The sequence below is a fragment of the Heloderma suspectum genome, chromosome 3, assembly GCF_057233095.1.
Source record: "Heloderma suspectum isolate Gila_16-S chromosome 3, 16-S_ref, whole genome shotgun sequence".
Taxonomy (NCBI): domain Eukaryota; kingdom Metazoa; phylum Chordata; class Lepidosauria; order Squamata; family Helodermatidae; genus Heloderma; species Heloderma suspectum.
Genome location: NC_139460.1, coordinates 327646919 through 327934077, shown reverse-complemented (window position 1 = coordinate 327934077; position 287159 = coordinate 327646919). Strand labels below are relative to the sequence as shown.

At 48.2% G+C, this 287159-nt stretch overlaps 4 protein-coding genes and 1 long non-coding RNA gene across 13 annotated transcripts; 3 read left to right on the top strand and 2 right to left on the bottom strand.

The window, feature by feature from the left end:
• Positions 1 to 55336: 55336 nt before the first annotated feature.
• On the bottom strand, positions 55337 to 145043 carry IL1RAP (interleukin 1 receptor accessory protein). Of its 4 annotated transcripts, none has more exons than XM_084847809.1 (12): positions 144696 to 145043; positions 143967 to 144117; positions 117310 to 117377; positions 104197 to 104482; positions 100673 to 100865; positions 98728 to 98893; positions 94366 to 94437; positions 88887 to 89016; positions 87295 to 87443; positions 77142 to 77291; positions 74281 to 74424; positions 55337 to 57106 (listed from the first exon to the last, which is right to left on the bottom strand). In XM_084847809.1, exons 3-12 carry the CDS (start codon positions 117374 to 117376, stop codon positions 56367 to 56369), a joined length of 2097 nt encoding a protein of 698 aa, XP_084703935.1. In that variant the 5' UTR covers position 117377; positions 143967 to 144117; positions 144696 to 145043; the 3' UTR covers positions 55337 to 56366. The 4 variants fall into 4 exon arrangements, with proteins under 4 accessions (XP_084703935.1, XP_084703936.1, XP_084703937.1 ...); XM_084847811.1 differs by lacking the exon at positions 55337 to 57106 and adding an exon at positions 62743 to 65668; XM_084847810.1 differs by lacking the exon at positions 143967 to 144117.
• A 10140-nt stretch (positions 145044 to 155183) lies between these two features.
• TMEM207 (transmembrane protein 207) lies at positions 155184 to 184674 on the top strand. Its single transcript, XM_084845723.1, has 7 exons — positions 155184 to 155257; positions 161667 to 161835; positions 176209 to 176325; positions 178829 to 178866; positions 179167 to 179211; positions 182539 to 182684; positions 184401 to 184674. Exons 1-7 carry the CDS (start codon positions 155184 to 155186, stop codon positions 184592 to 184594), a joined length of 783 nt encoding a protein of 260 aa, XP_084701849.1. The 3' UTR covers positions 184595 to 184674.
• Positions 184675 to 188731: 4057 nt separating this feature from the next.
• Positions 188732 to 205266, top strand: LOC146351790 (uncharacterized). The gene is made up of 3 exons (XR_014789677.1): positions 188732 to 188802; positions 189958 to 190064; positions 203618 to 205266. It is a non-coding gene; the product is annotated as an uncharacterized LOC146351790 (long non-coding RNA).
• Positions 199706 to 210613, bottom strand: CLDN16 (claudin 16). The gene is made up of 5 exons (XM_084847823.1): positions 210438 to 210613; positions 205387 to 205489; positions 201364 to 201528; positions 200467 to 200658; positions 199706 to 199839 (listed from the first exon to the last, which is right to left on the bottom strand). The coding sequence occupies exons 1-5, from the start codon at positions 210549 to 210551 to the stop codon at positions 199706 to 199708; spliced, it is 708 nt and encodes a 235-aa protein (XP_084703949.1). The 5' UTR covers positions 210552 to 210613.
• Positions 210614 to 243490: 32877 nt separating this feature from the next.
• CLDN1 (claudin 1) lies at positions 243491 to 285889 on the top strand. 6 transcript variants are annotated; one of them, XR_014789674.1, is made up of 5 exons: positions 243491 to 243977; positions 278619 to 278783; positions 280053 to 280137; positions 283803 to 285106; positions 285279 to 285889. XR_014789674.1 is itself a non-coding variant. In XM_084847807.1 (5 exons), the coding sequence occupies exons 1-4, from the start codon at positions 243755 to 243757 to the stop codon at positions 283963 to 283965; spliced, it is 636 nt and encodes a 211-aa protein (XP_084703933.1). In that variant the 5' UTR covers positions 243491 to 243754; the 3' UTR covers positions 283966 to 283994; positions 285279 to 285888. The 6 variants fall into 6 exon arrangements, 3 of the variants coding, with proteins under 3 accessions (XP_084703933.1, XP_084703931.1, XP_084703934.1); XR_014789675.1 differs by having other exon boundaries at positions 283803 to 284274; positions 285279 to 285887; XR_014789676.1 differs by having other exon boundaries at positions 285292 to 285887.
• Positions 285890 to 287159: the final 1270 nt, after the last annotated feature.

Below are 287159 nucleotides of genomic sequence, written 5' to 3'. Positions count from 1 at the left end.
TAGAGGGGTAGCTTTATTAGACTTGCACAAGAGACAACAACAAGTTTTGTGGCAGGCACTGTAAAGACTAACAAAGTTATTATCAGTCCACTTCCCTAGATGCATCAATAAGACAATACGACAGTGTTGAATACTAAGGCAGGATCACAAATAGATACATAATGAACGAGTGAGTGATATGGCAGTCGGGCTGTACTGAAGCTGTCCTACAAGCTGATCTCCATAAGTTCAGGCCTATATCTTGTCAAAGGGAGAGCAGCCATTGTTTCTTTGTCACAGCACGCCTTGCTGCAAAAGAGACCTTTTTGCATCAGGTATGGTCTAACTCAGCCTTTCCCACCCGGGGGCCTTCCAGATGTGTTGGACTACAACTCCCACCATTCCTAATCACTGGCCATGCTGGCTGTGCCTGATGGTCCAAAACACCAAAACACTTCCCAAAACACCAGGCTGGGGAAGGCTGGTCTAACCTAATTAACAGTGCGATCCTATAAATATCTACTCAAAAGTATTTCCCATGGAGTTTAATGGGGCTTACTCTAGGGTTAGTGGGGACAGGGATGCAGCCTTAGACTAGAGAGCACCTCCCTGATTCTGTTCTAAGACTATTGAAAAGTGCAGAAGGGGGCTCAGTTTTCATCATGGCCAGCACCACCCTTTCTCTGAAGAAGAGTCCTGGTGATCTCTGGCGGTATCGTGGAGCCAGGGCTCTCGGGGTTGAAGCACCAGGAAGTTTCGATTAGCAGGGTTTATGACATCCTCTGCCGCCCCTCCAGGCTTCCCTTTCCCCTCTAAACTTAGCTGCAGTAGCTGGGAGGAAATGGATTCTCCTGGCAGCAAGGCATCGCTCTGAGCGATAGCTGTTGCAATACAAAATATGCTGAGGTGGCTTGGTGCTGAATGGGCAGTTAAGACCCATTCCCTTACAGAAGATGCTCCTGGTAGAGACTGGAACCAGTTGATGATATGCACTGCACAGCTGCCTGCATGTTTGGGCTCCCCCAGGGGGCGGGTGATGGGGCCGCAGTGTGTGCCTGCATTTCCAACGTCTCCACTACACCACTGGTGACCTCAAAAGCTTGCGCACTACTTTATGTCTTTGTAAGCTTGTCGTAATAAAGGACTTATTATGCCGCTATTTTGTTGTTATTGTCATTTCTTTTTTTTCCCTAATAGATCAACATTTCTTGTAAAGCCACACAAACACCTTTGGATAAGAGCTGAACTGGACTGAACGGGGGGCCTGGAAAAGTTTTTAAGACAGCGGGGGTGGGGGGAGGCTCAAGGTGGTCCAATGTGGAATTAAAAAATTAATTCGAGAGGGATCACAACTGCACTGAAAAGACACCATTCATGAATGTTATGGAACCACAGAAGTTCAGGGCTAGGCCCCTTCCATTTAACCTCTGCTCGCTCTCTCGCGCTCGCTCTCCACACATTACTCTCCACACACGCTCTTCCCTCCACAAAGCAAAGCTCTCCTCCAAAGGCACAGCAAGCAAGATGGCACAGTTAGGTTCCTCGGGCCAAGACAAATGGCTGGACCTCTCCCGCTTCTTTATCCATCAGCCTTGACTGCAAGAGCAGTCTTTCATGCCCAGTCCTCTCTAGGCTAGTTCAGCCCAGTGCCCAATCTTATGGGGGCTCTACCCCCACTTTTCCAGGGCCCCTGGGACTGAACCAGGGCAGTTAACAGCACAATCCTATGCATGCTTTCTCAATCTCCAGTGCCACTTGCTCCTTTGTACATGTCAGCTTTAGGAAATTTTTCTACATTTTTCCCAATGTTCCAAAATATTGCCTTTCAACTTTCAAATACAAAGTGTTGAATTTGCTATTTGGATTTTTACATGTGAAGGTTTACCTTGAAATGTATCCGCTGGGGGTGGCAGCGGGGTGGGTGGCAGTTCAGGCTTCTTGACATGGCTTGATTGACAGCTGCAAAGTCAAAAGAAATCATAACCTGTCAGCTCTCAAATACTGAGTGCTATTGCATGTCATGATCTATGAAATACAACAACATGAAATCCATGTGCATGCCTACTCTCCAGTTGTCTCCAAAGCTGCTTTCTCTTGCGGAGGGATACAGAGAGAGAAGGATGCAGATTTCCTTTGTACTTTGGCTGCTGCAGTACTTTTTGTGCTGAGCTTAGTGCTCAGACTCCATGGTATTCTTCTGCAGGAGATGTTGCAACACTGTAGTTTAATTGACTGGTGGATGCCAGTTTTGGAGTTTGGTTCTCTCTACTGTTAATGCTGCCTGGGTTGTGCTTAAACTGAGTGAGGCTATAAAAAGTTTATTGGTAGGGAGCTGGCTGGGTTTTGTTTTTATATCGGTCTTTTCCTGGCCTTCAGAAATGGCTTCTGCAGATTGGTAGCCCATATATATTTCCCAAGACAAGCTAAAGTGTGATCCGAATGATGAGACAAAGGAGCTGGCCACGGGGTCACAATACCCTTTTGGAGAAGCAGATGGGCCCGTTGCACAGGGCAGAGAGTAGAATGGCACTGGAGACCCTTGTTTCCTTCACTCGGATCCTGCACAGAAAGTTCCCTGTGGACAATGTCAGACACGCGCCAACTTGGAGTGGGGCCAGTCCACAGGCATTTTACTGAGGCAGGAAAAACAGGGGAGGAAATCAGGCCCAGTCAGGTTATCATAGCCTTTCCAGCAAAAGCCAAAGTAGCTATTCATCATCCTGACACTAATGCCCCATTCTTTGCTCAAGGCTCCTGCAAGAGGAACAAGCCCCTGACAGCAAAATGAAGGAAGAGCAACCTGCATTTGCTAGACTTGCCAGGCTCACCAAGCCAGATGTATGGCAGGGGAAGCATCTGATGTTCCTCCAGTCCCCGGACCCACCAGCCCCATGCGAGTCCCATGTGCACCAATATGTGGGCAGCGGGACTCCGGCCCTCACCTCTCTAAGCAGCAAGCAGCTCTGCTAAGGGTGAACTTTGCCCTGGGATTGCTCCCCCCATGGTGAAGGAGAAGGTGCTTCTGCTGCAGCCCACTTCTCCATCAAAACTGGCTTGCCTTCATTGCCGCCAGGAGGGCTTTTGTGGTGTGGATGGGGCATTGATGCAAATAAACAGTTCTGGGGGATTGCAGGGTTTGCGCACTGTGTGGTGGATTTCCCCTGTAAATACAACATTTCTCACTTAAGCTCGTCAGTACCATATATCATCAGCCCTGCTTCAGTTCCCCCAGGTCAAACAGTGCGCTCGTAAGGGTAGCAAGCAGTGAGCCTATTAGTCATGGTGGCTAGTAGTACTTCCAGGATGGCTCTGTGCTACCTCCCATATCAGAGGCAGTATGCCTCTGTATACCAGTTGCTGGGAAACTACAGCAGGAGCGGGCTATTGCACTTGTGTCCGGCTTGTGGGCTTCCTAAGAGGCATCTGGCTGGCCACTTGGGAAACAAAGTGCTCGATCAGATGGGCTTTTGGCCTGATCCAGCGGAATTCTCCTTCTGTTTTTATATTCTTATCAACTTAGAGCTTTTCTACACAAGGCTGTTAATCAGTTTTTAATCTGCTGTATCTACTTTCAGTTTTGTCACAGAATAGAGATCTGGGCACTACACAAAAAGCATTCCCTTTCCTGCTTTCCCACTACATAACCTCCAGGTGGTACTGCGGTATAGCAGAATAACACAATACACAAGAGGAAATCATGCCTTTTTCACTTTTACAATTAAATACCACATTTTACCTGCTGTAAAAAGACTCACTGAAAGTGCTCTTTAGACACAAAAATGAAACTGGTGGGTCATGATGTCGTCTAAAGCACCCATAAACAACCATGAATATGGAATGACAAACACATGATAAATGCCTCATGTAGAAAAGCCCTTAGAGCATTTGATTAGTTGGCTCCATTGTTTAAGCTCCCAGGGTTAGGCATTTTGCCCCATTTCAGAATCCCTTAAGTCATAATGAACTCAGAGTAGATCCCAATGAGCTGTTCCACCCTACCTAGCCACCCAGATTTGCTGAAGGCATCAAACTATATTGATTCAAAATGATTTTGTGAGGTTAGAAGACTGGGCAGAAAATAACATACTGCAATTCAAAAGGGAAACTTGCAAAGTTCTTCATTTAGGAAAGAGAAATCAAATGCACAATGCACAACAGATCTGACTGCCTAAGGAGGTAGTGGACTCTCTGTCCCTGGAGGTATTCAGGCAGAGAGTGGACAGCCATCTGTCAGAGATGCTTTAAACTGCATTCCTGCACTGAGCAGGGGGCTTGACTACATGGCCTCAATGGCCCCTTACCAACCCTATGATTCTGTGATACCATCTCCATGCACATCCAACTGCAGCAGCCTCTCAAAGGGGAAGAAGACCTTGGCACAGGAAGAAGACCTGAGTATCTTCCAGACTAGACTACTGCAAAGTATTATATGCCCCTGAAAAGTGAATGGAAGCTACAGCTGGCCCAGAACATGGGAGTCAGCTTGTTAACTCCTAGAACTGAGCATACGGCACTTGCGTTCAAAGATCTGCACTGGATTCCACTTGGTTTCCAGGCACAAATGAAAGTCCTGGTGCTCACTTCCCAAGGCCCAAACTAGCCTTTACCAACCTGGTGCCCTCCAGATGTGGTGGACGATCAGATCATACAACCATCTCCATCCAACATCATCCCTGCAACTCAGAAATAACACACCTGCTTTGCATACAGAACATCCCACCTTCAGTCCCCAGCAGCATCTCAAGTTAAAAGGACCTCAGGTCCTTTTAACTTGAAAGGTGATGCCTGAAAGCTCCTGGAGAGCCACTGATGGTCACAGTAAGACAATACTGGACTAAATTGGCAAACATTCCAACATCCTTCAAGCCAGCTTCCTATGTCTGGGTTTTTAACAAAAACATATTTTGCATTTTTTTAAAAAAGTTCCAAGGCATTGGATCAAAGAGCAAGAATCAGGATATACATTTCAGAAATGCATTAATGAGATTCCAGCTCTCCAAGAGCTTCTGCCATAATGACGACTCCTTCCTCAGCTCACTGACCACTGAGAAGGCAATGCCTGGACATTGCACGTAAACCGCCGGAGTTAATGTGCAACGGAGAGATGCCAAGCAGTGAGGGGGCATGAGGGGCACCCGTGGCCCCGCAACTTAATTGAGCCCTCTCCAATGTGATCATTTACAGTAACAGGCGTTGATGAGCTGCTTCTGTGTTGACATTAGCCTCGGCTGGATGCTTTGAGTGCCACCAGAGGCCTCACAGCTGCCCTCATCCTCCCTGGCAGAGCCTGAGTGCAACAAGAGGCATCGCTCTCTCCCGTATCTTTAAGCATTGCCCCATTTCTGTGGTGGTGTGGAATTCTAGAAGCGGGGGAGCCAAGAGAAGGGGGTTTCCCAGAGAAGGGGGTATACAGGAGAATTGCTTTAAGAACATAAGAAGAACTGGATGAGACCAAAGGCCTTTCTAGCCCAGCATTCTGTCCACACTGTGGCCAGCCAGGTGGCCCAATGGGAAGCTCACAGGCACAAGATCACCCCCCCGCTCGGGTTCCCCATCAGTTCCTAGAACCTGATTCAGAATCACTCAATTCCTCTGTGGATGTAGCTTCAAGTGCTTACTAGATACCGTTGCAATTTCTTTACAGCTAACCAATATGATCACCACCCAAAACAGAGCCAGTCGGGATTTCTGTGGGTAAGCTCAAGGTACCACGAGGGACCAAGACACTGATCACCTTGTTCTCCTTCAGATAGTTTCATCCCCCTTTAAAGCCTTCAAAAATGGTTGCCATTGCTACATTTTGTGGTACAGTTTCCAGAATCTAACTGTACTGTGTGAAGAAGTCCTGTTTTTCTGTCCTGAATCTTCCACCATCCAGTCTCACTGGATGACCCCAGTGAGGCACTGGGCTCCTTCACATAGAGCTGTTATCCTGCTATTGAGATTGCTCACTCATGGAAGTTTGCAGGTCCTTTTTATGACATCGTCAACCTCCAGGGCACATCCAGAAGTATTTCCTGGTTATTTCGCTCCAAAAAGGTCTGGAACTAATGAACCATATTTAAAAATCGGAATGCAATGCAATTGAAACAGCCACTAGATGGTGCTGTTTCATTGTGTTCTATGGAACCTTGAAACATTGTGTTCTATGAACCTTGTGTTCTATGGAACCTTCTCAAGCAAGGGATGGACATTTGAGAATGTCCTACTAAAGCTTCACTGGACACCATCACCACCCTGAATTGTTCTTGGATGAGAAGCCCACATGTATGTTGGAGCATTCACTTTGATTCATGGAATAATAGTTTTTTTTCAGGGGAGCAAAAGGTCGCCCCAGTTCACTCCATGCAGCAAGGGAAGAAGGCTCTTTTGCCAAACAATTTACACTGCCTAGATCTTAACACGGCCCTTAAGATGGCTGCCTCAAAGTTCTGTTGGTAGTAGCATCTGGAAGGGCCGAGCTGGTGTCCATAGATGTCCTAGGAGTCACCAAACCTACATCTGTAGTACAGTTAGGACCTGGATAATTCAGCCATGGCTAGCAAGACAGGCCCAGAAATAAAGACGTCCAAGAGATGCCATTGCTCTCTCTCCTCTGAAGAAAGCAGATCTTCCGGAGGCTGAGCTGAGCTCCCCACCCGCGGTGCTGTGGTACAGCTAGGACATTTAAAACCCCGGACTTAATGGCCTTTATGGGAGCCCCTTTCAGGTAGCTATGTGTATCACTTCAGTTGTGACACACGCAACTAATGTTTCTCTTCACCCTCAACCACCATTCCATGCTTTGCAACAGCTTCTACATTCCTGATAAGGTAGAACAACAACATTGTTTGCCAACCCTACTACTACTGTGTAGTAGGAGTAGTAATAACTCTGAGCACTTCCAGTTTTGCATTTTAAGCTCATTGAAGTTGTAGCTCCATCTTGACTGCAGGAATAAGATGTGCTTTGCTTCTGCTGCCCTCATCATCTGCGGCTCTCTGCGTGGTCACCTAGACTCCCGAGCCCTGGACTTTGCCTGAGCTCCACCCCTGGGTTCTCTTGCTTTGGGAAGGGGTATAAAAGAGCATCCATCCCTTGTCTCCCATTCAAAATGCACACTCCACGGGGCCAGGTGTTCTGGTTTCTGTGTGTGTTTATTTAGTACTTGGCAGTGCCGCATCCTGGTTCACGACTGGGGCTTTGGGCTACGATCCAAGCCAGACGCAAATACCTTTAAGCAGCCCATTGAAAGCAAAGACTTTAAGCATATTTGATTCTTCACTGGAGTGTAGCATTGGGAGACTGATGTGGAGGAGGAATGTTTGGTCACACTGTGGTCTTCAAGCTTGTACCCACAGAGCTGCAGGTTCAAATTCTACCGAGCCCTGTCCATGTAGGCTAGAAAGGGCTTGGATCTTTGCACACAAAGCCAGATGGAGCAGTGCAATCAAAATGATCAAGGGGGTTGAAGCGCCTTTCCTTGGAGGAAAGACTTATGATCTGGAGGGAAGAAGTAATCATAGCTTGGTGGTGAGAACAGATGCTTTGCTTGAGAAAAGGTCCAGGCTTCAAAAGGTAAAAGGGTCTCTGGGATAGATCTCACTCCACTCTGAGATGCTGGACAGCCATGGCCAGTCTGAGCAGACAGTACTGGGATAACTGGACTGATGCTCTGACTCAGTGCGCGGCAGCTTCCTATGCATGATGATGCAGAAAATGTGCAGAGAACATTTCATGTTCCCATACGCTGTTGTTGCCTTCCACAACCTGATGCCCTCCAGATGTGTTGACTACAACTCCCAGCAGCCCCCAGGTCAGCCATGCCAGCTGGGGGATGCAACTGGTGTATGCAAGGAGAGACGTGCAGCCCAAGACTTCGCAGCTGTTTCTTTGGAATCAATGGGCAAAGTTTGCACTGCCTCCCTGTCCGCCGCCCCCCCCCCCGCTTCTCTGCCCCTTCCCACACACAGCCCTTCTTGTCCCTGGGCCCTGAGCGACATTTTTGCTGAGGCAAAGCCGAACTTCCTCACCCATGGGAGCTCCCCTGTCAACGTTCTGTGACTTACCTTTCCCCCTCTGGAGCCAATTTATTGACTCGTGGATACTGCAGATGAAAGATCGTAGGCAGTTACTTTGCCCAATCTGATTTTGCTCCTAATAATTAATAAGCACAAAGTCCAGCGTCTGGAATGATTCCCAATCTGATTTCATACAAAGATGCCCTCTATCTCCTGCCCAGGGGTGTTGTTAGGTTCTTAAAAGATCCTGGGCACAGGCCCGTAAAACAAATTTACATTCCAATTCCAAAGAAGGGCAACGCCAAAGAGTGTTCAAACTACCTCACAATTGTGCTCATTTCACATGCCAGCAAGGTGATGCTCAAAATCCTACAAGCTAGGCTTCATCAGTATGCAAACCGAGAACTACCAGAAGTACAAGCTGGGTTTCGAAGAGGCAGAGGAACTAGAGATCAAATTGCCAACATTCACTGCATCATGGAGAAAGCAAGAGAATTCCAGAAAAACGTCTATTTCTGCTTCATTGACTATGCTAAATTGTGTGGATCACAACAAACTGTGGGAAATTCTGAAAGAGATGGGAATACCAGACCACCTTACCTGTCTCCTGAAAAACCTGTACGAGGGTCAAGAAGCAACAGTAAGAACCAGACATGGAACAACTGAGTGGTTCAAAATTGGGAAAGGAGTACGACAAGGCTGCATATTGTCACCCTGCTTATTTAACTTATATGCAGAGTACATCATGAGAAATGCCGGGTTGGATGAATCAGAGGTCGGAATTAAGATTGCCGGGAGAATTATCAACAACCTCCGATATGCAGACGATACCACCCTAATGGCAGAAAGCAAAGAGGATCTAAAGAGCCTCTTGTTGAGGGTGAAAGAGGAGAGTGCAAAAGCTGGTTTGAAACTCAACATTAAAAAAACTAAGATCATGGCATCTGGCCCCATCACTTCCTGGCATATAGAAGGGGAAGAAATGGAAGCAGTGACAGATTTTACTTTCTTGGGCTCCAAGATCACCGCAGACGGTGACTGTAGCCATGAAATTAAAAGACGCTTGCTCCTTGGGAGGAAAGCTATGGCAAACCTAGACAGCATAGTAAGAAGCAGAGACATCACCTTGCCGACAAAGGTCTGTCTAATCAAAGCTATGGTTTTCCCAGTAGTAATGTATGGCTGTGAGAGCTGGACTATAAGGAAGGCTGAGCGCTGAAGAATTGATGCTTTCGAACCGTGGTGCTGGAGAAGACTCTTACGAGTCCCCTGGACTGCAAGGAGTTCAAATCAGTCCATCCTAAAGGAAATCAACCCTGAGAGCTCATTGGAAGGACAGATCCTGAAGCTGAAGCTCCAATATTTTGGCCACCTAATGCGAAGAGAAAACTCCCTGGAAAAGACCCTGATGCTGGGAAAGACTGAAGGCAAAAGGAGAAGGGGACGGCAGAGGATGAGATGGCTAGATAGCATCACCGATGCAATGAATATGAACTTGAGCACACTCCGGGAGAGAGCGCAGGACAGGAAGGCCTGGCGTGCTATGGTCCATGGGGTCACGAAGAGTCGGACACGACTGAACGACTGAACAACAATGTATGTATGTGTGCGTGTGTGTGTGTGTGTGTGTGTGTATATATATATATATATACACACACACATACACACACACACTATATCCGAGTCTAAGCACACTTCTAATATATATGTGTGTGTGTGTGTGTGTGTGGTGTGCTTGGGTGTGTGTACAGATTACATACAAGTACAAAAAAGGGCCACAGTTGTAGAAACTGATAACTATAATTTGTATAATAATAATAATAATAATAATAATTTGTATACACCTGTGATGTGGATGCTTCTGTTATCTACCAGTATACGTACAATTGTATTCATATGTATAATTATAATATTCTAACAACAACCCTATTCTAAATAGATTACCAACACTCACTACGTTATTGTGTGTGTTTCCATATTGTTACAATATCATATTAGTATAACCTGACCCACTTACAGTTGTGTGTTTGCTCGCTAATTTCCTATAGATTACATATACACATACATAAGAAGTGTGCACTGACCCCCCCCCCACTTCAACTCACACCCCGATTCAGCGTTTTGGAAAACATCCTGCTTCTGCTCCGGCCAATTTATAGTCGGACCACTTCAGCTCAGCACCTCCTGAGGGGAACTGCCAATAACATACTTGGAAGAATTGGATAAAAATTTCAGGATTCATTGCCCATCAGAGGAGATCATGTCTGCCAAATTTAAGAATGATAGCCACAGGGGTTTTTGTGCAAGGGTGGCCTTGACATTTGGGGTCTCCAAAAGAGGACATGCTTATCTCCCTATTTTCCTTGTGGACCATTGTTTCTGTTCATAGGAAGCTGCCTTATGCGGAGTCAGGCCCTGGGTCCATCTAGCCCAGTACTGTTGACACTGACTGGCAGCAGCGGCTCTCCAAAGTTTCAGGCAGGATTCTTTCCTTGACCTACCTGGAGATGCTGGGGATTGAACCTGCGACCTTCTGCATGCCAAGCATGTGCTCCACCACTGAGCTACAGCCTTTCCTATTGCTGGATAATAGCAACTGATAGACAAAACAGCCCCAGATTTGTTTCTCTGCAACCCTCTTGTCTGTTTGTATAAAGTCAAATACAGTTCAGAACTTCTCTTGCCCACTGAAGAGAATTCTCTTTAAGAATTTCCCAAGATATGCTCTGGGTGGAATAAAGACAAGAAGGAAAGAACAGGATAGGGGGAGGAAGAAGAAAAGAAGAATGGCGATTCGAAATGCATTAGGGTGGGGGCTAGAGAAAAGAGAGCCAAGTGGCTCCTTTCAGAGAGGTAGTACTTCAGAGGAATTTAGGAGGCTGTGGAGGGTTTGTAAGGATTACATGTACTTAAATTAACTTTATGAGGTGAGGTGGCTGAGGGCTTTTTCTAGCTTTTTTAAAACCGCTGAACATATTTAAAAGCCTCAGCAGTTCTTCAATCATGACACCACATAATCCTAAACCTCTTTTTGGAGTTTATTTGAGTCCTACAGTTATTTAGGAGAAATTAAAGTGGAGGGGGAGAAAGAAGTTTGTGGAGGCTGATTGGATCCTTTGCTGTACTGAAGCAACTAAACTTCTGCAGAAGGCAAAGTTTCCAGTTTGAGGCAGTAAAATCAGATGTGGTATAAAATACCAGTATTTCACATGGAGGGCTTTCTTGCCTTTCTTCTCCCTCCCCAAAATTTCATTGCAAGCGAGCTCCCAACAGTGGGCATGGAAGAGCAGAAAAGTAGGGGGAGAGAGGGTTTTTTGCCTCTCAAAAAGACCTGCACCAGAGATTAGGGATAGTGACCTCCTAATGGTCATGTTAAACACCTTCTGATTAGGATCTCTAATCCCCTGTATGGCTTGACAGTTTTTTACTTTTTGTTTTAGTCTTTGAGAAAAGGGAAATTTATGCATGGCTAGCACAAAAAACGGGCTCACATTACAGGAAGCCAGATTCCAGCTGAACATCAGGAGAAACATCCTGACTGTTAGAGCAATACAACAATGGAACCCATTCCCTAGGGAGGCGGTGGGCTCTCCCACACTGGAGGCAGTCAAGATGAAGCTGGACATTATCCACATGTCAGGGATGGTTTGAACTGAATTCCTGCATTGAGCAGGGAGTTGGACTCGATGGCCTTATAAGCCCCTTCCAAACCTACGATTCTATGATTCTATGAAAAGCCACTAGACCTAACTGCCTGAAATTTGGCAGATTCAGTCAGCTCCATAGGGGTTGCCAGGTCCCCAAATTCCATAAACTTATGTGGAAGCACAACAAAAATTACAGCTCGTTACTTTGACAGATTTTCTTGAAAAAAGCAGATTTTACCTGTGGCTAGCACAAAAGCCACTGGACTGGACCTAACTGTCTGAACATTGTCAGGCTCAGTCACCTCCATAGGGGCTGCCAGGTCACCCAATTCCATTCACGTATGTGGAAGCATAAAAAATTATAGCTCTTTGCTTTGACAGATTTTCTTGAAAATAGCAAATTTTACCTGTGACTAGCACAAAAGTCACTGAACCTAACTGCCTGAAATTGGGCATATTACATCAGCCCCATGGGGGCTACTAGGCCTCCAAATTTAATATATTTATCATACAAACTAAAAAAGTTATGGCCGTTTCTGTTTTCCAAGGCAAGTCAATGGGAAAATGTAAAAAAATGGCAATTAGAACAGCTCAAAAATCCGGGGCACAGCTCAAAAAAGATCCTGGGCCCGTGCCCAGGTGGGCCTCTTCTAATGATGCCCCTGCTCCTGCCCCACCCTCCTGTGCCTTTTGACATGGCTCCATAACTTCCCCCAACCCCAGGTGATGCTGGCTGGCCTCCCTTTTGTTTCCCCAGCCCTTTTGTTCAGCTCCTAACAATTACTGCCTTAAAAATAATTAAGTTCCAGCTTGTTTAACTAAAAGATAAGGGAACTGGGGATTGGCCAAACATCGCCCAAAGTAGTAAGAAGGAGCGGAGGTGTGAAATGTGTAAACAAACACCAAAGTAGTTCCCCTTTGCCAGCAAATAGATGCCCAGGAGGCAGAGTGGGTATATTTTGGAAAGGCCTTGGCAAATATTGCACCAACCGCATCCCAGCATAAGAAAGTAAGAAGAGTTCTGCTTGATTAGGCCAAGAGGCCATTTAGTCCAGGGGTGCTGAACCCGTTTCAGGCCTAAAGCGAAGTCCATTTTGGAGAAGCTCTCGGGGGCTGCATCCCAAACAAAAAACAGAGTATTTTCTCTTAAGTCTCTTAGGGTGCAATACTATGCAGGTTTAGACAGAAAAATGTCCTACAACTCCTAGCATTCCCCAGCCAGCTTTGCTGGCTGGGGAATGCTGGGAGTTGTAGGAATTTTTTCTGTCTAAACCTGTATAGGATTGCGCCCTTACTGCGCATAACTAAGCCTTAGGAGAGGCATTTCGACCATTTAGAACGGAGAGAAAACTGCACCAAAGCCGGGAAACCACGAAATGATTGGCAGTCGAGGAAAGGGGCAGGGCCTTCTGGGGAAGCCCACAGGGGGCTAGGGTGGGACCCCTGGCATACCGCCACCCCCGCTTTAGTCCAGAATCCTGTATCCCCAACAGTGGCTGGCCAGTGGCTTCCAGGAAGCCCACAAGCACACCGTGAAAGCAGCGGCCCTCCCCCGGTGCAATCACGGTGACTCATGTGCACACCCACTGCTTGATAAGCAGCCCCTGGTTGTGGAAATTTCCCTGCGAATTAAAAACAACAAAGGAACATTAGCACAACACTTGCCACATGGGTCGACACTGCATTTGCACGGTTTGTTTCAGCTATGAGTAGGTAGCCTTGACGGGCAACCACCATGTTTTGCCAGGTTATCTGCCCGTGAACTCGGCCTACTGCCTCTGACCTAGTAGGTTCCATTAAGGAATTGGGGCTAAGCACAAGAGAGCTGTCCTCCGTGGAGTTGTCCAACCCTTTCAAAAGCCTTTGTGCGTGGCATCGCTGGCAGGCGCGTTTAACATTCTCCCCCCTCCCGCCCCATCCAAGCCATCTCCTGTGTGGTCAGGCTGGCCCTGAACACTTGATCCTGCCCTCCTGCCCCCTGCATGCCAATGTGACGTCCGTCACTCACACGCGCTCCCACAGCACGGAGGAGGTAAAAACAGGACAACTCCAAGCCACCGCCGTGCCGCAATGCTGTTATTCATCTCTGCCAAGCCAGGTACAAAAGAACCAGAACAATCGTCATAATGAATAGGGTGGGGTGGAAACAAATGAATAGATCTGGATATTGTAAAGCAGAAGGCTGTGTCCTTGCAGTGTGTTAAATAATGCTTCAGGACATTTAGGGAAAAAAGGAGAGTGACAGACTCCCATTGCACTGGTTTTTTAGATCTCTTTCTCGCTTGTTCCGCCTCCCCTGACCTACTCTGGTCCATGGGCGCAAGGACCGGGGCTCCCTTTCCTGGTGGGGTTGTTATTCCTGCAGTTCCCTCTTTTGGCCAGAACTGCATGAGGGCGCTCTGGCTGACCCCCACCTGCCCTCCCTTAGGCCCTCCATTCAAGGCCTTCCGAGGGCTTGATTCTGGATGCTTTCTCAGTTTAGATCAAAGTTCGCCACCCCCTGGGAAACCTTTACAAAGTGGGTGAGAGCATGATGTGACGAGCTGTGCTTTTATACAAGCTGGGCCATTGCAAAGACGGCAACTCAAGGTTTGCAGGTGAAGTCCATTTCTCATCACACCTCTGTACGAATCAAGCCCTCTTTCACCTCACCAACATTTGAGCATGGATTTTGAGAAGAGTTTTTGTTACATGCTGAACGTAAGAAGAGCCATACTGGACCAGACCAAGAGACCATCTCATCCAGCATTCTGTTCACAGTGGCCAGCCAGCTGCCCAAGGGAAACCCACAAGCAGGACATGAGTGCAACAGCACCATCCCACCCATGTTCCCCAGCAACTGGTGTACATGGGCATACTGCCTCTGATCCAGGAGGTGGTAGATAGCCTTCAGGGCTAGTAGCCATTTATAGTCTGATCCTCCATGAATTTGTCTAACCCCCTTTTGAAGCCTAAATTGGTGGCCATCACTCCATCTTATGGAAGTGAATTCCATAGTTTAACTATGTGCTGTGTGGAGATTTGTCTGATCTGGAGCAAATGAAGGGCATGAAGTATTCACACATGTCTATAAGTAAGGGTACATCCAGATGCGCCCTTACATGAGTTGTGCAGTGACCCTGCTGTGATACGTTTTGGTCAGAAGCACCACGCTCTGGCACTTAGCCCATCTTCCTCTTTGTTTGCAGCCGAAGGGGCTGTTCTCTGGGTCGATTGGCTGTTGCTCGTGACAATCAGAAAGCCACCTCTCCCCATTTCAGAGCAGTTTTCCACGTTTAAAGAAATGGATTGATTTTAACACTGACGTCATCATCATGTGGTAAACAATCATTTTGGGCGCAATCCGATGCAGATAGGCGGCCGCCTCCAAACTCAGAGGCTATCCAATGCAGGGCAGGAGAAGCACGGAGGGGATCATTGCCTCCGCGCTTCTCCTGCCCTGCATTTTTGGCTAGTCAGCTGATTGATGCTGTCTAGCCGTGGGAGGGCTGAGTGGGGCAGGAGGCTGCTGTATGACACGTAGGGTGTGTCGTATCGGCATTTCTGCCTTCCCCCCATCCCGGAACGTCCCCCGGAATGCCCCGTTTTGGCCACTCCGCACTCCTCTTCTGAGCACAGAGCATGGGGCTGTTCTGTGCTGCCTGCAAAGCAGCATGGAAGTGTGGGAAGGCCGATTCTCCGGGAACTGACCTCAGAGCGCAGGGTCCAAGGTCGGTTCCCAGAAAACCGGATATCCTATGGCCATCTAGCCGCTGACTAGCAGCCATAGGATTGCTCCCTTAGTTGGATAACCTTGCAAAGCACTTGCATTATATTGCATCTTTTAGAACAGAAGGACAGAAGGCGAGACGAGATGGATCAGATGGAAACAGGGAGGGTCCGTCTAGCCCAGAATTCTGTTTCCAACAGTGGCTAGTCAGATGCCTCTGGAAAGATCACAGTGATGAAGGTAATAGTCTCCTCACCACTGTTGCATCCCAGCACCCTGCCTCTGAAGATGGAGGTTCTACTTAGCCATCATGACTAGGAACCACTGACAGACCTTCCCTCCTCTCCCACAACTCTGTCTGGTCCTTTTAAAAAGTCATCTAAACTAGTGGCCAACAGCACAGCTGATGGCCGGGAGTCCCACAAACTAGATATGTGTTAAATGTTAAGAGGCAGCACGTCCTTCTGAAATGCGGAGTGGGGGAGTGGGGACAAAGAGGAAGTCCAGGCTGGCTGCAGAAAGAAGAACAGACATCTTCCGAGGAGCAAAGCAGTGGGGGGACCAGGCCTCACCAAGGTGCAGGAAGAGCAGCACCCACTCCCTGTTAGTAGCCAAACCTGAACACATCCTAAGTCAGGGCTGGGGAGCCTCTGGCCAGGGGTCAAATCCAGCCTGCCTGGGGTCCCAATTCAGCCCTCTGGGTTTCCCCACACCCCTTCCCCTTGGTCCCACCCCATTCCTCCCACCTGCTGACCATTTGGTGGTTTTCTGGCTTTTGTGTGCCCCCCCCCCACTCTCAAAGGCCTGCAATGCTTCTTCTCCTGAGGCTGAGTTGCTGTCAGGAAGAGCTTGACGCTACAAGATGCTGGTCTCTTTGGTGTTTTGGCCATGTCCCTTTTGCCCTTGGCCCCACCCACCCTTGGATTGCAGCACCCGAGAGTCCCACGGACCACATCAGGCCTACCTGGGGTCCCAATACAGCCCTCTGGGGTTCACAGATGGCCCCGCCCCACCCCTTTGCTCTCCACCAATCGTTTGATGGTTTCCCGGCATTCGTACATATGTCCCCTGCCCCTTCTCAAAGGTCAAGAAGCCCCTCCAAAGCCTCAGCTACTGGCAGTAAGGGCTTTGAGCTGAAATACGTAAGGCTGCATGGAACTCACCTCTGGGTCCACTGGGGGGTCTGCGGGGGAGAGGCGATCCATTCCTCCCCCCGGAATCCTCCCCAGCTGGCTCCACTCTGCAGAGAGTCCGCGGAGCTGCTGGACTGCCAATCTTCAGATGCAAATGGCATCCGGTGTAGCAGGCGCCATTTGCGTCCCTGCCTTTTGCCGTGATAGGCTATGTAAATCTTTACGTAGTCTATCATAGCAAAAGGCAGGGACACAAATGGCATCCACTATGCCGGACGCCATTTGCATTCGAAGACAGGCAGCAGCGGACAGGACAGGCGGCAGCGGACAGCAGCGGACAGATGGCAGCAGGTAGGATCCGGCCCACGCGGATTTCCCTGGGTGGCGGAGGTGAGTCTTTCATTCTGCCGCAGACTCCGGGGGGCCGGATTCTTAGAATCCGGCCTCATTGGAGTACGTGGCGGAATTCTCCACCATCCCTAGAAATATGCTGGCATTGGGGGAATGTTGGCTGGGCCCCCTTTGCTTTGCTCCCACTTCCTTTTGCCTTCCACCCCACCCACTACTGGGATGCAGGGCCAGAGAGTGTCTCCCAAAAGGTTTTGTTTTTATGTATTTATTTATTACATTTTTAGTCTGCTCAATAACCAATGTTCTCTTGAATTTGGTGCTTGGGCTGAAAGATGTTATTGAAAGCTGCTGAGGTGTCCAGGAGAATTAGTCAGGTTGCATTCCCCCTTCCTCTTGACACGGGTCATCCATCAGGGTGAGCAGAACAGTTTTAGTACCTGACCAGGGCCAGAAGCTAGATATGAGACAGGGCTGTGCCAAGCCTCCATCTCCCCACTCGCCCTCTGGGAAAGTGCAGGGTATTTCTCTATCCCTGCTCCAATTTTCAGGGGCAATTTCTTCCCTCTACCCCACCCATGAATAGCTAAAAAAAATCAGTCAAAAAATTCAGGTGGGCCCTAATTAAAATGGATCCTGTAAGTGGGACTAAGTCAGGAGATACTCTGAGTAATATAAGGTTAAATGGGCCAAATCCAAAACTGGGATATAGGTCTTCCCCAACATATCAGTTTTATTCAATGGAGAATTTGGGGGGGCTGCGTAATCGTTCCTTGGGTTGGTGGAAGCCAACCTGGCAAAGCCCCACCATCTTTGACAAATCATAAAAACACTTATACAATCGGACCGAAACACAAACAGGAATGGGCCCATCGCTGTTTACATTAGGCTTAATTCTCCCTTTTAGATGCTGCCCTGGAGCTAGCTCAGCTTACAGAAATAACCATTGGCTGCTAATGTGCCCGTCTGTGGCATGTTGCTTCATCACTTCTGCGATGCTGGGCTTGGCAGGCCTTGGGAGTTTGGGCTGAACAAAGGGAGAAGGAGAAAAGGAGCGATCGTGGAGCCCTTCCCTGACCCTTTCTTTGAGCTCATCAATCTCAGCAGTGCACCAGATACTTCCTTAACAAACAGCGGGCACAAAACTTGGGGAAAGTTGGGCCTTTGCCCCACATTTACTGGGTGGGGGGTGGTTAACTGACTTTGCATGCTTCACAGGCTAAACTGAATCTGTTCAGAATCAGACCATGCCTCTGAATCTGTTGTTGGGGGGAGGGGGTGCATGCTCTTTTGTTTCCCTGCCACTGTGGGGTTTGCGCCTGACCATGAGTAGCTAGCTGGGGCATTGCTGATGGAAGATCCAACTACTTAGCCTTACCTGCTTGGACATTAAGGCAGGTGGCTACAAGAGAGAGGGCCTTTTCAGTGGTGGTGCCCCATTTGTGGAATGCCTCCTCCCTCGAGAGGCTTGCCTGGTGCCTACATTATAGTCTTTTTGGAACCAGCGGGAGAACTTTTAATTCCCCTAGGCATTTCAAGAACTGCCTTTTAGTGCTTTTAGTACTTTATTCTGCTGCTCTTTTTATCTGTGCCATTTTTAGTCTTTGTTTTCATATTTGTATGTTATGTTTTTAATGTATTGTATACCACCCTGAGAACTTGGGTTACTGGGCAGTTTAAAAGTGCAGTAAGTAAGCCAATATGTACCATCGTTTGCTGCTGTTTCCCCAGGGGCATCTCCATGAAAGAGGCAGCATAAAAGGATTCTGGAGGAGGCTGTCACCACCTCTGGTCCCTGGCCAGAATTTGTTGACTAGAATGGCCTTTTCAAAATCTGGATCACACATGCTCCCTTAACTGCTGGAAGGGAATACTGGATATGTACGGCCATATTATTTCCCCCCAACATTGTGGACAACATGGAGAGGGACCACCAGGGCCAGGGCCAGGTTTTGAGGGCCCTCGGGCAAAGCAACCTAGGTGGGCCCCTCCCTCAGTGAGCCTCCCTTCTCACCATCATGGTCACCAGTGTTCTTGCTCCTCATCCTCTTCCTCATAATGCCTGCCGCTTGCTTGCTTGACAGAGAGAGAGCCAGTGAGCAAGTCAGCCATGGCATCCCCTCCTCCTCAGCACCTCTGTTGTCTGGGCCACAGTGAGGCAGGTGAACAGGGCAGGTTGCAACGGTGAAGAGAAGCAGCAACCCCAGGGGACTCTTGTCAGTGAGGCCCTGTTGGATTGCGAGCCCTCAACAGGTGCCCAACGACGCCTACCCTTGACATTGACCCTGAGAACCACAGTTGGTTACTCCTGATAGAAGCAGCTTTGCAAGCAGCATAGACATGAAAATTTGACTGCTGAAATCACATGGTGGGGATGCCTTGATTAGCATCTAATTTTATTCCCAAGCTACTTTTAAAAGAGTGGGTTTGGGGGGGGGGGTTGGCCAAACCACACACCCCTCCATCCCAATATGGCTTTTGAACAAGTTTTACTGTCACACACACTGTTCATAAGAACAAAAGAACATAGGAACATAAGAAGAGAAGAGCCCTGCTGGATCAGACCAAGAGTCCATCTAGTCCAGCATTCTGTTCACACAGTGGCCAACCAGCTGTCGACTGGGAACCCAGAAGCAGGGCATGAGTGCAACAGCACCATCCCGCCCATGTCCCCCAGCAACTGGTTCAACACCCATCCACATCTCTGGCTGGATCTACACTTACCGCCTTTTTTCGCTTCCAATTAGGGATGTCAGAGAATTCCATGATGGATCTCAGTGAGGCCGAATGCCAGTGCATTCGGCCCCCCGAAATCTGTCGCAGAATGAAGTCCCCGCCGCCCTGCCCCACGAAAGGTGCACGAAACGGAGCACTTACCTGCTCTCATCTGTGCTGCTTTGAGAATGGCGGCCGTCCTGAGGCCGCCATTCGCTTCCTCCTCTTCAAGCCGTGATAGGCTACGTAAATACTACGACAGCCGCCATTTGCGTCCCTGCAGGGCTGCCCAATGGCCGGATGTCTGGCTGCGGGCGGCTGGAGCCAGCCGGCGGCTCCGCAGCTTGGCCGCGGAGTGGAGCCAGCCAGGCAGGATTCCGGGGGGAGGGAAGAAGTGCCTCCCCCCCATCGAGGATTCCGGGGGGAGGGACAGAGTGCCTCCCCCCCACCACGGATGCCCCTCAGCAGAGCAAGGTAATGGATTCGTACATCCCTACTTCCAATGAGGTTTCACCGTCCGCCTTTCACACTACACAGTAGCCGCCTCGAATTGGAACTGGAATTTCCCACTTCCATGCTCCCGCTTTCAATACCCTAATACCCGGTATTTCCCCTTAATGTGCTCTGATTTTCCGCCTTTGCTACCATATCCAGTCATAATCCCCTCCCCCGCCTGTCCATATGCGGCGGTGTTTGTATTTCTCTCCTGTCCAACCACAGCTCTCGACGGCCCCATGTCTTCTTCCGGCTACTGATCGCATAGCTTCCTCAGCAGCCCCCATTTCCTCAGCAACAAGCAAAGGGCTGGATGTGCGCGCACTTGTCTGATCTCGGATGCTAAGCAGGGTCGGCCCCGGTCAGTAGTTGGATGGGCGACCACCTGGGAATCCTGCACTGAGCAGGGGGTTGTTCTATCCCTTCAAATGAGACTAAGTTTTACCCCCTCCTATCTCCCACTCCGGATGTGTTTTTTTTAATTAAAGCGTTATCCTCGCAGAATCAGGGCTTCTCCGCAATGTTTTTTTTTTCTAATTCAGGCATGATCTTCGAAGCTTCCAAGTTGTGAAGCTTCACAACTTCGAACCTTTGAAGATCATGCCTGAATTAGAAGAAAAAAAACATCGTGGAGAAGCCCTGATTCTGCGAGGATAACGCCTTAATTTTTTAAAAAACATCCAAAGCGGGAGATTTGTTGTTGTTGTTGTTCAGTTGTTCAGTCGTGTCCGACTCTTTGTGACCCCATGGACCATAGCACGCCAGGCCTTCCTGTCCTGCGCTCTCTCCCGAAGCGTGCTCAAGTCCATATTCATTGCATCAGTGATGCTATCTAGCCATCTCATCCTCTGCCGTCCCCTTCTCCTTTTGCCTTCAGTCTGTCCCAGCATCAGGGTCTTTTCCAGAGAGTTTTCTCTTCGCATTAGGTGGCCAAAATATTTCAGCTTCAGCTTCAGTCTCTGTCCTTCCAATGAGCACTCAGGGTTGATTTCCTTTAGGATGGACTGATTTGACCTCCTTGCAGTCCAGGGGACTCGTAAGAGTCTTCTCCAGCACCACAGTTCGAAAGCATCAATTCTTCGGCGCTCAGCCTTCCTTATAGTCCAGCTCTCACAGCCATACATTACTACTGGGAAAACCATAGCTTTGATTAGACAGACCTTTGTCGGCAAAGTGATGTCTCTGCTTCTGACTATGCTGTCTAGGTTTGCCATAGCTTTCCTCCCAAGGAGCAAGCGTCTTTTAATTTCATGGCTACAGTCACCATCTGCGGTGATCTTGGAGCCCAAGAAAATAAAATCTGTCACAGCTTCCATTTCTTCCCCTTCTCTATGCCAGGAAGTGATGGGGCCAGATGCCATGATATTAGTCTTTTTGATGTTGAGTTTCAAACCAGCTTTTGCACTCTCCTCTTTCACCCTCAGCAAGAGGCTCTTTAGATCCTCTTCGCTTTCTGCCATTAGGGTGGTATCGTCTGCGTATCTGAGATTGTTGAGAATTCTCCCGGCAATCTTAATTCCGACCTGTGATTCATCCAACTCGGCGTTTCTCATGATGTACTCTGCATATAAGTTAAATAAGCAGGGTGACAATATGCAGCCTTGTCGTACTCCTTTCCCAATTTTGAACCACTCAGTTGTTCCATGTCCGGTTCTTACTGTTGCTTCTTGGCCCTCGTACAGGTTTCTCAGGAGACAGGTAAGGTGGTCTGGTACCCCCATCTCTTTAAGAATTTGCCACAGTTTGTTGTAATCCACACAATCAAAGGCTTTAGCATAGTCAATGAAGCAGAGATAGATATTTTTCTGGAATTCTCTTGCTTTCTCCAGGATCCAGTGAATATTGGCGATTTGATCTCTAGTTCCTCTGCCTCTTCGAAACCCAGCTTGTACTTCCGGTAGTTCTCGGTTCGCATACTGCTGAAGCCTAGCTTGTAGGATTTTGAGCATCACCTTGCTGGCATGTGAAATGAGCGCAATTGTATGGTAGTTTGAACACTCTTTGGCATTGCCCTTCTTTGGCATTGGAATGTAAACTGACCTTTTCCAGTCTTGTGGCCACTGTTGAGTGTTCCAAATTTGTTGGCATATTGAGTGCAGCACTTTAAGTAGCATCATCTTTTAGGATTTTAAATAGCTCAGCTGGAATACTGTCATCTCCGCTAGCTTTGTTGTTAGTAATGCTTCCTAAGGCCCACTTGACTTCACTGTCAAGGATGTCCGGCTCAAGTTCCGTGACGGCACTATCATGGCTATCAGGGACATTCAGATCTTTCCTGTATAGTTCTTCTATGTATTCTTGCCACCTCTTCTTAATCTCATCTGCTTCTGTTAGGTCCTTGCCTTCTTCGTCCTTTATCATGTCCGTCTTTGCACAAAACGTTCCCTTGATATCTCTGATTTTCTTGAAGAGATCTTTCCCATTCTGTTGTTTTCCTTGATTTCTTTGCATTGTTCATTTAAGAAGGCCTTCTTGTCTCTCTTTGCTATTCCCTGGAACTCTGCATTCAGTTGGATATATCTTCCCCTTTCTCTCTTGCTTTTTGCTTCCCTTCTTTCCTCAGCTACTTGTAAAGCCTCATCAGACAGCCACTTGGCTTTCTTGCATTTCTGTTTCTTTGGGATGGATTGAGTTGCTGCCTCCTGAACAATGTTATGGACCTCCGTCCATAGTTCCTCAGGCACTCTGTCTATCAGGTCTAATCCCTGAAATCTATTCCTCACCTCCACTGTATATTCATAAGGGATATGATTGAGGTCATACCTGAATGGTTTAGTGGTTTTCCCTACGTTCTTCAATTTCAGCCGAAATTATGCAAGAAGCAGCTCATGATCTGAGCCACAGTCAGCTCCAGGTCTTGTTTTTGCTGACTGTATAGAGCTTCTCCATCTTTGGCTGCAAAGGACATAATCAATCTGATTTCGATATTGACCATCTGGTGATGTCCATGTGTAGAGTCGTCTCTTGTGCTGTTGGAAAAGAGTGTTTGCTATGATCAGTGTGTTCTCCTGGCAAAACTCTATTAGCCTTTGTCCTGCTTCATTTTGTACACCAAGGCCATGCTTGCCTGTTATCCCGGTGATTTCTTGACTTCCTACTTTAGCATTCCAATCCCCTATGATGAAGAGGACATCTTTTTTTGGTGTTAGTTCTAGAAGGTGTTGTAGGTCTTCATAGAACCGATCAACTTCAGCTTCTTCGGCATCAGTGGTTGGGGCATAGACTTGAATTACTGTGATGTTGAATGGTTTGCCTTGGATTCGTACTGAGATCATTCTGTCATTTTTGAGATTGTACCCCAGTACTGCTTTTCCCACCCTTTTGTTGACTATGAGTACTACTCCATTTCTTCTAAGGGATTCTTGCCCACAGTAGTAGATATGATGGTCACCTGAATTAAATTCACCCATGCCTGTCCATTTTAGTTCGCTGATTCCCAAGATGTTGATGTTCAATCTCGCCATCTCATGTTTGACCACCTCTAGCTTACGTTGATTCATTGATCTGACATTCCAGGTTCCTAAACAATATTGTTCTTTACAGCATCAGATTTTCTTTTCACCACCAGACACATCCACAGCTGAGTGTCCTTTCGGCTTTGGCCCAGCCGCTTCACTCTTTCTGGCGCTACTTGGAAATACCCTCTGCTCTTCCCCAGTAGCATATTGGACACCTTCCGACCTGAGGGGCTCATCTTCCGGCGTCATATCTTTTAGCCTTGTGATACGTTCCATGGGGTTTTCTTGGCAAGAATACTGGAGTGGGTTGCCATTTCCTTCTCCAGTGGACCACATTTTGTCAGAACTCTCTGCCATGACCTGTCCGTCTTGGGTGGCCCTGCACGGCATAGCTTATGGCTTCACTGAGTTACGCAAGCCCCTTCGCCACAACAAGGCAGTGATCCATGAAGGAGAGAGCGGGAGATAGGAGGGGGTAAAACTTAATCTCATTTGAAGGGATAGAACAACCCCCTGCTTAGTGCAAGAAGCCTGATTCCCAGGCGGTTGCCCATCCAACTACTGACCGGGGCTGACCCCGCTTAGCATCCGAGATCAGACAAGCGCGCGCAGGAAAACAGCAGGAAAACAGCACAGCGCTTGCGTGTGAACCGAGCTTGTGCATTCGATGAAGCCCTGCAACGGGGAAAATTGGTGAGTGTGAATAATCACGTTTTAATGCGAGAGTGTTTAACCCGACAGGACACCGAATTCATTGCGATGGCAGGCACAATGTAGATTGGCCCTCTGTCATTCAAGCTACATTGCTTCTTGTCCTATCTTCTGGTTGGAGTGGACAAATACCCCCCATTCTTTCTGACATCCGCTTTCAATGGACACACACACACCTCTCTAGGAAGATGGCAGGGGGTTTAGAAGGCAAATGCTTTGACAAAAATATTATGGTGGAAGAGATATGTTTATCCTTCTCAAAGATATAGAAGGAAAAGAATAAACCTTGTTCGACCCAGCCACAGAAGAGAGATCAAGAAGCAAAAAAACATGGTGGTAGAAATGTATGAGGAGCCCTCCTCAATCAGACTTCTGGCCTGCCTAGTCCAGCATTCTGTTCCCACACTGGCCCAACAGATGTCCCAGTGGGAAGCCCACAAGCAGGGCAGGGGCACAACAGCACCATTGTCGTGTTCCCCAGCAACAGGTAATTTAGAGACCTCCTGCTCATGGAACTGGACATGACATAAGGCCATCATGACTCATAGCCATTGACAGCCTTATCCTCTAAAAGGCAGACTGAAGTTAGACAGAAGGGGCTGCTTCCAAACTCTAAAGGCCATTCAGCAATGGAACAAGGTGCCTGGGGGAGGAGACTTTTCAAAGCCTTCTTCTCTGGAGGGTTTCTTTCAAGCAACGACTGGGACGTCATCTCATGGGGAAGCTCTGCATGTCCAATGCCTTTTCTTAAGCCATGAGTAGATGGCCTTCTGGGGTCCCTCCTCATTCTATAATCTGCTAGGATCAGAATCAGGGATGGCTGCAGAAGGTTTTTTGGGAACAGCATGGTGTATTCTGCTTGTGCCGGCATGCACCACACAGCATGGACTTGGTCACAGGTTGACACAAGGCACCAGGAGGAGCCCCTCTTGTGCAGATGATATGCAGTGACGTTGCTGCGTTCTAAGGCAGGGATGGGGGCAACTCTTTCAGCCTGAGGGCCAAATTCAATTTTGAAGGAGCTCTTGAGGTGGGGGGAGGGGATTCCAGTGCTGGGCGGGCCAAAGGCAAAAGGGGAGGGGCCAAACATGTAAAAAATACCAGCTTATTTTTGCCTAAAGGTGCAATCCTATACATGCTAATGTAACCCATGCTTCAGTTGTTCCTCCCAGCATTGTTAAGAGAATGGTGAATCTAGCATGCCTGTGTTTGCTGGCACTGGGTGGGGTTATTACCCTCCGGCCTCTCTTTCCAGAACCAGCTGTTGGAGCAAGCTCAGTAAGTGCTCTTCTGGGCAGGCGGGCTTCTTTGAGAAGATTCCAGCAGTCCAGCCTTGCTTAGGAAGAGAAAGCTGCTCCAGAGGGAAGGCCCGCAGACTCTGTGTTATTCACAGGCCTGCTTTGCTGGTTTTTAGGATACAAGCAGCTAAGGACGAAGATTTAGTTTCCTGCACAAGAAAACTGCAACAACTATAAAAGGACTGTGAGCTCACTGGGTTTTTTCCTTCTTCTTCTGTGCACCCTGTTAATAACTGAAGGAAACTTGTGACTCCTTTGCTGCTATGGAGCAAAGCAACCAGACCATCAATGTTATCAAGAGCATTACTATTACATTACTTGACTGACTATTACTGTCCTGTGTATCAATGAGAATTATTTCTTTTATTTCAATATACATTTACATTTGATCTCTGATGTCGTTTCTTTTCTTTGTTATTGCAAACATGAATCACACTGTCAGAAAAGACTGAACCTGCCCACTTCCCTTCTGCTCAGCACTGGTTAGGCCTCATCTGGAGTACTGTGTCCAGTTCCGGGGACCGCTCTTGAAGAAGGCTGCAGACAAGCTGGAGAGGGTTCAGAGGAGGACAACGAAGATGATCAGGGGACTGGAAGCAAAGCCCTGTGAGGAGAGACTGAAAGAACTGGGCATGTTTAGCCTTGAGAAGAGAAGACTGAGGGGAGATCTGATAGCGCTCTTCAAGTCCTTGAAAGGTTGTCACAGAGAGGAAGGCCAGGATCTCTTCTCGATCATTCCAGAGTGCTGGACACGGAAGAATGGGCTCCAGGTACAGGAAGGTTTTAAGTATATAAAAGAATCTGGAGCAAACTGTGTTTCTTTTAAAGGTGCCAAATAAATGTATGAAGTTTAAGTGGCTGAGGAAATGAACCTTTAAAACAGCCAGAGGTCTGCCCAAATCTTTGCAGGTGGGTGGGGTTAAAGCAGGCATGTGCACTGGGGTTAAAGCAGGCTTGTGTAGGCAGAGAGAGCAGTGTGCACCCCATGGCAGGAAAACCCACAGTCACCCTCAGTGAAAGGTGTGTCTGTACTCAGCTTAGGTATGACTTGTGAAAATGGGCTCTGTCTTTGGACACAATAATGTCTCATATGCATGCAATGCAGGTATGTAAACTGGGGTAGGGGGTAAGCATATTTTGGGTTTATAGAATTTCAGCACCATCTCCTGCATTCATTTCTATACTTTGCCCAAACCGTGTTGTGCTCCATCTGCCAGGATAGGAGCCAGTATTCTTGCCTGAACGCCTAGCATGTGCATTCTGGCTGGCAAGCACACGTAGCAAAAGTATTTTTTTTCTGCAGTCATGTGGGCTAGGAACTTGGCAAGCGTGGTGGACTTCACTCTCTCGAGCAGCACAGTTGCATGGGGGAAAGCAGATAACCATCATCTCCTGGTGACAGCTGGGATCAGGCAGACAAAGGCACTTAAACACCCTCCTTAATGGGTTGTTTCTTGAGAGACTTTATAATTAAATCACCCATCACTCCTCTGTGTACTTTTCAAAGGCCCTGAAAAGCATCTCGATGATGCCTCCGTTGCGTTCTTTTGACTCGGCGAGAAAAGATCTCGTTCAGCACAGGACCTCGGCTGCAGATCTTCTTGTGGGAACTGAGGGATGTAACTCTATCTCCGTGGAAGAGCCGCCTCCAGGTCATTGGGCGCGAGCAGCATTTTTTCTTGCCATGCTGCATTCTGAGCAAATGGCTGTTGCACCTGCTCTTAAGACGGCTGTCCTGAGGCACTCGCCATCCCATAACAACCGTGCAAGAGAGTTCGAGCAAATTAATCTACCTGAAGTGTGCCCAACTCTGCAGGTATTCACAGCTCAGTGGGTAGAACGCATGCTCTGCTCACAGAAGATCCCACGTCCAATGCACGGCACCTCCAGTTGGAAGGATCTGGTTGGGGGGGGAGTACTCTCCGCCTGAAGTCTGGAAAGCGTCTGCTCCTGACTCGGAGCAGTTCCGGTGGAAGACTGTCTTCGGATAGAGTTCTGCATCTCAGACCGGGGCCCAGATCCCCCCTCCCGGTGTTCCAGTCTGGCCCTCCGGGGTTTCCCAGACAGCTCCCTTCTGCAGACACCAACTGGTTCCCACTCCCTCCGCCCCCAGCTGCCTATCGTTGGGTGCTTTTCCAGCATTTGCACAATTTCCCCCATTCTGTTTTCATTCTCATTATTATCCCAACTCCAAAAAATATTTCTACGCTGCCCTCCAGGGCAGGAGACCTCCAAGGCGGCTTACACAGTAAAGAAGTACTTTCTATCCTTAAAGGGTGAAAGGCTTCTCCTACGCCTAGCTCCCAGTGGCGAGAGGTTTAGGGTACAATCCTATGCATGTTTATACAGAGAAAAGGCCTACAACATGGCTGGCTGGGGGATGCTGGGAACTGTAGGGCTTTTCTCTGTCTAAGTGTAACCCACAATATCTCTGCATTGGATAGGGGAATCATAGAATAGTAGGGTTGGAAGTGGCCTACAAGGCCATCGAGTCCAACCCCCTGCTCAGTGCAGGAATCCAAGTCGGAGCATCCCTGACAGATGGCTGTCCAGCCTCGTCTTGAACGCCTCCAGTGTGGGAGAGCCCACCACTTCCCCAGGTCATGGGTTCCATTGTCGTATTGCTCTGACAGTCAGGAAGCTTTTCCTGATGTTCAGCCAGAATCTGGCTTCCTGGAACTTGAGCCCATTATTCCGTGTCCTGCATTCTTGGATGATGGAGAAGAGATCCCGGCCTTCCTCTCTGTGACAACCTTTCAAGTACTTGAAGAGCGCTATCATATCTCCCCTCAGTCTTCTCTTCTCAAGGCTAAACATGCCCAGCTCTTTCAGTCTGGGCTTTGTTTCCAGTCTCCTGATCATCTTCGTTGCCCTCCTCTGAACCCTCTCCAGCTTGTCTGCAGCCTTCTTCAAGTGCGGTGCCCAGAACTGGACACAGGACTCCAGATGAGGCCTTGTTAGAAAAAGTTCTTGCCTCTGGTCAAATGAGGCTGCTGGTTAGGCTGTTTTTATCTAACAGCCTAACCAGTGCTGAGTAGAGGGAAACTAGTACTTCCCAGGATTTGGAAGCTATGTTTCTATTAATGCTGCCCAAATTAGCATTTGCCTTTTTTTTTTGCAGCCACAGCACATTGTTGGCTCATATTCAGCTTGTGGTCGACAACAATTCCAAGATCCTTCTCGCTTGTAGTGTTGTTGAGCCAAGTATCCCCCATCTTGTAACTGTGCTTTGGTTCCTTTGTCCTAGGTGCAGAACTTGGCATTGATCCCTATTAAATGCCATTCTGCTGTTTTCTGCCCAGCGCTCCAGTCTATCCAGATCACTTTGAATTTTGTTTCTGTCTTGCAAAGTATTAGCTATCCCTCCCAATTTTGTGTCATCTGCAAATTTGATCAGCATTCCCTGCACCTCCTCCTCCAAGTCATTAATAAAAATGTTGAAGAGCACTGGGCCCAGGACTGAGCCCTGCGGTACCCCACTCCTTACCTCTCCCCAGCTTGAGAAGGTCCCATTGATAAGCACTCTTTGAGTCCGATTCTGTAGCCAACTGTGGATCCACCGGATCGTTGTTTCATCTAGCCCACTTTGAGCTAGTTTGCTCATCAGGATATCATGGGTCGGTCCTGGTCAGTCCTGTGGCTCTGGAACCACTGGAGTATTCTAAGGCCTCCTGTGAGGATTTGGCAAGGCACTTTGCAGACAAAATTGATCAGATAAGGAGTGTTACTCCGAATGCTGTGGATACAGTTAGTGAGCAAGAGGCGGCCTGTGGCAAACCGGTTTTGTGGGATCGGTTCCAGCTTCTTCCTCCTGATGAAGTGGACAAGGTGCTTTCATCTGTAAGGCCGACCACCTGCTTACTTGATCCTTGCCCATCTTGGCTCATTATGGGCTGCAGAGAGAGACTGGGTGAGGGGATCAGGGTGGTGGTGAACGCCTCCTTTGAGGAGGGAGTGATGCCATCAGCCCTCAAGGAGGCAGTTATAAGACCGCTCTTAAAGAAGCCCTCCTTGGATCCTCAAGTTCTGAACAACTTTCACCCAGTCTCAAATCTGCCATTTTTGGGCAAGGTGATTGAGCGGGTGGTGGCGATGCAGTTGAAGGCACACTTGGAAGAAACCGATTATCTAGACCCATTTCAGTCGGGCTTCAGGCCTGGGCATGGGACAGAAACGGCCTTGGTCACCTTGGTGGATGATATGAGGAGGGCTCTGGACAGGGGTGAACGCTCCTCCCTTGTTCTCCTCGACCTCTCAGCAGCTTTTGATACCATTGACCACGGTATCCTCCTGGACCGCCTGGAGGGGTTGGGCATTGGAGACACCGTATTGCGGTGGTTCCGGTCCTTCCTCTCCGGCAGGTACCAGAGGGTAGCACTGGGAGAGGAGGTTTCGGACCTGTGGCCACGCACTTGTGGAGTGCCACAGGGTTCCATCCTCTCCCCGATGCTATTTAACATCTATGTGAAGCCGCTGGGGGCTATCATCAGGAGGTTTGGGGTGCAGTGTCATCAATATGCAGATGACACGCAGCTCTACCTCTCGTTCAAATCTTCACCAAGGTTGGCCATAGAATGTCTGGAGACGGTGAGTGGCTGGAAGGGGAGGAATAAGCTGAAGCTGAACCCTGACAAGACCGAGGTACTTTTGGTGGGAGACAAGAGGAGGCTGGGGGATGTTGACCTGGTGTTGAATGGGGTACGGCTACCCTTGAAAGACCAGGTCCACAGCCTGGGGGTCATTTTGGACTCCCAGCTGTCCATGGAGGCTCAGGTGTCAGCTGTGAGCCGGACAGCGCTGTATCAACTTCATCTGATACTGCGGCTGCGCCCCTTCCTTCCCGACCATCTGCTCCCATCGGTAGTACATGCCCTGGTCTCCTCTCATTTAGACTACTGTAATGTGCTCCTTGTGGGGTTACCCTTGAAGACGGTTTGGAAGCTGCAGCTGGTACAGAACACGGTGGCTCGACTGATTAAAGGCAGCCGCCGGCGAGATCACAGCACTCCAGTGCTGAAGGAGTTGCACTGGTTACCAGTTGTTTTCCGGGCCAAATTCAAGGCGTTGGTTTTGACCTTTAAAACCCTATATGGTTCCGGCCCAGCCTATCTTAAGGAGCGCCTCCAGCAACACCAGACAGGCCACTTAACAAGATCAGCCTCACATGGCCTTCTCTCTGTCCCATCAGCCAGGACAGCTAGACTGGTGGGGACGAGGGAGAGGGTCTTTTCTGTGGTGGCCCCCACTCTGTGGAACTCCCTCCCTAAGGAACTCCGCCATGCCCCCTCTTTAATGAGCTTCCGCCGTGCATTAAAAATGTGGTTGTTCAGGCAGGCATTTGGGGTGGGTTAGGGTATTTTAGAAAATGTTTTTATTGTAGAATTTTATTGTTTTAAACTGTTTTATTATATGTTGTACATCGCCCAGAGTGGCTGGGTGACCAGCCAGATGGGCGATTAATAAATTTAATAAATAAATAAATGGGGCACTTTGTCTAAAGCTTTACTGAAGTCGAGGTATATTATTTCTACAGCATTCCCACAGTCCACAAGGGAGGTTACTTAATCAAAAAATGAGATCAGATTCATCTGGCAGGATTTGTTCTTGACAAATCCATGTTGGCTTCGAGTATTCACTGCATTGTTTTCAAGGTGCTTCCAGATGGATTGCTTTAGAATCTGCTCCAGACTTTTCCCTGGGATTGATGCCAGACTGACTGGTCTGTAGTTCCCAGGTTCCTCCTTTTTACCCTTTTTGAAGATAGGGACAACATTAGCCCTCCAGTCACCTGGCACTTCACCCCATCCTCCATGATTGCTCAAAGGGAATAGACAGCGGTTCTGAGAGTTCTTCTGCCAGTCCCTTTTTTACTCTAGGATGCAGTTCATCTGGCCCTGGAGATCTGAACTCATTCAAAGTAATTAGGTGTTCCTTGACCATATGCCTATCAATCTCAAGCTGCAATCTTGCCCCTTCAGCCTGTACTTCGCCTTTGCCAGGGGGGTCATAGACCCTCTTTTGGGAGAAGTCTGAGCCAAAGTAGGAATTGAGCACCTCTGCCTTTTCTTTGTCATCTGATATCATTTAGCCATCCTTATTTAACAGCTGAACCATCATTTATTTCCTCTGCCTTTTACTATGCACGTAAATGAAGAAAGCCTTTTTGTTGCTTTTAGCCTCCCTCGCTAACCTCACCTTGTTCTCAGCCTTAGCCTTCCTGATGCCATCCCTGCAATTCTGTGCTACCTGCCTGTACTCTTGCTTTGTTACTTGGCCTTCCTTCCACTTTCCATATGTGTACTTTTTTGTTTTCAGGTCATGTCTAAGCTTTTTGTGAAACCACATTGGCTTCTTCTTTGTCTTCCACCTTTTTTCTTGTTGGAATTGTTTGTGATTGTGCCTTGAGAATTCCCTTTTTTAAAAACTCCCACCCATCTTGGACTCCTTTTCTCATTAGAGTTGCTCGCCATGGGACCTTACTTATCACTGTTCTGAGTTTATTAAAATCAGCTTTCCTAAAATCCAAGGTAAGCATTTGACAACACTCGGCTTTTGCTTCCCTTAGAACCAAGAACTCAAGTACAACATGGTCGCTTTCCCCCAGAGTTCCTGTAACTGCTACTTTACCCACTAAGTCATCTCTGTTGGTTAGGATCAAGTCAAGGATAGCCGATCCTCTAGTTCCTTCCTCTACTTTCTGTAGGAGGAAGTTATCCGCCACACAAGTCAGGAATTTACTGGAGGGGCCATTTTGCAGAATTTGTCTCCCAACAAGTATTGGGGAAATTGGAGTCCCCCATTACTACTACACCCTGCTTCCTTGAAACATTGGCTATTTGCTTTTCAAAAGTTTCATCCTCGTCTTCTCCTTGATTGGGTGGCCGGTAGTCGACTCCAACCACCAGATTCCTTTTATTCTTTGCTGCATTTATTTTAACCTAGATGCAGGGGGTAAATGCGGGGGTTGTGACACACAGCAACTATACTGGGGAGAACCCTACTTAAGGAAAAGAATTGGACTTTAAACAGTCTCAGGAAATCCGGGTTTTCCCTGATAAGCTCCAGGGTGGCTGCTGGATGGCCACAACATCATACGTCCCTAATGACTTCCAAATGCAGCCAGCTTGGAGTAAATCGCTCTTGGAGACAACCCCCGGAAAGAGATCTTGGAGGTGTGGTGGACAGCCCAGTGAAGATGTCAACCCAGTGTGCATTCACTGTGAAAAAAAAGGCAAACTCCATCTTAGGCATAATTAGAAAATGAATTGAGAATAAAACTGCCAGTATCATACTGCCCCTATACAAATTTATGGTGCGGCCACACTTGGAATACTGTGTACAGTTCTGGTCTCCACACCTAAAAAAAAGATATTCTAGAGTTGGAAAAAATAAAGGAAAGGGCCACTGAAATGATCAAGGGGCTGGAGCATCTCCCCTATGAGAGAAGGTTGCAACAGCTGGGATTGTTTAGCTTGGAAAAAAGGAGGGTAAGGGGAGACATGATAGAGGTCTACAAAATTATGCATGGTGTGGAGAATGTGGAGAGAGAGACATTTTTCTCCCTCTGTAAAAATACTAGAACCCAATGGGGTCATTCCATGAAGCTGATTGGGGGGAGATTCAGGACAGATAAAAGGAAGTACTTCACACAACGCATAGTCAAACTAGGGAACTTGCTGCCACAGGATGCAGCGCTGGCCACCAATCTGGATGGCTTTAAAAGGGGGGTTGACAAATTCCTGGAGAAGGCTATCAATGGCCACTGGTCTTGATGGCTATGCTCAACCTCCAGTACCAGAGGCAGAGAGCTCCTGTCAGAGGTCTGACCTGATCACATGCAGAGGGCTTTTAGAAGAAGGCTGAGGGACACAGGACATTGAGTAGAGGTGTGTGTGTGGGGGGGTGCATCCTTAGGATTGCAGGTTGTCTGGTCAAGACACAAGGAAAACAAGCATGTCCATGAGAAAAGTTTCAGCCTTCCCTGCCATCTACCTGACAGGCTGGTTTATATGCATCTCAGATGTAACACACCAAGCGGTTGGTCATCTGTTTTATTCTCAGTGGTACAGCCTGTGTTCTGCATGTATAACTCAAACTCTTCTCATTACAAACCCAAATCGCTAGTCCTTATTAGCGACGGGTGAACGCACCCCAGCTGAGTTCATTATTTGCTCAGAAAACAACAAACTCACCCATGTAGGCTCAGGGGAGGGTTCTCGCTTAAAGTGAACTCTCATTCCATGCAAACAAGCTTTTGCGCATGCACGATATGGAAGTCTGTCTTTGGGGCTGTCCGGAATCGCGTCATGCTGCCTTGGAGCTGGAGCTGTGGTGGCGGTGGTGAGAGAAGCTGCTAAGGAGACTGTAGGGTGACTAAAAATTGGGGGCGGGGCTGCCGCGTCCTCCTCCTCTCCTGGAGCTAGATTGGCAGTGGCAGTGACAGCGGAGGTGGCGAGGAGGAAAGTGGTGTCAGATTAGGCACGGAAAGGTTTAATCCAACCAGTGCAGCGTATGCGCAGCAACGGATACAGACTGAGCATGCCCAGAAGCTCACAATCAGTTCTGAACTTAATAGCGAATCTGTCGGCCCAGGCTCGTTAAAAAGATGAGCTTTACGAACAGGCTACGTTTGATCAGCGAGTGGACTAAAAAAGGAGGAACCTGGGAACTACAGACCAGTCAGTCTGACATCAATCCCTGGGAAAATTCTGGAGCAGATGATAAAGGAATCCATCTGGAAGCACCTTGACAACAATGCAGTGATGACTCGAAGCCAACATGGATTGTCAAGAACAAATCCTGCCAGACGAACCTGGTCTCATTTTTGGATCAAGTAACCTCCCTTGTGGACCGTGAGAATCCTGTAGACATCATATACCTAGACTTCAGCAAAGCTTTCGACAAAGTGCCCCATGATATCCTGATGAGCAAACTAGCTCAAAGTGGGCTAGATGAAACAACGATCCAGTGGATCCACAGTTGGCTACAGAATAGGACTCAAAGAGTGCTTCTCAATGGGACCTTCTCAAACTGGGGAGAGGTAAGGAGTGGGGTACCGCAAGGCTCAGTCCTGGGCCCAGTGCTCTTCAACATTTGTATTAATGACTTGGAGAGGAGGTGCAGGGAATGCTGATCAAATTTGCAGATGACACAAAATTGGGCAGGATAGCTAATACTTTGGAAGACAGAAACAAAATTCAAAGTGATCTGGATAGACTGGAGCGGTGGGCAGAAAACAACAGAATGACATTGAATAGGGATAAATGCCAAGTTCTGCACCTAGGACAAAGAAACCAAATGCACAGTTACAAGATGGGGGGATACATGGCTCAACCACACTACAAGCGAGAAGGATCTTGGAATTGTTGTCGATCACAAGCTGAATATGAGCCAACAATGTGCTGTGGCTGCAAAAAAGGCCAATGCTCTTTTGGGCTGCATTCATAGAAGCATAGCTTCCAAATCCCAGGAAGTACCAGTTCCCCTCTACTCAGCACTGGTTAGGCCGCATCTGGAGTACTGTGTCCAGTTCTGGGCACCACACTTTAAGAAGGATACAGACAAACTGGAGAGGGTTCAGAGGAGGGCAACAAAGATGATCAGGGGACTGGAAACAAAGCCCTATGAAGAGAGACTGAAAGAACTGGGCATGTTCAGCCTTGAGAAGAGAAGACTGAGGGGAGACAGGATAGCACTCTTCAAGTACTTGAAAGGTTGTCACAGAGAAGAAGGCCAGGATCTCTTCTCGATCATCCCAGAGTGCAGGACACGGAATAATGGGCTCAAGTTACAGGAAGCCAGATTCCAGCTGAACATCAGGAAAAACTTCCTGACTGTAAGAGCAATACGACAATGGAACCAATTACCTGGGGAGGTGGTGGGCTCTCCCACACTGGAGGCCTTCAAGAGGAGGCTGGACAGCCATCTGTCAGGGATGCTCTGACTTGGATTCCTGCATTGAGCAGGGGGTTGGACTCGATGGCCTTGTAGGCCCCTTCCAACCCTAATATTCTATGATTCTATTCTATGACTAATTACGAATTTGGCTGCATTACTGGCTGAATCACTAGTCCTTATGGTTGCAAAGATTGGCTTGAGAGTGTGAGGAGACTGTCTGATGAGTAGAAGGCCAAGGGGTTAGATGGTAGTATGCAACCCTAAAGGCAGCTCCTTCCTGTTTGCAAACACCCGTTTGTGGAATATGTTGTTGTTGTTGTTGATTCGCTCAGTCGCTTCCGACTGTTCGCGACTTTATGGGCCAGCCCACGCCAGAGCTTCCTGTCGGCCGTCGCCACCCCCAGCTCCCCCAAGGTCGAGTCCGTCACCTCCAGAATATCGTCCCTCCATCTTGCCCTTGGTCAGCCCCTCTTCCTTTTGCCTTCCACTTTCCCCAGCATCAGCAACTTCTCCAGGGTATCCTGTCTTCTCATTATGTGGCCAAAGTACTTCAGTTTTGCCTTTAATATCATTCCCTCAAGTGAGCAGTCTGGCTTAATTTCCTGGAGTATGGACTGGTTTGATCTTATCATATACTAGCAAATGGATCTGGCTTTGTGTGGCTTGGAAAAGCCCTTAGTTGGATCCAACAACACCTTCAAGGAAACTTACGCAGCTGAGTTGGACATGTTGTGCCCACCCTGCTGACTGAAGCCATCCTTTGAGGCACGGTCCCTGCCATGGTGAACCCTGATAGCCCCCAGACAGTGAGGTCTGTCCATTCCATTCCCCTGAGGAGGGTTGCCCCACAGCAGGAGGGAGGTGGCAAGTGTATAACTCTGTCCTGTGGCCTATTAATACCCCCCCGCCGCCGCCGCCCCAGCTTCAAACTGCTGTATGGGCTGCAAGGCTCTGTGCTGGTTAGGGAAGTCTGTCCCTAGTGGGTGGGGATGTTATTGCAGGCTTCAACCACATGGACACGTTAAAATTAATTAACATTAATTAATGCACTTCAAAAACAAAATAACCCTGAAGTGCACACCCCTAGTAAGCATGCCAGGCTTAAGATATCTAGGTTTCACAGTCTTGGAGGAACGACGCTGAGAGATGGACCGACAGACATCCGCTCTTATTATTCTAGATTTACTTAGATGTTAACAATTTTTTAAAAATGTACCCAAAGGAAACAGGATCCAGGGAGAAAAGGGAAATATTGTCACTGGGACAAAGAGGTGGGGGAGGTGAAGCACTGGGAGAGAGGATTCAAGTCAGGAGGAATTTCTGTTGAGATTGGTTTTAAATCTTGTTTAAAGAACATTGGTTATTGGGCTGATTAGAAATGTAATGAATAAAATAAATACTTTATTTTGGTTTGGATTTTTGTTTTATACTGTAGTTTACACTTTTATCTTGTATTTTATCATGTTGTGTTTTATGGTTTCAATTGTTGTGAACTACCAGAGAGCCTCAGCTATTGGGCGATATAGATATGCAATACATACGTAAAAAATCCCTATTTACTTTTAACACGATTATAAGATGCTTTGGGATCTTTGGCCAGCTAAGCAAGGCATACGCCCCATACATTTTAAAAAAATTAATAACATTGGGTTGGTTTTGCGGCTTTTGCCCTCCCTTTTTTCTAACTAGTCTGGATTCCAGCCTGTGATTCATCCAACATGGGACATACTGCTACCGTGCTGCATGTGAGATGAACCGGTCAAGGTGGAGAAATGACTCCTCTGCTGGCCCAACCAACCCCCTTCCAGGGATGGTTTCTGAAAGATTTGCTGTGTCATGTTTTGCCTCGCCAGTAACCTTTCCTTTTCCTTCCCAGCCCAAGAAAAGTTGCAGGCTCTTGGCTCTCCCCTCCCCACTGCCTTGTTTGATTTGCCATCCTTTGCAAAGCAAATAATGTATGTTTCGGCTGAGCTTTGAGGTCACTGCACACAGAATTGGCGTCTCTACTCTCCAGGTGTCATTGGCAAAGAACACTTAATCCTCCTCTTGATGCTTGGCATGACACCTCCCAGGTCTCCAAAATGCTGCCATTTCAGCTGCTTTTAAAGCAGACCTGCCAGCTATAGGAAATGGTTTTGGTACAACAACCTGGTCCATGGGAGGTGGGGGGATGAAAGCATAAAGGATGTTCAGAGAACTGGGGGCCAGGGGAGCCTGTCTGCTACTTTGCCACTCAATGCTTGACACGACAAAGGTTCATTTAGCCAGTATTGCCTACACTGGGGGTGCAGAACCTCAATCCCAGGGGCCAAATCCAGCCCTCCAGGGTTCTCTAAATGGCCACACCCTTTCCCCTCAGCCACCAATTGTTTGGGGCTTTCCTGGCTTTTGTGCAGTTTTTTTCCCCAGTCTAAAGGGTTGACAGGCCTCGCCTCAGGTATAGTAACTGGCAGGAAGAGCTTTAAGCTAAAAGATGCTGGTAATTTTGGTGTTTTTGACTCCGCCCTTTTGCCTTTGGCCCCACCCACCACTGGAATGTGGCCCCCAAGAATGTTTCCAAAATGGAATTTGGCCCTCAGGCTGAAAAGGCTGAACATCCCTGGTCTCTATTGACCAGCAGTCCAGGGTCTGAGGCAGAGGTCTCCCTAATCACCAGCTGCCTGTTTCTTTTAGATGGAAATATTGGGAATTAAGGCTGGAACATCTGCAAAGATATTTGTTTGGTTATTTGACCGCCCAACTGGCAAATGCCCTTGCAGCAGTTTACAACCATGGTTAGCAATAGTTTGGCACCATAAGAACTAAGAACTAAGGTAGTGTTCCCTGTGACTGAGTGACCTGGTTCACACAGCACAAGCGAGAGTACAGATTGAGTGTGGGTTGTCGTTACACCATGGGTTGTTGTTGAATCATGGGTTGCTGTGGTGTGTGAACCCAGCTGCACTAACAAACCATGGTTTGTTAACCATGAACAACTCACAAAGAGAACCCATGGTTGAACCCACGATTCAACAACAACCCACAGTTCAATGACAACCCACACTCAACCCATACTCTGGCTTGTTTTGTGTGAACCCAGCGAGTGAGAATAGGGATGGAGGAGAATTTTGTTGGGTTTGCAGTTTGGAACAAACCAGCCTAATTCACACTTCCCGGGCTAATCTGTGGGCTGGAACACATTCTCCTGATTATGAAGAAGTCTCCGAATTTTGTGACACAGTTCTCATCCAAAAGATTATATGCAAAAATGTTTACATAAGGAGAATTTGCACATGAAAATAAATGTGAATTTTCATGCTTTTTTTTTTTTTAATTGCAGACTGATTCAGAAATTGGACTGGACAGATGGATGATTGAATGCATACAAAATTGACATGGAACAGAAATAGACGCATTTGCCCACCTGAGGCATGTGAGAGACATACAAATCAATCCCTTTCCACTTCTACTTCCCAACATGATTTCTCAAACTGACTGAGGATTGCTCCACCTGTCTTCAAAACTGGGCAGGGGGCCTTTCTTACTTTCTCATGTTTTCTCCACAGCTACAGAGCTCCCTCTGCCTGGGAACTTTCCAAGGCTGAGAGCCCATCTACACATACAGGATAAGCACAAGGTGCAATAATCCCAGAGCAGGGATGCAACAGATATCCATGATTTATTTTCCAGAAATGAGAATTGCATATTTATGGCAGATTATAAGAATCCAGCATTTTATTTTATTGTTGTTTTATTGCTGTTTTTATTGTGTTCTTACTGTTTTTATTGTAGTTTTTTCGCTCTTAATACAGGTTTTATGTGTTTTATTGCAGTATGCCACCTTGGGAGGGCTTCTGCCCTGAAAGACAGCCAATAAATATTATTAATACATACATACATACATACATATGTATGTACATAAGTAAGTAAGTAAGTAAAGCAACATGTCTCCAAACAGTTATTGCAGACTTACGAGTGGGGACAGCATCGGGGAGAGAAATGGCTTGTTGTGCAGGCGATTGTGCCGGAAATTGCCTACCACTGAAGCCAAAGTGCAAGACAGGGTGTTGACAAAAGAGACCATGGCTAGCAATAGTTTGGCACCCTATAAAATAGGGAGACAGTAAGGAAAGGGCTGTTCTGGGGAAGGTGTGCATATGAACCTTAGTGTTTCTTTTAAAGAGCAATGAAACCAAGCTCTGTGCCTTCAAATGGAGGACAGTCTGCAGCAATGCAGGGATCTGAACAAACATACGAAATAAGCAGTCATATAGCTGAGGCCAAGGTTCACCACCACCAAATAACCACCCAGAGAGTGGTAGCTGAGCATATTGAAGCTCACTGGAGGGTGGCACTGCTTGCCACAGCCTTCTTTCTTTTCCTTTAAAAATACATATATAGTCATGGGGTGGCTGGATGGGCATTACATGGTTATAGATGCTTATCCTATTATTTTTACTTTTAGAATATATTATCCTTTTCTACGACTACATGGTGCTTATTGCCCACTAAGGGCGCAATCCTATGCATGTTTAGACAGAAAAAAGTCCTGCAACTCCCAGTATCCCCCAGCCAGGCACTGGGAAACCTCAAATAAACCCCAAATGTGTTTAGGATCAGGGCAGCAGAAGCAAACTCGATTTTGTTCCCATAGTCATGACGCTGCTGTGATTTAAGTGAGCTTAAAATGAGAAACTGCACGTGTTCAGGGTATTTCTTTTATTTAAAAAAAAAGAAGCCAGGGTCAGCAAACAGACTGTTTGTTTCCTCTAACGTATCAGGAAACAGTTGTAAAGCATGGAATGGTGCAGGAGGGGAGAAGAGAAATGTTAGTTGTTTGCTTCACAATGGAAATAATACACATAGCTGTCTAAGGGGGGTGGGGGGGGCGGCATGTAAGACCATTGAGTCCGAAGTCTAAAATTACCTGGCTGCACCTCTGAAAATAACCATATGGTAAATCCTACCCTCACAAAACGTACCTACCTGCTTTTGTGGATAAATATCTCAAACGTGAAATTTCTGGACATTTCTGGGGAGATTTCATAGAGCCCTATCCTGGACTTGATCACTCCAGAATTTCAGTGGGGTGATGAAGGGGGTGGGGAAGAGAGATTGCATAAATGACCAGAACCTATCTGGACACTACAGTCAACATCAGAGACCTTCCTCTGAGTGCTTCCTTCAAAGGAATCAGCAACAAGGGAGAGGGCCTTCTCCGTGGTAGCCCCCTGATTATGGAATGATCTCCGCAGTGAGACTTGCCTGGTGCCAACACTGTCATATTTTTGGTGCCAGATTAAGACTGTCCAGTCCCAGGCATTTGATGGCATGTGACAGCATATGATGGGACTATAATTTCAGTTGTTTTTATCAGGTCTGGTGTCTTACCGTAACTGTTTAAGCTGTTTAAATTGTATTAAATTTTGTATGTTAGAGAGTTTATATTATGTTTTTATGAACTTGTATTGTGGTGTGTATTTTTATGAACCACCCAGAGTTTCAGGGATTAGGTGGTAAAGAAATAAAATAAAATAATAATCTTATATAAGAATATGGTAGTGTAAGGCTTATTACTTGAGATCTACCAGACCGATTTTGCTATTTATTTTTTTTACTTAAGCTTGAGCAGTGTAGATGTGCAGAAAATTTTGAAACTTTGAAAAAAAAACAAGGTTTGAGCTTGGGCAGCTTGAGAAGAGAGAAAGGAGAGGGATGAGGCAAAGGGGAGGTTAATGCATATGTCCTGCACTGTGTATGCAATGTAACAAGTGACACAGCATGTGTCTGCACATGTAATAATGCTTCCTCCTGTGAGCTCTTAGAGTGCTGGGCCAATGAAAGGACAGGCACAGAACACTGGGAAAGGGGCTGAAGAAAAGTTGGTGATAGTAAGAGGAGGAGGAAGAGAAGCTGAGGAGAAAGAGTTGGAAGGACACCGGAGGGAGAAATGAGAGAAAAATCTTACAGCACGTGTTTTCAACCTCAAACTTCAAGAAATGGCAAATGATCTTTTTAAAAAGAACTTCTTTTTTGTTTTGTTTTCACCTTTGCTGGTTTATTTGTAGTACATTTGTTTTAAAAGTGCAAAGTTATTCCAATCACAAGGGAAACTGGCAAACAGATTTTTATCCAATCATTCTTAAGACTACTAGCCCCCATGGCGACACAGGATTTACACTAATCATCATCAGCATTATCATCATCATCACAGCCCACCTCACATGAAACACTCTCTGCATGTCCAGTGCAAGCATGCCTTAAGATTAGGCTGGAAGTCTTGCACTGTGCAGATCATCTGTCAAAGCAGATGATAGGGCACAGTTCTCCGACAGCACAGGCCTGGGAGTGCCTTTCATGGCTTTCACTCCAGCATCCAAGTGCCAAGAATTGTGTGTGTGGGGGGGGGGGGAGGCTCAGGCATGACACCCTCTGCATGGGGGTCCCTCCCTCTATGGCTCCTGGTTGCTTTGCTTACCAGGGAGAGAGCTGGCGGGGGGGGGGGTGAAGAAGTGAGCAGCAGCAGCTGCTCCTTCAAATCCACACTTCTGTTGCAACTCATTTGCTCATCCCCTCTGGGCCAGAGGGTGGCCGGCCAAACAGATTGCAACAGTGAAGAGGAAGGGGGCAAGGGTCTCTCAGCAGCAGGCCCCCTGCCAGCATGTGAGTCTTGGTGGGAGCTGGGGTGGCCATGTGTCCTATTTTACAAAGGACACTCCTCTATTTGAAGGGCTGTCTGAGGACAGTCCTCTGGTTGAAGGTGTCCTCTGATTGCAAGGCTGGCCAGTCCTAGCTGAGTTCATAAGGAGGGAGGGCAGAGCAGGGGGTCTTGAAGCTGCCCATCAATGAGTAGCCCCTGGGCAGCAGACACACAGCTCACCTGGTCACAGTCTTTCCTACAATGGTGAGATATATTGTGTTACTATTAAAATTATAGCGATACTTTCTGAATGTGCATCTCTATGAATTAGCACATGTGCATTTTGGGGAGATGGGTGTCCTCTTCTGCGGCGATGCAGTTCCTCTCTTTGGGCTATGTGTCAGTGGGTACCTCTGATGCTTGCCCTGGCCACTGCAGGGGATCCTAGGTGCATCTCCTGGGCTGCGTGGTGTTCACTGGCATCCCTCAGACATGCGCTGCTGGTGTGTTCAGGCCAGCCCAGCAGGCGCATCTCTGGAGATGGGGCTCCAGAAGGCAACCCCACGGCTGAGGAGGGTGAGGGGATTCCTATCTGGTCCAGAGGTCCAGAGAATGACCACTGCTCCATTCCCTCGCTGGACTGGAGAGCAGCCTGATTATGTTTATAGGTGGGTGATAAGATCAGGGCTCCAGTTCACTCCGCTTCAGTGTCCGCGATAAAGCATAGAATGGAGATGCGTATCGCTGTCCCCGAGCAAGCCAAGCCATCCGGCGACTGTAGTAGGAAACGTTCAGCCCGTGTCCATTGAGAACAATATCCCGGGAGAGGCTGCGAGGCGATCAATCATGCAAGCTGGTTTTTCCACATTTCTCTCTTTTCATTCAACTGTCGGGGAGAAATCTCCCACAGCGAGAGTTACGCCATGCGGGGGATTCGGGAAAGTGATGGACGATTTGCCCGAGTCACCCACCACCTCCCTTCTGGAGGGTGTCCAAGCTTGTGGCTCCAGCCCCAAACAATGCCTTGTATTTTCTCTTACTCAAACTTATAATTGCAGCTGTTTAAACATTTATCTTTTAATGTATCTAAAAAGGGGAGCTCCTTGTAGCACAAAGATGTTACATGAGACTCCAGATCAGCTGACTGTTTACTCCTCACATCAGAGGGGAGGGAAGGTGGACAGTTTAGGGAGGTGCAGAAGGACACCCTTAACAACTGAGTAGAAGTCAGATGCAGGAGGACTCGGCTCGCAGCTGCTTCCTGATCGCCAGGCCGCGCCTTCCATTGCGGCTGTGCAAGTCTTTGACACAGGCACGCCTGAGGACCCAGTTCCATGTGTTGCTTGCAGCGATGTTGGCAACGATGCGCACAGGGGCCCAATGTTTGGCAGGAATGAAGCACGCAGGAAGGGGAGGATCAAGCCTTCCCTCTCCTGCCATGACCCTGGCGCGCGCACACGCACACACACACACACTATGCTGCAGCCAGCAGGAGCATTCCCCCTCTATTTCCATTTTTGTGTGTGTCAGGATCACAGCAAGGAGCAAAGGATTAAAACTCCGCTTCTCCCATGGTCCCAGTGAAAATCGGACTCCCTGCACTTAGTTGTTTTGGAGGGCTGGTTTCGTCACAGTAAGCGAAACATTTAAAGTCATGTGTCGCCCCGAGATCCAGGGTGGTACAATGGTTAGTGTGTGGACTAGGACCAGTGAGAACCAGATCCAAGTTCCTGCCAGCCTTGGAGTTCACTGGATGATCCAGAGGCACTTCCTCTCTCTCTGCCTCACTGGGTTGTTGTGAGACTATCATAGGGGAAAGAGCCTTGTATACCACCCTGAGCTCCACAGAGGAAGGGCAGGATGAAAATGAAATAAATACTTCTACATCTTCTGTCTGTCTGTCTATCTATCTATCTATCTATCTATCGTCTTTCCACCTCTAGTTTATACTCTACCCTTCAGAAAATACTCTCCATTAAATAACTAAAGTAATAAAACAGTATATCCTAACAACATAATAAAAAGCAACAGGAGTAAAATAGGTGGTGGTGGGGGGAGAGGGTGAGAATGAAAGTGCAAGTGAGAAGAAAATGGAGTGTCGCAATGCAGAATGAAACCCATGCTCAGCTGAAGCTTTAAAACACTTGGAAAAATAAACTGACCTTTGCCTGGTGCTGGAAGGACATCTGAGTGGGTATCTGGTGGGTTTCCCTGGTGAGAATATTCCAAAGACGAGATGCCACAGCCAAGAAGACCCTCTCACCATCCACCAGACTTCAGAAGGTAGCGGGAACTGGAGAAGGCCTCCCATGGAGAACTCTCGATATGGGCAGGTTCATGCAGGTGCCCCAGTCATAAACCATGGAGGGCTTCCAGTCCTTTGAATTGTGCTTGGAAACTTTTGCTGCTGGTGAGAACCAGGCCATAGTTGGGTACTTTGGCGGGTGCATTTTTCTTTCTTTCAGGATGTTATGCAGGTGTTATGTTTTCTCTGTCCATTACATCTTCTCCTTCTCCATCAGGGTTGAGCGTGGGTTGAATTGTTGCATGCCTGTATCATCCTCTTCCTCTTTAGTCAATTGTTCCTTGACTCTTTCTATGAGTCATGAGAGGAATTTCTGGTGATTGCATGGTCCCTTCCCTGTGTCATGATCATAGATTTCTTTACTGTCATTACATTTGCCCTAAAGGGAATAGACAACTTTCCTTCTTTCTGGTGCTTCTGTAAGATTAGGTCATCTCCTTGCCTCAACATATGTACCTTGGCGTTGTGTTTTCTTCCTGCATAGAGTTCCATCCTTTTTATCTTCATTGTGTTGTCTGTCTGTTCATTTGAGGTCATAACCATCTTCTACTGAAAGAGAGTCATCTGGTCACTGGATGCATGTGTGACGGCTGAAAGCGACAGCTGCTGGAGCAAGAAGAAGCGTACCTGCTGTGTGGCAGAAATCCGCCCAGTTCTGATTTCTGGTGTGTGAAAATCCCGGCTATTTCAGGGGGTTGAAACTAAGCAGACACATTCGTGATGCTGGCAGTCAGCTGCTGACCGTCATTAAGTCCCCTCGCAGCGATGCTCCTTCAGCACGCAGCACCATTCTAGGGAATTTCCAGGCAAGATATTGCTGGCCACAAGGGGCTTGGGAAAGGGCTTCCATGGCCCAGAGGTTTGCTGCTACTGTCACCATGAAATGGAGGGAAGTGGTGGGGAAAAGAAGGCGAACTGAGAAGGCTTCCAGGTGTCTTTCTCCACACACACACACACACACACCCACCAGCTGCCCCAATTCAAGCCGAAAATTCCACACAGAGAATGTTCTGCTCAGTTTTCCCCTTATTGTTCTGCAGATCACCCTTGTGAATCTTCTGCGTCCCCATTTGCTATGACAGAGACTCTGCACAGCCCTCTGGAGTTCTCGCTTTTCCTTTCAAGGTCATCTAGTCTGACCCAAAGCTCTTCCACGGATTTCAGTTTATGCCTGGATTTTTCATCAGTTGCCTTTCCTTGAAGATTTGCTTCAAAAGCCTCTTAGTGAGGTTGGTGAACATTTTGATGTTTTCCTTTTGTTTCAGAACCTTTCGTTGCTGTAACTTCATATGCCATTAGGGCAGCCACTTGTGAATTGCCCAAAAGAGGACATGCATCACCAAAAACTAGGACAAAGGATACTGGTTTGCATATAATCTGCATGTGCCAACTGATGTGTATATATGCAAATTTAGAGATGTTTTATTAATTTAAATAGAAATAAAGTAGACCTCGCCATAACATGGAAGACAATGACCAAACGACCTGTGTGCTGCCTGTTTGGCCTGCTGTCCAGGTGTTAACTGGTGATGAGCAACCATTCTGATGGTTCTTGATCTTTAAACTGGATCTGGGCTGGACAGCCCTTCAAACAGAGGATGCCTTCAAATGGAAGACCTTCCCCTGGGACACATGCTACCCTGGGCATGCTTTCCTGAAAGGAAGCCCCATGTTCCTGTGCCCCAGGGTTTTGTAGTCTTACACTGGCAAAATCAATTGCAGCATCGCTCATCCTTGTCAAATCATCTGTGAATTCAACTCTGGATTCAAAATTCTACACTGCGTTTTGCAAATCATCCAGCTCCCCTTACACTATTTCTGTTTGTTTGTTTGTTTGTTTGTTTGTTTTACTGATATGAGTGGCACACACTTTCATTTTTGTGGCTGTGTAACTGGTTCAATGGTCATCAGTCTGGACTTTCACTTGCACATTGTTGATTTCCCAGCACCTGGAAGTCAGCCTGTATCTCTGTACAGATCGACACCAGCACTGGCGGGGGTTGGCAAGGTTTGTGTGTGCGCTTTGGATGGCTTGGACTTGGAGAAGGTGAGGTTGGGCACCATGAGCCCCCTGCCCACATTCTCGAGATTCCTGCTGACAGGCAATTAAATTCCTGCCCCCCCCCCTTGTGCGGCATAAAGAATCCCTTTGATCCCTTTCCCAGGCTGTGCACCTTCCAGGCGGGAACACTGCAGCACTCCCTTGTGTCAAAAGTTCACGGATGGGGCAAGCAGAGCAGAGTGGGCGATGCCAGGGTGATGCCAGAGCCCAAGAAGGATCTTTCCTTACTTAGCAGAAAAAGGAAGCCGGAGCTCAACTCTGGATTTACATTGCCACCTGGCGGCAGGCCTCGAAAGCACAGCTCCATGCAGTGCGTCTGAATACCAGGAGGGGAAGGGCCTCTTTCACACTGGGGGTCACCCCAGCAGCGGCACTGCTCTGGTGGGGCATCACCACATTTCAGAACATATCTGGTTATTCCTCAGAAGCACTTTTGTTTCTGGCCAACAGCCTGGTTCTGCATCCAGAGCAACAATGGCTATAAATCGAGCCAAAACATCTGGAGGGCCACAAGGTGCTGGTCCTGCTATAAATAATCCCAGTCAACACTCTTCACCATTGGGTGAAGTGCTGTGATGCTGTGGGACTGGCTGTCCCAGCCTGGTGCCCTCCAGATATGTGGGACTGAAACTCCCAGCGTGGCTGGCTGGGGTTGATGGGAGCTGTAGTCCAGCACATCTGGAGGGCACCAGGTTGGGGCAGGCTGCTGTCGGGAAGTGCCCCCAAACCAATACTATGAGCCAGAGAGTTACCAAAGGATTGCAAAAACTGCACAGTGCAACATAAATAATGTGCTCCGTTCCAGCCCAATATGAGGCGCTGTGCATTTTATTTATTTATTTATTTATTTCATTTCTATACCGCCCAATAGCCAAAGCTCTCTGGGCGGTTCACAAAAATTAAATCCAAGCAACACACAATAAAACAATTTAAAATATACAGAACATTAAAACCACAATATAACAATACAACCACAATAAAACCTAGCAGCAGTGCAGGAGTTTAAAATACAGATTTAAAACAGCAAAGATAAAAATTTAGAAAGCTAAAATGCTAAAATGCCTGGGAAAATAAAAAGGTCTTCACCTGGCGCCAAAAGGAATACAATGTAGGAGCCAGGCGAACCTCACTAGGGAGATCATTCCAGAGCCGGGGTGCCACAGCAGAAAAAGCCCTCCTCCTAGTAGCCACCCGCCTCACTTCCTTTGGCAGGGGCTCACGGAGAAGGGCCGCTGACGATGATCTTAAGGTCCGGGCAGGCACATATGGGAGGAGGCAATCCTTCAGGTAACCTGGCCCCAAGCCATTAAGGGCTTTGAATGTTAACACCAGCACTTTGAATCGGGCCCGGAAATGGACTGGCAGCCAGTGCAGCTGGAAAAGTACTGGCGTAATGTGAGCTCGCAGGCCAGTCCCTGTTAACAATCTTGCTGCCCTATTTTGGACCAGCTGAAGTTTCCGGACCGTTTTCAAAGGCAGCCCCACGTATAACGCATTGCAGTAATCCAGACGAGACGTTATCAGAGCATGGATAACTGTAGCAAGGCTATCTCTGTCCAGATAAGGGCGTAGTTGGTATACCAGCCTAAGCTGATAAAAAGTGCTCCGTGCCACTGAGTTCACCTGTGCCTCAAGTGACAGGTCTGGATCCAAGAGCACCCCCAAACTACGAACCTGATCCTTTAGGGGGAGTGCAACCCCCTCCAGAACAGGTTGAATATCACCTAGCCGGGCAGACGAACCACCCACTAACAGTACCTCCGTCTTGTCTGGATTGAGTTTCAGTTTATTAGCCCTCATCCAGTCCATTACCGTGCCCAGGCACTGATTCAGAACAGTCACTGCCTCACCTGGTTTTGATGTAAAAGAGAGGTAGAGCTGGGTGTCATATGCATATTGATGGCACCTCAGCCCACACCTCCGGATTACCTCCCCCAGCGGTTTCATGTAGATGTTCAACAGCATGGGGGATAAAATAGAGCCCTGTGGAACCCCATGGCACAATTGCCATGGCACAGAGCAGTAATCCCCCAGCACCACCTTCTGGAATCGGCCATCCAAGTAGGAGCGGAACCACTGTAGTGCAGTGCCTCCTACTCCCAACCCAGACAACCTATCCAGAAGGATACCATGGTCGATGGTATCGAAAGCCGCTGAGAGGTCCAGGAGAATCAACAGGGTCACACTCCCTCTGTCCCTCTCCCGGCAGAGGTCATCCCACAGGGCGACCAAGGCAGTTTCCGTTCCAAAACCAGGCCTGAAGCCCGATTGAAATGGATCTAGATAATCCGTTTCATTCAAGAGTGCCTGGAGCTGTCCTACAACCACCTGCTCAAGCACCTTGCCCAGGAAGGGGATATTGGCCACTGGCCTATAATTGTTAACATCCTCTAGGTCCAGTTTAGGCTTTTTCAGGAGTGGTCTAATTACTGCCTCTTTTAAAACGGCAGGCACCACTCCCTCCCTCAAAGAGGAATTTACAACCTCCTGGACCCAGCCGGACAACCCCTCCTTGTTTGATTTAATAAGCCATGAAGGGCAAGGGTCAAGCACACAAGTGGTCGATCGGACTTGGCCAAGCACCTTGTCCACATCCTCAGGCCTCAGTAACTGAAACTCATCCAATAAAACTGGACCAGACGGTGCTCTGAACGCCTCTACCAATGGAACTGCATTAATCGTGGTGTCCAATTCATGACGAATCTGAGCGACTTTATCCTCAAAGTGCTGCGCAAACCCGTCACAGCGTGCTACCGAGGGTTCCACCGTCTCTCTCCCTGGCCCAGAATGTAACAGGCCGCGAACCACTCGGAAAAGCTCCGCCGGGCGACACTGAGAAGATGCAATGCTGGTGGAAAAGAACTGCCTCTTTGCCACCCTCACCGCCACAGAGTAGGCTCGATAGTGGGCTCTTACCTGTGTTCGGTCAGACTCAGCACGAGTTTTCCTCCACCTGCGTTCTAGCCGTCTCCCCTCTTGCTTCATTGCCCTCAGCTCAGGTGTATACCAAGGAGCTGGCCGGGCTCTGCTCAGAGGGAGAGGGCGCTTGGGCGCCATCGTGTCAACCGCCCGAGTCATCTCTGCATTCCACAGAGCGACCTGGGCTTCGACAGGAGCACCAGCCATACCAGCAGGAAAATCCCCCAGAGCCCTCTGGAGTCCATCGGAATCCATTAATCTCCGGGGGCAGACCATTTTAATAGGTCCCCCACCCTTGCAGAGGGGAAAGGCCGCCAGGAGTCTAAACCTCAGCAGGAAGTGACCTGACCATGACAAAGGGACAGATGTTAATTCCTCCACTTTCAGATCACCATCCTCCTGCCCAGTTGAGGAAACCAGATCAAGTGTGTGTCCTTTTATATGCGTTGGGCCGATGACATGTTGGGACAGCCCCATGATTGTCATGGCGGCCATGAAGTCTTGAGCCGCCCCGGATACAGCGGCCTCGGCATGGAAGTTGAGATCCCCCAGGACCATCATCCTGGTGGTCCTCAACACCAAGTCTGAGACCACCTCTGTCAGCTCAGGCAGGGAGTCTGATGGGCAGCGGGGTGGGCGGTACACCAACAGAATCCCCAATCTGTCCCGGGTACCCAACACAAGGTACAAACACTCAAGATCTGCGCTTGAATGAGCAGGAAGCCTGGAGAGGGAGATTGAATTCCTATAGACCACGGCAACCCCCCCTCCCCGACCCTCAAGTTGGTGTTGGTGCTGCACCGAGTACCCAGGAGGGCACAGCTGGGAGAGAGTGACCCCTCCCAGTTCCCCCACCCAGGTCTCAGTAATACATGCCAGGTCAGCCCCTTCATCCACAATCAAATCATGGATGAGGGAGGTCTTATTTTGGGCCGACCTGGCATTCAGCAGCAGCACCACCAGACCCGAGGGCAGACTGGTAAGGCTGCCAGGAACCATCAGGTTGGGGGAAGAACCAGAAGAGGGGACAGCTGTAAGGTGTCTAGCCCCTCTTCTCCTCAGCGGGCCTGTTAATCCCCCAACGCCATACCTCCCCCTGCCCGTGACCACAGTTATGGTGGCACCTCCCCCACCCCCTGAGTTGCCCAATAGTCCTCCCAGGCACATATTAAAATATTAAGATATAAAATATACAACAGTTTAAAAGAATATAAAAGAGATAAAAGAGAACAGCAGCTAAGAAGGAGCAGATAGTCCACGTTTGCCCCTTCCCCTTGTCTTTAAAGCTGCTGCCCTCTGCTGCCGCTATTTGCTGCTGGTATTGTGGCTGCTGGTGTCTCTGGAGAGGGAGGTGGGTAGGCCTTCAGGTCCTATGCGACTCCAAGTGCGAGGCTAAGTGCCTCTGGCAGCCCCGCCTTAAGCACCTGTGGCGGGGGCAGAAGCAGGCTCAGGCTCAGGATCACCCGGTGCATCCAAACGACATGAGTGTTATGTGGTCATTGTCCTGGATTACAAAGCCTGACCAGAAATCAGAGCTCCACGTGCATAGCCAAAGTCAAATTATTCTGCATAGCAGTGACTGGGAGTCCCAGCTGGCATGCTCAGGTGGCACATGGCGCAGTGTGCATGTAATAATTTGGAACCCAGGTTCCAAGCCCTGTGCTCCACAATCTAGTCTTTGGTTCTCTATCGCCTCCTGTCTCCTTTGCCTCTTTCCCCACCCCACATTGAAAGAGTGAGGAGAAGAGTTTGCCTGGGATTTCTGAAGCAAGTACACTTTGTTTCTTTCAGAACAGGCAATCAGTCCTTCAGGCAAATGAGAAGCCGCTCTCTGACTTATTTCAACATGAATTCTCCTCTCCCCCACCCACAAAAGACAAAAGTTTTTGCGTGATTCACAGTGCAATCCTATGCATGTCTACTCAGAAATAAGCCCAACTGAGTTTAGTGGGACTTCTTTCCAAGTGCGTATAGGATTGCAGCCTCCATTTGGGGAGATGCCCAGGACCCGAACGGCTTCAGACCCAAGCCAACTCACTAGTGAGCTGTTTCAGGATACAGAAGAATCCTGTTTTATGACATCCTTCCCCAGCCTGGTGCCCTCCACATGAGTTGAACTACAGTTCCCAGCATCCCCAATGCTGGGAGCCAATGTCCAACACATCTGTAGGGCACCAGGTTGGGAAAGCCTGTTTTATGGGGCTGCCAGCGCTCTCCGGTGGCCATTAAGGGGGATCCATAAGCCAGACTTTATTCAATTTTCATTTCTAGAAGAGCTGCTCACAACAGTGCCACAGGGGATAGCTGTTGGAAAAGTTGTTGTTTCTTTATTTGGTAAAGAAATCCCAAAAGGGCCAACTCCAGCCCAATTCTACCAGCCACTGTGCCAAGGCAACAGGCCAAGAGACTGAGCACTGCTGCGGCAGAAAAGCCACGTCTCCGTAGTGGCTCTGGCTCTCATGCGTGCATGCACGCCATGCTCTGCACCCCACCAATGCTGACCCTCCTTCCATGTGTGTGGGGCTAATAATTGTTGACTCATCAGAGGACACGCTACGCCTTCAGGGGCATTCTGTAAGGTGGCCAAGGCAGAGGGCGTCACTCCAGCATCTCTTTTGGAGGTCTTCATCCAAAAGAGACGGTTCAGCCACCAGTCGCCAGAGCTGTTCAGCAGTGGAACAGAATTGCCTTGGGAGCTGCTGGGCTCTCCTTTGCTGGAGATGCACAGGAAGCTGCCTTGTACAGAGTCAGACCCTTGATCCATTTAGCCCAGTCTTGTCAACACTGACTGGCAGCCCTGCCTCTCCGCCGCAGACTCAAATGAGGCCGGATTCCACAGAATCCAACCTCTGGACCCCACGGTGGAGTGGCTGCACTCACCTCTGGGTCTGGAGGAGGTGCTGCGGGCGGCTCTCTGGCTCCCTCTCAGCCGTAATATGCTAATGGCGGCTGCCATTAGCTTATCGCAGGAAAGTTACAGCCATAAGTGTGCCATTTGCTGCCGTAAAGCACTGACTTCTACCTAAATACAGCCGTAAACAGCTGCAATTTAGGTCAAAGTCAGTGCTTTATGGCCACAAATGGAATATGCTATTTAGGGCTGTATTTTTCCTGTGATAGGCTAATGGCAGCCGCCATTAGCGTATTGCGTCTTATAGGGAGCCAGAGAGCCGCTCCATCAACTCCAAGACATGCAGCTGGGCTCCAGAGGATCCTGCGGGGCCCTGAGCAGCCCAAATTGCCCCTCCACGCACCCCCCCGACCAGTGGGGGATTCATGCATTCTTAGCTGTAGCCTGCATCGTGCAGGAGGTTGGGCTAGATTATCTCCAAGGTCCCTTCCAACTCTATGACTCTATGAAACCCACACAAAGAGTTCAAATTGGTCTCTTAAGCCTCTGGTTGGAGATATGTCTATTGCTCGGAGGCCATTCCTGGGCCAGGGGCCAGGAATCTTGGCAGGAAGAGGCTGCTGTTATTCATGACTGACCTTTGGGGGGCCACATTCCATATGCCTCATGCCCTGAGGATGCTGACCTTGTGTGGATGCAGTCCTGGAATGGGCTAGGGTCTGGGGGGACCAGCTGCTTCTCTGAAAAGGTTCCCCCCCTTTTTTTTTTTTTTGGTGAGATGCACTTAATGGACCCAGTGTATAAAACTATTTCCCCAGGGGCAGGAGCAAGAGCTATTTCGAGCTTACACATGTGTCAGGACTGTGAAAATACTGTTTAGAGGGGAACGTAATGGATGAGGAATGGGGATAAATATAGCACTACCACATTCTTGCCTGAAAATACATCTCTAGGGGAACTTCTGGGATCCATTGTCAATTCACGGGGAGGCTGTCTCCATCCGCAGTCATGTAGGAAATCCTTCATCTTCCTTTGAGGAAAAAGAGGTGGACTGTGCTGCATCTGTCCAAGAAAGCATGGATGGAGAGCAGAGTAACAGATGTGAAGGACACTCTGAAAGGCATCCAAGCCTGCAGGGAAATGCCACTGTTTTACACACAACTGTTTCATACCCCCCCACACACACACACAATGTCCCATCTATGAATAATTTAGATCTTATCGATATTTCTCTCCCCCAGCCTTTCAATTTTAAGTTGCTTTTGGTCCTCGCAAATTACTTTAGTTTTATGCTTCAGTGATACTCAATTCCTAAGACTTTTTAAAATTAATTATTTTTTTGTTGAGTCCAGGATTATTAAAACCAAAATCTTTCAGGTCATAAGTCACATGTGGAGCGTGTTCCTAGAACAATAATTAAAATAAAAACCCCTTCTGGATTTCTGGTTTCCATAAATTTCAATTTATTTTTCAATAATAATGCCCCACCCCCATCATTTAAAAGGCTAATAGATCAATACATCCAGGACGGTCAGTCCTGAGTGATTGTAGTATAGGTTGATCTGAGGTTTAGAATGTGTTGTGATCTGGAAAAGAAAAGGCCTCTCCTCCCTGGCCCCCGTTGGACAAACAGCAGCTTTGGGGGTGCGATTCAGATTAGGAAAATGGCACAGAGGGAGAGGCTAAACAACTGCATCCCAGAGCCACTTTTTCAATCAAACTGAGAGCCCCCCCCCCCCCGCAGCTGTATGTACAAATATCACAGATCTCCCATGTTAACAGTAGTTTGTCCCCAAGTCTGGGGGCTTTGTGGGGCCAGCTGGGAAGTTGCCTCTACGGCTGTTACTGTCACAAAAGGAGCCTTCCTGCTTAATAGCTGGTTTGTGAATGTCTGAAACAGGCTTGCAACACCCAGTGCTTTCTCTGCCTGTCCTCACCCAGTGCGTTCCAGTGCATGAGATGGAAAGTCAAAAGGGCTAAAGAGCGCAGGGCAGGATCCACTCAGAACAAAGTTCTCCTGTGCAAGTAGTGCTCTTGTGCCGCTCCCAGTCATTTCAATGGCAGCAAGAACTTAAGCAGAGCCCTGCTAGCTCAGTCCAACGGCCTCTCTCCTCCAGCATTCTGTCTGCACAGTGGCCAACCAGAGGCCCCAGTGGGAAGCCCACACACAGGGCCTGAGTGCAACGGCACCCTGCCACTCGCGCTCCCCAGGAACTGGGACGGAGCGGCACGCTGCCTCTGGGGCCTCGTGCAGGAGAGCTTCGTGGCCGAGAGTGCCCTATGGCGCTTTGGCGCCCACGCCTCCCTCCTCAAGAGCCTCATCCGGCATCTCCCAGTGCCTCGTGCCTTGGCTGCTTTTCTGCTGGAATAGACTGAATCTAGATGAATTGCCTGCTGCGTGCCAAGAGCAGAGGGTTGGGTTAGATTCGGGCCAGTTCACCCCATTTGACAAAGGTGTCATGTTTTCCCCCCAGAGGATTCAGAGAAGAAGTCAAAAATATATTCAAAGGTAGGCCAACGGCCAGGGATCCTGCAAGACTTTGGGGCTCCATGTGAAAAGCAACCAGGTGACAAACAGGGGAGTCATCTCAACCAGCAACTTAAGCTGTCCAGCTGCATCTGCAGTGACTGTCCCGCCTCAGAGGGACCCTAAGAGGTCTCTGGCTTCTTTTCCTCTACAGAGAGAGGCGCAGTCATCAGTCCTCTCTTCTCATTGGCTCTCTTTATGTTGGGAATAGCTGTACCCATTGAATTTGGCCAGTGCAGAGGGGGTGAATTTCAGTTGGGTCAGTGTTCGAGAAGAACTTACCAAAATCTGCAAATTTCTTCCTAAAAAGGGTGGAAAGAACTTGAGATGGGTAAAAAATTGAATGTAGGAGTAAGTGAAACTGACAGATGCAGCCATTCCTACACCTTGTTTACTCCTAAGGGAATGCAGAGGGGTGCGATGTGGCTTAGGCTTGGAATAAACTGAGTTTGTGGGGAGGTAGCTTGTCTTTTTCTCTTCTGAGTCTAACCAGGAGAGTTAGCTCATAGCCAACGCCACTCCCCTGCACACAAGCCTCTTGATGTGGCTTGCCCGCTGCTCCCCGCTCCCTGGCGAGGGGAGTATGGGGTGGGGGAGGACTTTCTGGAATGAAAGTGGGTCCTGCTGTTGCCAATGCCCCCAATGATGAACCGACACATGTCCAGGGGAGAACCAAGTTTAAGACACCATGCAATAAAGGCAGTCCTTGAGCAGAGATGCTTTTAAACCATTCACAGAAATGAAACTTTAATTTCAAACAACTTTGATGCAAATGTCTTGCCATTTTTTCTTCAAAAGTCCATCCACTTAAAAGGAAAAAAATGTGTTACTTTAATTATTTACCAAAATGTCTTTAGTATGGGAACAGTGCCAAAGCAAAAGTCTGAAATGTTTTCCCGAATGAACATCACCAACCCCCAGAATATTTTTATTTATTTATTTAAAATAAAAAACAGCATTTTTGGATTTCTTTGTCACTAAAATAATGGGTTGTGGGTTGCTGTTGTTTTCTTTTCTGATAGAGACCTTGCTTAATGCGAGACAACTTAATTTAAAGTAGAAATGCAAAAGAGGGTGCCATGGTCAGATGCTATCGGATAGGACGTATGCTGACAGTTCTCTGTGGTCCTTTAGCTGCAACTCAGACTTTCAGTGGTCTCTCATTCCTCTATAGCAGACTTCCTGAATCTGGTGCCCTCCAGATGGGTTGGACTGAAACTCCCATCATTGCCAGCCGGCATGGCCAAGTCCGACACATCTGGAGGGCACCAGCTTGTGGAAGGCTGCTCTGTGCAAGCTTCCTGATCTCCCGTGATATTATCCTGCTTTTGTGGAACTAGGCACCCTGCAAATGCCTCCTTAAGCTAATGCACCCCATCTACTGCAAGCGAGCTTACCTTCGCCAGTGACTGTTATGAAATGTACCTAATTTCAGGACAAGTGAAATATCTGCTTGCTTGGGTGGGGGGATCTGTTGCTCCAGGAAGTCCTATGGCGCCGGCAGTCCTACAACCTAGGGGAGTCTCCCATACGATCCCACCATCATGCTCAAGCAAACATGCCTCCCTATAAAGCACTGCATCATTCCATTGGCTCCCTTATTTCAAGAGCTTCTGGCTCTCCACTGGAGGGGAGACCATCTTGCCCTCCATCTAAAATCCAGGGGTTGTGAGAGGGATGTGCCAGCAGTCGGCTAGAGAACATAAAAGTCATTGTTGTTTGACAAGTCTGCATAATGGTGGAGGCTAAGGGTTGGCATGTGTGACGCCGGAGCCTGGGGCTTCTCCTCATTTGGGCGCCTGAGCACAGCTGTGGACTCTCCTGCGAGCGGCCTGAGGAGCTGTGTCTCCCGCTTGGTTTTGGCCACTGCGTGGCTGTGGCTGCCGGGTTTGTGGCTTTCATTGCAGTATGCCACGCAGCACCGGCAGGCCAGGAAAGGCTTGGCAGTGTGTTCTTTGGCCTTTAACCTGGGCAGCGGGGCAAGCCCTCTTTGAATGGGGATGCCTCCCAGCCTGGAGCTCTGCCCTTCAGCTGGCCCTTTCAAGCGGCCCCTCTTCTTCTGGACGTGGTCCAAGCTCACGTCGGAGTGCGAAGAGCAGCTTTCATTCCAAGCGGAACTCCCCGTGGCGCTCAAGCTCCGCAGCGGCAAGGCGAGGCGCAAAGCCTTCCAGAACTTGGAGCCTAGGCGCTTGGACGTTTCCCCCCTCCATGCCACAAAGGCAACGGATTCCTTCAGCTGCTGGATGTTGGGGTGGGCCCGCTGGAGCGGCCGGTATTCCACCACCACGAGTTTGGTGGCAATGTTTTTCTGACACAGGAGCCCCAGCTTGAATTCCAGCATGCTGACGCTTTTCTCCAGCAAATAGTCAGGACTCAGGACAACGATCATCTTCCGGCTCCTCTGGATGAAGTCAAAGATGGCTTCCATCATATCTACGGGGGAATACAGAGAAGGGCAATCAGAGACGGCTGAACAATCCCTCCCCCTCCCACCCCCCACGTCAAGGCCAGATAACACTCTTCATGCATCTCATGAGGTGGATTCTAGTCCACAAAGGCTTGTGCCCTGATTGATTTCTCCATCTTTAATGTGCCACCAGACGCCGTCTTTGTTGTGTCTACCGAATCCGTCAATGTGGAGGACGTCATGTTGTGCAGGGCAAGAAAGTGCAACCCCCAAAAGAGGACCCTATCTTGCATCACATTTGCATATACAAATTTATATGTACAGATGCAAATGTAGAAATAATAACTATAATTTAAACAGGAATAGAATGCCTCTCGCCATTGTGGGAAGCCTGTGACCAGGTGAGTTGTGTGTCTGTCTGCTCAGTCTGCTGTCCAGGTGCTGTGGATGGGCAGCTTCAAGGTCCAGCTCTTTTCTGGTGGCTCTTTACCTTTAAACTGGACTTGGCCTGGACAGTCCTTCCAACATAGGACACTTTCAAAATAGAGGACAGCCCTCTGTAAAGGAGGACACCTGTGGCACCCTAATGTTGTGGCTCTCAGTGCCCTGCAAAGGGGGCTGCAGAGTCTCTGGTGATGGTGGCCAAATCAGGAAACGGTTGTGGTCCACGCCTTTCTTTGTGGCACAAGGGACTGCCCAGGATTCGTGCTGCTGCTTCCTCTCCCTTAGTGGTGGTTGCGAAGCCATTCTGAAAACATGGAGCAGCCTTGTGCTCTGACAGATCCTCAGTCCGCCTCATCCAGTATTGTCTATGCTGACTGGAGTGGTTCTCTAGGGTCTCGCAAAGATGTTTTCCCCAGTCTGCTCCCTGAAGGTCTCTTTTTACTGGAGATTCTGGAACTTGGTGCATGCAAAGCCTGTGCTCTACCACTGAGCAGTGAGCCCCTCAGGCAAGGTCACACAAGGGCATGGCATTTCAGTGGGCCGCCTTGTCACACAGCTGCGGCTCTGTCTCCTTCCAGCTGTGGCGCCTCCTTGCCCCTGCCCTGCCCTGCCCCCAGCAGGGTCTGTTCAGACACACAGCACTCTTGTCTCCCGCTGGTTGTGGCACTAGGCCTTGCAGGGGAGGAGATGAATCTGTTCCAACTGTGCTCCACCCGACCGGATGTTCCTTCATCCATACCAAAGCAATGGAAAGCAAACCTATCCCTGCACACACAAAAACAGATGTCAAAGAGAAGGGTTCTAGCCTAGCTCTCCTTGACATGCTCATTCTCTGTGGGCAGGGGATTGACTGACTGACCGACTGATCGGTTGATTGATGGAGGAGCATGCCATCATATAAGTCTCTCCCTCCAGTCTGAAGTAGAGATGTATGAAAATTTCATCTCAGTTCACAAATCCCTCGAAAATGCCCTGTTCACAACCCTAAGCATGAATGGGAACACAGGTTCTCCAAATATATTCACAGGTTTCCGACCATGCAATCGTATTCGAAAAATGCCTTTAAGAATAAAAAGTGCACTTTCAAATGAATTAAAAAAAAAAAAAACCCACATGCATTTTCACACTTTAGTCAATATGGAAGAAGTGCACACTTTTGAAAAATACACACAGAAATGAACTTTTCCTATTCGAATGAGCCAAAAGCAGGTCAAAAACGAAAACAGAAGTGAGCCAAAAGGGCTCCAAAGTGATTCTCGGAGAACTGAGTCAAACTCAAAAATGGCTGCTTCTCCCATCCATAGTCCGAAGTGGCACAAGTCAGACATAGGTTGACTACACAGGATGGCCATGTGTCCTATCTTACAGAGGACAGCCCTCCATTTGAAGGGCTGTCAGGACGATTCTCTGTTTGAAGGTCTCTCTATATTGGAAGGGCCGCTCTGTCCAAGACAAAGAACCGTAAGAAGGGAGCGGAGCAGGGGCCTCGAGGGGCCCCATCAGTAGTGGGCACTGGGCAGCCCCATGGCTCACCGGGTCATGTTCTTCCCCACTAGGGGAGCTGCGATGAATTTCTATTTGAAATATAGCACTTTCTAAATTTGCTGCCATACATATTAATTAGGAACATTTGTTAGTAAACCTGTGTCCCCTTTTGTCCTCTTCTTTGGTGATGCATTGGTGGCTGCCTGTAACAGCTCATCTGCTGCTTGCGCAAACTCGGCCAGGAAAGAGTTGATGGCGCTGGGGCAGGGCTGGCCCCTGGCATTTTGCTGCTCGAGGGAATTTGGCTCCCTCACTCTTTCTTCCATGCACAGAAGCCAACCAGATGGGCAGTTCAACAGGGGGAACAGGATAGCCACCTCCACCACACCCAAGGGCAGCAGGCTAGCTTAGGGGGCTCCTGCCAGGCCATGAGGCACATGCACAGCCCAGCTCCCTGCCACTCCTTGTTCCAAAGGATCTGGCACCTGAGATGGTCACCTCACTCTGCCTCAGGGTAAGGCTGGCCCTGAGGTGCTTCTCTTCTCGCATGTTGCTCCTGGCGCCTGCCACAGCCTCACCTGCTTAGCCGCTCAAGCTGCCTTCCAGGATATCCAGAAGATCGACTGCAATCACTGCTTGGCTTGATCAGCTCTCACATGAGCCACTGACCATCTCTGCTCTCCTTCTCGCTCCCTTCACTTCTCTCTCACTCCCCCTCCTGTCCAGAGCCTATATTCCGAAAAGGCATGCAGTACGGCTAGGCTGGGGGCAGCTTCTGTTTCTAAGCCTTCTGCTGGCCACGTACCACTCAGTGGAAAAGCTTGTGGCAGTGACTCTCCCTGAGCTAAGACGGGGGAGATGCCATCCCATCCAGGGTTTCCCACCGAGACTGTAGATGTCAGGGAATTCAGAATCCGATGACAGTATTTCAAAATCTGTATTTTCATATTACTTGTTTAAAAAGAAGGAAAGTTTGGGCTTTGAGCAACGGTTGGAGATGGGCTGGTGGTTGCCCTTCTGCTATGAGGAAAGCTTACAAAGTCTGGGATTCATGTTTCCAAAAAAGGCAAGTGGGGCAGGGGAGACACATGATGGAGACATATGAAATTATGCTTGGTGTGGAGCAACTGGGTATCTCATGTTTCTCATAAAATTAGGACCGAAAGGGGTCATCCCATGAAGCTGATTGGTGGGAGAGTAAGGACAGATAGAAATGAAGGACACAGCACATGGTTAAACTACGGAAGTCAGTACTTGGATAGTTTTAAAAGGGGATTAGACAAATTCATGGGGGATATGTCTATTGATGGTTACTAGCCATGATGGCTATAGATTACCTCTGGTATCAGAGGCAGTGAGCCTATGTACACCAGTTGCTGGGGAACATGGGCAGGAGGGTGGTGTTGCACTCATGTCCTGCTTGTGTGCCTCCCAGAGGCAGCTGTTTCGCCACTGTAGGAAACCAAATACTGGGCTACCAGATGGGCCATTGGTCTGAGCCAGAGGGGACTTCTGATGTTCTTCTAAATCCAGAGTTCCATTTTAGATCACGCATAGAAGCATACAGGAGCTGAATACATTTCCATGGGTGTGTGGATGGACGGCAGCAGGCAGGGCTGGAAGGATGGGAGAAAGCAGTTGCTATTGCATCGGCCTGTAGTCACTCATCCCCCCCTTCCAGCTCTTATAGCTGCCTTAGAGAAGACTCTCCATCCGTACATTGGCTTCTACATCTGTTTGCTTGGCAGGGTTTTGACACAGCTCCTGAGGCATTAGTCCATCTGTGGCAGGGCTGTACCACTACAGACTGCAGCTCACGATGGAGTGACTCTGCCACCACATACATTTCCTGCACATAGACAACTAGCATATCAGGGAGAAGACTGTGCTAGAACCTTTCCCCCTAACACCCTAGCTCTTGATGTGCAGATTTATTTATGTAAAAAAATGGTTTTGCATGGAGGAGTGTTCAGTTGCTTGAGCCTCCATTGCTGTCTGAAGCAGCCTGGCCAGACACAGGGGGAGCAGCTTGGTGACAACTAGGCCTTAGTGCATCAGTCTTGCCACACTTGGGACCAGACAAGATTTTTTAGCAACATCAGACTGACCAGTGATTATTCTGGGTTTTGCTTTTCCCTGCCAAAATTGTGGCTTTCCTCGCTTGTCTACAATATGAAGCCTTTGATGTATCAGCACATCTTCCAGCATGAGTGCTCTCCGTGGGGCACACAAAGCCTTGGAGATCCTCCTTAGCTGATGTGTGGCAGGAAGCTGGGAAGAGCCCTCTACCTTTGGGCAGCAGGCTGGACTCCATGGTGCTTTGCTGTGCTTGGCCCCTAGGAATCTCTGCGGGTGCCTCGTGCGGCTCAGATGGAGAAACACAGCTCTGTCCTCGAGATGCGTGTGGCTGCCCAGGTATGCTAGCCCAACGGCCAATGCCAACACCAACAGCTATGGCGCTCCTTGAACCACTGCAAAGGGAAGGCAGAAGAGCCCTGATGCAGTTCCACCTTCTGAGGTAAATTGTGGGAGGTTTTGTTCTTTTCTGAGGCAAGTTTGCCAAGAGGCAACAAGATATTTCTGTGGCGTTTTGACTGGCCCTAAACAATTTGATATGGGTCGATGGGAAGCCAAGAGGTGGTTACTGAAGTGTTACTGTGTCTGGGTGCATGCTGTTGTTAAAACGATCCAATCTCTGGCTGCAATCCCATACCCACTTATCTGGCGCGAGCCCTCAGTCACACGGGCAACGTATCACAGAAGGCAGGGCTGCCTACGGAGAGATCCCATTTGCGCAAAATGAGGAGGGGCCCAGATCCACTGGGTCTTCCTGCCTGCAAGAAGCACCTGCTTTCCTTGGCTCCTTATGCAAGGTGGAGGGGAGGGTTGCAGGCCTACCATGATGGGCACTATTGGCCCAGTAAGTGGGCAAGCTGGACCAAGGACGCCTGAGGTAGTTACAGCCCCTGACTGCCATTTAAAACAGGGGTGGGCAATAACATCTGGGGAGGCGGGTGACCCTCCACCCAGCCCTCCATGGGCCGAATGACATCAAGAGTGCCGCCGTGCGCCGACGTCATTTGTTCCTCAGCCGATGCCCACTGGGAAAGGCCCATGCATAGCAAAGCTGCCCCTACAGATGGATCATCCACCTGCCATCTTGGCTGCGGGGGGGGGGGCTCTGTGAGCCCCCCTTTGTCTTATTGGGCAGAGAACATGGGGGAAATGAGGCTGACCTGGCCAGAGAAGGCAAAGGCAAGCAAAGCCGGCCGTGCACTTGTCTGGCCCGTGCTGGGCCTCTTGGCCGCGCTGGGGGAGTGGGCGTCGCTCATCCTGCAAATGCTGGATGAGAGTGCAGCCACTGCTTTACTGGGGGAACTCCTTGTTACCTGCAATCTTCTCCCAAAGCCCCAGGTAACCCCCAGGGCAGTGGGTGGGGTGTGGGGAGGGGGAAGGGCCCGCAGAGGAGCCCAGGCCTCTGCAGGCTGGATGGGCAGCCACCGTGGGCCGGATTAGGCCCAGGGGCCCACCCTTCATTTAAAACTAATGATTTAAGACCAACACATGCCCACAGAGGTGTGCTCTGACCCAGCTCCCATTCCTTTCCACGGGGTTCGTACAGGAAAGGTCCCAGGGCATGGTTTATGGCGGCCACTATTTTGGAGAAGGAATGAACAGTGGGATAAAACACACACATGCTGCATGAGAAATGGAGAAGGAACTGAAACACAGTAAGAGAAAATATCAAAACAAGCGTTTTATTGAAATTCAAAACAAAAAATTAAAATGTCTCGTCAGATAGTACAAGAAAATACATGAAGGGGGAGTGGAGTGGAGAGAAAACTGGTCCCATGTTGACCAAACAAACAAAAAGAGCATGAATCCATGACCTTGAGACAATGGTCAGTCTCAACTTCTGTACTGGCCCCCTTCGGAAGCACTGCTCCCCCATGTGCCATCAATGTGCGGGTGGGGCTGAGCCAGCTAGCCCCACCCCCCAAGTCACGCTTGCTGATTAGCTCCACCTGGGCATCTGCAGGCACAACTCAAACATCTGGAGGGAGAGAGCCTTCGCGCATGCAGGGCTTCCACATGACCCAACTGCATGCTCGGGATACAGTGCAGAAGCAACGCTTCTAAAGGGGGCGACTGTGTCTCGGTTAAGGAGAACAGAGACCTCAGCATTTGATGTGGGATGGTAAATGGCAGCAGGTGGGGCAGCAAGTTGAATGGCACTGGCAGAAACCAAGGACACCCAAGATGCTCAGATGCCTGCACCAGAGGGGCCAAGGCACCTCGTGGTGCTGCTGTCCTGCAGGCACACAAGTCCTTAAGAAAGTGGATGTACTCATCATAACATCAGAAGGTGTGTGGACTGGCGGGTAGCAGGCAGTGGACTGTGGATTAGGGTTAGACTTCATGGCCCAGGTTTAAATCTCTGGTCCATCCAAGGACACCGCACACATTATCCAGACATTACAGCTCAACCCACAAATTCCACTTGTGTATTTCCGCCCTACCCTTTGCGGCCTATGTCCTGGCATGCACACACTACTATTTTTCTATAGGGTGCTATTCAGACACTTATCTGGGGAGGGCGCAGTGTCCTTCCACTCTCAAGCTGGTTCATTTGCTGATCTGCCCATTGTACGGGCAACAGGTCAGAGCGATGTCATGGCCTGTTATCCCAGGTCAGTACAAACAGCCTAGGAGCTGCCTGTAGGCCTGTGAGCCTCGGTTTTATTCTCTAGACAGTGTAAATGGACTTGGCATAAGAAATAATATTGAACAGTAGAATAAAAATGAGATACCTCCAACATTTTGTACACTGCTTACCATGCTCTAGAATAGAAGGCAAGTGAAAGCTTTGGGGCTTTGGAGCGGTACACAGCACCTCCCTCCCCAGCCTGGGGGCAGGGGAGGGCAAGGAGGAGCGATGTTCAATGTGCAACAATACTGCTAGGAACCTTGTATCAAGCCCCACCACCATGACTCCTGCTCATCCACACCACGTGGAGGTGGGCAACTGGGGTGGGGGCCAATGGCATCACTCAGGAAGCTGGATTTGGTCCAGGACCCTCTACGAGCACCCAAGCACACAAGGGGATTGAAAGGTGCTTTCTGAGTTGCATCCTTCACCTCCCCAAGGACTGCCCACACCTGTCCACTACCCCAGAAACATCTTACGAGTGCATTTGCACCATAGTTAATGGGTACCAATGCAAAGGGCCTGGCTCAACAAAAGGAGTGGAGGAAAGCTCTTCAAAAAGGTTCTTTCCAGCTGTCTTAAATCTGATGAGCAACTGGTAGCTTTGCCGGCATCTCAGCCTCATCGCTTTGCAGTAATAAACTACCATTCCTTGCCAAGTGAAGTCCCTGAGTGTCTTCTCTGCGTAAGGGTTGGGTGTGAATGGAATGGCAGGATCTCATGGGGTGACCCCTTGGGAATGAAGAACAGTATGAAGAGCTGGATTGATGACTGAGGACAGGGTGGAACAAAATGCGGGGAGTGGAATTCTAGAGATTTCGTAATGGGTCAACTCCCCTGAGCTTGATTCAGAAATGGACCTGAAATTACCAACACTTTTGGAGAACACATGAAAAGGACAAAAAAAAATCCCACTTTTTTTCTTCATCTTGAGTATTCTAGATTGGCTTGTAATACTGCATGCACTGCATCCATTTGCTTCAGCTACATCTACTGTTTGTCAATCTTCTGGACACTTAAGTGCTGCTCAGATGCTCTATTCTTTGAACATTGCTCACAACACAGATGTCCCCCCCATGGTTCCAACCCCCATCAGAACAACTTTTTGCCTACTTTCATTTTGGGATTATGGTGAGCACAAATAACCCCTACTTTGCAGCATGGGGTTGGAAGTGGAGTGGCTGGCTCCCAGTTCTGTTTTGGGTTCAGAGGAAGCCCTAACCTGACCCAAGAGAGTGAAAAAATATCACAGTGGATCTCATAGAGGAGGCCTGCTTGCCAGGTAGGGCTCTGGATCTCCTACACCCAAGTGGGCGTGCAAGACCTCATGCCCCCAGCAGCTCCCTCCTTCCTGGAAGGTCACCTGCTCCTCGCTGAGTAGACATGTTGGCTTTGTGGGTGGATTACCAATGTGGGGCACAACACAGGGAAATGCACACATTGTGCCTGAGAAACAAGGCCAGGCAAGCCGTGCTCAGATCTAGGGGAGGGGAGGCAGGTGTGTCTTCCAGTGCTCAAGCTGGAATCCCTTCATTCCAGCCGTTTCTCTTCCTAGCCCTGGCCTGGCCTCCAAGACTCCCCCTTCCTCAGATATTTCTCAGAGAAGGCAACGAGACATCATGTTCATCCATAGAGCCCCTGGATCTGTTCTTCACAGGCAACTCCACCAGCAGCTGCTTCCAGAACCTTCCCCTAGGGTAAGCCGACTTCTCGCCCTTCCATTTAATGACAGTGAGGGCAGCCTTGGCCTGCCGGAGTTCTTTGACCTTGCTCTTCTTGATGGCTTTGTACTGGACAAGGATCACCTTGATAGTGCCCCTGGAAGCCATGTTCTCAAGGCCAGCCTTGAGCTCCAGCAGAGCCTGCGTGCCCTGAAGGACATAGTTTGGGCTCAGCACAACCAAGAGGCGGCGGCTTCTCTGGATGAAGCTCAGCGTCTCATCCGTGACAACTGGGAGAGAAAATACACCAAGCAGATTAGGGACGATCCGGCGACAAGCCTCAAATAACTGAGCAAGGGCCAACCTTTGGAAAGAGGTCCATGAATCTGGCAGAGCATTCCATTATCAGGAATTCTCATCTTTTACCTTTTCCATTTTCTAGCCCTTAAGACTGCAAAAAATACGCTTGGTGAAATCAGAAGCCAGGAGCTGGACTGGGCAAGGTTAGTTAGGGTGCTGGGCTGTGGTCTCCTAAATAACTCTTTTCACCCCAGCAGTACTGTTCCCTGTCCCCACTGCCAAATGCACAGATTACCTATCCCATTTTCCCTCCCAGTTTGTAGAAGAACCTTCCCAAATATATCCAACAGGCATCAACACTACACAACTATCCAATGGAAGCTAAGACTTTTCTATTCACTGGGGCACCTTAATATTTTATTCTGCTGCTTTTAAATGCATTCATTTAAATGTGTTAATTTTTATGCTGCTGTTTGGTGCTTTGCAATGGTTTAAAAAATGTCACTGTTCCTTAATCTTCTAAGTTTATTCTTATTTTAAATTGTTAACAGTTTTGCCCCCCTCCCCTGCCCCCATCCAGCTGAGGCTGCAGGCAAGTAAGCATCATGTATCAATTGGTGGCGTCAGATCCAAATCTTCGTTTGCATCAGAAGACGCATCTGGCCACTATGCAGCCCCTATATCAGCAATGCAGATGGATTCTGCTTCCAGATCACCTTTGCTGGATTAGATGCATTTATGCTACATTTCTGTACGCGGCCTTTGGGGAATTTGGAAAGATGACTAATAAATGCTATAAGTGAGTGAGCGAATGAAAGAACAGATAACTAAATACTCACAATGTTCATAACCCTGCCTTCATTCTCCTTTTCCTCACTTGTTGGTAGAGAAATTCAAGTAAATAAAAATGTGGATTTTAGAAGGAGAAGGCTCTCAATGGCTACTAGTCCTGATGGTTCTATGCTACCTCCAGTACCAGAGGCAGCATGTTTATGTACACCAGTTGCTGGGGAACATGGGTGGGAGGGTGCTGTTGCACTCATGCCCTGCTTGTGGGTTCCTGGTCGACAGCTGGGTGGCCGCTGTGTGAACAGAATGCTGGACTGGATGGACCCTTGGTCTGATCCAGCATGACCCTTCTTAGGTTCTTAAAGTAAATTCTGCAATATAAAAAATGGCAATTGGTTTTATTTGTATAATTTATCCTGAATGTATAACTTGAGCTGCCTGTTAGAGATTTGGGTGTGGGTAGTTTTGGGCTGCTGTTTTTTCTTTGTACTCCTAAGAGTACACAGGAGTCTGGCTAATGCTTTACCGCCCACTGCCTTATCACTTCCCAGTCTCTAACCTCCAAGGAGTGTATCTGCAGTCCCCGGCCATCATGGGAGAAGATACAAAAACATTGGGCCCCACTTACAACTCACAGGGAGACAGACGTGTCAGTGCGACGAACCTGCGTCTCCCTGGTTATATGAAGTCAAGAACATACAAAGCAGCAGAACAGCCCTGCTGGATCAGACCGAAGGGCCATCACAGCCTTGCAACTCCCATAATTCCCATATGGCCATACTGGCTGGGAATTATGGGAACCACAGGGCGACACATCTGGACGGCGCCATGTTGGGGATGTCCGGTCTGTTTAGTCCAGCCTCCGGTTCCCACAGTGGCCAAGCAGATGTCCTGTGGGACACCCACAGCAGCCCATGAGTGCAACGGCACCCTCCCCCTCACGCCCCCCAGAACTGGCACTGCGATGCCTCCGACACCGGAAGTAATGGACAGCCATCATGACTAGTGACCACTGAAGGCTTCATCTCCCATGAATTAGTCTAATCTCCTTTTAGATCCCTCAAAACTACTGGCCACCTCTGTATTTTATGGCATTCAATTCCACAGTTTAACTATGCACTGTGTGAAGAAATGCATTGTTTTGTCTGACCTGAATCTCAGCCAATCAGTTTCATTGGATGGTTCTGAGTTCTAGCATTATGAGAGAGAGAGAGAGGGAGAGAGAGAGAGAGAGAGAGGGAGAGAGAGAGAGAGAGAGAGATGGATAAAAGGTGACATGACACCACCCTGTTAACATTTCCCACATTCCACTCCATTTCTCTGGCTGCCACTTACAAGAAACCGTAACACAATGACAAAATCACTTTTTCCACATTACTGGAGAGAATGGGTTGGGGGGAGATGGAACAAGAGAGCCCATATATCTCCCCGTGATGTGTCGCCTGGGGCTCAGAATGGCCAAACTTGGCCCCATCTGTCTGAGGTCCCTCTCGCATCCACGTTTCCTTCCTTTCCATTGTCATGATTTTGATGACAGAAAAGGGGGGGTTGGCAGCTCCCACGTGATGTGTCCCTTCACAGTTTGATAAACTATTCCATGAGGTCTCCCCAAACCCACCAACCAGAACTTTGGGACAAATGTTTGGCATTCATCGGATGGAGATCTTGCATGGACATCTTACTCCCTCGGGCTGCCATACTGAAGTGAGTGGAGGAAGCGGCCTTGCCCAGGCAAAGGGATGCACTGGTGGGTTTGCTCTGTCTATCAAAACCAAAGGGGGAAGGCCATGTGGCCTGCCTACACCAGAGTGCCCAAGCCTGACAAGCGTGGAGCCAGGGTGACTGTCCTGGCAAGTGTGTTGTGCTGTGTGAGTTGGCTGGACCAGAACCAAGGCCTTTTTCTAGCAGCAAGTGGAGGTTCTGCGGCTGCCTTTAGCTAAGAAATGCCAAGTCAGCCTGACAGCATCTGTGCTAGTGCTTTGCTCTCTCCAAGAGGGTGTGAGTGCACATCTGGAAACGTTCCAGCTGGTTGGAAGGGGACAAAACATGGGGCCCTGAGGGGCTCCTCTGAGTCTGGTCCTGTCAAAGAAATCTGTGGGGCAGGGAAGCACCTGAATCAGGGGAAATCTCTAAATGTCAATGGAATTGCGGGATAATCCCTCTCCCGCTGCAGGGGCATCTAGGATGGCTTAATCCTCTGCCTACAATAGAGATGGATGCTCTCCAGCAAGCCAGAGATGAGCTGACAGCTATTTCATGCCTTGCCATGTTTCCCTAAGCAGATTAGCCCCCCACTTAAGCATGCAAGTGGCAGTGCAGAAAAAAGAAATGGGAAGAAACATTACACCAAGCTGGTAGGAGGCTAGTGTGTGGCTGAGCAGGGGATGGCCAAGAACCACAAGGCACACCTATGCGTGGGATTCAGAAGGTGCCCGCAATGCATCCCCTGAAGCATGTGCTCATAGGCAGAGCCTGGGAAATCCCCAATAACTGAGCGTTTGCATCCCAGTCCCATGCATGTGTATTCAGAGTACGCCTCGCTCATTTCAACTGAAACTTGCTTCCAAGGAAGTATCGATAGGATCATAGCCTTTCTGTGCAATCCTGTCCACTTCTATTCAGAAATACGTCCCAATAAGTCCAGTGGGACTTTCTCCCAGGTAAGTGTGTATAGGCTTAGAGACATGTTTCCCCACCCATGCATAGGACAGCATAATGCCAGCTCCCAGGAAGGCAGGCCACCTTCCCAGCCCCACCTTGATGGCCTATTCCCTACTGCCTTGTTAGAGGAGCCTTTGGTGAAGGCTCAGTTTCTTCTGCTTGCTTTTCACTTGTGTGGATTCCCTTTTTCTGCTGATGTCTATTTTATTATTATGGCTGCTGCTGTTTTTCTTCTGCTGCTGACACATAATTGCATTGTACTATTTTTACTATAAGACACTTCATGTTTCTACAAAGAAAAGCAGGTGATAGATAGATAGATAGATAGATAGATAGATAGATAGATAAAAATTTGTTTGGTCACAGTGGTGTTTCAGCAAGAAAATCTGTAGGATTCTTGGGTTGCCCGGTGCTGGCAGTCTTGTAGGGCTGCACTGCATGTAGCCATGAAGAAAGACATCCAGAATGGCTGTGAGAAAAGCCAGAAAAGTGGGGTGCGGGGGGGGGGGAGCCCTCTCTTCACGTAGCTCAAGCCAAAAGGAAATGGAGGGCTTGGCCACCATGTCAGGCAGAATAATGAATCAAGCTCTAGTGGACGACGTTCAAGGGCTGTTGGAGGGGAAGGAGTGCAAGGCCTGCAGGGGTTGGGGGTGGGATGGCTTAAACTGCATACAATTGTACTTTATTTGGGCACACAAATGGCTGTCAAAGGGCACTCACCACCTTGCTGTGTACAACTAAAATCTTTCCTCTCTAAGACTGAGGTCAAGCAATACCAGTTCTGCTGCAGAAGCCGGCTGGAGACAGCTCTGATTGGCAGGTAACTGCGACTTCACAAACCCACCTTCTCCCCATACCCAGAGCAGTTTTCCAAGTTTTTTTGAACCAACTTTCCTTTTAAGATGTAATCAGTGAATGAATTAAGGCAAAAACAAAGGTTGAATGAATCAACATAATGCAGTGCTTAAAAAAAATGTAGAGGAGGAGGCTGGCCCATCCAAAGCTGAATTAGCAGATAGCTGGTAAGTATGTCTGTCAAATGCAGTGTGAAGGTGGGGGAAACTCGGGCTCAACACTGTGCAGCAAGCCTTGTGTGTAAGGGAAGATGGTATAAAAAGACAGGGAAAATGGCCAGAGGGAAGAGAGTTTAGGAGGCTCTTGAATCAGTGATGAAAGGAACCATTCAAAAGGCAGCCAGCCTGCCTGCCTGTCGCAGAGATAGGGAACGTGTGGTTGGACTACAGTTTCCCGTCATACCTCATCGCTGGCTAAGCGGGCTCAACAACATCTGGAGGGCCACGTGTTCATCCCCCATGCCTGATCTATAGAAATACATAAAATCCGAGCCCAGAATCTTACAGCTAGCAAGTAGACCCTGGGTGTGACTTTTGCTGGAGGTCACGCTGCGCAGCAGGAGAGGAAAGGGCAACTCCAAGTCACAATCTGAGAGCGGCTTTGAAGGGAGAAAGTGCTGCAGCCAGGGAGCCGCGTGAGCCATGCAAAGAGAGCAAAGCACGGCGGTCTTCTCAGCTCATCTAAAATAGCAGCAGAACAGAAGGAGCCGAGCAAAAGCCTTGGTAGCGGATTCTGCCTGTGAATAGACATCTGTGACTAAAACCAGGAGAGAAAGGGACGCTCGCTGACAGCAGATGACGGCTCTGCTGCCTGAATTTCATGCCCAGCTTGGCTCAGCCTCCCTCGTCCTTGTTCTACAGAGGGCACGAGTCCATGGCAGACGCAACATGTCCGAGTCCTGGGCTCAGTCCGTCAAGCGAATTCACATGGCAGCTTTCTGCAAAATTCCATTGGGGGTGGGGAGGGAAGGGCAGTTTTCTCCCCAGGATCAGGGAGCTGGAAAACTCACCTCATGGAGTTTCATACATCCATACTCCATTGGGGGGGGCACCAACTTCCCCCATGAGATTCTGCAGAAAGCACAAGCAGGGATCTCAAGGCTGGGTCCTTCCTCCATTGAGAACCAGTGTAGTGTGACAGCCAGTGTGGCGTAGTGGTGAGAGTGTTGGACTGGGACTTGGGAGACCCGGGTTCTAGTCCCCACTCGGCCACGAAGCCCACTGGGTGACTGTGGGCCAGTTACTGACTCCGTGGAGTAAAAAAGATGGTCTATAAGTGTAACACAGTAACAGGAGGCATCTGAATTGCTGCGGTGCATCACGCTCATGTGACCATATGCACCGGTGTGCGCGGTTCCCCACTCCAAAGCACAGCCAGCAACAGCTGTGACTTGTGCAGGCCTGAGTCACTGCTGTGCAACACGTGTGCAGTTAGCTTCCTTGCACAAGCACTTCGTGCGTTTCTAAGAGCTGATCTGTTCGGAAGCCATCCGAAGAGCCTGCAGCGTGGCCTGCATGGCTACCCGCTCTACCCTCGCCTCCCGTCACACCCTCCAATTCATACACCCCTCCTGACTCTTGTGTAGATGTTGCACCCTTTCCCCACCTCCAGTACTGATTCGCATTATGTACTGAGTGGAATTTAGATCTGGGGGATGGGAGGGGGGAACAACATGAGCAGTTGAACTGGAATATTGTTCAGCCATTCCAGAGAAAATATCCCCAATGAGGCCAAGTAGGTAAAATTATGCCTATTATTAGACAGACTTATGACCATCTCAGAGGAGGCATTTTTTCACAGAACTCAGAAACTGCCTGAGTTCTGCGGAGCTGAAATACACTGGCATCTGCTTAGGTTAGTGCAATGAAAAGATGTCCTGTTAGGTACCAGGTGAGAAACTCTGATGCAGAAGAAGGAACAGAAGCCCTCTGCACAACCGTGCTGGGTCCCTGCAAAAGGGCGAGAGCAGCAGAGGGGAGTGGCGCTCACGCCAACCATTCTGGCTCTCAATGCACAAGTCAGGAAGACCTGTCGGGCAAACAGACGCCATTTCACCATAGTTGCTTCTGGGCACGTTACAGACAACATATAGCTGCTCTCAGACTGTCTGAGGGTGTATCAGAACTAGAGCAAAACATGGAACATTAAAGTAGATGGAAACTCAAATCCAACTCTGGAACATGAACCTTGCAGTCTTCCTTTATGTGAGGCGTGGCCTTGAATCTAACATCATGCTTAAAAAGCAGAGGCCTGCTCCACTTGCAGATGCGCAGGGCAAGGTGCAAATGCTTCCATGCATGCAAACCGCCCTGGCAACCCGTTGGGGGCCAGACATGCCAGGCTGGCTGTAGCTACGCCCTATGGCCCGCACATGGCGATGTTCCATTCCTTGCTCCCCAAGGCCTGTCCCCAGCCATGCTATGGTAAGAAGGGGTCTTCCATCCCCTCAGGAGTTTGGTTGCACGGAGGGCTTGGGCAGAACACACATGCAGCAGGATGAGGCCTGCTTGATGGGCAGGGAGCATGCCCACTGGGTCCCTCTGGGTGGGGCCAGTGGAAAAGGGTCTGGCCCCCAGGTGGGCCAGAATGGCCCCCAGGCCTGAGGCTCAACACTCCTGCTCTAGACTGACTGGCCCAGCTGGCCGGAACGTTCCTGTCTGATCAGCTCCTTCCTCCTCACTCCCACCTCCTCAGCCTTGGCCTTCGGAGCACGAGGCTCCCCCTACCCTTGGGGTGCCCCATCCTCCGGGACGGTCCAACGCTGGGATGGCACGAAGCTGCACTATGAGCCCCTGCATATAAAGAGGACTGCATTGGGAGACCTAGTGTGGCGTAGTGATGAGAGCGCTGGGCTGGGACTTGGGAGACCCGGGTTCTAGTCCCCCCACGGCCATGAAGCTCACTGGGTGAGTTTGGGCCAGTCACTGACTCTCAGCCTAACCTACCTCACAGGGCTGTTGTGAGGATAAAGTAGAGAGAAGAGGGATCCTTGCAAGAGGGCGGGGGGGGGGGAAGGTGGCATATAAATGTAATAATAAACAAAATCAAAGCCATGCCCCAAGCCTTTAACCACATGTGAAGATGTGGAGGCAAAAATCCCCCAAGTGTAAAGCCAAGCAGAGCTTCTTGTGTGGTGGAGTGGCTAAGAGCTGCCCATCAGGAGGCCTCTGTTTGAACATGGCCTCATCCAGGAACTCACCAGGCAGCCTTAGGCAGGCTAATTTCTAGCAGCACCATCTGCAATACGACCCACTCTACAGGGCCGTTGTAAGGATTATAAGATCAAGTATGTGAAGCTAAGTATTGCAACATTGCCCCTGGCTCCGCAGCCAGGGCCCTCTAGCCATCCCCCCCTCTCCAGTTGCCCGTAATACCTCTCCCACCCCCAGACTCTTTTCCTTGCCATCACATTACTTGCTAAAATAATACCAAGATCTGCATAATGAGTACAGAATAAAGCTGCCAATTTTACGAGCAACAGGAAACATTTGTTTATACTAATCCCCATCGTTTACTTTGGAGAACTGGAGTTCTGGCACTTAATTTGGATTTTCTTTAATAACACTGAGTAAGAGCAATGCTGACAAGAGTTCGGCAATTTCCTCGGTGGCCTGATCCTATACTAGTAACCTCCTTCGGCGACAAGGAAGGGCCAGAGCTTCATGAAATGTTAGCTTACCTGGCAAATATAGACAGGTATACATGGGTGCAAAGAACAAAACTTGAAACAAGGGAGGCATTTCATGGCCTTTGGCCACTGTTGCATCCCTCCACCCCACTGCCAAGCAGGGATAACATTTCATAAAGCCAACAAAGCTGGCTTAAGCCTACTAAACCCTCCACTGTAATAAATCAGTTATTCTTTAAGGAACTTCCTGCGAGCGACCTCAGACACTTTGCCATGGGAACAAGCACAAAAACAAAGCAAAAGCCCATTCTGGGGGTGGGGGGAGAGTGGAAGACCAACAGTCGGGGGTTTTAAAGCCATGGCAAACGGCTTTCAAATAAAATGTAATTGCAAAGCCCTGTTGCTCTGTCTTTGCTATGAACTGCCCCACTGCTCTTCTCTTGTAGCTTCTAGCACAGCTTTCCCCAGCCTGGTGTTGGACTACAACTCCCAGTGTAGCTGGCTGGGGGATACTGGGAGTTGTAGTCCAACACATCTGGTGGGCATCCGGTTGGAGAAGGCTGCAGACGGGCGTGTGTGTGTGTGTGTGTGTGTGGGAGAGGGAGGGAGGAAGGGAGGGAGGGAATGACTGTGGAGTGCTTGCCGCGGTTGCACATTTGAAATACTCACTTCCCCCCGGGAGACTGTCCCTGTCAAAAATGCACAGCTTGTAGCCAAACTCGTTCTCCAGAACCCCTCGCAGCGTCAACAGCACAAACTCTTCTTCCTCGGCATTCCTTGCGTAGGACACATAAATGTCATACTCCTTCCCGTCTGACGGCCCCGGTTGGAGAGAACCAAAGAAGGGAGAGGGAGAGAGAAAACACTTGCGTCAAGCGGGTACATGTGGTTCTCCCTCACCTGCCCCCGCTCCAGGAGGGAAGCAGAACCACCAGGTCATGAGGCAGAGCGCTGCAGGGAACGAAGCGTTCTCCACTTCGCCAGCGCCACCCCCCCAGGGGCTGTAAAAAGCACACTGCGCTGACTGAAAGGCTCAGCAAGAAAACCTGCATCCTCCGAACCCCCGAAGAGGCACAGAGGCTTTCCAGTCCAGACAGGGGAGGCCAGCTAAAGCTCTCCGGTTGCTAAGGGCACCCCTGCAGCCTTAAATTGAAAACTTTCAGCCTAGAGGGAGGACTTTGGCCCTTGTGGGATAGGAAGCTAATGTGGGAAGTCGGAAGATGGACTGACAAGCAGGCTTTCCGTGGTCTAAAATTATCCTTTGCCAGCAGCTGCCACGTGAAAAAAAGATTAGGATGTTCAGCTGCAACCCCTATGTCAACATTAACATTGATTTATTTTAACACTGACACATATTTCTAACTTGGCTTTTAACATCATTGCTATGTTTTTTAAGGTTATTTTTAATGTTTTACTATGTTTCTATTTGATTAAGGTTTCTATTTTCCGAAGTTATTGTAAATAGCTTTGCATAGCTTCAGAAAGGCAGTACAGAAATGCAATAAATACATTAAATAAACTATATATTTTTAATACACATGTATGCATTTAGTGTGCATATAGCTTTACTGTGTGTTGTATTGTAGATTGTGGATTTTAACACTGTATATCAATCAGCTCAGGTGCATTTGGGGTAAAGTTATTAATAATAATAATAACAACAACAACAACAATAAAACATGCTATGAAATAGCATAATACCACAAAGCAATAAAAGCAATCAGCACAGCAGTTTAAAATACAATAATCACAAAGGACAAATCACTGCAGCAACATTTAACCATGCAAAGCCTTAGTAAATCACACTGGGGAAATATACACAGTTTTAGAATATTCAAAGCATCCCATATATATGGCCTTGTAATCCATACAACAAAATCCATGCCATAAAGGCAAAACTGAAGTACTTTGGCCACATAATGAGAAGACAGGATACCCTGGAGAAGATGCTGAGGCCAGGGAAAGTGGAAGGCAAAAGGAAGAGGGGCCGACCAAGGGCAAGATGGATGGATGATATTCTGGAGGTGACAGACTTGACCTTGGGGGAGCTGGGGGTGGCGACGGCCGATAGGAAGCTCTGGCGTGGGCTGGTCCATGAAGTCATGAAGAGTTGGAAGCGACTGACCGAATAAACAACAACAATCCATACAACGACCCTGCAAGGTTATCCCCCATATTACAGATGTGGGATGGGTTCGAGAATGAGTGGCCCCCTTAGTGAGGAGACAGACCAAAGCCCAGTATCCTGTTCCCAACAGTGGCCAGCCAAATGCCTCTGAGAAGCCCACAAGCAGGGCAGGAAAGCCAGGCACTAGTGAGCCACTTCACCACCCTTCTCCCCTGTCCCCAGAAAAGTCTTTATTACTAAATATTTTAAGTGGAATAATACGCACATATGCACTTCCCTAAAAACAAACAAACAAAATTATTTAAAAGGCCTCCATGCCTTCAAACAAATGGAAAAAAATGCACTCTCAGATCCAGGCTGAAATGTGAAATAAGAAGCCAGGCCCTTACCTTGACTAAAGGAAATGTTGATGGGATCGTGCACACCACAATGGCCTAGTGTTGTAATGGGCACAACTGATTGTGCACATGGCTTACAACAACAATGTGAATAATAACAACAACAACAAGCTTCAACAGGTAGGCACGGTACAGTAATCATATTAAAAAGAATAAACACTGCCCACACATTTACGATATAAAAGACAAGAGCATCTGGAAAGGAAAAACAAGGAAAGAAGGGGGAGAAAGGAAAAGAGAAGCAGAGGTTAGAGGTCACAGAAGGGAGAGGGGCTCCATTCTCACATTCTGTTCAAGCAACTGCAAGAGGAGAGTGTGAATGGTGAGCGGCATTCCAGACAAAAGGGGCTGGAAGAGAGGAGGAGGGAGGTGCAAAACAGAAAAAGCGACCTGAGGCGCTTAGCCAAGAGGAAAGTTGAGGGGGCAAAGACAGAGAAAGAGAAAGCAGATGTAAAGGGGGTGGGAGGGAGAGACTGAAAATGGGAACGTTAAACCCTACCCTGTAAGGAAATAGACGCCAGTGAAGGGAACGTAGCAAAGGAGAAACATGGGCAAGGCAAGAGACAGGGAAAAGAGCAAGAAGCAGCAGAGTGAAGGAAGACGGGGACAGGACAATGCTGAGAAAGTGGTAAGCCAGAAAGAAGAGGAGCGCATCAGTCAAGCCAAGAAAGGAACGGAAATCTGAGGCAACAGCTAACGGCGCATGAGCAGTCCCCACATTAATCACAGCCATTCTGCGTGTAAATCTGGAAGACAGGTGGAGAGAAATGTCGGGCAGAGCTAAGCCATGGAAGGAATATGCAACAGAACAAGGCAAATCCATTCCCTCGAGAAGAAACTGGGGAAACGTTTCCTGGCATGGGGAGGAAGTGAAGGGTAAAGCTTGAACGTACACCATCCCTATCTGTTGAAAGGCAGCAAGCCCATGGCGGCAGAGAGATGCCAAGGCCCAGAGTGGCCAGTGGCGCAAGGCAAGGGGAACCCGGCAGTCCCAACCCCCTTACCGAGGATGGTTTCATCCGTCCCAAAATGGGCTCGGTAGAAGAGAACCAATTCAAGCCAGTAGACGTGGTAGACGATACTTAGGAGGACCACAAGGAGGACAGTCGCTCCCAAGCCACAGACAAGCTCCACGGTGTATCTTGGTACTGGAGCTGTGGGGATTAAACGGAGAAGGGGGGGTTTATTTTCTTTACACAACCTATATTGATCTACATCAATAAAATATCCAAGTGGTGGACAATAAAAGGGGAATAGCAGCAGCAGTACTACTACTACTACAGACTTTAAAACTTTAAAATCAAATTGTGCCATTAAAACCACGACTGCTTAGTCAGGGAGGCTTGTTCAAATAAAAAGTCTTCAGTGGGTGCTGAAAACAAAACAATGCTGGCGCGGCCTGACATCAAGAGGCAGAGAGTTCCATAGAAATGGGGTGTGCGGGGGGTCGCCATTCTTCACGGCAGCAAAGCTCAAATTTAATCTGGGTAAAATACACCTGGGGGGCACAACGAAAGGGAAATCCTGCAACGACAAGAACAGTGATCTGCTACCTAAACAGGGAGAAGCAAAGCCGGGGGGAAATCTGGGATCATTGTTTCCATGGTTATTTCCATTTGTTTTAATGTGATGCAAGATAGATATCATAGCCAAAGATGACCCCTACTGTGGCTGGCAACGTACACATGTTCAGATGCACTCTGGCTGCACTATGGCTTCTTTGATGCTGCTTCAGAAGGGACAGCTGCTTGGCACATGCCCAGAAGGCCCGCTTTTTAAAGCAGAAGCTAGAAGCTACTTCCATTCACAAAGGGTATGGACTCTGCAAAAAGCACTTTGAGCTTAGGTCTCACCCCCACTTCCCCTGCAAAAAACTTTGTTCTGCACATGGTCAGAGGCACACAGCTTTGTGAGCTGCCAGAATGTCTGAAAATGAATCTGGACACCCTTAAGCGGGGCTCCTGTGGTTGAAGAGCAGCTCCAAGGAAGCCTTGAGGAAGACATGGGGGGAGCCGGGCGGTCTGTGCCAGACACAATGCACAGAATGGTGAGAGGTATGGAGCCAGGACTGGGCAGAGGAGGCAGAGGAGCAGCAGCAGATGAACCCAGCAACATGCCACAGGCCTCTGTTGTTGCTTTTAAAAAATGATTGACCACAGTTGTGTCCTTCCGTATTGAGGTGTTCCCTGGGTGGCTTAGGGATGTGAAGGAAAAATATAACACACTACAAGAAAAGACACGCACACCACCAAGACGCACAACCCCTCCACAAAAACACAGGAGGCAGCGTGGTGCAGTGGTGAGATTGTTGGGCTGGGTCTCGGGAGATCAGGTTCGGGTCCCTGCTCAGCCGTGAAGCTCACTGGGTGTCTTTGGGCCAGTCACAGAATCACAGCCTGACCTCCGTCACAGGGTTGTTGTGAGGATAAAATGAAGAAAAGGAGGACCAGGTAAGCCTTGCCTTGAGTTCATCACAGGAGAGAAAAAGGTGGGATGTAAATGTAGCACTTAATAAAAATAAATAAAAAGCAGCAAAATCCAGCATATGAAAACTCAAAAGAGCATACTGGAACAGCAGCTCTACTCTTCGTCTGCTTAAAAAGTGAGAAAAATGAAAAGGTCAGGGAGGAAAAAATGGTCTTTGCTTGGCAATGAAATGATATCGAAGTCGGAACTAGGCATTTCTCCGTCAGGCAGGGGCCTGCTGCTGAGAAAGGAAGCCCCTCTGCCCATTTGGGACCTCCTTGTGCACTCATGAAACCCTGAAGCCAAGGGTGCAATGCCGGAGCAGGGAGTGCCTGAAGTCACGCTTGCCCCTATTTTCCGTCTGGAGGTCCGCTTGCGAAAGCCAGTCACAACCAGTCAGAAATCTCTGTTTCTGCAACTAGTTTCCCAGCATGTCCGGTCAAGCTGGTTTGGAAGCGAGAAAGCTGCCTCCTGCCTAAGGCAGCTTCCAAGGACAGATACCCACAACAAGCTACAGGCTGTGAAGACCAAGGAAGGCAGGAAGGCTTCGGATGGCCAATACTGCCCAACAAGCAGGGATTATGGGAGTATAGTCCCACACAGCTTGGGGAAGGCCAAATACTGGGCTATTTTTATTTATTTATTTATTATTGCATTTATATCCCGCCTTTTTTCCTCTTGCAAGGAACTCAAGGCGGCTTACATTATCCTCCTCCTCCTCTCCATTTTATCCTCACAACAACAACCCTGTGAGGTAGGTTGGGCTGAGAGTGTGTGACTGGCCCAAAGTCACCCAGTGAGCTTCCATGGCCGAGTGGGAACTAGAACCCGGATCTCCCAGCTCCCAGTCCAACACTCTTGCCACTACACCACACTGGCTAGACGGACTAACTGTCTGACGGGATGCAAGGCAGCTCCTGATGTTCCTATCCGTTTGCATTATCCTCTTCCAGTACCTAACAGATTGTCCTGGAGAGGTGAACATATGTATGAGTGTGTGCGTACGTCCATGTGAAATAGGGAGATCATATTTAAAGTGCTGGTTTTGACCTTTAAAACCTTAATTGGTCCGAGACCAAATTACCTTCACGAGGGGAGTTGCTAGGTTCTTGAAAGATCTGGGGCACAGGCCCATAACACAAATTTACATATATATATCCGAGTCTAAGCACACCTCTAATTGTGTGTGTGTGTGCGTGCGCACGTGTGGTGTGCTTGCGTGTGTGTATAGATTACATACACACATACATATATACATAAGGAGCGCCGGGCAGAAAACAACAGAATGACATTTAATAGGGATAAATGCCAAGTTCTGCACCTAGAAAAAAGAAACCAAATGCACAGTTACAAGTTGGGGGATACGTGGCTCAACAACATTACAAGCAAGAAGGATCTTGGAATTGTTGTCGACCACAAGCTGAATATGAGCCAACAATGTGATGTGGCTGCAAAAAAGGCAAATGCTATTTGGGGTTGCATTAATAGAAATATAGCTTCCAAAGTATAGCTTCCAAATCCTGTGAAGCACTAGTTCCCCTCTACTCAGCACTAGTTAGGCCTCATCTGGAGTCCTGTGTCCAGTTCTGGGCACCATACTTTAAGAAGGATGCAGACAAACTGGAGAGGGTTCAGAGGAGGGCAACAAAGATGATCAGGGGACTGGAAACAAAGCCTTATAAGGGTAGACTGAAAGAACTGGGCATGTTTAGCCTTGAGAAAAGAAGACTGAGGGGAGACAGGATAGCACTCTTCAAGTACTTGAAAGGTTGTCACAGAGAGGAAGGCCAGGATCTGTTCTCCATCATCCCAGAGTGCAGGACACAGAAGAATGGGCTCAAGTTCCAGGAAGCCAGATTCCGGCTGAACATCAGGAAAAACCTCCTGACTGTTAGAACAACATGAGAATGGAACCAATTCCCGAGGGAGGCGGTGGGCTCTCCCACACTGGAGGCCTTCAAGATGAGGCTGGACAGCCATCTGTCAGGGATGCTCTGACTTGGATTCCTGCTTTGAGCAGGGGGTTGGACTCGATGGTCTTATAGGCCGCTTCCAACCCTACTATTCTATGATTCTAAGTGTGCACTGACGCCCCATCCCACTTCAACTCAAACTTCGATTCAGCATTTTGGAAAACATCCTGCCTCTGCTCGGGCCAATTTGTAGTCGGACTACTTCAGCTCAGCACCAAACCTGAGTCAAGGTTTGGAAAAATGAGTCTTTATGCTTCCTGCTATGTACCTTGGGAAATTAGAAAAAAAAGTGTAAGTTTTTTCTCTTGATCAGAACGGGGTGATAATTTCAGGCATAGTAGCCCTCTAGAAGGGGATTACACCTGCCCAATATCAGAAAAATAGGTGCAGGTTTATATTTTGATGTTCTTTTAAAGGGAACAGCCAATAACATTTTTATCACTTTGAAGAATTGGATAAACCTTTCAGGATTCATTGCCCCATCAAAGGAGATCATGTCTGCCAAATTTAGGAATGATAGCCACAGGGGTTTTTGTGCAAAGATGGCCTTGATAGTTGGGATCTCCAAAAGAGGACATGCTTATCTCCCTATTTTCCTTGTGGACCATTGTTCTGAAAATTACAGACAGCCTAGAGTGGTCCCTACGTAAGAAACCAGCAAAGTTTCAGAAGGAGAGGTGCAGCAGTTCATGTCGAAGAGGAGTTCTCCAATTCGGGGGAGGGAGTGATTTGCTTTCCCTTCCCTTCACCCCTTCCCCAATAGTTTTTGGGTAAGTTTGTAAGAAAATGCACAGGTCATTAGAAGTGTCCCCCAGGCAAGAAACCTGCTAAGTTTCTGAAGGATATACATGCATGCAAATTTAGAATTACTAGAATTTATTTACATTTCACCAATGTTAGCAGCAGGGGAACATGGGTGGTAAGGAGCCACTGCGCTCATGCCCTGCTTGTGGATTCCTGGTCAACAGCTGGTTGACCACTGTGTGAACAGAATGCTGGACTAGATGGACCTTGGTCTGATGCAGCCCAGCTCTTTTTATGTTCTTAAATAGAGAGTGCCTCTGAGCATATGCAGAATGCTTTTCTTTCACCACTGAGCACTTACATTCTCCCCCTACCAATTCTATTCCCCTCCATGCAACCCTCCCTCCTCTTCCTACCATCCTCCAGCAACTCTTCATCAAAACAGACGTCTTGCTTTGTGCAACTACCTCCTCCTTGTTATGCACAAGCTCTCATTGTATCATCCTCCCCATAACTTCATTTATGCCAAGACTTCACCAGGATTCAGCCAAGGAGTCTGCTTTCAAAACTAGGGTTAAGTTATGGAGAAGCTCTGAGCATGTACTAAGTGCCTTTCCCTCATCACTGAAGCTAGAGTTCATGCTAATGGACACAGACACACACATGACAAAACACGCATAGGACTGAGCTGAAAGGGTAGTCAATTCATCAGACGGAATTGGGTAGGCACTGTATTAAGCCTGGAGTACCATGCTCACAACTCAGGACTTATTTCTGAGTAAACATGCAGGACGTCAGGGTGCAAACCTCCCTGCAAAAGTAATCTGTGGTGGAATTCTATGCACACTCTCCTGAGGGTGAGCCTCATTCAACATAATGGGGCTTCTGAGTAGGCATACAGAGGATTGCATAAATGAGCAGTATTTATCTCCCCTCCACTTAAAAAACAAACCAAAGACTCCTATTTTTTATTATAGCTTTCTGTTCATAGGAACATAGGAAGCTGTCTTATACTGAGTCAGGCCCTGGGTCCATCTAGCCCAGTACTGTCGACACTGACTGGCAGCAGCGGCTTTCCAGGGTTTCAGGCAGGAATCTCTCCAGCTCCATCTGGAGATGCTGGGGATTGAAGCCGGGACCTTCTGCATGCCAAGCATGTGCTCCACCACTGAGTGACAGCCCTTCCTATTGCAGGATAATGGCAACTGACAAACAAAACAGCCCCAGATTTGTTTCTCTGCAACCATGTGAACCCGCTTTTCTCAAAGGCTTGAGTGAGGAGAAGGAGAAAAACCAACCCTCTTGTCTGTTTGTATAAAGTCAAATACAGTTCAGAACTTCTCTTGCCCACTGAAGAGAATTCTCTTTAAGAATTCCCCAAGATATGCCCTGTGTGGAATAAAGAACACAAAGAAAGAACGGGGGGGGGGGGGGAGGTTCTTGGAAATGTATGGGAGGGGGAGAGAATTCCCTAAGCCAAGTGGCTCCTTTCAGAGAGGAATTTAGGAGGCTGTGGAGGGCTTGTAAGGATTGCACGTACTTAAATTAACTTTATGAGTTGAGGTGTCTGAGGGCTTTTACTAGCTTTTTTTAAACCGCAGAACCTGTTTAAAAGCCTCAGCAGTTCCTTGATTATGACGCCACATAATCCTAACCCTCCTTTTGGAATAATTTCAGTCCTACAGCTATTTAGGAGAAATTAAAGTGGAGGGGGAGAAAGAAATTTGTGGAGGCTGATTGGATCCTTTGCTGTACTGAAGCTATTAAACTTCTTCAAAAGGCAAAGGTTCCAGTTTGAGGCAGTAAAATCACATGCTATGTGAAATACCAGTATTTCACATGGAGCTCTTTCTCCCCTTCCTTCTCCCTCTTCAAAGTTTCATTGCAAGCAAGCTCCCAACAGTGGGCATGTAAGAAATGCAAGAAAGCCAAGTGGCTGTCTGAGGAGGCTTTACAAGTAGCTCACGAAAGAAGGGAAGCGAAAAGCAAGGGAGAAAGGGGAAGATATACCCAACTGAATGCAGAGTTCCAGAGTATAGCAAGGAGAGACAAGAAGGCCTTCTTAAATGAACAATGCAAAGAAATCGAGGAAAACAACAGAATGGGAAAGACTAGAGATCTCTTCAAGAAAATTGGAGATCTCAAGGGAACGTTTTGTGCAAAGACGGGCATGATAAAGGACAAAGAAGGCAGGGACCTAACAGAAGCAGATGAGATTAAGAAGAGGTGGCAAGAATACACAGAAGAACTATACAGGAAAGATTTGAATGTCCCTGATAGCCATGATAGTGCGGTCACTGAACTTGAGCCGGACATCCTAGAGAGTGAAGTCAAGTGGGCCTTAGGAAGCATTAGTAACAACAAAGCTAGCGGAGATGACAGTATTCCAGCCGAGCTATTTAAAATCCTAAAAGATGATGCTGTTAAAGTGCTGCATTCAATATGCCAACAAATCTGGAACACTCAACAGTGGCCACAAGACTGGAAAAGGTCAGTTTACATTCCAATTCCAAAGAAGGGCAACGCCAAAGAGTGTTCAAACTACCGCACAATTGCGCTCATTTCACATGCCAGCAAGGTGATGCTCAAAATCCTACAAGCTAGGCTTCAGCAGTATGCGAACCGAGAACTACCGGAAGTACAAGCTGGGTTTAGAAGAGGCAGAGGAACTAGAGATCAAATCGCCAACATTCGCTGCATCATGGAGAAAGCAAGAGAATTCCAGAAAAACGTCTATTTCTGCTTCATTGACTACGCTAAAGCCTTTGATTGTGTGGATCACAACAAACTGTGGCAAATTCTTAAAGTGATGGGAGTACCAGACCACCTTACCTGTCTCCTGAGAAACCTGTACGAGGGTCAAGAAGCAACAGTAAGAACCAGACATGGAACAACCGAGTGGTTCAAAATTGGGAAAGGAGTACGACAAGGCTGCATATTGTCACCCTGCTTATTTAACTTATATGCAGAGTACATCATGAGAAATGCCGGGTTGGATGAATCAGAGGTCGGAATTAAGATTGCCGGGAGAATTATCAACAACCTCCGATATGCAGACGATACCACCCTAATGGCAGAAAGCGAAGAGGATCTCAAGAGCCTCTTGTTGAGGGTGAAAGAGGAGAGTGCAAAAGCTGGTTTGAAACTCAACATTAAAAAAACTAAGATCATGGCATCTGGCCCTATCACTTCCTGGCATATAGAAGGGGAAGAAATGGAAGCAGTGACAGATTTTACTTTCTTGGGCTCCAAGATCACCGCAGACGGTGACTGTAGCCATGAAATTAAAAGACGCTTGCTCCTTGGGAGGAAAGCTATGGCAAACCTAGACAGCATAGTAAGAAGCAGAGACATCACCTTGCCGACAAAGGTCCGTCTAATCAAAGCTATGGTTTTCCCAGTAGTAATGTATGGCTGTGAGAGCTGGACTATAAGGAAGGCTGAGCGCCGAAGAATTGATGCTTTCGAACTGTGGTGCTGGAGAAGACTCTTACGAGTCCCCTGGACTGCAAGGAGGTCAAATCAGTCCATCCTAAAGGAAATCAACCCTGACTGCTCTTTGGAAGGACAGATAATGAAGCTGAAGCTCCAATATTTTGGCCACCTAATGCGAAGAGAAAACTCCCTGGAAAAGACCCTGATGCTGGGAAAGACTGAAGGCAAAAGGAGAAGGGGACGGCAGAGGATGAGATGGCTAGATAGCATCACGGATGCAATGAATATGAACTTGAGCACGCTCCGGGAGAGAGCGCAGGACAGGAAGGCCTGGCGTGCTATGGTCCATGGGGTCACGAAGAGTCGGACACGACTGAACGACTGAACAACAACAACAACAACAACAAAGAGCAGAAAAGAAGGGAGAGAGATTTTTTGCACCTAAAAAAAACCCTACACCAGAGATTAGGGATAGTGACCTCCTAATGGTCACTTTACACACCTTCTGATTAGGATCTCTAATCCCCTGTATGGCTCGACAGTTTTTTTTACTTTTTGTTTTAGTCTTTGAGAAGGGGGCTGGACTCGATGGCCTTGTAGGCCCCTTCCAACCCTACTATTCTACAAGGAAAGGATACTTTATGCATCACTAGCACAAAAGCCACTGGACCTAACTGTCTGAAATTTGGCAGGTTCAGTCAGCTCCATAGGGGCTGCCAGGCCTCCAAATTTCATGAACTTATGTGCAAGCACAAAAAAATATAGCTCTTTGCTTTGGCAGATTTTCTTGAAAATAGCAAATTTTAACTGTGACTAGCACAAAAGCCACTGGACCTAACTGCCTGAAATTGGGCAGGTTCAATCAGCCCCATGGGGGCTATTAGGTCTCCAAATGTCATGTATTTATCATACAAATGAAAAAAGGTATGGCCGTTTCTGTTTTCCAATGCAAGTCAATGGGAAAATGTAAAAAAATGGCCATTAGGACAGCTCAAAAGATCTGGCGCCCGTGCCCAGGTGGGCCTCTCCTAATGACGCCCCTGGCCGTCACGCATATCGGCCTGCCTGCAGTTTTCGAGCAGCAACAGAGGCCCTCCTCACTTGCCCACCTTTGAGGGCAGTCACGTGGGCGAGTAGCTGAGAGAGGGCTTTTTCCACAGAGGCCCCACACCTCTGGAATGGGCTGCCATCGGGGGTCTGCCAGGCCCCATCACTGTAGGCATTCAGGAAGCCTTGAAGACTTACTTGTTTACTCTGGCCCTCTCCTGATTATGTTTTATGGTACTGGGTTGCAGCTGCAATTGTGTTTAGGCTCTGTCTCATGCTGGGGTGCGTGGTGTTTTGGAAGGTTTGCCATTTTTACTACCACGTCGGTTTTTATTCCATGAATTGTATTGTTCCATGCTGTCATGGGAGGGGCTCCTGCCCTGAAAGCCAGCTAGAAACACTCTAAACACACAAGCAGACACACACAGTTAAGATGTCAGCCAGTGACCCTCCCTTCCCTTGTCATGGGATCGTAGCTCAGCGGGAGAGGTGGTGCTCTGCATGCCAAACATTCCTGGCTCAATCTCCGGCAGCAGGTGGCAGAAACGACCTTCCTCTGCTTGAGACCCTGCAGAGCCGCTGCTGGTCATGGAAGACTGGACCAGATGGAGAAGCAGCATGAGGAGCTGGAACACCAGAGGACTGTGCGGAGGAGGGCTTGTAGGACCTCTGCACCCCCCCACCCCCCGGTGCCTCCTGCATCTGCCACCAGATCCAGAAGTTCCAAGAAATCCTGGCCTGGGACAGACTAGCATCTCTCTGTTTCAGCAGCCATTTCCAAAGCACGAGACTCAGCTGCAGAATTGAATTGTTGGAACATCTAAGGGGGAAACTGATACACTCTGTTGCCCTGCTTCTATTTTATTGTATTTTAAATATACTGTAAGCTACCTCGAGAACTTTGGCTGGTAGGTGGTGTATAAATACTCCAAAATGGAAGGAAGGAAGGACAGACAGACCACGTCAAAAGACTAGGTGCCCATACCTAAAAATCAGGTGGAGTTTGGCAGCATGCAAGGACAGGGACTGTCTCATTTCTATACATGCTGTACCTAGTATGCTACTGAAGCCTTTCTCCAAATCCCAGACTCACTTTGTTGTTATATTTACATGTTCCAGAGCCAAGCCCTGGCAGCGAAAAGAGGTTCTGATGCTGAAACAATAGCTTCTGGAGACAAGCCCAGGCTCAAATTAAGCCTGGATCTTGCTATTCCCCTTTCCTTCCTCCCCCAGGATCTCTTTTAGAGGAGCTCTGACTTCATCCAAATACCGACTCCTGGGAAAGCAACAGAGGACATCAGGCCAGCACCTGCTGGTTTCTTCCCGTGTGTGACATTTGTGATTCACATGGAGGCCAACCTCTGAGCAGGTGAAGTGCTGGGAATGGAGAGAGCAGAATCCCCACTCCAGTGCAACCAAATGCCACATGGTCTCCTGAACCCCATATTTCGCAAGTGTTGTCATTGCCGGCGCTGTCTGGACGCTTCCTTACCTTTCATCTTCACAACTGCCTGTCTGTAAACAGTCCCATTATTGTTATGGGCGTAGCAGGTATAGTTGCGCTTCAAGTCTCGCTCTGTGACCTTTGGGATGATCAGAGTCTTCTCAATAATCACATCTCCAATGCCTAAGAGGGTCTTCCTGGAAACATAAATTTATATACCGCTTTCCAGTGGGCTATCAAAGCAGTTGACAAAAATGATGAAAAACATCAAATGCAACCATGAAACACGGTGAAATAATCACTGGTTAAGCTAGAACCACACGCCTCAGTGTGCCTGCCTGCCGAATCTCAAGGGGGAGGCGTTCCAGAGGGTGGCTGCTGTGCTCTACGTGCTCTGTTGCAGGTACTCCTGAAGGGATCCTCTGGAGCATGTGGCACTGCCAGCATTGCGGAGGCTGGGCAGGGACCTAAGTGATGAGATGATCCCAAAGGTAACCTGGTCCCAAGTGGTTTAGAGCTTTATATATTAACACCTGGCCTGGTCGCTCACTGGCAGCCATGCAGCTCTTTTAACAGCCCATCCGTAGCCTCGCTGCTGCAGCTTCCGGACCAAAGCCAAGGGCAGCCCTTCATGGACCGCATTACAACAATCCCGTCTTGAGGTTACCAGTCACTGAACCATCGTGGCAAAGCTACTGTGGTCCACAAATGGCTGTACCTGAGAAACCAGCCGTAGCTGGTAAAAGACGCTGCTAGCTGCCAAGTCCACTGGAGCCTCTAGTGTCAAAGACAGGTCAGGGTGCACCTGTTCCTTCAGGGGATGTGCAGCCCCATCCAGGACAGGCAATGGACCGAATTCCCAGACCCGGGACCCACCCACCCGCTTCTGTCCTGCCAGGATCCAAACTCAGTTTGGGAGATATTTAGGAGAAGCCCTTCTTTCTGTCCAGGAAGTCAAGACAGGGCCTTCTCAGTGGCTGTTCCTAAACTCTGGAACTCCTTGCCAAGGGAGGCCCACTTAGCTCCAGCTCAGATGACCTTCTGTCCACAGGCAAATACATTTTTTATTAGGCAGGCCTTTGGTCCCATAAGCCACTGGTACGACCATTGTAAATGTTGTGATTTAGTTAATGGGCTCTCGTTTTTAATCAGCTTTCACTGAAGTTTTACCTATCTGTTTTTTGGTTTTATTATTCTATACTTCACTTTGAATTTTACTTTGGCTAACTGCTCTGAGCACCATTTGGTGGGAAGGCAGGGCACACTTTTAGCAAGCAAGCAAGCAAAAGAACACATAAGCTTTGTATGTTCATATTTTTCTTTGCTCTGGCTAGCATAGATCTATCCATACGAACCATGCATGTAACAGGGAAAGGGAAGCAGCTTATAGCCTGATTTCCCCTTTCTTTCTTTTTTGGCTTGCAACGAGCAACAGAGGGCAACTGTTGAGGGAAAGCGAGGGTCTTACTACACAACCCCTCAACTGTAGCAAATCCCGGATTTTCTGCCCAAGCCCCCACCCACACTTGCTGCCCTACAGAGCCTCAACTGTGCTTTCGCCTGGCATTACTGATGACCTTCACCTTGGACTAAGCAACCACATTCCCATTTTAGACCACAAGGAGGCATTTGGCTCTTACGTGTCGGAGGTGTTGAACTTGAGGTCCATGATGTCATCTGTATTTCTTCCATCGATCATCCACCAGACCTCTTGTGGAGAGTCCTTCAGGAATGTGAAACGAACCTCACAATGGAGAGAGAGCTTTGTTCCTAGCATGAATATAATCAGTATAATGTTAACAACAATATTTAATATCAGCCATGTACTTACACCATAAGAACATAAGAAGAGCCCTGCTGGATCAGACTAAAGGCCTCTCTCATCCAGAATCCTGTTTCCCACAGCGGCCACGCAGATGCCCCAATGGGAAGCCCACAAGCAGGACAAGAGGGCAACAGCACTCTCCCCTCCTTGTTCCCCAAGAACTGGTATTGATAGCCACACTGCCTTGGATACTGGAGGTAGCGTATAGCCATCAGGACTAGTAGACATTGATAGCCTTCTCCTCCATGTATTTGTCTAATCCCCTTTTGAAGCCATCCAAATTGGTGGCCTTCACTCCATCTTGTGATAGCGAATGCCACAGTTTAACTCTGCAGTGTGTGAAGAAGTCCTGCTTTTTGTCTCTCCTTCACCTCCCACCATTCAGCTTCATGGGATGACCCCACTGGGTCCTAGTGTTATGGGAGAGGCTTATGGATCCACTCCCTCCACAGCATGCATAGTTTTATACACTCTATTGTGCCCCCCATGACTCGCCGACCTCGACTTGGAGAATCTTCCCAGTAAGCTAGGTTTGCTAGCTGCTGCCCACTTTCTGGCTGCTGTCATTCATGCTTTGGTGACTTCCACTCTATGTGGAAGATGTTCCAGATACTTCAGCTGGTGCAGAATGTGATGGGCTTGCAATCTTCTGCTGAGGCCCTGCTCTGGCTTCCACCTCATGTGAAAGTGAGATGAGCCTCCACCAGGCCTTAGCTGTAGCTGCTCCGAAGTTACAGAACTCCCTTCTGAGAGAAGATGTGTAAGGCCCTAGGTCTGTAAGCCAGCTAACAGTGGTTGAGAGAGCCTTAGAGATCCATAATGCTCTCTGCTTTGGTTCATTATTATTGCAATGTTCTTGCAGGTAGGCCTCTTGGTTTGTAAGATGAGTCAAAGATGACACAAAATTGGGTGGGATAGTTAATACTTTGGGAGACAGAAACAAAATTCAAAGTGATCTTGATAGACTGGAGCGCTGGGCAGAAAACAACAGAATGACATTTAATAGGGATAAATGCCAAGTTCTGCACCTAGGAAAAAGGAACCAAATGCACAGTTACAAGATGGGGGATAAATGGCTCAACAACGCTACAAGCGAGAAGGATCTTGGAATTGTTGTCAATCACAAGCGGAATACGAGCCAACAATGTGATGTGGCTGCAAAAAAGGGAAATGCTATTTTGGGCTGCATTCATAGAAGCATAGCTTCCAAATCCCGGGAAGTACTAGTTCCCCTGTACTCAGCACTGGTTAGGCCTCATCTGGAGTACTGTGTCCAGTTCTGGGCACCGCACTTTAAGAAGGATGCAAACAAGCTGGAAACAAGCTGCTCTGAAGTTACAGAACTCCCTTCTGAGAGAAGATGTGTAAGGCCCCAGGCCTGTAGAGGGTTCAGAGGAGGGCAACAAAGATGATCAGGGGACTGGAAACAAAGCCCTATGAAGAGAGACTGAAAGAGCTGGGCATGTTTAGCCTTGAGAAGACTGAGGGGAGATAGGATAGCGCTCTTCAAGGACTTGAAAGGTTGTCCCAGAGAGGAAGGCCAGGATCTCGTCTTGATCCTCCCAGAGTGCAGGACACGGAATAATGGGCTCAAGTGAGAGGAAGCCAGATTCCGGCTGAATCTGACTGCTAGAGCAATACGACAATGGAACCAACTACCCAGGGAGGTGGTGGGCTCTCCCACACTGGAGGCCTTCAAGATGAGGCTGGACAGCCATGTGTCAGGGATGCCCTGACTTGGATTCCTGCATTGAGCAGGGGGTTGGACTCGATGGTCTTGTAGGCCCCTTCCAAGCCCACTATTCTATGATTCTATGATTCAAAGGTTGATATGACTGCCTCAGCACATTCCATGCTAATGAGCTCTGGTACCGTTTATCTTATCAGAGTCTCCGATGTGCCCGAGACGTGAAGCTATGTTTGTCTTAAAGCTACAGGTGTCTGTGCTGGGAAAACCCTGATAATCTTGCTTCTGCCAAATAGGTTACCATGCACTGTTAGGCTATGCTGGGAATGTTGTAGATGAACCCTAATTAACTCTTGCTCCTGTCATAGTGCCTCACTGCTACGCCTGGATAACATGTATGATATAAAACCCTTCGTGCACTACAGCTCTTTGTTCAGAGAAGCTGTCTGATCCAACCACTGGGTACGCCTATGCGCTGTAAGTACTCAATAAAAGTCTGCTTGTAAGTAAACCTCGATCTGGCTTATCACTTTCTCAGCACCTCTAAATCTTGGCAGCCCACAGCTGGGGCATACAAGGTGAAACAGCCTCCTCCTCGCCGGCTTTCTGCATGCAATTCATAGAATCATACAATAGTAGGGCTGGAAGGGGCCTACAAGGCCATCAAGTCCAACCCCCTGCTCAATGCAGGAATCCAAGTCAGAGCATCCCTGACAGGTGGCTGTCCAGCCTCATCTTGAATGCCTCCAGTGTGGGAGAGCCCACCACCTCCCTAGGTCATGGGTTCCATTGTCGTATTGCTCTAACGGTCAGGAAGTTTTTCCTGATGTTCAGTCGGAATCTGGCTTCCTGGAACTTGAGCCCATGATTCCGTGTCCTGCACTCTGGGATGATTGAGAAGAGATCCTGGCCTTCCTCTCTGGGACAACCTTTCAAGTACTTGAAGAGCGCTATCATAACTCCCCTCAGTCTTGAAGACCATTCTTCTTCAGCTGGACTTTGGGAACTGATCACTGCTTCACCATGTTTCCTTTTAAGTTCACTGCTGTGCTGCTGTTTTCAGTTTGTATTTTATTGTTACTGTTCATCTCCCCTGGGTCCTCTCCTTCTCCTTGGGGGATGAGGCCGTGAAGTTGGAGAGAAAGTCAGAGGGAGAGCGGTAATTGCCCTTGGGGCCAGACTCAGAAGTTCTGGGCTGGAGGGCCCCATCCTGCAGGGACCTCTTCAGCCAGCAGTGGTTGCATTGCCACCCTCCAGTGGGAACCCACGCCATCAGAGTTGACAGCTGCTGACGTGGGCAAGACCCCCTCTACCAGGAGAGACGTCTCCCACCTAACTGCCCCGACTGAGTGGCAGCTCTGTTTAAAGGTCAGTGGAGTTTCCTGGTACAGAAGCAACATTCGAAACATGCTCCAGCTCCACAGGAAGCCAAGCCAAGTCCTGCAGCCCTGCTCTGCTTGCCAAAACCTGAACACTTGCTATGAACACCCCCGCCCCCCACACTTGGTCAGAACCTTTGCTTTACTGGAGCAGGACACTACTTTAATTTGTAGTACACTCAACAGCTATATAGAAGAACACCACCACCAACAACAACATATTAATACAAGGAAAGACTACTTGTTTGGGGCTCTAGAGGTAAGAAAAAGGTTGAAAGAGAAGGAATATAATAGAGTTTGTAGAAGTATGCATGGGGGAGTGGACTTCATTCGGTTTGGTGGGTCTCAAGGCACTGAAAGCGTCACTCTAGGCCTAAACCACACTCTTTGAGCGAGCATTGTTTCAGTTCAGGATAATCTAGGTCAACAATCCTAAAAGCAGGTACGGGAGCTGAGTGCCAGAGCATGGGCTTGACATGAAAAGCTCCCAGGTTCAATCCCTCGCATCTCTAGGTAGTGCTGTGCCAAAAATTCTCCCACATTTTTTCAACCATTCTCATTCAATTTGATTGAAAAGAAATAGCTTTTGAAAAGAAATTTAATTAATGGTGAAGATAATTTCAGACAAATTCTCATGGTTTGGGTTTCTTGTGCTTATCTTACTTATGAGGTAGCCAAGGAGTGTGTGTAAGTGTCCCGTCTGTACAATCATCTCTCTGGCAGCCTGTAGCCTCCTCAGCTTCCCGCACTTCAATTAAAGCCCAGGGGAAGATATCATGAGGCAACTCCAGTTGGTACGCCAATTACGCCTGTTCCTGGATAGGGATGGCCTAGCCACAGTGACCCATGCTCCGGTAACCTCACGATTAGACTACTGCAACGCGCTCTGTGAGGGGCTGCCCTCGTGCGTGGGTCAGAAGCTGCAGCGAGTGCAGAATGCAGCAGCCGGGGGGCTCCCTGGGACACCCAGCTATGCTCACGTAACACCGGTGTTAAAAGCGCTGCACTGGCTGCCTGTTAGCTGCCGAGAGGCGTTCGAGGTTAAGCTACTGCCCTACGAAGCCCTAAACGGCGTGGGACCGGGAGGCCTAGCAGACCGCCTCCCCTCACCCAGGGACCTTGAAGACCAGCAGAGGGGCCTTGCTGGCCATTCCAAAACGGACGGAACGTCGCCGTGAAGGACCCCGACGGCGGGCCTCCTCTGCCGCCGCACCCGCCCTCTGGACACCGCCCCCCCTGTGCAGTTCGGGAGGAAGAGAACGCGGCACCTTTCAGACGCCTCCTGATGACACACCTTTTCACCCAGGCTTTCCCTGGGCTGTAAGTAAATTAATCACGCCGCTCCATTTTGCTGCTCCTTGAATTATTTTTACTGTAGTTGTTTCAATTTTGTGCTTTTAATGTTGTGTTGTTAATGCTGTGTTTTTAATAATGTATTTAAAAGCATTTTAATATTTATTGTAACCCCTGAGGGATTTTATTATGTTCAGTGGTATACAAATGCTGCAAATAAATATAGAAATACTTCCAAATCAGGAATTGCAGGCAGCCTGGGAGGCTGCAGAGCAATGGAGAGATGTGTAACAAAGAAAACACACACACACACACAGCACAACAACATGAATTATAAAACACCCTGAGACAGAACACTGGAAGCATCTTTCAGGGGGGAAGAAAACTTCCAGGATGCTGGAGGACAGATTTTGGCTCAGCACTGGCCCCACCTCTTCCCTGGACCTGGACACAGCACTGCCCCCCTCATACCTGCACTGCGGTGGGCACAGAATGGGGTCCAGCAGGGTTGATGCTGCTGCCACTTGCAATGGCAGCACCAAACTACCAAAAAGGAGGTACCACAAGCCCTGCCAATGGTGAGCCCTACCCTGTGAGAAACTGCTGAGAATTTATCCTCCCCCTGGAGAGCTTCGGTGAAATGGTCCCCGCAGTTTCTCAAACAGGGTGGAGAGTTCTGAGAGGCCCTTTGCGCACGGCTTTGTCTCTTGTCTTCCACCGTAGACAAGACTAGGCGCGACGGGCGAGTGATCTGGCTCAGGGCGAGGCAGCTTCCGATGCGCTGGATGGCAGGTGGCCAAGCCAGGGGTGCTGAGAAATCTCTCCCTGCAGCCGATCGCTGGCCTGGACATCCACGCTGGCTTGAAAATGAAGATGCTGATTTTGATCAATAGGTCTTGAATCAGGAAAATGGACAGCTGCTGCTGGAAAGTTACCTGCTTTGACTTCATAGATGACCCGCTCGTTTGGAGAGATTATCTGTGGGGCCTTTGAATTGTTCGGAGCCCCTGCCAAAAGACATGACATCAAAGAAAACGGAGGGGAATTTTTAGCACAGTTGCATTGGTTGAGTTTCTGCAGGTCTTGAGAAAACCAACCCCAGCCAAGGCCTTCCTCTAGATCAGGCCTGGGCAACATGTGGCCCTCCAGATGTTTGGCCTACAACTCCCACCATCCCTCACCACTGGCTGGGCCTGATGGGAGTTTTAGGCCAAAACAGTGGAGGGAAAAATCACCAGGGTTCTAGATCCCAAGGGAAAAAGCACCAGCCCCTTTCTCCACTCCCTGCTTCCACAAAGTGTACGTCTCAGCCATCAGCCCAACTCCATAGAGCTGGCAGGCTGCACCTCAGAGAACACACATATGAGAACTGCTTAAGTAGGATGAGCTCAAGGGGGGTTCCATCTAGTCTGGCACCCTGTTTCCAACAACGGCCAGCCAGATGCATCTGGGAAGACCACAAGCAAGGCACAAGGGCCACACCCCATTGCTCTTTCCCTGCCAGGTACACTGTCTCTGAACATGGAGGTTCTATTTAGATATGACAGTGAATAGCCACTGATAGACCTTCTTTTGTGAATTAGCCTTTAACTCTCCAATGATGTGGGAGAACAAGGACACTATGGCTTCTTCCACCCATTCCTCCTCTTCTCCCCCACCTCTAGTCCTTCTCCTGCCTGGGGTACCAAGAAAGATTATACATTTCACCTAGTGTAAGCAGGGGAGGTAGGCAGACAAACAGGCAGGCAGAGATGGGAGGTGGGAGAGAAGCTGCTGTCTAAAGGAAATGCACATTCTCTAGCTTGAAACTCTCCTATGGGAGGTGTCCAAGAGCTACTGTGCAGTAGCATTCAGTACTGGACAGCTGACATGCAATGGCATCAGTACTTTTTGAACTCATTCAGCCAATGGTTCAGGAAACATTCCCTTGAAGAGATGGCAATACCTCAAACCTCTGAGTTTCCCCAAAATTTCACTGGCTGGCTGGGAATTGCAGGAATTTTTTCTGTCTAAACATGCATAGGATTGCACCCTTAGAAATAAGTCAAATACCCCTGGCTGCACACACCCCTGCTACTCTCTAACTTAACTTTGGGTAGAGATTTCCATAGCTGTGGAGGATCCGCTGAAAAGGTTTCTGCGTGCATAACCATATCCCTGATTCAGTGTCATTTACACATTCACAATCAACAATGCATTTGTAGATCAAAAGCTCCATCTAATTATTCATTCAATTAATGTATTAACAAATCTAATGTGATTTCTAAGAAAAAGTCATGTGCCAGGTTCTGGTGACCTTTGGCTGAAACTCCCTACGCATTTTCAAAGACAACTTTGCAATCCCAAGGACTACTAATTTGCTGTTTAAAAATAAAGGGAGATTCTCAAAAATCTATACCTTCTATCAGGTTTTAGGTCAGACAACAGGTTTCATAATGTAATTCCATGCATTTGAAATTATAGGAGAAAAATACTACCATCCCTGTTTCTTGGCATACCACTTTTTAGCCTTCCTGGGTTGCGGGGGGCAGTCTTTTAAGAAATAATTTCTTCTCTATCCTCAAGTCTCCCTGAGCTCACCCCCAATGCAACTATTACTGCAAAATGTAGGGTGTGTGTGTGTGTGTGTGTGTGTGATCATCACTGACAGCTGGACGAAACAGGCTTTCTCAGTGACACAGTTCTGACAAATCTGGTCTTCTCATGACAGGCAGCTGGACATAGCAAAGTGCACGGGTGAGCCTGTCAAACCGAGTGGGAGACTGAGGATGGAGTAAGGGATTGGCAGGAAAACAGCTCTCAGAGAGAGCTCTGACGTTGGAGCTTCCAAATTATCCAAAGCCCAGCCAAGCTCATGGAGGAAGGGGTGATGTTTCCTGCTCCTTTTCCCCCTCCCCAGTGGTCTTCTTCAAATGTATTTAACTGATTCCCTCCCACTGAAACCAGTCAGAAGGAACTAATCAGTCTGGGGGCTTTGAAACTGACTTGGATTCCTGCATCTGACTTGGATTCCTGCATTGAGCAGGGGGTTGGTCTCGATGCCCTTGCAGGCCCCTTCCAACCCTACTATTCTATGATTCTATGATTCTATTGGGGGCATAGCTAGGGGGCACTTCTGGACCACTCCCGGCATGCCTCTCCACCACTCCTCTCTCTGATGTCAAAGTTCTAATGTTGGAGAGGAAGTTTCCACAGGGACTGAGTTCACAGGAACATGGGAAGCTGCTTTACACTGAGTTAGCCCATCTAGCCCAGTACTGTCAACACTGACTGGCAGCAGCTCTCCAAGTATCAGGCAGGATTCCTTCCTAGCCCTACTTGGAGATGCCGGGGATCGAACCTGGGACCTTCTGCATGCAAAAGCACTGAGCCATGGCCGCTTCGATCTCCCCTTCTCTCTCCCCATCCTTGGGGAGATGCTCTCCCCAAGCATCCCTTGGATGCTCTCCAAGTATCAGGCAGGATTCCTTCCTAGCCCTACTTGGAGATGCCGGGGATCGAACCTGGGACCTTCTGCATGCAAAAGCACTGAGCCATGGCCGCTTCGATCTCCCCTTCTCTCTCCCCATCCTTGGCGGGAGAGATCCTATCTATGCTAAGGACCCTGGGACAGACTCCCAGGGACCACAGGATTGCAGAATTAAAGCTTTTGGGAGTTCTTGAGAGAACTACCAGTCTTCTTACAAGGAATTAATCTGGCCTAGACACATCAACGTATCAAGTGTATCAGACAATGGTAGCACTCTAGTTGCCTTATTGCAGGACGGCAGAAGTCATGAAATAAATCTTTTAAATGATAAAATGTGGTACACTGAAACATATAATCATAAATGTGCCATGAAAATAGTTGCCCGCCATAATGCAAGCCTAAGAAAAAACAGCCAGTCTCCATGCTGATCCACCCCAGGTTTTGGTTGAGAAAGGCTCCCCGCTGCGATCTTGGACTATGGAGAAGTTCATATGGGTCGAAGAGCACTCTAGCACAGGTCTGGACTGCCCTCCTTCCACGACTACTCATGCTTCAATCGATGCGTTTTAAAGTTACAAACCAAGAGTGCATACATTCAGGATGCCTTAACACAGCACCTAGTGTCCTCCAGATGGGTTGGATTGCAACTCCCATCATTCCCAGCCAGCATGCTGGGAATGATGGGAGTTGCAGTCCAACCCATCTGGAAGGTGTCCTGGTTGGAAGAAGATATCTTTACACTTAAGGCATAATTCATCTGTGTTTTGTGATCCTGGGCAAAACCACAGAACCTGCTGGGCTGGATCCAAGCAAGCCCTGCTACCTCCAACATTCCTTGCAAGAATCCCAGCAGGCACTTGGTGGCCCAGTGCAGCTTGTCCAGTGGCCTACCAGTAGACCCAGATCTCTTTTCTCCTCTACACTCCACAGCCGTTTAGGGATTTAAAGGTTAAGATCTTAACAAAAAGGTTAAGAATTGCATAGCAGAACCCAGAAGTGTCTTCCCAAGTGTCCTAGGTGTGTTTGCTTTTATGGCAAGCCACCTTCTCAGCCCAAAAGTTAGAGCTCCCTCACCCTCACCACCAGTGGTGCAGTGGAGCCACGAATCACAGGGACAAAGCACCCCAATTTTTTTACTAGCAGGGATGCTGACGTCACCCTCTGCCACCCCTCTCGGAATTCCCTACTCCCTCTGGGTTTCCTACAATCCCCACAGTAGCCGGAGGGGAATTAATTTTCCCAGTGGCAATATATCCTTTGCTGTTGTCATGCGAAGTATTTCAGTGAGGCTTGGTCTCGAATGGGCCATTAGGACCCATTTGGTGGAGAAGAAAACTGCTAGAAGTGGTCTGTTGATATGGATCGACGCAGCTGCCTGCATTCTGGGACTCTCCTTAGGGCCAGGTACTGTCAGGATGAGCACCTGCGCTTCAAAATCTGCCTCTCCCCATTGCTCGCTGCACTAAACAACAGGATGCCATCCCTGACGACAGAATCCCACAGCCCACTAAAACCTATGTGCCGCGTAAAAGAGATGAATTTAGGGAGGGACCAGAGCTCGATGGGCAAGCAGCTGCTTTGCAGGCAGAAGGTCCCAGGTTCAATCCCTGGCATCTCCAGTTCAAAAGGATTTGGCAGTAGGCAACGTGGAAGACCCCTCTCTGCCCGAGACCCTGGAAAACCTCTGCCATTTGGATGACTGGGTGGACATCTATCCGAACCTGGTATAAGGCAGCTTCTTAGGTGATCAAACCAACAGCATATCGAGATGACCTCCCCCAATACCCCTGGCCCTCATCTCTCCCATTTCTCCCTTCACTCTCCTTACCTACCACCTTTACCCTCAAAGTTCTGGTGAGAGTGAACTCCCGGCCGTTCTCTTTGTAGGTCACGACGCACGTGTAGTCACCCTTGTATACCTCACGGACAATGATGAAGGTGAGGTTGATGCCCTCGGGCTCTCGCTCAGGAAAGTTCCGCACAAGGCTGCAGTTCTGCAATGAGCAGGGAAAGGCACACACCCTTGACATGTAGGAAAGGTACCCTGGCAAAGAAGCCAAGGCTGGATTTCCTGGGGCGAGGACAGCTTCCACCCAAGATTCAGAAGGACTGCTCACTGAACACGAGGGGTCCCACATGAGGCACCCAACTTTTCAGAAGGTGTCCCCCACCCCCACTGTTACATTTACCTTCAAAACGAAACAAGACAGCCTTCCCCAACCTGGTGCCCCCCAGCTGTGCTGGACTCAAACTCCCATCAGTCCCATGATGGGAGCTATAGTCCAACACACCTGGAGGGCAACAAGTTGGGGAAATGCTGCTGTAAAAGTAGAGTCTTTCTCTTATTCTCGCCTTCAAAGAAAAAAAAGCTGACATTCTCAAGTTGTTCAATCTGCACTTGCAGCAGCTCTTGCAGAAAGGTGGAACAGGGAAGTGGATGTAGCTTGGTGGTAGAGCCCTTGTTTCGCATGCAGAAGGTCTCAGGTTCAACCTCCAGCATCCCCTGTTAGGGCTGGGGAAAGCACCTGCCTGAAGCGCTGGAGAGCTGCTGCCAATCGAGGCAGACAATACTGGGCTTGATGTACCGATGCCCTGACTTGGGCCAAGGCCGCTTTCTACATTCCTAATGCCTGGACGCGTCCAGCAAAAATCCAACACTTCTGTCTTTGACAAGCGAGCCAAGTAGCTTCCCTCTTGTGCTGTCTCTGCTGACGGTTTCTCAAGGAAGGGCTCAGGGGGAGGGAGGGAGATGCACGGGTGACGTCTTCTCTGTCGCAGATGTTGGGGGCATGCAGAATTTTGCAGTGGTCACCGCTGAGCAGCCCCTTCCAAAGCCACATCCCTCCCTGTGCAGCAATGGAAGATGGAGGCCACGTACTATTTCTGATGGGAGGACAAATGAGCTGCCATCTGCAAAAATTATTTCTGGGGAGGTGGTTCAGTTTCATTTTGCTAATTGATTGTCGAGATCTGAATGTTAATGGACCAGTGCCGATCAGAGCAGCCAGTACTGGGTTAAAAAGACCAGCGCTCCTGGTGACACATGTAGAGAACGTGTGCCACAGCTGAAGGGCTCACTAGTGTGTGCAATGTATGTGCCAGGGCTGTGCATGCAGTGGCCCATTGGCAAGCTCACCTTGGTTAAGATGAAGAATCACAGAATCACAGAATAGTGGGGCTGGAAGGGGCCTGCAAGGCCATCGAGTCCCACCCCCCGCTCAGTGCAGGAATCCAGGGCAGAGCATCCCTGGCAGATGGCTGTCCAGCCTTGTCTTGAACACCTCCAGCATGGGAGAGCCCACCGCCTCCCTAGGTAACGGGTTCCATTGTCATGTTGCTCTAAGAGTCAGGGCGTTTCTCCTGATATTCAGCTGGAATCTGGCTTCCTGGAACTTGAGCCCATGATTCCGTGTCCTCCACTCTGGGATGATCGAGAAGAGATCCTGGCCGTCCTCTCTGGGACAACCTTTCAAGTACTTGAACAGCGCTATCATATCTCCCCTCAGTCTTCTCTTCTCAAGGCTAAACATGCTCAGTTCTTTCAGTCTCTCTTCACAGGGCTTTGTTTCCAGTCCCCTGATCATCTTTGTTGCCCTCCTCTGAACCCTCTCTAGTTTGTCTGCATCCTTCTTAAAGTGTGGTGCCCAGAACTGTACACAGTACTCCAGATGAGGCCTAACCAGTGCAGAGTAGAGGGGAACTAGTACTTCCCGGAATTTGGAAGCAACACGAACTGCCCTCTAAAAGGAAGGCCCCAATCCCCTAGATCTTACCTTATACCACAGGACTTTTGGCTTGGTGCTGGCAGGATAAAATCCTTCCACGTGTGGGCAGGTGAGGTTCACGAGGGTGAAGTGCAGATACATAAGCACCTCTTCTGGCTTAATGGCTTGGCTGAAGCAAAACTTGGGATCTTTGTTGACGACCTCGAGGGGGAAAGCGACTTTACTGCAGTAGGTGGAGTTTCTGTGGGGAAGAATTTTGAAAGGGTTGATCACACCAGAGGAGGGAAGATTCACACTGGAAATGTGCAACCCAAATGGCCACCCACATACATCAACACACAGCAAGTCTGAGACAAAAAAAAGGAAGAGCCTTCTTCACGCGAAACATAACAAGCCTACGGAACTCCACGCCAGAGGCTCTGGTGAGGGAAACTCTCATAAGCAGATTCGTAAATGATCTCTAAAAGATTAAATTAATAGCAGATATTCATTTGGCAGATATAGATCCCTCAGTGGCACAGCAACCATGTTCAGAAGCAATATGCCATGGACTAGCAGATGCTGGGAACTGAGAGCAAGGAGTGGGAAAAGCCACCAAAACTTTCCTTCTGTGGTTCTGAGACATTTACCTGGACCCTGCCAGCAGAGATTGCTGAGCTACAGGGGCTACTCCTGCGACCTCCTCGTTCTCAGAACCACGCAAAGCATGTAAGGTGGGAAGGGTGGAGGAGGAATGGGTGGTGGTAACTGATTTAGCTACTCTGAGGGAAAAAGAACCTCTAAAAATGTCTTAAAGTCTATATTGTAATGCCGTCAGGGGGTTAGTGACAGTGATGAAGTGATTGGCTGACATGCTTCAGTGTCACAGAAGGGTCTCTAGCTGCTAATGGCTGAGCTGCTCTGATCTTAGGGACATGCAGGGCAGGCGAATGGGGCAAAGAAAGGAAGAGGGAGAAGAAGCAGAGCCCAGGGAGCTGGAGTTGGGAAGAAGACAGGTGAGGAAGGCATGGCGAAGAGCTAGGAAATGGGGGCTGAGACAGGGAGGAATGGAGGACCAGAGGGTAAAGGGACAAGGAAAAGTGTGTGTGAGAGAGAAAGAAGGAGAACAGGCACAGAGGAGAGCTGCAGATGGCCAGAAGCTGCAGAGGTGACAACTCACAATACCTATTTCAAATGCCAATCTTTGCCTGCAGGCCTTAAGTTGCCTTTAAAAACAAAACAACAACAAAACACCAAACCCATAATTCTGAGTTTTAACATAGTCAATGAAACATGTATGGAGAATCCCCCAAAGGGGAGCAGATCCTGTTTGCAGTGAGCTCTAGGTGCACAGAGGAACCCCAGACACCTTTTTTTTTATTTATTTATTGCATTTATACCCCGCCTTTTCTCCTCTTGCAAGGAACCCAAGGCGGCTTACATTATCCTCCTCCTCTCCATTTTATCCTCACAACAACAACCCTGTGAGGTGGGTTGGGCTGAGAGTCTGTGACTGGCCCAAAGTCACCCAGTGAGCTTCCATGGCTGACTGGGGACTAGAACCTGGATCTCCCAGCTCCTAGTCCAACACTCTTGCCACGGCCCCAGTCCTGTTTGTTCTTCCCCTGATGGAAGGTGCCAGAGAGGAAGGAACAGCCACTCACTGCTGGCCGTGTCTTTACCAGCTTCCCTTTGTCAGGTCTACCCACATGGAGAGGATCTCCACCCATCCGCTCCAGCCACAGGGGCAGGCAAAGAGGGCCACTCCATTCTGCCACTTCCCTGGATTTCCAGACCATTGCAGGAAAGGGGTAATATTGGTCTCTGTCCTCGCCCAGAGCCTAAAGCTTGCTGGCTCTCCAGGAGGCAGAGGCAGGACTTAAAAGCAGCGAGGGTTGTGTGGCCAGTGGTTTTCCCTTTCCACCTGGGGAATTCAGAGGCCAACGATCTGAACCACTGTGGGGAACTTCCCGTAGGTCTGTGCCTGCTACAGCTTTGCCCTTTGGGGCCAGCTCAGGTTTTCCTGTCTTTCCTGTTTCCCATTTCATGGCTGAACTGACGACCACCAGGAACATTGGAGGCTGCCTTCTACCAAGTCAGAACTTTGGCCCATCCAGCCCAGCACTGTCAACACTGGCTGGCAGCCAGAGCTCTCCCTCCAGGGTTGCAGGCAGGAGATTTTCCAACCCTGCCTGGAGACGCTGCTGGGGATCGAACCTGAGACCTTCTGCATGCAACACAGGCGCTCCGCCACTGAGCCACTGAGCCGCAGCCCCTCCCAATAAAGGGGGGGAAAGACCAACGTAGGAACGCAGGAAGCTGCCTTATGCTGAGTCAGACCCTTGGTGCACGTAGCCCGGTACTGTCGACACTGGCTGGCAGCGGCTTTCCGGGGTTTCAAGCAGGATTTTTTCCAGCCCTCCCTGGGGATGCCGGGGATCGAACCTGGGACCTGCTCTACCACTGAGCTTCGGACCTTCCCTAAGACCAAGCCTGTTTCTGAAGCCCTCAGCCAAGGATCTGGCTGGTTAGTCTGAGCCAAGATGGTGACGTTCCATCCTCTTCTTCCCCTCTCCGCACCTTCCCAGCACCACTGCACAGCCCCTCCAGTTCCTAGCCCCATGTGATCTTTTAACCCTTCTCCCTGCTGTCTTCTTGGCCTCCTGCTCCCTTGGTACAGCGGCCCGCTGTGCCGCAGTGAACATCCTGCAGTACAGGGGTCCCCCTGCCCCTGTATGAGCTTTTTTCCCTCAGCCAAAACCAACCTTCCATTTCGCACACAGGAGATGCACTGATTTTCACCAGTTCATGACCGATCTTTCTTCTCTCCACAAATAGGCTCAGCCAGAGTGAAACCACTGTCATTTCTAGCTTGTTATGAATAAATGCATTAAATTTTCTGAGCATCCATCTTTTCAAACGGAGCAGCCAATGGCTACTGGGGATGTGCATTTGTTCAATTCCAAAGAAAAAAATAAATACAAAAGAGCCCCTTCCATATTTAATCCAGATTTCATTTATTATATTTTTAACCTGCCCAGTAACCAATGTATTTGATTTCTATCCCCCACAAAGAGCTCAGAGCAGCTAACCTATATAAAACACAATATTTAATAACTGTGTTATTAAATATTAAAAGATTTAATACATATGAATTAAAGTTGACCTGAATTAATTCAGAGTTAAATGTTTTCATTCCCTTAAGATTTCTGTTTTGTATCCACACACACACACACACACCTTTCAATCTATTGATTTGAATTCCATTCCATCATCGCTGCCTCCACTCGCTTGCATGACAGGGGAAAAGAAAGGGTGCACCCCTACAAATATTACTGTTGGGTGGGTGGAAGTCCCTACCCTGAGCCAGGACCCTGTTGCCTCAGGGGTCCTGGTTGAGGAATGGGCTTCCCCCCACCACATGCTACCAGCTGTTTTTATAACTGAAATCCAAAAGATGAATGAACTCAGTCTGAATTAACAACATACAAAGGAGATTTACAGAAGAAAGAAATTACAAAAATAATTTAAATTTTAAAAATGAATGAAATAAACCATGCCCACCAACCCCCATGCACATCCCTAACCATTACCTGAGCATGCAGGTATAGTTCCCCGTGTCGTTGAGAAAAGCAGGCCGGAACCAGAGAGTATCCTTCTCCTTGCTGATGTGGTTGTCAGGGAGACGGAAGTTGATGGGTTCCTCCAGGTCCTGGCCTCGCCCGATCCAGTACCAGATGAGGGTCAGGCCAGCTGAGTGGGCAGTGCTGTAGTTGTACTTCAAGAAGGCCTCAAAGAGCGGGCATTTGATTTTGGCTGGCTCCCCATTATAGACCGGCTTGTGTTTCCTGGTCTCCACTCCCCAGTCATCACAGCGCTCTAGGGGCAAAATCATCATCATTATCCTCCATCACTGTCTCTTGCCTCAGCCTACAAAGAAGAGCGCCTTTTCTGTGGTGGCACCTCAACTCAGGAATGCTGTCCCAAGGGATATTTGCCTGTGTGGTATATGCTCTGGTTTAGAGATTCTCTTTAAACTATATTGTTAGTATGTTGGCAACTACTGGTTACTTGTCTACAGTGTATACATTCAGATTTCCTTTACAACTAGAGGTAGCTCAATATTTCACCCTGACAAGGGGTAATACAGAATTCTAGTTCTTAAGAAACACTCTCTCAGACAAAATTTGTCTTTTTGTCTTTTTACTACAAAGTATTAGCACAACGTTAAGTCGTGTCACGAAGAGTTAGACACGACTTAACGACTGAACAACAAATTAGCACAACAGTACCAAACACAAGAGCTTATGCATGCATAAATTCAAACACATGAAACAGCTAGCATCGTTTTAAACAAGGCTTCTAAGCAGAGTCAAGTACATTTGCCAATTCTCAGTGGTAATCAATGTCAAGCTCACCAGGTTGATTCTACAGGCAACATGTTGGGGAAACCTGATCCTAAAGGACAGCTTCCACTGTTGCATGTTCTGAGTCTCCTTTATATACTTTTTGGATGCTATAAAATATGTCCAAACTATTTTCAGTTTATATTATTTATATAAGAATTCTAAAGATAACTTTTCAACCTTAAATCTTCATTAAATCTTCATAATAAGATTATCGAATATTTTAGTTTTTCTCGAGATTAATGTGCATACTAACATACGTATCTAAATATTTTTGCTTTTTTTGACATGTTTCAGGTATGTTTTTGACACAAACATATTTCCTTGACATCATCTTGTCTTGTGAGCTTGTTTTTCTTATATATTTATAGTCTGGAGAGAGGCTTCTTGGTCACTTATCTGATGGTTCATTTGGCTTAATAGCTTTACGATAGTCAACTAAGTGAAAATCATAAACCTAAATTTAATATTGACACCTCCGTATCTGGATTCCTTTCTAAACAGTAAAAGGGTACTAATGATCTATTTCTAATGGCCTGGTACAATTGTCTCTCATCTGGCAAACCTCAGAGCTAAGACATTTTAATTACTCTTGGGTGAGAAGACCATACTGGGTGGTTTATGCATTGGAATCTCATTTTTAATTCCAGAATTCTCTTGGAGGCATTTGATTACAGAATGTCTTAATCGGGCAGTAGGGGTAAGATCATGCAAACATGAAAGATTTACTTTGACCTTCCACTCCAGGTGCCAATATTATATTCTTTAATTTGTGTTTAAATGTTTAATTACATTCATTATATTTGGCATATGTTTAGCTGCTTGACGAACTCTTTTTATCCCTCTCACTTCTGAACTGGTGTTGTATTTTATTTTATTGCCATGCTATTTTATCTTTGTACACCATTTTGGAAGCTACTTCAGTGGGTGAAGGGCAGTATAAGGAGTGTACGAACGAGGGGTGGAGAACCTCAGACCTGGGGGCCAAGGGGCTCCCCAGATTTATGCAGTTTTTCTTCCTTTCAAAAGGGTTGGAGGACTCTCCTAAGGCTTAGTTATTGCAGTAATGGCGTCTGTATTTTGTGTTTTTGCCCTCACGCCTTTGGCCCTGCCTGCCCCAGGACTTGGCCCCCCGAGAGCTTCTCTCAAACAGAATTCAGCCTTCAGGTTTTCACTGGTGTAAACAAGCAAGCAAACAAACCTACCTCACAGGGCTGCAGTGAGGATAAAACGGGACTACCTTGTATATACTGGCCTGGCCCCTTGGGGCCAGTAACAACTGGAATAACAATACAGTAAGAAAGATGAGAGCTTATGAATGTGTAGGGGATAAGCAGGTGATGTTTTAGAACTATCTCCCATGCACCTCTTTTAGAGAGTGTGATGTGGTAGTTAGGACCGGGGGTGGGGGGGCGCGGGGTAAGTCCCTGATGGAGCTCACTGAATGACCTTGGGCTTGTCACATTCTCTCAGCCAGCCTACCTCACAGGGTTGTTGCAGGGAGAAAGGGGAGAAGAACACTGCATGTCATCCTTGCAGGATGGATGGGTTGAAAATGTAAATGATTAATAAATAAAACTAAGAGCCATTCCATGAAGTTGAGGGCGTCGGGGGGGGGGGGGGAGATAAGGACAAAAAGAATCTTTTTGTAACACAGTTAATTTATGGGATCATGAACGCGTAGGAACGCCTCTATGGTTGAGACAGATGGCTCAAACCAGCGTTCTACTGTTATTAACAGCTGAAATTTCTACTCATTATAAAATCAAGGTGACTTATTCCAACCATATGGCACTTGGCACAGACAATCTACCTGGCAGAGGGTACAAAATTACTAAATTTCAGAAAAATCCAATTAAATAACAATAATGACTGAGACACACACTGCAATTCTGTGCACACGTCCCTGAAAGGAAGGTTCACTGAATCAATGGAATTTACTCTGGAGTTCCTTGGGGTGAACTGGAAGAAGCTTTCTAAAAGGAAATCATGGATACAAGATGTTGCAAAAACCACAGGCTGAAATAGTTTGCAAAAAGGACTGGGCAAATGTGTGGAATGCATACATACATATATAGACCTGTCGTGGGGGCTGGGTGACAGGAATGAATCTGAGCACGTGGAGACACTGAGCAGCTCAGAATGGGAACAGTCAGAACCGGGGGAGGCTCCATCCCTAGTGAGCTCGGATACAGCAAGGCCTTCTTCTCAAGGCCTTGGCACGCAGATGGCTCAGCCTGAGGGCCCTCCTTTCCTCCTCCATGAGAACCCAGGTCTCGGGAGAGGAGGAGAGTGAGGGGCGTGACTTGAGGGATGCTGGCGTCCGTCACACAGCGAACCGGGAAAAGTTAGAGGCAGAGCTCAGACGCCCCACCAGGTTGGCTACGCGTGATAGCCTATGTAGGAGGGAGCCGCTGTAAGGGAGGGACACCCCCACCCCCCAGCTAGTCCAGCCGGGAAGTTCTTGTTCAAACTGCCAGCAACTTCTCCAACTTCTACTTCGGCTCCTGTACTGGTATCCCTAATTGCGTGGAGTAGCAGTTTCCTTTGTAGCCAGAGAGTTTCCTAGAATTTGCATCTGTAAAGGACCGGTCGTTAACTAATGCAGTAGTGAGCCTGAAGCCTGGTATCTTGGAGTGTGTTGGTTGCGAAGGGGGAGGACGAAGGAACGTGACACTGTGTAGGGAGCATGGGGTGTGCACAGTGGCCCAGCCCACAACATCCCCATGTGTGCCACCCCCCATCTCTGTCCCCCAACCTTGCTGCATTGGGCAGGACATTCTGAAGGGGGCTTCTATGTGTGTTTGCCTGAAGCTGCCACACGACCAGGAACCCTGAGGCATTCAGCCACACACATGCAGAAACGCTCTTCAGAACACCCTGCCCAATTGCAGGATACAGAAGGGCTGCTCTTGCACTCCTCAGCAGTCTTCCCCAACCTGGTGCCCTCCAGATGCATTGGACTACAACTCCCATAATCCCCCAGCCAGCCATGGTTGGAGAAAGCTTTTCTTAGATCACAAAATCAGAGATTTGCTTGGCCTATGCAGAAATTTTTGCTGGAGAATTTAATTCATTTATATGAAGTTTAGTTTTATGTGCAGACCCCTTTATGCTTCCTTCTACCAAATGCATAAAGATCTCCCAAGTATAATCCTCCAGTTATACCTTTTCCAACCCTTGCCCTTCCCTCCCTTCTCTCCGTAACCCTTTTTCCATTTTTAAAAATTATTACTGTTGTAGCTTGTTATATACTATTGTGAAGTTTGTAAAAACAGAATCATTTGATCAAACAGAAGTAAATTTAAGAAGTCATAAAATACCCTTCCCAAATTTTTGTAACTTGTCTTTACCCTCACAACACTTCCACCACTTCGAACATTTTTTAAAAAGTCTACAGGCATAATAATAACACTGGGCACGACTAGAGCAAAGAAGCAGAACACCCATTAGCTTGGAACTGGACATGGCCCAAAGCCAAGAAGAGATCCGGCATCATTTCTGTTAACACAGAGAATATGTTTAACCATTGTGGCTGCCTGCCCAGGAAGGAAGGAAGTGGCCTCCTCTTCACGACTCAGCAGTGTACAAATCAAGATGAGACGACTTCAAAGAGATTATTTATTCTATCCAAATCATTTCTAGTTACCCTACCTTTTGACATCCAAACCAGTAATTAACCCCTGGTTTGTTGTTGGGTTAACTGCTGGGCTGTTTAACCCCTACACAACCCAGCAGTCTGGGTTCAGATGTCATGCTCCACAACCCACAAAGGAGTTGATTGTGGGTTGTGGCGTAAAGCAGAAGTGGATCTCTCCCACTTGTACCTGACAGTGCATGGTTTAATTAACCAATGGGCTATCAGTACATGTAAACAAGTCTTACCAGTCAGAAAAAGGAATGCTAAATAAACCTAGAAGGACAAATTCTATGATTCGTACAAGGCTGATGCTTATCAGGAAAAACTTCCTGACTGTTAGAGCAATACGACAATGGAACCAATTCCCTAGGGAGGTGGTGGGCTCTCCCACACTGGAGGCGTTCAAGGCGAAGCTGGACAGCCCTCTGTCAGGGATGCTCTGACTTGGATTCCTGCATTGAGGAGGGGGTTGGACTTGATAGCCTTGTAGGCCCCTTCCAAACCTACTATTCTATGATTCTATGTTAGCTGGTGTTAATCTGCTAGAGGAAGTTTCTTGAAAGGGTCATCATCTGGCTGCTCTCATTTAGGGATGGATGAATCTGTCAGCTTCACTTTTTCCTGCATTCAAATTTTTTTATATCTCAAGTTCATCCCAGGCCATATATGAAGGAATTTAAGAGTTTGAGCAAGTTCTTATCAAACAACATACTAAATGAAATTAGTATTGAAATTACTAATGAAATTAGCCCATCTGCACCGGCCAAATTCAATAGCTACAGCTATTCCTAGCATGGACAGGAATAGCTGTTAAAGATGAGGAGCCTGCCACTTTGCTAATCACTCAAAGCCCTGGCCCTTGATGGACGGATCTGTCAATTTTGCTTTCTCCCACATTCAGATTAAGTTCTTCCCATCTGATTTATGAAGAAAATTGCAAATGTGGGTAAGTCCTTATAAAAAACAAAAATCTTGTCCATGCCTGCTCTCATTTCATGTGCGCACAGATGCTATCACCTGGCTGGAGAGCTCTCAATATGGCTGCCCAGCTGTCCATGGCACTGAAGCACTATTTGTGGGCTTAGCTGCTCATCAGAGATGATTACCTGGCACTGTTTCCTTGTGGGCAACGTTTGATACCACTGACCAAGACCTGTTGGGGATCTCTACTATTTTTCTTGAAAGGAAGGACTCCTTCCTGGCTGAGCCATCTACAAAGGAGATGGAAGGTAGACTATCTGCCAGGTATGCTGGTTCACATCCTCTTAGAGATTATCTGGGCCACTTCAGATAATCTTGCAGGTGCGTGTGTGTGTGTGTGTGTGTGTGTGTGTGGGCGGGGGGCTCTCATACAAGTTTAGAATTTCCTTGATGTGTTAGCTTACTGGACATCAACACTGGAATAACCACTAACATCCTGGTTCTATACAGAATGCCTGATCTACCCCAAAGGAAACATTTTGGGGGAAATGGAATGCCAACAATTTACTACAGTTCACAACCATCCTGAAAGTGCAAGAAGCTTGTTCGAGTGTGTAACTCATCCACATGTTAAGCAATCTTTAAGTTGCTGCCCAAGATCTTTTTTGTGGAGGTCCTGTCTTGTCAGCCGAGTTCTTCGCCATCTGTCTCCCACCCCGACCATCCCATTCCAAGTGGTCACTGTCTTCCTTCAACTTGGTTTTTAGTAGCGCTGTGCCAAAAATTTCAGTGCCTCCATTTTCTGCATTTTGGGGGGCAGGGGATGACAACTCTGGAGAAAGAAGCTGGGAGAGGTGAGAATTTTCTCCTTGGGGAGGGGGACAGGATTTCCACATACCTTTTGAAGTGCAGGCAATTCTTGAGGGGTCTTCTTTCTATTTTGTTTTTTTTAACACCCCCTGCACTTGCAGGAACCCAGGACTCCTTTCCAGCCCAGCAGTTCTTTCTGAACTCCCAGGAGACCATGTGACCGCACCCTCTCCAATAGACATTCAGGTAGAACTGCCAGCTGGAGAAGAGTCCTGGGCTCCTGCAAGTGCAGAGGGAGGTTTGTTTGTTTTTAAAAAAATAAAAAATAGAAATAGAAATAAGACCCCTCAAGAATCGCCTACACTTTAAAAAGGTATGTGGAAACCTTGTCCCACTACCCAAGGAGAAAATTCTCCTAAATTCTCCTCCTCCCTGCAAAAGAGGCAGAAAAAACAATGCCTCTTTCACCGGGAGAGAAAAGGTTCCTGAAAATAGGGGGCAGGATTTGGCACAGCACTAGTTTTTAGTGTTAAACAGGGAGGACAAATAAGAACAGGTGGGTAGGGAACCCATCACCCCATTTACTACACTTTCTAGTAAATTCTGCTGAAGCAAAAGCCTTCCTCTGATCCCAGCTTGTTCCCAGAGGCCTTGAGGAGACCCAGGTGCACTGCTGAGGGAGAAGGGCTCCTCACTTAAGACGCACGCCCCCTCGGGCTCCCCGGGGCTTACCAGCAGGAAGCAGGAATTACAAGGTCCCCGTATGGCTCAGAGTCCACCGAGCCGAGTTGTGACTAAGACAAATCGGCCTGTCAGCAGCTCCGGTTAATTACATGCCAACCCGTTAATCCCGCTCTGCTTTGGGCCCATCTGTTTTCAGCACGGGAGCCCTTTGCCTGACAGCCCCCTCCCCCAACACTTCCCTGCTTTGCAAAGGAAGGGGGGGCTTGTCTAGTGGGAAGGGAAGGGCAGCTTTGTCAATGAGGCTCTTCACCCCTTTCCCTGGCTTCTGATTTGGCCATAGGGGACTCTGCGAAGCTCCCTTCGGCAACAAAACGGGTTTTCTTCCTTACCAGAAGCCAGCTTGGGTTTCCCCCATGTTTTCGGCCAATGGGGAGGATGCCTGGCATTTCTGCAGGGTCCGTGATGTGCCGCTACACATGGAATTGTGTCAGTGTGGTGCCATGTTCCTGCCCAGGTGGGCTCAGCATGGACACGGTGAAGAGTTTGCTAAAGAAAACCGGAGGGGCTTGGAGGAGAGAAGGAACTTGGCGTTCTGAAGACAGAGCAGGAGGCAAGACAAAAGTGTGGGATGGTGTAGTGAAAACCAAAGCATCGGCACAGTAATGCGGAGAGGGAGCAGACTAACAAGGGCCAGAAAGCCTGAACACAGAACACCAATTCTGGGCCACTTGCGCCAGCTGCCTGTACCTATCTGAGCCCAGTGTGACTGAGACCTGGATGGGCAATCAGGGAGGAGTCAGTCTCTCCCAGTTGTGCCCGCCGGAGCACTTGATTCAACATCAGGGTAGACCTGAGGGCTGGGAGGGGAGGTCTAGAAGCATTCTGTCTCTCTGCCAGGGCTTCAGCCCTGCAGTGGGCCTTGCAGGCTATAGCCAGGACTTGGGTAGAAGTCACCTGGGAGGGCCTGGGCCTATTCAGCCTCTGGAATGGCGGCGTCTGTGCGAGCTTCTCTCTGCCAGCGTTCCCAGAGCAGAGCCGGGGGAGTCACCGGACTCCCTGTCCACCTGCTGGTCTGGCCGTGGCAGGCAGGGAGGCTGGGAGCCGTCCGTGCACACCTGGCAGAGGTGGGCCGGGGTTTGCAGAAGGGTCGCCCAGGCTGAAGCATCACTGCTGGAGGGCTGAGCAGTGCCGCCCTGCTCAGGCAGGGCCTTGCTGGAAGGCGAAAGGGATCCAGAGGGGGTGTCCCACAGTCACGCCTTCCCCTTTTAAGCTGATGCAAAGGCGAAGAGCCTTTGCTAGGAACACCTCGTCTTCATTGCCTGAAGCCTTCTCTGTTTGGATCCATCATTGTCTGGGCTTTTGGAGGCACTCTGCACATGGACTCTCCCTTAATTGGAACTTTGGATTGCTAAAGGCTTGCCATGAAAAGTACTGTGAGGCTTTTCATAGACTTCAACTCTCATTTGCTGTGGATTGTGTGTCTTTGTTTGTCATCAGCTCAACATACCGGCAGGCTGGGTTTGATCTATGACTCTTGGACTTCCTTCTGCCTGGACTCATACAGCATAGAGCTACCAATGCAAAAGCGGTGACACGGGGTCCTTGTGTGTCTGTGTTTACCCTTCCCTTGGTCTTGAACATGTAGCCTGGAGTTAACAAAAGATTCAAAGTTGAACTAACTCTCTATGGGTGTGGTTTGTTTAGGCCTTTCAAGAATTTATCCCTTGATTGCCTGACGGATCATTCGAGGAATCATTTCCATTCCTTGTCCGGGGTTTGGAATCCCATGTATGGATTGCCTGAGTTATATACACCAGGAATCCCAAGTCCCTTCCCTTATGTTCAGAGCCGTGGAGATGGCAACGGGGAAACCACATTGATGAGGATCTCAGTCACTGTGGTAGTGTTTAGTTTTGGACTGTTCTGGAATTACATAGAGCCTATAGCTACACTTCCTGGCATATAGAAGGGGAAGAAATGGAAGCAGTGACAGATTTTACTTTCTTGGGCTCCAAGATCACCGCAGACAGTGACTGTAGCCATGAAATTAAAAGACGCTTGCTCCTTGGGAGGAAAGCTATGGCCAACCTAGACAGCATAGTAAGAAGCAGAGACATCACCTTGCCGACAAAGGTCCGTCTAATCAAAGCTATGGTTTTCCCAGTTGCTCCTGAGTGCCCCCTCCATGGTAGAGCTCATTCAGCTCCATGGTTGACCCCAGGGCTGACAGTGATGAAGCAAAATAAGAGATTGATTGAGTGCAGATGGAGAAAAACTCCTAGTGGATGCAATTGAATGCTGGTGTGTGTCTATGGCCAGGTACATTCAGGGGCAGTTGCTAAAGTCTGTTGTTAAAAAAACATGGGGGGAAGGGGTCGGGGGAGACACTCTCCTGCTGCAGTTGCATGAGGTTATATGAGCCATGCATCTGACGAAGTGGACTATAGTCCATGAAAGCTTATGCCATAGGGGATTCGTTAGATTTTAAGGTGCCACAAAATTGTTGTGCTTGCTGCAACAGACTAACACAGCGACTCTGTCTGGAAAATGGGGCTATCTGTATTTTTAACCTGCAAAAGACTCATCTTTATGAAGGCTGCGGTGCTCATGGAAGGCTTGCAGGCCCTGGTCCTACGCCGTTGACCAGGGACTAGCCTTTTGGAGCATGTGACCCTCTGTTATATGAGTTGCACTGGCCGCCAGTTTCTGGGCATGACTGAAAGGTCGTTGCCTTGGGACCAGGATAATGAAAGGACCGTCTCCTCCTATATGATCCTGTCCAGGTGTGAGTGTCACCTGGGGAGGCACAGCTGGTGGCATCCTGCAAGAGGCTTTCCCAGTTGCGGCCCCCACTCTGTGGAACTCCCTTCCCCAGGGAGAGCGGCAATACATCCCTGCTCGCGGCTGCAGATGTTTTTATTTAGACAGGCCTCTGGCTTCCCTCCTTTCCCCTGGCTTTCTGAAGATCTCCACACGCCCACACACGGCATGCTCACAATCCTCCCCTTCACAGGCCCGCCAACTTGAGCGGGGGGCACATGGCCTGTGTCCAGGATTACAGCATCTTTCCTGCAAGCCCAGTGTCTCAACAGGAAGATTCGGAACTTTCCGTCTTTGCGCAAAGACACACTGCGAGACAGAGTTTCCTTTTGTGTCCCTTCATAGGAAGGAACCTTGGGAGGGGGGCAACAGGGCTCACATTCTGGACATGGCACTTAATCATGCCACTCTCCATGGTGGTTCCTTGAAATGCCAAGCGGGCAGATCAGGATGATTAACAGTGTGTGCGCGTGTGCACAGTGATGGTAGACTGCTTGAAGTGCCCAGAGTTCAAAGCACCAGTTTAGTTTTTTATATTCGATTCTGTCTAAGGCAGTTTTGGAAGTCTCTTCCAGCTGTGCTATGGAGTGTGCAAACATCCTTTCGCTTCTGCTCCTGTTTCTTTCCCTCTGCCTCCCCCCGCCCCCAATCTTGTCTAATCGATCTGAACAGGATGCTTTAGGGGTGAGGAAACAAATCTCTCTTGCCATCTTGAACGCCATGAACCACCTCTTGCTATTATCTGCCCGCCTCCGACAATTTCCATCACGCTCTCTCAAGGCGTCTTCATTTCTGCCATTTGAGGTAGAACTGTGTGCAAACTGCCTCTCAAAATTCTCCCCCTTATTTGTGGGCAGAGAAATTGTGAACCTGGGGGTGGGGGCAATTTCACCAAATTTCTCCAGGGTGAGAAGACATCCTGAACAGTTGCTTACCGCTGCCTGCATTTTTGGACTCTCCTTGGGGAGGTGGCTATGGGGACGGACAGGGTGGACATCTGCACTCCAGCGTTACCACTACACCATTGGTCCCAGGGGAGCCTTTATGGTCCCTTAGGAGTTGCTCAGGATGGGTTGCACCCCAGGGGTGCATCAAGATGTTGATACTGAAGTGGCTCATGACTTCTGCCCCAGCTGTGTTCACTTACGGCCAAGCTGACCCTACCACAGAGCTACAAGGGGCACAGCACCCACAAAACAACAACACTTGCAAATTACACCAATGTCATCTGCTCTATGTGGTTGGCATCATTTATTCCAAGCCCAGGGTGGTTAACACATGCGTGCTTACCACCTGACAGCTTCAGCTTCAGGGCAAGAGTCAAGATTTGCATGTGTGAAAAGGGTTGTCACTAGAGCTTTCGAATCACCAAAACCCCACCTATATTTTTTCTAATGGATGTGCATGCGTGAACCAGCCCATGGGATTTTATAGCTGTAGGCCTGTTCAACCAGGATGCAAAGAACAGCAGTTAGCTCCACGTATCCAAGAGACACGTCTATTTTTTAATTTAGCCTTTTAAAAGATGTAGTTTTCATGGTTTTACTGTTTTAGGGTTGTATTGTTTCATTTTGTTGTATACCACCTAGACAGCTTTTTGTCAGGGTGGACACTGAGCCCATAGCAACCCAGAGTAGTTCTGATTCTGAGGAAGAGGAGTCGCTCCTGGGAGAGCAGCACGCTCCTCTTTCCCAGGGCCAACAGCTGACGGAGATTCCTCCCACCAGCATTCCTAGCTTAGATAGCAGTCCAGGGAGTGACAGAGTGCGGATAGCAGACTTGGTGGACGTGTGACGCTGATGCAGAGAGCGGCGCCAAATGGAGGGCACAGAAAGGAGGTGTAGTGCCCAGCTGGCGCGCAAACAAGGGCTGCGCCCAGAGGCTCCAAGGGAAAAGGGGAGGGACTCTCCCTAGTCCTTAAGTTCAGGGGTCTGCCAGTGATTCCCTTTCAAACGGGGACCAACTGTTCCAACTTAGGGCATTGGTACTGTGCTGCTCAGATCTAGCTGCAAACTGTAGAGTTGTTAAGTTGTAAAAGAAGAATAAAGCTTGGAAAGGAATCCCTTTGTCTGTGTCTGGACTTGGCTACTGGATTAGACTGAGAGAGGCCTCCAAGGAGCCCTTGACACTTTTTAGCAGAAAAGGTGGTCTATAAATGCTAATGACACTCAGCTCTACCTCTCATTCAAATCTTCACCAAGGTTCGCCGTAGAATCCCTGTCCAAATGTCTGGAGACCGTGAGTGGCTGGATGGGGAGGAATAAGCTGAAGCTGAACCCTGACAAGACCGAGGTACTTTTGGTGGGAGACAAGAGGAGGCTGGAGGATGTTGACCTGGTGTTGAATGGGGTACGGCTACCCTTGAAAGACCAGGTCCGCAGCCTGGGGGTCATTTTGGACTCCCAGCTGTCCATGGAGGCTCAGGTGTCAGCTGTGAGCCGGACAGCGCTGTATCAACTCCATCTGATACGGCGGCTGCGCCCCTACCTTCCCGACCATCTGCTCCCATCGGTAGTACATGCCCTGGTCTCCTCTCGTTTAGACTACTGTAATGCGCTCTACGTGGGGTTACCCTTGAAGACGGTTCGGAAACTGCAGCTGGTACAGAACGCGGCGGCTTGCCTGATTAAAGGCAGCCGCCGGCGAGATCACATCACTCCAGTGCTGAAGGAGTTGCACTGGTTACCAGTTGTTTTCCGGGCCAAATTCAAGGTGTTGGTTTTGACCTTTAAAACCCTATATGGTTCCGGCCCAGCCTATCTTAAGGAGCGCCTCCAGCAACACCAGACAGGCCGCTTAACAAGATCAGCCTCGGATGGCCTTCTCTCTGTCCCATCAGCCAGGACAGCTAGACTGGTGGGGACGAGGGAGAGGGCCTTCTCTGTGGTGGCCCCCACTCTGTGGAACTCCCTCCCTAGGGAACTCCGTCATGCCCCCTCTTTAATGAGCTTCCGTCGTGCATTAAAAACGTGGTTGTTCAGGCAGGCATTTGGGGTGGGTTAGGGTATTTTTTTAAAAAAAAATTTATGGTAAAATTTTATTGTTTTAAATTGTTTATGGTGGGTTGTACATCGCCCAGAGTGGCTGGGTGACCAGTCAGATGGGCGATTAATAAATTAAATAAATAAATAAATAAATCAGTCAATCGACCAACCCATCAGAGGGCTTTGGGCCTGAATATCTCAAACAGCAACCCCTTAAGCCACATGACAAAGCACCTTGAAGACTGTCAAAAGCAAAGGCATTTTCAAAGGGGAAAAAGACCGAGGCCTCCACCGAGCATCTCCAAGCTCTTGGGTACGCTGAAGGCAGCTCTTTGGATCCCAGGCCCTATTTTTGGGGTCAAACGCCAAAACTCCCCATGCTCCTCCACATGGCCACAGGCAAGCCGTCCTGCCCGAGGCAAAGCAGCATGGCTCACTCACCAGATGTGCTGCTCAGGTCAATGTTGCAGAGCCACAGAGCAACCAGCAGGAGGCAGCAAACCTTCATCCTGCATGGATGGAAAAAAACAGAAGGGTTATTCCAGCTATTCTGCAGCAGGGATCTCCATATCCAGGGGCCTGGCCAGGCATTTTAAAAGACTCAGGCCACAGGACACAAATCTGCATATGCTAATTTGTTTATTTATGTATCACATTTATATACCGCCCAATAGTCGAAGCTCTCTGGGCAGTTCACAACCATTAAAATCATAAAATGCCACATAAGATACAATATAAAAGTTTTAAACTACATAAAAATAATAACCAAACAGGACTTAGCAGCAATGTAAAGATTTAAAATACAGTAACAGATTTAAAATAGGTAACTGAAAAAACTAAAATGCCTGGGAAAATAAGGTCTTCACCTGGTGCTGAAAAAGAGCACAGTGCAGGCACCAGGCAAACCTCTCTGGGAAACTCATTCCACAACCGGGGTGCCACCGCAGAAAAGGCCCTCTTCTTAGGAGTCATCCAACTCACTTCCTTTGGCAAGAGCTCCCAGAGAAGGACTGATGAAGATGATCTTATAGTGCAGGCAGGTACATATGGGAGGAGAAAATCCTTCAGAGAACCTGACCCAAGCTGTATAGGGCTTTGAATGTTAATACCAGAATTGGGCTTGGACATGGCCTGGCAGCCAGCACAGATGGAAGAGTACTAGCATAATATGATCATGCTGGCCAATCCTCATTAACCATCTCACTGCCCTATTTTGGACCATGTATAACACACTGCAGTAATCCAGACAAGAGGTTATCAGAGAATGGGTAACTGTAGCTAGGCTATCTCTGTCCAGATGAGGACGTAGTTGTGTATTGGCCTAAGCTGAGAAAAGGTGCTCAGTGCCACCAAGTCCACCTGTGCCTCAAGTGAGTTCTGAGTCCAAGAGCAGCCCCAAATTCTGAATCTGATCCTTTAGGGAGAGTGCAACCCCCTCCAGAACAGGTTGAACATCACCTAGCCGGATAGAAGAACCACCCACTAATGGTACCTCCGTCTTGTCTGGATTGAGTTTCAGTTTATTGGCCTTCATTCAGTCCATTACCATGCCCAGGCACTGATTCAGAACAACCAAGATGATCAGGGGACTGGAAACAATGCCCTATGAAGAGAGACTGAAAGAACTGGGCATGTTTAGCCTTGAGAAGAAAAGACTGAGGGGAGATAGGATAGCACTCCTCAAGTACTTGAGAGGAAGGCCAGGATCTCTTCCCGATCATCCCAGGGTGCAGGACACGGAAGAATGGGCTCAAGTGACAGGAAGCCAGATTCCGGCTGAACATCAGGAAAAACGTCCTGACTGTAAGAGCAATACGACAATGGAACCAATTCCCTAGGGCGGTGGTGGGCTCTCCCACACTGGAGGCATTCAAGACGAGGCTGGACAGCCATCTGTCAGGGATGCTCTGACTTGGATTCCTGCATTGAGCAGGGGGTTGGACTCGATGGCCTTGTAGGCCCCTTCCAACCCTACTATTCTATGATTCTATGAACCACTGCCTCACCTGGGTTTGGTGAGAAAGAGAGCTGGGTGTCATCTGCATATTGATGGCACCTCAGCCCACCCCTCTGGATAACCTCCCCCAGTGGTTTCATGTAGATGTTGAACAACATAGAGGATAAAATAGAGCCCTGTGGAATCCCATAGCATAATTGCCAAGGCACAGAACAACAATCCCCCTGCACCACCTTCTGGAATCGGCCATCCAAGTAGGAGAGGAACCAATGCCGTGCAGCGCCTCCAACTTCCAACCCAGACAACATATCCAGAAGGATACCATGGTCGATGGCATCAAAAGCCACTGAGAAGTTCAAGAGAATCAACAGGGTTGCACTCCTGCTGCCCCTCTCCTGGCAAAGGCCATCCCAAAGGGTGACCAAAGCAGTTTTCAACCCAAGACCAGGTCTGAAGCACAAATGAAATGGATCTAGATCTAGATAATCTGGGTCTATGTATTCAAGTTCCGAAATAATTACTAGGATTTATTTAAATTTTGCAAGAGGCAAAGCCAGCCAATGAGTTTCTCACTCAAATCATCTCATATAAAATGAACTTGTCAATTAATTTGCACCCTGATCCAGATTATCCCAAACCAGTAGTTCCACTTCAACTGTAATTAATTTGCAATGGTGTTTAAAAAATGCAGAAAAGAAAGCGGCTGGCAGCTTTTTTCATGAGCATTTCTGCATAAACACACACAAACACACATCTAAAAATGGCAACTTCTGTAACAAAATGGGAGTTTCAAAAATTTGATAGAGTGCTACCACCACAGCACGTTAAGAGCAAATCTGGGGTTCGCTCCCAATTAATTTCACAATTTTCATCTAGGCCCCGCTCCAAAGTTTAAGCAATTCCCCTTCAGTAAATCACCCCCATTCATCAATCATCATTACCTCCATAGATTCAATTCAAAATAAAACAAACTGGTGCACAGTTCCACCAGAGGGGGGTTGAAAATGCTGGCCAGAGGGCTGGAGGGGAGGCAGAAAAGGCACAGGAAAGAAGACTAGGAAGGGGAGGGGGAGGGGAGGGACTGCGTTGGGGTGGGGATCAGAGAGAGGAGGGAAGGCGCACAGACTGGCCAGCATGGAGGAGACAAGGGAGCCTGGAAGGAAAAGGGGGAGGGGGTGGCGGAGGCAGCGATGCCTCTCGCCCTTTCTCTGCTCTGCAGTTTGCGATGGGAGAGGATGGTCTAGGGAGTCCTGTGAGGCTGACTCCCCGTGGCCCAAAGAGGGGTGACACAAAGCCCCAAGAAAGGCAACTGTTCAGTAGTAAAATCATGTACGGTGCACATCGGGACCAAAGTTTCACAGCTGATTCTACTGTGTTCCCCACCCCTGTTCTGCACCTTGGCAAATTAGGCGGGAGCGTACAACACGGACTTCAGCAAGCGTGTGTGCACACTTTTATTTGGGCAGATCCTTCCCCGAATTCAAGACATTTGCCTGTGCTGCATATGCTCAGGCCCACATTCTTCAGGTTAGTTAGGTTCGCAGTCGTCACTGCACGGGGGCGGGGTCTGAGTTCCCCGTGCTCCAGCACCTCTCTGAGCTTGCGCTTCAAGCCAGGAGGACTTCAAATGCCAGTCCTCTGGCAGTCTACGCTCTCTTCCCAGATCGCTTCACATTAAGCACTCTTCCCATGCACCCAGGATTTCTCTGAGATGCTACTGCTGCTGCTGCAAACTGACAGTTCTTGGACATACTCATTATGCTGGCTTTCCCTTGATGCCGCCAGATCATTAAGGAAGGAAACCAGCCAGGGCAGCGAAGACCAAGCCAGTCAAGAGACAAGCGCCTGCTCTATTCCGTGCATTTCAGCTTCCAAAGGTGGCAAAAATAAATAAAATAAAAGCAGAGGCTGCAACATAGACAGGTCACTTCGTAGCCAGGAGAGCTGAAATTCTGTACAGGGAGCCACTTCTCTGGACCAAATTCATTTAAATGTTACTGGGGCAGACACATAAATAAAGTGTGAGGTGGGTCTAAGTTCTACAACAGAAGGCAGAGAGGGATGAAGAGAGAACTCCTCCCGCCCCCTGCCCCACACATCGCCTCCCTGTGCTCCTGGGCTTCAGGCACTTTTCTCCCAGAGCGTTTCTGCCCAAGGCCTTCATTGTGTACTTGTGATTCCTCATTCATGGTAGTTTGCAGGTGCTTTACACAATGTCGTCATCCCCCAGGGTCTCTCCCATGCTTTGCGACCATTTTACTGTTTCGTTTTCTAATGAGGAAAGTCAGGTACTTTTGTGAATGGCGGCATGAAATCCTGGTGTATCTGTGCAATTACACTATACCACAGTGCCACCTAGTGGTTACGTAATGAAACATACAGAAAAGGCAGAGAAAGAAAACCCCTGGAAAAAACATGTGTAAAGGAGCCGATCTTAATCCCACAAAGAATCCAGAAGCAGAAGCCTCGGTAAAGTGGCGGGTTGAAAGCCCCATGTAGAAAAGCCTCCAGCCAAGCTTGCTTCTGATTGGACAAGAAATGCAGTTGCCCTATCATAGCTAGTTTGGCCCTCACAAATAGCAGATGTGATCTGCATTTCAGACTGCACTTGAGGGTACTCAGGATGGAATGCTCCCATCATCGTCATCATCATTATTATTATTCCAGCACATAGAAAATCAGCATGTCAGGAAGAAGGTTGGACCTTTCCCCCTGATATGCTAGTCTTCTGCATGCAAGGATTTATTTTATTTCATTTTTAAAGAGGATTCAATCATGCAAGCCGCCCCACTTACAAGCTGTTGTGATACAGTCAAGAAGCTTGACTGCCTCATCTGTTGTTTGGGAGAATAGGCACCAACCTCACCAGAATTTCTTTGGAATGGAAATGCAGCAAGAGCCACAAAAGAAAAAAAAGACAAAAGATGCTGAAGAAAATAGTAGTAATTTGTTGACAAACATGCTCTCCGAAAAGACAGAGAAACTCCTCCTTCAGAGGGAAGTAGTAACTGCTGCTTCTGACAAAGAGCTGTTACACTCGAAACAATACGAGAAAATTGGAGTGCTGTGGTAAATAAATTATGCTATTTTCTTCAGAAGTTTGCAAAGCATGTCTCTTCTCTTGCCTTTTGTGGTGCTGCGCTCTCTCATCGCCCCCCCCTCCATTTCTGAAATCAGCCAGAAGAACCCTTTACAGTCTCCACCCCAGTCCTTAGCCCATCTTTAAAAAGGGGGCAGGGGAAAGAAAAATGCATGCTGCTTTGAGTGCCTGATGGTGGAAAAAGAATTATAAACATAAATAAATAACATACCAATTTATACAAATAACGGACTAAATAATGATAATACTACATGACATGTATTTCTGAATAATTCTGTTGAAGAGGGAATTCTGGCAGCAGGCAGAGCTGAATGTGAGCCATGCTATGCTTGCTAAAATTCTCCCTTCCGCATAACGCTTAGAAAGCGCAGGAACTTTGATGCCGCCCTTTGCACTTGGTCAGCGCAAAGTCCGCCCTTTGCACCTGGTGAACCACTAGCACAAGCGACCCTGGAAGAAGTGGCCATCTCAGCTCCTGCCCTGAGCCTGGGCCTCTTTCCCCTTTTAAGGAAAGCCTGCGGTGCCTTTAAACATTACCACAAAGCTGCAAGAGATGCTTCCCTCTGGGTTTGCCCCACAACACTGCAGCACCGTTTAAACGCCCCTCCTCCAGGGGCCCCTGCCAGATGAGGGGAGGTGAGTGGCAACTACAGAGAGGGCCTTTTCACTGGTGGCACCCTAACTGTGCAATGCCCTCCCCAGAGAGGCTCATTTGCGCCTACACTGTGGTCGCTTCGGTGTCAGGTGAAGGAAGACCCTTCGCTTTTCCCAGGCCTTATAGCGCTTCAGATTTGTTTTTAAATGTGTTGCATTTTTAGATCTTTACCTGGCTGGCTGGCTTTTACTCTGGTTTTATTCTGTTTTAAACTTCTGAAGGTTTTATATTCTGTTTTATCATGTTGTATTTTTAATTTTTGTGAACCACCAGGGAGCTTTCACTACTGGGTGGTATAGAAATGAAATAAACAGCAACAGCAGCAATAAATCTCAATTATTTACAGCCTTCCCTAGCTCATAAATAATTGCAATTAATTATAGGCTGCTCCATCTTCCTGTTCCTTGTATTGCTTCGTATCGTTATTGTAGTTTTTAATAGTGTATTTTAAATATATTTGTATTGTTACTGAAATTGTTTTAAACTGTATTTTTAATAGTGCATTTAAATGTGATTTTTAATATTTATATGTGAACGGGTTAGAGTTTTTTTATATTAAGTGTTTTAGAAGTATTAGAAATAAACAATAAATAACCCCGCCACCACATGGGAAGAAGGGCTGACTGTGTAAAGCACTGAACCCATGGGAAAGATTCAAGTGACCAGCTCCACTTGCATATTTGGGTCATTTACACACATCCTTGACCACTTCCACAGTGGCATGGGGTATCCACTCACAAACAAGAGGTCCCCGGCTGTCTTGGGTGGAGACCATGTCAAGGGGCACCCAAATCGGCTGTTATTCTGGTTGCTTTTGCTGCAAATTTCTCTTTGCTTGTTTCTGAAGGACCTTCCAAAGCCCGCACCTCAAGTTATTCTCTGGGCTAGGACTAACAACAAAATGCCATTCAGCAAACATACCCTTAGCAACGAAAGCCGAATGCCCTGGCAACCAGCTGTCAAACGAAACACAGAAAATCCACTTTAATTTTGCTTTGAACACCTATGGCGCTATGAAGCCGCTATGAAGCGGCTGTGGAGCCCAAAACAGCCTGCAGAGACGTAACTGACCCAACCAAAAACTATACTTGGTCCATCCTCTAAAGATATTTATTTAAGTTCTCCACCCTCCCCACACCTGCTATCAGCTGCTATTAGCATTAACATCTCGGATCTCTGGTTGTTCGGAGAACTCTGGCACAAATGTTCAGAAGCGAGTCCCTACTGCTTAAGGCTGGCACCAAGGCTACTTTTCTGCCATGCTCAATAAAGCATTCTGGATAAATCAAAAGACTGTACAGGATTCTAGAACCAACCAGTTCTCCAGACATGGTGGTGATATCGATCCCCTGTTAATAGTCTCCATTATTTGGGACTCATCAGACAGTCTCTCTTCAAGTAAGCAGTTGCCAGCTGCTGGGATAAAGCCATTCTGGTAGCCTGGCACAACCAGGGGGCAGAACCTGGAGTCATTCTGGGCACAGACCCAGTAGTTTCCAGTGCCTCTGAAGCCCAGCACAAAAGCTATCCAAGGTGTACAGCTAAAAAGAAACCACCCCTGCCTTGCATTCAACCAGAAATAGACAATTAATGTATCTTAACCAAATGTTAGATCATTATAAGATATCACCTTACCTATTTTGGCAAGCTATAGACTAATTATGATTTTAAAAATGTAAAAAAAAAAAAGGTTTTCTTCTTAACTGATTAAATTTATATAAATGTACCTACTGCAATCTTTAATATGTAATTTTAGCATATGTGAGAAAATGGAAGAACTTCCTACTGCAGTTAACACACAGAGCCTTGACTTCAGCCAGGAGCTTTCAACTTTACAGCAACCCATCATTCTTACAATTGGGAATAAAAACATAGTTTGACTTTCAGTTAGAAGCTACTAACTGCTAATTTTTGTCACAAACTGGAAAGAAAAGATACATTTATATTTCTATTCTCATCACTTCTGGTGCAAGGAGAAGGGCACCAGTCCTTTGGTACACCTCAGGCAACATCAAAATAGGTAAGAGCTCCTAACAGCACAATCCTTAAGGATGTTTAGACAGAAAAAAAGTCCTACAAAAAGTCCCAGCATAGCTGGCTGGTGGGATGCTGGGGGTTGTAGGACTTTTTTCTGTCTAAACATGCATAGCATTGCGTCCTAAATCTGGTATTTTCTCTGGCCGAGATTTCCACAGTTTAATCAACAGGGAAAACAATTACTCTGAGCTAAAATCTTGGTTGGTTACTTGCACTAATTAAATCAATTCAAGGAGTGGTTTTCAGGCCTGCTATCTTCAAGGAACATTCCACATCTACTTATTTGCCAAAGACCCTGCGCTCACGCCTCGCTTGTGGACTTCCCAGAGCCATCTGGTTGGCCACTGTGGAAACAAATGCTGGATCACAGCAAAGGCCACATCAAGTCCAGCAGGGCTCTTCTTATGTTCCCTACATTTCCTCTGCAGAGGTCAAGAGTTGCTCCTGTTACCTTCCCTGCTATGCAAAGTCACATGCATGACGCCCTACACTGGAATACAGGCAAAAACTCTTGGTATGTTCCTGGAACTGAATTGGTGACTCAACTCAAAACCAGAGAGAAAACAGCTGCCCCTCCGCAAAAAAAAAGTTCTGCAAGAACTAATGGATGCTGAGAAAAGGTCCTTCATTCCCTTCAGGAAATGTTTTCGTGCTTTATTGTCTGGAGCTACAGAAAAGGAACACCCCCCAAAAAAGGATTGGACAATGGAGAAAATTACTGTAGCAGAAGCCATCTGGGCTCCATTGAGCGGAGAATGCAAAGTGCTTTCCGCTCGGCTGGATTGCTCTTCCGGGGGCGACTGGAGGCTGTGAATGTCGTTTGCGATGTCATTTGAGTTTATCAGGACCTTTGCAGACAGTTCAGTGGCACAAGGCATTTGCACCTTCAGAGACAAGCCCCAGAGAACAGACCAACGGTCACAATGACTAGCGCCCATCGGCAAGTCATCAACATCATGCACCGAAATTAAAAAATGGATGAACTTTCAAGGTCATGATGTAATATTTTTAATTTTTATTAATTTCAGATTTCTTAGTAGAGATCATTGCCGATCCAGTGGTCCCAGAGATACAAATTAGTCAAGGAAATGCTTTTGACTGCACATACTTCCATGATGGCAAACTATTTCTGTTTCCTTTTCAGTCACACAAAGCTCTTCAGATAAATGGAGAGGCCATTCCACAGTACCTGTTCTGCAGGTGGCTGCAAAGGCTGCTGCTGCAATTGTACCTGTGGAAATCAATTCACATTCTATTCCCAGCTAGCCTCTTGCAACCTGCTAGGCCCTTTGGCACTTGAGACTCACGCTTGATTGTCACGGTGCAGCATGCAAGAGGAGGATCACAACCACCTGAGAACTGATCTGCTGGATCCCATCATGTTATTCCAGCACTTTCCCCGCAACCAGATGCCTCCCAGAAGCACACAAGCAAGGCATGAAAGGTATGCTGAAGCACAGTTGTGCAGGCATCTACTCTGCATGGGGAAGGTCCCAGGTTCTATCCTAGGCAGTATCTCAAGATAGGACAAGGAAAAGACTCCTGACCGAAAGCCCAGAAACACTGTAGATAGTATTGAGCTAGACAGACCAATGGCCTTGTATAGGAGAAGCTTTTTCTGTTCACACAGCCACTGTGGGTATATTCCTGGCTGCCACCACAAATTCCCCCTCCTCTAATTGGAGGTTTGTTGCAGTGTGTGAAGGGAGAACTCGCAGAACCCTATGTTCCTCTACAAGCTACAACCATCATTCCCGATGTGAAGAGGCTAGAGACTGAACCCAGAACCTTCTGCATGCAACACAGGTGCTCTACAACAGAGTCAGAGACTCTCGAGAGAGCAATCAGTATGCACCATCTTGCACTTTTAGAGATGGGAAGAGCGGGAGGGACATCCTTCATCAATATTTATCAGCTGAGAGGGAACAATACCACTGATCAGGCAAGGTCAATGCAGTTGTTGTTGGTGCCGAATGACAAGAACACACAATACAGACATCACAAATACTGCAGAGGTCGTGGAACAGGGGGCCAAGTCTATGTTGGGCCACAATGCCTGGAAGTGGAACAGATATTTTGGGTCTCATCAAGCATTCCAGCTACAATATCCAGCTCCAGGCACCTTGTTCACCAGCACCATTTCCAACGCACAGAAGGGACATGTGACCTTCACTGTTAGTCCTCACAACTAGCATGCCATGAACCGCCACACAGAGGAAGCCAACCTCCGAGCAGCAAATGTTGAGGCAAATAAAAGGAGAGGGCTGTTGTCGTCATGCCCACCTTGAGGGCTCCCTGGATGTACCTGGCAGGCCAGCATGCCATGCAGGATGCTGGACTCAATGGGGCTCTGGGCTGATCCAAGATGGCCATTGCCATTTCATTAACAGTCCCATGATGCAGGTTATGCATTATTCACTATTCTTTGCAGACCAGGCAAGGAGAGGATTAAAAGCTTAAGCACAGCCCTGCTGGATCAGACCAGAGGCCTCTCTAGGCTAGCATCCCATTTCTCAAAGAGGCCCCTCAACTGCCAAGGGTCCATGCAGTCCAGCATTCTGTTCCCACAGTGGCCAACCAGCTGCCCATGGGAAGCCCGCAAGTAGGACATGAGTCAACAGCACCCTTTTGCCCATGTCCCCCAGCACTATGTACTGGTGTACATAGGCATACTGCCTCTGATATTGGAAGCAGCATATAGCCCTCAGGACTAGTAGCCATTGATAGCCTTCTCCTCCTCCACAAATTTGTCTAATCCCCCTTTAAAGCCATCCAAACTGGTGGCCATTACTGCATCTTGTGGTATCAAATTCCATAGCTTAACTGTGCACTGTGTGAAGATACATATCCTTCTGTCTGTCCTGAATCTCCTGCCATCCAGCTTCATGGGAGGACCCTGCTGGGTTCTAGTATTATGAGAGAGCCTTATAGATCCACTTTCTCCACACCATGCATAACACTGCAGACCTGTGTCATGCCCCTTCCTTAATTGTCCCCCCCCACAAGCTAAGAAACCCCCAAAGTTGTATCCTTTCCTCATAGGGGAATTGTTCCACCCCCGTGCACATCTTGGTTGCCCCCCTTTTTTGCACCTTGACCAGCTCTTATTGAAAGGCTTGCCCAAGGACAACACACTGCATATGTGGCAGAAGTGTAGCTTGAACCCATGACTCCCTCATCATCCACAAGAGCACACAGCTTCTCAAATTTAGAGCCAAAGCTAACAGGCCAAGGCTTCATTACCTGCCCAGAACATGAGGCTAAGGGCATCAGAACCCCTCCTCCCCCATGAGACCAAAGCTCCACCCAGCCCAGCACCCCATTATTATGTTACTTATTATTTCCAAGTCACGTTTTGGCCAAAAAGGGCCCATAAGCACAGCACATAAGATACAGCCTCCTCTTGCCCCCCAGCAACTGATTCTTGGTGGTATTCTGCCTCTGAACACGGACACTCCATGTAGCCATCATGGCTAATAGCCATGAACTGATATCTCCTCCTCCATCGATGTGTCTGATCTCCATTTAAAGCCATCTAAGCCAATGGCCATGGGACAGGTTAATTATGTGTTGTGTGAAGAAGAATTTTCTTTAGAATGACAGAATTGTTGGGAAGGAGGAGGAGGAGAAGATTCCAAAATGGCAAGTCATTAATGGGTTCTGGAGGAACTGCACCATGCCAGGGTCAATGTTTGTTACTAATGCTTAGAAAGTAAACAAACAGCTGGCTATTGGCCCATCCTCCAATATTTGATGGCAGAAAAACTCCATCAATCATTAGACATGTCCTGTTCACAGGATTCATAACAAGGAAGTGAGCAAGCCAGATCATGGGTCTTGGTAGCATAGCCTTCGGCATTTTGAAACTACTGGTGCCCTCTGACCCAGGAAGCCCATTTAGAGCTCAGGAATGTCTCCTCAAAAACACGCCTACTGAAGTCACTAGTTCACCGTCCCACATAGCCATCTGGCAGGTGTGGCACATGGACAGGCACTGGCGCCAAGCCCAATTAAACAGGTGTGTTTCGGCCCTGTGTAATGTGAGTAACATGTGGAGATGTGGGAGGGCTGGAACTGTGCCCTCTGGCCCTGATCCCAATCCTTCCATGGCCATCATCTGACCAAAACAGGGGTGGGCAACCTGTGCCTACAGGCCCCACTATCCTTGACCATTGGCTAAATGGGCTGGGGCTAATGGGAGTTGGAGTCCAACCCCACCCCTGTTCTCTGTGGAGGCTCCGCACACTTCAGCTCCATACAGAAGGCGCAACAGCCACATCAGAGGCAGTGCCAGCCCCATGCCATCATCTCACAAGGCCTTTGGGCAAGGGTGGGGGACATGTCGTCCTCCAGATGCAGCCTCACCATTGGTTATGCTGGCTAGGGCTGGGGGGAGTTGAGGTGCACCAACCTCTGGAGGACCACACATCTCCCACCCCTGCATTAGAGTGTCTATTTCAGCCTTCCCAACTTGGCGCCCTCATAAGAATGCAAGAAGAGCCCTGCTGGATCAGACCAAGGGTCCATCTAGGCCAGGGTTCTGTTCACACAGTGGCCAACCAGCTGCCCACAGGAAACCCACAAGCAGGACATGAGTGCAACAGCACCCTCCTGCCCATGTTCCCCAGCAACTGGTGTACACAGGCTCAATGCCTCTGGTACTGGAGATAGCACATAGCCATCAAGACTAGTAGCCATCGATAGCCTTCTTCTCCTCCATGAATTTGTCCAATCCCCTTTTATCCCCTCCAGATGTGTTGAACTACAACTCTCATAATTCCCAGCCAGTAATGGTGGCCATGTTTTTTAATCTGCCACTAAAAGGGTTAACAAAGAGTTGTTGTTGTTCAGTCGTTCAGTCGTGTCCGACTCTTCGTGACCCCATGGACCATAGCACGCCAGGCCTTCCTGTCCTGCGCTCTCTCCCGGAGCGTGCTCAAGTTCATATTCATTGCATCCGTGATACTATCTAGCCATCTCATCCTCTGCCGTCCCCTTCTCCTTTTGCCTTCAGTCTTTCCCAGCATCAGGGTCTTTTCCAGGGAGTTTTCTCTTCGCATTAGGTGGCCAAAATATTGGAGCTTCAGCTTCATTATCTGTCCTGCCAATGAGCACTCAGGGTTGATTTCCAAACAAAGAGTAAAGATGGCTAATTTGATCTGGGGGAGGCCTACAAGAAGAGCCCCTAGAAGACCCCAGACTCGTAACCAGCATTATATTGCAGACTCTTGTCCCCTGGGCGAGAAGACCGTGAAGTTTGATTCTATGCTAAATGATGTTGTTTCACTGAGACTCTGAGATTTTGCAGGACTGTCTTTGAAGAAGGGGGGGGGGAATGCGGCTGTCTTTACAAGCGGCTTCACAGAGCTTGCTCAAGGCCACGATGTGCTGGCAGTGTCTAAGTGAGATGAACAGCAGAGCTGAGCATGCTCAGATGCCTAAGGAGAGGAGGAAAAGTACTGTTTTGACATCTCGTGGTGCACACCTGCTGCCAGGAGGATGTTCCTCCTCGATGCGAGTTGGGCGGGGAAGCATAGCCCTGAGCATGAGCGACAACTAGGAGGAGGTGTTTGGGCGGATATGACCAAAAATGGCCAAAGATGACCGGGAGTTCAAAGCAGATATACCAGAGAGAAATGTGTCAATCAAGATAGCATGCCCAGATGGCAGACTGCGGGTCATATTTTGGGACATTTCAAAGTAACCCATTTGTGATGGTGCCAGACACGTTCCCCAGACACATGAAACTGAGCAGGGGTATAAAAGCCCAGGGAATGGGAGCTCCGGGGTGGTCCTTTTATTCCTATTGATCGGTTCCTGCTGCTGCTGCTGCTGCTGCTGCTCCACTTCCCTCTTCCTGCCGCGCCACCAGACCCAAGGATTTGGGTAACTATGGTCCTCTTTAGACTCTTAGACTCTGGAACCTAAGGTGTTTTCTGAAAGTAGAACTTAGAATTATTTCTGAGTTTAGGACTTTCTGAGTGCTTTCTGAGCGTGAGACTTGGAGGTTATTTCTGGGGAGGAGATTTGGAATCCCATCTTCAGAGGTGGCAAATGGAATTATTTCCACGTCTTGGGTTTTCTGTTCACTCTAACTCCTACCTCTATTCTTCATATGCCTAGAGGAACATAGTAATGCTTTAGCACAGCTGTTGTATTCAAGTAAGAAGCAGGAGGAGGTAACGGGAGGGTTAACACTTAGTTTAGGCTGTTTTGGTTTAGCTTTGAACCGCAAGTAGTGAACAGGAGTAAGCTGGAAAGAGGAGTCATAACAATGTTAGAAGCTCACGCCTATCTTGAGCTTATCTTATTGGCCAAGTTCATAGTATCAGCTTTGGCAACTGCAATTCTTTTGATCTATCTTCTATTTTTGTTGCATTCTCTTTCCCTGTAATTGTAGAGAGAGTTTCTAACGCTCATGTAACCACCATGCCACTTTCTTTATTTTCCTGTTTTCCTGCAATAAAGCCTTAAATAGAGTTCAATTTACAATTTCATCTGTAGTGATGTTTGTCCGTTGGGATTAGCTTGGTTCCGTTTCGGACCCATTTGGTGCAGGTTCTGAGGTTAAACAGGACCGAATTTACGATGTTGGCTGAGAATCATGGGAGTTGCATTCCAACATATCTGGAGGGCACCTGCTAGGGGAAATCTCTTCTATTTCATAGGTCAAATATGAAGGAACAGAGGGCTGTTCTTTCCTCACCAAACCACACCCAGCATCTGAACAAATCAAAGTCTAGCAAAAGCTGTCAACGCCAGGATAGGAAGTCCATATATACAGCTCAAACGTGGGAAGCTACCTTTCACCAAGGAGAAACAGCAGTATGATCTTGCGAGATTGAAATGTTCTGGTTTGATAATACCATTCAAGTTTTCTTTGGATGATTTCATTAACTATGGTTCATTAAGTCCTGCGTGATTAATATCCTTCCTAATATCTTGCAGCCGAGGGGACAGACAAATGTTTGAGCAATCGCCCTCCTATCAGAAAAGACTTCCAAAGCCATACATCAGAGCGTATTTTGGGCAGCTTCCAAAGCTTTTCACTTAGGACAAACTGCTAATTTTCTCAAGGAGACAAGAAGGGAGCCGTCCAAGGACATCATATGGCCTGATCACATGTCACTGGCAGCCAATCAGAAAGAATGTCCCAAAGTGCCTGCCATTTTGGCAGGCCACTTTCTTTAGCGGGAAACCAAAATAGGGAGACCTGAAGCCAGCCTGGCCTGTTCTTGTGCCTTTAACTGCAGCGTGATCGAAAGAAGTCAGCAGGCAAAGCTTTTCAGAGCAAGGAGATGGCCATTATCACTGGCTAGCTTCTGCAGCGTCAGCTGCTGTGCTCCGTTTCAGATTTACAAATCCCACAAACTCCATTTAGAAGGCTCACAAAACTCAGAGAAGACTCTGGACTCGAGCCACCCATTTTAGCTGAAATTTGAACAGGACGGAGCTGTCTTGTAGATAACTGGGCAAGCCGATGATAAACAACACTTAACGTTTGTATAGTGTTTTCTAGTGCTCAAAGCACTCACCATACACTATCTAGTTGTGATCTTCACAACAATCCTGTCAGGTAAGTCAGGCTCGTTCCCCCCTATATTGCAGTGGGGGAGGGGGCCTGAGGCTGAGAGAGAGCAGTTTGCCTAAGACCACCCAGGGAGTTCATGGCAAAAATGAGATTTGAACTCAGGGCTTCCCCAGTTGCAGCTTAATCTCTGGGCTGCCATGTTACATGAGCTCACCGAATCCAGTGCATGTGCTTAGATGACCAGAGCACTTACCTGTGCAAGAGAACTTCCCAGTGGACTGAACCTCCTGGAATAGAGGAAGGGCCACAGCTCCGTGGCAGAGCCCCCGCTTCGCACGCAGAAGGTCCCAGGTTCGATCCCCAGCAGCATCTCCAGGCAGGGCTGGAAAAACGCCTGCCCGACGCCCTGCAGAGCCCTTGCTGCCAGTCCGTGTCGACAACACTGGGCTAGATGGATCAGTGGCCCTGACCCGACAGAAGGCAGCTTCCGATGTACCCGTCCGTTTCCCACTGTACAACCCTTAACATTGCCCCCAATCCACCACCCAAGGGAGCCACCCCGCCTCGTACCACAGCACAGCCTTCGCTGGTTCTGGTGCTTCCATTTTTCTGCTACAGCACCCAAACTGAGGCATCAACTGCTACCATGTCCATGGACTCTTAACCTCTGCAAGCCGAGCAATGGACACCCCATCTATCCTGACCCTTCTGTTAAGAGCATTTGAACTCCAAATGGGATTTAGCAACTACCTTAAATAAGCACCTTCCCTGCCAGCCAAACAGAAAGCTGTGGCAGATGCAGGAGACGTTGACACAAGCTATTATGGGGGGCGAGGGGGGGCAGAGAGAGATGCATGAGGGTAAAACAAAGCTTCCCTGTTCTTGGAAGATGTCTGAGCTCCGAGATGTTATTAAGCCAGCCATGGGGGAGCCCATGGCCAAATGAATGCATCCTTCACAGCGATAAGCCCTTTTCTGTTTGGTTTGTAAAATGATCAAACCCAGATTAAATATCAGAGGAAGAGCCTTAATTCAAGCCCAGGACTTTGGGCCTCCATTGGAGTCACATAGCAGGCACATAAAAAAAAAGCTGGAGCAACAAGGGCAGATGGGGTTCATTTCCTCCCTTTCTGAAATGCAAAGCTACGTCCAAGACAGGGAGGTCTTGCTCAGGACGCTGAGAAACGGACAGTCATCACGATGATGCATTGCTGGTCCTGGTCCTGGAAATATCGACAGTAAGATGTGACACTCCCAAGCCCAAAGATCAACTGCCTATAGGAGTGAAGTACAACTGTCCACAACTGCCAACTGCGTGCACTCTTGAGTTCTACACTAATGCCACAGAAGGGCAAACTTCGGTGCAGATTGCAGCGTCCCAAGCATCTCACCTTTCTCTTTTTATTATTTCCAACAAAAAGCAAGTTTCTAGCCCTTAAGATTTACCCACCCTGCTAGCCAAGATCCTTTGTTACTGGAATTGCTAAGGATTCATCCCAGGACACTCTGCAGGCAAAGCTGGTGCCCCAAAGCTCAATACCCCCCTATTATAGAGCATCATGATGTGTGGCATCATTCGAGTCACCTTGGAGCAGACGTTAGCCCTGGGTGGATGCAAAATCCCAGGCACCTCACAATCATGGCTCTCAATACAAGCAGATACTGAAGGAGAGATCCAGGGTGGAGCAGCAAAGGGAGAGAAGGAGGAAGCCAGGGTTGAGTCCATCTGAGCCATGCACATTACAGTTCAGGCCCAGAAACAGGTAATGTTAATACTAGAAATGAAAGCATCTCTGGGCACTGACAGAGTGCTTTTGCCTCCGTTACGCAATCAAATCCAGCATCTTAGGGACTGCGGGTGGTAAACGTCCGGGTCATTCAATGTGCTTTCCTGGGTAGCTTCAGTCCCAAAACCTCCCGTTTTAGAAATTCAATACAGAGAGGAGGACTGCGATGAAAAGGAGATATTACCGACCCAACTTGAGACCAAGCACGGTGCAGACAGGAAACAATGTCTGTACAGAGTTCGCGCCCACCCCTGTGGGCAGTACGATGCACCAGATGTGGGTGGTGGTGGTGGAGGGTCTGGACTTTTAAACGCTCCTCATAGCCGAACTCCTGCTGACAGGCAGGCAGCACGCTCTTTGGCCAGATCAGAGATGACTGCCAACACAGCAAAAGGGGAAGGAAGAGAGAGAGGGGCTTGCGAAACCCTACAGCAGCAATCCTGTTAGAAAACGCAGTCAACTGCAGCCACGCAGGCACACACACATCCTTGGCCTGCTGGAATCCCCCGGCGGATTTCCACGGAGGAAAACTGCAGCGATGCAATGCAGGGCAAAAGAGCCACGCGCTGCCTTGTGATACTTCCCGATATCAGGCTGTTGCCATAATGGCAACACTCAGCAGACATGGCCCCACAAACCTAAGTGGAAAGATGAGGCTGCGAAGGAGATCTGTGGGAAGGGGACTGGAGCAGAAGGGTCTGAGGTTTCTCTCATACTTAGGGCACAATCCTATGCATGTTTAGACAGGAAAAAAAAAGTCCTACAACTCCTAGCATGCCCCAGCCAGCCACGCTGCTTGGGGAATGCTGGGAGTTGTCGGATGTTTTCTGTCTAAACATGTATAGGATTGCACCTTTAAAAGTTGTACAGCATTGCCGAGTTCCTGGTCTTGATGCCTTATTTATCCAGGCACTCAAAATTGCAGAGTGCCTGGATAAATACTTGATGCTTATCTCTAGAATCTAAGCTATTTCAGCAGATTTCTACTGCGGACTGTGAACTCCACCCACCAAGGATAACAATCCTGCTATTTTATTTTATTCTTTTCATGATCCTTTATCCAGGGATCATTTATCCTCTCTAAACCTCAGTCACTCCCCACCCCCACACACATCTACACTACGACGATAATAACGATGTCCTGCCTTACATGGTTGTTGTAAGGATTACAATATAGTCATGTATACCAAGTTCTCTGAAGGTTCAAAAGGGAATTATTCTGCAGGAGCAAAAGCCCCTAATCCAGGGGCACGGGGTGCTTCCTGACTCCCAACTTACTCCAGGCTCTGACCCATACTCTGACTTTCTGGCAGAAGCTAAGAACGTTAAGAGCCATCTTGAATCAGACCAAGGGTCCATGTAGTCCCGCATTCTGTTCACACAGTGGCCAACCAGCTGTGGCCAACTAGCTGTCAACTGTACAATGAGCCTATAAGGTAAGCCAGTACCATTATCAGCCCTATAATGCAAATGGGATGCTGAGGTCAGTCACTTCCGTAAGACATAAGCACGTAAGAAGAGCCATGCTGGATCAGACCAAGGGTTCATGTGGTCCAGCATTCTGTTCACACAGTGGCTGACCAGCTGTTGGCCAGGAACCCACAAGCAGGACGTGAGTGCAACAGCACCCTCCCGACCATCTTCCCCAGCAACTGGTGTACACAGGCTCTCTGCCTCTGGTACTGGAGGCAGCACACAGCCATCAGCGCTAGGAGCCATTGACAGCCTCCTCCTCCAGGAATTTGTATAATTCCCCTTTAAAGCCATCCAAATTAATGACGATCAATACATCTTTTGGAAGTGAATTCCACAGTTTAACTATGTGCTGTGTGGAGAAGCCCTTCCTTTTATCTGTCCTGAACCTCTCACTGATCAGCTTCATGGGATGAACCCACTGGGTTCTAATATTATTAGAGAGGGAGAAAAATGCCTCCCTGTCCACTTTCTCCACACTGGGCGTAATTTTGTATATGTCTCTCATGTCTCCCCTCATGTACCTTTTCACTAAGCTAAACAGTCCCAGATGTTGTAACCTCTCCTCATAGGAACTTATGGCTGGAAAGCTGCTGCCAGTCAGTGTAGGCAACACTGATCTCTTGATATATTCATTTGCTGCACTTCCCATGTGGCATGGCCAAGGTGGCTAATTCAATAGTATACAACAAAATAAAGGGTAAGTCACTGAAACGACATGAAATAAGAGCAGATAAAAATAAACCAGGCAACAATAGCCAGTTAAAATCATAGCGAGAAGTTAATTAAAATTAAGGTTAAAATACAGAGCAGCAGAAAAGGAAAAAAGAAAGCAAAGCCTTACGCCTCTTTGAATATAAAGGTTTGTATCTGCTAGTGAAAGGACATCAACAAAGGGGTAGACGGACCTTCCTCGGAAGGGAATATACAGACTCCATATATGACAACGTCCTATGTGCCAATGGCTACAGGTAGCCAACTTGCAATAAATATGCCACAATTGGCCTGAGCAACCAAGGTTGGTGACCCCGCTCCCCAGAGCAGGGTTCCCCAACCTTTTTGGAGCCATGGGCACATTTGGGAATTTGAGAAACTGTTGTGGGCACCACCACAAAATGGCTCAGATGGTGGATGCAGCCAGTCACATAATGGCTGTCATGGGGGCCTGGCTCATCAAAAGTGAGCTAAAGAGTTGGGCGGGGGAGAAACAGCAGAGCTAGAGGTTGGCAGGAGAGGGGAAACAGCAAGGCAAAGGGGCAGAGAAAGCACAGCTCGAGGCGAGGGGGAGAAACAGTGAGCTAAAGGGGTGGGGGGAAATAGCGATGCTGGAAGCTGGGGGAGAAATAGCCAGGCAAAGGAATAGAGGGGAGAGAAAGAGCAAGGTGGAGAAAGAAGATGCCCTAACATTTCCCAAGGTCTTTATTAAATGCATTTTTTGAAGGGGGCAGGGAGCGGAGATCTTTGTGTGTGCCGTTGGAGTTTCCGCAGGCACAATGATGCCCACGGCCGCCACACTGGGAAACCTTGATTAGAGGGACTGTGGCAGGCCTGGCTACAGTACAGAGTCAGCCCCCCACTGCTGCCCGCCTTTCTTGCACTTACTGCCCGCTTCCCAACTCCACAGGCTGAACACAAAACCACATCAAGGCACGGCGGCAAGCCAAAGTCCAGCATGTCCAAGTGGAAGCATGAGCTCATACTTTGGAGTCGGCTTGGGCCACCCTCGCCAGCCAGATTGGCCACCACTGCGCTATACAAATTGGAGGCTGGAGGGCAGGCCCTCCGATCCTGGCTGACACAATGGATGGCACAACCAGGCCCTCCCGCAGTACCTGGCCATGAACCGAGCGAGAAGCACTCTACAGCAGCTTTACACAAACGGGCAACCCACTCAGCTGGAAGCACAGCACCGGCCGTCTCTTGTGGCTTGCCAAGTGCTCGGCCTGGGCAGGCCTGGGCAGGTAACCAAGACAGCGGGGTTAGGGAGGTTATCAAAGCAGTCCAAAGGGGGCTGTGTTTGGGTTGGCAACCGCATCCTGGGCAGGCCTGCTCGGAGGTAAACATCCGAGAACCAATGATCATGTGTTAAATGGAGGAAGAGGAGGAGGATTACGGACGCCACCTTGGGTTCCTTAAGGAGGAAAAAGGGGGAATGTAACTGTAATACAGACAGACAGAAATGTGTTGCAGATTACAACAAGAGGACCCGACCAGAGCCAAACTCTCGGGGCTTTCACAATGTGGGGCTAGAAACTGACATTCCAAAGACTTATAGATTGTCTACTGCACAGTTCATCAGTTACAGCACCAGGTCCAGCACAGGACCAAAATGATACCTTCAGGCCCAAGACAGTTTAACAGAACCAGATTGGTGATAAATACTGAGATTAATGTAATAAAAATAAGGTCTTGAAAGCAATTTCTGACATCTCAGATCAGTTAATCAAGCAAAACATTTGCACATAAAGAATATTTAAGGAAAGAATACATTAAGGGGGAGAAAGGAATTAACCTATTATCATTTTAAAAGAGTATTAACAACTGTAGTTGCACTTAGTTTGCAACATTTTCCAGGGCTGCCAACCCAACATCCCAAAGACCTCATGCTCCAAAATCTCAGTGTATATATTTCCTCTGCAGGTTGAAATCCATAAATCACCTTGGGCTTCTCCCCAGTCTTGTGGGGAGTGAATGAATAAGTAATGTCTGGGGTGCGTCTGTCATCTCTCATTAACATCAAAACATCTCCATTCAGCCTATTAATTTTGCACACGAGTGTTGCTTCTTAGTCATGCAGTCTCAAGCACATGTGATGTTTTTAGCAGTTACATTTCTGAAAAATGCAAAAGTGCCCCACTTCCACCACCACCCCGAATTAGCATGTGTGCAAAGTACTACAATGTTCAAAATGCACGTTTGGTAGCTTGTGAGGGATTTAATGGACATTTGACATAATATTCCAATCCATTATATATATTTGAACAATTTCTAATGTATCATACAGTTGGAAGTGACCTCAAAGGTCATCTAGTCCAACCCCTGCCAATGCAAGAAATCCACAGAATCCCTGATAAGAGGCCAATGAGCCTCTGCTTAAAATCCTGTAATGAAGGAGAATCCACCACTTTCTGAGACAGTCCATAGGTCATACCATCAGAAAGTTCCTCTTAAAGTTTAGCCAAAATTCCCTCTATTTCTAATTTGAACCTGCTGATATGGGTCCTACCCTCTGGAGCAACAGAAAATGAATTTGATCCATCATCTATGTCAGGGGTTCAGAACCTCTGGGTGGCAAATCTGGCCCTCCTGAGGTCCCCAGCTGGCCACACCCCCTTCCCCTGGACCCACCTCATTTTCCCCAACCACCAATCATTTGGTGGTTTCTTGGCTTTTGTACAGTTCCCTCCCCCCTTCTAAAAGGCTGAAATGCCTCTTCTCCTAAGGGTGAGTTACTGGCAGTATGAGTGTTACGTTAAAATATGGTATTTGGGATATTTTGACCCCCCCTTTCCCTTCTATCCCACCCATCACTGGAATGTGGCCCTGAAAAGCTTCTCCTAAACGGAATTTGGCCTTCGGGCTGAAAGAGCTTCTACATCCCTGATCGATGTGACAGCCATACCAACATCTGAAGATGACTCTCATATCATCTCTTAATCGCCTCTGCTCCACACTGAACAGACCCAACTCCTTCAACCTTTCCTTACAGGCCTTGGTCTCCAGGCCCCTCAACATCTTTGTTGCCCTCCTTCAGACATGTTTGACATTAGGTTGGGCTCCCCCTCTGCTGCCCTCCTGCCAGCAGGCAAAGACCTTTTTATTCAAGCAGGCCTTTGGTGTCTACGTTGGGTTGGGTACGGTTTTATTCCGTTATTATTGTGCTTTTAATGTATTTGTTTTATTAGGGCACAATCCTATGGCCGCTAGACAGTGGCTAGATGCCCTTAGGATTGTTCCGTTTGGGGGAACCGACCTTGGACCCTGCGCGCCAAGGTCTGTTCCCGGAAAACCACCTCCTCATTCCCTCCCCCACTGCCTCGTAGGCAGTGCTGCTCGTCCCCAGCCTCCGCACTTCCAAGAGCAGCACAGAGCAGGGGAAAAGGGGGCAGTCCCGGGGGCGGACAGCGCAGAAGTGGCGGGAAGACACTTCCTATGCTTCATCCAGCCTCCCCCCCACCCTGAAGTCCCACGGCTAGACTGCCAAAATCAGCTGTCTACCCAGTAATGCAGGGCGGCCGGAGCGCAGAGAAGATTCCCTCCGCGCTCTGTCCACCCTGCATAGGATAGGCGGTCGCCTCTGAGTTCGTAGGCAGCCGCTGATCCCATAGGATTGCTCCCTTAATGTTTTAATCAAGTGTTTATTGCAAAACTTTTTACTTTTTATTATTGTTAGCTGCCTTGAACTCCATTTTCTTGGTGGAAAGGTGGGGTGCAAATCAAATAAATAAATTAATAAACAAACTAAGTGCTAATCAATGCGAATTCCTGGAAATGTACAGTGCAAAGAAGTCTCTATCTGGCCAATGAGAATGCAGTGTTAATCCCCAAGCAATGCACAGAACTGTTTTTTTTAGTCAAGTTTTCTTTTTGTAGGGGAAAAGAAAGATAAACAGCTCTGCATGCTTCTCCCTTCAGTTCTCAATAATGTAAATTATCACAATATTGAAGAGAATATTGGATTACTCTCCCACTTGCTGCAACAGGCAGGGTGCATGCAAGTTCGTTTTAGCAGCCACATACAACACAACCTTTTTGACACACGAGAAGGCTCTGCATCCTTTAGCCTTGTGCTTGTTTACTGAGTTTTATAATGCTGCAGTTTAAGGACGTGACTTCCAAAATAAAAAATTCAGATTCCAGGGCTAAATTAAACATTTTTTTATTCCAAACCCAGAGAAATGTGTGTGGAAATGTTAAAGAAATGTTGGCCTAAAATGCACATTTCTGACACTTTTTTCACTGTAACATACACCAAAATGAATGATCTGCATGATGTACAGAATTTAAATCATTTGATTCCGATTAATTCATAGCAAAATCCATATTCAGACTTCTCTGCATCGTATGCTGAGTAATTAGCAATTACATTGTGGGTTTTGACCAGTCTCCCCCAATCTCATGCCCTCTAGATGTGTTGGAGTGGCACCCCCAGCATCTTTGGATGCTGGGAGTTGTAGTCCAACATGTTTGGAGCGCACCAGGTTGGGGAAGGCTGGTCTACAAAAATGAGTTTTCTTGGAGTTGTTTTTAAAAATTGGCTATAGATACAGTTCAACACATAAAATGACTCTAAAATTTCAACAAATTCTACTGCTATGATGCAACCCTTGTTTGTTGATCTGGCCTGGAATGCCTCCCTTCAGCTCATTTCTCCACCTGCCCCCACCAGCTTCAATCACTTTCCTTGTGTGTGCGCATGGCAGTGAAAAAGAAACTGAATACAGCGTAAGACAGAGATAGAGTTAGGAGAGGGGCCTTCTTGAAATGCAGCCAGAAATTCAAGTTGCAGCTGAAATTGCACAGCTACCAGCCTGACATCACAAATTGGCCTTATCATTTTTACGAGTATTGTCGATGGGTTCATTTTGGTCAGGGCCCTATGTCCTCTTCAAAAAGAACAGATATTGCTCAATAACAACGCACTTTTTGAATGGGCTTCTTTTGCCAACCTGGATTTATGCTCTCTGAGAGCCCGAAGCATTTGAGAGGGTGCTTTTCTAAAGGCTATTGTTAATAATACTAAACGCACACACTCTCCTGCATCCCTCCCTTTTCATCCTTGCTTCTGCTGCTCTCCACACTGCTCTAAATTTAGATTGTACATTCCTTGAGTCAAGCCAGGGACTCATCTTTTGCCTATATTATGCAAAGCAGCAAACTCTCGGCTGTGACCTCTGCTCCTCCCATTCTACCAAATGTTTCAATCTCCCTCACCACCCCCTGGAATCCCTGCACAGGTACCATCTCATTCACGCCCACCCCAACTCCATTCTGCTCCCCTGGAGTGCAGAGAGAAGGAGAAATTGCAATTATACAATGAAGTAAGGCCAAAAGGGTAAGCACGGAAGAGACAGCAGGGGGTGTATCACAATACTCTGGCAAGCACAAGCCAATGCCAGATCCAGCCACGCGAACACAGGATGGAATCAGAGTGGTTGTGGCCCTCTCCCAATCAGAGACTGCTGGCAAAAAATTGGCAGAGGAAAACCAAGTGTGTAACAGGCCCCAAGATTCTGTTCTCATTGCTTTTGCTTCGAAGTGTGAACATGGCCTTCCCTCTGAAACGCAAGGTGATGTGTGTGAAGCAGTTCAGACGCTCAAAAAGCATTACAGAAATGCTACAAATGCTGGGCGTGATGATTAAATCATATGAGGTGCACAAGCAGCAAACGCAGGTACAGCAAGACTTTCCCCATTACAGAGGAAACACAGACGAGAAGACGGGCAAGTCATTTTAGCAAGGTGCGAAACCTTGCTGAAAGTGACAGACTTCACCTCGAACACAGACCTCACCTTGAATACTGTGTCCAGTTCTGGACACCACACTTGAAGAAGGGTTCAGATAAACTGGAACAAGTTCAGAGATGTGCAACAAAGATGAGCTGGAGACCAGAAACGAAGTCCTACGAGGACAGATGGAAGGAACTGGGTACGTTTAGCCTTGAGAACAGTGAGGGGGGACAGGATGGCAATTTTCCAGTCCCTAAAAGGTTGTCCTACAGAAGAGGGCTGCAACCTCATCTCCATCATCCAAGATTGTAGGACATGGAATAACAAGTTACAGGAAGGCAGATTTAGATTGAATGTCAGGAAAAATTTCCTCACAGTCAGACAATGGAACCAACTGCCTATGAAGGTACTGGGTTCTCCCTCTCTGGAGGTCTTCAAACAGAGCTTGGACAGCCATCTTTAAATTAGATAACTGCACTGAACAGGGGGTTGGACTCGATGACCTAAATGGTCTTCCAGACGAGCCAGAGACACAACACGGTGAAAGCGACATCCCACCCTTGTGCCAAAGCCCAGAGTTATTCCACTTTGACGGCTCACAAGGAAAGTCTGATTTGGAAAGGAGTGAGCTTCCTGGTTTGTGGAAGGAAAAGAACTGGTTCCTAATTGGGTAGTTATCTCCAACCCTATTCATCAAATTGACTCATCCTTCCCGGAAAGATCTATTCTGCGTGGCCGTAAATTTACATATTATTTAATATGTACCTAAAATGGCTTGGCGCTGTACAAAAATTAAAAGGGAAACACATCCTCCTGCAGGTGCAGACTCAAAAGTTCAAGATGAGACATATGAGCGTGGGGAAAAGGAGGGAAAGTCCATCAGGAAAAGCTAGGAATGAAAAGTTGCAACTTAAGGAGGTATTTGAATATGGTACAGGAGGAAAAGAGAAACTCATGTCACAGGGCTGGGCATTCTACTGGTAAGGGAGCTGCTCTCCTTTGTGAAGTCGGACATTCCACTTTACCCCAATGAAGTCAGAGTGGACTCCTCCCACCCACCCTCTTCCTACTTGCCCAGTTCTTCTGCTCACTGTTAATTTCAAGATGCTCTCTTCAGGCTCTCTGCAGCCAACTGATGAAACATGCAATGTGTTTATTTGCATAACCTGTGAGATGCCTTTTCAACTAAAAGGTGCTCACGGTAATCTGCACAGAGTTCAGCAAAACAGTAAAAACGCCATTAGAAAAACAAAAAACAGAACCAAAAGGAACCGCACAAAGGCAGAACACACAGAGCAAACACACACCCGCGCACATATCAAGGCAGCAGCGTCATGAGAGGCTAGGAAAGGCCAGCAAACGTCCAGGGAAAAGGCAGCAGAACATGTTCAGGGAAGTGTCCATTCCAAGACTCCCAGGACCAGGTGCCACAATGGAATAGCTCTGCAACCTTAACCTGGGTGAAGGGTGGGATGAGGCATGCCTTCAAGACATGAGGGATGGAGAGCCTTCTGAGAAAAGCTACGGGAACTGCTAATGGTCCAGCCTGTGCACATCCAGGACCAACGGTGGGGTTGCCATGCTGCCCCCGGGGTGTCTGCCCCAACCTGAGCGTGTGAAATTGCCTCGTGCAGACTCCCACCGCTGGTCCATCTGGGCCAGCAGGGCCTGCTCCAAACATCAGCTGCTCGCCAGGGTCTCAGACCTCCTTCTCGCCGGAGTTGCCAGCGGCCCGGCCGGGGCTTGCGGCACACAAAGCGGGTGCTCTGCCACAGGGCCAGGGCCCCTCCGCTCCCGCAGCCGGAGGCGCACCTCGGATCCATCTAAGCAGCACTCGGGGCTCCGGCTGGCTGCCTCCGAGGGCGGAAGCGGAGGCCCAGAGGGGCCCCGTGCTGCAGCATTGGCCAGGTAACCGCCAGGGAGCGGCTGGGGATCGAGCGGCTGGCGGAGCGGCCCGGCTGGCGGGGCTATTCCGGGGCCAACCCTCCCTTTGGCGGCGGACTGGGCGGGCGGGCCGCGGGCGCCTTCAGCGAGCCCTCGCGCTCTCCTCCCCCTCGGAGCGCCTGCCCCGGGCTCGCTCTCGGGGGACGACCCGGGCGCGGACGTACCTCGCAGCGCTGCTGTCGGGATGGCCGCGGTCCTGCGCGCACGCGCCGCTCTCCGAGCGCTCGCCGGCGCGGCGCGGCGCGGCGCGGCGAGGCGGTCGCCGGTCCTGGGCAGCCCTGGCGCCGCACCGCGGAGGGCTCCTCCGGGTCCACCCTGAGGGAGCGGCGAGAGCGAGAAGTTACTCCTCCTCGCGCGGCATCGCTCCGGCCGCGAACGCGTCCGCGTGCCGTCAGAGAGCGCTGCGCGCGGGAGCGGCTTTTCAGGCTCCGGCGGGGCGGTCGCCGCCGGGCTGCAGCTGCTGGGGGGCGACCGCCCGGGGGCGGAGCGGGCCGGGGGCGGAGCGGGCCCGGGGCGGGCGGCTCCGCTCCGCTCCGCTCCAGCCCGGCTCTCGCCTCAAGCGGCTCTCCCTGGCGCGCGCAGCCCGGCGGCCAGAGCGCGCGGTTCGGGGAGGGGCCCGCCGCCCTGCCCGCTCGGCACGCCCGGCGCCGCGGGTGTCTCCCGCCCGGGGAAGGGCGGCCGGGGCCCGGCCCAGGGCTTGGCGCCGGGGCGGGCGCCGGCGGGGGAAAGGGGGCTCGAGACCCGCCTCTCCCGAGTGCCGCCTCCAGGCGTGCCGGCCTGGGCGGCTCTGCAGTGGCGGCGGCCCAGGCCGGGGAGGGCGAGCCGGACCCCGGGCCAGGACGCCGCCCGGCCGGGGGAGCAACCCCCCGCGGGCGCTCCGGCGGATCACTCACCGTTCGTCAGCCCGGCGAGGGCGGGATGCGGGCGGGCGGCGGCGGCCCCCGAGACGGGACGCGGCAGCCGCCGCGCGGGGCGCGAGGCGAGGCGAGGCGAGGCTGTCGCGAAAGCGGAGCGAGGAGGCGGGGCGCCCCGGAGCCGCTCCTTCGCGTCAGGCGGCGCCGAGCTCGCGCCTCCCGTCCCGCGCCAGCCGGGCTGGGCGCCGGTGCCTCTGCGCGCAGCGCGCCCCGCCGGCCCCAGGCACAGCACAGCACAGCACAGCACAGCCCCGCGGCCAGCCGGCTTCTCCCCCGCCGGACGGCCACGGCGGCGGCTGCCGGCCGCGCTCCGCCCGCTCGCGCTCCGGGGAGCCGCGGCCCGCGCCCCTGCGGGAGCCGCCCCGCCCCGCGCTCCGGCCCCGCCTGCGGGCGCGCTGATTGGAGCCCCGCCGCCGTGACGCGCCGCCGCCTCGGCCTCCGCCCAGCGCCGGGCGGGGCCCGGGCTGAGCCGGCCGGCCGGCCGCGCGGGGGGCGCCCCGGAGGCGCGCCGGGCAGCCGGAGAGGCGCCCCGGGGGCCGGCCAGCCGCGCGCCCGTCCCCCGGGTCCGCGGGCAGGGTGCGCGACCGACGCGCGGCCCTGTGCGGGGCGCCCTGCCGCGCGCGGCCCCGCGGCGAGGCTGGAGCGGGGCGCCGGGGGGGCAGCGCCCGAGGCCCCTGCGCTGCGTCCGGCGCCGCGCCGCGCCGCCTCCCGGCAATCAGCCCGCGGGCACCTGCGCGCACGGGCGGAGCGCCTGTCCCCGCCACGAAGCGCCCGCGGGCGCGAAGGGCCCTTCCCTGACCGCGGGCGCTGGCCGGGGCGCGGGCGGGTCTCGCTGCTTTGACCCAGCTGGGCCGAAGAAGCCGCGACGGGTCTCCGACGGACACGGCTGGCTGGGGAAGGCGGGGAGTTTTAGGAACCCCCCGAGATGCATAGGGTCGCGCCCTGAAAGTACCGAGAAAGGGGCGAGAGCTCTGCGTGAATATATTCCTCTCCCCGGCCGGTAGCCCGCGTGCGCCTCCCCGTGGCCGGAGCTTGGAGGCCGGCCCCGGGCCGGTGTTGCGCCTCAGAACCCCTCGGTCGTTCCACCCGGCTCAGCCGCGCCAGGGCTGCGGGCATGCGACAGCCTCCCGGTGCGTGGGACAGCAACTCCCATCATTCCCAGCCAGCGTTGGCGGGGAATGATGGGAGTGGCAGTCCCACACCTCCGGAGGGCTGGCGCACAGCACGAGAGCCTGGGAAGGGCCCGGCCCGGGGTCCCTCGTGCCGCATGACAGTCACGGAGGCGCCGGCGGCCACCCCGCAGGCAGCCGCAGGGCGGGAGCGCGACGGCCCCTGCCGGCCCGCCCTCGCCCCGCAGCGCGCGGGCACATCGCCTCCGCTACTGCGGGAAGCGCAGGGCCTTCGGGCTGGCGGCGCCCGGCAGCTGATCAGCCTCGCGCCCTCTGAAGGCCGCCCGGAGCGGCGGCCGCCCCCGCGCCCCGCGGAGTGGCCGCCAGAGGCGCGGCGCGCGCGAGCCCGCCCTTCGAGCGGGCCCGGGGCCCCTCTCCCCGCAGTCAGCGTCGCGGGGCGACCGCGCCGGGCCCCGGGCTCACGGGAGAGGGAGAAACCGCCCCCGCTCCCCCCACCCGGGCATAGCGGCGCAGCGCCTCCGAGTCCGCCCGCCCGCCCCTCTCTCTGCGCCGGTCCGCGCCGCAGCTACGATCCGAGAGCTCGCCGCCCGTCGCGCCCCCTCCTCCCTGGCGGCGAGGGGCGCCGCGGCTCCGCGGATGCCCCACGCGGAAGGCCCGGCGGGGCGGGCGGGGGCCCGCGGGGCTACAGAAGCCGCGACGTGCCCCTGGGAAGGCGAGCGCCAGCGGGGCGCTCCCCGGCCAGCGGGGGGCCTGAGCCGGAGCGACCCCGCGCTGCCGCGCACCTGCTCCGGGGCGGGGGGCCTCGTGCACGAGCCGCCTCGCCGAAGCGCCGGCAAGGGGCGCTGGAGCTCCGAAGGCGCCCGTGAATCCCGCATCTGGCCGGGGACTTGGGGCTCCGCGGCCCCAGCGCCGGCCCGCTCGCTCTTCCTCTTTTCCCCGGGGAGGACGGAGCTGCTGCTCCTCCTCCTCCTCCTCGCGTATGCATGAAATGATACGTGTTGCTTTTGATCATGTGTGACTGGGGCGAGGGCTTCCCCCCATTTCTCCTGTTCTCTGGGTCAGCCGAAGAGAGAGCGCCTTCCTCACTGCAAGTCGTCTTGACTGCAGAAAAAACTTCGCAAGCTTCTGCTCGCTTCTCGCTTCGCGGGAGGGGGCTCTGGTTGGAATTAGGGGTGTTTAGAAAAACCAGGTGTAGCGTGTTGGGTTTGGCAAGCAGGCACTTCACATTACTGACTTAGAAAATGATCAACGAGGCGTATGTTTATTTCTGATATTTTTAAGGCTTCTCAAAATCAAATCTGAATATCAAAACTTGGCAGCGAGGGAAAATTATTGTTTTATTAAAGGGTTTGTAAGTTGCTTCTTTCCAAAGAAAATCAAGGGAGCTTTAAAAAAAAAAAAGATAAAAAGAAAAGACAACTCTATGAAGTTATTTCAAATCCAAGGTTGGAGAGCTCCTTTAGAGTTCTGAATGAAACCCGGAGCGGATTCGCCACCCCACTGACATCGGAGCCACCAGCCTCCACTGCCTTGAAGAGCTGTTGATTACCAGAGTAGACAGAACTGGGATCACAGCCTGGGCTAGAACCAGCAACCCTTGGCTTTGTGACCAGCTGCCCCACGCGGAGGGCTACCAGAGCAATGGTTTGGCACATCTTCCAGAGCAGTGAAGTATTCTCAAGGTTAGCGACTTGGCCCTTCTAGACAGAAGGGGCTACAAAAGGCTTCCGCATTGGACTTCATCACTTCTCCTTAGTGTTATAGCTGGGCAGGCTCCTTATTTTTCACTGGAGTTGTCTTCTCTTTTCTCCTTCTTCATAAGAATTTTCCTCTCATTTCAACCAAATGAAGCAGAAGGCTGAAGAATGGAAAATAATTGCAATTAAAATCCCATCAATTAGTTGCTTTCTTTCTAATTTCAGCCCTCCTGCTGAGACAAATGCCAAGAAGAAATGCACTCGAGGCCCAAATTATTGCAAACAAATAAACACACCAGAACCGGGGAGGGGGGGGGTGAATATTGAGGCCTCATAACTTCTAGCTCCTGATTTTGAATTAATGGCAAAACATTCAGAAAAGTGCCTTTTGATGAATCCATTCATGAGTCATGCTTAGATGAATGAGCATTATATATTTGCATGCTATTATCTGCACTCTTGCAATATTTTGACTTTTATGCAAACAATCTGTTGTTGTTGTTCAGTCGTGTCCAACTCTTCGTGACCCCATGGACCATAGCACGCCAGGCCTTCCTGTCCTGTGCTCTCTCCCGGAGCGTGCTCAAGACATCCATATTCATTGTATCGGTGATGCTATCTAGCCATCTCATCCTCTGCCGTCCCCTTCTCCTTTTGCCTTCAGTCTTTCCCAGCCTCAGGGTCTTTTCCAGGGAGTTTTCTCATTAGGTGGCCAAAATATTGGAGCTTCAGCTTCAGTATCTGTCCTTCCAATGAGCACTCAGGGTTGATTTCCTTTAGGATTGACTGATTTGACCTCCTTGCAGTCCAGGGACTCGTAAGAGTCTTCTCCAGCACCACAGTTGAAGGCATCAATTCTTTGGCGTTCAGCCTTCCTTATAGTCCAGCTCTCACAGCCATACATTACTACTGGGAAAACCATAGCTTTGATTAGATGGACCTTTGTCGGCAAGGTGATGTCTCTGCTTCTTACTATGCTGTCTAGGTTTGCCATAGCTTTCCTCCCAAGGAGCAAGCGTCTTTTAATTTCATGGCTAGTACATCATGAGAAATGCTGGGTTGGATGAATCACAGGTCGGAATTAAGATTGCCGGGAGAATTATCAACAACCTCCGATACGCAGACGATACCACCCTAATGGCAGAAAGCGAAGAGGATCTAAAGAGCCTCTTGTTGAGGGTGAAAGTGGAGAGTGCAAAAGCTGGTTTGAAACTCAACATTAAAAAAACTAAGATCATGGCATCTGGCCCCATCACTTCCTGGCATATAGAAGGGGAAGAAATGGAAGCAGTGACAGATTTAAACAATCTGTATTCTCATGGAATTCTAAGTCTTTTGTGTCGAACTATATTCATTCAAAAGTGAACCACCCTAATGTAGGAGGACAACAGTCTATAATGCAGCCTTAAGACTACAAAACTCATGATTCAGTGTGGCTGTGAGGAAAATACACACATATATGCAAAACAAAACCCACCCAAGACTTTAAGCTGAAGTGAGCAACTAACAATATTTCAAAACAGAAACAGCTGAAATGCAATCAGGCAGATGGGTTTTCCATAGAAATGTGTTGCTCAGAGCTGGGGGGGAAATGAAAACAGAATTCAGTGTGTGAGTTTTTCACATGCCTAAAACCAAAGCAGACTATAGAATTCTGCAGCCCCACAACAACCCAGAAATTACCCCTGCAAAATGGGAGGCTAACATGAGTGCTATGCTACAGCAAAAACAACAGTCTTAAAGCACCTTAAAGACTGATGTCTTGTGGCAGAAGTCACAATTCACAGCAGCAGTAACTGGTGAAAATAATTCACAGTGGGTGACCTAGGGGAGGAGCTGTACATGATGCAGGACCCAATCCACCGAGATGTTCTCCTGTGGCCTGCTCCTGCTTCCTTCCGAGAAGACTTAGAATTGTGTGTGTGTGCGGGAGGGTGTCTGCAGCTAGCCTCCAACTGGAATTTCTGTCTACTTAAAAACAGCAACACATCAAGGTGGAACCGTGAACATTATGCTGAATATTTCAGATTTGATCCCATCCATTTTTAAAGTACCCATGTGTCCTACATTGTAGTCCCCTATTTCAGCCTTCTCCAACTTGGCGCCCTCCATATATGCTGGCTGGGGATGATGGGATTTGCAGTCCAACACATCTGGAGGGTGCCGGGAGAGGGAAGGGTCCTCTTTTAGAAGAGCTGTCCCATCCAAGTCCAGTCTGAAGATAAAGAACTCTTAAGAACAGGCTGAGCAGGCACACTGGTTACCTGGTCACAGTCTTCCCCGCTAGGACGAGTAGTACATGATTTCAATTTAAACTACTGTAAATATTTCTAAAGTTGCATCTGTACATATAAATTAGCCTATTGTTTATTTGCTTGCTGCAGTTTTATCCCATTTTTCAGCCAATTACTGTCTTCCCAAGTGGCTCACATCAGTCGGAAAAAGAGAGGCAGGCCCCGCCATCTGGTGCACAAACTAAAAGACAAGACAAACAAGGGAAGGGTAGTGGAGGAAAAAGGACGAGGAGGAAGCCTGGGTTTTCGAGGCCGGAGCAGGGTGGCAAGCTAGAGGTGGGTATTTAAATGCACCTTGGGCCCGGCTGATCCCCTCTCACTGGTGTTTTTGCTTGAACAGAAATTGGCAGCTCTTTGGCCGGATGGGGCCCGGGGTTTCTTCCCCATATTTCCGCAGCCCCAGGGCCACAGGTAATTGCAACATATGCAAATTGCATGCAGCTCTGCATCCCCTTTTACCCTTTGGGGTGGGGCAGGGGGTTGATGCACAAGTGGCCCTACTCCCTTTGGGCGTGAGCAGCCCATGTTGCTCTGCGTGTAAATACGTCCCAAGCCAGACAAGGCCTTTGGAGCTCCATTTCATTTCAGCCTATGGAAATGCCATTTCAGTCTGCTGAATCGTACGGCCGAAACAGAAACTTCTCATAAGAAAGAGATGACGGGGCGGTGGCTGGAGGTTCTCCCCACCCCCATTTTGAAAAGCAGCATTTTTTCCCTGAGAAATAAACTGTTTGCTGGCTAGAAGCAAGGGCTGGAGGCTGCAGGGAAGCAGATTTAAGGGAAACCTCAGAACCGTCCGAAGAGCAAGGGCTGCGGGGCCGGCGGGTCCTCCCTCAACGGGGGCATTTCAGCAGAGACCGGACAGCCGGGGCCCGCAGCTGGATCCCGCGTTGCGCAGGCAGTTGGACTAGATGATCTTCTACAAGGCCCCTCCCAGCTCCATGATCCTATGAAATGAGAGGCCCTTCCCACCCCCAGTGAACCAGCACACTCAGAAACAAATCTTTAAACCCTCGAGATTCTTCCCACCCTGGAAGCCTGAAAAGTGGTGGGTGGGGAAGCGACGGCAGAAGAGGAGGAAGCCCCCGGTTTTGCACTGACACAGATGCAATGGCGCCCTCTGCTGTCCGAAGCCTGCTTTATTATTATGTGCTCCCTAGAGCAGCCTTCCCCAACCCTCCAGGTGTGTTGGACTACAGTTCCCAGTGGCTAGGGTGATGGGAGTTGCAGTTCAACACATCTGGAGGGCGCCGGGTTGGAGAAGGCTGCTCTAGAACCAAGGCTTTCACAATTGTTCATATTTTATTTTGTTTACCACCCTTGTATCCTACCCATCTTCCAAGAACCCAAAGCAGCATGCACGGGATTATTCTGTTTTATCTTCACAACATTCCTGTGAGGTTGATTAGGCTGTGTGTGTGTGAGAGAGAGAATGACTGTCTTAGGATAACCCAGTAAGCTCCATGGTTTAGTAAGGATTGGAATCCAGACCTCCCTAGTCTATATCTAGTACAGAGAACTAGTGTGGTATCATGCAGTGGGCAGCCCACAGGTAGGGAGCCTAATTCCCTCCAAATGTTTGGAACCACAACTCCCATTAGCCCCAGCCAACATGGCCAATGGTCAAGGATTCTGGCAGTTGTAGTCCAGCACCTCTGGAGGGCACAAGGCTGCTTGCCTGGTGGTAGAGTACTGCATTGCCCTTGGCACTAGGGAGGCACGAGTTCAAATCCCTGCTCACACACACAAAGCTCTCCCTGGCTGGCCTTTGGCAAGTCCCTGTCACTTACCACGGTGGTGGTCTCCATGTCAAGCATACATGGGTGCGCGCTCAGTGTGAGGGGAAGGCTCAGCAGGGCTCCCTCATGTTCTCATGGCTCCCTCTGCTCCAGGGCTGGGCCCTGGCTTTGGCCAGTGGCTCCCAAGTGATCAGCAAGAAAGCTTGGCTGCTCCTTGGCAGCGTTCCTCCCCTCCTCACCCCACCCTGTGCCCAGCCAGGCCAGCCAGAGGGTTAGGAAGGATTTCAAAAGGGGCTACCTCTGCATGCCAGCAGTGAGTGAGAGAGAACCTAGTATGGGGCTATGGAAATGGCAGCCTTTTGCCCTTCGTTAGCAACTGAATGCCCACAAGTGATATCATTCCTGCAGAAAAATAACCACAGCAGGGCTCCACATTAGTGAAAGAGAGAGATTGTGTCCAAGCATTAATTCATTGCATTTGCATGTGCTTGTGCATGTTTGCAGACAGAAAGCCACATCTTATGATCAGGATCCTGCCCCACTACACTCAAAAAGAGGGGCGGGGTGGGGGGAGTCACAGGAAGATGCAAGAAATTCCTCCTAGCATCTCTTAGTTCCGTTTCAATTATCCAGGCCCCATTATTCTTGGCAGTGGGCTTTATTCCCTGCTGAGGCCACCTTGTTACCGGAGTTTTCCTGTCACCACAAAGGCTGAGGCACTCCTGATTAAAAAACAGTGCCTGAACCCTGACTCCCAACATGATAAATAGTGTCACAGCTCAACGCTTGCTACGGCGACAAACGGAAACCTCCAAAATAGAACTAAACAGCTACCCAAGATGTGTTCTGTAATTACCTTTCCCCCTCCTTTCCTCCCTAGCTAAATGATGAAGGCAGCAGCTCATGTACGAATATGTGTGCGTGCGTGCGTGCGTGCGTGCGTGTGCGTATGTATGTGCACTCGCATGCAGACACACAATCTCTTATTAGGGAAAGAAATTGTTCAAGAGAAAGAACCCTGAGGATGAAAATGTTGCTTTCTCCAACCTGGTGCCCACCAGATGTGTTGGATTGGCCATGCTGGCTGGGGCCTATAAGCTTAGAGCAGCCTTCCCCAACCTGGTGCCCTTCGGAGGTGTGGGACTGCAACCCACAGAATCCCCCAGTCCAGAATCCTCCAGCCGCACCTCTGGAGGGCACCAGGTCTGGTGAGTCTGACCGAGAAGCAAGGCTGGATTGCATACACACATATTCACGCCGCTACTTTTGCTTTTTAAGGGTGTGCTTTTTATCACCTTCAACGGCTGCAGGGAGTCCTGGTGGTGTTTTGTCTCGTGCGTGTGTAAAAAAACATATTTTTCAAGTAAATCCACCTAATCTGAAACTGAATGCCAACGCTGTCAAATGTATCTCCTGCTAATTCTTGAAACCTTGAATTGATTCCACATCTAAGAAGAATGAGAGATGTATTGCATTATTGCTTTGTACTTTATATTTTTCTTATCCCAACCCCCCTCTTTTGCTTTCCATTCTCACAATTGCATTAGTTTTTATTACATGCATACATAAGCACTGAATGCCTGTGGATTATTTTAGTATAATGCTTGTCTTTTGAGACAGTTCTTTTACTGATTCTAGCTTTGTTCCACTTCAGGCCAAAACTGATTCTCGAGGCACTAAGATGGGGTGCTGATGCGGGGTGGAGGGAAGGGAGTGTGGAGGCAGAAATAAGTCCTGAATTTGTCAAGTTAATATATTATATTATTGCCTTAAAAACAATCAACAAGACTTAGGTTTTAGGATGCAGTTGCTGTTGCTTGGTACTAAAATCAGATTTTTAAAATAAGAAATTTTAGATTCAAATGGGGGAAAATGACCCAGTTTCAAATTTGAGAAAAAATAAATTTCACTTGCTTGCATTCATATTATAAACTGTTGCAACATTTTCCTTCTTTTACATTATTTTGAAGAGGATAACCTGAGGGCAGCAGGCTGGCTTAGTGGGCTCAGGGCCCTCACAGCTCTCTCCTCTGACACCTCGCCCACACTCCCGGCCTCTCAGCGTCTGGCACCTCGGGCGACTGCCTCACTCTGCCTAATGGTAGGGCTGGCCCTGATCTACTGTCATACCTCTACAAAAGATCCCAATATCTTGTGTTTCTCATGTATACATGTATGGATGTGACTTCACATATACGTCTGAATGGAAACACAATGCGTATTCCCCGTGACAATATACATCAGGGGTGCAGAACCTCTTTCAGCCAGAGGGCTGAATTCTGTTTCAGGGAAGCTCTTGGGGGCCACATTGCAGGGTGGGTGGGTCCAAAGGCAACAGGGGCGGGGCCAAGAACACCACCCTAGCATAGCTTAAAGCTCTTATTGCCGGTAGCTCAGCCTCAGAAGAGGCATTTCAGCCTTTCCTAATGGGGACAAGAGGGTGCCAAGAAACCACCAAACCAAACCGGAAAGGGGCCGGGGAAAGGGGGCGTGGCCATCTGGGCTGGATTAGGGTCCCAGGCAGGCAGGAAATGGTCCCCGGATGGGCCTGAGGTTCTGCATCCCTGATATGCATCATCATCCTTATCACCATCATGCGCCTTTCATGTCACAGGGCAACTTCCGCAAGTTTCCAGTGTGGCCAGTTTGATCCAGAGAAAAGTTGATGGTTGAGTGTCCCCTTTCACTGGCACCTCTGACAGCACAAACACCTTTGCCAGCCCTTCCAGCAAAATCTTTCCAAATTAAAAAGTCAAAGTTTGTGATGGGGGGGGGTGAAGGGTAAGCAAACTACGCCAAGCACAGGTAACTGCAACCACCTTGCCTGATTCCACTGTTTCCCCCCGCCCCCCCGCTTCCTCAGTTGTTTCGCCCGTGGTCTCAGGTCTCAGACTGTGAGCTCCTCGGGGCCGGCATCTGCCTTCTCCTACTCTGTAGAGAGCCGTGCACACGGATGGCGCTATATAAACAAGCGTTCATACACATATGCTACCTGGAGTGCTTTTTTTGGGAGAAAGGCCGGATGCAAATCCAATCCAATCAATCAGATATATTTGCTGCACTAATTTTGTTTGCAGACAGCCTGCCGGATGCCTGAATGAAGAGAGAAGACCGATGGTTGATCCAGCATTCCCATCCGAGTGCCGAAATGCACATCTGTGAGGCAAGTCAGGCTCCCACCATGAGTGCAGCACCCGCTGCAGCTGCTCTTTAAATCTCACATCTGTCTTCACCCCATTATCCTTGAGATGAATGCAGTAGAGCAGCAACCCCCCCCCCCGCCCCCAGCACACATTTTGTGAGTCACCCGGGTCAACCCCTTTGCTATTTTTTTCTCCAGGCCCTGATTGCACACATCGCCTTCCTCTTATTCTCATGCAGAGTGGGAAGCATCTCCTCATCTCCGATTATAATGTGTGGAGGAGTGACCTCGGCTCAGGGCTCCCGAGTGCTTCCAAGTGATCTCTGGCAGTGCAAATGTCCCAGTCGCCTTTGGTGTGGCTTTCCTGCTGCAGCCGCCAAACGAAGGCTTGAAAAAACCTACGCTGATAAATGATGCTCTGAGAAGAAGCAAAAAATGAAGAAGTCCAACTGAGACTAATCTTCAATGCTCTTTACTGAGGAGCATTTGCGGGATGTGCTCAGCATTAAGCCAAGTGTATGCGTGCGCCTTAAGAAAAGGTAACGAAGTGTGTGTGTGCGTGCATGCGTGTGAGCAAGTGTTTTCTCTGGTCAAGCATTAGATCAATTCCTTTGGGCAACCTGGTTTGGGCAGCCAAGTTTAGGGCATTCAGAGCTGCCAACTTCATCACTTTAAATGGTCAACAACCAATTTTAATGCGGATTGATCTCCGTACTCCTTGGATATGTGAGTGGGGCTAGCTTGCCTGCCCAGGCAAGACAAGTGGTCACTTTGGGACATTCATATATTTAGGAGTGTTTGTCAAGCAGCCTATCATCTGAGAGGTGCACCTGGAGAATCCCTTGCAAATTCACAAAAGTAGGGTGCTGGTTGCTCCCCTTGGATTACGGAGTGCAATCACTCGGGGATGCCAAATGTCAGTCTTGGGGCTCACCAGTCAGGGGTCCTACTTTGCAGAGGATATGTTTTATTAATATGATGTCATCAGTTATGCACATTTCTGGCCTTGGACATCTGCTTGTTTGTTTTAAAGGATGTACGCCACCTTTCTGCCCAAAGGATCCCAAGGCAGCTAACAGATAAACCATTAGAGCTGTGCACAGAAGGCCTCTCAAAATTCTTCAGCCTACTTGTGGCCAGAGAAACTGGGGCGGGGGGGATAATTTCACTGCAGTTGTCCCAAGGGAGGGAAAAGTCTTGAGCAGTTTCTCACAGGTAGGGCTTACCATTGGCAGTGGATGTTTCTTTTTTCCTGAGAGTTTTTGGTTTATTGCGCTGCTCCTGCAAGTGGCAACAGCACCAACTGTGTTGAGGCTTCCAGTTTTCAGAGGCAGAATCTGAACTTCTTTGGGGGGTGCTTTTGAGCTTACCTCATCACTGTGAGGTGGCCGAGGGGGCTGTGTGTGTTTTATCTCTGTGTCACACATCTTTCCATTGCTCGGCAGCCTCCCAGGCCACCTGCACGTCCTGAGCTGAAAAAGCCCCATGGGAGGAATTGCCTCACGAGGTCTTCCTCATGACGGCTTTAACTGTAGTGTGGGAAGCCGAGGAGGCCGCAGGCTGCCACAGAGATGACTGTGCAACCAAGGACAGGACAATCACCCACCCTCCTCGGCCACCTCATAAGTAAAGTAAGCACAAGAACCCCCAACCCAGCCCGTGAGGATTTCTCCATTTCTTCGCCTTTGAATTTCCTTTCAAAGGCAATTTCTTTTCTGTCAAATTGAATGAGAATGGTAAAAAATAATGTGGGAGAAATTGTTGGCACAGCACTATAAAAACTACAATCAACAATAAAAACACACTAGTAAAAACAAACAAAAAGTACATGCAAAACAACTGAGTAAAAAATACCAGGGCAACAACAAACATATCACCTGGAAAGCCAAGCAAAATAGCATGGCCTTGACAGCCTGACTAAAGACCTACAGGATGCAGGCTGGACAAAACTCTGGGGTGGAGGGGAGCGTTGCTGGGCCAGGCCCTTTAGACACAGTGTGCTGGTGCAGTTCAACCAGGGCTTGTAGACAGAGAGATTTGTGCAGCTGCATTGGTCCATTAGGATTATAAAATCAAAGCATTGACAAGATAAATACATTTATTAGGGCCAATGAAAAAGTTACAAAATAGCCAGCCAGCTTTGTAGGATTACCCCCGCCCTCCTCCTCCATCTTCTTCAGGGTGGATGTTCCCTTAAATGAAAATAGCAAAAAGGTGTCTGTGTGCATGCATGCGCGTACAGGAGTGTGTGTTTGGGGCATGGTAGGAAGTGTGGACTATGGTTTAATTCCAGAAATGTAGAAAATGTAATTTCACAATTAAAATAGGGAGTTTCTCTCATGATGTATGAGACTGTGAGATGCAGGGGAAGGGATCATGTGAGGGAGGGGCCCCATGTCACACGTTTGTACTGGGCACCCCAAAACTATGCTTGGGCCCTGCCTGGGCTCCACTATTGAAAAGGCCCTGTCCTGCCCCTCTGATGGGGGTGAGACCCAAAGAAAGGCTTCATGAGTTGAACTTAAGAGGAGGGCAGGTTCACACGCTATCCATTCCAGGGGCATTGCTAGGTTCTTAAAGGATACAGGGCACAGGCCCATAACACAAGTTTGCATATATATAAATATATATATATATATATATTTATCCAAGTCTAAGCACACCTCATATATATATATATATATATATATATATATATATATGTTGTTGTTGTTCAGTCGTTCAGTCGTGTCCGACTCTTCGTGACCCCCTGGACCATAGCACGCCAGGCCTTCCTGTCCTGCACTTTCTCCCGGAGCGTGCTCAAGTCCATATTCATTGCATCGGTGATGCTATCTAGCCATCTCATCCTCTGCCGTCCCCTTCTCCTTTTGCCCTCAGTCTTTCCCAGCATCAGGGTCTTTTCCAGAGAGTTTTCTCTTCGCATTAGGTGGCCAAAGTATTTGAGCTTCAGCTTCAGTATCTGTCCTTCCAATGAGCACTCAGGGTTGATTTCCTTTAGGATGGATTGATTTGACCTCCTTGCAGTCCAGGGGACTCGTAAGAGTCTTCTCCAGCACCACAGTTAGAAAGCATCAATTCTTTGGCGCTCAGTCCAGCTCTCACAGCCATATGTTACTACTGGAAAAACCATAGCTTTGATTAGACGGACCTTTGTCGGCAAGGTGATGTCTCTGCTTCTTACTATGCTGTCTAGGTTTGCCATAGCTTTCCTCCCAAGGAGCAAGCGTCTTTTAATTGCATGGCTACAGTCACCGTCTGCGGTGATCTTGGAGCCCAGGAAAATAAAATCTGTCACTGCTTAATTCTGACCTGTGATTCATCCAACCTGGCATTTCTCATGATGTACTCTGCATATAAGTTAAATAAGCAGGGCGACAATATGCAGCCTTGTCGTACTCCTTTCCCAATTTTGAACCACTCGGTTGTTCCATGTCTGGTTCTTACTGTTGCTTCTTGACACTCGTTCAGGTTTCTCAGGAGAAAGGTAAGATGGTCTGGTACCCCCATCTCTTTCAGAATTTGCCAGAGTTTGTTGTGATCCACACAATCAAAGGCTTTTGCGTAGTCAGTGAAGCAGAAATAGACGTTTTTCTGGAATTCTCTCGCTTTCTCCATGATCCAGTGAAAGTTGGTGATTTGATCTCTAGTTCCTCTGCCTCTTTGAAACCCAGCTTGTACTTCCGGTAGTTCTCGGTTCACATACTGCTGAAGCCTAGCTTGTAGGATTTTGAGCATCACCTTGCTGGCATGTGAAATGAGCGCAATTGTACGGTATATATATATATATATATATATATATATAGACAGAGAGAGAGAGAGAGAGAGGGAACGGTATATATATATATATATATATTTGTACGATATATAGATATATAGATTTATTTATTTATTTATTTATTTATTTATTTATTTATTTTCTATACCACCCCATAGCCAAAGCTCTTTGGGCAGTTTGCAAAAGATAAAACGTTAAAGTACAATATACAAAGTTTAAAAACCATTTACATAAAAACATATGGACAATATATACAAGTATATAACTAAACACAACTTTGAACTAATTTTAAAGAATCCAACAATAAAACAACACAGCTTAAAACAACACAGCTTAAAAACAGTATACAAAGGGCAGCAAAAGGAACAAGAGTTCTCGAAAGGGAAGGCCTGCCAGAATAATAGCATCTTTAATGCCTGCTTAAAAACCTTCAACGAGGTCAGCAGGCAAATTTCAACTGGCAGGTCATCCCACGATTGAGGGGTGGCAAAGGAGAAGGTCCTCTTGCGTGTGGCTGCCAATCTCACATTAGGCAGCCGCAGCAAATAGCCCGTGTGTGTGTGCATGTGGTGTGCTTGAGTGTGTGTGTATAGATTACATACCTACATATATACATACATAAGAAGTGTGCACTGACCCCCCAACCTGTTTCAGCTCACACCCCAATTCAGCATTTTGGAAAACATCCTGCTTCTGCTCCAGCCAATTTGTAGTCGGACCATTTCAGCTCAGCACCAAACCTGGGTCAAGGTTTGGAAAGATGAGTCTTTATGCTTCCTGTTGACTACCATGGGAAATTAGAGAAAAACTGTAACTTTTTTCTCTGGGTCAGAACTGGATGATAATTTCAGTCATAGTAGCCCCCTAGAAAGGGATTACACCTGCCCAATGTCAGAAAGATAGGTGCAGGGTCTATATTTTGCTTTTCTTTTAAAGGGAACTGCCAATAACATTTTTACTACTTGGAAGAATTGGATAAAAATTTCAGGATTCATTGCCCATCAGAGGAGATCATGTCTGCCAAATTTAAGAATGATAGCCACAGGGGTTTTTGTGCAAGGGTGGCCTTGACATTTGGGGTCTCCAAAAGAGGACATGCTTATCTCCCTATTTTCCTTGTGGACCATTGTTTCTGTTCATAGGAAGCTGCCTTATGCAGAGTCAGGCCCTGGGTCCATCTAGCCCAGTACTGTTGACACTGACTGGCAGCAGCGGCTCTCCAAAGTTTCAGGCAGGATCCTTTCCTTGACCTACCTGGGGATGCTGGGGATTGAAGCCGGGACCTTCTGCATGCCAAGCATGTGCTCCACCGATGAGCGACAGCCCTTGCTATTGCTGGATAATGGCAACTGACAGACAAAACAGCCCCAGACTTGTTTCTCTGCAACCATGTGTCTGTTTGTATAAAGTCAAATACAGTTCAGAACTCTTGCCCACTGAAGAGAATTCTCTTTAAGAATTCCCCAAGGTATGTTCTGGGTGGAATAAAGAAGAGGAAGAAAGAACAGGACAGGACAGGGGAGGGAAGAAGAAATGAAGAATGGTGATTGGAAATGCACAGGGTGGGGGGTTAGAGAGAATTCCCTAAGCCAAGTGGCTCCTTTCAGAGAGGTAGTACTTCAGAGGAATTTAGGAGGCTTTCCTTTCTCACCTTTTTCACCTGAAAACCCATTTGTAAGATCAGCTCAGCCAATGATAGCTAGGCTGTATAAGGATGAGAGCAACTCAGCCAATAGCAGGCAGAGACCCTTCTGTCTGTCCTGCCTCTCTGTGACGGGGGGGGGGCAGCTTGCTCAGCCAGGTATGGCCAGGTGAGACCTCCCCACCATGTTTCCCACCACAAGTCAGTATGTTACAATATAGATATTGTGCTAATGATGTGCTAGGTGCTGTACAGAACACTGGGCATATTACTGTTCCCACTCAGATGATGAAAAGCTCACATTAGAAAAGGAGGAGGAAAGAGGTTTCACTTTCATCACGTGGATTGCTTCTCCTTTATAACAACAGGCAATAATGAATGCACGCATATCAGGGACTCTCACCTTGTCATGTTTCCCTGTTTAAAATGGTCACATCAGAGGCTCACTGCAGGAAACTAGCTGGGGTGGGGGGAGGGAGGGACTCTGGAGATGGGGCTTGGGGTGACTGTGGCAATTTAGAGCTGCTTCCTTAGAGGGAACATAGGCAGAGGCGCCTGGAGACGATCCTTGAAGGAAGGAAGCAGAGCTGGGAGCAGAGTGAGAGAGGAGCTCCAGCGGAAAGAAGCTGTTCTCACAGATCTCTGTTGGGAAATAATCAGTTATACTGACTTCTTCGCTGGTGGGTGGCCTTCATATCAGTGAAGCCCTAGCAGGGCTCCCAGCGGTGCATAGGAATCTGCCATATATGAAATCAGGCCATGGGTCCAGCTAGCCCAGTGTGGTCTGGAATGGCTGGCAGGGGCTCTCTGGAGAGGGTCCATTTCCCCCTCCCCCGGCTCAAATGGGAGACACCAGGCACCTTCCGCGTGCGGGTGTGTGCTCTGCTACAGCACAATATTCGTCACTGTTGCTGATGTGATGCCATTTGCTATCCTGGAGTCATGCCTGGCAGGATGCAAATTTTTGAAATGAATAACAATCAGAGATACAGATCAGAGTTACAGGCAGTCTTTATGATTTCAGAAGTGCTGGCCAGCCATGGCTTCTCAATCCCAAAATGCACTGTGAGGTGTAATCTGATACCTGCGACGTCCTGCTCCTGACTAATTCATGCAGACTGCAAATCTCCATTTTGAGACGGGGTCTATCTAAACTGCAGACCTCATGACCATAACACCTGGCCAGGTTTTGGGACTTGGTCTCTTCCCCCATCCTTTGTATCGCCATGTCTGATTTTTTGGAGTTTCGGTTGGTCCTAATAATAAAGGTATTGCCCAACTGTGAATAATAATTATACAAAAGAAGCCCTGCCTGAATCCTTCCCTGCGTGTTTTTTTCTCAGTCTATCCTGCCTGAGTTCTTCAGGCTTTCCGGCCACTGACCAGTGAGCATGATAGTAAAATGGTGCTCAGGTTTATAGTCTTCCGCTCTCTCCCCATCCCACCCCTCCCCAGGGCTTCTTTTGGCTGCTCTGTGCTGTATCCAAGGTCCCTCTGACATGAGCAATTGCTCTGCTTGTTGCAACAGGCAGGAGGCAAGTCAGAGAACCAATGAAGAGCCCCGTACCTCCATCCTTGCCTCTCCATCCATCAGCGTGTCAGCCAGGCCAGCTTGCTCTGTCAGTGGCACCCAGACAGGTTCAGAGCAGAGACGTTTTCTGTTTGAGTTCCCAGTGCCACTTATCCGCCCCAAAGCTGTATATATTCACTAAGAAATAAAAACATCCACATTTCCTGTAAAATTCAGATTGTGATGTTGGGGCTCCATGGGTGACGGAGCAACATCGCTTTGCCAGCATTTGCAGTGGTTATATGTATGGCACGAAGGGGAATTGGTCATCTCCAAATGCACACAGTGGACACATACTGGAGTCCAGTGCGACTGTGGCTTCTAGTTGCTGATTACTGTCAGGAATTCCTTCATGTGAGACCATTGGTCACTCCCAAAGCAATGCTGCTTCATCTTTTTAAACCTAATCATACAGGATTCCTGCAACCTTAAGCAATCTTTCTTAAGCAATTGTATACAGCTGCAAAGTTATGTATAGCATGTAACTGGAAGTCCCCAAAGCAGCCAACTAACGAACGGTGGATTAACAAAATTTGGGAGATTATGAGTCTGTATAAACTTATCAGCAAGGGCAGCGAGCGAGGAATCCGAACTTGAAGAATGATATCATGGCACCATGGTTTCCATTCATTTCCTATGCTGAGGCTCTTCAAACTTTTGATGTTGTTGTTCAGTCGTTCAGTCATGTCCGACTCTTCGTGAGCCCATGGACCATAGCACGCCAGGCCTTCCTGTCCTGCGCTCTCTCCCGGAGTGTGCTCAAGTCCATATTCATATGCATCGGTGATGCTATCTAGCCATCTCATCCTCTCCCGTCCCCTTCTCCTTTTGCCTTCAATCTTTCCCAGCATCAGGGTCTTTTCCAGTGACTTTTCTCTTTGCATTAGGTGGCCAAAATATTTGAGCTTCAGCTTCAGGATCTGTCCTTCCAATGAGCAGTCAGGGTTGATTTCCTTTGGGACTGACTGATCTAGCCTCCTTGCAGTCCAGGCGACTCATAAGAGTCTTCTCCAGCACCACAGTTCGAAAGCATCCATTCTTCGGCGCTCAGCCTTCCTTATAGTCCAGCTCTCACAGTCATATGTTGCTACTGGGAAAACCATAGCTTTGATGATACGAACCTTTGTCGGCAAGGTGATGTCTCTGCTTCTTACTATGCTCTCTAGGTTTGCCATAGCTTTCCTCCCAAGGAGCAAGCGTCTTTTAATTTCATGGCTACAGTCACCGTCTGCGGTGATCTTGGAGCCCAAGAAAATAAAATCTGTCACTGCTTCCATTTCTTCCCCTTCTATATGCCAAGAAGTGATGGGGCCAGATGCCATGATCTTCATTTTTTTAATGTTGAGTTTCAAACCAGCTTTTGCACTCTCCACTTTCACCCTCAACAAGAGGCTCTTGAGATCCTCTTCGCTTTCTGCCATTAGGGTGGTATCATCTGCATATCTGAGGTTGTTGATAATTCTCCCGGCAATCTTAATTCCGACCTGTGATTCATCCAACCCAGCGTTTCTCATGATGTACTTTGCATATAAATTAAATAAGCAGGGCGACAATGTACAGCCTTGTCGTACTCCTTTCCCAATTTTGAACCACTCGGTTGTTCATGTCTGGTTCTTACTGTTGCTTCTTGACCCTCGTACAGGTTTCTCTGGAGACAGGTAAGGTGGTCTGGTACTCCCATCACTTTAAGAATTTGCCACAGTTTGTTGTGATCCACACAATCAAAGGCTTTAGCGTAGTCAATGAAGCAGAAATAGACGTTTTTCTGAAATTCCCTTGCTTTTTCCATGATCCAGTGAATGTTGGCGATTTGATCTCTAGTTCCTCTGCCTCTTCGAAACCCAGCTTGTACTTCCGGTAGTTCTCAGTTCACATGCTGCTGAAGCCTAGCTTGTAGGATTTTGAGCATCACCTTGCTGGCATGTGAAATGAGCGCAATTGTGCGGTAGTTTGAACACTCTTTGGCATTGCCCTTCTTTGGCACTGGAATGTAAATGGACCTTTTCCAGTCTTGTGGCCACTGTTGAGTTTTCCAAATGTGTTGGCATATTGAGTGCAGCACTTTAACAGCATCATCTTTTAGGATTTTAAATAGCTCAGCTGGAATACTGTCATCTCTGCTAGCTTTGTTGTTAGTAATGCTTCCTAAGGCCCACTTGACTTCACTTTCGAGGATGTCCAGCTCAAGTTCAGTGACCGCACTATCATGGCTATCAGGGACATTCAGATCTTTCCTGTATAGTTCTTCTGTGTATTCTTGCCACCTCTTTGTAATCTCATCTGCTTCTGTTCTGTTAGGTCCCTGCCTTCTTTGTCCTTTATCATGCCCGTCTTTGCACAAAACGTTCCCTTGAGATCTCCAATTTTCTTGAAGAGATCTCTAGTCTTTCCCATTCTGTTGTTTTCCTCGATTTCTTTGCATTGTTCATTTAAGAAGGCCTTCTTGTCTCTCCTTGCTCTTTTCTGGAAATCTGCATTCAGTTGGGTATATCTTCCCCTTTCTCCCTTGCTTTTCGCTTCCCCTCTTTCCTCAGCTACTTGTAAAGCCTCATCAGACAGCCACTTTGCTTCCTTGCATTTCTTTTTCTTTGGGATGGATTGAGTTGCTGCCTCCTGAACAATGTTACGGACCTCCGTCCATAGTTCCTCACGCACTTTGTCCATCAGGTCTAATCCCTGAAATCTATTCCTCACCTCCACTGTGTATTCATAAGGGATATGATTTAGGTCATTATTGTTGTTCAGTCGTTCAGTCGTGTCCGACTCTTCGTGACCCCATGGACCATCGCACGCCAGACCTTCCTGTCCTGCACTCTCTCCCGGAGCGTGCTCAAGTCCATATTCATTGCATCAGTGATGCTATCTAGCCATCTCATCCTCTGCCGTCTCCTTCTCCTTTTGCCTTCAGTCTTTCCCAGCATCAGGGTCTTTTCCAGAGAGTTTTTGCATTAGGTGGCCAAAATATTTGAGCTTCAGCTTCAGTATCTGTCCTTCCAATGAGCACTCAGGGTTGATTTCCTTTAGGACTGACTGATTTGACCTCCTTGCAGTCCAGGGGACTCGTAAGAGTCTTCTCCAGCACCACAGTTCGAAAGCATCAATTCTTCGGCGCTCAGCCTTCCTTATAGTCCAGCTCTCACAGCCATACGTTACTACTGGGAAAACCATAGCTTTGATTAGACGAATCTTTATCGGCAAGGTGATGTCTCTGCTTCTGACTATGCTGTCTAGGTTTGCCATAGCTTTCCTCCCAAGGAGCAAGCGTCTTTTAATTTCATGGCTACAGTCACCGTCTGCGGTAATCTTGGAGCCCAAGAAAATAAAATCTGTCACTGCTTCCATTTCTTCCCCTTCCATATGCCAGGAAGTGATGGGGCCAGATGCCATGATCTTAGTTTTGTTAATATTGAGTTTCAAACTAGCTTTTGCACTCTCCTCTTTCACCCTCAACAAGAGGCTCTTTAGATCCTCTTCACTTTCTGCCATTAGGGTGGTATCATCTGCGTATCTGAGGTTGTTGATAATTCTCCCGGCAATCTTAATTCCGACCTGTGATTCATCCAACCCGGCGTTGGATTTAGGTCATACCTGAATGGTTTAGTGGTTTTCCCTACGTTCTTCAATTTAAGCCAAAATTTTGCAAGAAGCAGCTCATGATCTGAGCCACAGTCAGCTCCAGGTCTTGTTTTTACTGACTGTATGGAGCTTCTCCATCTTTGGCTGCAAAGGACATAATCAATCTGATTTCGATATTGACCATCTGGTGATGTCCATGTGTAGAGTCGCCTCTTGTGCTGTTGGAAAAGAGTGTTTGCTATGATCAGCGTGAAACTTTTGATGAAGTTCCAACAAAGTGCAGTTGCCTGTATTTTTTCTGATTAGTACACACAAAATGACATACACTTACGTACACTCCTTTTATATGTTGTAGAACTTGTATTTTTACTATTAGCTATTGAGCTTCTACTTAGGTTGTTTTGTTGTACATGTTCCATAAGCATATGAGTTATAGACTAAGGTTTATAATTAGCTAATTCCTTTGTCTCTTTAGTGATTTGATTTATTATTATGTAAGTTCTTCTTTTTGTTGCCTTTATTTTGTTAACCTTATTTCAAAATGAAATAAAATAAAATTTCATGAGAAAAAAGAAGATTCAGGGCCCACACAAATCTTTATATCAATATTTGCATATTTAGAAATAATAACTAGGATCTATTTAAATTTTGCAGGAGGCAACACCAGGCCATTCATTTCTCATCCAAATCATCACAAATAAAATAAATTCTTCAGTTAATTTGCACCCTGCCCCAGATCATCCCAAACCAATGGGAAAAGTTTTTTCCCCCTGTGCTTAGCTCCCATGCAGGGGGAGATTTTTCCTGGGGGAAGGATGTTGCAGCATGTGGGGAGTGTGAATTAACCCTTCCCTCCACAGCTGCAAAAAATTCCCATTGAAAATTGCCCAGTGGATGAGATGGAGGGTTTTTTAAATAAATAAATAAATAAATAAATAAATAAATAAAGCCCTACCATCAACTGCTCTGTAAAAGATCTGATTCAGGTCATGAGAAGTTGAGAGAGAGAGACATTCTCTCTCAGAAATTATTTCCGCAGCATAGGTCCCTGCAGAAGATCGGAAACCCCATCACGTTAATTATCCACGTTTCTTCTGTTCTGAATGTTTCCTTTTGTCGGTGTTGCAATTAACTTAACCACTGTTGTTTGCACAAGGAGCCCCTGAGGGGGCAGCCAGCCTGGAGCCCCCACGGCTGGAGCTCTAATGATCAGAAGCAGCTTGAGAAGCCACCCCCCCTCACTTTCTTTCTCAGCATTTTAGCACCTCCCCGTTAATGCTTGATTTGAATGTGTAACCCCCCTAATAGATCTTGGGGATGCTGGTTGTGCCACTTCTAAATTAGCTCAACTCATTAGAGGGCTTGAAGGTTTTATGTAAATAAGCAATTAGCACTTGTGAAGGAATGGAAAGTGAAGAGACGCTTGAGTACTGATTGGTGGGGCCCCATCTTTCTGCAACAAAAATAAATAAACAAACAAATAAATAAATAAAGCAGGTACCTTCTAGTCAGTGCAAGATGTAGCCGAGCCCTGAGCTTATCTCTGCTTCCTTAGACCTTCCAGGGGCCATAAGAATTTAAGAAGAGCCTGGCTGGATCAGATCAGGATGGACCCATCGAGTTAGCATCCTGTTTCTTACAGTGGCCTCCAGGAAACCCACAAGCAGAGCTCTCCCCTGAGAAATCTAGAATTTGATAGAGGAGCAGGGCTTGCAACCCACCAGTGATGCTGACTTGGTGCACGGTCAAGGAAGGCGAGTCATACTCGAGCTGTGTCTTGGGCCATTCCTTTTCCTGAGGATGGCATACCTATTGGTTGAAATGCAGTTCAGTGTGGCTTGGAAAATCAGGCACCGTCTCTGATGCCAAAAAGCTTTACTGCAAGAGCCTTGTGACTGGACTTTGGGATGACAAACATCGGATTCGAAATTTTAGAATAACCAGAGACACCCTATTTGAAATAGCACACATACTCAGGCCCCACCTCCAACCCGGAAGGTAAGAGGCAGAGCAAAAATTAAAATGCTGAAATTGGAGTGTTTTGTAATTCTGGTTTAATTTAAAAAACAACACGTGTACGTACAGGTGTACGAAACACCCATGTGCATGCTCACAACAACAGGTATGTTTGGGGCAGTGAAGAAGGCAAGGAAGGGAAGGAAGAGAGGCTGAGGTGGGTGGCACAAGTCTCTAGGAATCCGGGTACATCCCATCATGATCTGCCCACTGGTGCAGAATGGATATGATGGGTTTCTTCATAATAAAGCACGAAACAGGAGCAAACTGTGTGGACTGAGGGCAGGCAATCTTTTTGGGTCATGGGTACATTTTGCAAATTGAGAAAGTGTTCTGGGCACCAGCACAGAATGGCTGCCATGGGAGGCATGGCAAAGGACAAGTAACTGGCTCAAAAGACTGAATACAAGGCAGAGGTGGGGCCTGAGCCCCATCACACTGAACAACTCCTTTGAACTCAGTTTTCAGCGCCAACAGAAACTATTTCACAGAAGACAAACATTTATTCTCTCCCTCTTCCCACCCCCAGCCATCAAACACATTTCCCCCATGTCTTTTTCTCTCTCACTGCAGACACTCTGTCTCACCTGGGCCATCACCCATATTCTCTCTCTCCTTCTCTCTCTCTCTCTCTCTCTCACACACACACGCACACACACACACACACCCCCTCAGCAGGCACCACTGAAAGTGTCCAGGGCGCATTGACACCCACAGACACCATGTTACCTACCCCTGGTGTAGATGCTACTTTGAAGTTCTGCAAGAGATAAATAATGAAAAACGAACAATATACCGTAAAAGAAGGCTCACACCTTCTTTGGTATTGCTTACTTTTCATGTTCCTATTAGTCAAAATCACAGGTTTTTACTCCATTGGCTTTACCCTCTGCTTGAGGGAGAATATCTTTAAGAGTCGGTCATTTGGGACCATTTCAAGCTTCCATCTCGTCATATTGACAAGATATTGACATTAAGAAAAATAAAACAACTTAGGGCGTCTCCACACAGAGCTTTTATCCTGCGATTGAGATTAGTTACTCAAGGAAGTTTGCGGGCCCTTTAGATGACATTGTCAGCCTCCAGGGCATCTCCTGCGCTAAATGATCTTTATCTCATTTTTAAAAAGTTCAGAGATAATGAGCTATCTAATTACAGCACGTTGAGTTTCCTGTGAAAAGAGGAAGTCGCGCAATTAGAGGAGCTAGATCACAGCGCCATCTAATGGCTGTATAATGCAACATAGAAAATGCAGATAAGGGGGGAAGGGAAGTGCATGTATGATCCTGCATTTAAAACAGAAGCAGAAAGCCCTAGTAAAATTGCGAGATTTTACTTTTAGCCTGGTTTAGAAATGCTCTTAGATGCTACTGTTCATACTTATGAGTTAAAAAATGATGACATCAAAATCAGAACATGTTTTGGGTGGTTTATCCATTATGGCTGCCATATAGTAGCTCTTTTAAATCATCATGCAGCTCAAATAATCTTTAGATTAGGAATCGTGGACATTTTTGAAATTTGGCCAAATTTCAGAAAATAACTCAGTTTCAAACATTGCCAAGTATCACGTTTGTGATTAAACTCTGAACGTTACTTTAAAATCTGAAGTCTGCAGTCTGCAGTCTGCAGTGGCTGGACGTAGGTTTACCAACTCAGTGAGAACCAGGTAAGTGAGAACTGTTACAGGTCAGAAACTGGAACAATATATGGTTGACCAGGCATGTGTGTTTTTATCATGCTTGCACAGGGAAGGGCTTTACTGGTGACCCATGTCCTGTATAAATCAAGCCTTTTAAAGGACTGTTAAGAGACTCAGGAAAAAGAATTAAAAGAAAATCTTTCTGTAAGATTTGCAACAAATTCCCAAGAGATGGCAATGGATGAGGGTGTGGAGAGGGGGAGTGGGAACATCTAAGCCTTCCTCCCACACCCTGGGGGTGATTCCAGCATGCCTGTGCTTTCCCATCCACCCCCCACCCCCAGTTGCTGGTGATGTAATTTAATGTCGTTGTTTGATCTGTTTTGATGTTTTGTTAATGATTCTTCTAGGCTGGAAAATGTGGTTTCAGGATTCCCCCCCCCCCCCGTTTCGTATTTCTCAGTTGCAAATTCCTGGGATCCTTTTATTTCATTCATGGCTAGAAGGGCTTCTCCATCACTCACTGCCCAGTAGGTTGCTGGACCTGGGAGGAATAAAGGTGCCCAGCAGGCAGGTCAGGGGATAAAAATGGCCATGGAAAGAGCCAGTGAACATTTCAAAATACTCCAGTGCATCTGAAAGTGCATCATGACCAAATCGCTTTCAGCCTCAGTTATTCTTCATCTTACATCCATCTGTAAGAAGGATGCACCAGACTTTTTGAAACCTAAGATTGTTTTAAAAATACAACTCAAGCCAGCCAGCCAGCCAGCCAGCCAGCCAGCCAGAAAATGTATAAAGAGAATCAGAAAGAAGTCAGTAAGGGTGCAATCCATGCTGGCTGGGGAATGCTGGCGGTTATAGGACTTCTTCTTGTCTAAACATGCATAGGATTGCACACTAAGCTACATACACAATGAAAATCGGGATAAGCATCCCACAGTGTAAAGATACCAACAAAGTGAGTGTCATGAGATCAGAGTATCTTCTAGCGAAGCCGAGCATAGCATACAATAGTGACTGTGGAGCACTTTGAAAATTGTTCCATCCTGTGCTTATGGGCATGTCATTTCCCCTTCACTTCAGTGGGGCTTTTACAGGAAAGCAGCGTGGCCATGTGTCCTCTTTTACCAAGGACATTTCTCGATTTGAAGGGTTGCCAGAGGACCGTCCTGTCTTTGAAGGGCTGTCCAGTTCAGTTCCAACTTAAAGGTAAAGAAATACAAGAATGTTGGCTCATCCACAGTTAGCACCTGGACAGCAGACTGCACAGGTAGACACGCAGGTCTCTTGGTCACAGTCTTCTACACTATGGTGAGACGTGCTGTATTTCTATTAAAGTTATGATAAATATTTCTAAATTTGCATCTATACATCTGTCCTCTTTTTAAAATATTTATTTATTTATTTACAATATTTGAATACCGCTCCACATCTAAAGAGATTCCAGAGTGGTGAACGACAAGAGATAAAATGAACAAAAGAAAAAAAGAAGAATGAAGCATGATATTGAAATTATTCTTTAAAAAAACAGAGTGCCAATAAAATTGAGGCTGTTTAACCAAGGAAGGCTTCCTGGAAAAGAGCTGTTTTCAGGATGCACCAAAAGCTACCCAGTGTTGGCACCTGCCTGTCCTCCAGAGGCAGGGAGTTCCATAGGAAGGGAGCCACCGCACTGAAGGCTCTTCTCTGGGTGGACTCCAGTTGTGCCATAGGTCCATGTGGAACCACCAGGAGCAGGCCCTCTGATGACCTCAGTGACCGGGCAGGTTGGCAAGGGAGAAGGCGCTCTGGTCCCAAGCTGTTTAGGGCTTTGTACACTAGTACCAAAACCTTGAACCTGGCTCAGTAGTGAATAGGCAGCCAGTGCAGTTCCCTCAGCCAAGGAGTTGCCTGCTGAAAAGGGTCAGCTCCAGATAACAGTGGTTTTTTGGTGATTCATAAGTGGCCACCCTACCGGAAAACCTCCTGGCATATTGGACTGGGTTCTAAAAAATGTTACATGTGGGAAGGAATTGTGATTGTGTCCAAATTACTTCTAATTAAGTGTTTGGAGAGAGGGAGGGTATCTGTGCACAGAGGAAGAGAGAATGCAGATGTATCGAGCTGCAAGTTGGACACAAGTTGAACCCTTTAAGAAGCAACGTATTGGCCTTCTGTTTTCCGCAGTTTGATGGTGTGGCCCATTTTGTCTACCAGAACCATCAATACGAGCCTAGTCGTATAACTGCAAACCTACTGAAGGCATCCATTCCTTTTCATTGCAACCTGCAAAATATTGTTCTATGTGCTGGACCCAGTTCTGTTTTTCTATTTCCTGGGCACTTGCTTTGCCTGCTGTGCACACATTGTACAGATGATACATGGGACACCTTTAATTGAAGTAATTTGGAGAGCTCTGCACTGGCATTCCAGATAGCAATATCTTGTGGAAGGACCGGAAGGATGCTTGGGGCGAAATAATTACAGAAAAGAGAAGCAATCTGGAATTAGTTCATGATGGACAGCCTTTTCCAAAGGCAGAAGTGGTTGCGGTAATGAGATCTTCCCACTCCACATGCTCAGGTTTGTGCTGTTATTAATTTATAAAGAAAAGCCGAGGTTGCAATTTGGAACTTTGTGTGATCGATGCAGAGCAAAAATGTAGCTTGTAAGGCACACACAGTACCTGCAGGCCCAGATCATTGTCTGGTCCCCAGATAAATTGACCCCCCCCCTCCATCTTTTGCAGGTGCTGTTGTTCTTGGCCTTGTTGCCTCCCTCCCTCCCATCACTGGACATATTCCTCCTTTAGGGATATAATTAGAGATGCTTCCAAAGATGACCTCATGTGAATCCATCCCCAGATTTGGAGTTCTAGATTACCTGGATGTTCTGAAGTGGAACTGATCCACTAGGAGTCCTGTGCTCCATTTTTATTTCTGAATGTTGTACATGGTGCACCCAGGGCCGGTGCCAGACTCCAGTGGGCCTTTGACATAGTGCTGCCGACGGGGCCCCTGCTTGCACACTCGTGTTGTAGACTGAATTCACTGTCAACACTTTCAGGTCAGCTCAAGAGGAAAGTGCCTCTGAGTGTATGCAGAATACCTTTCCCTCATCTCTAAGTACAGCCATCTCCCAGAGGTGTATGTTCAGGGGACAGGAACAGCAAGCTCTCCCTAAAATCTGGCTTGCAGCACAGAGACCTGTGAATATGGAAGTTCACAGAACTTTCTAGCATTATTATGAGCAGAAGCAGCCAGCTTGGGTGGGCGGGAGGAGTCAGTCCAGCACACGCAGGCACTTCACTGAGAAGGCAGCTACCTGCAGCTCAGTGGTGCACCGCAGGGGGCAGCCACCCACAGATTCTAGCACCTCCAGACACAGACAACTTAAGGACCATCTTAAGAACATCAGGACATCGGAACAGCCCTGCTGGATCAGACCCAGGGTCCATCTAGTCCAGCATTCTGGTCACACAGTGGCCAACCAGCTGAGAACTGGGAACCCACAAGCAGGGCATGAGCGCAACAGCACCCTCCCACCCATGTTCCCCAGCAACTGGTGTACACAGGCTCACTGTCTCAGGTACTGGAGGTAACACATAGCCATCAGGACTAGTAGCCACTGGAAACCTTTTCCTCCAGGAATTTGTCCAACCCCCTTAACGCCATCCAACTTGGTGGCCATTACTACATCCTGTGGTAGCGAATTCCATAGTTTAACCATAAGAACATAAAAATGTCATCTTCCTTTGACATGCATAGTGTTTGAGGTGATTAAGGCGATATGAAAATTAGATTTGCGAGCTTTAACCTTTGATGGCTGCTTCACCTGAGTAAGTCTTCCTCTTTTGACTTGGACTCCTGCACTGAGCAGGGGGTTGGACTCGATGGTCTTATAGGCCCCTTCCAGCCCTACTATTCTATGATTCTATGATGTTGCAGACAGTAAGTGATGAAGATGCATGTGACAAGTGGTGCAAAGGTAGTACAAAGCTAGAAACCACTCAGTTTTTAAGAGGGTGGGATTCAGGCCAAGAGAAGGCACAAGCTGGGGTCTACTCGGGCCCTCAAGCATGAGCGAACAAACAATATTTTTGAGGCATCGTCTTTCATCTTGGTCAATCATTGGCCAGAGGAAGCAATGGCAGCTTACTGTTTAACCTGAAATGGAGGGGATGTGACACCATTTGTGTCAAATGTGCAAGAAACAGAGTTAATGATGGTTTTGCAACTCGGCTGCTTGTACTCATGGAAAAAATCTAGTAATAATATATGTAAAACAAGTGGGGAGAGGCAAGGGATGGTGATTGGAAGGGAAAATACAGAACCAGATAAAATGTGTGTGTGTGGAATGCCAAAGCACACTTTTGCGATGCTGGAATTTTCTTGTAATAATTTGAATCTATATTTGCTTGACTGGAATTTCCCCATGCATGCACATCTTTGGATTCAGGGATTCACATTTGTAACAAGAAGACATTTCCAATTTGCAAGAAGCTGACCTTCATAAGATTCCACCAGCTTAGCTCCAGATTGCCCTTTGCGTGAAAGCATGTGAGGCCAGCTGTAACTCCTAAGTCACATGGATCCATTGCCTGATGTACTTCCTCCACATCCCAAGACTTACTTTATTTATTTATTTATTTATTTATTTATTTATTTATTTATTTTCCAGGAGCTGGAACACTTTTCTGATCAACAGCGGGAGAATCACAGGCTGGGAACTGAGACCGGAGAAGCTTTCCCTTGCTAAAAATGTGGAACTTTCAACCAGGCCTGTTCTCCTTGCTTATCTTGCAAATTGGAGGACTCTGCTTAGGATTTTTCCAGGTAGGTAATGTCATATTTCAGGTGCACACATATGTCTGACTTGTGTTGCTTGCTTTGTTGGCATCTCTTAAATTGGACAGTAATGTCGATAATCAAAGAGATCTGGTTGCAAATGGCAGACAATGAAGCAGAGCTGGAGAGGAGAGAGGAACATGTCTTGTATCTTTTTAACTACATGCTCTGAAGGAGATGTTGGTTAGCAGTGCCCAGGTATCTCCCCTTTCAGTGTAGTTTGGGCCTTAGTTCTGAGTGGATTTTCAGTGCTGGGGCTGGATTGCAGAGGTGTAATTATTTTTTGCAATTATTTTCCCCAAGCACACACACCCATGTCACACTAGGGCATTGCTAGAGGATTTCATTTGGTCTGCATTTTTAAGCAAACTGACTTGATTCACACTTCTTAGACAAAAACACAGAATCAGAACAGTTATCCTTTGGTTTTCACACTTTTGAGATGCAGTTCTTAGCTCAAAATGCCTATAAAAATACACACTTTAGATTTATTCACGTATTTATTTGTACCTCACCTTTCTACCAAAAAATGACACACAAGGCAGCTTACAGAACCAATTAAAAGTGATTGCAATGGATACAAAAATAGATATTTTTAGGGTAAAATGTATACAAAAATCCATAGTTTAGGGTAAAATGCTTACAAGATTGTGTATTTTGTGGGGGAAAATAAGTGCAAAAATAATGTGAATTTTCATGCATTAAAAATTCATAGATTAATACAAAAATGGGATAGAGCAGACCTATGAATGAATGCATGTGAAACTCATACAAACTGGAAAAAGGCTGATCTGTCCATCTGTATGCCATACTAAAAATTGTTTTTTTAAAGTTGTCTCAGTGTCAAAAACAGTTTGCCAAGTGTTTGGGGAGGGGCTCTTAGAGAAACATAAGCCTAACCCCACCTTGGGCTTTGGATACTGGAGAAAGTCAGTGTCCAGCTGAAGATAAAAAGGTCTGATCCTGTACATGAAGTCTAAGGAAAGGTGAAACACTATTTGGTAATGTTGTTTGTACTGACATAGAGGGCTTCTCTACACCAGGGTTTTATCCTGAACCTTTACTGGGTCTTGTGCTTCCAAATTCTTTGTGGGATTCAGATCGCTCCTTTACACATGCTTACATGTGCTTTTTTTGCGGGGGGGGGGATTTCCATTCTCTGCAAGTTCTATACGTTTCATTATACAGCCACTAAATGGTGCTGTGATATAGCGGAATTGTGCAATTACACGCACCTGTTGTTGCGCTTCTAGAAAAAATGCCACTTTCCCCAATCTTTAAAAAAAAATGGGATAAAGGTTATAAAGCATGGGAGAGGCCCTGGAGGTTGACAACGTCGTGTAAAGGAACTGCAAACTTCCATGAGTCCCCAGTCACAAGTGCACAATAAAAGCCTCGTGTAGAGATGCCCTAAATCCCTTGCATCCATGAATGGGGAAATTCCAATCAAGAAAATATAATTCGATTTTGTGTGTGTCTTTCAAGCTACGTTAAATGTGCTTCAGATCACCCCCCCCACACACACACACACACCTGCCCACCCAAAACTCTCCTGTTTCTCAGACACAATCCCCTACTCTCATCTTGTTCTACATAACCAATTTTTGCCAGCATACCACCACTGTATTGAGAAACCCAACCATCATTAACTTTGTCCCTCACAAATGTAACACAAAGGCTGATGGTAGGAAATAATGAATATGTGCTGTGAAATTGATAACTCACCTTGGGGAGGACAAACCTGCTAATGGTGTATAAAGTAAGAGCTTTAATGGCGACAGACAGAACTGTGAAAAATCCCCCTTGTACATCATTTCAGGCTGCACCATCAGTTCAGTTCCATATGTGCTATTTATACACTTCCACATAATTTATACTGGCAAAAACTGAAAATAGAAAATGGCAAATTTCCTTTTAGGTTGCACTAGTAAGGTTGCACCAATTCCAAATAAGGAAATACATTTTGTGGGGAGGGGAGTGTTATCTCTCTCAAAGGGGTCTTTGCCCTTCGAGGGGCGAACCTCTTTGTGTTCTGTGAGGTTTCTATGTTGTTTTTGTTTTTTTATGAAGGAGTCTACTTTGTACATCTTATGAAGTGTTGTGGATGGTTGTTGAGGACACATGCATACATGTGCGCGTGCACACACGCACACACATATTCCACAGTCTGGATTGGACAAGCGTGGTAGCTGTTCTGTGGGACTCTGTGTTGGGATTCATGTCCTAAGGCCTGTGCTCTTTGCAAAGCTCATCCCTGCTCCATGGCTCTCAGCTGTTGTCCCCTGCCTGTCATAGGAAGAACATCAGAAGATCTTTGGATTACACCAAAGGCCCATCTAGTCCAGCATTCTGTTTGCACAGTGGCCAGCCAGCTGCCGTTGGGAAGCCCACAAGTAGGACATGGGTGCAACAGCACCCTTCACCTTGTGTTCCCCAGGAACTGGTAACTGAGAGGCATGCTTCCTCATTTGAAAAGGCTGCTACAGATGACCTAGAAGCAATGATCTACAAGATCACAATGATCTGGAAAAGTGTTTCAGCGTGCAGCAGCCCTGTACTGACTCTGGATACTCACAAGCAAGACACGTTAATGGCCTTCCCACTGTTCCTTCTACCCAACACCTGTTTTTTGGAGACAGACTGCCTCTGTGCCTGCAGGTTCCATTTAGCTAACATAGGCAAGAGGTGCAGGTGGCTTGTCTGACCAGGGAGGTGGCATTCAACCTGTAGTGTCTGGGGCTGCATTTCCCCTAACGCAGGGGGTGTTGAACCCCTTTCAGCCCAAGGGCCCAATTCAGTTTCAGGGGAGCTCTTGGGGGCTGAATGCCGAGGGGGGCATAGAATCATAGAATAGGAGGGCTGGAAGGGGCCTATAAAACCATCGACTCTATTAAATGTCATCCTGTTGTTTTCTGCCCAGCGCTCCAGTCTATCAAGATCGCTTTGAATTTTGTTTCTGTCTTCCAGGGTATTAGCTATCCCGCCCAATTTTGTGTCATCTGCAAATTTGATCAGCGTTCCCTGCACCTCCTCCTCCAAGTCATTAATACAAATGTTGAGGAGGAGCTCTTGGTGGGCAGAACTGAAGGCAAAAGTAGAGGGGCCAATATTGTAGGTGAAAGCTCTTCCTGCCAGGAACAAAGCCTCAGGAGAGGCTTCTCAGCATCTTAGAATGGGCAAAAAACCATGCACAAGGCAGGGAGATATGAAAACCTCAGAAGAAAGAGGGTGGGGCCATCTGGGGAACCCCAGAGGACTGGACTGGGACCTCAGCTGGGCTGGATTTGTCCCAAGGCCCTGAGGTTCAACACCCCTGCCCTTAAGGGCCAGGTTTGCACCTGAGGGAGCAATCCTATGGCCCACTAGACACTGTCTAGAGGGCCATAGGATATGCTGTTTTCCGGGAATCGACCTCAGAGCCCGCACTCCGAGGTCGGTTCCTGGAAAACTGTCCTCCCCCCACACCTGTGCTGCCTCCTAGGCAGAGTGAAGAAGCCTGTCCTTCGTGCTCAGAAGAGGAGTGTGGAGCGACTGAGAAGGGGTGGGGCTGGGGGCATTCCGGGGCGGGGAGAGAGGAGCTGCGTGTATGACACATCCCATGTGTCGTACAGCAGCCTCCTCTCCCGGTCGGCCCCCCTGCGGCTAGACAGCCAAAAACAGCTGTCTAGCAGAAAATAGCAGGGCAGGAGAGGCGCAGAGGGAACGATCCCCCCCCACCCGTGCTCTCCTGCCTTGCTTTGGATAGGCGGTCACCTCCGAGTTTGGAGACAGACGCCTATATTGATAGGATTGCGCCCTAAGAGTTCTGTTCGATCCAGTATTCTCACTGGAGGCAAGGCCATTCACCACCTGTGACCCTTCCTGGACAGAGAGGGCTGGCCACAACAGTCCTTGCCTGGGTAATGTTTGTCTCTTGGTTCATTGTAAGTATTTTTATATTACCCATCAATCATATTCTGAGGCTGGTTTACCAAAAGGAATGGTGTTGTGTGTGTGTGTGTGTGTGTGTGTTTTAAAAAAACATAAATGAAAAGCCACAGCATCATAAATGCTGCATAAAATAGTCAGCAGGGTTAAAACTGTATCTAGACAACTTGGGGGAAAGAACAATAAAGTGGCCCCCAGTTGCAGTTCTTACAAGGGCCCAGCTGGAAAGGCTGCTGCTGGGGGGTAGCTGTGGATGGGCCAAAGGCAGCTGGTCTGTCCCAGAACTGATGGCATAGCCCTGCTTCTTCCCTTCCCTTCTCTTCTTTTCTCTGCAACCTGCTGGAACATCTGGTCAGCTAGGTGACAGTTGATGGATGTGTCTAATAATCAGACATCTAAGCCTGAGGCGAACACTAGATCTTCTGGCAGTGAATTCCATAAGTTAACCAGCCACTTTGGGAGATGATAATTGTCTGTAAATCTGGATGAAAATGCAGTACATAAAATAATAGTAAATACAGTACCCATAGAGTGAACATGAGAACATGTTTGATTCTGCAGACTGAAACAGTCTGGCATGCAAGCACAGCACGTGTCGTAAGCAGGTGGAACAGAAGAAGGTACAGAGGCATCAGGGGAAAAGCCTGGTGAAGTTTTGGAGGGAGCCCAAGACATTTGGCTCATCTTATCAGACTTCTTCTAACTTCCTTCAATGCTCCCCCTGTCTATGCTTTGCCAGAATAGGGTTCTCCAAAATTCACCCCACAGTTACCTTCAGGCAAAATGCATTGGCAATTTTCAGCTGATTCCACATGCCAGGAGCACCAGCCACCAGGTGGACTGGAGAGGGGGGGCAGGGGGATGGTAGTACAAGCCTCTTTCTGTGCAAAAGCCAAGTCCATGTGAACAGGTCTCCTCCACACAGGCCTCCTCCCTATGCACAGGTCTTTGCCACACAATTGTGAGGTTCTCCTTGCTGGATCTTCCTTGTTGCCAACAGTGTGAAATGAGGAGCTGTGACCCTGGAGAGCAGAATCTGCTCCCCCTTTCCCAGACGTCCCCCCCCCCCCGAACTAGGAGAGAGGGTGCTTCCTCTCGCCTTGACTCTTCATTCTCTGTGTACCTTTCAGCCAGCAAGTTCAGCACTAGAATGTGACCCTGTGGAGAGGTGAGCCAATTCTGCATCTCATGACTTTTCTCTTGGGATCAGGTCGTTAAAAAGTTCTAGATTTTATGTCAGTGGAACAACTGAGGGTGGGGTGTTACCCATTGAATATGGGGGCCAGTTTTAGTCCATGTTCAACTTTTCTGCCAGTTGATGAATGTTAAGCCTTCAGAATCATATGACACAGCAGCACATTTCTGAAAGGGGTGGGTTCTGGGCAAATTCGAGTCCAAAGAGCTTGCACCCCTACCGAGAAAACCCAGAGAACTCCTTTCAGTGCACTGCTACTGTTTTAATTTTCAGCTGCGTTGGTTATGAAGAGCAGAGCTTCAGTGGCTGGTACATCTGGTGAGTACCAAATCTGCTTTGGAGACAGCACTAATGAAGGGTGGGCTTTGGAGATAGAGAAACAGAATTCTTTCCTTGCTAGTTGGACACACTTACCAATGCTATGGCGAAAGCTGATGGTTCTTTTCTGGTCTGCCTTAACAAAGCAGGTGGAATCTTTCATGACCAGCTTTAGCTGCATTCATATTTTCAAAGGGAGCACTGCCATTTCTCGTCCTCTGTCCAAACAGCCTGGGTGCAACCTGAAATCTGTTTTGCACCTGGCAGGAGAGGTCCCCGGACTCTGTCTGCATACTTCTCCTACTCTCCAGACAGGAGATCTAGGGGCTTCACCATCAGCTTCCTCCTGCTGTGGTTGTTTTACTGAACATCCAGCCTGGGTCACTGTGCCAGCTGGCTGCAGCAGAAACAACAATGGGTCTTGCAGCGCTGTCAAGACTAACACGTTTTTTAATGCCGAAGCATTCATGGATGAGAATCCAGTTCATTGTTAGGACCCACTAAGATGGCACCCACAACTTTGTGATGTCTTAATTCCAGAGTGCAGACCTCCGGGACCAGGGGTCAAATCCTGGGGTCCCAATCCAGCCCTCTGGAGCTCCCCAGTTGGCCACCAGTGTCGGGTTCAGGCTTTTCAGGGCCCTTGGCCAAGACACTCCCAGTGGCCCCCTCCCTCCGCCTTCCCACCGCCCTCGTCACCAGCTGCCCCTGCTCCTCTCTCCCGCCATTGCCACCCCTTGCTTGCTAGCTTGCCAGTCAGTGAGCAAGCCGGCCGCCGCGTCTCCTGCATCTCCATCTCACCACCACTGTGGTCTGGGCCAGAGCAAGAGGCAGGGGAACAAGCAGGCCACAAGGGTGCAGAACAGAAGCAGGCCAGGGGGCTCTTGGGTCACTGGGCCCCCGATGGAGTGTGGGCCCTGATGACCACACCCTCTTCCCCTGCCCTACCCAGGGGGCTTCTTCACAAGCAATTTACTGAGAGGTCGTTCGGGGCACATGACATCGTGGCCATCTCGCAGCCACCCCGGAGTTTTGCACCAAAAAAACGGTTCTTCTGAGACTACTTTTAGTCCGATTGTTTTGCCTAATTCAGCTTGCCTGTGCTTCCGTTGTGGTATGCATCACCCTCCGCATATTCTCCGGCATGATTTCCCTGCCCGGGGTATGTCTTTCACCTGGCTGTGACCTCACTGACCCAGTCAAGGGGTGTTTCCCCTATGTTTTCCCTGCCTGTGTTTTCCCAGTGTTTCCGCCATTTTGCAGCTGGCCATCAGAGTTCTGAGCTACCTCTTGGCATTTATTTCACCTTGCCAACCACTAAACTCTGGTAGCCATCCCCACAAAATGAAGGTGTGCTTTGAGCAGCCTCTAACTTTTTTTTTTTTAAGTAAAGAATTAAAGCGAAATAGCACTTTTCCTGGCAGTACCTACACCTCCCATCTCACTATCTCGCATTTGCCAGCAATTCCTATACTCCCTAACTCGCTATCTCACAATTTTCTCGCTATTGCACAATAGTGTGATAGTGAGATACGGGGTAGTGCCTGATAATATAGTTTTAAAGGGAAAGACATAAAAAAAAATAGGTGGAATCAAGCATAGGTTGGGGAAGCAGGTGTCTCCTCAGAAGTAACTGCCATTGTGGTGAATGAGGGTTGTTTCCTAAATATTGATGCTGCGTTTCTTTACTGTTTGCTTTGTTGCTGTAAGGAAGTAATTAATGTGAAGCTTGGCTCCATCGCATTACGGGAGCTTCAGGGGAATGAGACAGGGGGTAGAGCCTGGACGGGGGAGTGTGGGGGGGAGTCTCTCTTATTGAGAGAGACCCCTCCCCTGCCAGTCTGATGACATTCACTCCAACTCCCCACCCCACCCCACCCAGAAGTATGCTCCTGTGAAGTGACTTAGAATGATGCGGTGCACTCGTTCATGGAGCCCTGCACAGACCAAAGCCAGTTCCTTGAAAAATCCGGGTAAGCCACCATTCGCTTCTCCTTCCGTTGTCATGGAGACTCCCCTTCCACTTTCCCCCAACTACTGATTGTTTGATGGTTTCCTAGTGTTTGCAGAGTTTCCCCCACCAACTCTAAATGGTTGCAGTGGCTCTCCTTACGTTTAGTTCCTGGCAGTAAGAGCTTGGAGCTAAAAGATGCTGGTATTTTTTGGTTTTTTGGCCCTGCCCACCAATGGACTGTGGCCCCAAGAGCTTCTCTGAAATGGAATTCATCCCTTGAGATGAAAGAGGTTCAGTCATCCCCTGTTTTAATTGGACCTCATCAAAAGTATTATGTGACAGTAGCTTTTGGATCCCCCACCCCAAAATGTAAAGTAACTTCTGCCGGAGCGCGTCCTCCTCCGTAAGCTTCACCAAAAGCAGCCATGTGTCCTGTCAGTCCACCAGCTGCATCACAACTTGCCCTCCTCTTCATGACCACCAGGTCCTCTCCTGGAGACTCTGCCTTTGCCGGGTGGTGTTTAGGTTTATGTAGGGATGGCGGAGAATTCTGCCATGGATTTCAGTGAGGCTGAATGTACTGGCATTCGGCCCCCCGAAATCCTTGGTGAAACAGCCTGACCCCCCCCCCCCCCGTGGATTCCTCCCGGGACGAGGCTTACCTGGGGCGGATTTACCAGATGGCAGCGGGTCTGGCGGCGGCGGCTGGTCTTTCGACCGGCTGCTGCGGCCGCCATTGTCATCCTGGTCTTTGCCGAGATAGGCTACGTAAATATTTACATAGTCTATCACAGCAAGCCAATAAAAACAAAACATGGTGTACGCAAATGGCGGCGGCTACAGCGGCCGCCATTTGCGTTCCCTATTTTTCACTTATTTATCTTACGTAAATATTTACGTAAGATAAAATGGCAAAAAAAAAGGGAACACAAATAGCGTAGTGGGCGCTAGTTGCATTCCGTTATTTTTCGCCGTTCCAACTTACGTAAATATTTATGTAGGCTAGAACAGTGAAAAATAAAGGAATGCAAATAGCGCCCACTACGCTATTTGTGTTCCCCTTTTTTTCGCTGTTTTATCTTACGTAAATATTTACGTAAGATAAATCAGCAAAAAATAGGGAATGCAAATGGCGGCTGCCGTAGCTGCCATTTGCATACGCCGTTCCCCCCCCCCTTTCCGGAAGGAAGTTGCCCAGCAGCTGGATTTCCGCCTGCACGCAGCCCTGGCCAGCGGCTCTGCGGAATCTCCATGGAGCGAAGCCGGCCAGAGAAGGATTTTGGGGGGAGGCGCCCCCGCACCGCGAATCGCCTCGTCGAAAAGGTAAGTGACTTTCGTACATCCCTAGGTTTATGGACATTTCTCTTCTTCAGGTTCTGTGTGTCACTCATCCTTGTCACGATCCTCTCCGGCACGATTGTCTGCTGTCTCCAGTGCTGGCTCAAAAGGCGGAGGCTCTTTCCCTCCATGCCGCGCACACTCGCCGTCTTCACTCTCAGTGATGCTGATTCCATCTATGGTGAGTTTCCAATCTAGGTGCAGGGAGAGCAGCTGCATCTCATCTTGGCTCAATCAGAAGACTTGATGAAAAATCCTAAATGAAGTAATGAATACTTACTCTGCACACAAAGGAGACAGGGATAAGAGATTTGCCAAAAAGGAACATCTCTGTGACAAGGCAATCTGGCATTGCTAGCATCTGTTTGGCTGTATAAATCAGCACTGCCAAATGCTAATTCAAACATGGAGTGCACATCACTTGATAACACTGGAACATGAATTTGAACCCAGGGCTTCCTAGTCCAGGCCTGGCACTCTATGAACTACCCCTCCCCTATTCTTAGTACCACCCCCCGTACTCCAGTGGGTGTGTGAAGAATTGTCTTCTTTGGGAAGGATTGAGGACTGTATGTGAAAAGATGAAGGGAGTTCTGGTTCCCACAGTTCTGGGCACCACACACACACACAAAGGATATTGTAGAGTTGGAAAAGGTGCAGAAAAAGGCCACTAAAATGATCAAGGGGCTGGAGTAACTCCCCTAGATGGAAAGGCTACAAGGTCTGGGGCTGCTTAGAAAAAAGGCAAGAACGGAGAGACATGGTAGAAGTGTACAAATTTACTCATGGTGTGGAGAAAGTGGATAGGGAGGCATTTTTCTCCCTTTCTCATAGTACCAGAACCCAAGAGGGTCCTCTGAGGAAGCTGATTGGTTGGAGATTCAGGACAGATAAAAGGAAGGACTTCTTCACACAGCACAGCACATAGTTAAACCTATGGAATTCCCTTCCACAGGGTGTAGCAATGGCCACCAATTTGGATGGCTTTAAAAGAGGGTTGGACAAATTCCTGGAGGAAAAGGCTATCAGTGGCTACTAGTTTTGATGGCTATGTGCTCCCTCCAGTACTGGAGGCAGCGAGCCTATGCACACCAGTTGCGAGGAAAACATGGGTGGGAGGGTGCTGTTGCGCTCATGCTCTGCTGGTGGGTTCCTGGTCGACAGCTGGTTGGCCACTGTGTGAACAGAATGCTGGAATGGATGGACCCTTGGCCTCAACCGGGATGGCTCTTGTTATGTTCTTCTGAAGCCTCCCTCTGTATTGATAGCTTAGTTGCTTCACATCTGCATGGCGCCACTCCGTAATGCCATCATCAGGCAATGGCCATCCATGTGGGCCACTTGCGAGGACTGCAGAGAGAACGTAGGTGAAATGGTTTTGGTTGGAAGAGAGCAGATGCCATCTAGCAAAACCAGCATTCTGCTACCCTCAGTGGCCAAACGGATTTCCCTGGAAAGCCCACAGGCAAACCAGCCCCCCCCCCCCTTTGTATAAATGCTAAGCATCGTTATTGTTCAGGGAACTGTCTTCATAAGGAATGTCAAAGATGAACAGCTAACTTTATCAAGCTTGATCCCAATTTTGGATGATCTCGTTCAGTTTAAGATAGCAGGCCAAGGCACATTCTACCCTGCCTGTATCCTGCCACATTTGGCTTAACCTATCGGGAGGGACTGTTGCTCAGGGCTTTGCATGGAGAAGGACCCAGGTTCTAGTTAACAAGATCTCAGGTAGCAGGTGATGAGAAAGACCTGAGGCTCTGGAGAGCCATTGCCAGTCAGTAGACAATATGGGGACACTGGACAAAGTGTATCATCTGTCATAATAAGGGAGCTTCCAGTGTTTCATAGGTTGCTTTCTAAAATTACCTTGGAAATGTCTTTCTTGTCTTCCCAGAGAGTGACGCTGCCCTGTGGAAACTGCCCCAAATTCATGCCCACCTCCAGAACCCTGAGTGGGGCTCTTCTGATTCCAGCTTCAACATGGTGGTGGGGAGGGGACCACCCCCTTCCTATGAAGAGATCCTGAAGCAAGAGGGCTGCTCAGGCTCAAGGCCTACGAGAGGTGCAGCCTCAGACTTACATCAGTAGAGAACGTCGCTAGAGTGCTGGGCCTGGAGGAAGCGAGAGATGGCCATATAATAAAGAAATTTTAGCCCATTGAGTGAAGCAAAACTACCGGGAATTGAAAGGGAAAGGCATTGCCTCTGCGCACAAACCTGAGGCTCCAGCTGTGTGCACTTAGCATGCACAGAGTCCCCAGGGCTGGGGGTGGGCTGGGGCTGTGTTTGCATCGTCGGAGCCTCTGTGCACCACAACAGGTGTCTGGATCACGTCAAGGATCCACTAGCTGGGTTGGCTCAAGAGACTGATTTAGGGTGGATTCTCAGTCCAGAGAAGGAATTTCCTGAATGCCTGCAGGGTGCCAGGGGCTGTACAACAAAACAATCTCACCCAGGAGCCCCAGAGCAGAAACGAATTGGGGTGGGGGATCTTCAGGTGGCTTCTCCAAGTTCAAGGTTTCCCACCAACACGTTTTCATTTACAGAATCTGTTGGATTTGAGGGAGGGGCAATGAGACACGGGGCATGGGGGGCTGCTGTGGGGGGGCAGGGGACAGGACACTATCTGCGCTTTTCCTTCAGTTAATTTAGCTTAGGATTTGAGCCAATGTCTGCGCTGGACTGCTTCAGATTTCAGTTTGGCTAGGAGAAGGCTTCATTCTGGAGAGAGGGAGAAAAAAGCTGTTATCTGCATATAGAAAGTAGCATGTCAGGATGGGAGATGGGCTAGCACCCTTCTCCTAGACATGCTAGCTTTCTAAGCACAAGGAACTATATTACTCCTTTGTTCTGTATGGAGGAGCATTCCATCATATGAGCCCCCACCTGCAGTCTGAATTGTTGCAGTCCAGACCCAGGTTGGCCGTTCCACCTGCTGTTCGTGGGGATGAAGTGTGTTGTAGCAAAAACAACACAATCCTTTGCCTCTTCACTCATAACTAAGTCCCACTGCATTCAATGAGGCATACTCCCTAGGCTGCTGTCTGGGGATGATGGAAGTTGTAGTCCAACTCATCTGGAGGGCACCAGATTGGGGAAAACTGCCCTAGGAATGATGTTTAGGATTGCAACCAAGGAAGGTGGTTTCCAAGCTGTCTTGAGCCCGGCCACACCTGTCTGTTTAGAAATGAAATCTTGCCTGCATTGCCCTGTGATGGAGGTTCAGTCCTCTGAACTGAGTCTCAAGGCACCCCGGGCCTTTTCCTATCAGACCAGCTTGCAGGAGAGGCCTGACACGTGCCAGATTTCAACCCCTGAAGCACGTGCAGTGAAGACTCCCACCCAAGCTGTGCATTGTGTGTTTTGCACTGTCTCAAGCAGGGGTGCGGAACCTCTTTCAGCCTGAAGGCCAGATGCAACTTTGGCGAAGTTCTCAGGGGCTGCATTCCAGTGGTGGGTGGGACCAAGGCCAGAGGGTGGGGCCAAAATACAAAACATACCAGCCTGTTTTGGCTTCAAGCTCCCACTGCTGGCAACTAAAGCTTAGCAGAGCCATCTCAGCTGCTTAGAAGGGGGGAACTGCTCAAAGCTGGGAAACGAAACCATGGGAGACTGGGGGGAAGGAGTCAGGAGAAGGCGGCATGGCCTTCTGGGGAACTCCAGGGGGCAGACTGGGAGCGCTGGATTTGGCCTCCAGGCCTGAGTTTCCCCATCCCTGGTCTCAAGTTTACGAACTGGAGGCTAAAAAGGGTTTTGCCCGGAGCCCAAACTCTCTCCTACCCAGGTGGCTGTGTTAGAGCAGCCTGACGCTGCCAGGTGCCGACAGCAATTCACTTGCCAGATGGCTGAAGCTGCGCCTTCGGTATGTGCAGCCTCCCCCCTCCCCCAGCTGCCAGCACCACCTTGTCAGTTGTCGCTGACTTGGGGGATGAGATTTAGGAGGGGCGCAGGTCTGCAGTGGGTCAGCCCGTGGAGAGGAGCCTGCGAGGCTCTGGCTGTTTGCCCGGCCTGTAGATACCTCTGGATAGCAAGCGAGAGAGCTGTCCGGGGGCAGGGCTGCAACGCAGCGGCGGCGTCCCCTCCTCCCGAGCAGGGAGCGCTGCTGCTTCCGAGCAAGGTTATCCCGTGGGAGCTGCATGACTTTGGAAACGGATCAGAATCCCCCACTGCAAGCAGGCAAAGGGTGGCTCCCCCGCAGCTTGAGCCCAAGCAGGCCGGCCGCCATCGCGCCTGATTTTTGCGCACGGTTAGCCCAGCACGCTGCGCCCCCCGGGCTCCGGGCCAGTCAGACGTTCAGGGAAGGCTTCACAAGCCCCCTGGCCATTGTCCTTTGACTGTTAACCAGCCGGCTTCGGGGGATGGGAGCAATGGGGTGGAGGGACTCGGGAGGAATGGCGAGGGGGGACTGCAGCTGCCACCCCCCTCCTGGACCTGTTGCCCGGCCCTGACTAGGGGTTCGGTCAGTGTGGGATGCCCAATTTCTTCTCTGGGGGACCTTTTATCTCATCAGAGGGCCTCTTTGCTTGTGTATCTTTGAATAAAGCAATTTTTTTATTTATATATAATAATTTTTTTTAAAAAAAGAAAAACAAAACACAAAAACAACATAAACACACAATACACATACACTAAAATATCTCTTAAGATTGTAAGGTATCTACCTTTGGCTCCCCTTACACAACAAATGCTTATTATTATTCTCTACTTCTTATCTTAGTTGTGTATCATACCTTGAGTTCACAGACATTATCTCATTTCTCTCCTAATTTTAACAACAACAACAACAAAAGGAGAACCATCTTGTTGCACAAAATGCTAGTTTTGCCCCCTGGAGGCTAGTCCAATTTGCCCCACAGAGGAGAGTCAACTTCAGGCTGGGTCCAACTCGATTTTGTTGTTTGCAAACAGTTCGACAGAGGAGCTCACGCTCAAAAGCAGAGTCGACCCTGGGCAACCTCCGCGCTGCAGTTTTATCACTCAGCTTGCATTCCTCAGCCAGCGTGTCACTGTGATTGGTTGCTAGCAGTTTGCCTGGCTACCTTATCTTAGGGTTACTGCTCACTCATTCCAGGCATGCGCAGCTCTCACAATACTACGTGCTGCTTAAGGCACATACAATGGCGTTTAGGTTACATTGTTACAATCTCAAGGTTCAAAATCCACATACATAGATATCATTTTTCTCTATTTCTTGTACAAATTCTATAAAAGGTTTCCAGTCTATCATAAATTTAGTTGTTGGCCCTTCTTGAATTATAATAGTAAGTTTTGCCATCTCTGCCAGCTCCATCATTGTCATGATCCACTCGCTCACAGTTGGTATGGTTTCATTCTTCCACCTTTGTGCATACAATAACCTTGCAGCCGTTGTCATGTAGAGAAAGAGGGTTCCCCCCCCCTTCTCTTCTACGTGTTTATCTGTTAGTCCCAATAAAGAAGTTTTTGGATTTAATTCTATAGTAGTCTACCCCTAGTCAGATGTGTTGAATCTCAGGCACCAACCCCAGCCTGCTGGGATTCCCCAGAAGGCCCCGCCCCCTTTCTCAGCCCCCCCTTTCCCCGAACACCAATCCTTTGGTGGTTTCCTGGCTTTTGTGCAGTCCCCCCCCCCACCGCCGCCCTTCTCAAAGGCTGAGATGTCTCCCCAAAGGCTTAGGTGCTGGGAGGAAGAGCTTCAAGCCACAATATGCTGATGTTTGGGGCATTTCTGGCCCTGCCCCCCTTTGCCTTTGGCCCCTCCCACCACTGGAATGTAGCCCCCAAGAGCTTCTCAGAAGTGAAATTCGGCTCTTGGGCTGAAAGAGGCTCGTCGCCCCTTCCACAAGCCTCTGGCACTCTCCTCCCCTGTGTCCACTTTCCCGGGAATGGGAGCAAGCCCCATTGCACAGAATATACTGCCCTGAGATCTCAACAATATAGGGCAGGTTACAGATGTTTGAATACTTCCACCATGTAAGTGTGCACGGTGCTATGCTGCCAATCTGGCAGTGCTGCCCGGGAACCTCTCTCTGCCAGAGGAAGTGGGGAGCGTGTTGCAATATATGGGCAGCTGGGGTGACCCTGCAGTGCAGGACAATGCGTTCTGCTTCCCTTGGCTCTTGGGCCCCAGCCTGCTCCATGCGCGGGTGCTCCTGGGCTCCGATTGGGAGGGGCTTCTGCCCAGCTGGAGAAGGTTGGGCTAGTTGGGGGCTTTGCCCTTCCTATTGCATTTTCAGTTCAATATTCTGAAGGGAAGCCTATTCATGACAGAGACATCCTTAGGCGTGTGGATGGACATTTTGCATGCAGAAGGAGGAGGTAAACGTGAGAATTTGGGAGGAGAGGGTTTGAGCCAAAAGCCATGCAGGCTGGGAGCAGGGAAAGACACTGGACAAACAGGGCTGGATCAAGGCCACAGTGGGCCATGGAGCCAGCCCTCTGCAGTGGGGCCCCTGCTCTCTGCCCCCAATAATGAGCCCACACATGACATTTGTGCATGCGTGCATGCACGCATGCACACACACAAGAAAGCTATGTTAGGTACAACAATAATGCAAAGACATTTTTTATGGCATATTTTTTGTGGAAATCATCTGCTGTGCTTTCCCAGAAGCAAAAGACTAATACATCGTTCATGGTAGAGCACTGAAATAACAAATGCAAGCGTCCCCTTTGACAGTATGTAGGCACACAGAGACACAGAGACCCACCCCCATCTCTCTCTCTTTCTCTCTCTCTCTCTCACACACACACACACACACTCATTCACTCACTCCAGAAAGAGACAGAGACTGACCCACTGCCTCCTTTTTTTAATTCGAAAGCTGGGCTAGCTGGTGGGCCCGTGAGATGGGGAGCCCGGGGCTGCCACCCCTTGATCCACTGGTTCATCCGGCCATGCAAGCCTCCCCCTCCCCTGTACTTACGGCCAAAGCGGATGGGGTGCACAGCAGAGATGCAGGACTAACCTCTGACTCCCCCACACACACACACTTCCCCCCCCCCATGCCTATTTCCCTGCAGTCTGCTTTTTGGGCAAAAATGGCCCCCACAGCTGGATGCCCTTCCACCCCTGGGGGGAAAGACAGAGGGTCCCTCTGTGCGTGACTGTGGCCCAGGTCTCGCCCTCTCTCGGACCTGCAGGAGAGCTGGAGCCAGAGAGGGAGCAGCCCGTTTGAGGAACGCATCACCATCCATGTCGGGAAGCGGAGCCAGCTGTTGCCCCAGTGGAGACTGGGCGGGGGGGTGTCGTCGTGCTGGGCTTCTGGGCATCATGCATCCTTAATGAACCTGTTCTGGACATGATTTCAGAGAGCTTCGGCTATTGGGCAGTATATAAATAAATAAATAAATAAAGTCCTAAGTTATGAGTTGCGATGGGAGATGAGCCAGAGTGCGTGTGTGTCCCAGTTCAAAATGCTTGGTCCGTCTCTGATTGAATCTCCCAGAAGAATGCTACATCTCCCTTTGCAGGAATGAGTATGTCGCTTCCGCTGAACGTTGCCTTGGATATGGAGCAGCCAATCACTCGAGGACAGCACCGAAGGACACAAATCTTGTGGTGCAAAGATCCGACTTCGGTAAGAGCTGGGGAAGGATGAATAGGGCTTGATCTGAATGGCGCTTGCTGGAGCTTGAGTGGCTGGGCATATTCTAAAGGCGGTGTAGTGAACAGAGGCCGTGATTCCATCCAGGCTCTGCCCTGCTGCATATTGGGTGACCTGGGGCCATCCACTGTTCCTTATTGTGACCTACCCTGCAGGGCTGTTGTGAGGATATGATGGGGACACACACACAGAGCCACCATATGGTGAAGGGAGAAAATAGAATCACCTCTATTTGGCTTTTATTTTCTTTGCACTTCCTGCCTGTGGGGGGGCTGGAATTTTTTCCCCCTGACTATTTCAGCCACACTTCTATATATCTTGTTGTGCCTATAAAGTGTCTTTTGAATGAAACTGAATTGATAAGGTCAGCAGCACTGGGCTTTCTGATCACAGGTTTTTCTGTCTTATTCTCAGCCATGGTTGCCGGTCTGAATTTGTGCAGGTGCAGCCTTGCTTTTGCACGGGGGGGGGGGGGCATTTAGCAAAGCCTGGACTATACCATTTAGGGAGGTGGCAAAGCTGTGGCTGGGCTATACCAGTTCAGACTGTAAGTGGAGGCTCATGAGACTAGAACAGGAATGGGCACTGTGTAGCCCTCTAGATCTTGTTGGACTTCAGCTCCCATAATCTGGGGCTATGCTGGGTGGGGCTGATAGGATTTCCAATCCGCCAACATCTCAAAGGAAAAACCCAAGCAATGTTTAGGGGAAGCAACAGGCTGAGGTATGTATTCATTTCCCACCCCTAGACTAAATGCTCCCCCATGCAAAAGATGTCCAGCTTGTTTTATTTCTTTTTAAAACATGTCGGGGGTGGGTGGGAGAGAGAAAGGTTCATACCTTCTATGCATGGATAATTATGTCATATGAAAGAGCATCAACTCAGGTGAACCTGCAGGTTGAACTGGTATGGCCCAGAACCATGTGTACCACCTCACCTGCTTTACAGGTGGAACTAGACTTTACAGCACAATTCTATACAGGTCTACTCAGAAGATGTAAGTGTCATCAAGTTCAATGGGGCTTACTCCTAGGTAACTGCATTTAGAATCGCAGCCTTATCATAGAATCATAGAATAGCAGGGTTGGAAGGGGCCTGTAAGACCATCGAGTCCAACCCCCTGCTCAATGCAGGAATCCAAGTCAGAGCATCCCTGACAGATGGCTGTCCAGCCTTGTCTTGAATGTTTCCAGTGTGGGAGAGCCCACCACCTCCCTAAGTCATGGGTTCCATTGTTGTATTGCTCTAACAAGCAGGAACTTTTTCCTGATGTTCAGATGGAATCTGGCTTCCTGTAACTTGAGCCCATTATTCCGTGTCCTGCACTCTGGGATGATCAAGAAGAGATCCCGGCTTTCCTCTCTGTGACAACCTTTCGAGTACTTGAAGAGCACTATCATATCTCCCCTCAGTCTTCTCTTCTCAAGGCTAAACATGCCCAGTTCTTTCAGTCTCTCCTCATAGGGCTTTGTTTCCAGTCTCCTGATCATCCCCGTTGCCTCCTCTGAACCCTCTCCAGTTTGTCTGCATCCTTCTTAAAGTGCAGTGCCCAGAATTGGACACAGTACTCCAGATGAGGCCTAACCAGTGCTGAGTAGAGGAAGACTAGTACTTCACGGAATTTGGAAGCTATACTTCTATTAATGCAGCCCCAAATAGCATTTGCCTTTTTTGCAGCCACATCATATTGTTGGCTCATATTCAGCTTGTGGTCTACAACAATTCCCAGATCCTTCTTGCTTGTAGTATTATTGAGCCAGGTATCCCCCATCTTGTAACTGTGCATTTGGTTTCTTTTTCCTAGGTGCAGAACTTGGCATTTATCCCTATTAAATGTCATTCTGCTGTTTTCTGCCCAGCGCTCCAGCCTATTAAGATCACGCCTTAACTATGCAGACCTACCTGGGAGGAAGCCTCACTGTCAGTGTATCAATATGTATGGTGCTCAGAAGTAAAACCAGCAGTAGGTGGATTATCTAGAAGACACTCAAGCAGGAACAGTGATTAGGAAATTGGCTGGGGAATGCTGGGAGTTGGAGGACTTTTTCCTACCTACAATGCACAGGATTGTGCCCTAAGTATGTGAAAAACCTCAGACCCCTCTGCTCTTAAACATGCATAGGATTGCACACTAAACCTCATTTTGCAAGGCATGGTATACCTGATACTGTGTTCTCAGACAATGGCCCACAATACCCCTCAAGAGAATTCAAGCACTTCTACACTAAATAGGAATTCCAGCTGTCTTGGAGGCTTCAGTCCCTCCACATTTCTTAACAATCTGTTTTAATCCCTGCTGCGCCCTTGATCTTTCTCTCCTCTTGGGCTTCCTCATGAACTTTCTGCTGCCATCGTGTGTCATGCAAGTAATCAAAGGAACCACTTCCAACTTCATCTAACACTGTATTTTATTAAGATCATTCAACTCAGAGCAGTTACAGGATCTACTGTTCTCTCCTTACCTGTCTCTAACGTTCTGCCTTGGTCTCCTCCTTCAAACTCCATCCTCCTTCAAGCTCCACCTCGCTGCTAATGCTGGTTTTACTTCTGAGTGCCACAGGTATTATTTTTTTACTTGGCAGTAGCCTCAGGCAAGCTACCTCTCAGCCTGCTTTCCCCACTGGAAAATGGAAGCAAGAGTAGAGCTGTCTGTGCACAAAAGGTCTTCTTTCGAAATTCTCCACCCTTTTTGTGGGCAGAGAAACTGGGGGGACAATTTCACTGAATTCTCTGGGGAAGGGGGAGAGGAGAACTTCTTCAACAGTTTCTCACAGGTAGGGTTCCCTGTTGGCAGGGGTTGTAGCACAGCTTCTTTCTTTTTCATAAGGGGTTTTCTTTCCTTCTTTTCTTTCTGTTTTGCACTGCCAGCTGTGCTGGCAGCCTGGTCCCCATTTCACCTCCTCCACAGTGCAGGTGTGAGAGGGAAGTGTTGCGTCTAGCAGCTCCAGGGAAAGGGTGGAGCTGGCACTGTGACAAAACCCGATCTCCAGTTTCCTGAAAGTTTCCTTCCCCCATGAAAGAGGCTTTCATTGTTCTGTGTCATTCTCAGTAGGGCTGTGCACCGCTTTGGCTCTGAACCAAAGTGGGGTGATTTGGACCAAAGTGGTCCAGATCTGAATCAGCTTCAGATCAGTCTGAAGTGGGTCAGATCGATCTGAATCAATTTGGATCACTTTGGACCAAACTGAACAATTCTGAAGGCCAGATAGCCTGTCTGAGAAGTGTAACTGTTTGCTTAAGATTAGGGAGGGGGGAACTGAGCCTTGGCAGTCGGCATCTCTAGGTGCCAATGGGGCTGAACTTTTAACCCAGCAGTCTCCAGGTACAGTGGCTGAGGAGAACTTGCATAGAATTCTGCTTTCGTTTCCCAGTGTGAGAGAGAGTTGGTAGAAGGAGGAGAGTTCGTTATTATTGGATTTTGCTAGTGCAGCTGTTCTAGTACCTGCCCTTCTCAATTCCAGTTCTTAATCTTCCCTTTCCCTTAAATCCTTCTTCACACACACACACACACACACACACACTTTCTCTTCTAGTTGTTAGAAGTTTGTTTCCTTACTTTTACTGCTTGTTCTTTGGCTCCCCGCCCCCATTACTATTCCTTCCCACTTTTCAACTCTTCATCTATATTCTTATAAAAAACAAAGATAATAATAATTCAAACCCCCCCCCTTTCTGTTAGGCTTTAGAGAGATAGTGTTACTCTCCTTCTGCCCACCTCTTAGCCTTTTCTTTCAGCATCTGCTTTTCTTTTGGTCGTGTGCGCGCGCGCGCTGTGTGTGCAGCGTACAAGCAAACTGTGTGTGGCCAGAGCAGTACACTAATACACAGTCCAATATATACTGTGGGGCAAAGTGCTACACAATACGTGATATGAAGCTGCCCATCCTCCTCTCTGCTTGCCCAGTCCCCGCCTGGGGCCCTCCTTGCTGGTGCTGCTGCCCTCCTCCTCTGCCAGCCTATGCCACCCATGCCCACCCCCCGCACCACCCTCGGCACAGTACATCAACTCTGAATGGGCGAGACACTTAGCCCGCCCCTCATGGTTCCTCTCCCAAAGGGAATGTCCCAGCTTTGAACCGGTGTCTCTTTGCCTCTCTGCCAGCCAGCCTGCCCGCCCCATGTCTCGTGCTCATGCGGTGCCCTCCTAGCTGCTGCTGCTGCTGCCCTCCTCCTCCGCCTCCAGCTTCTGCCACCCATGCCATGCTGCACAGTTCCTCCACTGCCAGGGAGACTGCGCCAGCCTTGAACGTGCCCACCTGAATGGTGGCTGGCTGGTACTGCTGGTGGGTATGACTTGGCTCCCTGTAAGAAGGCCCTTTAAAAAAAGTAAAAGAAAGAAACACTGGGAAAATGTTTACCTGTGACAAAAGCCACTGGACCTACCTGTGAAACTTGGCAGGGTTGTCAACTACCTCTGAAGGAGCTACCACCATGTCCCAAAAGTTCATGTCCTTATATTAAAAAACAAAGAATTCACACCTATTTTGCTGATTTTCCAAGACCGTTTGCCTGTCATTTGTTTTCTCTTATGTACATCAGATGACCATAAGAAGAATATGATTAGGCTAGGCTACGTGCATTTTTTAAAAAATGTCTGCTTCATCTTACCCTTTCTTTTACAAATGGGGAAAGGGGCTGCCAAAATGACCAGGGGGCTGGAACAAGTCCTCTATAAGGAAAGGCTTCAATGTTTGGGCTATTTAATTTAGAAGACAAGCAAATAAGGGGGGAGGTTTACAAAATTACCTGGGGTAGAGAAAGTGGAGCACTGCAACAAATAAGCTCTACTGAGTTCAGTGTGACTTACTCCCAGGTAATGTGCATGGCAGCCAAAATAAGGTTTAACTTCTTTTCTTCCCTTAATGAGAAGAGCCTCAGGTCATCCACTGAAGCTGAGTGGTGGCAGGTTCAGGACAAACAGAAGGAAAGTACCAGAGGAGAGGGGTTATTTTGCACTTCAAAAAACAAAATAAAACAAAACAACAAGAAAACCTACACCAGAGATTAGGGATGGGGACCTCCTAATTGTCACCTTAAACACCTTCTGATTAGCATCTCTGATCCCATGTGTGGCTTGACAGGTTTTTGTTTTTTGTTTTACTTTTTGTTTTAGGTTTTGAGAAAAGGAAACTTTATGTAGGGCTAGCACCAAAGCCACTGGACCTAGGTGTCTGAAGTTTGGCAGGTTCAGTCAGCTCCCTAGAACTGCCAGGTCCCCAAATTCCATGAAGTTATGTGGAAGAACAAATTTTTTTTAGCTCTTTGTTTTGGGATATTTTCTTGTAAAAAGCCAAATTTACCTGTGGCTAGCACAAAAGCCACTGGATCTACCTGTCTGATATCTGGCAGGTTCAATCAGCTCCATAGGAGCTGCCAGGTCCACAAATTCCATGCACTTATGTGGAAGGCCCCCACATTATAGCTCTTTGCTTTGACAGATTTCCTTGAAAAAAATTAAATTTACCTGTGGCTAGCACAAAAGCCACTGGATCAGTCTGATATCTGGCAGGTTCAATAATCTCCATAGGGGCTGCCAGGTCTCCAAATTTTATATATTTATCATAAAAACTAAAAAAAAGTTTCTGTTTTCCATGCAAGGTAATGGGAAAATGTAAAATCCGAATAATTTGGATTTCCGAATCTTGCTTTGGATCCAGAGTCCAAAGCTAGTCAGATCAGGTTTGAAGCAGATTGGGCCTGAATCTGAAGCTCAAAATCAGCCTCTGCAGTTGGTGTGTGTGTGTGTGTGGGGGTGTCCATGGACAGCGCTACATCTCCAGACATTTTATAATTTTTATGTGTGGTGTTTTTGAGCTTACCAAATCACTGTGAGGTAGGCTGACCATACGTACTGTTTTAAATGAGACAGTACCATTTTTTTCATATTTCCCGACCATCCCATCATTTTAATATAAATGTCAATTTTGTCCCGTTTTTAATTTTTTGTAAAAAAACTGAACGCGTTTGCCATAAGGCTCTATGCTAATCACTGCGTGCAGTAAAACTACTAGTGTGACGAAAGAGGAAGTTCCGTTGACTTTATCCAGCCAGGGCCAGGCTTCTTGAGCTAGCGATGACCAGACGCCGCCCCCTTGCTTGTCTGCAGTGGCAGGGAATTCGAGAGGCAGCCGCTGAGCCCCATTCAGCATGTGGGAGGGAGCCAGGAGGGTGAGTCTCACTGCTATTTCTACCATCATTCCACCCATAGAGATTCTTTCTGCCCTACCTTCAGTTTGATTTGGACTTTTCAGACTCATATTTCAGTTCAACAGGCTGTTAGCTATTTTTTTTATTATAGTGGAACTCTCCAGTGGGACATTAGCATAGACTTTTTCATGAATACGGAATATTACGTATCCCATCCCGTTTTTGTCATCCCAATATCCTGTTTTTGTCTTAAGGAGATATGGTCAGCCTACTGTGCCATGGCCAACAGTGACTGTGTGTGTATCTTCCTATTACACATCTCCCCATTGCTCTGCAGCCTCCCAGGCTGCCTGCACTTCCTGATCTGAAAAACGCTCTATGGGAGGAATTACTTCATGATGCCTTCTTCCCTCGGGCTTTAATTGAAGTGCAGGAAGCCAAGGAGGCTAAAGGCTGTGGGAGAAATGATTGTACTATGCAAGACAGAAGGACACTCATGCACGCTCCTTGGCCACCTCATAAGATAAGCACAAGAAACCCAAACCCAACCCATGAGAATTTCTCCGAAATTTTCTTCTCCTTTGAATTTCTTTTCAAAAGCAATTTCTTTGCTATCAAATTGAATGAGAATGGTAAAAAAAAAAAAAAAAGTGCAAGAAATTTTCAGCACAGCAGTAAGGAAGAGTGACCATCCTTACGAGGATGCTGTGACAGCAAACACAATGAAGACTGCAAGGCGCCTTTGCAAATGAAGCGAGTTTAAAAACGAATCATCATCATAAAAGGAGCCAGTGTGGCGTAGTGGTGAGAGTGCTGGACTGGGCTTAGCATTCAGCCTAACCTAACTCACAGGGTTGTTGTGAGGATAAAATAGAGAGGATCTTGTATGCCACTTTGGACTCCTTGGAGGAATGGAGGGATATACAGTAAATGCAACAAACAATTAACAAATATTTTAAAAGCTGGAGGTATTTGCTCCATCCATTTTAATTCCAAAGCAGTGAAAAGAAAAGAGAGGGGCAGCCCCTGAGTGTGCCCTTTCCAAGGGGGAAACCATCAACAGCATATGACCAGGAGACTGGAGAGAAATACTGCAGATAATGTTTTTATACATATATGTTTTCTTCTGTTTTATTTGTTTGCTTCACTTTATACTTTATTATATTTTTAAAAAGTGTGTGTGGGTGTAAATAAAGAGGTAAATGGGCATAGAGGGAGAAGGGAAATGCGGATTGTTTATATATAAAATAGCAACGTCTTTCAACAGAATGTTACTACCAACCCAGAACTGACAATCCAGATGGGACGTTTTTGCTTCCCCTCCTTCCGACCGCCAGGTGGCAAGAGACCGCGCCCTCTTCCTTTGCAAAAAGCAGAGAGCTGACATCTGCGTGCTTTTCTTCATGCTGGGAAAAGCAGGGCCTACGGGCACGCTGTCACATCCCACCAGCCTGGCCCGCTGGTTGTTGGAGCCGCCTGGGCAGGATTCTGTAGCCCAGCATAGATGGCTGCATGCCCTCCACCTCACCTGGCCCAGGAAGTTATAGATGTCCCAAGAACAATGTCACCTTTCCCTGCTGCTGCTCCTTCCTTGCTTGTGACGCAGCCTCTTTGCCACCTTTTTCAAGTCCACAGCTAAGGCAAATGCCCTCCTTTCTCCCCCATGATGCAGCGCAATCTTCACTGATCACAATGGTGAGGGTTGTTTCAGCTTCCGGGCAGCTAAAAAGCCGGGATGATCCCAGACAAGGCTGGCGTGAGCTCTGGTGTGCCAGCTGCTCTTCGTTCTCGACTTTCATCTGAAAGTGATGCCAAATTAGCCTGGGGTGTGGGAATAAAATGAATTGTATTTCCCATTGTCCCATGCAAAAAGCATCTGGGGCATTGTTTGCTTGTCCTTGCCCTGAAGAAAATTCCTTTGACGTTGTGGAAATATAGCATGAAAACTGACAAACAAAAACAGTGGAAGTCATTGGAGTGAAACATGTCAGTAACCGAGATTGGTCTGAGTTATGAAATGATGCTGGCGGAAACAGCTTGTGGGATTCCAACCGTTTGAGCCCTCTTGCTGCTCAATGCCTCATGCCCATTTGGACTTAACAAACAAACAAACTCTGAGAAGCCTGCTATCTCAGCAAAGTATCGAATATAAATGAAAATGCCATGTGTTTTGAGCTCTGTATAGTTGGGGGAAAAAAAAAAAAAACATTTCCAAAGTGCCTGATGAAAAAATCTGTGTAACTCCATAAAGCTCCCAGAAGGATCTGCTGATGTACAAAAATGTAGACGTGGAAGCTATTTTCAGGTAAGAATTAGCATAAATCTTAACATGTAGATGATCACATGAGACATTATTCATGCACATGGGTTTGTCTCTGTGTATGCATTGGGCAGCTGAGATTGGCTGTAGCTTCTTAGTGGACACATGCCTTTTGATGTTCATTCGGTCAGTCGCTTCCGACTCTTCGTGACTTCATTGATCAGCCCACGCCAGAGCTTCCTGTCAGCCGTCGCCACCCCCAGCTCCCCCAAAGTCGAGTCCATCACCTCCAGAATATCATCCACCCATCTTGCCCTTGGTCAGCCCCTCTTCCTTTTGCCTTCCACTCTCCCTAGCATCAGCATCTTCCCCAGGGTATCAGTGAAAAACCTGCATATGTGATTGGCACACCATTTCATGCTTGACCATTCTCCGAGTGGCAGAAGATTCCAGGGAACGCTTCAGAGGGCCAGTTTCTTTGGAAGAAAGACCATGGCTGACTTACAGTGTTCTATAATATCTGTTTATTTACACATATGTACAGGTTGCGCAGATAGCAGGCAAGCAGGAATACAGGCTGTCCCAAAGCAGGATCTGTTCGAAAGCAAGTGCTGCAGCCCAGACTTCCTAGCCAGCCAGTGAGGTCCAAAAATGTTATTCTTTCCATGCTATCATTTTAAAGTGTTGGGTTGTTCTTTTTTTCCACAAGAGGCTTTATCATGTGTTTTTGGATTTCCCTGCATGCATGATGGGATGATTGTCTTATAAACCACACTCGGACCCCCACCACAGGAGAGAAAGTGCCCCAGAGCAAAAGCCCCAATGGCAGTCCACAATGCAGAAAGCCTCCAGCCATTGCAGCAATGGATGAGGCATGCATTTAAGGCTGTATCTGCCCGTGGAAACGGGTGTGCCGTGCACCCACTGGTTCAATGGAATTAAACATTTCTCGACCAGTCAAATTAAATATGGGTGTTTCCTGCATTATACACTCTATTATTTGTTGTTCAGTCATTAAGTCATCTAGTCATATTTTGTTAAAAATAAAGGAACAGGTGTTACAGATGAGAAGCTGTCCTGAACACCATTTGTGAAAACAACCAGTCTTTTAGGATGAATCACAGCCACCGAATCATGGTATCTGAGCCCAATAAGTTGCAAAGATTATGAGTACAATGCTTTCCTCCTTCCCAGCACCTCCCCTTCCTCACACTCTGGTGTCCATTGCGTACATTTTGGCAGTGGCTGTCTGGGAGGATGGATGGTACAGGTTGGCCATTCCAGAAGGGGAATAAGCCTTCTGTAAGGTACTGGAGGAAATGCACCTGCTTGAGCTAACATCTATGGGAGAGACAAAAGACAAAAATGTTACTGGCTAGTGAAAATCACCACCACCACCACCACCACCACAATTTTCTTAATAGCTTCCTGCTAGAATTTAGCACAGGGGTGTTGAACCTCATTCATCCCATGGGCTGAATTCAGCTTTGGAAGACCTTGGGAGCCACATTCCAGGGTTGGGCAGGCTGATGTCAAAGGAGGCAGGGACAAAATACCCAAAACACCAAACAATTAATTAATTAATTAATATGCTGTACTTTGGAACTGCCCAATAACCAAAGTTCTCTGGGCAGTGTACAACAGATTAAACATGTAAGGTGCAACTATTAAAAAAAAATCAGCACAGAATAAGGTGTGAAGCTTAACCCTCCCCCTGCGAAGCACCTTGGATTGCTCCTTTAGAGTTCTGACTGGTTCTGACTGAAACCCAGAGCAGATTCACCATCCCATTGATATTGGAGCCACCAGCTTCCACTGCATTCACCCTGACCTCGTCCAGCATCTGCATGGTTGCTACTTCCTGCTCTGGGCACATGGTAGGGCATGGATGCTTGATTTGGGGTTGCCCAAAACATTGTGCCTAGTCAAAGTCTGCAAGTTCGCATCCTCTTTGCCTTTCACTCTTACCTCTGAAGAGATACATGCAACAGGTGAGCAAAGCACCGGATAAGAAGCAGCCAAGAGACCCACTCAGTCCAAGCCAACATGACCACCCAAATTTATACTGGATGCCCACAAAGACATTGTGCAAAACCAAGGTGGAGCGCTCTACGTAGACCCCGATGGCGTACCAGATGGACCCAAAGAGCCCCGGAGCCCCTGCAAGAAACAGAGGAAGGTCCAGGTGTTACCTACCCATCCTCAGAGAAAATGATGATGATTTATATTTCTATAGTGCCCCACAGCCGAAGCTCTCTAGGCAGAGACAATCATCTGCTGACCCATGGGATCCCCTCCATGGTGCTTCATGTCTAAAACAAGATGTGCCTGCCTGCAGCCAGGCTCATACGCCTGCCACAGTTAGGAATGTCAGAGAAATCCGCAATAGAACCAAATGAGTTTGGATTTTCATGAATCTGGCCCACAGATTCTGCGCTGGACCAGCTTTCCCCCTGTTGGGATTCCGCAGACCTTCAGACCATTTTTCTAACTTTTGCAAATTTCGCTGTAGAAAAATACGCTTTAAAAAAAAAAACAAAGCCAAAAATGCACATTTCCCCCATAGGCTAACTGTGAAAATGCACATTTGAGGAGGATTTGCTCATTTTTGCACCTGTGAATTCGGATTTCCATGAATCCAACCTGCAGATTCTGCAGCAGACTGGCTTTTTCTGAGTTGTGCAGATTCTGCATATTTGCAGACCGGTTTTTCACTTTGGATGGGGGATTTGCACCAAGTCACATTAGCGCTAATTTGCATTAGCTAATGTACAGTGCATTAGCGCATTTGCACAAGAGTATGCATTCCAACCCACAATTCCACCTGACTCCAAACCTGGGTCCCAAGGTTCTGTCGCCAACTACCTCCAGTTAACAGAGCTAATCCAGAGATGAAGCAGATGCGGGTTTTGATGCAGGGTTCGTCCGTGAGGAATTTCACACAGTCAAGGCCCAGAAGGAGGAAGGTGAATCCGAAACCAGCCAGGATGTCAGCTGTGATCAGCATTGCTCGGGTCAGGACCAGTTTCACTGCAAAGCGAGTGAAAGCGTTGACTGGAGGCACAAATGGAATGGGGAAGCATTGAACGGTCTCCCACTGAGTCAGACCGCCTTGACTGGCAGCAGCGCTTGAACCTGGGACCTTCTAGGTGCAAAACATGGACTCGACCACTAAGCTATAGGATGTTCTGCATTCATAAACTCTGTCTGCCAGATACTGGGACACAGACCCCTGAACTTAACTGCAGCCTCAAATGTGTTCATAGACTCAAGGAATGAAGCCAGTGGTGCAGCTGGGTGATTTTTGATCCTGGACTTAATGACCTTATGGAGGATGTGTGTGTGTGTGTGTGTGTGTGTGGATTGATTCTGAGCACAGGGAGATAGCAGCTCAGATTCAGAAGAGGAACAGCCAGAACCAGGGGATGCATTTTCCCAAGCCAGTTCAGATATGGGTAGGCGTGCTTCTCAGGTTACTAACTCCTAGATGGCCAGGCCTGAAGCCCCCCCCCCCAGCGCTTACTCCCCTCTGTGAGAAGCCAGGAGGAGGACGAGGAAGAGGAGGAAAGTAGGGGCTGTGACCTAAGAGACACTAGACTGCAGCGCAGAGCTAAGAGAGAAATGTCGGGGTGGAGCTCAGACAGTCGACCCGGTTAGCGGTGCATGAGAAGTGAGGTAGTTTTGTGAAACTCTGGCAAATTCTTAAAGAGATGGGAGTACCAGACCACCTTACCTGTCTCCTGAGAAACCTGTATGAGGGTCAAGGAGCAACAGTGAGAAGCAGACATGGAACAACCGATTGGTTCCAAATTGGGAAAGGAGTACGAGAAGACTGCATATTGTCGCCCTGCTTATTTAACTTATATGCAGAGTACATCATGAAAAACGCTGGGTTGGATGAATCACAGGTCAGAATTAAGTTTGCTGGGAGAATTATCAACAACCTCAGATACGCAGACGATACCACCCTAATGGCAGAAAGCGAAGAGGATCTAAAGAGCCTCTTGTTGAGGGTGAAAGTGGAGAGTGCAAAAGCTGGTCTGAAACTCAACATTAAAAAAACTAAGATCATGGCATCTGGCCCCATCACTTCCTGGCATATAGAAGGGGAAGAAATGGAAGCAGTGACAGATTTTATTTTCTTGGGCTCCAAGATCACCGCAGACAGTGACAGTAGCCATGAAATTAAAAGACGCTTGCTCCTTGGGAGGAAAGCAAACCTAGACAGCATAGTCAGAAGCAGAGACATCACCTTGCCAACAAAGGTTCGTATCATCAAAGCTATGGTTTTCCCAGTAGCAACGTATGGCTGTAAGAGCTGGACTATAAGGAAGGCTGAGCGCCGAAGAATGGATGCTTTCGAACTGTGGTGCTGGAGAAGACTCTTATGAGTCCCCTGGACTGCAAGGAGGTCAAATCAGTCAATCCTAAAGGAAATCAACCCTGAGTGCTCATTGGAAGGACAGATCCTGAAGCTGAAGCTCAAATATTTTGGCCACCTAATGCGAAGAGAAAACTCCCTGGAAAAGACCCTGATTCTGGGAAAGATTGCAGGCAAAAGGAGAAGAGGACGGCAGAGGATGAGAAGGCTGGATAGCATCACCAATGCAATGAATATGAACTTGAGCACACTCCGGGAGAGAGCAGAGGACAGGAAGGCCTGGCGTGCTATGGTCCATGGGGTCACGAAGAGTCAGACACGACTCAACGACTGAACAACAACAACAACAGCAACGGAATCCTATGCATGTTTAGATAGAAAAAAGTCCTACAGTTTGGGAATACTTGGGAACAAGCACCATTTTGTTGTAGAAAAGGATAACCTATTTTTAAAATAAAAATCGTAAGATGAGCATCTGTAAGCATGCACATGTCCTGTTAGCTGCTCCCTAACTGTAAAATACTTTAAGAAATAAAAAGAAAGGATGATGCTGTGGGCAGTGTCAGCTCTGGAGGGTGGGGAGGTGGTGACACAGGGCCTGTTTGCCATGGCCCCATCGTGCTCTCTAGATGGTCATTTGAGGAGGGGCGGTGGCTTGGCTGCAGGAACAGTCCTAGCTGCACCACTGAGTGAATCACCGTTAACGAGCATCTTGCCTTGTCTCACTTTCATTCCCAGGTGAGAAGCATGGTTGATTAACTCTGCTGGGGGAAATTCATCAAAACATGGTAAGAACATCAGAAGAGCCCTGCTGGATCAGGCCAAAGGTCCCTCTACTCCAGCATTCTCCTCACACGGTGGCCCACCAGATGTCTGTGGGAAGACCACCAGCAGGACAGGAGTGGAACAGCACCCTCCCACCCATGCTCCCCAGCAACTGCTTCTAATTACTGGTGGGAGCACATAGCCATCAGGACTAGTAGCCATTGATAATCTTCTCCTCCATGAATGTGTCTAACCCCCATTTAAAGCCATCCAAACTGGTGGCCATCATCACTCCATCCTGTGGTAGCGAATTCCATAGTTTAACTATGTGCTGTGTGAAGAAGCCCTTCCTTTTATCTGTCCTGCATCTCCTACAGTTCAGCTCCATGGGAGGACCCCACTGGGTTCTAGTATCATGGGAGAGGGAGAAGAATGTCTCCCTATCCACTTTCTCCACACCACACATAATTTTGTACATCTCTATAATGTCTTGCCTTTACTCAGCTTTTCTCTAAACTAAACAGTCCCAGATATCGTAACCTTTCCTTGATTTGGTCCAAGATAGCAAGGGACTGTGGCTGAAACGTCTCCAACTGCCTTCTTCGTGCAAGCTTTGAAGATTGTTATCCCCAAACCTTAGCAACCACTGGCTGTTTTGATTGTGTAAAAAATTTTGAAAACTGGCAGAGGCAAACGCTGCCCCAGGCACAATGGAAATCTAAATACAGCAGGTGTGAGAGAAAACAACTTTTATTAACAATTGGAATATCTGGTGCGGTGGCTTCTGTATTTTCGTTCCATGTTCAAAAACTCGTAACTGTGGGAAAAGTCACAAAGATGTCTCATTTCAATAATTAAGGCCCATGGCATGTCTTCTTTCCTTTTGCTGTTTGCTTCTTGCATTTTTGTGGCTTAGTTATTTGTTTACAGTTTTGATTTTTGTGATGTATTTTATCCTTTTTTGTAAATCCCTTGTGACATTTCTCATAGAAAACTGGGATAGACAAATAAGAACATTAGAACATAAGAAGAGCCCTGCTGGATCAGACCAAGGGTCCATCTAGTCCAGCATTGTGTTCACACAGTGGCCAACTAGCTGTTAAAACAAAGGTGCAATCCTATCCATGTTTAGACAGAAAACGTCCTACAACTCTCAGCATTTCCCAGCCAGAGTTGTAGGACTTTTTCTGTCTAAACATCCATAGGATTGCACCCTAAGAAGCTAAACTGGTTTCATAGAATCATAGAATAGTAGGGTTGGATGGGGCCTTTAAGACCATCAAGTCCAACCCCCTGCTCAGTGCAGGAATCCAAGTCAAAGCATCCCTGACAGGTGGCTGTCCAGCCTCGTCTTGAAGGCCTCCAGTGTGGGAGAGCCCACCGCCTCCCCAGGTAATTGCTTCCATTGTCGTATAGCTCCAACAGTCAGGAAGTTTTTCCTGATGTTCAGCCGGAATCTGGCTTCCTGTCACTTGAGCCCATTATTCCGTGTCCTGCACTGTGGGATGATCATATGCTTATATGTATCCTTTGCTTGTATGTAATGAACCATATATGATTTTGATATTCTAAAGAGGAATGTTTAAAGCCAAAACCAAATAAAATAACGTTTCTCGCCTTATAGTGACATGTCCCTGTAAATGGTTTCCCTGCAGTCTGTTTTCCTCAAACCTGACATAATCTGTCCAGCTCCCTTGCCCCCGCCTCCCAAATCTGGTTAAAGAAGTCCAAAGCATACATACCTGGGTGCTCAGCCAATATGGAGTCATATTCGTCACAGGTGGTTATCCCATCAAAGGCATTAGTGACGCATTCCCACCACAGCCCACGGCATGTTGCACTCAACTGCGTGGGAGGAAGCTGCCGTTATTGCTGTGGTTGTGACAAGCCCCTGCCCCAAGGCACTTACGTTCTCAGTTTCTTCCACTCAGGAAACACAACAAAGGGGAAAGAAAGAGGGAGGAGTCAAGAGAGGATGAGGAGGAGAGGGCGCACTGCGATGAGGGATGCCTGGAGCACCATTTGGTGGAAAGGCAAGATGCAGATTTAGCAAACAACGTGACCCTGAACAAATGCCGGCCTGTGGCTCTGTGGCAGAGGGTAGGCTTTGCACCAGTGGAGAGTCTGGAAGCCGAAGCAGATTCATCACTCCACTGACATAGGAGCCACCAGCCTCCCGCTGCCACGCAGAAGGCTGCCCTCAGGCTTGTTTCCCAACATCTCCTGTTAAAAGGCTAGCAGAGGCCCTGGAAAGCTTTTGCCGGGGAGGACAGACAAGCCCAGGCCAGGCAGGCAGAGTCTGACTCGCTATAAGGAAGCTGCACATGTTTCTTTCAGCTGGGAAAGGCAACAGAGGGGCTAAGCTGAAGCCCTCATGGGAAAGGCGGGGAGGGATTTTGAAGCAGGGTGGCCAGGTGTCCTACTTTACAGAGGGCAGTCCTCTAGCTGAAGGGCTGTTAGAGGACAGCCCTCTCTTTGAAGGGCTGCCCAGTCCAATTCTGTTTGAAAGGTGACAAACCAATCAGAATGGTTGCCCATCCCCAGTTAAGTGAGCCCCTGGACAGCAGACTGAGGCACACGGGTCGCCTGCTCAAGGCCTTCTCCGCTGGGGCAAGGTGGACTGTGTTTCCATAATTTCCCCTGGGTGTGTAGCAATTGGTGGCCATGTGTCTCTTTTTACAGAGGATGGTCCTCCACATGAAGGGCTGTCTCAGAGGCAGTCCTATATTCTGAAGGCATCCTCTGTTTGAAGGGCTGTCCAGTCCGAGTCCATTTAAAGATAAAGAACCCTCAGGGGAAGAGGTAAAGGGCCTTGAAGGGGCTCAAGGACAGCAGACTGAGCAAGGCACACAGCTCCCCTGGTCACGGTCTTCCACGCTATGGTGATATGTGCTGTATTTCTATTTAAATTATGATCATTCTTCCCAAATTTGCATCTGTATGTATAAATCAGCACGTGCAAATGTTATGCAACTCAGTGTCCTCTTTTCTCCTCTTTTTTTTGATGATGCATTTCATCTTTTTTTGGTCATTCACAGTGGCCACCCTGTTTTGAGAGGAAGAGGGATTTTGGAAGAGACTCACTTAAGCCAAGCTTGGTTTTGCGTCCTGGAGTTCACCCAAAGAGGTGACACCTGGGAAATTAACTTTCCCATCAACTCTGAAAGAGCGACGTAGGGGAAAAGCGGTCTGGGTTATTCCCTGGGCTGCTGGGCCTTCTTTCTTCCTGTGTGTTTGCCGTTTCAGCATCGGGTCATTCTGATGCCAGCTCTTTGAAAGGATCACAGCTCATTAACCATATGCCGATATTTAGAGAGGCAATGAGTTGGTTAAGTGAGGAAAGCGACGCAACCCGTCACGTATTAATGCCGGAGGCCCTTTGCTGAGCAGTTTGGCATCCAGGCCTAGTGCAAGACTGTGTGAAGCATGGCTGCCATTAACCCCAAGGGCGCATTAATGAAAGACAGAGGGGACGTGGCAGCTGGAGGTGCCTTTGAACCAAGGGGGCAAGGTGAAACCCATTTTTGCTGTTCAGTATGATGATTTATCTGCCATTTCCAATGGCAAACCACCCCGCTATAGTCTGCCATGAAAACTCCAGCGTAAGCAGGCGTCCCTCTAGGGGTCAGTAATGACCCAGTGCTCGCACAGGAGGAACCTTTCCTTTCTTTCCTTCCCATAATAAACAGCACATCAGTCCAATATCAAGCTGTCCATTGCTGAACAGGGATTTCCCTTTGCAGACATGAGCAATTTGGTTGAAAGTCACCTGAGCCGATTTTAGGCACAATCCTATGCACGCTTAGGCAGAAAAAGGCCTAGAAGTCCCAGCATCCCCCAGCCAGCATGCTGCGAGTTGTAGGACTTTTTTCTGTTTAAACATGCATAGCATTCTACCCTTAAGCTTTAATCCTAAATGTACTTCCTTGGAAGTAACCCCCATTGAACTCAATGGAACTTATTTCTGAGTAGATATGTATAGGATTGCACTTTTAATGTGCTTTAATTCTTTCAATGGTTCCTTTGCTGTCACAATGTTTGTTTTTGTTCTTTAGAAGAACCTGTGAATTTTTGGCAAGCTCTCTTTCTTAAGCAAGCTGCCCCCACCTTTGCTTTATATTCAGCAGGTACAGAGTCTGAAGGGCTTCACTCCACAGATACTCTGTGCTCTTCCTGAGCACAAAAACAGGCCCAAAAATGTTGACCTAGTAAGCTGTTTTCTAAAGAATATTTCCCCAAGTTTTGATCCACCTCTGCCACTTGCAAAGGGCTTCCTTACACGGAGCTTTTATCCTGCTGTTGAGATTGCTCGCTCACGGAAGATTGCGGACGCTGTCAGCCTCCAGGGCGTCTCCTGCACTAAATGGCCTTTATTCCGTTTTGAAATAGATCGGAGATAATGAGCTATCAAATTACCCTACTTGTATTCCGCTCCTTTTTCCGTGAAACAGGAAAAGCAGCAAGAAGAGGAGCAAGATCAATGAAACACATGGAAGACTCAGATAAGCGGGAGAAGGAGGGGGAAGGGGGAGGGGGGAAAGGATGCACGTGTAAAGGGAGTCTGTTGTGGTTCTGCATTTAAAACGGAAGCCCCCTTTTAAATTCAGGATTTTAGGCTGGCATAGAGATGCTCTTTCATTTGTGACAAGAAGAGGGGAAGTACCTGGCAAGGGAACAATAAGCTCTAGGTGCTGCCAGCATTATATCCCTGCTTCAAGGAGCTGTTTTTGTTGGGCTTTCACATGCCTGAAACGTTCCAGAAAGTTTGTGTTTTCATGAAAGGAACGTAACATCTATAATCAAACCCCAGGGGCAGACACTTTGAAATGAGGGTGAGGAAGGGCAGAGGGAAATGACTCTGATATCGCACTGGAATTCTGACATCACCAACATCATCAACATCATCTATTCCTGATTAAAGAATTCAGTTAATCAGATATGTGTTAATCAATGGAGGGAGCAATCCCACCTTGACTGATGGTCTCCTCTGAGCCCGGGGGCAACCGCCTATCCAGTGCAGGGCGAGAGGGGTGATGAGGAGCAGATCTCCTCCTCGCTCCCCTTGCCCTGCTTTCTCGGCTAGGCAGCCGAGTTTGGCTGTCTATCCATGGGACCTCAAAGCGCGGCCGGATGACACGCAGAATGTGTCGTACTGAATTTCCAGTATTGGGGGTTATACTCAATGGTCTTGTAGGCCCCTTCCAACCCTACTATTCTATGATTCTGAATTCCCCGCCCCAGCATGCCCCCGGGAACGCCCCATTTTTGCCGCTCCACGCCCCTCTTCCGAGCGCAGAGTGGGGCCATTCTGCACTGCCTATGAGGCGGCACAGGAGGGGGTGGAGGTCAGTTCTCAGGGAACTGACCTATCCTTTGGCCATCTAGCCGCTGACTAGTGGCCATTAGGGGTGTACGAAACTCACTTACCAGTCCACTGAAGGGGTCTCCGGGGCAGGGGGAGGAGATCCGTCCCTCCCCCCGGCATCCTCCCCGGCCGGCTCCGCTCTGTGACGAGTCCGCAGAGCCGCCTGCCGGACCTATCCGCAGCTGGACTTCTGTCCGCTGCCACGCAAATGGCGTCTGGCGTAGCGGACGCCATTTGCATCCCTACCCTTGGCCATGATAGGTTATGTAAATATTTATGTAGCCTATCACGGCCAAGGGCAGGGACGCAAATGGCGTCCGCTATGCCAAATGCCATTTGCGTCCGCAGCCCAGCAGTGGATGGCTGCGGGCCGAAGACAACAGACCCGGACTGGCCGATGCCAGGTAGGGTCTGTCCCGACCGGACTTTGTGGGTTGGCGGGGGGAGCAGTCTGTTCCCCCACGGACTCCAGGGGGCCAGATTCTGAAGAATCTGGCGTCATTGGAGTCCATGGCAGATTTCTCCGCCATCCCTAGTGGCCATAGGCTTGTGCCTAAATGTGCTTAAGACTAAAACAATAAGATTGAAAGGGGGGAGAAAACACACTTCCTTTGTTTGTAAATGCTCCATGTATATGTCTCAGCAAGCACCCTCTTAGAAGAAGCCTTCCTGTGTGGAGGGAGCAAAGGGGGGTGCCTCTTCTGTGGCAGTGCCTGCCATTTTATAAGTACTTAAAATAATGACTAATTTAAAACATGTTGCCAGATGAATTAGGGATGCTATTTTAATGGATGAATAGTGCAATCCCATGCAAGTTTCATCAGAAGTAAGCCCCACTGAGTTTAATGGGGCTTTCTTCCAGATAAGTTTATATAGGGTTGCAATCTACTTCGGCTTTTGCAGCACAACCTGATGCATGTCTACCTGAATGTAAGTCCCACTGTGTTTAATGGGACGTACTTCCAGGTAAGTGCTTGTTACATGAATGAATTAAAAGTTGCGACAATCATCATCATCAACAACAATAATACCGCACCATCGATGTGCATAGTGCTCTAAAGAATAACATGAGCCCCAAAGTCAGGCTGCTGCGCTGAGGAACTTACGATCTAAATTCAACCTGCCACTTTTTCTGGGAGGGCTCCTGTGCTGTTAATAGCTGCAGGCAGAAATTCACCTGGTGAAGATTTCCTTCTTTACTGCTCCTCCTTGCTATGGGAAGCTGCACCCCCCATGAATGGCTGACCACCCCATGACTGGCTGCCATTAGAATTCCAAGGAGCCAGCCAGAAAGAAAACCAGCAGCCTTGAGACCCGGCAACCAGCCCATAGCCACAGTGGCACTGGAGGAAGAGAGGTGCTGGGCCAACAGCACCACCTCTCATTCCACGGGCTCGAAACGGGCATCTCTTTTCGCTTGCGCTTTACCTCCAGGGAGTCGTCTGTGTTCACCATCCAGCAGTCAGTCCAGGTAGCTGCAATCAGGAAGCCAGCAGAGAAGAAGGCAAAGAAGCAACCCAGGTATTGGAGAAGGTGCTTCATTTTCCTCTGAAATTGGGGCTCACCTTCCAGCTCTTGATCCAGTCCCACCTGACCTGCACCAAAGCCTCAGCCCATTGCCCTGCCTCCGTGGGAGCCTTCAGCTTTCTTTTGCTAATGATCGACAGAAGAAAACACAGCTTCCGTCGCCTGAACACGGACACACACTGACTGGAGTGGAGAGAGGAGGAGAGCCTAGACTTCGTGCTCAGCAAGCAACAAAGATGTGGCAGCCAGTCACCTGTATTCAATTAACGCCCTCCTTGTGGCGGTGGTGGTGGTGGAGAAGGCTTTGACGAACTTACTGTACATTCAGATGCCAGCCATGACCCACAGCCTGTGCTGAAGATCAATGGGTTCTCTTGCAGGTTGAGAAAGCATCATAGAAGTGTAGACTAGGAAGTGACCAGACTTCCTCAACCTGATGCCCTCCAGATGTGTTGGAATACAACTCCCATAAACCTCCAGACAGCTATGCTGGAGGGTACCAGGTTGAAGAAGGCTGATCTAGTCTACGTGCCACAAAGAGGAAACCCACCCACAGTTCAATCGTCACAATCCAGACCACAAGAGGAAAGGAGCACAGAAAAACTCCAAGGAAATGTCACCAGGAGGTGACTTTCCTTTGTAAAAATGTACCCTGTTCCCAGAATGCATCCCCACCCGGCACCCCGCAATGCTATGCAATATGTGTCCTGATCTAGAAAAGACCTTCTGGAAATGTTCAAAACCCCGCGAATTACAGCTGCTGACAGTTTCATGCAAAATGCATTTTGGCAACTGGACAGTAGTGATGAGAATTTTCCCACCCAAACAATTTGCTTCAATCCTATTTTCACTTTCTAGACACCTATGTATGATTTATGCTGATGAAACAGATGCTGGTTGGCATCACGTAACGTGGTGTGTTAGTCCTTCATTCCAATTCTTTATATGCCTCCTTTCAGACACAAATCCTACCAAGGTGGCTTCCAAGTGACATAAAAGTCTAGCTTCAGGTGGTGTAAAATCCTCTTCCTCCAGTGCAGGGTCCCGCTCTTATAATTCACATTTATTTTGCACCCTCAGGGCACTAAGTGCTGTGCAGTGGCAGAGTTAGCTTCCGTTTTGTGTGGTTCACTGCTGTTGTTTGAATCCCCACGGTCCACTAGGGATGTACAGATTTTGTTACATCTGTTCCATCTGTGTTTCACGGATTGTTAGGTGCCTTTCATTCTGTCATCTGCTCATTGACAGATTTTTTTTAGGAATGTATGAGAATTTCATTCCATTTGCACAAATGTGCACTCGTCCTAATGCATATTCATGCAAGTGTGAATTTCTACAACTCTCCCCCCAGTAAAAAAAAAAAAAGGGTCCCCAAGTCTGCGGAATCCACGCAACTTGGAAAACGCCACTCTGCTGTGGAATCCATAGGTCAGATTCACTGAAATCTGAATTCATTTAAATCCACTGTGGATTTCTCCGACATCCCTACAGTCCACCAATGGGTGTTAAAATTTTACACAGCAAGAGTGCACCTCCAAGATCTCATAAGAGCTGCCTTTCAAGCTTGGAATCAGCCAGGATACTTCCAGGGCCACACTACCACCACATCAGCCGTCTCGTGCCCAGATGTTAGCACTGTAGGCCCTTCCCCGGGCAACCCCACAACTGAGATGCAGGGGGTAGCAACTGGACAGGGGCCCCTCTTGCATTCTAGATGGGGCTCTGTCTGTGGAATGTTCTCCCCAGTAAGGCTTGCCTGGCCTCCTGTTATTCTCTTTTCAGTGCCGTGCAACCACGTTTTTATTTTCCCACGTCTTTAAAAGAACATTTCGCCCTAAAATTGGTTGGGTTTTGTGCTGCTTTATCGACCGTTCTGAGCTTTTCTACATGAGGCATTTATTGTGTGCTCATTATTTCATACTCATGAAATATAAGTGCTAACAAGGCAAACCAACAGCATTCTGTTTATGGACTCTTTCGATGATTTCATCATGACCCTCCAGTTTCACTTCTGTTTTTCAAGAGCACTTTCGCAGTTTTTTTTTTAGAGCAGGGAAAATGTGGTATTATTTGTGAAAGCAAAAGAAAGTAATTGTGTTATTCTGCTATACCATGGTGCTACCTAGAACTTATGTAGTGGAAAAGCAGAAAAGGAAACAGTATTTGTGTAGAGCTCGGATCTCAATTCTGTGAAGAAACTGAAAGTAGATACAGAGGATTAACAGCTTTGTGGAGAAAAGCCTGCTGTTGTATTTTATAATACTGATGGCATTACTGATATGGGCCTTGTGTAAATTGCCTTGGGAAAGTTCTGTTTGATAGGGGGAGTAATAAACCCATGAAACAAGCAAGGAAAGACTCCAAGGCGTAACTCATCTGTGCCCAGCGATCCTGAGTCTTGCAACAATCCCCACAAATGGGGAAAATGGCCCGGTCAGGCTCCACTGGGGCACCCCCGTTTTCCCACTGCCCCTTCCTGCTGAAGAGAGCATAGGAGTGACAGGGCTTCTTCCCTTGGGGCATGTCTGCCACATCCCACGAATGAAAGAGGGAGTGGGTGTAAGGGCTCTTCCAGATTTGGGCTGTGTGTGTGTGAAATGCTGTTGGCTTGCCTTGTTAGCACGGGTTTTGGGGCTGCCCGCATGACTTCATTCGTCTCTTGCAGTCGTGCTGTGTCATCTGGCACCCCCCCCCCCCCATTCTCTCATATCTTCTTACACTGGGGGATGTCCATTAATTGTTTTCTAGTGCGCCAGGAGGACCCACAAAAGAGCAGTGCTGTGGCTGCCTGATTTTGGGAGCCTGCAGCGCAGTCTGGAGGTGTGGCTGTGTAACATGCAAGGTGATGTTGCTGAGGGCGGGGCGGGGGGGGTGTTTTCATGGCATCAGGCTGGCCGGGCTGCCACATTTCTCCCTCGCCCAGGAAGCCAATCACACTGCTCCCCACTGTTGCTGTTCTTTCCTTCATCCCCCCCCCCCCAACACAATGAACAAGAGTTTTAGCAATAAAATAAAGGATGGTGATGGTGTGAGGCAACTCATAATATTTGTACAGTCTTTGTTTGTTTCTTCTTCTCCAGAATTAGGCAATTGAACATTTCTGAAAGCGTGAAGGTGCACTGCTGCTCTTTTATTCCTCTGCAAGCGCACGTGGCCCCGGATCTAGATGATAGCATTCTGGGAGGAGAGGGCTAAACCTACCCCACACCCCAGTTTCCCTGTGGACTGCCATCCCCCAGGATGGTTAAGAAATGAAAATGACTAGAATGGATACTTTTTTCTTCCTTTTAAAAATTGTGAAATGTCAGTGAAAAAACTGGGGGTGGGGGATGCTCCCAGAACACAATGGTCCTGATCCAATTCAGGGCAACATGTGCTTACACAGGAGTAAAAGCACAGCAGTGAATCTTTGGTCTTTATGAATAATAGAATAGCAGGGTTGGAAGGGGCCTAGAAGACCACCGAGTCCAACCTCCCACTCAATGCAGGAATCCAAGTCAGAGCATCCCTGACAGATGGCTGTCCAGCCTCGTCTTGAATGCCTCCAGTGTGGAAGAGCCCACCACCTCCCTGGGTAATTAGTTCCATTGTCGTACTGCTCTAGCAGTCAGGACGTTTTTCCTGATGTTCAGCTGGAATCTGGCTTCCTGGAACTTGAGCCCATTATTCCATGTCCTGGGCTCTGGGATGATCGAGAAGAGATCCTGGCCTTCTTCTCTGTGACAACCTTTCAAGTACTTGAACAGCGCTATCATACCTCCCTCAGTCTTCTCTTCTCAAGGCTAAACATGCCCAGTTCTTTCAGTCTCTCTTCATAGGCCTTTGTTTCCAGTCCCCTCATCATCTTCGTTGCCCTCCTCTGAACCCTCTCCAGCTTGTCTGCATCCTTCTTAAAGTGTGGTGCCCAGAACTGAACACAGTACTCCAGATGAGGCCTAACCAGTGCTGAGTAGAGGGGAACTAGTACTTCCCGGGATTTGAAAGCTATGCTTCTATTAATGCAGCCCAAAAGAGCATTGGCCTTTTTTGCAGCCACATCCCATTGTTGGCTCATATTCAGCTTGTGATCGACAACAATTCCAAGATCCTTCTCACTTGTAGTGTTGTTGAGCCACATATTCCCCCATCTTGTAACTGTGCCTTTGGTTTCTATTTTCTTAGGTGCAGAACTTGGCATTTATCCCTATTAAATGGCATTCTGTTGCTTTCTGCCCAGCGCTCCAGTCTACCAAGATCACTTTGAATTCTGTTTCTGTCTTCCAGGGTATTAGCTATCCCACCCAATTTTGTGTCATCTGCAAATTTGTTCAGCATTCCCTGCACCTCCTCCTCCAAGTCATTCATAAAAATGTTGAAGAGCACTGGGCCCAGGACTGAGCCTTGTGATACCCCACTTGTTACTTCCCCCCCCCAGTTTGAGAAGATCCCATTGATAAGCACTCTTTGAGTCCGATTCTGTAGCCAACTGTGGATCCACCGGATCGTAGTTTCATGTAGCCCACTTTGAGCTAGTTTGGTCATCAGAATATCATGGGGCACTTTGTCGAAAGCTTTGCTGAAGTCGAGGTATATGATGTCCACAGCATTCCCACAGTCCACAAGGGAGGTGACCTGATCCAAAAATGAGATCAGATTCATCTGGCAGGATTTGTTCTTGATAAATCCATGTTGGCTTCAAGTAATTGCTGCTCATTTAACTGATATGCAGAGTACATCATGAGAAATGCCGGGTTGGATGAATCAGAGGTCGGAATTAAGATTGCTGGGAGAATTATCAACAACCTCCGATATGCAGACGATACCACCCCAATGGCAGAAAGTGAAGAGGATCTAAAGAGCCTCTTGTTGAGGGTGAAAGAGGAGAGTGCAAAAGCTGGTTTGAAACTCAACATTAAAAAAACGAAGATCATGGCATCTGGCCCCATCACTTCCTGGCATATGGAAGGGGAAGAAATGGAAGCAGTGACAGATTTTACTTTCTTGGGCTCCAAGATCACCGCAGACGGTGACTGTAGCCATGAAATTAAAAGACGCTTGCTCCTTGGGAGGAAAGCTATGGCCAACCTAGACAGCATAGTAAATAGCAGAGACATCGCCTTGCTGACAAAGGTCCGTCTAATCAAAGCTATGGTTTTCCCAGTAGTAATGTATGGCTGTGAGAGCTGGACTATAAGGAAGGCTGAGCGCCGAAGAATTGATGCTTTCGAACTGTGGTGCTGGAGAAGACTCTTATGAGTCCCCTGGACTGCAAGGAGGTCAAATCAGTCCATCCTAAAGGAAATCAACCCTGAGTGTTCATTGGAAGGACAGATACTGAAGCTGAAGCTAAATATTTTGGCCACATAATGCGAAGAGAAAACTCCCTGGAAAAGACCCTGATGCTGGGAAAGACTGAAGGCAAAAGGAGAAGGGGACGACAGAGGATGAGATGGCTAGATAGCATCACCGATGCAATGAATATGAACTTGAGCACACTCCGGGAGAGAGCGCAGGACAGGAAGGCCTGGCGTGCTGTGGTCCATGGGGTCACGAAGAGTCAGACACGACTGAACGACTGAACAACAACAATTGCTGCATTGCTTTCAAGGTGTTTACAGATAGGTCACGTTACAATCTGCTCCAGAATTTTCCCAGGGATTGATGTCAGACTGACTGGTCTGTAGTTCCCAGGTTGCTCCTTTTTGCCCTTTTTGAAGACAGGGACATTAGCCCTCCTCCAGTCATCTGGCACTTCCCCCGTCCTCATGATTTCTCAAAGAGAATAGACAGCGGTTCTGAGAGTTCTTCTGCCAGTTCCTTTATTACTCTAGGATGCAGTTCATCTGGCCCTGGAGATTTGAACTCATTCAAAGCAATTCGGTGTTCCTTGACTGTATGCCTATCGATCTCAAGCTGCAATCCTGCCCCTTCAGCCTGCGCTTCGCCTTTGCCAGCGGGGTCATAGACCCTCTTTTGGGAGAAGACTGAGCCAAAGTAGGAAGTGAGCACCTCTGCCTTTTCTTTGTCATCTGTTATTGTTTTGCCATCCTTATTTAATAGCTGAACAACCATTTCTTTCCTCTGCCTTTTACTATGCACGTAGCAGAAGAAAGCCTTTTTGTTGTTTTTAGCATCCCTCACTAACCTCAGCTCGTTCTCAGCTTTAGCCTTCCTGACGCCATCCCTGCAATTCTGTGCTACCTGCCTGTATTCTTCCTTTGTTGCTTGGCCTTCCTTCCACTTCCTATATGTGTCCTTTTTTGTTTTCAGGTCATCCCTAAGCTTCCTGTGAAGCCACATTGGCTTCTTCTGTTGTCTTCCACCTTTTTTCTTGTTGGGATTGTTTGTAATTGTGCCTTGAGAATTCCCTTTTTTAAAAACTCCCACCCATCTTGGGCTCCTTTTCTCCTTAGAGTTGCTTACCACGGGGCCTTATTTATCACTGTTCTGAGTTTATTAAAATTGGCTTTCCTAAAATCTAAGGTACGCGTTTGGCTACACTCGGCTTTTGCTTCCCTTAGAACCAAGAACTCAAGTACAACATGGTCGCTTTCCCCCAGAGTTCCTGTAACTGCTACTTTAGCCACTAAGTCATCTCTGTTGGTTAGGATCAAGTCAAGGATAGCCATGTTTTGCAGAATTTGTCTCCCAAATAATATCGGGGAAATTGAGTCCCCCATTACTACTATATCCTGCTTCCTTGAAACATTGGCTATTTGCTTTTCAAAAGTTTCATCCTCGTCTTCTCCTTGATTGGGTGGCCGGTAGTAGACTCAGACCACCATGCTTTTTTTATTTCTTGCTCCATTTATTTTAACCCAGATGCTCTTGATGGGGCTACCAAGCTCATCCTCCTGTATTTCTGTGCAAAGATATGTCTTTTTAACATACAGTGCAACTCCACCTCCTTTTCTGTTCCTTCTGTTCTTCCTGAACAAGTTGTATCCTTCAATTGCTGTATTCCAGTAATGGGAGTCATCACACCAAGTTTCAGTTACACCTATGTTGCACACCCTCTTAAGAGTGAGACTGATAGAAGTCAGGAGGTCACCAGAGGAGTTGAATGATATTAATTGATCAGGAAAGTGGACAAGGCAGGGTCACAATACTTAAAAACAGATACCAAGACTGCAATCCTATGTACAGTTATCTGGAAGTAAGTCTGAGTCGTTGCCCCCCCACCCCGCCCCTCCACTTCAGTTTCAAATAGTTCTATTTGGAGCCTCTGCCTTTTTTTAAAATTCCAACTGAACCCCTTCAGCTTTTTAATAACCACAGGATTTTTTGTTTCTCCAAGATGGATGGGGGAGTTGAACTCTGCTTCTTTATGCTTGAGTCTGCTTCCCAGAAGCAAGGGGCGCTTGGCCAGAGGAAGGCCTTGCATGAGCTCCGAGACCGTGTTGCAAACTGCAGGCGCTCGCCGCTTCACCTCCCACATTTGCGTTGGATAGAAAAATAAATGTCTCATGCTCTGGGGAGTGCGAATGAGGGGGCATCCTTGGAAACAGGAAGGGGACCCAAGGCAGGCAACATCACAGATTCCAGAGGGAGAAGCAGGACTTCTTAGTTTAGCCTATCCCAGGGGACTTTGCAGTCCGTTGGTGTTACAAGTAGCAGAAAATGCAGCAACTTCACCCTCCCTGCTTGCCAAACTATTCCCTGTCTCTCTTCATCCTTCCTCAAACAGTACAGACTGTTTGGTGGTGGAACAAACTGCCTCAGAAAGTGGTGGACCCTGGGAGGTGTTTAAGCAGAGGCTAGAAGGCCACCTATGATGGATGCTGTCACAGGATTTCCGGAATCATCATGGGTCTGGACTAGGTGATCGTTGAGGTCCCTTCCCTCTCTGTGGTTCTCAGCCTCAAACCAAGATACGTTTTTAGTGGAGATCAACCTTCCCCAACCTGGTGCTTCCTCCTGTATTTCTGTACAGAGTTATTTCTGTGCAGAGTTACTACAGAGTCTGGCTAGGCTGCCTAGAGTGTCGCCGGAAGTGGTGGACACTCTAGGCTGCCGTCTCTATCATTGTCCCATTTTCATGCAGAGCAGCCATTTTGAACAATGGAGATCCCACCATGTGACACAGTAACCCCCCACGGGTGGTTACCTAGCCATTGTGGATGGGTGGTTACCTAGCCATTGTGGTTGGGATTTTGACCCCCCACACAACATGCTAAGCCACCATGGTTTGCTCAAAAATGCAAACCATGGTGGCTTAGTGTGACATCTGAACAGTCCCACTGTGTTAATCAAAAAAGATTAAAAAGAATCCCCCAAACCAAAGTGTGAAATGGCTTGAAATTCTAAAGGTAAATCTGAATTGAAACATTTCAACGTGTTTCGAAGTGGTACAGAATTTCATTTCCATTTCAGTTGAATCATCAATAGTTTTCAGTGAACATGTGGAGAGGACAGGTAATGCAGTTCCTGTTCTCCTCCTCTCCCTCAAGCATTCAGTGTAATGCTTGAATAGTAAGGCTGTGCACCGCCTCATTACAAAGCCTGAATAACAAGGTGAAGCAGGCTGTTTCGGAGCAAAAGCCTCGTGATACGAGGCAGGTCAGAGCAGTAACAAGCCCTCACCCCCTGTCAAAGTGCCTCCTCGCCTCATATATTTGCAGCTCTACTGAATGCCTGAGCAGTCCAGACAGGCTGTCTCCAAAATATATCAACTTCTGAATGCTCATGCGAACGGGCATGAGGAAGAGGAGGAGGAGGAGGAGGAGGAGGAGGGAGGGAAGGAGGGAGGGGGAAGGCGAGTGGACGTGGGAAGGTGGGTGGAGGCAGGAAGGCGAGTGCAGGAGGAGGAGGAGGAGGGAGTGTGCTTTGGCGAATAGGAACTCTCAGCCAGAACTGACACCAGCAGTCTCCAATCAGAGAGAGTGCTGGAGGAAGGGGGTATATATACATTGGTGAAAGGCTGCCTTCAGTTATTGTGCTAGCTGTGTCTTTGGGAGAGAGGGCTGGTGTGGGTAGATGATCATGTGTGTGTGCAGGCGCATGCCTTCCTTGGAGTTGTTCCTTCTATTTCTTCATTTTTGATGGCCATTAGGTTTTCCTCAATATTTAAATTAAAAGGAAACAGCTTGGTTGTAGTGGGATCCTTCCCTCGCTCTTTGCTTGTCTGCCCCCTTTGGGATGGTGTCTTTGCAGCACCCCTTCCAGCCACCTTCTCCTATTTCTTTCTATCTCTGACTTGTTTTTTATTTGTATTAGATATATTCATCTCTCCTTTCCATATTTTTTCAAACTAACACAGCTTTTCCTCGCTCGTTGCTGCTACGTTTCCCCCTCTCCCACCATTCCAGTGTTTGTTGTTTAAGGTCGACCCTCACTTCTGCCTTCTCCATTCTATTTCCTTGTTGTTTTTGTCAGTCAACTCTGTCTCTTTTAGATTTTTAAAAACCCAGTCTTATTTCAATTTTTAAAAGCAAACATTGACTTCTGGGCATGCCCCCCCCCCTTAAGTCATATTCAAGCATTTAGCTTTTTTCTTGCTTCTAAATTCTTAAAGAAAGGCATATTATAGCAGCCTATGTGTGTAGTCTTTGGTCCCATCCCCCGCCCCCCGTGCTGAAGTGAACCAGCTGTGTCTTCTCTGTGTTGATCCTCCCAAAACAGAAATCAAAGGTTTCTTTTTATTATTGTTCGATTGCTCTTGGCTCTTATCTTATCACCTGCACTGTCATCCTGTATTTCTTGAAGTTATCCTGCCTTCCATAAAAGAACATGAAATATAAAACAATGAATGAAAGATACCCGTCATTTGCTGAGGGAGTTCTGCTCTTCTTTAGCTCTTGTGTGCCTGTATCCATAACAGGCAAGCATGGCCTTGGTGTACAAAAGGAAGCAGGACAAAGGCTAATAGAGTTTTGCCAAGAGAACATGCTGATCATAGCAAACACTCTTTTCCAACAGCACAAGAGACGACTCTACACATGGACATCACCAGAGGGTCAATATCGAAATCAGACTGATTATGTCCTTTGCAGCCAAAGATGGAGAAGCTCTATACAGTCAGTAAAAACAAGACCTGGAGCTGACTGTGGCTCAGATCATGAGCTGCTTCTTGCAAAATTTCGGCTTAAATTGAAGAACGTAGAGAAAACCACTAAACCATTCCGGTATGACCTAAATCATATCCCTTATGAATATACAGTGAAGGTGAGGAATAGATTTCAGGGATTAGACCTGATAGACAGAGCGCCTGAGGAACTATGGACGGAGGTCCGTAACATTGTTCAAGAGGCAGTAACGAAATCCATCCCAAAGAAAAAGAAATGCAAGAAAGCCAAGTGGCTGTCTGATGAGGCTTTACAAGTAGCTGACGAAAGAAGGGAAGCAAAAAGCAAGGGAGAAAGGGGAAGAAATATCCAACTGAATGCAGAGTTCCAGAGAACAGCAAGGAGAGACAAGAAGGCCTTCTTAAAGGAACAATGCAAAGAAATCGAGGAAAACAATAGAATGGGAAAGACTAGAGATCTTTTCAAGAAAATCGGAGATCTCAAGGGAACGTTTTGTGCAAAGACGGGCATGATAAAGGACAAAGAAGGCAGGGACCTAAGAGAAGCAGATGAGATTAAGAAGAGGTGGCAAGAATACACAGAAGAACTATACAGGAAAGATCTGAATGTCCCTGATAGCCATGAGAGTGCGGCCACTGAACTTGAGCCGGACATCCTAGAGAGTGAAGTCAAGTGGGCCTTAGGAAGCATTACTAACAACAAAGCTAGCGGAGATGACAGTATTCCAGCTGAGCTATTTAAGATCCTAAAAGATGATGCTGTTGAAGTGCTGCACTCAATATGCCAACAAATTTGGAACACTCAACAGTGGCCACAAGACTGGAAAAGGTCAGTTTACATTCCAATGCCAAAGAAGGGCAATGCCAAAGAGTGCTCAAACTACCACACAATTGCGCTCATTTCACATGCCAGCAAGGTGATGCTCAAAATCCTACAAGCTAGGCTTCAGCAGTATGTGAACCGAGAACTACGGGAAGTACAAGCGGGGTTTCAAAGAGGCAGAGGAAGTAGAGATCAAATCGCCAACATTCGCTGGATCCTGGAGAAAGCAAGAGAATTCCAGAAAAACGTCTATCCCTGTACGAGGGTCAAGAAGCAACAGTAAGAACCGGACATGGAACAACCAATTGGTTCAAAATTGGGAAAGGAGTACGACAAGGCTGCATACTGTCGCCCTGCTTATTTAACTGATATGCAGAGTACATCATGAGAAACGCTGGGTTGGATGAATCACAGGTCAGAATTAAGTTTGCTGGGAGAATTATCAACAACCTCAGATACGCAGACGATACCACCCTAATGGCAGAAAGCGAAGAGGATCTAAAGAGCCTCTTGTTGAGGGTGAAAGTGGAGAGTGCAAAAGCTGGTTTGAAACTCAACATTAAAAAAACGAAGATCATGGCATCTGGCCCCATCACGTCCTGGCATATGGAAGGGGAAGAAATAGAAGCAGTGACAGATTTTATTTTCTTGGGCTCCAAGATCACCGCAGACGGTGACTGTAGCCATGAAATGAAAAGACGCTTGCTCCTTGGGAGGAAAGCTATGGCAAACCTAGACAGCATAGTCAGACGTAGAGACATCACCTTGCTGACAAAGGTCCGCATAATCAAAGCGATGGTTTTCCCAGTAGTAACGTATGGCTGTGAGAGCTGGACTATAAGGAAGGCTGAGCGCCGAAGAATTGATGCTTTTGAGCTATGGTGCTGGAGAAGACTCTTACGAGTCCCCTGGACTGCAAGGAGGTCAAATCAGTCCATCCTAAAGGAAATCAACCCTGACTGCTTATTTGAAGGACAGATACTGAAGCTGAAGCTCAACTATTTTGGCCACCTACTGCGAAGAGAAAACTCCCTGGAAAAGACCCTGATGCTGCGAAAGATTGAAGGCAAAAGGAGAAGGGGACGGCAGAGGATGAGATGGCTGGATAGCATCACTGATGCAATGAATATGAACTTGAGCACAGTCCGGGAGAGAGCGGAGGACAGGAAGGCCTGGTGTGCTATGGTCCATGGGGTCACAAAGAACTGGACACGACTTAACGACTGAACAACAACAAGTCCATGTGCGTGTGCGTGCTATTTGTAGTTCCACCAACACTATACGTTCCAATTCCAAGCAGTGTTGAAAAAGCAGGAGACCCATAGTATTTACATTAATTATTGCAGTAACACTCCGCTGTGTGGCAAAGGGATCCCGTGCAATATGAGGCATCGCCGGGGCGTTGGCGGGGCAGAGGTGGGCGAGGTGCTGCTGGCAGTAGCAGCACCATTAGGCAAGCTGTCCGTCCCCCAGTCCAGATAGCGCGTCCCGGGGCAGTAGGGCAGCAGTGCCCAGAGGTCCCTGCTGGAGCAGGCTGGCGTGGGCAGGTGCAGCAGTCGCACTCTTGCCCAAGGCGGAGCAGCGTCTCCTTCTGAGGGGGCCCGCTGATGGACGTTAGGCCAGAGGTGCCTGACGTCCTCCACATGGTGGAGGGCGAGGAGGAGGAGGCCCTCCAGGGTGTGTTGGAGGAGGAGCGGCAGGCAGAGGCTCCAGCACCCCACCCCTCTTCCACTGTTCCCCCCGCTCGTGTGGTGCCCCCCCCCCAGAGTGAAGGCAGGCAGTCTGCGTCTCCTCCTCCCCGAAACGTCAGGGCAGCCTCGTGTGGGACCGCTTTGCGTGGAGCGGATCCCAGCGCTGCCGCGTGCCGCCACTGCAAGGCGTCTCTGAGCAGGGGAAGCAGCCGGGGCACTACAGCGCCAGCAGCCTGCCCCTGCCCTTGAGGAGGCAGCCCCAGCCGGTCTTGCTTGGGGAAGAGGCCCCGCGTCCCAGCAGGCTGGCAGCAGGGCAAGCAGAAGGCTGGTGGTGCCTCCGGAGCTCCTGCAAGCTCTCCGTCTCTCACCCCAAGGGGCTTCGGCAGGCCACCGAGGCAGAGATGGGGCGGGGGAAGCAGGGGTCCACCAGGGGGAGGTTTCCAGTGGGGTCCGTGCACAGCCCTGTTGAAAAGTGCTTTGGTGGGTAAAGGAAGGTTTTCTGACAAATTGTCTGCATTCTGGGTGTTATCCACCAGGGGGCAGTAGCCTCATGCTTCCTGCTCAGGTACCGGAGTCAAAATTTAGCGCAGCATTTGAGGCTGGTGACCCCATCCTGTGCATCAGGCGTGGACCCCACTGTGCTCATCGCTGTCAGGTCAGCCTCTGCAGCAGCCATGAACGTGTAGCAGGCCTGAGGCCTCCTTTCACGGGGAAGCTTCCGTCACTGACTGATGCTCCACCTTGAGAGCGACGTGTTGGCTCACAGGGATGGGGTCTCCTGCTTCAAAGGGCAGGGTTCCTGTGGGCCTGGAGTGGGAGCTGGCACGCCCTTTTCTCTCTGGCATTCAGGACAAAGTCATGCCTCTGCCTTGTTGTGACCTCAGGAGACCATTCCTGCCCCGGCAGAGGCAGAGACCGGAATGCTTCAACTTCCTTGATGGGTTTGCAAGAGGGGGAAGAAAGGGCTTTTGTGTGGGCATGCTACACTCCATCAGCTGCTCAGTTCTACCAGTGCTTCTGATTGGCTCCCATAAATCTCACAGGATCTGGACACTAGATACATAAACACGAGAAAATAAGTTTCCATCAATATTCTCAAGCATGATCTACAAGTTATCTCCGGTTTTCTTGCTGAAATCCTTCCCCAAGGGAAGCTCTTTCCCCACAGGGCAGGGGGAGGGTGATTCACAGAGAAGGGCAGAAGGCTGCCTTTCCTGTTGTGCCGAAGCATCTGCGGCAGGAGCAGGTGGGAGGTGTGGAGCAGAGCGTCCCGCAACAATCCGAGGGTCGAGCCAGAAGATCGGAGCCTGGGACTGGGTGGAATGGCAAAGCAGGAGTGCAAGTCACAGTCAGCCAGAGAGTCAAGCCAGAAGTCAGAGAGGGAGAGGAACGGGGGACCTGCACACTAGTAGCCACAGAAGAGAACAGCCCCTTACCCAATGGTGTTCCCGGGCGTCTCTGGACCGCTTAAGACGTTTCCTGCAAGCACCAACTGATGGGATCAAAGTCTGGAGGAAACAATGAAGTTCCACAGAGCAGAGTGCTTTAGGCCTTTCCTGTGGCTCTAGGATGGCCACTTAATGCATCATCAAAAAGGAAGAAATGCATCACCAAAAGAGAGGACAAAAGGGGACACCAATCTGCATAACATTTGCCTTTCGCAAATTCATCTGTATAAGTGAAAATTTAGAAATCATAACTCTAATTTAAATAGAAATTCAAGACATCTCACCATCGTAGGGATCTTACCATAGTGGAGTCGACTGACCAGGTGGACTGACCAGGTGAGCTGTGTGCCTGCTGCCCAGTCTGCTGCCCAGGTGCTCATTCTGGATGGGCAACTCCAAGGCCCTTGCTCTGCCCTCCTCTTCTTGTGATTCTTCCTCTTTCAACTACACTTGGACTGGACAGCCCATCAAATTGAGGACATCTTCAAACAGAGGTCTGCCCTCTGCCAGCTCTCAAAAACAGAGGACTGTCCTCTGTAAAGTAGGATACCTGGCCAGCCCCTTTGGTCATCATCTGCATGTTCAGCTTTGTGAGATTCCAGGAGTCGCTGCTCTATTGGGGTGGAGGTGTTCCGAAATACCCGAGGCTGGTTTCTGCGGGAGCCTTTTCAAAACAGGAAAACAAGACATGTGGTAGCTGAGGAGTTGGCCCAAGTGCCCAAATAAATGAATGATAAATGAATAAATAAATGAAATTGTCACCTCTTTTTAAAAAAACAAGCAAGAGAAAACAAAATGCAATTGGCAAAGCTACTCTGAGGCAATAATAATTTAAGGAAAAAATTCCCAGCACGTCTTGAGTATCTTCATCAAGGGAAGTTCTTTAATGGTTATATAAACTGCTCCAAAGTTCCTTGTCTCCTCCTCTCCAAGCCTGGCAAAACCACCCACAAGTGGCAAGCCAGAAGGAGCAGCAGGGTCCCTGCTTTGCATGGAAAAGGCCCCAGGCCCCGTTGCAGCATCTCCAGGCAGGGCTTGGAAAGACACCTGTCTGAAAGACAGTTCGGAGCTGGATGGCCCAACGGCCTGGCTCCATATAAGGTAGCTTCCGATGCTCCTGACTGCTTAACCGTTGCACAAGTCCCTCTGGCAAAGTTATCTGAAGCACATGCAGAATTATTCATGAAATTATCGTAGGAACTGGCTTTGTGTACTGCAGCTTTCCTCCTCAAAACCAGCAGGGTTTTACTGTTCAGTTCAAGCCAAATGGAAGTATGTTTATTGACTGACTTGATTTGTACCTCGTTTTTCTACCAAGAAAATGGCACTCAAGGCAGCTTACAATCATAGGAACTATTTAAAAAATTAAATAAAGACTTGAATAAAACAGAGTGAGTGATGTGATGAGATGAGATGGCTGGTATGGGAGGGAGTAGGCATTGGGCGGTTCGCATAGGAGCCCGTGGCCGGGCCAAAAGCTGCTGGCTGATAGTAGAAGCCATCAGTTCGGACAGATGCACAGGCGCCCATGTTGGCCCCGCTCCTTTCCTGCCCACTCTCAGAACCACCAACCACATGCCCACCTTGGACTTGTCTAGTGCTTCAAGAAGGAGCCTGCTACTCTTGCAGTAGCCTTCCCCAACATGCCCCCCGCCCCAGATGTGTTGGACTGCAATTCCCATCATTCTCGGCCAGGAGGGTCACCGGGTTGGGGGATGCTGTGCTATAGGGTGAATAAGCAGCCAAGTAGGCAGTGCTGCTGAGGGCCAGAAGGGAGTTTGGAGAGATGGCCAGAGCAGCTATGATGAGGACTGAAGGCTGCTGCAGTCACTTAAAGTGCAATCCTATGCATGTTTAGACAGAAAAAGTACAACTCTCAGAATGCCCCAGCTTTGCTGGCTGGGGCATGCTGGGAGTTGTAGGACTTTTTTCTGTCTACACATGCATAGGATTGCGCCCTTAGAGGCTTCTGACCATATGGAGACCCCCACACAGACTCCTATGCAAACTGGCCCAAAGTCTATCACACTGACCATCTTAGGACATGATTTGCCCATGACATTTATGTCCACCTGGCTTGAACCGAACAGCAATGTCTGGTGTTTCTGAAGAGGCCAGGATTTTGGCAGAGATGTGTAACGTTTTCGCCCAGACGTGCCTTCTGTTTTCCAGCCTTAAATCCCCCATTGATCGTTACAATCCCCTCTGCGACGGAATTGCAGTTTGGCCTCAGAGTTACTGTTGTGTTTTGTCTGACTCAGAACACTTTGTTTCAGCCACCCACATACCCTAAAAAAAAACAAAAAAAACCCCTATCTTTGGTTTCTTACTCATGTTAGCAAGTTGAAATAGAGCCTTAGTGGATGTTCATTTGCTCCCTTTTCCCTAAGAAAGCTGTCTTGATAGCTTCTGAGGCTGAATCATTTGCCTAAAGATAGCAACAAGGATGACCAGACATGTCAGGAGAGAAGATGCCCCACTGAATATTACTCGCCTGATTACATAGGTAATCCAATATGAATATAAGAAATTCACATATAATAAATCATACACATATTTTACAGAATGTTACTTATATGAGGACTCAGTCAAAATGCTCCCTGTTTTTCAGGAACATTTGTGGTAGTGTTGACAAGATGTCTCCCCTTTATATTAACTTGTGATGCATTATGTGTGCAACGTAACCTGGAACACCCAGCTTTATATCAGGCATGCAACTCTGTTGTATGCCAGATATAAAGCCGGTGTGGTGTAGTGGCGAGAGTGTTGGACTGGGAGCCGGGAGATCCGGGTTCTAGTCCCCACTCGGCCGTGGAAGCTCACTGGGTGACCTTGGGCCAGTCACTGACTCTCAGCCCAACCATCTCACAGGGTTGTTGTGAAGATAAAATGGAAAGGAGGAGAAGCCTGGCACTCCTTGGAGGAAAAGGTGGGCTATAAATATAAAAAAATAAAAAGTGAATAATTGAGTAAAATATATACCCAGTGACACACACCCACTATTGAAAAAGAAACAATGCTGAAAAGATATGCCTGCAAATGATTATTGGGGGAAGAAATCAAATTTCACCAAAGAGGTTTTGACTATTCAAATGTTTGCCACAGTAAAATGACAGATGCAATTTCCAAAGTGCACATCCGTATGATATTGGCATGGCCAATTTCCCCAAACCCCCTATTCTATCCATTTTACTTTCTGTCAGGGATGAAAACCTGTTGCAAAGTCTTGTGCCAGGTAACCAGTGTTTAAGAATGTGCATCCAATTGAAAGCAGTGAACATTTGAATTTGGAATATGCAACAAAATGTGTATTCACTGTTCATTCATTTGTCCATCCAAGGGTAGACATCCAACATGTCTACTCAGAAGTAATTCCACTTCTAGAATTCATTCTAGAAGGAGTTCTCCCACGCTTTCTCAGCACAGAGAGATGGGTGGAGAAGCCTGCTGTTTTGAATCTGAACGTATCTGGAGGCGCATACCTTCCCATAAGTCTAATGACCTTTTTTTTTTTTTTAAAGGAAGCTTGTCGATGATGCGAGACTCCACTCACATATGCCTGAACTTAATGTCATTCCTCAAGCAGTCTACCACACACAGCACCCCCCCTTTTGTATATGCCGGTTTAGTTGGCTGCGTGTGTCCTGGGAGGAGCAAATCCAATTTGATGAAAATGTAGTTTTTAACTGAATTGCGTTGGGAAGTGTCTCCATGTAGATTGCCCCCTGGCAGTAGGTTACCCAGGGACACTTATATGTTTGTAATACTAATGTAAACAAAGCACTTTGTACGTACAAGCCATACACACTCACATGTAAAACAGTATCATCAAAACAAACAAATAGCAGCTCATACAAAGAATATAGAACTCAGGTTGCTGATTAAAAGCTAAAACTAATTAAAAGCTTAGGAAAATAGGTCAGTTTTAGACTGGCACCTAAATGGTGGCAGTGATGGCACTGGGTGAACTTCCTGAGTTGGGATGCCACCACAAAGAAGGCCCTCTCTAAATCCTGATGCCAGATGAACCTAGAGAAGGGCCTTGGCTGCTGATCTTCATGGGTGGTCCATACAGAACTCCTCTCTCATAATGCTAGAACCCAGTCTTAAGACATTCCTTACAGCCCCAGTTCCTGAAAGTGAGACTATGTGAAACACTCCAAGGAGATTCTTGTGATACGCAAGAGAGTGGGGCGGAAAAGCAGAATATTCTGCCGAAAGAAGGGCTGTTTCATTTTTGGGTTTCACATCTTTCTCTGTCCCCTTTTTCTCATGTTTGCTCCGGGGGGGGGGGGGGAGGTGGCACTGTGCTGAGCTTATCTCTGGTTTATTGTTGCTTCTTCCCAGACTTTGTTGTTTGGCATAAACAGGCCCAGGACTTTGGAGATTGTGGGTTGGGGCAGACCAAAAGCAGCCTCTGCCGCCACCCAAACAGGCGCTGGAAGCATGAGATCAGTGTTTTGGACGGTCTCCAGGTGAGATTATTTGTGGTTGCTGCCTCACAGTAATTTGTGGTCTGGTGTGGTGGACAAAAGAACTGAGCGAGAGAGACCATCCTTTTTGGAGAGGAGAATCAAGGAATAAAGAAGCCACCTACAGGGGGTGAAGAATGAAAACAGCGGCCATATTGGACCCTTCGTGCTGCTGTACCATCTCGGCCCAGACCTCGTTTTCAGCACTAGAATGTTCCAGGTGCGTCAAGCAGCTGTAACGGCATGGGAGGGTGAATAGAGCACTACTTCAGTCATAGCTGATGATGGTACTACTGGCTAACCAGAGAATTAGAGTGGGAAGGTCTGCTTAGAGCAGAGGTGTAAAACCTCAGGCCCAGGTGCCAAATCCGACCCACCTGGGATCCCAAACTGGTTCTCTGGGATTCCGCAGATGCCCCTCCCCTTTCCCTGGTCCCGCCCCTTTCCCCCATGCACTGACCATTGGGTGATTTCCTGGCTTTTGTGCAGTCCCTCCCACCACCGCCATTCTGAAAGGCTGAAGTGTCTCTCCTAAGGTTTAACTACTAGCAGTCAGAGCTTCAGCTGAGGCATGCTGGTGTTTCGGCGCTGCCCCTCTTGCCTTCAGCCCACCCCCCTGGGAGCTTCTCCAAATGGAATTTGTCCCTCAGGTTGAAAGGATTTGCACTGCCTATGTGGCCTGAGGAGACAGCGACTTCAGCTGGCTGGCCAGCCATGAACGTCTTCACGTTTCCCCTGCCAATTCCAGAATTCCCCAAGCTCCAATTGGCTTCCACTCCAGTGTTCTGGAACTGGGTTCTCTGACATGACATCGCTGTGGCTCTGACAGAGACCATGTCCAGCCCCCAGCCTGGAGAACACGAGAGAAGCCAACAGAATTCACCTCCTGTCTTTCCTTGCTTGCCCCAGAGTCTTCTGCTGAGCTGCCTCCTCAGACATCAGCCCAGGTGGTCCCACTCTTCTTCTGATCCATAGAATGTGTTTGCTTGATGTGGACTCAGCTGAGCAGTCCAGCCTGACCTTGGCCCCAGTGGTGAGAACTCCTGCCTGTAATTTCTGCATGGCTGCCAGTGATCAGGGAAAATAGCTGTGTAAAACTGGGGAAGGCAGGCAGTGCCTTGCAGTTCCTGCCTGTAGATCTGACAAATGTGAGTCCAAGGCAAGGAAGGGGAGCGGGGAGGTGGCAAGGAGGAAGCAGCACCTGGCAGCCTCACCTTTCATTGAGCCCTGCCCTGGAGAAGTTCTGTTTAGCTGTTCCTCGTAGGGCAGGGGAAGTGCTTTTGCCATCATTGGTCAGATTTGATTTCCCTTTCCTGCTCCCTTTCCAGTTTGATTAGATCCTTTCTAAGAGATTGCACACTGTAGGGATGGGGGGGGGGGAGAATTTCATTTGGTCTGCATTTAAACGAACCAACCTAATATGCATTCCCCAAACTAACATGTAGCTCTCATTCGGATTGGACACGTCCCCGAATTCTGTGACGCAGTTCTCGGCTCCAAAGTTGCATAGAAAAATATATATGTGAGGGGAAATTGCATACAAAATGTGATATAAATGTTTGAGTCATTTAAAAATAATAATAATCAAAGGTGATGCAGAAATGAGACCGGATGGATTTATGATTGAAAACATGCAAAACTGACACTGACCAGAAATAGACTGAGCTGTCAATCCCTAATACACTATATTCCAAATATCCCTGCTCTGTGGATTTAGATCAGGGGTAAGCAACTTCTGGGGGTCTGGGGCACCATTCCCTCCGCCCGGAACTCACTGGAGGCCACACCCCTGCCCCCTGGTGCCGAATTTGCCACCAAAATACGGCATTGTGGCAGCAAGAAGAGCTGGGTTTTACCTTTCATGCTGTTGCGCCGCAACTCATTTTCCTTAACCCAAGGGAAAATCAGCCCTTTTTGGCTGCTGGGCGACTGAATTTCAGTGGTGACTTCGGTGACGGCAGCCAGAGGATGCCCACCACCCCTGATCCCATTAATACGTTATATATAACCAATATATGTATAGCCAACCTTTTTTTCCTGTTAAACAGTTTTATATTTATGTTTTATCATGTTGTATTTTAGGGGTTTGATTTTGTGACCTGTCCAGAATGTTTTGGCTCTTGGGTGGGCCAGAAATGTATTAAATGAATGAATCTTCAGGTAAGCTAGAGGGATGTGTTTAGAATGAGCTTCCCCTTCTTCTCCCCTAGTTGGGGAAACAGTAGTGGTACTTTAAACCCCCTTGAACACACACACACACACACACACGCTTGAACACATGCACACACACGCTTGAACACACGCACACACACGCTTGAACACACGCACACGCACACACGGAAAGACCTGCACAATCAGCCACCACAAAGGTGCTAAGAGTATCCGTATGCACCGTCTCACCACAAGGTATTTTTGCAGGAACAGGAGCCTCAAGACTCTTGACTTTTGCATCAGATCTCCTAAACCTTGTTTGTCTCAAGCCTTGGCAAATTAGTCTTGTTTTTAAAATGTGGATCACCAGTCCACTGATTACTTTACCTTCCTGCCAAGACTTGCCTTCCACTTTTTTGCTTCTGTTTCATGTTGATGAGAGGGCTATGCTTGCATCTACGCCTTCAAAGAACCACTGAGAACAGCGTAGTGCGGTGGATGGAGTATTAAGCTGGGGAGACTCAGGTTCCTATCCCTGCTCAGCCATGATGACAACCTCACAGGATTGTTGCCAGGACAAAATGGGAAGGGGGATGTGTGCCACCCTCAACTCCTTGAAGGAAGGGATAAAAGGCAAAGAAAGGAAGAATGAACATAAGAAGAGCCATGTGGGATCAGACCAAGGGTCCATCTAGTCCGGCATTCTGTTCACACAGTGGCCAACCGGTTGCCCGCGGAAAACTGACAAGCAAGACATGAGTGCAACAGTGCACTCCCACCCATGTTCCCCAGCAACTGGTATACATAGGCTTACTGCCTCTGATACTGGGTAGCACATAGCCATCATGACCAGTAGCCATTAATAGCCTTCTCCTCCATGAATTTGTCCAATCCCCTTTTAAAGCCACTCAAACTGGTGGCCGTCACTACTTCTTGTGGAAGCGAATTCCATAGTTTCACTATGTGCTGTGTGAAGAAGTCCTTCCTTTGATCTGTCCAGAATCTTCCCCCCGAATCAGCTTCATGAGATGTCCGCATTGGGTTCTAGTATTATGAGAGAGGGAGGAAACTGTCTCCCTATCCACTTTCTCCACACCATGGATAACTTTGTACACCTCTATCATCTCCACTGACTTGCCTTTTTTCTAAGCTAAGCTTTTCTCGAAGTTGTAACCTTTCCTCATAGGGGAGTTGCTCCAGCCCCTTGATCAATGAAATGACAGCTGCGTAATTTACTCCAGCTGAAACTTCCACGGTAAAGTCCTTCACTTAGCTGTCCCCATTGAAAACAGCAACCTGTAAACTGAGCTGACATTGAGGACAGTAGGAACGTGAAATTCTTTACTGCTGATGTTACTGCTGTGAACGTGCCCATCGTAATAATAGCAAAAATAACAATAATACAGCAATAGCCTCAAGGCTTAGAAAATCAAAGTCTAACTGTGATATATAAATGTTAAATAAGGTTCTGAAACTATTTTGTGCTAGAGCTGAAGGATATATTTGCAAAGAATCAATCTTCATTGAATGTTCTGACTTTACCACTCAGACCTTGAGTAAGAAATGTCAGATATTCCAAATTCTCATTTGCATTTGAGATGTGAAACATTTACCTCAAAAAGTATTGATCAAATCTTTGGGTGTTGTTGGAATCTCTTGGCTCTTTGATTTTGGCAGGATTGAAATATCTGTTCCTTTCCTTTCCCTCACATCATGGGGTGGGGGGGGAGCCTTGTACATGGCTAGCATGACGGGTGATAGCAGGAGTGGCTAAATATATATAGCAGATTGAATCCAGAAAGTGAAGGGCTTGGAACACAAACAAATAGTCCCCTGGGTAACCAGGCAGACGTATAAAACGGCAGAGCAAATCAAGCCAAGCTTCTAACAGAATGAAACCACTACCACTACAGAACATAATGAACATGTTAGTCTTTTTATACAGAAGAAACACAGGCTAGAAAGGAAACTCCTTGGACTCTACCTGGCAACATCCCCCCACACCTTGTGACCCCTCTTTGGACCCAGGGGTCTCCAATGCATTCAGAGCTGTTAATTAGCTGTGTGCCCTGGGTGACCCCCTGCCACTGCACCTACTAATTGCTTTGCAAACCCCAAGAACAATTAACCCTTAGCTTGCACTATTATTTGGTGTGATTTCTTGTCATTGTTATTCCAAGAATGGGAGGTAAGGTGCTCGGGTGGTGGGGAGGGAGAGGTTTGCTAATGGCCAGGGTATTTGCCTCATGCAGGCTGGCCAAGGAGAGGCAAACACTGGCTTGCCTCATAAGGCCAAATGGCTGCCACCCTGGAGAAATGTTGAGGCAGCTCAGAACCTATCCCGGTACCCCGTTGCTGCAGCGTGGCGTCAGCCATTCTCCATTGGGGATGAGCAGGATGTTTTTAAAAATTGAATGCTTTAGGCTTGTTAGCATCTCTGGATTGTTGTGATTTGGGCAGGCTTCAGTTATGAAATCTCGTAAGCCGTCAACTGTGATTGGGTTTGTTTGGTTTTTCTTGTTGCCTAACCCCCAGTGGAAGGCTGGAGGAATGGGAAGGGATACTGCTGTGGAGATGGCATGGATGGATCACACCTGGCCCAGCCAGTACAAGTGCAGCCAGAAAGTAAATCATGCTGAGCCCCCTGAGGCATCACTTGGAGGGAGAAGAGGACTGGCTGCTCAGGGCTACTGGGGGACAGAGACCTGAGCTGCTTCCCACTGCCCAACTCACCTAGCCCAAGGAAATGTGTGGCGATGTGTGTGTGTGGCATGGCCGGGCATCCCTCGGCACACCTCAGGAAGTGCGGTTGGGAGGAGCTGAGACCATTTCCTATGCTCATCCTAGATTCAGAGTCAGGATTTCCCCGAACTGGGGGCGGGGGCAGGGGGGAAATTGGCTTCTGCTATTTCGGCTCAAGTTGATGGGAGTGAGGAATTAATGAGAGCCAAATCATATTTCTGCAGATCCCTTAAACCAGGGGGTTGAACCTCAGGTCTGTGGGCCTAACCCAATCCACCTGTGGTCCAAATCTGGTCTTCCAGGGTTCCCCAGAGGACCACACCTCCTTTCCCTGGCTCCACCCCCTTTCCTCCAGCCACCCATCATTTGGTGATTTCCCAGCTTTTGTGTAGTTTTTTTCCCATTCTAAGGGCTTTACTACATGAGGCATTTACTGTATGCTCACAGTTGTTTACAGGTCCTTTACACAATGTCGTGACCATCTAGTTTCACTTCTGTGTTTTCCCAGTACTTTCAGCAAGTTTTTTAGAGCAAGGAAAATGTAGCATTCCATTGTGAAAGCAAAAGAAAGCGCATTTTCCTCTTGTGTGTTTGTGCTATTCCACTTTACCACAGTGCCACCTAGAGTGGAATATGATATAGTGGAAAAGCAGGAAAGGAAACACTCCTCATGTAGTGCTCGGATCTCAGTTCTGCACCCAAAGTAGATACAGCAGATTAACAGCTGATTAATGTCCTTGTGTGGATAAGCTCTCTAGGCTGAAATGCCTCTCCTAAGGAATAGTTCCTGGCAGGAAGAGCTTTAACCTAAAATATGCTGGTATTATTCATATTTTGGCCCTGCCCCCTTTGCCTTTGGCCCCACCCACTGCTGGCATACAGCCTCCAAGAGCTTTCCCAAAAATGAATTCAGCCCTTGGGCAGAAGCAGGTTCCCACCCCTACCCTTCTGTTGACCCTGCAGTCGGTATGGAGCTGCTGAAGCTGGTGCAATGGACTGTGTCGCAGGTGGCGCATGGGGGGACTGCAGAAGCGGCCCTTTCTCCTCACCCGTCAGCCCCATGGGCCTGCACCACTCCCCTCCTGCCTTGCTCCTCCTAGATTCCCTTTCCAGGCTCCCCTGGCCATGTCCCCGCCAGCACTTAGATCTGTGGTAAACCAAACAAGACAAAAAATCTGTCTGGTACCAGAGAGAAATGGCCTCAGTTGGCTAGGTGGATCCTGAAATGAAACCAAGCCACGAGTGAAGAAGAAACATTGAACGAGAGGTGGATATTGACCTACAAGGCCATTTCACATGGGTAGCTGTTTTCAAATCCAAACCTTTACACTGAACTGGTTTGAGATACAGCAACTAAAGGGTTAAGTGACCCATTCCACAGGCATGATCGTTGCAACTGGGTCATTCACGTTTCCTTCAGAAAGTCAAGGGCTAAACCAACCAACATCAGGGCATGTGCAGAAATGGTGGCGTTTCGATGCTCTAGGCACAGGGGCTTGGAATCCACCCTGGTTTGAATAACAAAATTACTGAAGCTTCTTAGATAGCCATCCAGGCTCGGTGCACAGACAGGCACATTGCACGTAACAGACTCTACCAAGGAACCACCTAATTTTGAGTTTCAGCAGCAACCTAATTATGTCTGAAATCCTGTCAAGGTGTCAGATATTTGATATCAAATATAACTGGTGCCATGGATATCTAAGCACTTTGAAAATATCTGGAGACTATTCAACAGAATTTTTAGAAGGCTTGACAGGGGAAAGCAGTCTCAGCTGTAATCTCTCCAAAACTCCAAAGATAAAGGAAGTGACCTGGTTGAGCCTAGGGATGACAGGACTTGCTGCATTCTTTCCCGTTATTGTTTCTCTGGTTTTGTCTCTCCTCCATTCTACTCCCCTCTAATGCCAATTTAACTAAAAGAATTTCTGAAATTAATTCTGAATTGGGGTGAGCACAGCCTGCTGCAACTCTGGGTTCCTTCTGTTCATTTGCTTCTCTCCCCACCTCCCCGCTGACTCTAGGGATGTCAGAGAAATCTGCAACAGATTCAGTGAGTTTAGATTTCTATGAATCTGACCCATGGATTCCACAGCAGACCAGCTTTTTCCGAGTTGTGTAGATTCCATGGACTCGCTGACCATTTTTTTTAAAAAATGGGCAGGGGGGATTGCACAAATTCGCTCTTGTACCAATGCGCATTAATGCTAATGTGCCCTTGCACTAATGCACATTAGTGCTAATGCACACTTGAGCAAATGGAACAAAAAAAATCATCTCTACATCTCTAAAAAAATCAAATTCTGTCAATGAATGGATGTTGGAACAAAAGACACCTGACAATCTGCGATATTCAGACAAAACAGATTTAACACAGTCTATCCATACCTAGCTGATTCTACATTACTGATGAGCCCATGCACATTGATTAAACACTGGAAAAAAACAGACTTGATGTAGTCTTCTGTATGATTCCACTGAAATTGTTTCTTTGTGGTGTTCCACCAGTGACCACATGTACTCCCCACATATTGGTAAAACACCACATAGAAGTACAGACACTTCAAGTCGGCCTTTTCTGCAGTCTTTTAACATTGCACATTAGTGATGGGGGACTCTTTCTAGTTCCAGCCCCTGTGTCTTCCACAATTCCATTCTGTTTAGTTTCCACATTGGTCTATGATGTTAAACAAATCCTCTCAAAATCCATATAGAAACAATATCTAAATGTGCTCTCTCCAAATGTGCAGTTCAGTTCAAGGCATTAAGCACTAGTGCACAAAGCCCTAAATGGCTGAGGACACAGGACTTGAAGGACGGCCTTCTGCTCTGCCCAAACCCCCAGGAATTAAGATCAGCCATGGAGGCTTTGCTTGTTGCACCCTTGAGGACTGTGGCCTGGCCCATTGGGCCACTACACATGGCAGGCCCTTTTCGGTGCCAGCAGCCCAGCTGCGGAACTCCCTGCCAGTAGATATTTGGCTATCCCCCATGCTGTTCTCATTGAGGTGCCCGTTAAATATCTATTTATTTGTGAAGGTATTGCGGTATAGGGAAATGCTCAATTTATTTTTGTTTTTATTGATTGTATTGATGGCATAGCTCCGGCTATGGGGTGGTAAAAAAAAGGTGTCCCCAACCAGTCGTGTCCGACTCTAGGGTGCAGTGCTCATCCCTGTTTCTAAGCCGAAGAGCCAGCGCTGTCCGAAGACGCTTCCGTGGTCATGTGGCCAGCATGACTGAACACCGAGGTGCATGAAATGCTGTTACCTTTCCCGCTGAGGCAGTACCTATTTATCTACTTGCAATGTCTTGCTTTCGAACTGCTAGGTTGGCAGAAGCTGGGACTGAAGACGGGAGCTCACTCCGTCAAGCAGCACTTGGGTCTCGAACTGCTGACCTGCCGACCTTCCAGTCTGCAGTTCAGCATCTTAACCACTAAGCCACTGCAGTCCCCAATGGGGTGGTATACAAATGTAAATAATAATAATAATAATAATAATAATAATAATAAATTATATATATATATGTGTGTGATTTTAGACTCATAGCTTTAATGTTGTTTATGCAGTGTACTGTGGTTTATATAGCCTTTTTAGCTGTCCTGGGTCTTTGTGAGGAAGGATATCAATCAATCAATCAATTAGTCAATCAATTGATTAAATAAAGAATGTGTAGTTTGATCAGTTTCAACTGCCAAGAACTGCATTGCAATATTTGGAAAAGGTTGAAATCCGGTAGTTCCAACCTGCACATTAGTCTGAGAGGTGCAGATCCAGTCCCCTGATTCTTATCAGAAATAGCAAAGATTGAATTCGTCAAGCATCACTAATGGGCTCTTGTGCACATCAGTGCTGCTTTAGAAACAAGACTGGGTATTTTGGAACTGCAAAATCGGGGGAGAATTTTGGGGGAGAATTTCAGAGACACCTCTAGATGCATCCAGAGATAAGAAAATCTGGTATGTATGGGGGAAGCAGAGAAGTGTTGATTATTCTCTATTTCTAGAGCCAGGGTTGTTTACTCCAGGTGGACAGTTGGCATGCTGTTGTTTTTCCCCTTCTGAATCCCCTTTGTGGTTGAGCCAACCCTGACAGGTAATCACTACTTAGCAGCCATGTTTTGCAAACTGCTCAGAGAAGCTCAGGCAAAATCCCCCAAGTCATCAAGATGAAGCACTGTCCAGGTCAAAACAGCTACCTGCTCACATGTCAGAGAAACATTGTTTTCAGCTGTTGAGGCTTGTTTGCCTTGGAGCAGCAGAGCAATTAGGGCCAGCCCTGTCTGAGGATGGCTTGGTGGAGGATTATATGGAGGGGTGCAAACACCGCATGGGGCCTTGGCAGTGGAGGAGAACAAACAGTTATTTTCCAATGCACAGAGTGTTTAGGGGCTTTGGGAAACACGGTACGGAAATTAAGGTGGGGGGAGATCCACATCTGGCACTAAACGCACCCGTGAGCCTCTCTCCCACTTCGTGAGCAAACATGTTAATAATGTGGGAAAGAAAGCAGGAAAGGACTGGACTGAAACCAGATATCAGCCCTGTTCAGGCATTACAAAAAGTTGTGAAGTTCACCACGCAAGCTGAGAAGGGGCCGTGCCATGTAGCCCCCCCATGTTATGTCATAGCATAGCCTCACCCATAGGCGTTCATGCGTACAGCATGAACGCCTGCAGCAGGGAGGCCTTCGCGTGTACATCTCTGCACGTGCAGGCTCCGACATGATCCGGAACCCTGACTGCCGCAGGTGTTCACACTGTATACATGGCTCTCTATGGGCAGAGCTGCTCGAGTGGTGAGTTTCACCACTTATCGTAACTCCTGAACAGGGCTATAGATTTGAGCCAGTCTAGGTATTAGATCTGAACTGCAGAAGTGCGTAATACAAAACTGATGTAAGCTTCACTTGGGAAAGCACCTTTGGTCCAAACGAAAACCTGTTTGTTCAAAAGCAAACAACAGTTGCTGGTTTTCAAATGTGCATTCCGGAACTCAGCATTCATTTCAATTTTAAATTCAACCACTTGAACATAGAGTTTGGCCTTAAAAAAAAGAGCAACAACACTCTTTTGCTGTTGTTTTTCTTAGCTTTAATTTGAGATCTTATCTCCAGTTATTGATTATTTTGAACATCAAGGAAGAAATGCTGTTGAATTTACTATACAGTATGATGCCAAACATCCATCAGACTCCCTAGGAGAATTAGGATTGATTTCAGCATGGATTCTTCACCAGACAACATTTAGATGTTGTCAAATGGCCCTTCAATTTACTATTCAGTTTATTGGAAATGAGGCCAAACTAGTGTATCCCATCCTTTACCCAGGAAGCTCAGGGGAAGGTATGTGGGTTTTATGCTCACAACAACCCGGTGAGGTAGGTTAGCCTAAGAGGAGGGGACTGGCCAAAGGTCACCCTCAGTGAAGCTCAAATGCCTGAGCAAGGATCTGAATCCAGACGTCCCCTGCTTAAATGCAACATTCTCCTTTAGTCAGTTGTGTCATCTGCATGATCTGCCCCGACATCTGCAGATGGGTTCTGCACTGGGCAGGCTCAGCCATGTGGTTTAGTGAGGCAACACTGATTGACTGCGGATGGCTCCATGGCACCCATACCGCCATCAACCTTAGGAAGGTGGGGAGCCAATCCCGCTTTGCTCTCTGGCTCACAGCTGCAGGGAACCCTACCAGGTATTCCCAGTGTTTGGCTGAGCGTTCTGTATGTCGCCCTGTCCGAAAACCAGTCCTCCAAACTAGAGCGATTGTGTGTCTGTGCACTGGCTATTCCAAAACATGGTGACAGCTAGGGCTGTACAGGGATCCCCCGATCCAACTCAGAAGCCGCTTCATGGCTTCAGAGATGGGCCCAATTCGGCTCAGGCAGATTGCCCCCCCCCCGACCCAACTCAGCCCTGAACCCGAAGCGGGATTCAGATGTTGAACCCTGCTTTGGGTCTCCCTGATGCCCCCGCGCAACCCCCCTACCTTGCTGCCGCTTCCTCTGCTGCCGTTGTCATCCTTGCCGCCACCTCTGCCACCACCGTCCTTGCTGCTGCCCTCACCGCCGCCGCCGCCACCCTCACCACCTCCGCTGCTGCCTTCTCCACCACCCTCCTCGCTGGCACAAGTGTCCAGGCCTCAGAAGTTGGTGGCGGCAAGGATGGGGGCGGAGAAGGCGGCAAGGATGGCGGTGGTAGAGGTGGCGGCAGCGAGGGCAGCAGCGAGGATGGTGCTGGTGGTGATGAGGGTGGCAGCGAGGACGATGGCAGCAACGGCGGCTGCAATGGAGGTGGTGGTGGAGGAGGAGGCTCAGGTAAGGACCTGGTGCAGCTGGGCCGGGGGCGGGGGGAAGCTCTGAAGCACACTGAGTGCTTCGGAGAGCTCCAGACCCACTCCGGGTTGCTTCGTGCTCCCTCCACTTCGCCTTGGAAGGGGCTCAAAGTGATCCGAAGCAGCCCGCTTCAACTCGGGGTTCGGGCCTCGGGCTGAAGTGGTGCACAGCCCTAACAACAAGTCACCCAACACAGTAGTTGCTGTGGGAATGTTTTAGCACGTGCAGCTGTGGCACAGGCTCAGAACATTCCCTCTCAGTGGCAACAGGGAGAAAAGGCAACAGCAGGCAAAAAGGAGGAATCGTTGCCACAACACATCTCTTTTTTAGGTCTGGCTGTCTGGGCTCGGGGGGCGGGGGAGATAGAACAGGAGGCAGGATATGGGAGGCAGGTTTCCCACGACACGAGCTGAGGGCAATGAAGCAGGTTGGGAGATGTCTGGAACTCAAATGGAGGAAAACATGGAGCAAATGCAATCAAACACTAGTAAGAGGTCATTACTGAGCCTATGTAATGATGGTGTCACCGGCGAAGAAGCCATTTTTCTCCCCCAGCATGGCATTCTCTCAGGGTTGTTCAGCAGTGTGTTTCCCAGTGGTTTGGGGTCTTCTAAAATCTGGCCCTTGTGGTGATATAGTAGAATCCTCATTGACATGCTGGGACAGTTTTGTGGGACATTTTCAGGGTAAAATCACTTGTATCCATCCTAGCTTGAACTCCACAGCTGGTACAGCTCAGTCCTTGGAGGGGTCCAAACTCTGTCCGGTCCTGTATTGTTTGGTGACTTTTGGTTTGTGGGGCCTGAAGATGTGGACAAGGTGCTTGGTAAGGTTCATCCAACCATGTGTTTGCTCAGTCCTTGCCCCTCATAGTTGATTATAATGGGCAAGGAGGGGACAGCTGGCTGGGTCCAGGAGGTAATCAGCTCTTTAAGAGAGGGAGTGGTCCTAGCCACCCTAAAAGGGACAATAGTGCAGCCACTCCTGAAGAAACCTTTGTTGGACCTGGCCAGAAGTTCATAATAATTATAGGCCAGTGACGAATGTCCCTTTCTTGGGCAGGGCGCTTGAGTGTGTAGTGGCTGACTAGATCCAGGATAAGACTGATTTTGTATCAGGGTTTAGGCCCGGTTTTGGCACCAGAACAGCCTTGGTCATTTTGTGGGATGCCTCTGTCAGGAGGGAGATGGGGGAAGTGCAATCCTGTTGATTCTCCGTGACCTCTCAGAGGCTTTTGATATCATTAGCCATGGTATACGTCTTCTTGAACAGCTGTCTGAGTTGGGTGTTAGCGGGACTGTCTTGCAGTGGCTCTACTCAGACTTGGTTGGCCATTTCGAGAAGATCATCTGGGTCCCCTGCTCCCATTTTTATACCACCTAATAGCCAAAGCTTTCTGGGTGGTCCACAGCTATTTAAACCATAAAACACAACATGACAGAAGATTATCTTAGCATCTGACCAGGTGTATATGGAAGGAGACAGTCCTTCAGATAACCTGGCCCCCAAGCTGTTTGGAACTTTGAATGTTAATACCAACATTTTGAATTGGACATGGACTGGCAGCCAGTGCAGCTGGAAAAGTACTGGCATGATATGATCACATTGGCTAGTTCCCGTTAACAATCTCACTGCCCTATTTTGGACCTGCTGAAGTTTCCAGACTCCTTTCTGTTCAATGCCACGGCATCTTCACTTCGTGGTCCACAGGGGTTCCATCCTAGCACCCACGTTGCTCAACATCTACATGAAACCGCTGAGTGAGGTCATTCAGGGATTTGGAGTACACTGTCATCAGTTTGGTGATGACACAGATCTCTCTTTCTCCTTCTCTTTGGAGCCAGGTCAGGCTGTTGGTGTGCTAGACTGATGTCTAGTTGTGGTAATGAACCTGGATTAGGGCTAACAAACAAGAGAAAGGAACTGTTGCTAAGTGGTTCCTCAGTCCAGATGAGGGGGACGCAACCGGTTTGGGAGGGGGTTGCACGGCCCCCGAAGGACCAGGTTCATAGCATGGATGTGCTCCTGCACCCATCCCTGCCATTGGAGGACTCCTCATTTAGGAGTTTATTCTGTTGGGTTGGCTTTATATTGTATTTTTATCATGTTGGCTTCTGTATTTGCTTCTGTACTGTTATTGTGTTTTGCTTTATTGTGTTGTTTTATGGTGTTGTGGTTTTATTGTGTTATGTTTTTAGACCTTTGTATTGTATTTCTGTTTTATTTTTTTTAATGTACCATGCATAGACAAGTTGTTTTTTAGGCATCTTATAAATACCAACAATAAAGTAATGTATAGCTCACACTCTTCAAAGGTCTTTGCTGATTTTCTGCCCGCTACATGCACTTAACAGCAATGACAAAAAATAGGGGAAATGAAATCTGTTTGTTTTATTTCTTTAAATATTTGTTTAAGAGTTTGTGGTTTGTTTGTTCTTTAAATACTGCCTTTCATCTATTAATCCCAAGGCAGTTTTCAATAAGGAAAACATATAACATAGAATACAAGATCTATACAAACAACAAGATTAAAATTAAACAAAAACCCGAAACAGTACTCAACCCACTCTTTAAAATATTTAAAGTATTAGATACACCTAAAAAGCATGGGAGAATATGAATGGTTTTGCCTGACACCTAAAACAGCTTTTATGTGTGGGGGGGGGGCGGGGGGGGAGTTCCATACATAGGACCCTGCGGCTGAAAAGACCCTCTCTTTGGTCACTGCTTGCCTCACCTCGGAGGGTGGGAGCGCCCAAAGGACACCCTAAATAGTACTGGAAGCAGGGAGTAGATCTCTGGCATTTGCCTGGATCCAGTGAGGCTCCACTAGAGCGAGGGAAGAAAAGAGAAAAGAGGACCCTTTGCCTCTGAGGGATTTCAACACGCGATACGCACACTAGAGCAAGGAGGTACATTGGAATGGCTGGCTCGGGCGCTCGCCCCTTCTCGTCTCCAGCTATTGCTGTGCCCGAACACCAGCACGGGAACAGGGTGGATCCCGAAATGGGTGTGGCACAAGCGAGGCAATGTGCATTAGGCACAGGCACACCGTACAGTATGACTGGCCTTAACACAGGCACATGCCAAGTGTTGACCTAATACAGGATTGCCTTGATAGAGAGTTAGGACAGATGGTGGAGGGAAGGCTCTCCCCCCGCCCCCCCCCGCTGCATTTTAAAAGAATCGTTGCATTAGGAAGAAGGAAGCCCTGGGCCGGGCCGGGGCCTGGGGGCGGCGGGCGCCCGGCGAGAGCACGGAGCGCGTGGCAAACGCGAGCGAAACCAGCAGGGGGCTCTCCGAGGACGCCGGTTTAAATAGGGCGCCAGAGGCGCTCCAGCCGTCAGTTCTCGAGGCCGCGCCGCAGCCCAGCCGCCTGCTCTGAGACCTCTTGGATTACAGACGAAGAAGGGCGCCGGGGAGACGCTCCCTTCGCGTCGGCGGCACCGGCCCGAGGAGGCTCCAGGCTTGGTCCGGCGGCTCCAGCTCCGGCTCCGCCACCAGCGAAGCCGCTCTCTGCAGTGCCCCCGGAGCGCCAGCGCTGTCGAGCCGAGATGGCCAGTGGAGGTCTGCAGATGCTGGGCTTTCTCCTGGCGTTTGTGGGCTGGATCGGCATCGTGGTCAGCACGGCCATGCCCCAGTGGAAGATCTCCTCTTACGCCGGGGAAAACATTGTGACCGCCCAAGCCATCTACGAGGGCCTCTGGATGTCCTGCGTCATGCAGAGCACGGGGCAGGTGCAGTGCAAGGTCTACGACTCCTTGCTCAAGTTGCCAGGTAAGCCGCAGCCTCGGCAGATGGGCTTTGTTCCTGGGATGGCCTCAAAACCGTGATGTAAAAAGAGCCAACCCAGGCGGACACACCTCTGTGCCACACCGAGGGAGCTCTCTTACAGGCTAACACTGATTTCGTGCTTTTGAGTATCCAAAGTATATTGTGTTGGTGTGCAACAACCCTGTGAGGTAGGTCACTGCTGTGCCCATTTTGCAAAAGCTGGGGACGGAGGCTGGCAGACAGTGACTCACTCCAGGCTTCCTAGGGAGTCCCAGGTGGAGGCAGGACAAGGACTCAGGTCTCCTACACTCAAGTCCAACTCTCTCTGCTGGATGCCACTGCAGAAGACTCCGGATAGTTAGAAAACAATCACCGAGACATGTAGGAAGGTGCTGTTCAGATTCAGAATGCAAATTCCTCTTGCAGTTCTTGTTGCACTTCAAGATCCTACTAGATCTTTATCTGTTTCTCACAAGGGTGGGGCCACTGGGAGCAAGCTTCTAAGTTGCACAGAACTCTTTCCTCTCCAATGAAGAGTTCTGTCCAATTCCAAAGGATACTACTTTATCATGGCAGTTGGCCCAGTACAAAGGTACAACTGTACCATATTGGATCCTTTTGACTGGCACCTGACATGTCCCTTCCATGCCTAGAAAATGCATGCTAAGTCTCAAGAATGCAGTTTTTAAAAGCGGAGGAGCTCTGCAGAAATAAAGCTGGCAACCCCCCCCCCCCCGCCCTCATATAATCTGATGCTCTGTGGGCAAGGTTTTCAATTTGCACAACTGAAAAAAGGCTATGTATCTAAGTTACTTGACGGTTTGACAGATGGCATGCTATGATGTTTAGAACTTGACAATGTTTGAAAGTTGACATGCAATGGCATTTTAGTATCCAAGATGACTGATAGATGACATACAGTGGTATTTAGTATCTGACAGTATGCAACAGTTGACAGCTCATGAGATTTCACCTGCAACACTTCCCAGAATCAGAACTTATCAAGAAGAAACACTAATAAGTTTAGAACATTCAAACTTTGAAAGACAAGTACACACTCAACATTTCAATTTGAATTTCAAATTTTATATTGTATTTATTTACTCATTTGGTTTTTATTTATTGAATTCATTTCCCGCCTTTCCACAAGATCACGACCAAGGCAAATGTGAATTGCCAAACTGATACGTTGGTGAGTTTCAAAGATGTGCGAATGTCTTTGTTTCAGCTCTAAAGAGTCAGATATGTATTTCCACTGAGAGCTATCTCTCCTCCCCTGGGTTTTTGTATGGATGACTTGCATAACTATCAGAGATTGAAAAAGAAACAAGTTGCAAAAGTTATTCTTCCTTGCACTTTCTGCTCATCTAAGGAGGGTTGCACCCCAAATGCCAGCATCAGGAATACGAGCCCCGTTTTTAAGGTGTTTGTGAATCCCCCTGAAGTTAGCCAAAAGGGTGAGGGGTTCAATGCTGAGATTGTGGAGCTGCTACTGAATGGAGTGACAAGACAAATCATCCAGATTATGGAACAGAGGGTGCCATTAACTCAGGCAGTGAAATAGATGCACAGTAGGCAGCTAGAAGAAGCAGGGCTGGCATCAGAGGCTGGCATAGGTGGGCACCCGCCGAGGCCCATGCTCCCACGGGGGCTCCCTTTGTCAAGCTCCAGAGTCTCCTGGCCCTCTGCTCATCTGCCTCGCTTTTGATGCCTGTCCTCCAGCCCTCCCTGGGCATGCAAATGGTGACGAGAGTAAGGGGATGAAGCAGCATCCTCCACTGGTGTTCCCCCCTCCCTTTGGTTGGTTGTGTGGACAGGGGCCAGAGGCAAGCCACTAGCCTGTCGTGGCAGTGGTCAGGGCCCCTGCCGGCATCCTGCCTTGAGAAGAGACTGAGGGGAGATATGATAGTGCTCTTCAAGTACTTGAAAGGTTGTCACAGGTTGTCACAGAGAGGAAGGCCAAGATCTCTTCTCGATCATCCCGGAGTGCAGGACATGGAATAATGGGCTCAAGTAACAGGAAGCCAGATTCTGGCTGAACAACAGGAGAAACTTCCTGACTGTTAGAGCAGTACAAGGGAACCCATTTCCTAGGGAGGTGGTGGGCTCTCCCACACTGGAGGCCTTCAAGACGAGGCTGGACAGCCATCTGTCGGGGATGCTCTGACTTGGATTCCTGCATTGAGCAGGGGGTTGGACTCAATGGTCTTGTAGGCCCCTTCCAACCCTACTCTTCTATGATTCTGTGACCGAGGGCCCCCTCAAAAACTGCAGATGGGACTGAGAATAAGTCTAAGAGTGGATTTCCAAGAGCAGTTCAGTGCAACCTGCTCTTTCTGAAGGAAGGAGGCAGACCACTTAGCAAGGCAGTCCACGCAATTAGCAGAGGTTGGAGTTTGGGACTCGGGCACTCGACAGGGATTTCCTGATGATATTTTCATGCTGTTCCTAGAAGAACAGGTCAGCTGGCTTTCTTGTTTACACCAAGGATTGGACAGGAGGAATTTACAAGCCCCATCTGATGGCTACTAGAGCTGAAATTAATTTGGACACACAAATGTACGGAGGGCCTGTTCGCTCTTGTTGACACTCTTGCCACTTGCATGTGTTCGAGTTCATATTTGCTCCCATCTGCACACAGGAAATAGCATCTGTGGACGGGAACTAGTTATGCACGATCACCAAAAATGTGCAGCTCAGATCACAGGCATCATTGCAATTGTGCGCAACTGCATATGTGTGTACTTTTTCTAGCTAGCGAATCAGCAAACACGAATGTGTTCAGATTCTCCAAATTCCACCTTGAAGCTTGTTCTGACTTGTGTCCATATCAGATTGCAAGCTTTTTCTTTCTTTTTTAGCATGAAAATGTGTGTATAGGATCATAGAATAGTAGGATTGGAAGGGGCCTACAAGGCCATTGAGTCCAACCCCCTCCTCAGTGCAGGATATTTTCAGTGCATATTTTCTTGTGCATTTTTCCAAATGTGCATATCCATTGTGCCCATTTTTGAAATGTGCACATTAAAGCATGTTTATGAGTATTTTCCAAATGTACACTTTTTTGAAACACCTTTTTTGTTCTGCACATTGTGGCAAAGTTCAGAAATGTATGGACTTTTACCACAGATTGCAGTTGGGTGTGGGAGATGCAAACTTGGTAAACTCCAGTAAAAAACAAACTGAATTTCTCAAAAATCCCTATTTCTAGCTCACCTCTCCTTTCTCCATGTGAACAGGGGTAATCACAAGCCTAAGTGGGTGTTTATCCACATGACATGGGACACCATACATATCGATTGGCCCTCCCATGCCCAGGCCAGATTTGAAATGTGCAAGTATTGTTTCAATGTTCAAATTTCACATTTAGGCTTTCTTTCCATCCATTTTTTCTAGCTAGACTTCTGAAAGCATTGTGGATTTCAGGCTGTGTGTTTCTTAGAGACATTGGTTTGTTAGGGGAGTGAGTCTTAACTGTGTCATATATTGCTTTTGCTCCCACTTAATGCTTAAAAAAAAATGAAGAGGTCTGGGGGCTGAAGCTTGCCCAGATGCTACACCCGTGAACGTGGACAACTTTCCCTTTGATCTTAGATTCCCATCAGATCCAGGTTGATTGTGCTTGCTTGGTGGTGATCAAAAGACATTCTGCTCCTGCTCAGAGGCTTACTTTCATCTCTGTTGTTCTCTCTCAGCTTCCAGAATTGAGATTTGGTACTGAGAAAAAAGTTCTGGGGCTGGGCTCTAAGCTATGCTCTCAGTGGAGTCAAACTGCTCAGGTATTCCGAGGGCATCAGACAGTATATCTGTTACAGCTCTCCCGCCTGTAGCTGGTGCCACAGTCTGTTTAGGAACCTTGTCTCGCTCAGCAAATCTCTACGGTTCCCTGCTGAGCTCTGCCTGAACCAGTCAACCGACTCACTAGGTGGCAACTAAATGGTTGACAAATGTGTTGTGGCATAAGCTTTTGCCAGGAAGAACTCGCTGGTCGAATGCATCGTCTGACATGGCTTCCAGCCCACAAAAACCTCTGGCATCAGCACCAGTCTTTCAGGGGCCAGAGATGGGCGCTTTGTGCCTGCTGTTTCCCTTCTGGAATTTGGCTCAAACAGCCTGCTGGGCTTGGCTTTCTGGGCCACGAGATCCCTTTGCATGCTGTCCTGGTGGTGGGGTGTTTTCCAGCACAGGCACCATTTAGCATAGGCAGGAATTCTCTGCAGGAAGCCATGACCATGTGCCCACAAAGCCTACCCTAAACTCCTGAAGCGAGAGGCACTGTGGCTCTTTAATCCTGCTCTTCAATCTGAGGTGGCCAAGGTCACAGCGGTGCTACTCAGCAGTGAGGATGTGTACTCTGTACATGGTCGGGGGCAAGCTTTTCTTTGATTATTACTTCACATGGCCCTGGAGACAGAATCTGGGCTTGAGCGATACCTCAGATTAAATACCCCAGTATCTTGTGCCTATGAAGCCCTGGCTAGGGCTGAATCTACACGTAGCAGTTATGCCATTATCATAACTATTGGTATACATGGCACCAATGGGCACCAATGATAACAGTATAACTGCTATGTGTAGATTCAACCTAGGTAGCAACCAACACCGTAACAGCCTTTCTGTTCTTCTGATGAGATGTTTGTGGTTATTAAAATCCACTTCCTGACACCATCGTTACGTTCTGGCTTCCAAAGGGACCATCAGGCGGTTTCTCCCTGGGTCTCTCAGAGAAAGGATCATTTGTAGCATTACTAGTATGTTGCAGGATTTATTTGCCTCTGCAAGCTGACGTCTCTGTGCTTGGGTGTTGCCACCAAACATCCCAGCGCGTCAAGATTCGTTCTCAGGAAGAACCTGTCCCCACGCTGGGGCCGCGCCCTTGTGATGCAAACACACCCTGACTGGTCCTGTTTATGAGTGATAGTCTGAATCTTGTCCCTGGTAAGACTATTCCCAATTGTGTCTCCATATTTACCTTTTAGGGAGATGAGAGCCTGGGTGGTGTAGTGGTTAGAGTGTTGGACTGGGACTTGGGAGACCCGGGTTCTACTCATAAGAACAAAAGAACATAAGAAGACATGTCCTGGATCAGACCAAGGGTCCATCCAGTCCAGCAGTCTAGTCACACAGTGGCCAACCAGCTGTCGACAGAAAACCCACAGGCAGGACATGAGTGCAACAGCACCCTCCCACCCATGTTCCCCAGCAACTGGTTCCCCATGTTCCCCAGCAACAGCACCCTCCCACCCATGTTCCCCAGCAACTGGTTCCCCATGTTCCCCAGCAACAGCACCCTCCCACCCATGTTCCCCAGCAACTCCCACCCATGTTCCCCAGCACCTTCCCACCCATGTTCTCACCCATGTTCCCCAGCAACCATGTTCCCACCCATGTTCCCCAGCAACTCCCCAGCAACTATGCAAATGCATAGGCATACTGCCTCTGGTACTGAAGGTAGCATGGAGCCATCAGGACTAGTAGCCATCAGTAGCCTTCTCCTCCAAGAATCTGTCCAATCATAGATAGAATCATAGAATCATAGAATAGTAGGGTTGGAAGGGGCCTACAAGGCCATCGAGTCCAACCCCCTGCTCAATGCAGGAATCCAAGTCAGAGCATCCCTGACAAATGGCTGTCCAGCCTTGTCTTGAAGGCCTCCAGTGTGGGAGAGCCCACCACCTCCCCAGGTAATATGTTCCATTGTCGTATTGCTCTTACTGTCAGGAAGTTTTTCCTGATGTTCAGCCGGAATCTGGCTTCCTGTCACTTGAGCCCATTATTCCGTGTCCTGCACTCTGGGATGATCAAGAAGAGATCCTGGCCTTCTTCTTTGTGACAACCTTTCAAGTACTTGAAGAGTGCTATCATATCTCCCCTCAGTCTTCTCTTTTCAAGGCTAAACATGCCCAGTTCTTTCAGTCTCTCTTCATAGGGCTTTGTTTCCAGTCTCCTGATCATCTTTGTTGCCCTCCTCTGAACCCTCTCCAGTTTGTCTGCATCCTTCTTAAAGTGTGGTGCCCAGAACTGGACACAGTACTCCAGATGAGGCCTAACCAGTGCTGAGTAGAGGGGAACTAGTACTTCCCGGGATTTGGAAGCGATGCTTCTATGAATGCAGCCCAAAAGAGCATTTGCCTTTTTTGCAGCCACATCACGTTGTTGGCTCATATTCAGCTTGTGATCGACAACAATTCCAAGATCCTTCTCTCTTGTAGTGTGGTTGAGCCACGTATTCCCCATCTTGTAACTGTGCATTTGGTTTCTTTTTCCTAGGTGCAGAACTTGGCATTTGTCCCTATTAAATGTCATTCTGTTGTTTTCTGCCCAGCGCTCCAGTCTATCCAGATCACTTTGAATTTTGTTTCTGTCTTCCAAAGTATTACTATCCCTCCCAGTTTTGTGTCATCTGCAAATTTGATCAGCATTCCCTGCACCTCCTCCTCCAAGTCATTCATAAAAATGTTGAAGAGCACTGGGCCCAGGACTGAGCCCTGTGGTACCCCACGCGTTAACTCTCCCCAGTTTGAGAAGGTCCCATTGATAAGCACTCTTTGAGTCCGATTCTGTAGCCAACTGTGGATCCACCAGATCGTTGTTTCATCTAGCCCACTTTGAGCTAGTTTGCTCATCAGGAGATCATGGGGCACTTTGTCGAAAGCTTTGCTTAAGTCGAGGTATATGATGTCTACAGCATTCCCACGGTCTACAAGGGAGGTGACTTGATCAAAAAATGAGATCAGATTTGTCTGGCAGGACTTGTTCTTGACAAATCCATGTTGGCTTCAAGTAATTACGGCATTGTTGTCAAGGTGCTTCCAGATGGATTGCTTTATCATCTGCTCCAGAATTTTCCCAGGGATTGATGTCAGACTGAGTGGTCTGTAGTTCCCAGGTTCCTCCTTTTTACCCTTTTTGAAGATAGGGACAACGTTAGCCCTCCTCCAGTCATCTGGCACTTCCCCCGTCCTCCATGATTTCTCAAAGAGAATAGACAGTGGTTCTGAGAGTTCTTCTGCCAGTTCCTTTATGACTCTAGGATGCAGTTCATCTGGCCCTGGAGATTTGAACTCATTCAAAGTAATGGGGTGTTCCTTGACCATATGCCTGTCGATCTCTAGCTGCAATCCTGCCCCTTCAGCCTGTACTTCGCCTTTGCCAGGGGGGTCATAGACCCTCTTTTGGGAGAAGACTGAGCCAAAGTAGGAATTGAGCACCTCTGCCTTTTCTTTGTCATCTGTTATCATTTTGCCATCCTTATTTAATAGCTGAACCACCATTTCTTTCCTCTGCCTTTTACTATGCACGTAGCTGAAGAAAGCCTTTTTCTTGTTTTTAACATCCCTTGCTAACCTCAGCTCATTCTCAGCTTTAGCCTTCCTGACGCCATCCCTGCAATTCTGTGCTATCTGCCTGTACTCTTCCTTTGTTACTTGGCCTTCTTTCCACTTCCTAGATGTGTCCTTTTTTGTTTTCAGGTCATCCCTAAGCTTTTTGTGAAGCCACATTGGCTTCTTCTGTTGTCTTCCACCTTTTCTTCTTGTTGGAATTGCTTGTGATTGTGCCTTGAGAATTTCCTTTTTTAAAAGCTCCCACCCATCTTGGACTCCTTTTCTCGCTAGCATCGCTTGCCATGGGACCTTACTGATCATTGTTCTGAGTTTATTAAAATCAGCTTTCCTAAAATCCAGGGTACGCGTTTGACTACACTCAGCTTTTGCTTCCCTTAGAACCAAGAACTCAAGTACAACATGGTCGCTTTCCCCAGAGTTCCTGTAACTGCTACTTTATCCACTGAGTCATCTCTGTTGGTTAGGATCAAGTCAAGGATAGCCGATCCTCTAGTTCCTTCCTCTACTTTCTGTAGGAGGAAGTTATCCGCCACACAAGTCAGGAATTTCCTGGAGGGGCCATGTTTTGCAGAATTTGTCTCCCAACAAATATCGGGGAAATTGAAGTCCCCCATTACTACTACATCATGCTTCCTTAAAACATTGGCTATTTGCTTTTCCAAAGTTTCATCCTTGTCTTCTCCTTGATTGGGTGGCCGGTAGTAGACTCCGACCACCAGGTTCCTTTTATTCCTTGCTCCATTTATTTTAACCCAGATGCTCTCAATGGGGCTACCAAGCTCCTCCTCCTGTATTTCTGTGCAGAGATATGTATTTTTCACATACAGTGCAACCCCACTTCCCTTTCTGTTCCTCCTGTTCTTTTGGAACAAGTTATATCCTTCAATTGCTGTATTCCAGTCATGAGAGTCATCCCACCAAGTCTCAGTTATACCTATCAGGTCATAATTTCCCTCTTGTATTAAGAGTTCAAGTTCGTTCTGTTTGTTTCCCATACTCTGGGCATTAGTATATAGACATCGAAGACCATGTGCTTCATAGTCTGGCTTTCTTTCTACATGTGTCTGAAGACTATGATTGGGCGCTATCAGAGCTGTTCTCTCCATTGCAGTGCATGCGCCTATGTCCATTGTTACCCCCAACATTACATCTCCCTTCCCCGTAGGATTCAGTTTAAAGCCCTCCTGATGAAGTTCTTCATGCTGTGGCCAAACACATTCTTCCCATCCTTTGTGAGGTGCAACCCGTCCCTTGCCAACAGCCCATCTTCCAGGAAGTATAGCCCGTGGTCCCAGAATCCAAATCTCTCTCGTCGGCACCACCTTCGTAGCCAGTCATTCACCCAGAGTATTTTTCGTTCCCTTTCTATCCTTCTTCTAACTACTGGAAGGATTGATGAGAAAACTATCTGGGCCCCAAAGTTCTTGAGTTTCCTTCCCAAAGCTTCAAAGTCTGACGTGATCTCTTCGTAGCTCCGCTTGGCGGTATCATTTGTTCCCACATGGATGAGAAGAAAGGGATACCTGTCAGTGGGCTTTATGAGTGCAGGCAACCTTTCAGTCACGTCTCTAATCTGTCCTCCCGGGAGACAGCATACCTGGCGAAATCCAAAAAGCCATCCAAATTGGTGGCCATCACTACACCTTGTGGAAGTGAATGCCACAGTTTAACTATGCGCTGTGTGAAGGAGTCCTTCCTTTTATCTGTCCTGAATCTCCCACCACTCAGCTTCATCGGATGACCCTTTTAGGTTCTAATATTATGAGAGAGGGAGAAAAATGTCTCCTTATCCACTTTCTCCACACCATGCACAATTTTGTACACCCCCATCACGTCTCATCTTACTCCCCTTTTTTAAAAAAGTTAAACAATCCCAGCTGTTGTAACCTTCCCTCATAGGGGAGTTGCTCCAGCCCCTTGATCATTTTACTTGCCCTCCTCTGCCCTTTTCCCAGCTCTACAATATCGTTTTTGTCCCTGCTCAGACATGAAGTTCACTGGGTGACTTTGGGCCAGTCGCTGGCTCTCAGCCTAGCCTACCTTACAGGGTTGTTGTGAGGATAAAATGGAGAAGAGGAAGATCTTGTGAGTTACCTTGGGCTCCTTGCAAGAGGGAGAAAGGTGGGATATAAATGTATGATAGATAGATGATAGATAGATAGATAGACAGACAGACAGACAGACAAGAGGCCTTTAAAATGTCTTGTTAGCATAGACACAGTTGCCCTAACGGTCTTCATGTTTCAGAACCTGATCCTTTATGTCTAGAAATTGTATCTCTGAATAATAATACTTAACATCTGCAGTGCTCTCAAGTGTTTGAAGCAGAGGTGTTGAACCTCAGCCCCCTGGACCAAATCTGGCCCCTCTGGGGTCACAAAAATTGGCCCTCTGGCATTCCCCAGAGGGCCCCACTTGCCTATTGTGTTGTGGTTTCCCAGCTTTTGCCCAGCTCCCCCCCCCCCGCACTCTAAAAGGTCGCAACGCCTCTCCTAAGGCTTAGTTACTGGGCAGTAAGAGCTTGAAGCTACAATATGCTGGGTGGGTTGTTTGTGCTTTGGCCACACCCCTTTTGCCTTCAGCCCCACCCACTGCTGGAATGTGGCCCAAGAGCTCCAGAATGCAAGTCAGCCCTTGGGCTGAAACAGGTCTGACACCCCTGGTTCAAAGCACTCCGCACGTGTTATCTAGCTGTAACCCTCACAACACCCCTGTAGATCCGAACTATTGTCCCCATATTGTAGACGTGCGTGCAAGTGTGGGGCCTGCAGAAGGCCGCTGAATGTGTTCGTGGCAGAGGTAAGATTTAAACTAGGGACTTCCGGATGTGAAGCTCAGTCTCCTTAGCCACTCTGCTGCATCTTGACTCCAGACAGAGTTGTGAAGGATAAACTCTCCTCAGCTAGATTTGGGATGTTAGGGGAAACAACTGTCTGTTTCCCTAGAGTTCTGTCTTGGCATGTTGTGTCGGTATGTGTGCTAAGGCTGGGCTGAACTTTCAAACCATTGAAAGTTCAAACCCAAAGGGGGGGGTGTAAGGGGGCAAAAGAGGCAACAAAAAGACCTTCCCCCTTTTTACATTTCAGTGGCAGGGCACACAGTTGGGGGTGGTGGGTGGCAGAGGCCAATGACCCCAGAACTCCTTAGGCCGCCTTGAGTCCTAGTATTGGGAAAAAGGTGGGATATAAATAAATATAATAATAATAATAATAACTCCTGTAGTTATGACTGACTTGTGGCTGCCATTTTGATTTTCCTAGAATGCTCCATTCTGAGGGGTATTCTGGGGGAAAGGAATGGTTACCATCAGCCAACTGGAGCTGCAGGAGCTCTGATACATTCCCTCCATGAAAATCTTATGATCCCACCGCTGACCATTTCTAAAATGCCCCTATATTTCAGTCTGCAAATGGGGTTGGAAAATGGTGTATCATGTGTGTGTGTGGGGGGGGCATTTTGGCTCAACTGTATTATTGATGGCGCTGCATGCATGTGTCTGTAGTTCCCAGAACCAGCCGTGGCTGAGAGCCACTTGGAAATTCAACCCCTTTTCTCCCTGCCAAAATAGCCACCCCTGGAAACAAAAGAGAGGGTTTAGATCTGGATTGTGGACAGTAACTACATACAAATTCTTCAGAACAGGATAGAGAGAATTGATCCACATAGAGGGAAGACACTCATCAACACAAAACGCTGCTTGGCTGTGTGGTCTAACTGTTGTTCACAGCAACCAACAAGAGCATTGATGAGATTCAAGAGTAAGGGGTTACCAGGAAGGAAGCCTGCAAAGCAGCCCAGCATGTGCTGTAGCACATTAACCAACATTTACCGGGGGGGGGGGGATTTGCACAAATTTGCAGTTATGCAAGTGTGCATTCGTGCTAACGTGCACTTGCGCAACTGGAATTCTCATGCATCCCAAAAAATATCTGATTCCGTCAATGAGTGGATTATGGAATGGAAGACGCCTAACGATCCACAACCCCCTGACAGAATCTGAACATCCATAGTTCAAACACATCTGGAAGGCTGACACCAGGCTTTTACAAGAACACAGAATGTCCCTGTTCCCATCTGTGACATGTTGGAGGGTGTCATGATGGATGTTTCCTATCTGGATGACACTGTCACAATTGACTCTCTGCAGTAGCATCATTCGAGGGCATTCTGGGGAATTAAAAAAAATGGTGAACTGCAGCAGAAAGCTGCCTAGGGCGCACCAGTGAGTTTTGGTTCCACCCCTGCCCTCAAAATTGGCCCTACCCTCCTGAAAAATGCAAAAGTGGGGAGCTGGTTTTGGTCCTCTACCACCACTGCGGTGCCAGCCATGCCCCAATTCTGTACTTGCAGTCCTACATTCAAATCAATGCATCCCCCCCACCCCAGTCCTTCATCAGCAACAGAATCTGCATGGCTATCTTTAAGTGTCTTCAAAAATGGTTCAAGAAAGGGGTAACTAGTCCACAGATTACATGATCTTGGGAATGTGACACAGGATTCCACCAAAGCAGCCTTGCCCCCATATCAGTTGCCGTTGGGTACCATCTCTGATAACTCAGGACATGCCAGGACTTCTCGTGGCTGGCTGCATCTTCATCCCAGTGGCATGTGCTCAGTTAGATCACATCCCGTCTCAGCCCAGAAGGCAAAGACAAATACTGGATTCCAGGGGAGACACTGGGGTAGTGGTGCTGGTGTGGAATGAAGCTCTGAGATTATTCCGTTTGAGTTCTATAGTATCCTAATTAAGAATCTTCGGGGAATAGGGGAACTTCGGCTTCTGCACGCTGGAACTGCAAAATTAGAGCATCCGTAGTGTTAATAGTATTAATGCTCATGATACTCCGCTACTTGTAATTTACAGCCATTTTAATTTGCAGGTACTGTGGAATCGCTATAGTATTCTCTCTGTGAGGTAGGCCCCTCTGCAATTCCCATCTTACAAATGGAGAATTGCCTTAGCCATGCAGTGGCCACAATTCAGCACATTTAAGCATGCTTAAGCCCCATTGAGTGGACAGAACTGTGCACTGGATCATGGCCAAGGAAGTGGGGAGGAACATGATGGACGTAGGACCGGAAAACTAGGTGTCTTTGATGCGGGGAACAGAAGTGATACCTAGGATATTATTGAGTCCTGTAGGCTCATGTACAGTAGCAATCCAAGCTAACCGGGAAGGGAGAACAGCCAAGCATGCTAAAGAATCAGACCACATCAAGCTAAGCTCCTTGATATTCTCATGCTCACTCTGTCCCCCCCTCCGCCCCTGCCCACACACACGATGAGCACTGACACTTGCTGTTGCCAAGAGTTATGGATCAAGCCAAACTGGGCTGTCTGAAGGGGCGCTAGGAGAAATGGACTCCACAGAATTGCTCTGACTAGGATACTGCTACCTGATTACCATGGAACTGAGAATAAAGGAATAAACAGTCAGTGAGCAAACTGGATTGTCAAATAGATCTGTCGCAGTTATAGAGGCTGACAGACAACCCCATTCCCTATTCTCCTCACCACTCTGAGACTTCACAGTGCTTGTGGGGGGAGAAATGGTCAACTGAAGGCCACTTTTGATGAGCAAAGGGGTGCGCTGCGATCATGGGTGGAGCTTGGGCGACTCCGCGAGGGAGTTCAGCAAAGCAGTCGTGTGGCTACTTCAGAGCGCAACCAAACTCACAGGCCCACCCACAATATTATTTCCCGCTACATTTGCAAAGCTGCTGAAAGTGGGTGGGAGGGTGTTGTGGTGAGTGGGGGTCTACGCACATGTTGTTCTGGGCTATCCCACCCCACCCCTGCAGCATGCGGTTTGGTTCTCTTGCATGATTCATTGTGCCACTGCTCTGCAAGCCTCTCTTGCCCAGTCCTTGCTCTGTCTGGTGCTTCATCTTGGTGGCCCAGACTGTGTGAGCTGATTCGGAAGACGCCAGTGGGAGGACGGCTGGTCCTGGCCTGATCCAGACAAGGAGCCCAGATGGCAAAGCAGCAAGGCAGAACAGTAGCTGCAGCAACATGAAAAGCTCCAAGGGAGCAACCTGCGCCAACTAAGAGTGGAATGAGGACCTGTATACTCCCAGAGCCCTGCCCAGGCTCCACGCCATCCTTGAGTTGTGGAAGGCCTTAAAGGGGCAAGGCTTTGGCATGGAGCCCAGCCCTCCTCCTCCTCTTTGATAATTTTGTCCAGGTATGCTGCCTGTGTTGGTGAGTCAACATGGGGATGCAGGGACCTGGCATGGAGGGGATCAGTTCCTTGTGGGGTGCAGGCTCTGAGGGCACTGATCCTTGAGGTCCCTGGCTCAGGTGACCCTGATCCAATGGGCCTGGGTTGTAGCTCAGACCAGGGGTGTTTCTCCATGACAATGGAAGAAGAAGTGAATGGAGGATTACCCATATTTTTTCAAGGGATCGGCTTTGTTGCACTTGTGTCCATGCAGGGCTCCATGAGGGAGTGCTCCGCACCAGTATAAATCACTTCACAGAACATACTTCTGGGTGGAGTGGGAGGGGTTGGAGTGAATGACATCTGACTGGCAGCAGCTGCTCAATCCCCCCATCCAGGCTCCCCCTTTTCTCTTTCGATAAAATCCTGAGGTTTCCTCCTGTGTCTTGACAAATCTCTCTCTCTCTCTCTGTCACACACACACACACACACACACTCACGCACTTTACTTACTTTCTTAAAGCAACAATCATCACAGGAACACAGTGCTTCCCCTGCCTTGACTGCTGAAGCTGTGAACACTCTCCTTCTCTCCCTCTCCCCACCTCCACATTCTTCCTTCCTTAAATAAACAATCATTATAGCAACACAGTGTTCTCACTGCCCTGCTAAGATCAATTGAAGCTTCGAAGCTTCGACATTAAGGCTCTCTAAATGCATTATTTCTATTCATGAGAATCTCAGTAACTTCAGGAGTGCGCATTTCAGGAACAAGCCTCATTGACCACAATGGAAGTTACTTCTGAGTAGACATACATATGTTTATGCTGGCAAAGACAGGGAGGGGAAACAAAGGGATGGGGAACCAGCCCCCTTTCTAACCCGATGCTGCACAGGAATGAAGGTGTGGATTAGTTACTTCTGAAAGCAATAAACCAAAGACTGGAGAATCACAGCTTCGGGAAAGCACTTTACAGCCTTTAGGGAATTAGTGCTTTAAAATGTGCTATTTCAATTGAGCAGGATCTCTGTAAATGCTGGTGTGCTCATTCAGGGGACAAGCCTTGTTGACCACAATGGGAGTTATGTCTGAGTAGACACTAATTGGTTTGTGCTGGGAAACACAGGGATGGGAAACACAGGGACAGGAAACCCTTGACTGGGGTCTAGGGGTGTATGGATTCCCCACCGTCTGTTCTGGTGGGGAATCCGTGGGGGGAGAGGCGATCTTTTCCTCCCCCCCGGAATCCTCTGGAGCAGCTCCGCTTTGCGAGGATTCTGGGAGGGGGAACCAGCTTGGGGGCCACTTACCTTCTCTCCTGCCAGCCAGAGCTGTTCGCCTCCTCCCTGTCCCTGCCGATTGCCATGTCTTTTCTTCTTCTTTTTTAAAAAAAGGCGATCAGCAGGATGTGCTCATAGACTTAGACGCAAATAGAGTCATGAATCTTGCGTCTAAGTCTATGTGTCCATAGACTTATACGCAAGATTCACGGCTCTATTTTGCATCGAAGTCTATGGGCACATCCTGCCAATTGCCTTTTTTTTTTTTTTTTTTTAAGAAAAGACATGGCAATGGGCAGGGACAGGGAGGAGACAAATGGCTCTGGCTGGCAAGAAGCAGCCGAGTGCCGTTCCACCTCCAGTCCTCCTGGAGTGGAGGTAAGTGGTCCCGATCCGCTGCGGATTCCTAAGGCCGGATTCCAAAGAATCCGGCCTCATTTGAATCCGCAGCAGATTTCTCTGACATCCCTACTGGGGTCACAGTGAAAGGGCTAGCATACTTGAGGTCATTGTGGGGGCTGGGGCACACAGCAACTATACCAGGGAGAACCCGACTTAAGGAAAAGAACGGACTTTAAGCAGTCTCAAGAAATCCATTTTTTTCCCTGGTAAGCTCCGGGGTGGCTGTGGGATGGCCACGACATCGTGTATCCCTAACAACCTCAACACACAGCCAACACGGGGTACATCGCTGGTGGAGACGCCCCCCTGGTCATTATGCTGGGACCCAGGTTGGTTTCTAACACCTCTGCCTCCGGCGCCACTAGTCTGACAGCTCTGGCCTGGGAAGCGTTGAATTCAATGACATGCAGAGTGAATGGAGGCTGGGGAGCGTCCCTGGGGCTGGTGCATCTGCTGGAGGAGAGGTGGGGAAGCAGCTCTCAGAGTAGCCTCCGCCTCCCAGTTTGTGCAAGGCATTAACTAGGCTGAAAGTAGTGCATGGTAGCGCAAGTCACTTCTGGGCCAACGAGCTCCCTCTGTGGATGAAGAAGGCGCCCAGAATGCACCACAGGGTATTTTGTGCCCTCACAGAAGATTCTGGGTGAATTGTAGACTCCCACTCCGTTTGTATCAAGTGCTGCTAAAGCTGGGGGTGGCACCTAGACATCCAGGAACACACTGATCATGACTTTCCCTCCAAACAGCCACTGTACCAGAAAGTTTCCTCCTTCATCGTCAGCAAGTGTTGGCAGCTTTCAAGATGTAAGCCCTGATGGCAGTGCAAGTCTCTGCTTGCTTTCTGGGAGACACCTCCTTGTGGAATGCCAAGCCTTTTGATGGTTCAGCAACCAGACCCCAGGCCTGTTCTTCTCCCTACCCAGAACATCTCATGCACAGTCTCCAAAGGCCTCTGCCAACGATGGAATTCAGGGCAGGAGCTCTGCAGGATGCTGTCTTTTGCCTTTGTAGTGGTTCTGGCCACTGGATTGTGGCTAAACATCCCTGCTTGCAGAAGGGTTAGGTGGGTTCAGCTCTCTCTCTTTCCTTCTGAAAACAACAGCACCAAGCAGAATCTTATTGTAGCGTCTTAGATGGACAGATTTATTTTTTGTCTTGTCTGAGAGCAGTTTCCATCCCCCAATCAAGAAGCTGTAAAGATTAGAACATAACAGGGAGGTGAGGGAAGAGATTGTCTTATACATCTTGTCAGCCCCGTGCAAGCTCTGTAAGAAAAAAGCAGCCTCCTGGTGTAGAACATACCCAGTTCCTTCCACCAATCATCATAGGATTTGTTTTCCATGCTGTTGACTGTCTTCTTAAAGCATGGCACCCAGGACTGGGCACAGGACTGAGCATGAGGCTGGACAAGGGCAGAATAAAGCAGGGCTATGACTTCTCGAGTTTCTGAGTCACAAGAAGGAATGGATTCTGCACTAGCACAGCCTCATTTGGAGGACTGTGTCCAATTCTGTCCACCACACTTTCAGAAGGATGTACACAAATTTGAGTGGATACCAGAGGAGGGTGGCGAAGATGGTCAGCAGTATGGAAAACAAGTCCTAGGAGGAAAGAGGGAAGGGACTGGGAAAGTTTAGCCTGCAGAATAGAAGGGACATGATAGCCCCCTTTAAACCCCTGAAGGGCTGCCACATGGTAGAGGGCAAATACTTGTTCTCTGCTGCCCCACAGAGCAGGACTAGATCTAATGGGCTTCAGTTACAGGAGGGGAGATTTCGGTTGAACATTAGGAGTAACGTCTTGATAGTAAGATGGGCAAACTCACCTGTGCGCATGCCACATGCCAGTCCCCTGCCAGTTGCCTGCCCATTTGCTATGCACGGCAAGCCACCTGGTGGTCCATGGGTGCCTGGTGAGTGGCATGCAGCATCCTGCTGCTCCACCGAGCTGCGATTTTGCACAGAATGGAGGTTCGATCTTTTCTGTAAATCTCCATTTTACGTAAATGGCTGCCATAAACAGGTCCCTTTACACAAAATTGCAGGCATAAATGGTGTAATTAGACCATTCATGCCTGTAATTTTGGGTAAATGGACCTCTTTATGGCCACCATTTACATAAAATGGAGATTTATGGAAAAGGTCGAACCTCCATTCTGTGCAAAATGGTGGCAGGGCGGAGCAGCGGGGACCACCATGCTTGCCTGACTCGGTGCACGCCGAGTCGGGCAAGCATCGGGGTCCACAGATCCCAGTCCAGGGGACTGACCTGGAGGGAAGCTGCTGAGCTCAAGCCCCCAACTGGATGCTCGCGACATCCATCCCTACTTGACAGTGGGAGCAGTTTGACCATGGAACCAGTTATGGGGGGTATCTCTTCTTGCACACTGGAGGCCTTCAAGCAGAGCCTGTATCTGTTGGCAATGCCTTAGCACTGGATTTTCTGCAGAGTAGATGGTCTACGAGGGTGGCTGGGGATGATGGGACTTGTAGTTCATCCAACACACCTGAAGGTCACACGGTTGAGAAATCCTGACTAATTGGAACCTTTAGGGTCAAAGGAAGTGTATTACCTCTGAACATCAGTTGCTGGTTCAGTAGGGCTCTTGTGTTCTATTCTTTTGGCCACGGTTCTGTTCAGGGGCCCACGTCGGATCAAGGCAAATGTCAAAGGAGAAGGATCCGCATTGGAAATGGTTTGGTCTGCAAGAAGCTCTGCCCTCCGAGCTGGGAACTCATTGCAAAGCTGTATTGCTAAGCATACTCTCTTGGAAGTATTTCATGGGGATCATCGTTGTGACTTCCTTCAGCGTCGACGAAAGACTGGGCTGTAAGCAGAGCCAGCTGCAGGTTTTTGAGGACCCTGAGGACCCTTGGGCAAGTGCCCTCAGTGGGGCCCCCGTCAGTGGGTCTGCCTTCTCTCCACCACTGTCGCCAACTGCTCTTGCTCCGCCTGCTCTTTTGGTTAGTGCCACCATATGCTGGCTTGGCAGTTAGGGAGCCTGTGAGCTGGTGGGCAGAGCATCTCCTCCTCCTCCTTCTCGCCACCATCATTCTCTGGTCCAGAACAGAAAGCAGGCGAACCAGCAGGTTGCCACGGTGAAGAGGAGGAGCAGCTGCGAGGGCCTCTTGTCAGAGGGCCCCTGCTGAGGTGGGAGCCCTCGGCAGGGGCCCAACCATGCCTACGTTTGATACTGGCCCTGACTGTAAGTTAGAGGGTTGTGCATGTGATATTGTGAATGAGAAACAGTCTTTTTCTGTGTGTTCAGGAAGGGGATCAAGAAAGACACATCTTTTTAACTTGGCTCTTTAGATTGTTGTGGTGGTTTTTAAGCTTGTTTTTAAAGTATTATATGTTGTCGTCTCCCCCCCCCCGAACCTTTTGTAAACCCCTTGGCTGGTTTCAGAAAGGTGGAATAGAAATACAACAAATAAATAATGGATAATATATTTTGGAAGATCCATTTAGATATGCATACCCAATATCTAAGTGGATCTTCCATGTCAAGAGGAAGTCTACTTTTGAATAGCAGTTGCTGAAGAAAATATGGCAGGGAATAGGTATTGCTTCATTCCTTGTTTGTGGGTCCCCAGAGGCTCGCCATTGCTGGAGACACAGTCTTGGGCTCAACGAGCCTTCGTCTGATCTAGCAAGGCAGATCATATGTTCACTTCATATGTTCATATGTTCATATGTTCATATGTTCATATGTTCACTTCTTTTGTCCATCTGGATCAGGCTCCAGTATATTTAGGGTTTTATTGGCATCAAGTGGGACTTTGTATTATTGTGCCTGAAAAACACCAAAGAACTAATCCAGGGTGGGGGGTGTGTGCATTTTTTATGTTTTTTTATTATTATTTTTGCAAAAGCTGCACCCTCTGAACCATCTCCAAAAGCAGCATTATGTTAGGATTCTTTTATAGCCAGCAGTTATCATTTGCACAGGAATTTGCCTTCCATCAAAGGGAGGAGAGGAGGGAGTAACCGGAAGCCAGCCGTGCAACAGCAGGAAAAATGACCACTTTAGAAATAACTTCTTGGGACATTCTAAGAGCAACAGATTTGGGGCAGGACAGGGAAGACATTGCTGAGGGAGGGCGTGAAATGTGCCAAACCTAATACTCATATCCTGTATTTCAAAATCCACCTCAATCCAACACTGTGTGTGTGGGAGGGGGGGAATGCAGACCTCTGTTTTTAAGGAAATGTAAGATAGAATTAGTGGCAAGAGAGACATTTTCACCAGTATTCATGACAACACTAGTCACATCGCCCATAGGGCAACGAAACATCTCGCTCAGCCTTCTCCAGCCTGGTGTCTTCCACTTGAGTTGGACTGCAGTGGGGAATGATGAGATTTGCAGTCCAGCACTCCTCGGGGCACCAGGAAGGCTGTGCTAGCTGCCTTCAGACATTCAGTGAACATATGGGGAGAGGGGGAAGACCTGCATGCACAACACTAGTCACATTATTTAGGGTGGTTAAAAGGGATTGTGAAGAGCTCCAAAAGATCTCTCCAAACTGGGAGAATGGGCATCCAAATGGCAAATGCAGTTAAATGTAAGCAAGTGTAAAGTGATGCACGTTGGGGCAAAAATCCCAACTTCAAGTATAGCCTGATGGGATCTGAGCTAGCAGTGACTGACTGACCAGGAAAGAGATCTTGGGGTTGTGGTGGACAGCTCAAAGAAGATGTCAGCCCCGTGTGTGGCTGCTGTAGAAAACTAAGAAAAGGCAAACTCTGTGTGAGGCATAATTAGAAAAGGGGTTGAGAATAAAACTGGCAACATCATACTGCCCCTATACAAATCTATGGTGCGGCCGCACTTGGAATACTGTGCCCAGTTCTGATCACCACACCTAAGAAAAGATATTGTAGAGCTGGAAAAGGTGCAGAAAAGGGCCACTAAAATGATCAAGGGGCTGGAGCAGCTCCCCTGTGAGAGAAGGTTACAACAGCTGGGATTGTTGAGCTTGGAGAAAAGGAGGGTAATGGGAGATGTGACAGAGGTCTACAGAATTATGCCTGGTGTGGAGAATGTGGATAGGGAGACATTTTTCACCCTCTGTAAAAATACTAGAACGTGGGGTCATCCTATGAAGCTGATGGATGGGAGATTCAGAACAGATAAAAGGAAGGACTTCCTCACACAGCACAAAGTGAAACTATGGAATTTGCTACCACAGGATGTAGTGATGGCCACCAATTTGGATGGCTTTAAAAGGGGGTTGGACAAATTCCTGGAGGAAAAGGCTATCAATGGCTGGCTACTAGTCCTGATGGCTTGTGCTCCCTCCAGTACCAGAGGCAGTGAGCATATGTACACCGGTTGCTGGGGAACATGGGTGGGAGGGTGCTGTTGTGCTCATGCCCTGCTTGGGGGTTCCCAGTGGACAGCTGGTTGGCCACTGTGTGAACAGAATGCTGGACTAGATGGACCCTTGGTCTGATCCAGCAGGGCTCTTCTTATGTTATGTTCACATGTGCATAGGGTCTATTATAGGCTTTCAGAATGAATGCGCACAGGGTATTGGTGTGAATTGCTGCCACAATCACCACTCCTCCCTCTCGGTGTATTCACCAAACATTTCCAAGGAGTTTCAGAGAAAAAGGCAAATGCGTCTCTTGCGGTGAGATTCCTCTCCAAGGATCCACATTGCTCAGCTTTGCATCTGAGTAAGGGCCAAAATCCCCTTCATGGATCACTGCCTTGTTGTGGCGAAGGGGCTTGCGTAACTCAGTGAAGCCATAAGCTATGCCGTGCAGGGCCACCCAAGACGGACGGGTCATGGCAGAGAGTTCTGACAAAATGTGGTCCACTGGAGAAGGAAATGGCAACCCACTCCAGTATTCTTGCCAAGAAAACCCCATGGAACGTATCACAAGGCTAAAAGAGATGACACCGGAAGATGAGCCCCTCAGGTCGGAAGGTGTCCAATATACTACTGGGGAAGAGCAGAGGGTATTTCCAAGTAGCGCCAGAAAGAGTGAAGCGGCTGGGCCAAAGCCGAAAGGACACTCAGCTGTGGATGTGTCTGGTGGTGAAAAGAAAATCCGATGCTGTAAAGAACAATTTTGTTTAGGAACCTGGAATGTCAGATCAATGAATCAAGGTAAGTTGGAGGTGGTCAAACATGAGATGGCAAGATTGAACATCGACATCTTGGGAATCAGAGAACTAAAATGGACAGGCATGGGCGAATTTAATTCAGGTGACCATCGTATCTACTATTGTGGGCAAGAATCCCTTAGAAGAAATGGAGTAGCACTCATAGTCAACAAAAGGGTGGGAAAAGCAGTACTGGGGTACAGTCTCAAAAATGACAGAATGATCTCAGTACGAATCCAAGGCAAACCATTCAACATCACAGTAATTCAAGTCTATGCCCCAACCACTGATGCCGAAGAAGCTGAGGTTGATCGGTTCTATGAAGGCCTACAACACCTTCTAGAACTAACACCAAAAAAAGATGCCCTCTTCATCATAGGGGATTGGAATGCTAAAGTAGGAAGTCAAGAAATCACCGGGATAACAGGCAAGCATGGCCTTGGTGTACAAAATGAAGCAGGACAAAGGCTGATAGAGTTTTGCCAAGAGAACACGCTGATCATAGCAAACACTCTTTTCCAACAGCACAAGAGGCGACTCTACACATGGACATCACCAGATGGTCAATATCGAAATCAAATTGATTATGTCCTTTGCAGCCAAAGATGGAGAAGCTCTATACAGTCAGTAAAAACAAGACCTGGAGCTGACTGTGGCTCAGATCATGCGCTTCTTGTTGCAAAATTTCGGCTTAAATTGAAGACTGTAGGGACACCACTAAACCATTCAGGTATGACCTAAATCATATCCCTTATGAATACACAGTGGAGGTGAGGAATAGATTTCAGGGATTTGACCTGATAGACAGAGTGCCTGAGGAACTATGGACCGAGGTCCGTAACATTGTTCAGGAGGCAGCAACGCAATCCATCCCAAAGAAAAAGAAATGCAAGAAAGCCAAGTGGCTGTCTGATGAGGCTTTACAAGTAGCTGAGGAAAGAAGGGAAGCGAAAAGCAAGGGAGAAAGGGGAAGATATATCCAACTGAATGCAGCGTTCCAGAGAATAGCAAGGAGAGACAAGAAGGCCTTCTTAAATGAACAATGCAAAGACATCGAGGAAAACAACAGAATGGGAAAGACTAGAGGTCTCTTCAAGAAAATCGGAGATCTCAAGGGAACGTTTTGTGCAAAGACGGGCATGATAAAGGACAAAGAAGGCAGGGACCTAAGAGAAGCAGATGAGATTAAGAAGAGGTGGAAAGAATACACAGAAGAACTATACAGGAAAGATCTGAATGTCCCTGATAGCCATGAGAGTGCGGTCACTGAACTTGAGCCGGACATCCTAGAAAGTGAAGTCAAGTGGGCCTTAGGAAGCATTACTAACAACAAAGCTAGTGGAGATGACAGTATTCCAGCTGAGCTATTTAAAATCCTAAAAGATGATGCTGTTAAAGTGCTGCATTCAATATGCCATCAAATTTGGAACACTCAACAATGGCCGCAAGACTGGAAAAGGTCAGTTTACATTCCAATTCCAAAGAAGGGCAACGCCAAAGATTGTTCAAACTACCGCACAATTGCGCTCATTTCACATGCCAGCAAGGTGATGCTCAAAATCCTACAAGCTAGGCTTCAGCAGTATGCGAACCGAGAACTACCAGAAGTACAAGCTGGGTTTCGAAGAGGCAGAGGAACTAGAGATCAAATTGCCAACATTCGCTGCATCATGGAGAAAGCAAGAGAATTCCAGAAAAACGTCTATTTCTGCTTCATTGACTACGCTAAAGCCTTTGATTGTGTGGATCACAACAAACTGTGGCAAATTCTTAAAGTGATGGGAGTACCAGACCACCTTACTTGTCTCCTGAGAAACCTGTACGGGGGTCAAGAAGCAACAGTAAGAACCAGACATGGAACAACCGATTGGTTCAAAATTGGGAAAGGAGTACGACAAGGCTGCATATTGTCACACTGCTTATTTAACTGATATGCAGAGTACATCATGAGAAATGCTGGATTGGATGAATCAGAGGTCGGAATTAAGATTGCTGGGAGAATTATCAACAACCTCCGATATGCAGACGATACCACCCTAATGGCAGAAAGCAAAGAGGATCTCAAGAGCCTCTTGTTGAGGATGAAAGAGGAGAGTGCAAAAGCTGGTTTGAAACTCAACATTAAAAAAACGAAGATCATGGCATCTGGCCCCATCACTTCCTGGCATATAGAAGGGGAAGAAATGGAAGCTGTGACAGATTTTACTTTCTTGGGCTCCAAGATCACCGCAGACGGTGACTGTGGCCATGAAATTAAAAGATGCTTGCTCCTTGGGAGGAAAGCTATGGCTAACCTAGACAGCATAGTAAGAAGCAGAGACATCACCTTGCCGACAAAGGTCCGTCTAATCAAAGCTATGGTTTTCCCAGTAGTAACGTATGGCTGTGAGAGCTGGACTATAAGGAAGGCTGAGCGCCGAAGAATTGATGCTTTCGAACTGTGGTGCTGGAGAAGACTCTTACAAGTCCCCTGGACAGCAAGGAGGTCAAATCAGTCCATCCTAAAGGAAATCAACCCTGAGTGCTCATTGGAAGGACAGATACTGAAGCTGTAGCTCAAATATTTTGGCCACCTAATGCGAAGAGAAAGCTCCCTGGAAAAGACCCTGATGCTGGGAAAGACTGAAGGCAAAAGGAGAAGGGGACGGCAGAGGATGAGATGGCTAGATAGCATCACCGATGCAATGAATATGAACTTGAGCACACTCCGGGAGAGAGCGCAGGACAGGAAGGCCTGGCGTGCTCTGGTCCATGGGGTCACGAAGAGTCAGACACGACTGAACGACTGAACAACAACAAAGGGACAAAATAGGGCTGTGTGGCCATGTGTCCTCTTTTATAGAAGACAGTCCTCTGTTTGAAGGGCTGTCCAGCCTAATGTTGTTAGAAAGGTGATGAGCCATCAGAAATGTTGTCCATCCCCAGTGAGCCCCCGGACAGCAGCCTGAGCAAGGCACACGGGTCGCCTGCTCACGGCCTTCTCCGCTGGGGCGAGGTGGACTGTGTTTCTATAATATCCCCTGGGTGTGTAGCGATTGGTGGCCATCCGCCTCTTTTTAGAGAGGATGGCCCTCTATTTGAAGGACTGTCAGAGGGCAGTTCTATATTCTGAAGAGGTGCAGTCCAAGTCCAATTTAAAGATAAAGAACCATCAGGGGAAGAGGTAAAGGGCCTTGAAGGTGCACATGGACAGCAGACTGAGCAAGGCACACAGCTCCCCTGGTCACGGTCTTCCACGCTATGGTGATATGTGCTGTATTTTTATTTAAATTATAATCATTCTCCCCAAATTTGCATCTGTATGTATAAATCAGCACGTGCAAATGTTATGCAACTCAGTGTCCTCTTTTCTCTTTTTTTTTTTTTTTTTTTGGTGCATTTCATCTTTTTTGGTGATTCAAAGTGGCCACTCTCCATAAGCAAACAGTGTTGCAGAGATTCTTGGGGTCTGGAGTGAGGGGCAGGGGATGAAATGTCTCCTGAAGATTGGGGGAGGGGAGGCAGACATCTTCTGGGGGAGGGGGAGATTCAGGTGGGAGTGATTGCATTACTTCCTAACTCTTTTTATGAGGTGGTTTGTGGGGCAGCTGACCTTTTTCTCTACAGTGCCCTGGTAACAGTGCTACATTATTTCTTTCCCTGCCCCACCTAGAGAGGCGGGGGGTGGGGGGAGGTTTTGTGCAGCCCTGGACTTTAAAAAAAACAAACACCTGAAGTACAGTCTTGGGAATCTTCACTCTTAAGTGGAAAGCACTGAAACCAAAGGGAGTGCTTAACACTTTGCCTGTTGGCTGTTTATCTGCTCAAAATCTCCCCCTGTTGATTTCTTCTTGCAGGGGAAAAGAGATGCATATTCATAATTTTTCTCTGCAGTGAGGAAAGCAGCTGGAGGGATTTTTAGTGGGAAAATCTCCTAACAGGAAAAGGTTTAAATGTCCCCACCCCTGCCCTTCAACCTTTTGCTCCCAATTGCAACCTCTGTATGCGACTTTTCAGTTTAAGAAAATGGAAGGAGTAAACTAAATGCATTTGCATGCTACATCTAGTTTGGCCCTGTGAAAGCCATGATGGCATGGCTGGCAACCATGAAAACGTACATTTCCCACATTCACTGGCTGGGCTTTGATTTCATTTCCCTTGTCCAGTGTTGCCCTTTGGCTGATTCCAGCTTCTTTCCTGTAGTCTTAGAGCAGGGATGGGCAACTTGTAGCCCTCCAAATGCCCGCCGCTGTCTTAGAGGGTAGAGCCATCTTAGCTTACAGGTACAAAAAACCCTGTGAGTCCAGCGTGGCAAGTTGACCAACTCAGGGAGAACCCTGGGCCTAGAAAGTACCATCAGAAGTAGCACCAGTCATGCTCCTAGTCCCACTAAAGCTTCCCAGTGATCTTTTGCTGCCACTACTCCACATTTATTAATCTCCATGTAATCTTTCTCATGCTGCCTCAGAGAGGTTCAGACAAGGGGCAACTTTACTGCTAGATTCAATTAAATGTATACAGTGGGGCAGAGAACCATAATAACTATAGAACTGAGCTGGAAGGGGTAAACGGGTCCTCTAGTGACTAATCTGAGCCCCTGTCCAAACACAGGCCCATCCATTCACACACACACACACACACACACACACACCCCACACACATTCAGTCCTGTTTTGCTGCTATTCCCACATGGGTTATTGTAGGGTGGGGGATGCCTGGCCCTCCAGATGTTTGTGGACTGCTACTCCTATTGAGCCCTAGCCAGCATAGCCAGCGGTTCATTGCCTGCAAGATTTGTTTGGCCTTAACAGTGCAGACAGCCAGATAGCTTTCCTATGTTCTACCCCTCACCTGGTCTCTCTGACTTACACCCATGAATCTGTGGCTACATTTTCTGGCTACAATCCTGACCCACACATGGGTGGTTTGAGTTCCTGAGTAGGGATACATGAGAATTTCATTTTTGCTTGCAAAATATGGGAGCACACCCTGTTTGAAGCCCCAAATGTGAGTGTGAGCATGTGTTGAAATTGTTCGCAAGTTGCCGGACATGTGCTTACATTTGGTTTGTGTAACTTTCCCAGTTTACTTTTGCACCAAGTTCCTAATTTGTGCCAATTTCCTAATTTGAACAAATGTCACCTGTGGACTGAATCAGCCCCGCTTTAGTCTATGGAGAAAAGTTGCACAAAACAGGAAATCTGCACAAATTTCACATTCGATTGCTGCTCGGTTTCTGCAATTTTTCCATTTGTGCAGAGTGAGCAGCAATTGCAAACACAAACAGGAATCTGGCATGAGATGAGTGGTGGGAGGCTGTTTGGAGAATCCTAGTGATCTTGAATATCGCTGGTTCACCCATCCCTATTCCTGAGAGCTATTACTGCTTGCTGACTTTCTCCTTCCCACTGAAGATCTTGGCTGTGACTTCTTACCACACACAGATAGGTGCTTCATTCTCCGGTACGATTTGTTACCTATAAGGCAAACTGACTGCACCTTTGTCCCGCTAAAGTTCATGGTTGTTCATGACCAGGAAAACATTATCCTTGCCTTTGGGATCTACCATTAATCCCCAGCCGTGTCCGCTGCCAAAATGTAACAATTATGTGGGTGGTATTATTTTGCACATCTGTCTGGGAAAGAAGAACTCGGGAGGCCCATTCTCAGCTGCACTATTGACTAGCAGCATCTGTGGCCATCGGGCAACAGGAGCCTCATTTCTGGATATCTGGATGGTTGGTGACCCTTGTTTACCAAAGCCGGCAGGGGTTTTACAGCCAGGAAGTCATCCATTTGGCCCAGGATTTGCTCATGCAAATGACCTATTTGTTTGATAAGAATTAGGTTTGGCCTGAAGTCATTTCTAAAAAAAATGTTTCACCTACAATTACCAGTTTTGCACTGTAATTCATTTCCTGTGTAGTTTTTAAAGCATTTTTAACATTTATTGAAAAGTGGCTGTTCTGGTATGTTCTGTTTTTGTGTGCGTGTGCGTGTGCATGCTTTGTTTTGTTTTGTTTTGTTTTACAATGGGCATCAAACTTAACTTCAAAGATAAGAAACCAGCTTACATTATGCAGTGGGGTATTTGGGGCCAGGAAGATGAGCATGGAATCTGCAAAAAAATGGTGAAGCTTCAAATCATGTTTAACCCCAAACTGGGAGATAAGTTGGTATGTAGAGCCCTGCTGGCTCCCAGTCTCAGTGGCTCCAATTGTAACCACTGCCTGGAGGGATAGAAGAGCTAAGAGAACCTGCAGGCATTGCTGCCTCTGCAAGTGAAGGCGAAGAAAACAGGAAGGGCTCTGAGTGGTTCAGGGCCCTTCCAGGATGCGGAGTGGGGAGGGTTTCCATTTCAACCTGCCTGAGGATGTGAAACACTGGTGCTGGTCTTGGCACAGGGAGGGCTTCTGCCCTAAAGGGTGGCCTTTGTTGTTGTTTATTCGGTCAGTCGCTCGCTTCCGACTCTTTGTGACTTCATGGACCAGCCCACGCCAGAGCTTCCTGTCGGCCGTCGCCAAAGGTGGCCTAGAAATATTGAAATAAATAAAATAATAATTTTAAAAAATCCTTCAACCTTGAAGCTCAGCACAGATCAGACCTTCAAGGCTTGTAGGATGATGGGAGTTTACAATCTGAAATATGTAATGGGCCAAAAGACCATCCATGGATTAATAATCCAGGCTACAGCGTCCTCTAAGCATGAGCAAAGAGATAGCATCTCAACAAAGTACCTATAGAGGAATCAAGATACAAATTAAAGGGGATAAGGAGAAATAGTTATCTTCTTCTTTCCTCTGGAATTTAGAGTCATCCAATGAAACCAATGTGCAGCATCAGATTCAGGACAATTGAAAGAAGTACTTCTTCATGGTGTGTGTGGGATATATCTTTCAGTGGCTATTAGTCACCATAACTAAGAATGGAGCAGTAGCAGTGGACCACTGAATAATGTCAGTTAGTGAGGAGCAACAGCAGGGATGAGCTTCAAGCTCAGGAGAGGACTGTTACCTTCAAGTCCTGGCTGGTTGTGGACTTCTCAGAAGCTCTGGCTGGCCACCATGAGAAGCAGAATGCTGGACTAGATGGATCCAAGATAGGCTCCTCTTCTGATCTTATGAGGGTACTTTAAAGGTGAGTGGGCACAATATACTGGGACATTTTGTGCACAAGTCTCACTGGAAGCTACAGGAAGCTACAGATGGATATTACTGTAGTGGCCCCTAGAGCAGCACTCTATGATCTTGCAGTGCCCCAGGTGGGGGCACACTCGCCAAAGAAGTTGGCTATCCCTGGAGCCCCACTCATCTGACTTGGGTTATCATCACACTAAAAGACCCTGAGTGTGGGCAAAGTCCATCCACATTGGATCTGGCCACAGGAACATGATACATCACTTTGTAGTTGTAGCTGGTTTTCTCGGGAAACTCTCCAGAGACCAGAAAGACCCTAAACCCAATGGCAAGACTAGCCCTAATTGTTTTGTTAGCTTTGATCTCTCATGTGGAAAGTACAACACAGACCATATAGAAATCTCAGTTGTGCCCAGATGCCTCCAAGAGAAATTCTTCTCACGGTAGCCTTTCTTCTCCTGCCAGCAGCAGCTTCATCCTTAGGGCAAATGGGCCTCCTCCATCCCACCTGCTTGCCTTCTTGAGCTGCAGTATGCCCACCACTGCAGCCCTCTCTGGGCAGCACAATCTGTACAATGCTTTGTCCCCACTAGGCTTGCTGGAGTGGCCACTGGCAGCTGCCTCCCTCTCCCTCTCCTGTCTAAACAGTTGGTGCCACAGCTGTGCCCAGGATGGTGCCATGCATCACCCCGTTGGCTAGTCAGTTTAAAACAAAGATTCTCACAACAATGCCTCAGGAATTCCAATTCTGTGGAATTTCTGAATATCAAGGGAGCAGAAAGAACTGCAGTAAGATGACAGACATTTCTTGAGGTGTCAGTAGGGAGAAGGCTGCACATTTCTGCCACAGAGAGTTCTTAATATTTCTTTCTTCGACTGCCAACTCCCGTCGTCCCAATGCTACCTTACACCTTGCTTTTTTAAAACAAATGTTCAAGGTGGAATATGGGGGGGGGGGCTGCTGTTGAAAAATGATGACACAAAGATGATGACAATGATGAGTACATTTGCATCTCCTTCTTCCAAGAACTTTTGAGGGGCAGCAATAGTTTTCCCATGCACTAATGCAATGGGGGTACATGGAACTACACCTGAAGTTCTCTGGACTGGCCTTTGTCTTTGGAACTTAACAATTTAAAGCCAACATCCTGAATGAAAAACAAAAGAAACTTTTTACGAGATGAAACTTGTAATCCAAACAAGCCCAGGTGGTCCTTTTGCAGGCAAAACAGAAGAAGAGACCAGAGATGTTCTGGGAAAGGGGGTGGGGCTACAAGGAATTAGGAGATCAGTTCTGTTTTGCTTTTTAAAAAACTGCATGGGACACTCCACCCTTTGCACCACCTAATTCTAGACATGTTTGCTCCTCGAGTACAGTGGGACTCAGCATCTTGAAAGGACTGCAGCTTTACTTTGCAAAGGAGCTCTTTGTAATTGGCAGGTGCAATCCCAGAATGTTTCACCACTGGAAGCAAGTAGGTGTGATCTGAGAGGTGTGCCTCAACATCCCCCAAGAAATTTCAAGGGACCCTCAGGGGCACATCTTTCAGGTGGTGCCTGGAGCCCTAAAGATACTGTCGTCCGTTCCCCCGCCGCCCCAAGTCATGTCTTGGGTTTCCTGTATGGTTGGGCTGACCCTGTACCCAGGGTCAGGAAGACAATTCTGTCAATACAGCCATGTCAAAATAATGATTAGACTACATGAGAGGCTAACAAGGAACTATGGGTCTTTCTGATGCTCTTTGTTACATGCATTTTTTTGTTGTTTTTTTTAAATGAGGGATAAAAAGCTGGAGAGAAATTTTGTTTTAAGAAGGCAGTTCCTGGTTGGTGGGGAAACCGTCAGATCCATGTCCATCAAAGTCCTAAAGTTGGTCCATACACCACTGAAAGCACGGGTGGGCCAACTTAGGACTCGAATGGTATCTTCTTTTTTTACTGGAGTTCCTGTCGCCCATGGTCTACCCCATGTCTATCCCTTGGCCTGAAAGAATCAACGTGGTTATTACAGTGAAAGTCCCATGGACATTTCTCCCACTGCAATTTTCGGCTGAGGAAGATAAGAACCAGCTTCATCCATGGTGCTCTCGTTAGATCAGATATGACATGATGGCAGTACTGTAGGATGTGAATTGTATTTCTCAATACAGGAACAGTCCAAGGCAATAGGTATTACTCAAAGCCCCAAGAATGTCTTTGAGCAAAGAGGTGATGGTATCATCTGTCTCTGGGAGCCTTTACCTCAACTTTTCCTATCTCATTTATGTCACATGTTGACTCAGCAATCAGTATTCTGGAGTCAGAGGGATCCTGGGTGAGAGGATCAAGGTGGTGGTGAACGCCTCCCTTGAGGAGGGAGTGATGCCATCAGCCCTCAAGGAGGCAGTGATAAGACCGCTCTTAAAGAAGCCCTCCTTGGATCCTCAAGTTCTGAACAACTTTCGCCCAGTCTCAAATCTGCCATTTTTGGGCAAGGTGATTGAGCGGGTGGTGGCGGTGCAGTTGAAGGCACACTTGGAAGAAACTGATTATCTAGACCCATTTCAGTTGGGCTTCAGGCTTGGGCATGGGACAGAAACAGCCTTGGTCGCCTTGGTAGATGATATGAGGAGGGCTCTGGATAGGGGTGAATGCTCCTTCCTTGTTCTCCTCGACCTCTCAGCGGCTTTTGATACCGTTGACCACGGTATCCTCCTGGACCGCCTGGAGGGGTTGGGCATTGGAGACACCGTATTGCGGTGGTTCCGGTCCTTCCTCTCCGGCAGGTACCAGAGGGTAGCACTGGGACAGGAGGTTTCGGACCCATGGCCACTTACTTGTGGGGTGCCACAGGGTTCCATCCTCTCCCCAATGCTATTTAACATCTATGTGAAGCCGCTGGGGGCTATCATCAGGAGGTTTGGGGTGCAGTGTCATCAATATGCGGATGACATGCAGCTCTACCTCTCGTTCAAATCTTCACCAAGGTTGGCCGTAGAATCCCTGTCCAAATGTCTGGAGACGGTGAGTGGCTGGATGGGGAGGAATAAGCTGAAGCTGAACCCTGACAAGACCGAGGTACTTTTGGTGGGAGACAAGAGGGGGCTGGGGGATGTTGACCTGGTGTTGAATGGGGTACGGCTACCCTTGAAAGACCAGGTCCGCAGCCTGGGGGTCATTTTGGACTCCCAGCTGTCCATGGAGGCTCAGGTGTCAGCTGTGAGCCGGACAGCGCTGTATCAACTCCATCTGATACGGCGGCTGCGCCCCTTCCTTCCCAACCATCTGCTCCCATCGGTAGTACATGCCCCGGTCTCCTCTCGTTTAGACTACTGTAATGCGCTCTACGTGGGGTTACCCTTGAAGACTGTTCGGAAGCTGCAGCTGGTACAGAACGCAGTGGCTCGCCTGATTAAAGGCAGCCACCGGCGAGATCACATCACTCCAGTGCTGCAGGAGTTGCACTGGTTACCAGTTGTTTTCCGGGCCAAATTCAAGGTGTTGGTTTTGACCTTTAAAACCCTATATGGTTCCGGCCCAGCCTATCTTAAGACGTTATGAGGTTAGATGGACCGAAGGTCTGATGCAGGATAGGCAGCTCCATAGCATCAAAATCCAATAAATAAACCACATTTTATAGGTACAAAAGTTTGCTTCATAACTGTATGAAAAGTTTAGAATAAATCTACTCTATGCATTGCCTCTCCCCCAAGTGACCAGACAGGCCACTTAACAAGATCAGCCTCGCATGGCCTTCTCTCTGTCCCATCAGCCAGGACAGCTAGACTGGTGGGGACGAGGGAGAGGGCCTTTTCTGTGGTGGCCCCCACTCTGTGGAACTCTCTCCCTAGGGAACTCCATCATGCCCCCTCTTTAATGAGCTTCCGTCGTGCATTAAAAACGTGGTTGTTCAGGCAGGCATTTGGGGTGGGTTAGGGTATTTTAGAAAATGTTTTTATGGTAGAATGTTATTGTTTTAAACTGTTTTATTGTATGTTGTACATCGCCAAGAGTGGCTGGGTGACCAGCCAGATGGGCGATTAATAAATTAAATAAATAAATAAATAAATAAATCCTTCTTTCTCAAGACATCTTGTGTTTGATTCAAGTGCACCCAGGCCCTAACTATGCCATAATTACGTGGAAAGGGAGTTGCATTTTAACAGATACTCATCCCTGGAGTTTCTTGCAAAAGGGCTAGCTATTAAAACAGCCCTTATATAAGTGAGTGAAGTATTTATTGAGATATATAACTCTTCCTAACCCTTAGGCTCTGGGTGGGTAACAATGCTGTCGGATCACATGAACAGCAAAATCCTACACAGGTCTACTTGGCAGTCAGTCCCACTGAGTTCAATGGGGCCTCTTCCCAGGTTAGTGGGTACTGGAAACCAGCTGTAGGCTGTGATTCACCTGGTGTATGTCACTTCCTTGGAAGTGATCCATTGAAACTAATGGGCCTTATTTCCAAGTAAATGTGCTCAACATTGAAATGTCAATGTCACAACAGTCAACCTTCTTCCCATTTTAAAGATGGAGAAACTGAATCACAGTAGTGTTTGCAAGAGGAAAACCCAGAACTGCTGTGGAGCAGGTCATTCTCTCCCAGCATTAGATCTCCCTCTGCATATGCCCCCCCCCCCCACTGATGGACATCTGAGCCCATACTTTATCTTTCCTGGCTGTCATATATTTTGGTGGATGCTGGGCACGATTCCTTTTTAAAAAATTGTTACTTTTAGAATTGTGTTTGTTTATGTTGTAAGCCATCTTGGAAGCCTCTGGATCAAAAGGCAGGGTAGAAATGTTTTCAGTAAAACAAATAAATCAAGAATGATCTACCTCAAGGGGTTGTTGTAAGTATTACAAAAAAGCACCTTGAACACTCAAAAGCACTGTCTCAATGTTCAGTAGGCACACCATAGAAACACCTCCAAAAAGGTGCCATTGGTGACAGTACCAATGATTTCATCCTTAACTGTAGCAGGAGACAGGAAATTCCTGCTCTGTGGTGCCATGACCCAGTTTTCTGAATGCTCCGACTTGGGTTGCCATTATGAGTCACCATGCTCTGACGCAGCCCAGGGTTCAAAAATCCTTTAGGGGGGAATGAGTCAGAACCTGTACATAGATCTCAGCATTTGGTTACCCACACTAAGATCCCCTGAGAGGAAAAGATATGGTGGGGACCGTACCAGGCGAATAATGGTGGTGTGGATGGGCCCCCTTAGGACTATTCCCTAAAGTGAGAATCCTGACTTCTTCAACAGGGCTTTTTCCACAGGGGCCCCGCACCTCTGGAATGGGTTGCCATCAGAGGTCTGACAGTTCCCGTTACTGCAGGCTTTTAGAGAGGCCTTGAAGACTTCACTCTGGCCTCTGTTTTACTGGATTGTTCTGGATTATAACTGCAGTTGTGTTGTAGGTTTTCCAGTGGAGGCTTGTGCTCCAATGCCAGTGGGGTGGTGAATCTGTTCTGGGTTTCAGTCAGAACCAGTCAGAACTCGAAAGGAGCTCTCCAAGGTGTTAGAAATGCTAATTTATATATATGCAAATTTAGAAATAATTGCTAAGTTTTATTTAAATTTCACAGGAGGCAAAGCCGGCCAATTAATTTCTCACCCAGTTAATCTCAAATAAAATACCCAGATCATTCCAAACCAATAGAAAAAGGGGGTTTCAACACTGTCTCAGCCAGATGTTTTATTGCTGTTGTTGTTGTTTTGTTGTTTTTATGACTTTTTGCTGTCTTATGACTTATCTTTTATTATATGGTATTTTATTGCAGTAGGCCTCATGCCCTGAAAGGCGGCCTAGAAATGTTTCAATAAATAAATAATGAAACCAGGCAGGGCAGCCTTCCCCGGCCTACTGCCCTCCAGACGAGTTGGACTACAACTCCCATCATTGCCAGCCAACTGGAGGTGATGGGAGTTGTAGTCCAGCACATCTGGAGGGGGCCAGGTGTGGGAAGGCTGATGTAGGGTATCTCCTGTCTTGTTTGCCCTAGTGACAGGGAAATGCACTCGTTCTTCCAAGGACTGTGGCTTAGTAGCTGAGCACAGACTTTAAACCCAGAAGATTCCAGGTTCAATCCCAGACATCCCTGGTTAAAAGGATCCGGTAGACAGAAGATGAGAGACACTGCCGTTTTTCCACCTGAGACCCTGGAGAGCTACTGACAGCAGTGTAGACAATGCTGGGCTGGGTGGTCCAATGGTCTGACTCAGTTGCATGTCTTCTTTTGCAGGCGACCTGCAGGCGACCCGGGCCTTGATGGTGGCCAGCATCCTCTTAGGTCTCATTGGCTCCTTTGTCGCCATGATCGGAATGAAATGCATGAAGTGCATGGAGGATGATGAGGTCAAGAAGATGAGGATGGCCGTCTTTGGGGGCATCATCTTCCTTGTCTCAGGTTAAGAACATCTCTTTTTCTTTTGGGGTGGGGACTATATCTACCAGCACTGTTTCAAGCCTGGAAGTTTTGTGTTCTTATGGGAACTTGGGTGAGGAGGAAGGAAAGAGAGGGAAGAGCTACAAGTGTGCAAGTGGGCTAGTGTGAGCCACTGACCCAGGCGTTGACTCCTAGGAAGTGGGGTCACAAGAGGCCAAACCTTTGGCGGGCTTGGGGCCGATCAATAGGAAGGTCCAGGGGGTGGTCCGAGGGCAGATGATATGGCAACCTGGTGAAGCTAAAGCAGCTCTGGGTCTGGTCGGTGCCTAGAGGGGAGATTGCCTGTGGACCCCAAGCACCTTGAGCTCCAAGGTGGAAGGTAGGCCAGGCATAAAAGTAAGAAATAATGGCTTTGTCAGGAGACAACGGAAGAGGAGAAGGCTTGCAATGCAAATCTAGGTCAGCCTCCCTCAACCTTGCGACCTTCAGATGTGCTGGACTACAATTTCCATCATCCCCAGCCAGATTGCCCATGGATTATGGGAGGTGCAGTCCAACACATCTGGAGGGCACCAGGTCAGAGAAGGCTGGTCTAGGTAATTGGAAGAAGCAGCTCTTCCTGGATGACTGTTGCAGGCAGAAGCAAAAAGGATAGCTTGGCAAACCGTCCCCCACTTTCCTTCCTCACCAGTGGGTCCAATAGTGGCAGGCAAACTCCCAAGGCTCTGCCCCCTTTCTGTCCTCACTTGCAAAGGGGAAGTGCACAAGTGTGGAAGGAAATTTGCTCTGACTTCCTGCTAGGGCTGCTGGGGGGTGGGAGCGGGGAGGAGAGAAACACACCCATGGCCTCTTTCTTCTGCTGCTAGAGCTTTAGTTTGAAACATGGGACGGTGAGGAGAATAAAGAGGAAGAGAGCATTTAAAAGGTAAAAAGGAAGGGGGGAAGGAAGCCACCACCACTAAGCACCCCTGAAAGCAAGAAGTACCAGTATCCACAGCAACTCCCATTTGGAAATAATAAAAATGACCTCCAAACAGAGCTGTAAATTGTGGGGAGTGGGTAGGCGTCTTGTCCCAGTCTAACTGAATTCATGTCAGCACCTCCTAGGGCTCCTTTTGAGTGTGGTTGCTCCTCACTCAGTGCTATGGGTGCAATGTGACCCAAAAACCAAGTCCCAGATGCTCAGAGCCATCTGCTGTCATGAGCCCACGATTCAGTTCATGTCTGCGAGACCTGGGCCCGTACTTTGAAGTTCAACTCACTCATATCCCTTCATCTCTCCACCTACAGGGTTTGCTGCCTTGGTGGCCACATCTTGGTATGGACACCGTGTTGCTCAGGACTTCTTCAACCCTTATACACCAGTCAACACCAGGTAAATGGTGATTTTATGCAGCAGCATGGGACTGAAGGTGTGGGTTAGTTCCAGAATCCATGAGACAAAAAGTTGTCCCTTGGACCACACGTATAAAATGGAAGGCAAATTTGTTTATACTGTGTTTTGGCCTGGAACATCCCTGCTAATGAGAGATAATCTTCCACAAAAAAATGGCTCAGAACCAAAGATTTGGGTGGGCAGTTTACTAGGGCAAACCCCTGAAAATCGGGGATTATATATATATATGTGCATTATTTACCTATCAGTACTGAACATGATTATATTATTGGGGGAGAGGCAATGCATAGAGTAGATTTATTCTAAACTTTTCATACAGTTATGAAGCAAACTTTTGTACCTATAAAAATGTGGTTTATTTATTGGATTTTGATGCTATGGAGCTGCCTATCCTGCATCAGACCTTCGGTCCATCTAACCTCATAACATCTCTTCTGATTGGCAGTGGCCCTCCGGGGTTTCAGACAGGAATCTCTCCTAGATCTATCTGGAGATCCTGCCAGAGACCGAACCTGGCATCTTCTGCATACAAAGCTATGTGCTCTACCACTGAGCTATAGCCCTTTTCTAGTTTGGAAGGGAATGTCTTATCTTTTTCTTCTTTTTCACTGCTTTGTCTCCTGGGGGCCTTTGTGCGCTCCCTCCAGTGCCAGAAGCAGTGAGCCTATGTGCACCACTTGCGGGGGAATGTGGGCGGGAGGGTGCTGTTGCGCTCATGCCCTGCTTGTGAGTTCCGGGTCGACAGCTGGTTGGCCACTGTGTGAACAGAATGCTGGACTAGATGGACCCTGGTTCTGATCCAGCAGGGATCTTCTTGTGTTCCTATGTTCTTATGAAACTGTACCAACACGACTTACCTGATGTAACCCAATTAAGTGTTCAATGTATCTACCTTCCTTCCTCCACCCTGGGGCTCCTTTTGAACATCCGCCCGTCAGGAGAGACTTGTTAGCCGCCACGAGCACCACTTCCTTGGTGGAAAGTTTGGGTATAAATCAACTCAACTCAATAAATCAATCATCCATAACTGTGTGACTCAGCAGCATGCAGCTTGCTTATTAAATAGTAACTGATTCTGACTCTGATACTGGAAGGATTTCCCCTTGGCATTGACACTGGGGTTCGGCTGGTAGTAGTACCATAGGAGAATTTCCCAAGCTTTTGTCATACATGCCTAATCATTTGTGATCAGGGAGGTTAAGTTGATGATTCAGACAGGTGTCGTGCGATAGAATCATACCACCTGCCTTTTAAGGCATGCAAGTTGCATTGCAGGATCGGAACGTTTGTTGAGATGGTTACGGAGGCTGCGAATGGCAATCATATTATATAAAGATTCTGGCAGGGGTGTTGCTAGGTGCTGAAAAGATCTGGGGCCCAGGCCCATGGGACAGAAATCTGCATAATATTTGCTTATGCTAATTTATATATGCAAATTCAGAAATAATTACTATGTTTTATTTAAATTTCACAGGAGGTAAAGCCAGCCAATTTATTTCTCACCCAATTAATCTCAAATAAAATACCCAGATCATTCCAAACCAATAGAAAAAGGGGTCCCCCCCCCAAGCTTAATTGCCAAGGATGGGAAGATTTTGGGGGGAGATGTTGAATCATGTAAGGAGAGCTGCAATCCCTCTTGAAAACTGTCACCTGTCTGGCAACTATGCTTGGAAAAAAACCCTTTTTCCATTGGTACCAATGGACACTCAGGACTCTAGAATTGGGGCCTCAGGTAACAGATTCGGGGCTGGGGTCTAGCAACCAGGGATGGCAGAGAATTCTGCCACGGACGCCATTGAGGCTGGTTTCTTTTGCATCCGGCCTCCGGAGTCCGTGGTGGAATGGGTCCACCTACCTCCGCCTCCTGCTGGACCCACGCGGAGCTGGATCCTCCTCGCCGGCCGGCTCCGTACAGCAAGCAATACGGCCGCCATTGCCATGCCGTATCGCTGAGCACTCACTTTAGGAAGGGATCTGGATGCAAATGGCATCTGCTACGCCATTTGCGTCCCAATTTTTTCACGCAATAGGCTACGCATTTGTATTTACATAAATATTTGCATAGCCTATCGCGTGAAAAAATAGGGATGCAAATGGCATAGTGGACGCCATTTGCGTCCGGATCCCTTCCTGCAGTGAGTGCTCAGCGATACAGCACGGCAATGGCGGCCATATCATTTGCTGTACCGAGCTGGCCGGCGAGGAGGATCTGGCTCTGCGTGGGTCCGGCAGGAAGCGGAGGTAGGTGGACCCATTCCGCCATGGACTCTGGAGGCTGGATTCAAAAGAATCCAGCCTCAATGGAGTCAGTGGCAGAATTCTCTGCCATCCCTAGGAATAGGTACATCTGCAGTGTGTGACTATTATCATTCTGCATTATCCACTTCCCTGTCCCCACCTTTACAGGTTGCCAATGTGTGCAACAGCAGATGTGTTTTGACAAAACACCATGCAAAAGGAGAACTTCATCTAACCACATAATTGCACAAGGATTCCTTTTTGCACTGTGATTTAACCAATGCTCATATGCACTGGTGACCTGTATGGAAACAAACAAACAAAAATACATACAGAAAACTGTGGCAAACTGTGCATGAACAGAGCCTGAATGAAGTCCAGGTATCAAAGCCCACCAAAAGGAAGAAGAACAGATTCCAAAGACATCAGTGCCACTCAGTGAAAGACTAGATTACGTAACTTGGTTGGAACCCTTAAAGCCAGGGAGAAATTTGAATGGAGAAAAGTATATGTAAGCAACATCATGTGGCTTCAGCTTTACATTTATTTTAACCTTCCTTGAACCTTCAGGATATTTGAGATATCAGTCTAAAAAAATGAAGTTAATTCTCCTAGAAACCCAGAACAATGGGTTATTTGAGCTTTGTCAGGGGGAGGAACTTCCATACCAATTAAACCTTTCTCCTCATTAAGCGTTCTTACATGCTGCATCTATATTAATTTTAGCAGTTGATTGTCAGGAATAACTGGCTATTTAAATTCCAAAATCCATAACAGTGTAATACCTTTATTAGGCCAACCAAAAGATCACCCAAAATGTGCAAGCTTTTGAGATCTCCAGACATTTTCATCAGGCAAGATGTTACAAAAGGCGGTGGGAGGGGAATAGAGGAGGAAGAAATTGTGACAATGGTAAAGTCATAGTATCTGCATGTTCAGAGTCTGCAGACATGCCAATGAGGCTCTGCAAGTCATGTGATGGTTACAGAGGTTGGGCCTGGAGCTGCCGCTAGGGTTTCTTGCTGGTAGCAAGAAAGGAGGAAATGTTGGATCCCCGATTTTTTAAAATATAAACCAGCTGTTACTCAGAAGTGTTTCCATCCTGAGCAAAGCATATAGGCGACCTTTACTTTGTTGTGGAAATTTTAATTAATTATTATTAAGTACACCAGTAGCTGGGGAACATGAGCACGAGGGTGCTGTTGCACTCATGTCCTGCTTGTGGGTTTCCCATGGGTAGCTTATTGGCCACTGCGTGAACAGAATGCTGGACTGGATGGACCCTTGGTCAGAACCAGCATCAGGGCTCTTCTTATGTTCTTATTTGCTCTTGTTATGAATGATTTCAATGATTAGCTGCTGCTGTTCATGATTAATTGCTTTCCCCTTCCCCCTTCTCCCAGATTTGAATTTGGACAAGCTCTCTTCATTGGTTGGGCAGCTGCATCTCTGACCATCTTGGGTGGGGCCTTCCTTTGCTGCTCTTGTCCCCGAAGAGAAACCTCCTACCCACCAACTCGGCCATACCCAAAGAGCACTCCCTCGGCTGGGAAAGATTATGTATAATATGGAAAGGAGATGGAGAAACAACCTTGGCATTCAAGAACCCAAAGGGACACTGCCTCACCACTGTCCTTCCGGGAGCAAAGTGCACAACTTTGGCACATTGCTCTCCATTCCATAAAATAAATGTGTATATTTATATGATACAGATATATGTATAACCATTTCTGTTCCTGGATGGGCAGTTCTTCCTTGCCCTCCCATCAGATGAGGAACTCCCGCCACAAACATGTAGATAGCCACAATGGAATGGCAATAAAGCAGCCAGACTTAGGGAAAATGTGTATATCTCCCTTCACTGGGAGTAGAAAAGTGACAGCCACCCAAATGTGTTCGTTTTTTCTCTGTCTGTTCTCTTAATGTGTCTTGGCAGTTGTGCGTGGCTCAGCCCTCTGCTTCCACTGTACCCATCACCTGGTCCTTTTGTATATATTTCTATATCAAGTCAGCCATAGATACCAGCGTAGCACAGGAGACTAAATGATCAAAGTTCTTGAAGAAAAGTCTGCTTGAACAAACTTTTTGAATGTATGAATGTATTGGACTTTCCATTTGTTCCCCTCCCTCCTGTAGGCACAGAAAATAGGAAACAGTGAATAATCAAGCACAGGGCCATGTGATTCTGCCCTCTGTTCAGAGTGGGTGGGAGTGTTTGAACTTCCCCAAGATACATGGCTAAGGAGATCCCATTCCACAGCTCAGCGTAGCCCTAGCTGCCAGGGATGGCCCAAGTCAATTTGCTGCTTGAGGTGAAGAACAAGATGGCACCTACATGCAGGAGGATGGCTGGGGGCACCACTGTTCTCCCAGCATCTGTCTCCTGTGGCAGCCGTCACATTCTGCCTAATGGTAGGGCCGGTCCTGCCTGATGCCGAGAAAATTTACTGGAGGCCAGGAATCTAACTTTGTTTGAGCTAGGATCTAGGTTGAAATTTTATCTCTACAAGGGTCTCAGTCCCTGAATGGCCATTGGAACATGGTTAGCCTAACTCCCCCAGATCTGTAGAATGGGAATATCGTGAGACATCAAATAGGATGGAGAAATGGGCTTGCCTGCCCTGAAGGGCCATAAACTGCAACTCCTAAACTTGATCTGCACAGTATGCAGTTGGTCCTGGGAGATATACTAGTAAACCCACACAGTGTGGAGGTTGGTAACTCTGATTATGGTGGGGCTGTGAATCCATTCTGGGTTTCAGTCAGAACCAGCCAGAATTCTAAAGGAGCTTTCCAAGGTGCTGAACCTATTTTGGTATTATGGTTACATGCCTTGGATACCTCCTTTAGAGTTACGGATGGTTCTGGCTGAAACCCAGAATGGATTCACAGCCCCACCAAAATCGGAACCACCAGCCTCCATTTCCCCCACACACCCGCGTAATTGTTTATATATCATAAAGTTGAGTTACATGGTTATTGAGGATTGCCAAAATGGAGAGAGCTATGTCCAGTTTCCCAGTGACGGTATTGCCGTGTTATCCACCCTCCTGAGTCACAAAACTATGTCACTAATGCAGGTGTGGACATCTCGGGCTTGAATCTCCATAAAGCTCACTGGGTGGCTGTGATTAAGGCTGCAATCCTATGCACACTTACTTGGGAGTAGGCTTCATTGACATCACTGGGCCTTGCTCCTGGGTAAACATGCCCAGGATCAGGTTGCATGCCACTTCTCTCTTCATCAAAGCCTGTCTGCCTGTTTTGTGAATAGTTTGCAATATCTGCACCTGGCCATCTGTATTAATTGGCTAAACCTCAGGGCTGCGGGGGGAAGACTTTTCTATGAGCATGTTGTGTAAAGTGTTAACTGTTTTCAATAAATGTAACCTTTTTCTTTTCTTTTTTTTAAGAAAACCTGTCTCCATTTTGTTACTTGTGTTTTATACTTGTGCCTGAAGAGGGAATAAAAAAATCAAACTTTGTTGGAAAATGGCTGTTTTAATGGGTTCCTGGTTACTGCAATGAAGTTGGACTGAACAACAACACTACAACTCTGGATCTGCAGTAAATTAGGAAAGACAAAAGAAGGATCTTCCCAGAAGTCATAGTTCCGTTCTGTGCTGGTCAGACCTCGCCTCGAGTACTGCATCCGGTTCTGGACACCACACTTTGAGAAGGATTCAGATAAATCAGAACGAGTTCAGAGATGGGCAACACAGAGGATCAGGAGCCTAGTAGAAACTAAGGGCATTTCTACACCAGCCTAAAATCCTGCACTTAAAACGGTGCTTTCTGCTTCCGTTTTAAATGCAGATCACCACTGACTCCCTTTACACACGCTTCCTTCCCTCCCTCCCCTTCTCCCCATACCTGAGTCTTCCATTATCTTTCACTGATCTCGCTCCTCCTCTTCCCGCTTTAACTCTTTTCACGGAGGAAACTGAAGCAGAACACAACAGGGTAACTTGATAGGTCGTGATCTGCAATCTATTTAAAAACAGAACAAAGAGCATTTAGTGCAGGAGGGTCACCACAGGGTCACGGTGTCATGTAAAGAGCCTGCAAACTTCCGTAAAGGAGCCATCTCAATCGCAGGATAAGTCCTACGATGAAAGACTGAAGGAGTTTAGCCTTGAGAAGAGAAGACTGAGGGGGGGATACGATAGCACATTCATTCATTCATTCATTCATTTCATTTCTATACCAATAGCAGACGCTCTTTTCAAGTGCTTAAAGGGTTGTCCCACAGAAGAGACGCAACCTATTCTCCATCATCGAAGACTGGAAGACACAAAATAGTGGGCTGAAGTTACGGGAAGGCAGATTTTGGTTGAACTTCAGGAAAAACGTCCTGATGGTCAGAGCAGTCAGACAGACCATGGAACCAACTGCCTAGGGAGATGGAGGGCTCTCCATCACTGGAGGTCTCCAAGCAGGGACTAGACAGTCAGGGATGCTTTAAACTGGACTCCCGCACTGAACAGGGGATTGAACTCGATGGCCTTCATGGCCAACTCCAGGATTCTATAATTCTAGGAAGCCTAATCGACTTACGGGATTTTCTTCCTCACAACATGGTGCTGTGATAGCCATTAGTTTAGGTGGCTTTAAAAGAGGATTAGACAAAATCATGGAAGATGGGTCTATCAGTGCTTATCAATTCATTAATTCATTAATTATTCATCAGATGTGGGGCCAGTTTGCATGATACAACAGCCCATCGTGGGTTAATTTACCCATGAGGAGCTGTGGCTTGT

What these genes read in the sequence shown, in the direction of transcription:
- IL1RAP (XM_084847809.1), bottom strand. Translation starts at nt 117,376, where the DNA reads ATGAAGGTTTGCTGCCTCCTGCTGGTTGCTCTGTGGCTCTGCAACATT. An exon ending in AACTATACCTGCATGCTCAG is followed by an intron (nt 100,866 to 104,196) that starts GTAATGGTTAGG and finishes TCTTCCCCACAG; the next exon opens with AAACTCCACCTACTGCAGTA. An exon ending in GACGGATGAAACCATCCTCG is followed by an intron (nt 74,425 to 77,141) that starts GTAAGGGGGTTG and finishes CGGGGCCGTCAG; the next exon opens with ACGGGAAGGAGTATGACATT.
- TMEM207 (XM_084845723.1), top strand. Translation starts at nt 155,184, where the DNA reads ATGCTCTTTACTGAGGAGCATTTGCGGGATGTGCTCAGCATTAAGCCA. An exon ending in TGCGTGCGCCTTAAGAAAAG is followed by an intron (nt 155,258 to 161,666) that starts GTAACGAAGTGT and finishes TTGTTGCAACAG; the next exon opens with GCAGGAGGCAAGTCAGAGAA. An exon ending in TGATGCTGATTCCATCTATG is followed by an intron (nt 182,685 to 184,400) that starts GTGAGTTTCCAA and finishes TTGTCTTCCCAG; the next exon opens with AGAGTGACGCTGCCCTGTGG.
- CLDN16 (XM_084847823.1), bottom strand. Translation starts at nt 210,551, where the DNA reads ATGAAGCACCTTCTCCAATACCTGGGTTGCTTCTTTGCCTTCTTCTCT. An exon ending in ATTAGCTCTGTTAACTGGAG is followed by an intron (nt 200,659 to 201,363) that starts GTAGTTGGCGAC and finishes TGTTTCTTGCAG; the next exon opens with GGGCTCCGGGGCTCTTTGGG. An exon ending in TTGCATGTATCTCTTCAGAG is followed by an intron (nt 199,840 to 200,466) that starts GTAAGAGTGAAA and finishes TCTCTCCCATAG; the next exon opens with ATGTTAGCTCAAGCAGGTGC.
- CLDN1 (XM_084847807.1), top strand. Translation starts at nt 243,755, where the DNA reads ATGGCCAGTGGAGGTCTGCAGATGCTGGGCTTTCTCCTGGCGTTTGTG. An exon ending in CTCCTTGCTCAAGTTGCCAG is followed by an intron (nt 243,978 to 278,618) that starts GTAAGCCGCAGC and finishes CTTCTTTTGCAG; the next exon opens with GCGACCTGCAGGCGACCCGG. An exon ending in CATCATCTTCCTTGTCTCAG is followed by an intron (nt 278,784 to 280,052) that starts GTTAAGAACATC and finishes CTCCACCTACAG; the next exon opens with GGTTTGCTGCCTTGGTGGCC.